Source organism: Falco punctatus (genome assembly GCF_963210335.1).
Source record: "Falco punctatus genome assembly, chromosome: 6".
In the NCBI taxonomy this organism is placed as follows: domain Eukaryota; kingdom Metazoa; phylum Chordata; class Aves; order Falconiformes; family Falconidae; genus Falco; species Falco punctatus.
In genome coordinates, this window is record NC_137585.1 from 2301579 (window position 1) to 2531850 (window position 230272).

General features: G+C 45.3%; 7 protein-coding genes and 1 long non-coding RNA gene across 22 annotated transcripts; 5 read left to right on the plus strand and 3 right to left on the minus strand.

Moving 5' to 3' along the window:
* Window positions 1-27737: 27737 nt before the first annotated feature.
* Window positions 27738-36514, minus strand: TENT5C (terminal nucleotidyltransferase 5C). The gene is made up of 2 exons (XM_080391891.1): window positions 36412-36514; window positions 27738-33796 (listed from the first exon to the last, which is right to left on the minus strand). The coding sequence occupies exon 2, from the start codon at window positions 33768-33770 to the stop codon at window positions 32598-32600; it is 1173 nt and encodes a 390-aa protein (XP_080248017.1). The 5' UTR covers window positions 33771-33796; window positions 36412-36514; the 3' UTR covers window positions 27738-32597.
* A 99-nt stretch (window positions 36515-36613) lies between these two features.
* On the plus strand, window positions 36614-41327 carry LOC308065695. Its single transcript, XR_013928884.1, has 2 exons — window positions 36614-37148; window positions 39661-41327. It is a non-coding gene; the product is annotated as an uncharacterized lncRNA (long non-coding RNA).
* A 2649-nt stretch (window positions 41328-43976) lies between these two features.
* DUSP12 (dual specificity phosphatase 12) lies at window positions 43977-48306 on the plus strand. 3 transcript variants are annotated; one of them, XM_080391179.1, is made up of 6 exons: window positions 43977-44352; window positions 44432-44545; window positions 44629-44747; window positions 46328-46424; window positions 47151-47337; window positions 47713-47908. In XM_080391179.1, the coding sequence occupies exons 1-6, from the start codon at window positions 44069-44071 to the stop codon at window positions 47809-47811; spliced, it is 900 nt and encodes a 299-aa protein (XP_080247305.1). In that variant the 5' UTR covers window positions 43977-44068; the 3' UTR covers window positions 47812-47908. The 3 variants fall into 3 exon arrangements, with proteins under 3 accessions (XP_080247305.1, XP_080247306.1, XP_080247304.1); XM_080391178.1 differs by lacking the exon at window positions 47713-47908 and adding an exon at window positions 47935-48306 and having other exon boundaries at window positions 44003-44352; XM_080391180.1 differs by lacking the exons at window positions 44432-44545; window positions 47713-47908 and adding an exon at window positions 47935-48306 and having other exon boundaries at window positions 44002-44352.
* A 558-nt stretch (window positions 48307-48864) lies between these two features.
* On the minus strand, window positions 48865-80369 carry ATP6V1A (ATPase H+ transporting V1 subunit A). Of its 2 annotated transcripts, none has more exons than XM_080391174.1 (15): window positions 80211-80369; window positions 67365-67459; window positions 65555-65683; window positions 63810-64024; window positions 62969-63106; window positions 62289-62440; window positions 61314-61476; window positions 60014-60122; window positions 59083-59205; window positions 58874-58988; window positions 57692-57755; window positions 56734-56937; window positions 54689-54783; window positions 53316-53487; window positions 48865-51139 (listed from the first exon to the last, which is right to left on the minus strand). In XM_080391174.1, the coding sequence occupies exons 2-15, from the start codon at window positions 67444-67446 to the stop codon at window positions 51047-51049; spliced, it is 1854 nt and encodes a 617-aa protein (XP_080247300.1). In that variant the 5' UTR covers window positions 67447-67459; window positions 80211-80369; the 3' UTR covers window positions 48865-51046. The 2 variants fall into 2 exon arrangements, with proteins under 2 accessions (XP_080247300.1, XP_080247301.1); XM_080391175.1 differs by lacking the exon at window positions 80211-80369 and adding an exon at window positions 70938-71104.
* A 240-nt stretch (window positions 80370-80609) lies between these two features.
* Window positions 80610-103893, plus strand: NAA50 (N-alpha-acetyltransferase 50, NatE catalytic subunit). 2 transcript variants are annotated; one of them, XM_080391184.1, is made up of 5 exons: window positions 80610-80811; window positions 95776-95909; window positions 96367-96486; window positions 97416-97482; window positions 99921-103893. In XM_080391184.1, the coding sequence occupies exons 1-5, from the start codon at window positions 80804-80806 to the stop codon at window positions 100099-100101; spliced, it is 510 nt and encodes a 169-aa protein (XP_080247310.1). In that variant the 5' UTR covers window positions 80610-80803; the 3' UTR covers window positions 100102-103893. The 2 variants fall into 2 exon arrangements, with proteins under 2 accessions (XP_080247310.1, XP_080247309.1); XM_080391183.1 differs by having other exon boundaries at window positions 80611-80811; window positions 95773-95909.
* Window positions 103894-104026: 133 nt separating this feature from the next.
* USF3 (upstream transcription factor family member 3) lies at window positions 104027-144833 on the plus strand. Of its 3 annotated transcripts, none has more exons than XM_080391161.1 (7): window positions 104027-108207; window positions 124438-124502; window positions 125567-125595; window positions 127928-128010; window positions 129549-129645; window positions 130793-138617; window positions 143637-144833. In XM_080391161.1, exons 1-6 carry the CDS (start codon window positions 108160-108162, stop codon window positions 137260-137262), a joined length of 6792 nt encoding a protein of 2263 aa, XP_080247287.1. In that variant the 5' UTR covers window positions 104027-108159; the 3' UTR covers window positions 137263-138617; window positions 143637-144833. The 3 variants fall into 3 exon arrangements, with proteins under 3 accessions (XP_080247287.1, XP_080247288.1, XP_080247289.1); XM_080391162.1 differs by lacking the exon at window positions 143637-144833 and having other exon boundaries at window positions 130793-137380; window positions 138211-140216; XM_080391163.1 differs by lacking the exon at window positions 143637-144833 and adding an exon at window positions 123442-123577 and having other exon boundaries at window positions 130793-137918.
* A 4863-nt stretch (window positions 144834-149696) lies between these two features.
* On the minus strand, window positions 149697-203020 carry SIDT1 (SID1 transmembrane family member 1). 4 transcript variants are annotated; one of them, XR_013928739.1, is made up of 25 exons: window positions 197296-203020; window positions 179254-179375; window positions 178088-178258; window positions 177849-177894; window positions 174900-175001; window positions 173659-173742; window positions 172810-172903; window positions 171560-171631; window positions 171091-171184; window positions 169365-169408; window positions 165377-165448; window positions 163620-163768; window positions 162933-163006; window positions 162335-162401; window positions 161609-161682; window positions 160902-161025; window positions 159685-159802; window positions 158586-158722; window positions 156757-156865; window positions 155477-155553; window positions 154271-154317; window positions 153368-153473; window positions 152934-153044; window positions 150955-152209; window positions 149697-150841 (listed from the first exon to the last, which is right to left on the minus strand). XR_013928739.1 is itself a non-coding variant. In XM_080391167.1 (25 exons), exons 1-25 carry the CDS (start codon window positions 197467-197469, stop codon window positions 151099-151101), a joined length of 2445 nt encoding a protein of 814 aa, XP_080247293.1. In that variant the 5' UTR covers window positions 197470-203017; the 3' UTR covers window positions 149697-151098. The 4 variants fall into 4 exon arrangements, 3 of the variants coding, with proteins under 3 accessions (XP_080247293.1, XP_080247292.1, XP_080247294.1); XM_080391167.1 differs by having other exon boundaries at window positions 149697-151161; window positions 152096-152209; window positions 197296-203017; XM_080391166.1 differs by having other exon boundaries at window positions 149697-152209.
* Window positions 203021-203045: 25 nt separating this feature from the next.
* On the plus strand, window positions 203046-228922 carry SPICE1 (spindle and centriole associated protein 1). Of its 6 annotated transcripts, none has more exons than XM_080391171.1 (17): window positions 203046-203250; window positions 203804-203851; window positions 204886-205032; window positions 209046-209145; window positions 209899-210020; window positions 211650-211747; window positions 212044-212186; window positions 212419-212559; window positions 213341-213603; window positions 216643-216774; window positions 217442-217589; window positions 221351-221569; window positions 223602-223996; window positions 225280-225451; window positions 226645-226747; window positions 227081-227168; window positions 228034-228922. In XM_080391171.1, exons 1-17 carry the CDS (start codon window positions 203170-203172, stop codon window positions 228085-228087), a joined length of 2454 nt encoding a protein of 817 aa, XP_080247297.1. In that variant the 5' UTR covers window positions 203046-203169; the 3' UTR covers window positions 228088-228922. The 6 variants fall into 6 exon arrangements, 4 of the variants coding, with proteins under 4 accessions (XP_080247297.1, XP_080247295.1, XP_080247298.1 ...); XM_080391170.1 differs by lacking the exon at window positions 203046-203250 and adding an exon at window positions 203257-203515; XM_080391169.1 differs by lacking the exon at window positions 221351-221569 and having other exon boundaries at window positions 203065-203250.
* The last annotated feature ends 1350 nt before the right edge of the window (window positions 228923-230272 follow it).

Genomic DNA, 230272 nt, shown 5'->3' on the forward strand with positions numbered 1-230272 from the left:
CACAGGGTCTCTGAGTTTCACATCCGATTACTTTCCCTTTCTGTTAGTGCCAGTTATTTTGGTCGTGACCCAGCAAAACTGTCTGGAATTGGGAATGCCATGTCTGCAGGCTGAACAAAACACTACCGCCAAGCCAAGATGACTGCAAGACTTAGTACCATAAATGCTAGGTGAGCTAGGAGCCTTGATAAAGTCCCTGTCAGTTTTCATTGGATGATGTGACATGTCAGGATGCCACTACCTTCCCAGTAAGAATAAAATTGAAAAGCATTTGCAGTTTCTTTTCTCTAACTACAGTTGGTTTTGTTCTCATTTGACATGGCCAGATGTGTCTGTATGATAAACGAATGCCATCTGCCTGAAGCGTGCGTGGCGGGGAGGGGGAAGCAGTGACTCCAACCCCAACCTCTGGTGGCAGAGATTGTTCCTTAGAGATATCAGCATCCCCTTTATTTCCTGTTACATTGACAACGATTTTTGACAGACATGATCCATGTGAGAGAGCTCAGCCACAGGGTACTTGGGGGACTGGAGGTGAAAAGTTTTTCAGCCTGCCAATGGAAAGCTAAAAGAGTAGGATGAAGGCTCCTTTGTAAAACATAATCGGGGATGGCAGTCCCAAATACATCAGGATGGAATCCCTGGCAGGAGGAATGTTGCAACAGTACTGAATATGAAAATGATGGTACGATTTTCATGTCTTCATTGTAGCTGCTTTCCTACCCCAGCTTGTAGCTGCTACTCTGTCTTTACCTCACTTCAATTCTCCTTGTTCTGCCACTTCTGCCATAACTACCTTTTCTGAAGCATAAGCAAAAATCATCATGAGATGCCTTAGGAGGTAGTTATTCATGCCCGTTGAGTTGATTGGAAATGGATTTCTCTCTCCTGTTTAAAGATATGTAAATTGTTGGAGAAAAAGAGGGGAGGAAATTCCTCTCTTGGTCACCTAATTGCATGTCACAATTGTTTCTGCAGTCTGAGAGTTTGGGGGTTTGTAGTTGGAGGAGTGCCGTGAAAGATGGGCTGTACTGAGTTTCTTTTCCTTCCTACCTTGGCCTCTGGGCTTAATGTTATGTTTATACTCCACATATCCTCAGCATGTTGGTATGTCAGTTACAAATTAAGATACCCACTTGGTTGGGGTTAAACAGTCATGCGTGTACAGCATGTAAAAAGCAAGTGGTTTTGCTTGTTAAGTGTCCTCCAGGGTCCTTGTGCGATTCCATTATCAGATCCAAGGTGCTGCCACAGGCTGGAAACTGTAGCACGATGGAAAACCATCTTGGTGTCAGTACTTGGGCGTGTTGCACCGTATGGTCAGCTCACACGCGATTCTTTCAGCACTTTTCTGCTTTTTAAGAATGAAATAGCAGCAGTCTATACAGAGCAGCTACCACGTGTCCCTACCTCCTGTGTTCACCTAGCTGTTTATAGCTGCCCTTGTCTAGTGACTTTTATAGCCAGCAGTGAATTTTCCATGCTTCTCTAACGATTTGTGTAGCTTTCCACCCCCATTAACCATCTGCTGTTTTTCACACCCGTGGCATTTTCAGTGGGGCTGTTGCAGAATAGCCAGCGTTGGCTTAATAGGCAGATTAACAGGGATTCAGAAGCATATTGTGAAAACCAAACTCTCAGCTTCACAATTTTTCGATGGTTTCTGTCCGTTTAGCTCACAGATGGCTCAGTCATAAAATCTAAACAGTTCTTCTTAGGACTCGGTCTGCACGTTTTTCAAACCCTAGTCCAGTCATTTTAAGAAATGACTTGGCTCAGCGATGTGTGAATGTACCTCCAGAGCATTTGCAAAGCAAAAAGGAGATCTTGGCACTGTGCATCTTATTGTGTATATTTTTCCCTTGAAAGACTTTATTTTTTTTTTTCCTGTTACCCAAGTCTCACAAACCTCAGTGGCAAGTCAGACCTGGATTGTACTGCAAATATCCTGCATTTTCTAGTGACTCTGGAGTTATGGCAATTTACCAGGGTTTTTTTTACTGGAAACTTTTAAATGTAACATGACAGTGGAAAAAAAAATATTGAAGTGCTCAGGATAATCATTGCTATTAAAATATTTGTTTAATTCTAATATGCAAAAGCAATTGCATTAAACCAGCTGAACTGCATTTAATTTAGGCTGAGAGAGATGCTGGCATGCCCTGATTATGGGTGGGTACAATGCTTTCCTCTTGAAGAGGCCAGGGAGGCAATCTGTGTATGTCGTAACTCTTGTGTATTTTAACATCCCTACCCAGTGCAGTCACTGCAGAATTAAAATGTCTGATGAAGGTTTTATTGCTTAAAGCTGTTTCACACCATCTGCAGGCTGGAAAGGGGAGTCTCCACAGAGAAGTGTATTAGCGTAATTACGAGTGTCATTACCCCTCTAATGCCCTGTGTGATGTTGACAGAAAAGTGACAACGTTGTTGCCAGTAAAACTGGGATGCAATGCTTGGGTGCTCCTCAGCCACACCTCTTCTGAAAGCATCCCGTGTTCCCTTGCAGATACTGCAGTTACAGGTCTTAAGAGCCGGAGTCCGTCAAGCTGATGTCTGACCATGGACAGGTGACAAGTTATCTTGGCTTTCCTGTTGTTGTTTGGCCTGGCAGAGTTTGGAGTGATTGCTAAGGCACTGAAAGGTGAAGTACCTGGTGGCTGCTTCTCCTGCTGCGTTTTGGGCTTCTTTCTTAACCGGTTGCTGCTGCGAGTAGGACATGGCAAAATGTCATGGGTAAAGTCAGAACATCAGCTACAGGCCGTTGAGCTGGTGTGAATTTGATATGTATGCTGGAAGCTGAGCTGCTCTTTTCCTGTGCTCTCCTGCTTATGAGTTCTGGAGAGTTCTATTTCACCTCCTGGAATGAGAGCGGAGGTGCTGAGTTTCTCTGGCATCTTCTCTTCCCCAGCAGTAGCTGAAAATTCTTTTTCCTATCACATGTGCCTCTGTTGCCTCGGCTTTGCGCCGAACGAGGCCTTCTCCCTGCTCTGTCCCTGAGCAGTCTGTGGCTGTAGTGCTGCAGAGGATTAGCATTCTGCTGCTGGGACCGGACATCCATGTGAAATTTAGACGGTTCTGCTATTCAACAAGCTGCTATCAGCCCTTCCCCTTTGTCAAACAAAAACAAGAGGAAAAGGAATTATCCCCTTTCCTTGGCCTCTCTGGGATGAATCTCCTGTTACATGTGTGACCAAGCAACCAAATGAATAGTCCCAGTCTGAAACTTGTTTGCACCTCTATGGATATTACAGAAATTCCTGAATATGTTGATTCTGGCTAAATAGGAACTGATCCCAGTGACTTCTGTTAGCAAGTGTGGGCTTGGGAGAGTAAGGGAAGGGTCTCAGCTGTGTTTGGGGAAGAGGGTAAGGAGGAGTCTACCTACAACATTTGTGAGCCACCAGTGCCAAGGAGAACTAACGCCATATACCTTGCCTGTGCTCCTAGGGCTGGCTCGCTGGATTTTCTTCAGTCCCCAACAGGAAAGGAGTCAGTCCTGGGCTGGAGGGATAAATGACAGAGTATGTAGACCCACAACACACAGTCTCTGCACTAGGCTAAGGGATGTGGATGAGCTAAAGCAGCCCTGAGCCATACCAGAGCAGCGAGTGAACCTGCTGCAGGGTGCTGTTTTCTTCCAAAGCTGAATTAAAGATGTTACGGCTCAGCATTGGGACCCAGAGCCCTCTCGACTCATATGCTTACAACTAAAGCAAAACATGCGAGGTGGTGGGGTGTTCCTCCTCGGGTCTCAGAGTCGATGGAGTTACCTCCTCCAGGAGAAGGTGAGGAAAGTGCTGTGTAAAGGCTAAGAACTGCAGAGAGTATAAAGTGCTACAGCCCCAGGCCCTCTGCAGCATGTCCTCTGCTTCTTTTAAATACCAGGTGGATTTCTGATAAGCAGTCAACTACTTGACTCTAGAGTCCCTCTAAAATATTTTAAATGGCAAAACCATTCACAACATGTATAACTGAAAAAATGCCGAGATTCCTAATGCAATTTAGACATGGCTGTGGGGGAGGTGGCTTTGCTTGGAAGGACATCATGTACAAAAACGAGGGGAAGGGGATTGTATCAGATGATCCACATCAGCCTGGCTGCCAGGACAGCATCTGTTTTTAATCGGCTAATCAGATCCTGTTTGAAGCCTCTCTCAGCTGTGCTTCCCTTGAAATCCAGATTCCTCCTCCAGATGAGGCAGGGCTGCTTGTGGTTACTGTGCGGTTAGCACAAGAGCAGCAAAACTCAAAATGTTATCGCATGCTTGACACTTTCACCAAAATGTTAAGAGAAGCCTTTACTCCAGGGAAGATTTAGGCAGCAGGGCTTCTTCATTCCTCCCATCTACTGGAGGAGTTTATTCTCCCCTTTTTTGCGGGGTAAGGGAGGGAGGTGGTTAAATGCCCACCCCTGCTGGGCTGCCTGAAGCATTGAGCAACAGTGCCTCGTCCTCCTAGAATACTGATGCTTCTGGGTGGAACTGGTTTTAGGAGAGAGATTTGGCTTTGTACCCAGGGAGTCAGTAACAGCACAAATAGCCTGAGCCAGGTCCTGGGGAGATGGTCTGGAGACACTGTACCTGGCCTAGAGACCCAACCCAGCATACACACCAAATCTGCATGGTGCCTCTGTCAGTCAGCATGGTCCTGACCTGCCAGCCTGCAGCTGAATTGCTATCTGCATATGTGAGTTTCAGATCACCTGTTAAAAAAAGCTGTGTGGAAACATGGGCTTAATTTCAGTCCTTTGGGAAGGTCCTGTAAGTCACTGATATGAATAGCTGAGAAGAAAGGCTCAGCGTGATCGTTTTGCTCTTGCTGTGTTGTGGGCTTTTTTTTCAGAAAGCAAAAGCAATCTTTAAGTAGTCGATAAGGAGAACGACTGATTGAAGCCATGGAGCGATGTGCTCAGCACCTCTGCTGGGACCAATTGTGTGGTCTGGCGCAGTAGGTGTCCTGTGTTGTGCATCTTTTCCCCATAAAAACCTGTGTGCCTGGTGCCTTCAGGAGCAGGGCTCCTGGGCGTGATGGGAGAGTGCTTTGGGTGGGAGGATCTTCACAGTCACCATAAAGCTGATCTGCTACCCACGCTGCAGTCCTTCCCTGGCACATGGGTGCGCCATCCCCTGTGTGGTCAGTGCAACTGGGTTGTAGTCTGGCCACCTGCTTGTAGGAAGGACTGGGGTGACATTTCAGGTGTGGCTGTAGTGCTAAGGAGAGCTAGTTTAGCAACAGGATAATTCACAAATTAATCTTGTTAGTGAGACCGCTTTGGTTTCTGGCATGATGCTGTAACAACAACCTACCATAAAGCAACACTGCACAAAACCAGACTGATGTATCGATATAACCACTGCGCTGGGCTTAGGTGCCCATCCCACAGAATACGCCCAGTGTTGTCCATCGATGTACTATGCTTATTTCCTAGAAAGAGCTGGTTGCAAACCCTTTTTCTTGTTCTCACCACAATGTTTGCGCAATAAGGAGCTCGTAACTTGCATGGTTTAAAAGGTTAATAACAGCAGCTGGCTGCTGCAACGACTTGGACTCGCTTAGGCATTGCTAATAGTTTGGCAGGAAAAAATGTATTTACATCATCTGAACTGGTTAGCTTACTTGCAAGTGAGATGTTACCCAGTCTGCCCAGAAAGGGCATTTCAAAGGAGGCTTCGCATATCAAAGACATCATCACAGGAACAGGGAATCCTACAACGTGAGCCCTTGACTGAATTAGCAGTGGCCAGCGCCTGGCTGGTGTTAGTTAGCTCTGCTGGCTCTCCGGCTCGCTGGTCCAACGGCATCATCTCCATTGGATCTTGCTGTGCTGGGCTTCTAGCAGAGCAGTGAGCCACGCTGCTCCTGCTGGATCAAATGCGAGCAAGATGGCAACAGCCTGCAAGAAAAAGCATGCTCTTTGGGGCAGGTGGATCCATAGCAGATGAACCTACTCCTTAGTAGTAGCCAACAGCAATAACAGGCTAAGTGTAACCAAAGTCGCTGCCCAGAGTCACATACATGTGGATTCAGGAGTTCCTAAGAGTCTTGGGGGCACCTCCTCAGTAAGCTGCGAGGACCCAGAGAAGAGCCAGTTACAAGAGATCCCAAAATCCCCAAACCAGCCTGGCAGGTGATCACCCAATCACAGAAGAGTGGAGAAAGAAACCTCAGACCCTGAGGTCACTTGAATCCACTGTAAGTGAAGCCTGACCAGCCCATCAAACCCTTTAAGTCAGGAGGGAGGTAGGGGGGAACTGACAGGGGCATAGCTGAAACACTCCCTGCGAGTGCTCGGCGTTGCAGGCCAGGGGCAATCCCCCTTTTCTGGTCTCAGAGGGCTCTTCCAAAGGTAGCTGGGCAGGATGACATTTCAGGAACGCGAGCCTCTCTGATACCTTATGAAAATGCATCCAGAAGCTCGTACACACAAGTCAGTATGAAATGTGAACTTGGTAAGATGTTACTGAACAGAGACCAGCTGATGGTCAACAGCATAGTCAGAACAATAACAAACAAGAATTCATGTGAAGTCCAGAATCGTAAGAAAGGCCACCAAGCAGAAGAGCTGCTTTGTTATAAGACCAGACAAGAGCATTTGAAAAATGCAAGCACATTTTATGGTAACGGTAGGATAGCTTCCTTTGGCAGATCCCAATAAAGTAGTTAAAGGGAAATGCTCTGTGTCCTATCCCAGTAGCTCTGTTTGCGCTTGAACATCTCTTTGAACTTAACTCTGTTACAGTAGTATACCAAAGCTTTTGAGGGACTGATTCAGGAGTTAAAATAAATAAATAAAAATTTAAACCCTCAACAACTAGCAACCCTAAAGCACGGTACAAAGAAATGTCCCGCAGCCTGGCTGGTGCAGCAGCAGCCGTCAGGGGGACTGGGTGATGTGGCAGCTCAGGCCAGCACAGCCTAGAGGCATGGAAGGGGTGCTTGCTCCAGCGGCACGTGCCGAGGCCCAAAGAAGATGGCAGAGTTTGTGCAGGTGGAGCGGCCATGAGCAAGATGCCCTTTTAGGCATTTTTGGAGCCCTTGATGCAATTCAGCAAATTCTCCTCTGCTGTATCACATTTGAGTGTTTCACTCTATGTGCTGTAATCATCACTGTTACCATTAGCGAGCAAAACTAGTTAGTCGTTACAGAATCAGCAGTGCAGAAATATTTCACAGTTAGCAATAAGCCTTCAAAGTGAGTCACTAAAAACAGACTTTGGGGCTGCCCCCCTGCAAAACCCATTGCTTCCCTCCTGCCCCATCCTCTGGTGGCCTGTTTGCAAATGGGCTGAAAGTGCAACACCTTTCCAGCACCTGGGTTGGAAAGGCACGTCAGTGTGTGCTGACATTTAATGCAAGTTATTGTATCGATTCAGGTAGGCAGCAAGCAGTAGAACTAGAAACAGTCTGTTGAAAATATGTTGCAGACAGCAGCAAGGTTTTCTGATGGAGGACTGCTTCATTAGCCTGATCTTGCACATGCCCCTGCTCAAAGCGAGGCTCATCAGCTGGCCCGAGGAAATACACTGCAGCCCTGGGGCAACCAGCAAGGACAATGGGCAGCAAGTGTTCCCAGTGGCATCCCATCCCATAGCACGGCTCGTGCAGTTTAAAACCACCATCATTAAATGAAGCATGTTGACTCCAGATACTTCTTGAGGTTTGGAAGCTTTGAGGGTTTGGCTTGAGGGTTTTTGGGTGAGGAGGAACAAAGCTGTTCAGGAGCACCCTGGACTCTTCAGCTGTTCTTTGATGTGTCACAGGGTCTGTGAATGGAGCGTGTGCCCACACCTGGGCACTGATGGAGAGCTCGGTGCTATGCCTGCAGCAGCACTGCCCAGCTGGGAGCTCGTGCTGCTCTGAGCCCTCCACCTCCAGCTGCCGGCACCCCGTGCAGTCTAAACACACAGGGTTTGCTCTATGTCTGGCAAATCCCAAGAGAGGAATAGCTGTAGCAGCTCCAGGACAGCGGTAAAGGGACGTGCACATGAATCCAGAAAGAAATATTCTTTTCTCTTGGCACTATAGCAAGCCCTAATGAGAAGCAGCCCACTCAAGCTTTTGAAGAATGAACTCACCAGGAGACTCCTCTGCTCTGATCAGCCTCCAACCCTCTCATCCGCTTAGGAGAAATAATAAACTGGGACATACGAGTTATTTTCATACGCACAGTTGAGTAACCTCATACAGGGAGGACTGTCGGGGAGGACGGGGGCGATGTTGGGGCTGCTCCCCCCAGGACCAGCCAACGCAACAGGGAGCCTGCAGAGCCCACAGAAAGATGCGGGAGGGGACAGGGGGATGGGATGCTCTGTTTCCCAGGGCCCAAAAGACTGTATTTTTCTTTTTCTTTTAACCTGGGCTCAGTCCTGGCTTGTGCAGGCTGCTGTGTTCTGACACGCTGTTGTGTCCCAGGGCAGACACCCTATGGCACAGTCAGCCAGGTCCTGGGCAGCTTCTTGGGACTGCCCAGAAAATGAGGCAGAAAGCACAGGGTCTTCTTCAACCAAAAAAATATCTCTGAGGATGCTTATTTGACAGCCCAAACTGTGATATTCATGGGAATCCATTTTTTCTTAAATTTTAAAGATTTCACTTTTTTAAACCTTATTTTTCCTTTAGCATTTGCTTTCCTACTGGCAGACACCTTTTTGAAAGGTCACATCCAGTCAATTTCCTCCCATCCTGTTCTTGCCACTTTCCAAGCCAAGGAAGGCAGATTTGATTTTCTATTCTGACAAAAGAAAAAAAAAAAAAAAAGAAAAAAAAAGCAGAAAAAAGAAAATTGTCACAGAACCATTTGTTTACACAAGGACACCAGGTGCCTGGAGTGGCACCACAGTTGATGGGGAACCGTGTCTAAGTCTACACTAGTCCTGACTTCTGTGCCGCATCCCCATCCCTGGCACTAGGCTGGCTGGGCACGGGCAGCTGTGGTACGTGCTGGGGATGGGCTTCGGCGTGGCTGAGCATCAGGGCAGGCAGCCCCAGGGCTGAGGCAGAGGGAAGCTGAGCAGCTGCCACCACAGCACTGGTTGGGGGGGGGGCGGGCAGCACTGATAGGGGTGACCCTGAGCCCGGCCATGCCCAGTCACCGGCCCCGGGGCACCTCTGTTTGCACTGCGAGGAGGCACAGAGCTGCGGAGGGCAGTGGGAACAGGCCACATGGGCTCCATGCCAGCCAGGCTTCTTGCAGCTTTCTGCTCAAGCTGTTTCACCCATGGCACACAAATGCAATTACCTCTTTTTTCCAAGAGCAACAATGCAGCTGTCCCCATTTTTTCCCCAAAGCTTTGTCAGCAAAAGCTCCATTTGTGTTTTGCAAAAGCTCCTCAGCTGAGCAAAGCCAGTGGTCAAACAGGCAGAAGGTTTTTCGAAGCAAGTTTCAGTCTTTCCTGAGGCACAAGCCATATCAGTTAAGCTGAAGTGTCCTCCCTGGGTAGGAAAAGGGCTCGTGCTGGTGGAGTGAGTCAACCCTCTGTAATGGCACTGCCAGGGACAAAGGCAGGGTGATGACAGTCTCTTCTGGTCTCCAAAAGGTCACAGGCAACTTGTGGCTTTATGTGAGTTTTATTTGTTGTAGGGCTTTTGCTTTCTGGTCTATAAAAACCCCAAGGTAGCCAAGAAGGGGTTTGGGTTTGGGGTTTTTTTAGACATAAATTTGTTTTTTAATCCTGAATTGGGTTCTCTTCGTATGACCTGCTTTCCCTAACATCTCCTGTCTCCCTCCTGTTTCCTGCAGGAAGATAGAGACAGCAGCCTTCTCCATTGCTAGCTGAAGCAGCGACTGCTTTTTGAGTTTTCATATAAAACACTTCTTCCAACCACTTGCCAGACATCTGGATGCAAACGGCTGTTAAAAGGAACTGACATAAAACATGTATGTTTTGAATTGTTTGATTGACTAAAATATTTCTGGAGCCTCTTGTTTTTTCCCCCTTGCTTGGGTTGTGTCAAATCCACTTTCTACCCCACTGGTACCAGGCAGAGTCTTCCAGGAAAGAGAGAGCAATTGAGACCTCATTTCCTAAATAAAATGTAATAATAATTTTAAAAAACCCAAACAAACAAAAAGAAGAAACCCAGGTCTGCCAGTGTTGCAGGTATTTGTGTATCCTTCTAAAGAGACAAACAACCAAAACCATCCCCCAAACAAAGCAACTGTCCTTCCTCCTCCTCCTTGCAAGATGGGCTAGAAAGCCAAGTCTCCTTTCTCTTTTAATGCTACTTTTCAAAGAAAAAGGAAGTTTTCAAGTTGGAGAGAGAGTGAAATGGGCTAACTTATGCCAGCAATTTACATTGAAACTTCCAAACAGCTTTAGCCCCCACCTCCCCCACCCCCATTTTAGAGAAGTGCAGACCCGTAGGGCTTATACCCCTGCCTGGCAAATCACCGGAGGCAATAAATGAAGGAGAAGCAGACACACTTAGAAAAATCATAAACACGCTGACGGTTGCCAGGGGATACCTGCTACAGAGCAAATGCCATCGTCTCATGAACCCAACAGAATGTTCAGCTGAATCAGCCAAGAAGTGGCTAAAAGGGAATGAACTGGCCTTTATTTGGACTTTCAAAGATTTTTAATAAGGTTTTTTGTAAGGTAATCCGCAGGCACAGTGGCTGGATATAGGGTCATGGGGCTTGGGTTTTTTTCTTTCTAGCCATTCTGCCTTGCAATTTTTAATCTAAAGGTTATTAAAATAGATATTAAAAGCTTTCCTTCCTAGTACAAGGCCATATAGACTTTACTTGTTGGTTCCCGGCCCATATATTTAAGGAAGAGCAAAGCCCTGCCTCCTGCAGTAGAAGGGGAGAAGCGCTGCCACAGCTCAAGGCAAAGGGGTACAAACACGGGTAGGAATATTTGTTCAGGCTTCCAGGGCAGTGATTAACATTAGCGAGCCTGAAAATGGGGCTGGGTTGGTTTAGGCTGGTAATGAACTGTCTCAAGCATGGCTGGAGGGACACCCACAGATCTTCTATGAAAATACCACATGCAGTTCTCTTTGATACCTCAGCATCTTCCATGCTTCCCCAACTGTACCAATCTCTTCCAGCCTGGGAGCAGCACACAGCAGCTCAGTAGACCCTCTTTTTTAAAATTATTTTTGGCCCACTTGAACTGATGGTCCTAATTACCCAGGCCAGTGGCACCTGCCCCAGCAAAACCCACTCGGCAGGCTCTGCTGCAGGAGCAACACTGGTGGCAACCAGCAGAACCATGCTGGATAGCTGATGCCATGGACCAAGCAGTGCAGGCACAGCCCAGGATGCCAGTGCTCAGGAGAGGGGCTGGTGCAGTTGGTGCCTCCCTGGAGATGCAGCTTCTGAAGCATCCCAAATCACAACATGACTCTTGAGCTACGGCACAAGCTCAGGGCTTGCTTTGCCTCCCCTTTTGGGGGTAAAGGCCCAGGTCACGCAAGCCTGGGGACCCGTGCTGGGGCAGCAAGTGTTGCCAGCAGATGGATCCATGCTCTAAGGGTCTCTCCAAAAAGGATGTGGCTGGGGAAAGGGTCCCATCCTGGCACAGAACTTTGCCTCACTGCCTCCCCAAAGTCTTTTCAGGATCTTTTCCTCCAGGGCAAAACATCAACAACCTTGCGCACAGCTGATGTTTAGTCTGACCTTGCTGCTGTGTCTCCAGCGTGCTGCTGCCTCACAGGGATCACTGGCTCTCAGGCATTTTGCACTGCAGTGCTTGCAGGCAGTGACTGAGCTGCAGGGTTACAGCATGCCCTCAGCACTAGCACTGGCTCCCCTGCAAAGCCAAGAGGCAGCTCCTGGGGTCCTGTGTGCTGGTCTGGCCAGGAACACCGGAGAACTGGCACCCAGTGTAGGGCAGAGCAGTTAAGAAGCTCAGCCAGCACCATGAACTCTATGAGATGCACCACAGCCACCATCCACAGCTGCCAAACTCTCTGAAAAACTGTGACTTCTCTTCAAAGAGTCCCTTTCTGTTGCAGAACAGAGAGGTTGGCCAAGTGAGCATGTTACTCGCTTGACCTGCTGTGTTGTACCACTCAGACACACGGGCACAAACCCTCCTGGCATCACAGGTAGGACCACGCCTTGGGCTGTTGTGCATTCCCAAGGAAGCAAGTGCCTCTAGGGACCACGTGCACCAGTTTATCAGATCAGTTACTGGGATGGACTATGAACAGCTCAGAAACTTCCTAAGCTGGTAACTAAGTCCACGTACATCTACACATTGCTCCTGCAGGGTAGATGGGAACATCTCCACTCAGCCACCCACCATCTCCAGTTTCCTCGGGGTGGGATGGGGATGAGCACAAGCAGAGCAGGCTGTGAGTGGCACTGGGCACACAAAGGACTGGATTCAGGTTTGGGAAAGAGCACAGCCTGGCTACTAAAGAGCCGTGCATGGAGCAGGTGCTGCATGAGCCACTGACCCTGTTGCAGGACACCCCTCCAGCAGCAGGCAGCCAGCTGGTGCTGGGACAATGGCTCAGTCCATCTCCACACTGAAGTGGGGATACCACAGCACATATGGGATTTTGCTAGTGTGTGGCACTTTTTTTTTTTTTTTTTTTTGCAAGTCCAACCGCCAGCTCCCTGGAGAGCTGAGGAATTTGAAGGCTTTGTATGACACCTCTACTTAGAGACCCTCACCCAACTCAGCCAGCTACCCAGGTTTGAGGCTTCTCCATCTGCCTGCATCAAACACCCTGGCTGCAGGTGACCGTGCTGATGGCAATGGATGGAGACAGAGCAGAGCACCACTGTGATGGGTGCCGTGCTGGCCATGGCCCCCATCTACCTGCCAGTGCCCAGGTCAAAGCACAAAAACAGGGGCAGAAGTGGTTTTGTGGGGTGTGGCACAAGAAAGCAGTGGGACAAAGTTCTTATCTCAGGGGCAACAGAGGTGGCTCCACATCCTACGCCATCTGCAGGCATGAGGGAGAGGAGGAGGAGGATGGGGACCAAAGGACCTTACAGAAAGCGGGTAGCTGCAAGGCCCCCTCACTTGCACACCCGAGGAAACACCTGGTTTAGGCTTCGGCCGGGAGTCCAAGCTGCCGTGCGTGCACAGAAGGGTGTAGATGGTTTCTCTCTCCTTTCCCCCCTCCCCTGCTCTGTATTCTATCAGCACCTGGGATGCTATGAAAGCTTTTGCACAGGCTGCAGCTGGCCCTCTGACTTCATCCCCTTTTAGCTGTCGTGTCCTCTCACAGAGCAGCAGAGTTCTGAGTCAGAAAAGGGCATTGAGAGAGCAGCTATTTCCAGCCACAAGCCTTGCTGTACCACCATCTGGGGTCAAAAGCAGCCAGCCCAGCTGACGAAGCAAGTCAGGAGAGGGATGTTCTTTGCAGGACACTGACAGATCCCGAGCATCCTGGCTTCAGTGGAACCAGGAGACCCCTGTTTCTGGACATTTTCCTTTGGTTCCAGCTCCCCAAGAAACCTGGCCTCTTCTCCAGGGCGATGGCATAGCCATGACGGCTACACTACCATGCTGCTGTTGCACCAATCGGAAAGTCAAGGGTGGTGCAATGCCTCCAACAGAGAGAGTCTTCTTCTGAGGCTGCTGACATGCTGGTGGTCCAGCACAAGCCAGCTTTTGCCTAGATCCAGCACTAGGAGAGCTCTAAGCCTGACCCTAGGTTCAGAGGTGCCCCTTTCCTTATTCCCAGGCCATGTCCAACACACAGCTACATCATCCCAAGCCGTGCCCAAGCCTGCAGAGAGCTACAGGTGGCTCTCCTCATGCAGCCTGCCTGGGATGGCTAGGGAGCACCAGCTCACCTCTTACAGCAGCTCCCTGTGGGCTCAGAGGGGCATCAATTTATCAGCTGCAACCACAAGCATAACCCCCGTTAGCTCATCAGGCCAAGCCATGCCAGGGAGGGGATGCATTTCTCCACTTTGCATTGCCATTGCGTGGGTCTCCTCCCCAGGGAAAGCTGAAGCAGCGCATGGCGGCTGGGCAGCTGCGACACACTCCCCATGACATCTTCCAGGGGCTGAGGGAGACTAGAGCCACCTTGGCCCACACTGCATTTCACCAAGCCAGTCCTTCCACCAGCTGAAAGCTGTGGCCAGACCTACCAGAGAGGCCAAGGTGGGCTGAATCTGGCCAGTGGCTGTGTTGCAAGCAATGTTACTCGTTCCCTTGCTGAAGAAGCAACAGACTGGATGAAACTCAAATGTCAGTATTTATAAGATCTCCAGCTGCCTAGCTTCTTGTTCTGGAGATGAAAGGGAACCTCCAGGTTCCAGAGCTTTATTTCAATCCACCAAACCTTTCTCAGGCACTGCAATCCCCTGTGATACAGGGAGCTGGCTGTCCTGCTGGAGCTCCAGCTCTGCTGGTGCCTTCTGCAGAGCAGGAGGAGGGCTGTGCAAAGAGGGGCACAGCCCCTCAACTCTTGGTTCACAAGCCAGCCACGAGACTGCTCTGAACTGCCAGCTGGGATCACGCCTGGCTGTTTTGGTAGCAGCAATGGAGCTAGCAATGGAGATGGGGAGGAGGTGGGGGCTGTCTGCAGCAACTCAGCTGGAGGTGAGGGACTTGCATGGCACTGGGACGTGCCACCACGCAGGGCACATAAGGCTCCTGCCTTGCATAGCAACAAGGCTGCTTGTGATGAGCTGATTTGCTGCCAATAGTCTAAACTGGGCCCTGTGACCAGCACCAGCTTGAGAAGCCAAGGTAAGGGGAAGTGAAAGCTGCAGGGACTGCAACACCTGCTCTGCCTGGCTGTTTTGCTTGTCTCTCTCTCAGGAAACCTTGAGTTGCTATATTTGAGCACTGATTATGTCCTGGCTCTATCCTTATCCTTGTTTGTGAAGTTTGACTGAGTTCACACACTCTTGTGTACACAACATGCCACCCTCCAGCTGCCAGGGAGCATTCACAGCTGGCTGGGATCCCCCCCCCCCCCCCCCAGCACCAGGACGTGGGCTCCCAGGGAGGATGTAAATGCTTTCTGCACCACTGACATACCAGTGCACATGCAAAGCTGGAGAGGAGCTGCTGACAGCCCAGGCTAGGTGCAGGCATGAGATTCAACCCCCTACACACACCCCGACATGGCAAGATGTGCCTAGAGATGGAGGGTGTTGGCCCTTGTCCTGCAGAGCAGAGCACCCCTCTAGGGAAGGCTGCAGCAGGGGGTCTGCAATTAAAGAGGGAGAGGACAGGGCTGAAGCCAGCCCACCTGCAGAGCAGCCCCTGCAAAGAGGGGTGAAGGGAAGGCTAACTGGGGGAGCAAGCGGAGTCTGTAAGGGTTGGGGTCTGGGGGAGAGGAAGGAGAAGAAAGGAAGGTCACTAATCCCTCAGCCTTCCTGGGTGGCTGCTTTCCTGAATTCCCTGCTGTCCCCCCTCATCAGCACCTTCTTGTTCCTGAGGGTGATAACAAGGATTTTTCCACTCTAGGAGATCTGCCAGCCTGGGGATGACTGTTCTACAGCATGACCCCTCTTCGCTCTGATCCCATCCCATGGCAGTTTTTCCTTTCCATCTATTTTTCTACCATTGAAAGGACCTTTAATTCTCCTAAGAGTCAAAGATCACTCAAACCCACTGAGGCTTTGGAGCCAGTCCCCAGGTTCCCTCACCCTTTTTCTCTGCAGCCAGAGGGAGCACACTGGAGGAAGGCAGCTGAGCTGGGCAGTTGAGCCCTCCTTGGCCAGCACAGTAGGGCACATCACCCAGACAGAGCTTTTACAGGCAGCCCAAGAAAAGTCATCTGTGCATCCAGCTCCTTCCTCCCGTTGACATTTCCATGGTCAGGCTGATCTAGTCCTGACCTCTCCACCCTTAGTTACATATTTTCCCTTCTGATATTTTCTGTCTTTTACACACTGGTATCACACTCTTCCATACAAAGGTCTACACAAGAACCCATACAGCATGCCCTGCCTTTTCTTTCTCTGCCACACGTCAAAAGGATAAGAAGTTACATGAAGTTCTGCCCAAACTCTGCTGTGAGCTAATACGTGGTCTCTGGTGAGCGAAAAGGCTGAAACAGGGCTGGGAGCTCACACTGTAACACCAAAAGAGAAGGGGGAATCTACTACTACCAACCTCCGGGTAAGCGTTGCCTTTTAAATGTTCTCAGCTGGCTAAAAAGAAGTCCCTAGCATGTTTTTTTGTTAGCATGAATCCCACTGAGCATGAAGTGGGAGCTGAGGTGGGAAAGCTTTTCTTCTTGTATTTGTTCTATGATAGTCCTAGACCTGAGTTATCTTTTTTGCGCAGCTGCCTACTGAAGAGGATTTGCCTTGAGACTTTGCTTGTCTGTGCTTTTTGAGGAAGAAGCAAAGAAATCCTTGCAAGCCCATGCTGCAGGAAAGAATGCTTCCTGGTAAGTGCAGAGGTGAGCCTGAAGGGACACAAAACAGTAAGGTCCTGAAGAAAGGGACTTTACTGTGTGACTATTTCTATTTTCTTATCTTTCTTTCTCTTTTCAGGCCTCCCCCAATAAATCTGGGACTAAAATACTTTCTTCTCTCATGCCAAAAGGGAAATTAATTGATCTTTATGACATTCTCACAATGAAAGGGTCTACATGAAATGGCATTAACAGTTTCTGACCGAGGGACTGGTATACACATGCTATAGCTGTGAATAGGTGAGTAGCTGTAAGTAATTGTGTAGGTGACAGGTACAAGGAAAGCCCTGAGAAGGCTGGAAATGAGCCCTCATCTTCCCTTCAGAATTCTAATCACAGGAGAACGTGAGGATGAGCTGCAAGCTCAGGAGAAGTCTCATTACAGACAGGCTTTGTCCCTCCATTAGGTGCAGGCTGGTGCTTGCTCAGTAGGTAAAGACCCAGCGTTGGTCACGTGCTGCCTGATCAGTACCCCCCCGAGCTCACGAAGGAGGCTGTCTTCAGAAAGACTGGTGGGAAGAGGTCTTGGAGAATAAACACTCCTTCTAGAGCCTTCCATCCAGACTGGGATCACAAGGAACACGGCAGCTTGCTGAACTCCCCATCTTCACGCTTGCTGGCTACCCAGCCCCGCAGAGCCTCTGCCTCATTTTTTGGAGATTTCTCCCTCAGGAGAGGAAGGTCTTACGAGAGTTCACTGCCTCGAGGCTGTGCACAATACCCGCGTGCGCGCCCCGCCCCCCGCCGTGTGCCCCCGCTGGCTCCTGCGCCGCGGCGGGGGCGGCCGGGCGCTGTCCGCGGTGCTGAGCGCGCTCCGCCGCGCCCGGGGCTGCTCCCGCCGTGAGGCCGGGGAGGGGAAAACCACGAGAAAAAAAAGAAGAAAAAAAAAACAAAAAACCCAAACAAAACAAAACAAAAAAAGGAGCACCAAAAAATTTTACAAAACCGACACAAGAAAAACTGATACAAAAAAAAACCCAAAACACCAAAATAAACAAAAAAAAACCCAAACCAAAAAAAAACCACAAAACCCAAACCAAACCTGGCACTGAAAACAAACAAAAAAGACACAAAAAAATAAACAAACAAATTGACACAAAAACAAACAAACAAACGAAAAAGCTGGCACAAAAAAAAACAAAAAACAAAAAACAAAAGAATTACACAAAACCCAACCAAACAAAAAATATTACACAAAACCCAAAGAAAAAACAGACACACCAAAAAAAACAAACAAAAAACTGACACAAAAAAAAAAATCAAACAAAAATATTACATAAAATCCAACCAAACAAAAAAATTACACAGAACCCAAACGAAAAACCTGACACAAAACTCAAACAAAAAATGGATGGACACACACATAAAAAAAAACCAACAAAAAAAACCCCAAAAAACCTAACACCCTGGCGCAAAAAAAATACCAAACAAAAAAATTACATGAAACCCAAACAAAAAACTGACATAAAAACCAAACAAAAAATGGACACAAAAAAAAACCCCAACAAACAAAAACTGGCAAAAAATAACCAAACAAAAAGACACAAAACCAACCAACCAAACAAAAGACACAAAAACAACAAAAAGCTGACACACAAAAAAACAAACAAAAAAGATATAAAAACAATGAAACAGAAAAAAGACACAAAAAATCTCAAACAAAAGTGACACAAAAACAAACAAAAAAAGCTGACACAAAAAACAAAGACACAAAACCAACCAACAAAAAGCTGACACACAACCCAACCAAACAAAAAACTGATATGAACAACAAACCAAGAAAAACTGACACAAAAAAGAGAAGCCAAAAAAAAGGAAAAAAAAAAAAGACGCAAAATGCAAGCAAACAAAAACCAACACAAAAAAGCAACCAACCAAAAAATTAACACAAAAATTGGAATTTAACATTGCAAACAAGTTTGAGGCATGACTTTCCCCCCCCCCCCCCCCCCCAGCCCCAAACCAGCTCAGGGGTATCGTAATCTTCCAACCCTAAAGATACAAAATTATTGCCAGCCGGGTCCGTGTGCTTTGTGACATGTGGGAGGGCAGCTTGCTGAACTCTGCAGCAGCCCGAAAAAGCACAGAGGCTAAGGAGTTTCAGAAAACCGCTTCTGTAACGACACGTAGTTAATGGCCCTTACCACTTTCAGCCAGCTGGCCTCTCCCACTTTCAGCCAGCTGGCCTCTCCACAGACATTTACTGTCTGTCCCTCCACACCTCTCTCTCACCTGGAATTAATACAGTTCATAAAATGAGACTCATTAGCCCGCTTAGCGCTGGCCCCCACAGGCACATGCAGCTGCTGCAGAGGTGTGTGACGTGTAAAAGGTGGCAGGAGGTAAGAGAGAATGACTCCGTGATTCACCCCAAGGACACGGCAGGCATGCACAAGTAGAATGGGTCACTGCTTATTTATGGAGGTAATTAATCAGAGAAAAAATCAGAGGGAAGTGACTTATCTGAGCCCAAAACCAGCTTTTAAATGCCTGCTTCTCTTCTCTCACTTATGTGCCACAGCCCCTGCTTCTCTAAAATGAGAAACTGAAAACAAAAGTTTCCCTTGTTAGAAATACTTATTTAGGATGAAGTGAAGTGGGTTTGGAGATAGCAGAGACTGTTTTAGAAACTTCAGGGGATCAAGTTTATTGACTAAGTTGGGCAGGAGTTAAAGCACAGGACATACATTCCCTTTTGCAGACAGGATCAGGGATCTGAACCTCAGTGATCAGTAACTTTGTTTTGTTTCCTCTTTAAAAAAGCCTGCATCACCTGTGGCTTTTAGTAGCCATAGCACTAAACACATAGGGAGCAATCTTCTCAGTGCTCTTTGAGGACAAATGTTCAAGAACAAATGACGACATGTGTATTTCCTAATGGGAACATTGCCCTTACAGTCTGGAGTTACATTCTCCAAACCAGTATGTCAGTCTAAAATACAGACAGCATGTACTTGAAGCATTTTCAAAGACTCTTGGCTTACAAAAATTGAGAATGAGGTTCTCTGTGCTCCAAGTCCATTTTATTTCTCAAGCATGCAAAGAACGACAAGTGTGTAAGGCAAAGTTTCTCTCACGTACCAGCCTCATTGCTCAGTGCAGTGCTCTATTACATTTCCTTTCTTCTATGTGGGGCAGGGAACGCAGGAAGTGAGAAGAGGATAAGAGATGACATCAGAAGAAAAACATTCAAGCAGTCCACCACAGTTTTAAGCTTTGAGGTCAAAGTGGCTGAAATTCAAGGAACTACAGTAACTCACTCCCCCTCCCAACACACATCATGTCTCACCTTCCCTTTTTCCAAGCATCACAGCCTTGCTGTAGCAACAAAAGAAAAAAACACCCAGACTCTCAGATACAAAGATGGTTCTAGAAAGCTCTTCTACAAAGCTGTACTTAGTTAAAGTTGGCCACACAACTGTTCCAAGGAGCACTTCCCTACGTTTTTTAATACCATGTAAAAAGTAGAAAATGTATCTAGTTGGCTTTCAGCATCCCCTCCCTACAGTTGTTGGCACTTCAGAAGTCTAACTCACATCAAATGCCACCTATGACTGCATTTCCCCCATATCTGATGTCCTGCATATCTGCTTCTGCCTGCTGCCTTCACTGTAGTTCAGTAAAATGGCTTTCAGCTAAAGCTGTTGTCTCTCTTGAACGTGGAAATATAGCTTTTTGGCTATCCAATATATTCTTCCCAAAGAACATTCCCCATTTGAAAATGTATTTTTGTCTCCACAAAGGTTTTTTTCCTATCTGCCCTACTCAGTATTTCCTCCTGTTGGATATTAGGCTTTTAAAGACATACCACAACATATCAAACTGCTAGCAGGAACACCATGTTTCACGTCTTAAAGGCTATCATTTGGATAGTCCAAGACCAACTTCAAGAACCTTGAAGCCCTCCTGGCTGAACCAGTCTCATCTGTATGGTCACCAACTGCTTCTCAGCACTGACCGGTTTTCCCCTGCTGGCTCCTAAATGTTTTGGAGTAATTTCAGAGTCATTTTCACCTGGGAACAGGAGAGTCCTTTAAGTCTGCAAGGCTGACAATGACTTCCCCCAAATGTGGACCAAAGATAATTAGAAAAAAGTGGTTAAGAGCATGGGTTAAAAATGCTTGAAAGAAGTGAATAATTTTTGGATAAAGCTCTAGTCTCTGAGTCAGACATTTCCCCTGAACCCTCTGCTCTTGCCATCACAGCAGGGCTTCCTGGCACATGCAAAGACGTGGAAGAAATAAAAGCCAAGACAAGCCGGGTCACTCAGCTTTAGGGGAGAGTGGAAGACAGATGGTGCAAAAGCTTCTCTTCCCTGCAGAAGTCTGCACCCTGCTCCCTGCGGACCTTTGGCTGGAAGAGGGAAGAGTAGCTAACACCTGACTTGACACAGAGTGGAGAAGGAAACTCAAGAAACCTGCCCAGAATGGACCCATGTTGTCAACACAAAAAGTCACGAGAAAGAAAGAAATGCCTCCACGGTGGGCTTGGAAGAAAACTCCTGGTATTTTTGTCTGATATCTAGCAGTTTGGGATAAGATTCTTTTTGACCATTTTCAGTTGTCTGTGGTGTAGGCACCTGAGCCACTTGCTCCAGGATTTCTTCATAGCCACTGGAGACGTAGAGATTTTTAGAGCCCAGTGATCTCACACTACAGCACAGCCTGTCAAGAGAGAGGACAGGGCTGAACAAAGGTTTCCAAACTATACTCCCAACAACCTGTGCACAGAAACCATCATATTCTCACAACTTGTTCTGCTATGCCTGAAACGACTAACAACAGCTTTTCTCTTCCCCGAACCTCATGCCCCCCACTCCACACCGACCCCAGCCAACGCCTGATGCACCAGCCCCTTGTACAAGAAAATGCAATAAAGATTAACAAAAAGTGAGTCTGGACCCCAACTAACCTGAAGCCAAAGTGTCAACTAGCAAAAAAGCACCAGGCAGGTTTTGCAGCCAGACACCAGCACCACAGGCTGCCTTGTCTCACAGGAACCCTCCAGGCACAGGACACAATGCTGTATGAAATGTTATAAGCAATTTATTTTAGGTGGCTGTACATCAAGAACCCTTGGCCAAAATAAACCCTGAGGGCTTGCTCCAATGCCATCTTTTTTTAGAAAAGAATTTATATAAATTATCTTTTGTGAAAGAAAAATATTGTTGTGAGCCTGTGTAATATTTCACCATAATTTTTTAAATAAAAAAATTATCTTCACTCTGAAGCACAGGGATTAAAACATTAGCCTAAATAACAGTCATACCTACGTTGGGCTGTTCTTATCACGACAGGAATCTCCAGGTGATATCTGGGAGCCAGGCTACAACTGGCACCTACCCGAAGAAAAATTAAAATGGCAACTATAGAATAAAAGTAAGATTTTTAGCTCTTTAAAAATATTTTCAGTAATAAGGGTCCCCTGAAGATTAAAACCTGCTCTTTAAATGCTTGTTTGCAAAATTTATACAATATTTACACCTTATTTTCTCAGTGCTTGAGCTCTGCTAAGTCTATACTGTGAGAATGAAGATTTGGTTAAAGTCTAGGTAATCTGCCAGCACTCCGGCATGTCTGGATTCTCAAGAATCCATCGCTACGGAAATAAAAAGGAAATTAAAACATTGGAAAAATAAAAAAAGTATGTCAGGTTGCTATGGAGCCCGATTAAATTTGGAAGTAAGGTTTAACTCGCCGCTTAACTCACATCATTTGGAGGTAAGATTTAATGTGGCGCTGAATTCACACCTTTATGCAGTGAATCCAGCAGGAAATCGCAGGGCCCTGTGCTGCTGCTCGGCACTCAGCCGTGCCTCAGTGTCCTCTCGGATATGCCCCGTGCACAGACAGCCTCATCTCAAGATACACAGCAGGCACTGCCAGCCCCCAGCTTCCAGACAGCCCTGGCCATCTGAACCTTAAACAGCTTTCTGCAGGTTGCTCAGTCCTCTGATGTCATTTCTAAAAGTAGCCTCACTTCAACTGGTATAAAATTCAGCCATTTAGGTCAGACTGTTTCAAACAGTCCCATGAGCCAGGACTATTACGCTGCAGCCTATTTGTGATATATTACAGTGGAATATATATATAGCAATGAACAGCCTCCTCTGAGATGGTCCCTCTTACAAATTGGACATTGTTTGTAATCTACCAAGGATGCCTAAACCAGCTTCAAGAACAGTAATCATAAAGCAACCAGGTTTAAATTGGTTTTTTCTGCAGTTTTTCTCTTATTTGAGTACAGACCAGTATAATGCATTGTAACAACAAAAGTATTACTATTACTTTTCCATGAAGTCTGGGATCTGGAGGTTTTTTCAGCAGTGGACATTAACTCTGACAATGAGTCGGGGTTATAATATTGCAAGGCAGTCAGAGGATCCCAGAGGTGAACTGGAGACCCTTTCACTACCCATGTATTCTTTATTAGCAGTAAATAAATTCAGTAATCAGATCATCAGTGCCTTCAAAGTAAAAGCTGCTGTTCTGGAATTAGAAGTCGTAACTTCTCAGGCAGTTTTACAGTTAATGGCAAGACAAAATATCACATTGCTAGTTAATGAGCTCTTATTAATGGAAGAAATGTCCTTTTTTTAACTAAATCTATGTTTTCAACTGGTACTTCAATTAAACAAAAATTCGAGTACTGGTCAACTGAAACTCCCGACTGTAGCTGCGACTATACCCATACAGTGACCTTTTACTTCTAACCAGACAACAAAAAACTGGCTAATACCAAAATCCAGAGTTCACACACAACGGCTGGGGAGAGCCACATGTGTAACACACAATAACAGAACAGCATGTTTACCACCATGATTTTATATTGCAATTGAGTATTGCAAAAAATATGAATTATATATGTAGAGCATCCTAAACATGGGGATAACACAGCCCCTCTGCAAGTTCTGCCGGGATGCTACTGCAGTTTTAAGTCAGATGCGCCTGCAAGAAGATGGTACACCTCTTCTTCAAAGCTGCGGTTCCCCGCATCATCTGTATGGTTTTTAAACTATCCGTTTCCTTCTATTTGATTTCTGAAATGTCCCAGTACCATCCACCCCCTCTTCCCTTCCCACCCCATCAACAGGCAGGGCTTCCAAAATATCTACTTCTGCCCCAGCCAGCAAATCCCTGTGTTACCTAAAAGCGTGACGCTTCCCCTCTGCAGGGCTCATTTTTTGGTCCAGGAAATGGTAGCAAATAGGAATCTTCCTTCTACCAGAGAAGTGCTGCAAGGAAGGAGGCTAACCACCAATTTGAAGCATGCACATACTTAGCTGGAATATTACTTCGCATTCAAAGTTTCCTCTGCTCTGAAACAGACGGTGTTTTTTATGAGCAGCATTTCTCTGGAGTAACTCCATGAATTCACTGCCAGAGGCTGAGCCCCATGTGCACATGTTGCTCCCACTGAATAGGGCTGCAGAAACAGCCCAGTGCAGCCAGGCAGCAGGACAGCCGTATCACAGAGCCACAGTCACCCAGGTCTGCCAGGCCACGAGCAAATCCCTCCCAGCGTATGACAAACTCCCACCAATGTCGCAGGGAATTTGGGCAGTGGGATTGATGGCAGGCTCTCTTCACAAACATAACTTCCTTTCCCCCGGTCTTAAGAAAAGCTGCTCAGGAAAAGAAAGTGGAAGGGGAGGTCTAGAGAGCTACATCAGTCCTGGCAGTTAGTCAGGGCTACACCATTTGGGGAGCCCCACATGAGCACTGCAACAGACAGGCAGATGATAGTGATGACTAACAGATGTGATGGCAAGCACAAAACCGTGGGTCTCTTCGCTTCAGTCATGTTGTGAACTCGCGCCCCAGGGATACTTGTCACCACAGTGTTTTAGATGTGGGGGTGCAGAGGAAAGGACTGAGGAACTGCTGTTAAGCAGTAACACAATAAAAGCTTTCTTTGTTGTCTCTACCTTGTATTTGCAGAAGAAAAAAAAAATACTCCCAAAATAACCTGGATCCAGTACCTTTGTGGACTTTGTGCTGACACTGCTTTTAAACCACCTGCAGGTTTCAAAGTGCCCACAACAATCTTGTGTACCCCTTAGTGCGCAAGAACAACTGTAAGCACTTTGTCACCTCCAGGCACTGTGCAACACTTAGTAAGGTAATAAATAACAAAGAAAAGTTACTCTGCCCATCTCCATTGTGACTATTTGCCCATGGGATTCAGACAAAATGTTTTTCTAATACCACCAAGTGCAAAATATTACAGCTGGAAAGCAGGAACACAGATGTTGTCAATACCAGGTGGGAGAGGCTGCCTCATGAAACAGCAGATGGGCTTTGAAATCACTAACTGACTTGGCACAAGCACTCAAGCGTGCCATAATGCCGTAGTAAAACCAGCAGGCACAGTTTGTGGACACAATTATCAAGGGGTTGAGAAGCAATCTTAGCACTGTTGTTTAACTGTGGTATGTAGAGCACGGGGCTAGCAACTGGTGCCAGGTCACGAGATGCACAGGAACCACAAAGTTCCAGAAGAAAAAGGTTTCCATCTTCTGAATCCAATATATACAACATAAAGCTTCAAGTACTCATTTTCCACAGTTTGTCCAAGAGCTGAAGGGATTAGTGGATACCATGAGACAGTCCAGGACTTTTCAGCCTTGTTGTTAAGGACGCAGCAATCCATGGGTTGAAGATGAAGTTCAAAGACCAATGTGGGAATGCAAATTAATTTCTCACTAATGACTACAATCAAATATTAGAACAGGTTCTCCAAGTACACAATGAATTGCCACTACCAAGCACCTTTAGGGCAAGACTGAATAACTTTGTGGGAGGCACACTGAGATACAGCTCTCAGAATAATTTATTCAGGTAAGCAACAGAGAGGGGGTGGAAAAAGGAATTGTGGCAGGTGGACAGCCAATTCAGAAGCAAGAAGGGCATCCACAGAGGGACCAGTCTGCAGGTGTAAATCACATGTCACACATCTGACATGTTCAGAAGATTTGACTTGCTGCAAGGGGACAGTGACTGAATGAGAAGTCTCACACTTCAACTGTTCTCTTGCAGTGGAGACAATTTTCCCTTTGCTTGAGGTGCAATCAGTATCATCCCTGGGTAGCTTCACCATTTCTGGGTAGTAGAAACTACCCTGGGTAGTTTCACCATTTTCTGAAGCAGACTGGCCACATGAACAAGTAGAATTAAATGAACAGAATAAAGATATGTTTCAGGGGTATAAGAGCACATGAACTGCCTGGTGATGTCATTCACTTGCTAGAACACAGACCACAATAAACCACACAACATCAGAAGTGAAATTTTCCAGTTTTGACGTTGAGAACATCTCTACAGTATCAAATCATCACTTGCCTACTGGGACTACCTAGGGACAGGTGATTTCTCCAAAGCAGTTCAGGCCTTGGAGGTTTGTTGGGAGTCTCCTGAAGTACACAGGCTAGCTACAAGGGTTTCTCAGAGCCAAGGGGTTATGGCTACAGATCAGACTAGGCAGCTTCCTCATGTTCTGCTTTGGCTAGACCTCTCCAGGGGTTTGCACTTCACCATTCTCCAAGCAACGAGGTGGCATGGATTGTCCTCTGCTCTACCTCATCAGTGATGAAGACTCAGCACAGCATTTTGCAGGATCAGCCAGCCTAGGCAACTAGTTCTTGCTGGTTTACTAAACCACCCATCTGAGAGTCAATGGGGTAATACTGGAGGAGGTAATATAGCCTTCCTTAACATACACATGAACTACCAGTTTAAGGTCTAGCAGCTGCTTTGCACACAGCTCTTGGCAAGACAGTTTTTCCAGCATGACTCAACTCTTTCCTACTAGGAAAATTACTAAGGTTTGGCAGGTTAAGTACTCCCTTCACAGGGCAGCCTTACCTATAGGATACAGAGCTCATCTATTCCTCACTGAGACAAAGCAGAGCACACTGTAGCACAGCGTGACCACTATGTCTAACACCCACATCAAGCGGTATGTTACACCCTTTGATGTATCTCCATTTTAAGTTGCTGGACAAATACAAATGCTATTTTATTACTGAAGACAACTAGTTTGTGTATGAGTGAACTAAATACACTAATACATAGTAAGCAATATTCAAAATAATAAGCAGACAAAGAAATTTTTTTTTTCTTCTCACAGGAGCATCTACTCTGTCTCTATAAGGGCATATTGAATACTTTTGATTTCAAAAATATTTAATATTTCATCATGGAATGAACAAGAGAAGTACATTGCCCAGAACAATGGCAACAATTCAGAACACCATTTGTCTAATGCCTCTTGCACCCCATCACAAGACTGAACTCATCTCACAGAGCATGGAGAAGGCTGGGTTCTAGCCATACAACAGAACAGGACACTTACAATTGTATTTTCACTAACAATACAACAGAGCAAGAACATACTTTTTTAGTTAATCTCAATTTTTAGCATTATGGAAGTTGCTTATGGAACTGAAAGAGCATATACCACCACTTGCTTGGGCATAGCTATTTTGCTGTGTCAGTATCTGGCCCTGCAAAATTAAGTTTGGTATTCTAGAAACTTAAGGATTATTAACAAAGTAACTTTGAAGCTTTTACAATGAGATAAACTGAGGAGTTAAGGGATTTTCAGGTGACAAGCAGATGGTTTATGTTGCCCAGCTGCATTATTATTCTCCTTCTACATTCAGAGGGAAGCAATTACATCTTGAAAAGGGACTACACAAGCTCCATGATTACTTTATGGTAATCACACTGCCTAATCTAATCTCCACTGAAGTTTCCACTGCAGGTGTTACAAGGTCATGAAGACTGGAATTTCTCCAAAATTAACCAGGAGGCTAGAGCTGTTTGAACCCCCATTAACCATCAGTTTCTAGAAGCATCAGCTTTTAGGACAGAGTGAAAGGACAAAGACTCTCAACCTGTAAATAACTCTAAAAGAAATTGCTGACTTTGTTTCTCACCTCCTTGGTTCATGAGTTGAGGTGTTCACCTGAGATGCTACTCAAAGTCAGGTGTACACATAAGGTGGAGTGTGGCACAGAACAGACTGGCAGGCTCTAGCTCAGACCAGACTAACAGGCCTGGGACTGTGCGTCGACATGTTTTAAAGTCAAGTTGAGACCAGATAATGGTCAGAGAAGGCAAAAATGGTTCTCTAGAAACTGTCATGTAATTGAAAGATTAATCATGTCTCACTTAACTGACTTATCTTCAGTAAATTGAGGCAGATGTGTACATTCATGAAGAAAAAAAAGTACTTTGAATAACGTCAGAACCCAAGCATCACTGTGTATCCCATCACTATTTTTCCCCCTCCCCAGCATATCTATGCACACTGGCCAATAAGCTCCACAAATACTTTGTCACACTATTTAGATGCAAGAATTACTTGAGGCAAGCCATGTTTAGCATAAGTTTATTTGCACAAGAATTTCAGAATCATTAAGGTCCAAAACCAGTTTCCAAGAATGACAAGTGACCACCACAGTGCAGAACAGTAGACAAAGTTATGTGACCAATCTCACATTTGGGCTCATCACAAATCCAAATATTTCTACTACCTCATTTTGCCAGCTTAAAAAAAAAAGAAAAAAAGACTAACTTCTTCCAAAGAGGTATGAGACAGATTTTCCAAGAGCTGACGTATTTAAATAGTAAAAATAATACAAGAGAAACATAGAAAAAAAGGCCTTCTAAATTTCAACAGAAAGTGCAATTTTAATCAGAAAGAGACAAGCCCAATCCAGACACTTCAGTGAGTGGCCTTCTCTTCCAATAGAAGTGAGAAAAACCAGAGTGCTCCAACCATTCCCCCCAGAGCTTCTACAACTATAGCCCAGCATCCCACCTTATAAGTAGTTTCACTGAAATGAAAAAATATATATGAAATACACTTTACCATACTTAACAAATGGTCAAGTAAGACTTGGATGCAAAGGCTAGAAGTATTACTATCCATTTGCCTCTCCCAACACCCAAATTTAGTGACTATGGTCAACTCATTGCTTATTCCTGTGCCTAACAATTATGGCACCCTGACCGAATGAGTTGAGCGAGAGGGACAGTAAACAAGTACCATCAGTACACTGACAGCTTAGCACTGAAGCAATTTATCCAAGTTCACTTCCAAGAGGCCTTTTCCCAAGCAATCCTATAGTGATAAGCAGAGATCACTGCCAGCATTAGCAGCTATTCTAGTGATCAGAAATCCACAAAGCCTAGGCACCAAGCATACCAAACCCTTAACCCCAGCACTCAATCTCAAAATATGGGTCTTTAAGTTTCATTAAAAAGCTTTAGGTATTTGGACTAGATTTACATACTACCTACTGCTTTGTAAACAAGATTATTTATATTAAAGTGTGAGGATCTTTTGAAAAATGGTTATTTAAAAGCAAGCAGTAGTCTTCAGCCTCCAGCTTAGTGACTGACTGAACTAGCTGAGGATAAACACAGCAACAATTAAATCTTGAGCTGAGGGAGCATGAGGTATGCTTTACTGGACAGCTTTTCAGAGTGACCATGGATCAGCACAGGGATTTTACCAAAGTGACTAAAACCCAGTCTAACACTAGGTCTCCTTGGTACCAATTTTATCAAATAAAAAAACCCAACTATCTTACAATGAGGAAGTCACACCAATGAACTGTTAGTCAAGGGGGACTTGGCAATAAATATTGACAACAGATGCTTAACCTCAAACTGGCTAAGCTCTGCTGGGCTAATAAACTACAGGAAGAAAACAGCTATTTTAAACCACACAGTCTAGTTTACTAGAAGCCTAGTTCTGAGGAATGATGCACCAACACAAGACTTGCCATCTAGCGCTACTGCTGCTTTGTTTTGACATCACTGCCCAGAGGGAACATGTTAGGATAATAATATGAAGTATAGTAGTCTTCCTCTAACCTCCACTTGACACACAAGCAAGCAAAAGAGGATAGAGCAGGTTTGCAGAGGCATCATTAAGTATTGAAGGGAGGCAGACTCAAGCAGGCAGCCTAGACCTGGCCTACAGTCATCATTAACTTTTATGTAGCACTCATTCTCATGTTGCTCCTTGCTACAGGGGCCACCATAAATCTGAACTCTAAGCAGCTAGCACACACCAAGTGAAGCTACTGCCACATGCAACATTAGGTTGCTAGGACAACTTGAAACAGAAAGGGGTAGACCACTTGCCAACAGTGATAAAAAGCTACTGAGCATTCCAGCTTTACCTGCCAAGCCAGGATTATTTTGAAGGCAGTGAGACAAACAGTGTCCCAGCAATCCCTTATACAGTAGGGCAAATGCAGTAGGTAGCCTGCAGCTTCAGGATACAGTTTAACTGTTCAAGAGCTTAACATGTAGCAGCCAGGCTACAAAGCGTCGACATTTCTAATATGCCAGAGCAACTTAAGAAACAGACCAGGAACATAACAGTCCTGCAAAGCTTAAACCCAGGAAGTCCGCTGTTCAGAGAGCGGCCATTCAGCATAAAGCTTCCTTACAGGCCTCAGCAACAAATTACATTAGCAAAAGCACAATATTTATGGCAGGAAGCTTAAATTCTCTGTATCTCTATCTCAGTAGGAATCCGTTACAGCCTTTTTTCCAGCAGTTCCTTTTCCAATAGACACCTGGCCTGATGTTCAACAGCCAAGGCATTCAAAGACTAGTAAAACACAAGTGTGTTTCAAGTTTGTGAGGATTCCTCCTGAGCATCTGACCACTTCTTCCACATGGCCTGATGTACAGGAACAGTTTCTAAAGATCAGCCAAGATCAGAGTGATGCATGAGTAAGCTGTTTGATAAGCAAATCAAACATGTTCCTCTAGGCAACAGTTTACTTCTGCAATGGGTATAGCTTAGGGTGGCTTTGAAAACATCTATTTAAGAGTTGACAGCAATTACATCTACTAAGCAAAAGACTTCCTTCTTTCTAGTGACACTCTATGCTAGGCCAAATACTGTCTTGCATGCAGAAGTTATTCATGCCTAGGTTTACATTCCAGCAGTAAGCATGCACTAAGTTTAATACCCATGACAACATTTGCATAATGTTAATTTTAAAAAGCCTTCTAAATAGTCAAAGTCTTGGGTGAGAGATGTCTTGCCTGTAAGCTACACCAAGTCCAAGCCACAGTTAATGAAGAAGGCTGGGCTGACTTTCAAGTTTAGCTACTTAGGCTGACTACTCAGGAAGCCTTTACTAAAAAAACAACCAAACAAAACCAACAAAAAACCCCCACACACAACTGAAAACACCAAATTGTCTGCTTGCTACTGAAGTTACTTACAAGATTGTTCAAAAAATTTAGCATGGCTGGCTACAGTCTCATTTCTAGATGGTAACCCTCCCCGCCTTCCTAAGCCAAATGAAGAAGCCTGAACAAGAGAGTAGCCTGGCTGCTCTATTGAGGCAGTCCTTACAAAGCAGCTCGGAAAAATGCAACAAACTTGCAATGTAACTAGGAAGTTTTGGTCCTATGAAGAATAAGCAGCTTTTTGCTGCTTGTTCAAGTGCTGCAGTGCTATTGTTTTCCACCTTGAACAGCAACCACACACTGGTGTTTCACCCACTTTTTGTTTTACCTTCTAAGCTTAAATAATTTGTTTGCTCAGGCACTTTGGTCTCACAAGCTTGCAGAGACAGCTAGAAGTCATAAAAAAAGGTTTAGCAAACAAGTATTCTTGAACATTGCACCAGTACATATTAAATAGCTCTAAGATTTGCCTTTCTAGTCTAATTCTCTGGTTAAGCAAAGGAAATTCAAGATTGCAGTAGCAGAATCCATGTAGCAAACAATTCATTGAAAATCAACTTTTAATACCGTTATATACATAACTGGGGAACTTTTAACCTTCCACATAAAGCACAGGAGTTTCAACACAGCAAGTACAGCACATACCCTTTAGGAAGGTCAGCCCCCTACACCTCCACAGGAGTACATACTCTTCCAGAGGCTATTCCAAAAACAGGGGTAGACTTTCAACACATACAGCTTCTGTGGAGAGCTCTGCTTAGGGTTTATATACCTCTTCAAGTGAGGGTTAAGACCAATCAAGAGGAAAAATTTTACTCTAACCACTCAAAATACCATCTCATACAGTGACCACGTGATAGTGATAAATCAGTAAGCTTGACCCTTAAGCGGTGACAGAAAGACAAACCTTCAGGATCTGAAGTTGTACAGTAAGAAATCAATTTTAGGAGGCACTTCAGGAATTTATACTGTGGCAGGAGTGCACATCATCCTGCAGCTTATAGTGGTTTGGGGTGGTGGCTGAGGGTTTTTTTGGTGTTTTTTTTTTTTTTTTTTTATTGCTGTGAAGCTGTAAGGAATTAAGTTGTGCCAAATCTCAGTGCAAGAGCTGTGATACTTTCCAAGTGTGCCAAAAACTGTTTTGAAAGATGCAGTCCAAAAGGCTTTATCTTGATCCTGGACTCAACAGCCTAACTATTCAAACTCTAGTTCCAATCCTATTTAAGGCTTCAATTCCTCATTTCAAGGACTTTTCACATTACCAATTTTTAGATTGTGTTTTGGTGCATGTTTAGAGATGCCACCTTCCAAATTTTTGCACTCAAGAAAAATTTAACTGGTTTAAGCTTTAGAGATACTTACTAATCCATCTTTTACTAATCCATCTTCAACTTCCAAGAAACTAGTCTTGAACTTGAGGCAGGACCATATACTCCTAAGCACTACAGGAAACAACATTTAGGCCCTCTACAAGACAGACAGTATCCATATTGTTACCAGTTCCACACAGCTGGAAAGTAGAAGCAGCACAAGCATAACACAAGCTTACTCTTGCACAATGAGTTCAATAGAAAGTCGGCCAGAACTTGAACCAATGAAGTTTAGAGCAATGAGGTTAGGCAATAGAAAGTTTTGCTGCTGTGGCAGGAGTAGCTTCTGCCCTGCTCAAGACATTTTACAGTCTATTCATTAATGCAGTTTATTGAATACTCCACTTAAATCACATGTTAATAGCCACTTCCAGAACTAGTAGAGTTTTGTAACTACTCTTAACAGTTTGCTGCTGGTTCTCTTCTCCCAGTGAAAAGGTAATAAGGCTTCTTGGCATTTGTAGATATATATAGAAAGGTACAGAAGGTCACTGGTTTCACATTCCTACTGCACACCAGGAAACAGTCTGATGCAGCCATGTTTCCACCAGAAAGCCTCCAACTGACAGTTATTACTTGTCTATACATTCAACATCTTAGCCTTCAGTAGCATCCATTCAAGAATGCTCAAGTGAAGCAATCAATTGCAAGGCAACCAAGTGGGGTAGGGCTGGCTGTACGGCACAGGAGCATTTGCAAGATAGTAGTTGCTGAAGTTTACATCACTGACATATGGTGCCGGCTGGTAGTAACAGGTAACGTTAGTGGCATTAGGGATGATGTTTTGCTCTGCCAGCACCTTGAGTGCTAGCAGAGAAATCAAGTTGAGAGTCTGCCTTCGCTCATGTCCCATGAGACAGACTGTGCTCTCATTCACCACCCTGCGCAGAATCATGAGGTAGTCATATTTGCTCCTCTCTTCTTTGGAGAAGTGGTTCTGGAGGTAGGTCTCTAGTTTGCGCTGCTGATCCAGGATGTCTGGGAAGTCTATGAAGAATCGGGAGCACATGTAGCGCTCTAGTGTTTTGATCTCATTCTTATCCATGGGCCTGAAGTCTCGTACTAAGAGGTTACTATACTTCAGAAGCCCACCACCTCTGATCTCTTCAGGATTTTTGGTAGCTATCAGCTTGTTCTGGAGGTGATCAAAAGCTGCTTCAAAATCTCCATACATGCTCTCCCCAATCACAGTTGGATGGAAGTGCTCTGACATGGGAGTTTCTGAGTAGTCATAGTAAAAGAGCAGGGAGTCCAATATGATTTGGAAGGAGTCCACACTGAACTCAAACTGCCGTCGTATACAGTCTACAAACTTCAGCTCCACATTTCTCCCATGTTTGTTAGAAAGTGATATCAAGCTCCAACGGTCAGACTCTGTGTACACTTTGACTAGCTTCTGGATGTAGGCTTCCTTCAGTGTTACTGGACTGATTTTTAGCTTGCTTACCCCTTCTGGCAAGAAATTCAAGAGGGACCGCAAGACCACATCTCGAACTAACTGAAACTCTGCCTCACTTGGAAGAGAAACTTGAAAAATGAGATCGAGGTCTTTGCATCCCAGCCCATTATCCTTGACCAGGACATGACCAGCTGCAGAGCCATTCAGGCGGACATCATGTACCACAATGCCTGCTTCATTCAGCCTACTCCGAACTGTCTGAACAATGTCCTTCAGAGATATCTTCAGTGTCGGGAAGTTACCTCGCCCATGGATCGGAACCACCTCTGTAAGAACCTCATGCAGACGGCTGACCTGCTCCCAGTTCAGTACACTGCACGACATGCAGTCTGTGTTACTTCCTTTGCCTGCCATCCTGAGGTTTTTCTTCTCCAAAGAAACTGTAGGGAGGTGAAATATTAAAAAAAAAAAGGTAAGTCAGACTTCCTGTTTATGCTTCCTAGATACATCCCATACTCTGCTTTTCTGTCTACACACATAGAAAAATAATCCTATATGCTAATGATTATCTGCAAGGCTTTCACTTGAAATGATACACAGCTTCTCTATTGGTGCAGCTAAAAAATTTAGTTGTCATTGTCCTTTCTTTGTTGGCAGAATTAAGTTACTTCAGCAAAGCAATCTGCATCAAAGGGAAATCACCAAAGATGACTCAAACTTCAGTAAAGCTTATCTGCAACACCAGCTGAAGCTAGATGAACCCCAAGTGCAAAGCACTTCTGAAAATTAAGCTTTGAACTTGTTTCATTACACAAAGCTCAAACTGTTCTCTCCAACTAACACAACAGTGCAAGACACTTGGGTGTTAGTTTCAGGATTTAGACATCCAGTCCACTGAAAGCACGGTAATTATGCCAGAGAGACAAGACTTCTTCCTCTTAGTAGAAGTTTTTCCTTTCTCAACCATCCAGCATCTACCACTCATAGGATAAAGGCCAATTATACTTTGCTCCTGCAAAAAACCCACAGCACTTCAGCATCATGGACAGGATTTGAGCTGCACTCAGATAACTTCAATTTGCATTCTGGTCTTTGTAAGCAACTCTTTACCCTTCTTCAGATACATTGCATTAATCAAACTACCCTTTAGGAAATACTCATACTTGCCCCATCCTTTTATTTATTTGCAGAGGGCAAACAAGCTTGTGAGAGCTGGCATAGATGATGCGTATCATGTTAGTGTCACTCTTTAACACCAAGAACCTCACTGACCAGACTTAGTCACAGCTTCATCTGAACTTCTGCACTATAAGGAGTCTTGCCACAGTTGATCAGATCATTCTCTTGCACTTAAGTGGCTTGTGTTTTGAAGTATGTAGATACTTACATATGTTTTACAGCCATGCAGCTCTGACTGGTATTAATACACTTTTCTCTTTTTAAATGTTCCAGGTTTCTATTGTGGCCAGGTGCTTCCTGACAGCTACACACTGAGGCCTCACCTTCTTCTGTCCCAAGTACTTGTGAAGACTGCAGCTGCCAAGGTCAGACTAGTCAGACTTAAACCAATTAACTCTTGCCTATCAGAAATTGTTTAAAACCCAGGCGTTCCTAACATGTAACAACACAGTGCATGGAACACTTTTAAAGCGAGATTTAAAGAGCAGCTATTGTTATTTCATGCCTGTCCTCTTCCACCCAGCCTTTAGTTTTTGAGAAGCCCATTTGACCTGTCAGCTCCTCTACAGAAGAGTCAAATCCTACATCAAATACACAATATAGTAACAGTGCTCCTGGGAAAGCAGCTTCTGTCCTTGAGCATGAGCTGCTGCATTACAAACTCCACTGCTGTGGGTCACATCAGCACCAGCAGGGACGAAACAAGCCTACAGTTTGCAAAATTATTAGTCCAGGACAAATCAAGGGGTTCTTCAAACTCAATCCTTAGTACTCCAACACAGCATGAATCCAAAGGCATCAAGCCCACCAGCAGTTGCGCTCAGGCACTTAAAGCATATTAAAGTACACTTGCATCATAAAAGCACCACATTTCCATTAAATCCTTCAGATCACTAAACAATATAAGAGTCTTCAATGACCTCTAGCTTAAGCTAGAGGTGCTTTCAGCTACTACCTCTGAGAGCGCTCCCGCTCCCCCTTCCCAGTTGTAGCCTTCTCAGCAGCTAAACCAACACGCACAGCCCACGCGGTGACCAGCAAGGACCTGGAGCAGGGCTTCCCATCCCACAGGTTGGTTCAGCCTGGTGGCCCTCGCTAGGAGGATAACACATGTTGCTGCCCTTGTGGGAAGCCTGTGAAGCATTTCGCTTCCAGTTCAGTAGAGTTTAATTCTCAGCCTATCAGCCTATGAAGCCTCCCACCCTCAGATCACTAGTGTGCTTGCCTGCTCTGCAAGATTTATGTTAGTGACAACAGGTTCTTAGAGACTTTAATGCGTTTGGGATGCTAGCAGTTCACATGCCTCTTGTTGCGCTGCCAAACTTTTCCATCACCAGAACATCCAATACCTGAAGATGCTCGTTCACTAGTAGGAAAACAACTCCTAAACCAAGGCAAGCACTACCTATTTTTAATACCAAGCATAAAGAGTATTATAGCATCACTTGAACGCAGACCTCAAAACAGAGGCAGATAAGGCAAACACACCTCCCCCCTTGTCATGAAGTACAGTACTCTGCAGCAGCAGTTTTCCCTCCCATAAGACATATATACCAGCACAACACTTAAATAAAAAAATAATTAGCCGTACCCGCAGCACCCCTGTGACACTAGAGCGTTACAAGCGCCCTCCCAAGCCCAGCGGCGGCGGGGGCAGCTTCCCTCACGAGGGGCTCCCCCCCGAGAGGGGCGAGGGGGCCGGCAGGCTCGGCTCCGCGCACGCACCCCCGAGGCACGCGGCGCTTGCCGTTAAGTCGTTTATAAAGAGTCACGATAACTTCTAAGACCCGGTACCGAGCGCCCGCCTGGAGGGGAGCCCTCCCGCGAGCGATCCGCCGCTACCGCGCCCCGAGCCTCTCCCGGCCCCGCCGCTCACCTCAGCCGCGCTGCCAAGCCCCGAGCGACCGCGCCAGCCACACACGCGCGCCCCGCCGCCCCCCGCGCCCGCCCTTTATCGCGGCGCCGCCGCCCCGCCCTCCGCCGCCGTGAGGTAACGGGCGGGCGGGGCGTGAGGCGGCGGCACCGGGAACGGCCGCCCCGGGGCCGGCAGCTGCGGCGGGGTCCCAGCCCCTCCTGCCACCAAAGTAACGGCCGCTGCGGCGGGGATCCCCGCTGCCCTGCCGCCCCAGCCCCCCTCCGCTGCCTCAGCCCTCTGTAACGGCCGCTGTGGCGGTTTTGGCCGCCTTCCCGCCGCCTCAGCCCGCCCGGGGCAGCGCGGGCGGTTTGGCCGCCGTTCGGGCCGGTGGGCGCTCGGCCCGGGAGCGCGGCGGGGATCAGAGGTGGAGAGAGGAGAGGAGAGGCCGGGGGTGGCCGCTAGCGCCATGGAGCGCTCACCCCCCGCTCCCAGGGGCTCTCCCGCAGCCTCCCCCGGCGGTCGCTTCCCGACCCCCCTCGTACATGTACGAGCACAGGGAAGGGAAAGGAACTGCCTAAACGTTCCGAGGGAATAATGGAAGAGCGGGAAGTGGACTAGAAAGAAAAGCAAACTGCAACACGACGTGGCTTTCCCAAAGGTACTTTGTCACGGACAGAACAACTGTCAGCAGAGATCCACAGCTGCCGGGTTCTGCGGAACAGTTTACTACGGTGCCGCACCAAAAACAGCCAAACCAGGTCTTAATAAAAAAAACTACAAGGATGCGCTAGCAAGGACGCGGCAGAAAGGTTGAAACATGCTACTGAAACCCCCAGCTGATGGGCTGTGGGTGGCACTGGAGACATGGAGGAGGAGAGCTGTTAGACGGGAAGCAATGAGTAACTTGGAGATGCAGAGTAATAAAAACTGGCGGGCATTTAATAGTACATAGCAACACAAGGTTATGCGTAAAAGCTACAATTTCTGCTGTAAACCTTCAATGTTTTAGCAAGAGAGGAGAGAAAGGACCAGGGGTATTTGCCTTTTGTAGGATAATCAGGACTCAGAAGAGAGGGGGGGAAAAACCTCAAAACTTATCCTAGGACAGGCCAGTTGACATGTTTTCTAGTAGAGCTAAAAAACTATTTACAAAGCATTGAGGGAGGGGGAACCCAGCACATCCATTATACTGTTAGGTCATATGCAGAAAGATGAATTAAAACCTGCACACACAGAGACAAGAGCTGACCTTGTAAGAGGAAACTGAAAAGCTCCTCTTTGCCAAGCAAACACAGACAGACTTGTCTTGTTTCACCCACAGAGCCAAAGCTGAGCAGGAATATGGGTGGTTAGTTTATTTATTTCTTATAATTTTCCCCAATGGTGCACCATGGGGATAAATAACAGGTAACAAAAAAAGCTATTTAAATGAAGGGATAACATTGACACAAGAATCAGATTCAAGGCAAGTTACCATCTTTTTGCCCGATGAGATAACCATGAATTCAGAGCATCACAGAAAGGAGGGAGAGGAATAAAACTAACTCATTTCAAGACAGGGCTAGAAAAGAAAATGCGTAAGAGATTGTCTGTGGTGTGAAAGCGTTCAGTATGAGGATCCAGATCTCTCTCATTGTTTTTTCCTTTTTTTCTAAAACAAGAAAGAGAAATAGGGAACTCAAAAAGAAGTAGTAGCAGAAATGACGGAGGCATAACCACCGTCCACATAAGGAAATGTCTCACTTGGAGGTTAAAATAGTGAACGGTCGTGCCTCTTAAGAATATTTCTTCAGCGATATTTCTGCCTCAAATATTATTTGCTTGTGACAATAGCTGATGGCTTTGGACAGTATATTTTCTTTGCCCCATGGGAAAACAGCAATTAAATTAGATGTTGAAAAATATTTTCTGTTTGTAACACTCATTAGATGCCAATAAAGGCAATGATAAACTGCAGCACATACTGCTATTGCAGATGTTAAGGTATTAGTAAAAGGCTCAACATTTTACATTAGTCATTTACAAGTTCTTGTTTCACAAAAAATGTTTGTAAAAACAAAGAAGTGCTTCAGCTCCATCTTAAAAGATACCTGGGGTGTTTTCTGCCTCCTCTGATCTGCAGACCTTGAGTATTTGTCAGTGGCAGTGTAGCACTCTCTGCAGTGAATTTACATCTCCTGACAACACACAGTAAGGGTCCATGGGATGGGATTTTGAAATGCCATTTAAAGCCTGCTGAACCAGGCTTGGGGTAAATTGCAGGAATAATGAGGAATGCATCTTTGAGTAATGAATGTCTAGGAGAACGAGCCCATTTACCCCTGAATAGAGCCAGCATTCTGCTATCCATCTGCCTGTGACCGTGTGGTGGATTACTGTGCTGTGAGGATGGGAAACATGGAAACACACGGCCCGCTGGTGAGACAAGAGATTAAACCCCATGGGTTACTGCTCAGGTGCTGTGGCTGCCGAGGTGGCCCTGAAGTGGGCACAGACCCAGCTCCCCAGTACAGTCTTAACATTTAATGTTTATTTAGGACTGACTTTCCCACTGTCAGCTGTAACTCTGAGTCTAGGGAGAAGTAATGGACGATTCCAATCTTTGCAAGCCGTCCTTTCTCCAAAAGTGACAAATACAGACAAATTCCTGCTGAGAGGCAGTGAGCAGCAGTGGCCATGGTCCCCCTCTGCCCTTGGACAACCACCATCTCGCTCTTCTCCCATGGCCGCTCCATCCCTCATCTCTGCCCATGTCCCCAGCACCTCCTCCCAGCTAAAGTCCCTCCTCTCCTGTCCTGTGGTGTACCCCCTTACAGGACACATAGCACGGGACCTGTTTCAAAAGGTTTTCAAAGAGAGGATAGGGAATGAAGAAGGTCCAAATGGCTCCAGATGGCAGCGTGGCAGGGGCAAAAGAGTCTGGGAGCTGCCAAAGCAGAGGCAAGTAGCAAGTGTTATGAACATGGTGCAACTTGTTCACTTTAATCCAATAAATAGGGCAGCAAATTTGGCAGAAGAAATGCACTTAAAAACTTGTAAGTCAGCTCAGTGACCTGGCACTGTCAGATTAGCTTCCTTACATGATGCATTGCTGAACATAATGTGTCATTATAAATCTTGGTTGCTACAGCTGTTAAAGCTATAAAGTGAAGCAGAGTTATGAATACCCAGTAGTAGTAGCTGTCATGCTCCATTCTGTAATTGAGCATCAAATCCGCAGTTGGGAAACGTCTTTTTTGTCTGAAATGTGGTGTAACTGCATGTCTGCAGATGCTGAGAGAGTGGAGTCAGGTAGGAATGTCCCACCTACACAGGGCTATGGTGAAATCCTCCTGCAGCACATCAAGAGTGAAGCCCTTTCTCTGTTGCTAGCTGCCTTTACAAGTCTTTGAGGTTTTCTGCAGGGAGATGCAGCAATCCTTCCTCCTAATACATGGATAAAAGTAGACACGTGAAGTCCAGTACAGATGTGCAGAGTGTACTAATGCAGGGGACAGCACTCTCAAAAATCTGAGGTTAAATTTGCCGCTAGAAGCACAGTGACAGCAGGGAAGTTCCTGCTCCAAGGGAAGAGATGCTACTGTGTACGGCTTTCCAGCTCCCACCAAATTCCAAGCTCAGCAAAAGCCAAGAGACACTTCTCCAAGAGGCAAGAAATGCCACCAGGCTCCTTCACCAGCAGGACCTGCGCAAAACGGAAGCTCCAAGCTCCTGCTGCATTTACATGTGGGGAAGGACACACAGACCCAGAGCTGCTGTCTCTCACAAATGTGTTTTTGAAGATGTCCCCACTCATTAGCCCTTCCATGCTTTGGTGTTGTACTTTGCTGCATGCCCCCTCTGTCAACTCGGCCTGTGGGCCGCAGACTCTTCTCATGAACACTCTGATGTACACACCCAAAACTGCTCAAAAGCCTAAAGGAGCAGAGCCACTCAAATGTGTGACAAGTACGCGGGCCAAATTCTTCCAGTAGGGAAGAAGCGGTTATGCCTCTGCCCAGGCCCCCCGCGCTTTTGCTTCCGCAGCAGGAGACTCAGTTTTGCTGATCCAGTTGTGCTGTGAGGCTCCGGAGCGGGTAGCCCTGGGAAGCCCAGCATTTTCTTTTCCCTTACGAAGTAGCAGGGCAGACGCATGCTGAGATGGAATGCACTCGCTGGAGTGAGTGGGCAGCAGTCTGTCATCTGACTTGTTTTTTCTTTGCACCTGATCTTGCCCCAACTGCTTAATTAGTCACACGGTTTCCTGGAACCCGGGGAAGAAAGAACTGTCAAAAATTTTGGTGGTACAGGAGAAGATGAAAGCTGATGGGGGCGGCGGATGTCGGGGGAGAGCAAGGGTTTACAAATCAGAGTGAAAAAAATATTTAATTTGGGAGTGATGAGCAAACTCAAGACATCTTGTCAGGCTGCAGGTGGCAAACACAGCGAAGCAAGGTACCGAGAAACAGCAAGGTTGTTCAGGGAGTGCGAGGGGTCACGTGAAGCTCTTGGGTGCTGAGCTGCCCATGAGCTCTGACCCACAGATTTTGTACTTTCCTTCACTACATGTTTTCACTTTGAAATCACGTCTTTCATATTCCCTTGTCATCCACGGCTCTAGGAACTGGTATACAGGAGTGTAGTGGTCACACCGTGTCTGGACCACTGCCTTGAGAGCCTGCGTCTGTGAGCCCTGCCTCTTGACTCTGCCCCTGCTTTTAGTTGCAGACAGTGCTATTCACCTCTGCAAATCCACAGATTTGATTAACCACCTCTTAGTACTGATATAATCCTTGGAAAATACAATCCCACCGTAAAACTCATAGCCCCTTCAATAACTTGCACTTGCCCACAGGCTTTCTTCAGATCATTCAAGAGACAGATAATCAATCCAGAGTTTCCCTGTAGTTTGCTGCAGTTGTTATTTGCTTTCACAATTAAAGGTCCATACATAGTTAGATCTGGGTTTACTTTCACTTGTCTCTTTTCAGTATGTTTTTTTCTGTGCTAGATTATAGGAGCTGTTCCTGAGAAGTAGTCTGCATTCTTTAATGCTTTTTCAGTAGACCTTTTATTTCTAGCCGGCCGCAATGGCAACCAGAAAGGAGTTCTTGCACAGATAATACAGTTATGTAGCTTAAAATAATCTAAATGAGAGCTGTCAGAGACTCTCCATCCTCAGATACACAGTAACGCCCTTTCCTTTGGGTCAGGTTTATGCGATTTAAAAGTAACACATCCCAAGAGGGGATTTGCCTTTGCTGGAGCAGCTTGCCAGATGGGCCACCACACAATCACACGGGCACTAGGGCAAGCACGGGAGGTGAGGCATGATGACAGCTAACTTCAAGCTGCGGTGGACCGGCACCCTCAGAAGCCCTGGGGGCCATCTCAACAACAAAGAGCTGTCTCAGTCTGCTCAGTGGGACACCAGCAGCACATGGAAGCTCTCCAGCTCTGGAAGCCACTGTCCCACTGTCCAACTCCCAGTAAGGCTGACAACTCGGCAGTGCCAGCAGGGAGCCTTCGATGAGCACGTGGGTACATCCTGGGCAGGATCTCTGCAGTGGCCCATGCCTTCTGCAGCGGGCCAGCTGCTCCCCGGTACCCCAGCTCCATCCGCCTCTCCTGCGGGAAGGGGATAGCTATGTCCCTTCCCACCAGGTTTTATCAGCAATGCCAGTCTCACCTCCTCCACAGCCAGCCAGCGTCCTGCAAGAATCCAAGAGGCCCTCGCAGACTGTTTTTGCAATGGTTTTGCCTACAGCTATCTCACAGGGAGCTGTGCTAGAACAGTCCTCCCCCCCCACCCCCCCACCCCGACAGATAATTAGGGCTCTCACGGAGGGGAGGCAGGGTAAGGTTACACTCCCCACCTGGGGAGACAGATTTAGCATAGCCCTTTCTAATGAAAACAGACATTTTACCCCTGCTCAGAAACTTGCAAAATTTGGCCTGTGCTGGGGAAAACTTTCAGCTATATGGTAGAGATCCCTTCGAACAAAAAAAGGCTTGAGGAGGAAGTGAGGTGTCGGGGTCGCCAGAGACAAGAAGGAAAAGCTAAGCCTGATGATGTGTTGGTGGTGATGTTTTTGCACAGGCCACCTGCTAAGACCTGAGAGTATCCTTATCTATGGGAGGAAAAGCGAGCGCTCTGTCTCCTTTCGCCATAGACCAGACCTGAACCTTACAGATGTGCAGAAAAAAAGTGGCTGCATCATAGACTTCATTGGTGTCACATGTAACAAACCTTGGAATCGAGGAAGTTTACCAGACGATGTGATGCCTTTTGGCCACGCTGCATCAGATTTCAGTGCTGAAAGCAAGTCACACAGCTCAGTTAACAGTAAGAGATCGGAATAAAAACATGAGTTTAGTTACAATTCGTGTTTTACCCTTCAAAATCTACTTGTTGCATGACAGCTGCTATGAAACAGAGGAGTGAGCTAGTTTTCAAGCTATATCAGACATTGGATTTTTCAGGGGCAAGAGTCTATTCAGATGTTTCAAACGAGGCCAGTAAGGAATTATTTGGTCTGGCTTCCAGTTTAGGTTGCAATGGGAAGCATAACCGGTTCATAACATGCATGACAAAAAAGGTGCACAGGGATGCAAAACCTGTGACGTTATAAAGGTGCTCCCAGTTTGAGTCCTGAATAAGAAACCTCCATCTAGAAAGAGTCCAGGCTGCTCCACCAGCTTCCTCCTGCGTGCCGACTGCCCTCCCGCTTAGGCGGCTGTGGCCGTGGGGCAGACCTGAGCACCAAGCTGATGCATTTCCCACCGGACTTTCCGTGTGCTTGACTTCTTGCAGGCAAACTTGGCTCAGATGCAGAATCCCGCTCGCGGTGACCGTCCTAGTGGGAGATCGCACAGCAAGTGAAGGCCCCTCACAGCCTTGCTGCTTGGTTTTCATCTCCCGGCCCGTGATTCACAGCCACAAACGTGGCTCCCCCGGGCTCCCCAGGGCCTCCTTCCCGCACCACGGTTGCCGCCGGCAGGACTGCTCTGGGAGCAGGGACGGTAGGGATCGGGATGGGGAGCTGCGGCGCTGCGGCGGTGCTCGCCTCTGATCTACCTGTACCTGCCCCAGCCCCCACCCGGGCGGCACCCGAGCCAGCTCCAAGCACCACCTCCACGGAGCAGCAAATGGGGGCCTCGAAACCACAAGATTATTAAAAATTAATTCAAAAAATAACAAAAATTAGTTCTAAAATTAAAAAGTTATTTTTTTACTAACGGGTTAAACATATTTTAAAATTTAATTTAAAATTTAAAAAAATTAATTAAATTATAAAGGGGGGTTTTGATAACACATTGGGAGATTCTTTACTGATAATGTACTTGTTTCCCGAGGGGGCAGCCAGGGGGGTGGGAGACCCCTCGGCAGGGCGAGGCGGGGTGGCAGCTCGTGGCCGTGGGGAGCTGCGGGGGCTCCCGTGGGAGGGAGCGGGGGCGGCGGAGGGGGGCGGGGAAGCGGCGGAGGGGGCGCGGGGGCGGCTGAGTGGGGCGCGGGCGGGGCGGAGGGGGGCGGGGAAGCGGCGGAGGGGGGCGCTGGGGCGTCGGAGGGGGGCGCGGCGCACACCCGCGCCCGGCCACCAGGCGGCCCCGCCGTCCCCATGGCAACGCGCGCCCGCCGCTGGCCGCCATCTTGGGAGCGGCGGCCGCGCCATGTTGTGGGCGGTCTGTGCGCGCCGCCATGGCGGTGGCCCCGGCTGGCGGGAGCGGCGGGATGGTGCCGGTGTTCCCGGGGCTCTACGTGGGCGGCGCGGAGTCGTGTTCGTCCCCGGAGGCGCTGGCTGCGGCGGGGGTGGTGGCGGTGCTGACGGTGGACGCCGAGGAGCCGCCGGCGGTGCCGGGGGTGCGGGCCATGCACGTCCGGGCGCGGGACGAGCCCGGCGCCGACCTGCTGAGCCGCCTGGATGAGTGTGCGGCCTTCCTCGGCGCGGCGCGGGCGGGCGGCGGCGCGGCCCTCGTCCGCTGGTGAGCGCCGGGGCGGGGGGGGGGCGGCGGGCCCGGGCCGCGCTCCTGACGGCCGGCCTCTCCCCTCCTTGCCTTGCAGCCAGGCCGGGCTGAGCCGCAGCGTGGCCGTGGCCGCCGCCTACCTCATGAAGACGGAGGGGCTCGGCTGGGAGGAGGCCTACGCCGCCGTCCGCGCCGCCAAGCCCGACGCCGAGTGGGTGCCCCGGCCCCCCGCCCCCGCTCCCCGGCCGGCCTGCCGCCCCCCCTCACGCCGCTCTCCTCTCGCCCCCGGCGCAGGGTGAACCCCGGCTTCCAGGCGCAGCTGAAGCTCTACGAGGCGATGGGCTGCGCCGTGGACCGCAGCAGCGCGCTGTACCGGCGGTACCGGCTGCGGAGCCTCGCGGAGCGCGACCCCGGTGCGTGGGGCCGCCCTTCCCGCGGCAGGCACGGCAGGGAGGCCGCTGGCTCGGCGGGGACGGGTGTCTGAACCCCCGAGTTAGCCAGCTGGTTTCGTACTTGGCTAGATGTTAAAACTGGGCGCAAAGTTTAGGCCGACTGAGTCTCTGAAGTTGTTAAGGGACAAATGAAGGGGCTTCTGATCAAGGGAGTCAGCCTTGGAAGGATGGGAAACGAAGACTGGATGGTGGAAACACCCTTATCTGAAGTTAGGCAGAAAGAAGCCTCCAGGTGAGGAGGTTCTGGCCGTGATTTAGTGTTTAGCTATGTGTTAAAGAAAGCTGTGCACAAAGTTTAGGTCAAACTGACTCTCTAAAGTTGTTAAAAGTGACGAATGAAGGGATTTCTAACCAAGGGAGTCAGCCTTGGGAAGGATGGGAAACAAAGAACGGACGGTGAAAAGAACACCGTTATCCAAGGTATGCAGAAAGAAGCCTCCAGGTGAGCAAGTTCTGGCTGTGATTTAGAATTTAGCTATACGTTAAAGAAAGCTGTGCACAAAGATTAGGCCAAGCTGACCATCTGAAGTTGTTAAAAGTAATAAACAAAGGGACTTCTAACCAAAGGAGTCAGCCTTGGGAAGGGCTGGGTCCTGGGAGCATCAGCCTTGAGCCTGGGGTGGGTGCTTGGAGTGAAGGCTGGGGCAGTCTCCCGAGGAGGGAGGTCCCGGGGGGAGCACAGAAGGCCCGTGTCAGAGGTGGCTGGCTTTGAGTATTGCCCTCAAAGCAGCCGAGCCTGGAGTTGGCTAGGCTGACGTTCACGTTGTGTTGGCCCTAAAGAATTTCAGCTTATCAGCTGGGGAAAAAGAGTGTCTGTGAGAGATGCCTCAGAAATAAGAGCTATAAGGAACTGTTCTCGTTGGCAAGATGCAGAAATGATAAGGGTCAGTTTGATACATTGCCTGATTTTTATGTATCTGGCTAAGCAATCTTAACATCCTCTAAAAAGAAGTTGACAAAGCTTAAAAAATAACATGCAAAACTGAGAAAAAGTTGAAGTCAAGCTATGAAGTAAACTTTCAATTTGCCAAAGGCTGGCTGTAGTAGGTATGCGTGCATATGTGCAATTTTATAATAATCATCGTAATAATCCATAGCTTTTTTACAAAATCGTAGTGTTGCGTATTCAGCATGGCAGTGCTGTCTCCCTTTACATGTCATTCTCCTTAGCAGTTCCCATTTGTAAGCTTTCTGTATCATGTGCACTAGAAGACTGGCAGAACTGTTCTAACAACTCCTCCTCTGTCTTTGCTTTCAGTTTAAGTAAGAATATAACGCAAAATGCAACTGTTCTACCATTGCTAAGGCCAGAGTCTAGATCCCAGTTCCTTTCAGTAAGCAAATCCCAATCTTAGGTGTGGCGGGATGAGGCTCTTTCATTTTTAGCTTATCTAATGGAATTGGTGAGTGGACAAGTGAATGCAAAGAAGGTGGCTTCTGCGTGCTGTGACTGGGGCAGCGGTGCCGTGCTGTCTTGTCCTACAGAAATGCTGCATGGCTGCGTTGATCCGATTCACAACTTGTTACTTACCCCTCTGCAGAACTTCAAGACTTGCCCCGAGAAGTCTTTGCTGTTGATCCAACCATTCTGTGTCAAACTCCAAACACAGAGGTTCTCTACAGGTGCAGGAAATGCAGGTACTGAACTTTCTGTATTTCTCCATAAAATGTCATCTTGAAATTGACTCAAGAGAAAAAATAGCCTGTGTAAATCAATGGGTGTGTCATTATCATCAGGACAGAGATGAGCTCTTGCCTAAGTTTCCATACCATGCATGCCACAAAAAAATCAGGCAAATGAAATAAACCGCTTTTTGTTTCTTGGAGTTGTGCAGCACTTGTGCAGCCTAACCTGCCACGTTCTACAGGCAGGTATAATTCTGCTGGGCTCTGTGAAGTTGCTTGCTCTGGAACCGTAACATCCATTTTTGACAATTGGTTTTTCCAGAAGAACCTTCTGGTAGATTGTGGGGTTTGCTGCATTTTAACTGCCTTTTACGGATTGCTTAGAGTGACATTGAATAATCCTCCTATTTCCTAGGTGTAGGTTTCTTCAAGTATATAAGCATAAAGTTTTAGTAGGCAGGAATTGTTTAAAAATAGATCTGTATGAAGACAGCATACAGCTGTGGGGCAGAGCCCGACTACGCACGTCACTCGTTTGTTTGTTAAGAGGCGACCCTGAAGGGAGTCAGCGCCTGGTGACCTAGACCGGATTAGAAAAAACGTAGGATTTGTAATTGACCAATTGCTTAATTACTTTTTGTCACAAGGTACATGTCCCTGTTTCTATCGTCTGTAGGTTTCCCCAGTAAAAAACCCAATTATTTTACTTCTTTTTTCCCCCTATGTCATGGAGGGCAGGCGCGCTCTGTTCCGTAGTTCCAGCATTTTGTCCCACACGGAAGGAAGCGGACCAGCAGCCTTTGCCCACAAGAGGGTAACGGACTCAGCGCAGCTTCGTGTCGACGGCCGTGACAAGTGTACTTCTTACTTCATTGAGCCCGTGCAGTGGATGGAGCCAGCGCTGCTCGGAGTAATGGAAGGACAGGTGAAGGGGAGCGTGAGCTTTATTTTTTGGTTTTTTTTTTTTTCAGTGTGGTTTTTTTTCAGAGGCAGAACAAACTGTTTCTGTTCCCTGCTGTGAAAGTCCTAAGTCTCCCAGCCTTTCTGGCATGGATTTTACAGCTTATGAAGATTCTTAAATGTTAAATATCCTTTTTATAAGGAAATGAGCTGGTGGTCTTGTTGTACTGAGAGCACTAGCCAGGGTGTTGGACAGGGTTTATCTGCTGTTTGGTTTTGGTATGAGAAAAGTTTGTGGGACTTCCAAAACCTGTTGTGGTGTCAGGCTGATTGAGGCTTTCTGGAGACTGGCAAAACTGTCCTGGAACCGTGCTGGGTCTGAGCAGCTGCATTTCCACAGCCTCCCTTTGCCAGCGCAGCTGCCTGCTACCCGCCAGGGCTGAGCAGCCATGCCAGTTCAGCCTTCTTGCCTGTTCTTCAGCCCATTTCCCTTCTGTGAAGCGTTACAGTGTAGGTTGCCACCATTTAATGTACCACCATTTAATGTACCACCATGTAAGTACATTTTAAATAGACCCACATCTGCGTGTGCCTTAGACTGGGTCATCTCCTTTTCTTGCAGCTCCTGTGTCCCAAGTGCACGTCGAAGCTGGGCTCCTTCAGCTGGCAGGGCGAGCAGTGTTCCTGCGGCCGCTGGGTGACGCCTGCCTTCCAGATCCACAAAAGTCGAGTGGATGAAGTGAAGTCGCTTGCCAGTCGGTAACTTCCAAACTGCCAAAACCTGAACTCATCACTTCTCTCTGGATTTCTCGAGCTCCACAGAGCCAGGAACAAGCTTGTGACTTCCTTTATAATGTGGTGGAATTCGTTGAACATCTGCTCTATTTGAGCTTGCTGTGTCTCATATACATAAAACAGCAAAACACATCCTTCATGCAGGGATTACAGTGGTCAAATATGTACAAAAATGCCTGAGTGTGGTGGTTTTAGTATATTCTCACTTCATCTGTTGCTATTTACAGAAGGTCTCAACTCCTTATTTAAAAGGAATGCTAACACGTTACTTCCAGGCTGGGGGAAGCAGTGCTGCTTCTGATCCCAAAGTGCCATCAGTTTGTCCAAAACAAGCAGCTGAGATTTTCGGAGGTATATTGCACAAATATGAGGTACACAGCAGGGAAATATGTTAAGGCTTAGCAAAGTGCCATGAGTACAATTATAAGCGTTGAGTTTGCCTGCATGGCAGCTACTAGCAGGGAAAAGCAAGTTTTCATTTATACTTCTATTACAAAAAAAGTAGTCCTGAAAGTATCTACCCCAAGAATATTTACTGCGTTACAACTCTTTCAAGTAATAGGTCTGAGATTATGCAAGCTGTACTGGAATGGGAGAACTGAAGCTTCCTACCAAATTGCTGCTTACAGGTTTATGGAAATCCCTAAAACGATGAAGTAAGATTTTAAGCAAGCTGCGAGGTTTCCTGGATTGTGTGCTGCGTACACCCCTGCAACACAGGTTTGGTTTGACGTAAGAAAATAGGACACATAAGACCTACTTTAAATTGATTTTATTTTCATTGACTTCAACATTTTTTTTAATTATTTTTTTTTTACACAATTTCCAGCAACATACATTATGAAATATACAAGATAAAGTAGGTGGTGGGGTTCTGCCATCTTTTAATTCCTCCCACAGCTGTGGAGGGAGGACTTGGCAGGACACGGTGAACATCAGAATCTCAACACTGAAAACAGACACAAACCAAAAAAAGACAAAAATATATATGAAACTGTTTGAACTGGTCACACTTCAGGGCCAGGTACAGCACAATAAATATTAGAACTGCATTATCTTAGACATCTTCTGTAAAGTTTATAACATCCTCTATTAAAGAGATAAGAACATCTGGTTTCTAGCATGAAATGCTACATAGTACAGTGGTGAAGGGTACGAATGATGAGGAATCCAGCAAGAGCTTGGATAGTGACTATTCATTCACACATGCTCATTGGTAAAATAAGCAGCATACACCAAAAATTCAGTGAGCTGTAAACTTAAACCATTCGCTACCAGAGTATCAGCTGGAAGGAGCAGCTCCTTTGGGAGAATTAATGCCTTAAAAGTTTCAGCCAGGCGCTCCCCTGACAAACACTGAGTTGATACCGTAGTGGAAGTGGCAGCATTTGGTCCGTAGCGCGAGACCCCTTTACATCACTACTGTTCAAAGCCGGCAGCCACGGAACTACTCGGTGCAGAGTCACCGCTTACAGCCACAGCGGCACCCCAGTGGCACTGCTCCGTGCCCGTACCAGCGCGGCAGGCAGCAGCTGGAGCCCCGCTGGGCACAGTGCACTGGATGGCACCTGCCACGAGCGAGAGGGAGGGACTGCGGAGGATGCCAGCGCTTCTCTCGCTCTGCAGCAATGATATGAGTGCTGGGCTCCGGCAGTTCGATAGGAAGGCTGCTCTGCTAACTCCTCATCCCACGCTCGTTTTGCCAGTAAACAAGCCCAAGACACAGCAGTTTCTGCTGCCTGACAAGTGTGCTTCCAGAGCAGAACACCAGAGTCACGGGTTTCTCCTGCATCGCACACAACGAGGCAGGAGTAAATAATTTTTTTCATTTATCGACCTTCCCCCTGTTCATCCCCCGCCCCCAGCCCCCAGTTTAGCATCATACATTCCTCTCGCAGGAGAGCTGGGGACCTTCTGTGCCAGTGCCAGCCAGGCCCCGTGGGCACAGGTGGAGGAGGAAGGCCAAGCGCACGCTCTTCTTTCCTTGGCGTGATCTGGGCATTGCCCTGGGAGGCAGCCGCGCCGGCGGGCAGAGCACCTCCGAGGAAGGACTGTGTTCCTCCTCCAGTCCGCACACGTGGCGTCACCCTAACTCGCCATCTACACCCTGCAGTACACAGCAGCAGGCACAGGCTTCACAAACTAACACAGCCGCATGTCAGGACATTTTACGGGGTGAGTGGGAGGCAAGAAGGTAAAATTCTGCTGGAAGCTGAGCACTATGGCTTTGACTTTAGCTAATGCCGAGTGCAACAGTCCTATCGGTATTAAGTAGGAAAATAAAATTCTATTTCTCCAGTGTACCAAAGTATACTGGTTGCTTGTATGTGCTCATCTTCTAGTTAGTCCCTTCTTGGACAACTCCAAAACTACCACGTTTCAACACCAACAGACTCAGCTGAGGACTGCAGAAGGGACAGAGCAGTGAGGAATTTTTGGTTGTATCAACACGTTATCAGAATATGGTCAAGCATTCAGCTGGAGAACAGGGAGTGCCATGTCACGACAGTCACTTAGCAAAGTGCCAGGTGTAAATGCCCTTACCGCTGCCAGCTCGGAACGTACCGTGTGACTGTGTTCAGGTCTGCACCTCCTCTGCCAGCCGGTACAGCTCAGCTGGTTACATCCCAAGGTGAAAGACCAGCAACCAAGAGAGCTGGGAGAGGCAAGGTGAAGTTTTTCCCACCCTAGAAATGTACAACAGCATTTCCTCACTCAGCCAGGCACATTCACACATCACTCACCACTTCAGACACATGAAGCAACAGCAAACACAAACCAAGAGGAATGTTTTGTAAGGACACTCTGAGTATGAAGAGGGAAAACACAGGGCTATTTATCAACTCAAGTACTGTTGCATCATTCTTGTAAGGTAGGGAATCAGAGGAGTTGAGATGAGGAATTGAGAGGACAAACTGGAGTGGTCACAGAGGTCGAGTCTAGTCTTCCAGACTGCGAAACGCATTCTGCATATCCTCAAACAGCTGAGCATAGTCCGCCTTGATTTTTGTTTCACCATCTTTGACAGGGTCCTGAAAGATAACAGCAAACAAACAGATCCGTCAGGAAAAGCCTCGGGTACTTAAGACAGCCCTGCTCTGCCAGTGCTGTGATTGCTCAGCCTCAGGATTAACGCTGGCTGACTGCAGAGCACTGCAGCTCCGTCTTCGCCTCCTGTCTGTCTCGCCAACAGCCGCAAGGTTTAAATCTCATCCTGCTTCCATGGTCAGCGAGCAGGTAGGATGGATACTGGACAGAGGAGTTCCCAGCCCGGCCCTGAGCAGTGGTTACTTTATTGAAAGGCAACTGATTTGGAGAGGATTCAGTAATACTGAAGGTCTAACTAGTTCATGCTGTGCGATTCAAGAGCTGCAGCAATTAACACCAGCTCCTACCTCCAAACCAAATGGAGTAAGGATCTCCGTGGCTCTGAAATGCTCTGCTCTACTTTTTGGGGTGCATCCCCTCCAAGCGCAAGAGTTAGTTTGCCATCAACTCTGAGGTCGCTCAGTTCCAATTAAAGTCTTACTGTGCAGTCATAACGAGCTCAAAATCATCTCTGCACAGCTTCATTTCCTCAGAGTACTTTTAATGAAAGACAAGGGCAAAAACCATAACTATCAGCTTTTCTCTGAGGCTGCGAGGCCTTCCCTGCAAGAAGCATTAACTGCCAGGCTGTGAAATCTATTCAGTGTCTTCACCGTTGCCCTCACAGCACTACGCTCCTCTGGGTCAGTGCAGCTCTCGGGAAACACAGAGGATCTGTGTGTGGCTGCACTACTTCTTCACTGTCTCTCCAAAGCCCACAGACCACAGGAGGCAGGACATTTAAATTCCCATGCCTTTTAGACTGACCCAAGAAATAGGAATATGAGGAAAAGCTTTGAGGGTGACAGAGCACTGGCACAGACTGCCCAGAGAGGCTGTGGGGTCTCCTTCTCTGGAGACGCTCAAAACTCGCCTGGACGCGACTGTGCAACCTGCTCGAGGTGACCCTGCTTTAGCAGGGGCCGGACTAGATGAGCTCCTGAGGCCCCCTCCAACCCTGACCATCCTGTGCTTCTGTGAAATACAATTCTTACATCATAATTATGACCGTATTAGAGGGCCAGCTCCACTTCACGTGTATTCACCCTCCAAATTCCCTTTTTCAGCGCTGCTGTCCACCACTCTGCCGTGTGCCAGATGTCTTCTGGCGGCCAGGTTTTGTAAGAAGCGTGCTACTTCCCCTGTCTCTATATAATCAGCTCTCAAAAACCTCACGTCCTCAAGTGTATCTTCTTATGTTCTTGGTGCTTTGAGAATAGATGCCAGGGATCTGCTTACTGCAGAAACAAGCCAGTCCCCTGCAGAAACAGAATACACTGGCACGCCAGAACACTTAATTTTACACCTAAGTTTATCTTACAGTACTTGTTCTTGAAAAATTTGCAATATTGGCTTAAAGAGTTATATTTGACTCTTATGAAGCATTGTACTTCAGAGAGAATATTCCTTAGCTACTTTAACATCAGCCAGCATCCCCAGTTTCTGTCCTACCAGTAACTGCTACACCAGCACGCTCTGGATGAGTTTTAGGAAAGCTGTACCCTAAGACGACAGCTACTGGAGTCACCCAGGGCAGGTGCCCCAAACCACTTGTTCTCTTTTTAGCCTGTGTTGAACTTACTCGTCCCTTCCTCTCCTCCTGGTTACCGCCCTCAGGTCCTGAGCCAAACACAGGGCACATCACGTATTACTGCAGCAGATGAGCGTTTCTTTCCTTAACTTCCTTTTAAGATAGCTTGATAAACATTTCTACCATTCACTTTTTAGCACATTCCTGGATTTATGCTTAGGGCTGCCTTTAACTGCTAACAGTTTCCTGAGAACACGTTATAATTTTATATTTTTTAAACTGAATTTTATCACAAAAACCCCCAAACAAACAGGAAAGGAGCTTGTACTATTACATGAATATATCTAACGTAAAGGATACTGAAGTTGGGGTTGCCAAGGCTCTGTAGCCAGCACAGCCTGACTAGATTTCTGTCCCGACTGTTCCTGCGCTCACAAACTAAAACCAGTTATAAAAGTGTATTGAAAAAAATTTGCAAAAAGTCTCCGTTCACAGACCTTTATCTAAGGCAACAGTGAGCACCTTTGAGAAACAGCCTTTCAGAGGCACCGAGAGCTCACGAAAGCAGCGCAAGTTACTTGCGAACATACCTTGAACTTCATGGAGGTAAGTCTGTAGAGGATTTCACTCATGTTCTCTCGGATGATGGACCACGTGATCTTATTGTCACTCTGGGCTGTGGTTTCTACAGCACGGCGTGCCATGTCATAAAACGCAATCATATTGGAAAGCATTCCCACTGTTTTATAGAAAGGGCAGAACCTGCCGGAACAGAAGAGGACCCGTCAGGCACCTTGGACCAGTTACCAGGACCAGCCTTTGCCCCCGCCTTCGCGACAACTCTCGGTTCTCACCTGACAGAAAGAGCGCCAGCCTGCTTTACTCCAGGTGTTTTTACATACTATCAAAGGACACTGCCTCTGACAGGTCCCGCATTTTTAAACCCAGGCAAGCCACAGGCTAAGGCAGCCATCCTGAAGTGCGGTTTCTGAAGCAGCACTCAAACGCTGGGCAAAATAGGAGAGCAGGAGCCATCGCTGCCCCAGCCCCACCTTTCAATCTGTGCCAACGCTCAGGAGAAAGGGCAAACACCAGAGCAAGCCAGCGGAATTCCTCCTTCCTACTTTGTCCATCACGGGAGCAGGCTTCCTCCAAGCCGCCAGGGATGACCCGACAGCTCTGCAAGTGTCTTTGCTCACAGGAAAGGGAGTGTTTCTGTGCCGAAAACACTGTGCTCCCAAAAAGCTCCTTTTTTAACAGGTAGACGGCTGCCACAGAAGATACCTCATTACTAGTTACACACTGCACCGTGCTGCTTGCAGTGCTTCCCCGTCACATACACGCGTGCCTGCCCTAGTAACCTAACCAAAGGCACACACCGTTACAGAATGACGTACAGCTAAATTTTTAGTGAAGTATTCCAGATCTCTCGATCTACCTGGGCTGGGGAGTGAGATGAAGTACAGAAAGCCCCTTGACAGGCTGTTAAAACACACGGATAGGAGGGAAAGAAGCAAAGACTGGGATAATAAACACTGCACTAGGGAAAAGATCCAGGATATTTTTGATGGATCAAACTTAAGAATTATGCAGCAGTAACTGAAAGCAGATTCTTGCAGTCCTGGAACAAACCAGGAAGGCTTTGGATGCTGTCTGGGAAAATGAAGTGGTCCTCTCCTCCTCCCCGGGAAGACCAGAGGACACACTACTGCAGAGATACTGGCTAACCAAATAAGGACGAGAGCCTGAGAAACTCAGAGGGTGTGACTGCATGCGGAAGAGGTCTGCACGCCTTGGGGAAGGCAACGTGAACACACGGTTTGATGGCCTACCTAAGTGCAGTTCTTCCATTCATTTATGGCAGGTAAAATTAATTTCTGCACTGGTCGGTTTCCAAATAAAACAGCTGTCTGAATGCAGGCTACACAGGACTAAAAGGGCAGAGCGGCCAGTCAGAACTCACCTGTCGTAAGGCGTATAACCATTCTGTTGCAAAAAGTCATCTTTTATCAGCTTGGCAACCTCCAAGGTAATTTTATCTGTTTCTGCCAAGGAAGCCTAGAAAAGCAAGGTACACTGTTGGTTTAGTACTGAAGTCCATGAGATGCGGTGTGTCCTGGATGAGAACTGTTATCTTTCAGTACCCCATTTTCTTCCCACCCTCTTAAGATGGCTCCCAGCAGAATTCTGCCTTTTGGGCATTTCTCATTCCCTGCTATAGAACAGCCAATTTAATTGATTGCCAAATTAAGATGGGTGAAACAGCCAATAATTTAAGTCCATCTGATGATAAAACAATGGAAAGGAAGTTTCCTTTAAGATAATTAGAAAACCACCACACACAGAAAGCGCACACAGCTTTGTTATGAGGTACACTGAAACATCACCTTCCTACATAAAGAGACAAATTCATTTTTACCTTCCTCAATCTGTATGTGTCCACAGAAAAAAGACTAGATCTCGGCATGCTAGATTATTAACTTATCTCAATGATCTGAGACTAGCCTCCACAGGTACCGATGGCCTTTCCCTGTCCGGCATTCAGGAGAAGCAAAGGAGGCGATGCCAGTGCCTGCCATGCTCTGCAGGACAGCTACAACCTGCTGCGCACCGCTGCCGAGGGCACCGCAGGGCGCTCCTCTCCGCCTTCACTGGCCTTCTGCTAAAGGGGACAGATCGAGTTTTTATACCCCAGCTTGCTTTCTACACAGGAAGCTTGGACCTTCTTTCACAAGGAGGCAAACAGAATTCAGAGCTAAAAAATAATACAACAAATGTCTGATTGTTTTTCCGCTATTCCCCCTTTGCAAAAGTTTGTTGCAGTTGTTGGCAAGCCCTGATTGAAAGCAACTGTTAAAGAGAACATCTTTGAGAACAAGGTCACCAGTTCCAGTATTTCTACCATGGGAATAACGCCTGGTTACAAGCACTGGCTTATCAATATCCCTTCCACACCAAGGAACGGATTCTACCCTGCTCTGTAAACTAGTCTTTTAGAAGGTGGTTTTGTAAATAGAAAACTGCAGAAGGCCCCAAAATCATGGTTCCTCTTCCTCAAGGGCACATCTAGAGAAGAGAGCTCTGCTAGGCAAGACCTGGTGAAAGGCCTCATCTTGGCTGAGCTACATCAGTGCCTAGGGAGAGCACCAGCAGCAAGCCTCCTCCAAAGAACTAGTTAATACATGTTACCACACTGCTGCTACCACCTTGGAAATCGGCGCAGCTCATCCAGACATCACGGGATTAAACTCCTGTCAAGTACGTGCTAGGCACCTTTCAATCGTCATATTCACAGTGCTAAGCTGAAACACTGTTTTCACTGGGTCCTTTTTGAGAGCTCCCAAGGGAAACGTTCCTGTCCAAGCTCAGCTTTCCCTCCAAAACAGTGAAGTGAATGAAGGAAATTAAAGAATGCCTGTGAAATGGAGCCACGTGTCATGTCACAGGTTTCCACAGAGAAACCAGGTAATCACCAGTTTTTAGAAAAAGCAGACATCACTTCTGTTTCCACAGGCCAGCTTATAAATGCCAACACCTCTGTTCTGCAGCTGGCAACATGGTTTCTAATAAACTGTAACCCTTCAGATGGCTTCAACAGTGAAGATCAGTTTGTATCATTCTCTTACAAAGATTATTTCCAACAGGGTACTGGTTTAAGTTGCAGCAAAGGGCATTTCAGCAGGACTACAACACTGAAGCAAGTGAAGTTTCTTAACTTCAGCGTTAGATGCTCTGCAATCTAATTTACACGGGGAAAGCAGCATCAAGCCAAGGTTTATCAAATCTAAAAAAGTATGTGTCACTAGAAGTCAAACAACATGTAAGAAAGCTGAAATAAAGCACAGTTAAAGGCAGGAGAGTCTGACCTCTCCCAGCGACCATTTGCCCTTTTTGCACAATGCAGTATCCATCCAGGCTGGTCTTACGACATGGTCAAAGGCCTGCACTACAGTAGGGAAATGGAGGATGGCTCACCGACACCACATTTCCTCACAGCTGGTTGCTCACCTTCCCCACAAGCTGCACTATCTCTGCAAGGTCCTCTTCCTCCTGTAGGATCTCTTTGGCCTTTGTCCTGAGAGGGACAAACTCTGTAAAATGCTTGTCGTAGTACTCGTCCAGGGCACGTGTGTATTTGCTGTAACTGATCAGCCAGTTGACAGAGGGGAAGTGCTTGCGTTGTGCCAGCTTCTTATCCAGGCCCCAGAAAACCTGTCAGAAGCCAGAAGGATCAACCAGTGTTCTAAATCAAAAATGAACTGAAATAATTGAAGGCAATTAAACCAAAACCCAATACAGAACACAAATCTGAGCAAACGCAATGTGGCAAAGGCTATCACAAATGAAAGCCCAAGAGAGAAAAGACAAGCCTTCCTTATGTTAGTTTAACTATAGCAGTTACTTTCAAATATACTTCTCAAAAAAAGTGATGCATCCTTTAAGCTGAGTTCAGACTTAGTCAGCTTGAGACTCCTCATGAGGGAGAAAGCACGCCGTAAGAAAGACAGTGCCAACACCGGAGTCTAATTAAGTGGAGACCTGCTAGATGTAACTCCTTTTCCCAAACCAGGGCTGCAATCGGTTGCAAGACATTCTGCTGCTCTGAGGATTCTTTTGTGATTTCAACGCACCTATTAGGAGTGGTTCACTTTCCGTCTCAGCGGAGAGCAGCAACATTTGAAGCACAGCTCAAGTGGCAGCAATCAGGAAGCGCACAGATATTCCTGAGCCATCAGCGTCGGATGGAATCGCTACCTTCATTCCCTCTTCCAAAGTGATCTCAGACACATCAGTTCAGAGACCATCTCACAAGGTCACCTTCTACGCTGTCAGAGCATTTTCCAAAGCACCCTACAAAGCTGCCTGTGTCAAATCAGCGCTCTCAGGCCCCAGCCACAAATGCACTGAAGCACAATCATTGAGTCTAACAAAGTGGCCAAAACAGCTGAAACGTCGGGGGACGTACCTGAACAATGCCCAGTGTAGCAGATGTGACAGGGTCAGAGAAGTCACCACCTGGGGGAGATACACTGAGCAGGAAGAGATAAGGAAAAGTTACCAGAGCTACTTTCACAGTTCAAACTGAAGTACTGGAACATACGACTGCATAGATCAGTGATCACAGAAACCAGGAAAGTCAACACCATTTCAAGTAACAGACCTCAAGCTTCTGCTGCAGAAAGTGCTTGAGGCAGACCCGCACCAGTGTCCTGTCAAGCTCACCATGAAACACAGTGATATCAGTGACTGACTGACGGCACATCAGGGTTTGATTTTAACCACTAGCTCCAGGTAGCAACTCCATCTTGAGATTATCAAACCTATCACAACTGGAACAGATTCAGCAAGTGTGCTCGTAGGACACTGTGAAAAGCAGTGCAATGCACAGAAAACAATATCCCAGTTTGGAATGATTTCAGATATTCACCTATACAATAACCACTTCAAATTCATTTGGGCTCGACACCCTAATATGTGCTTTCCTATAGATTAAAAAATATATAATTCTTCCAACCTCAAAAGCACAATGCATTTGGGTATGTGTGCTGTGGACAATGGAATTAAGCAGAGCAAAGAATGGATGCTGGGTGTTCTTGCAGATGCTAGAGGCTCGCCTGAAAATGCGTGGATGGGAAATTTACTTTGCCCACAGTATGATATACAAATCAATTTAGCCTAGGAGAATGTCTGGGGACCGCACGCTTTTCACAGCCCATCGCAGCTTGAGATTTGCTTAGAGTAGAATTACACGGAGCAGCATAAGAATCACAATTCCTTATGATCCCCAGTGCACACTGCTGCTCTGACTGCCCTGTCCCTCCTGCTCTGAGCATGGTTTGACATGCTTCTCAGTGACAGCTCTAACGACATTTTTCCCTGAGCCATTTACTCCAATGGCTGCAAGTGACTGTGATTCTGCACCTCACAGAACAACTTGTTCACATTCCTTCTTTCTGCCCCCCTTGCACAATTCAGCAGCAGTTCTGGGTGAACAGAGGCTAAATGTCTACCTACTCCTTCCCATGTTTTTAGTTTTGCAGCTGCACAGAGAGACAAGACCTTTTTGTCTGAAAAATAGGTACTTTAACATACAAAAGCGCAGAGGAAGAACTGCAGCCAATGCAAAGCAAAGAAATGCAGCACTCACGCTCCAACAATGCTGACGCTGCCTTCCCTTTCAGGATTTCCCAGACACTTCACTCTGCCAGCTCGCTCATAGAAAGAGGCTAGACGGGCACCAAGGTAGGCTGGATAACCACTGTCTGCAAACACCAACACACAGAAATGGAGTCAACGGCTCAGAGTTTAAAGGATGCATTTATATTTACAAGACTAGGTCGAGAAAAGACCACTCACCAGCTGGCATTTCAGCCAGTCGCCCTGAAATTTCTCTGAGGGCCTCAGCCCATCGGGAAGTAGAGTCTGCCATCATACTGACATGGTAGCCCATGTCTCGGAAATACTCAGACAGCGTGATTCCTAGAACAAAGACAACAGTGTGCTGCAGAATACACTTCAAAAAGGAATTCTATGCTTGTACATTGTCACTGAGATGCAAATAAGACTAAGTTTACATATTGGTGGAAACACTGAAAGTTATTCTTTCTTCCCATTACATTATGTCCTTGCTGTCTTTTTTTGCTTATTTGTTCTCACTCTCCCCATTTTTGCTTATGAATCACACTGCCTCATCTTACATTCCCATGTATTTCTTTGAAGAGACATGGCAATGTCACCGACACTACTCTTTGCCTCATGGAAACCATGAACAAAGCCTCTTCTTACTGTAAAATGTCTCCTTCCCTTTCAAACTACTAGAATACAACAGTGAGAAAAGGTCATTTTGTCTTAATTATCTGACAACTTTTCATAAGAAAGATTTTTTTCAAAAAAGCCTCTAAGAGGCTGCAAAGGAAAGAAGACTAGCCTGCCAACTCAGAGAGTACTGTTCCTGCCCTGACACCATTCCTCACACACTGAGAAGTGGCTGCACTTGTCAGCAAAAAGCTGTTCACAAACCAAAGCTTACACAATTAACACATGGAGAAAAACTACAGTGCAGTCAGTTCACCTTTTAAGCAAAATTTACTCAAAATTTGGAAATTGTAATTATGTACAAGCAAGCCACATTCATTTAAGACACAACTTTGTGCAGACAAGGCCTGAAAGGGTTGACTTCTGAAACTAAGCTGGTTTCTTGGTACTGACCATCTCAGGAACTGAAAATACTAGAGCATGATGGCTTGCTCTACACACACAGCCTTTTCCAGCCTCCTGTAAATCTTACCAGTATAGATAGAGGCTTCTCTGGCAGCCACAGGCATGTTGGAGGTATTTGCTACCAGAGCAGTTCTCTTCATGATACTCTCTACCTTGCCGTCAACTTCCATTGTTAACTAAAATGCAAGAAAAGGAAAAAAAAACAACACCAAAACCAGTAGTAAGGCTTTTTGTTTATTTTAGTTGTGGGGTTTTTTTTACTGTCTTTTACTGTATTACTCTCCTTGTATCAGGAGCTACTCTACCAAGAGCAGAGACTAGATGAAAGATTTCAGGATACTATGCTGGTTTGCCTTCCTGACTGCACTCTGCTTAACCCTACGTACATGCCGCAGCCCCATCTCTTCTTCTGCAACCAGCAAAACCCTACTGATCCCATTCAAATGAGTACTGAGAAATCCACCGCATCAGGAAGGCTGGAAGGGCAAAAAAAAAATAATCTTAGCCTCCTGTTGTTAAGTCTGTTAGGAATCGGAAAGGTTTCCCCACCCCACCCCCCATCTACACTGATGCAAGTTCACTTTTGAAAACCAGATATAAAATCCCATACATAACCCTGGTGCAGCCTAACAAGCACCTGCACAACAGGATGTGTTATCCTGACACTTGTGTAGAATTCCACTTAAAAATATGCAGAGATTTACCTTTTTCACGGCCACCTCAGCTTGACTTTCTCATCTCATAATCAACACACACATCCAAGCCTTTTACCCCTTATTTCTGACAGTGGAGTTTCAACCTAACAGTTCAGACTATCTGGCTTCTTCCCCATATTTTACAGAAGAATGTGCCACAACTAATTCACTAAAAACAGATAGGAGATTTGTTAGATCTGTTGTGTCTACTTATTTTTTTTAAACCCAGACATTTTCTACTTCCTTCAGAAGGTATTCCAAAGCTTAACGTGTCAAACTGGTATCTACTAACTGTTTGTATCACCACCCTGTAAATACAGATGCTGCATTTGCTATGCATGGTTAAGTTAGAAAAGTTAGAGACCAGAGAAAGGTAAGGTGCTTATTATAATCTGAGCAAAATTACACCCTGGCATACATTTTGGCTTTATTTTAAACAAGTTAGAAGGTATACGCAAAGATTAGTCCAGATGTTTATCGAGGGGCCACTGAAATCATTCTTGAACAAGCCAAGAGGGCTTTCTGCTACTACAACCAGAACTTACAGCAGGGAGGCAAGAAGATAATTTCAAGTCACTCTACTGATACAGTATTTTATTCAGTTACAATACTAGTACAATAATAGCAAGTCTTCCCAAGAAGGTTTACTCTCCATGAATTCTCCATACTAACCTCAGGGAAATCTCTCAGTACTTCAGACATTTCGTTTCCTCGTTCTCCACAGCCTACATAAATGATGACATCACTGTTGGAGTACTTTGAGAGAGACTGTGAGATCACAGTCTTCCCACAACCGAATGCCCCGGGAATCGCTGTTGTACCCCCTTGTACACACCTGAGTAAAGAAACAGGACTCTGATTTGCAAATAACTCAAAACCAGCTCTCCCATCTTAGAATGTTTTCCAATAAAACTCCTTAATTAAAAGCAGAGTGACAGAAGTCACATCCAGCGTTCTGGGTGAGAAGCACAGAGGTATTTCACAAAACCAGAAGACTGAGGGAATAAACTATCCTTTTCTTCTACTGCCCTTGGAGTACATGAGTTACGCTGGTACAACAGCTAAACTTTCAGGCTTGAAATGTAGCAGTTTTCACAGCTGGAAGCACCAAAGGAATGCAAATACTAAGGAAAGAACCGCACTTAGCTGTGCATTGTAAGAATAAGCAACACAATGTTTTAAGGCCAAAATTACTGAATTCAGCGTCTTGGAAGTTAGCTGCTTAAATAAGCATTTTGTGTTAAAGTGCAACAGTTTTCATAAGGGTGACCCCAAAATCATTGGGAACTATATATCCTCAAGACCATGGAGAAAGATCCTACTTATACATTCGAATGGAGCATCAAGCTTGAAAGTTCTAGCCTTTCTGTACATTTGGCATGATCATGTTAAGTTTATGCATTAATCTAGAAAAGAATAAAAAAGCACTAGAACTATCTTTTTAAACTTATCTTCCTTTTTTCCACTAGTAGGTTCTCCTGCCAAATATAGAAATATGAGGAATTCAGCTAAACATTGTTTGAGATTATGCTGTGATATACAGTAAAAGCTTGGGGTCTGCCTGCCCTTAAAAAAAAATAAAATTAAAAAATGGCCTCCTCCCACAAGAGATTTCTTACACACTAGAAGACAAAAGGTAGTACTTACGGGAAGAGGGCATCCAGGACCCGTTGGCCAGTTAATAAAGGGTGATTGGCTGGTAACTTCTCAGTAACAGGACGGACTTGACGCACAGGCCAGACCTGGACCATAGTGAACTTCTCCTTCACACCTTCAAACTCCAACTCTAAGACAACATCCTAACAGACAGCACCAGACAGCTGAAGTAAGCAAACAGCTGCACACTGGACCAGCATGCAAATTCTCATCTCAACTACTCTGCACAACTAGGTTTTTGATAGCACCACCATTTCTCAGAACCTCAATACACCATCATCCCTTCCCAAGGGAAAGCTCTTTCCCATATTTACAGTGCTACTGGGGGGGAAGCACAAGGTGAAGCTTCAATTAGGAATATGCTTTTGAAGAGCAACTGAATTTTACATATTCATAAAATACTGTTGGTCCCCACAAAGGTCAGCGAGCTTGGCACACTGAAGTGCCATTGGGAACAGATATATATTTATCCATCTATCTACACATATATAGAACGCAACCGCACAAGATAATTGTGTAATCCCTGCCGGCAGGGTAGCAGAAGCAATCGTTAACTCTGACACCTTGTCGCATGAAACACTTTCTAGTTGGCATCATGCAGAAGAGAAAGAGTACATCAGCCTTATGAAAGAGACATGGAATATACCAGAAACTGCTGCTGGGGGACTTACTGAAGTGTCGTAGTTTCCTGGTGGAGCAATGTATGTAACTGTACCCCTGTTCCGTGGGGGCAGCATGATTTTGTGTTTGATAAGAGAGTTTTCATTCACCACACCATAAATATCTCCGCCAGTGATGTGGCTGCCAACCTGAAATCAGAACAGGTCTATTAGTCATAAGTGAGAACTCCAGTTTTAAAAAAGAACCTTGACAAAGAACTGTATAAAATAACTACAGCTATTAAGTCTAGCACTGTGATTACTCCCTTTACAAATGAGTTGTTACAGCACAGTAGCCCATTTACATAACTCATTACACTAACAGCACATCACTAGCAACACTATCTGGGTTCAGGTGCCTTGCAAGGCTCAGACAGTAGCAATTACTGACTGATGCAAGGAATTTTCCTTGTTTCTTTTATACCTCTCAGCTTAATGCGTTAAGTAGAGAAATGCTAACCTACAAGGCTGGAAAAAGATGCTGCCAAGGGCTAAAGCTGTGGCATTTTCCAGCTCTAAGGCTACCTTCACCATTTGTGGAATACATGCTGCAGTCATTCTTTTGGCTCAGGTAACACCTGCTACTGCTTAGTGCTTCTTGACAGTTTTGCAAATACATAAAAACTTTTTAAGTTTCTCATATGCAGCGGCCACACACAGTAAATCACATCAATTAAGTTTTGATGAACCCCATCCAGTCTCATACATCACGACCAGCTCCTAGTATTCCTTTCCACAAACCTCAGACCAATGTTAACCGTAGCTCCCAGCAGTCACAGCACCGGCACTCTGCTCTAGCCCTAAACTTTCGGGGCAGAGGAGCAGAAAGGAAGATGGGCTTGTCAGAACATACCCGCAGATTTTTGGAAGGTGTGAAGTCCCATTTGACATCTCGGCTCAAAGCTGACACGTTGACACCTCTAGGGATATAGATACTTTTGGTCAGAGTGCTGATGTCCGAGAGAGGCCTCTGGATACCATCAAAAATAGCTCCCATAATGCCAGGCCCTAGTTCCACTGACAGGGGTTTGCCAGTACGGAGTACAGGGTCTCCTACAGAGACACCAGCTGAAGATTTGCTGAGGAAAAGTTCATCCAGAGAAAGGGCGAGAAACAGGGCAGAAGGCATCACACTCGCACTGTCGTACCTTTAAACCACCTTTCTGACTTTAAGGTAATATTTTTATTACTATATCACACATCATCATTTGATAAGCATGTAGGCTTTATACTACACTCAAGCTGAAATTCCTAAAGCAACAAAGTTGCTCATCCTCCAGAGATGCACAGGAGGTGTAAATAATTCTGCTTTACAATCATTAGTTCAAGTCAACTGTATGGATGAGTTCACTGGAGTGCCAAGCAGCAGGATGACAAAATCTTAGGCATTTCTTAAATCTTCAAACCTAGAAAACAGGTCTGATTGTTTAAATCAGAGAATATTATGAAATATTTAATTTTTTGCTTTGGAATTTGTTAGGGAGCACAACTGTTTAGACCTTGAGCCTCGCATAGCCTTTCTGACAACAGTCTAACTTCAAAGGGAGTTTGTCCAAGACCAGCATTATTTCCCTCCCCTCTGGTATCAAGTTGTCAGTCTATGCACTATCTGAGCAAAGATGCACAATGGACTTCTCCGCAAAGGGCCCGCAGTTTGGCAAAAGGCCCTGCTAGAATACAAAAGAAAACCCCAAAACCCTATGCAAGACTCAAGTAGTTAAACACAAGTTGACTTCACAGAGCCCTAGGATGCAACCCTCTCATCAGAAACCTACGAGTAAACTATACTCAAACTTCTTCCATGTACTGATGGAAGGCTATTAGATATTACAATGATGATGCCACCTAAAATGATAAATTATTAGGTACAGTCAGGAGTTAGTCACCAGTTCAACATCCAGCTCCTCGGAACAAAGCTTTGGGAGCCAGCACAGGCTTTTTCCTAGCCTGTACAGATACACAGAGCCAACTCTTAAGGTTAAAAGAATATCTGAAAAAAAGGTCTCGCTTCAACTTCTATGACTTCTTTACTGGTATTCTATCATATATGTGTAATAGAAAATACATTTTAAGCTGACTAGATTTTAGAATACAGGCTGTGTCCTAGCTGGACCAAGATTCTGTAAGCAGACTGCAGAAGCAAAAATGTAATGATTATGTCTGGCAAAATACTCTGCCCAGAAGGCGGCATCCTGCCTACTTTACATTTCCTATTTAAGTGTTGTACAAGCATAGTTTTCAAAAGCAAAGAAAAAACCACAACAAATACTGCTTGGTAGTTTTGCCATTTATGGTTGACATTTGTCAAACAACTTCCTTACAAAGCTCTAATATTTAAATTAAAATAAATTTTCAATTCTAAGGTACACACTATTTGATTTCTACTTAATATATATATAAAAAAAGTCTCCTTGATACACAGCCAAGCAAGACAAGATTTACCTAAAACCATTGGAATTTACAAAAGACGTGCAGAACCAATATCCCGCTGGCACCAGAAGTATCAAGTCAGCTTTGTCCATTGTCTTCACCCTCATCACCACTCTGTGCTCTGGACTGCACAGTCTGCAGGCCCAGAGGAATCACTGAAAAGGATACACGTTTCTTCGTACACCTGCACCGTTGCTAAATCCCCTTCCAGTCGGATAATCTCCCCCACCAGTTCACTGTGGCCTACTCGTACCAGCTCATACATAGCAGCACCTGCCATGTTGCACGCTGTGACCACTGTAAAAGACAGGCACGTAAGCGAATATTTTTCCTGTAGCTCAGGAAATTTACTCATCAGGAGTTAGTAAAAACTGCACAGCATAAGCCTGGTATTCACCCATTTTTGATTTCACAAAAAGGATACCTTGGCCGCCATAAATACTGATACTTCTAGTTTAAAAGCCAAAAGAAAACATTTCCCTATACTTATCACACTGTCCCTTTATGCTCAATAAGAGGACGCTATCAGAATACAGGAGTACACAGACAATTCTCACCATAATTTCTCTTATCTACCCTGACAGATAGGGGATGTTTAGAGCTTTAGAGATGCAGTGAACTTTGACAGACAAGTTCCGTAGGCACCTTCCTTTTCAGTTAGCTGGGCCATATTCCCATCTGACCCAATTAAAACATATAAGAAAAATGCTAAAGTTCACCTGATACCTGGTAGGTACATAAACCTGTGGTTGGGGACCAGCATTTTCAAGTCACTCAAACTTCTTTTCACCTTGGTAGCACCTGGATGCTCATATAACAAACTATTTCCATGTACAGATCAGACCAAGGTGCCTGCTCTAAGGGCAATACATACCCTTATATCTAGAGTGGCAGAAGCTACAAAGCTTTTAAGGAAACACTATTTTGACATTTTATTTTGTAGAAAAAAAGTCATGTATATCTTCAGGCACTTTCAACAGATTTTTTTACAGACTGTTTTACAGCATCTTTTGGGCCTAAAACCTCCTACTGTTTTGAGTTAGGTTTCAGCAGGTCATACACGAGGTCTAGCTGCTTTAGCACAAAATTTATCATGTCTTTTCTATCATAATATCAATCTTGCACATAGAGTTTATGTATTTAAACAAAAATCCATTTCCCACTTCTTAGGAAAGAAAGCTGTATCAGTTTAAAACTGTTTTTAAATATCACTTCTGCACTTAAGGAATTGGCAGTTAAAAGAACAGGTATTTACTTAGGTAGACATGAGTCAAGGGAGTTTCTTACTCATCAAATAAGCTGCATCAACAAAATCACATGCTATTCTGCTGTTCTCACATCCCCATCCTTCACCTCTTGAGGAGACTACAGGAGGGAGCAGAAAAGCCAGTGGACTCTGCACATATTCAAAAGCTGTTACCATCAGAGACTAAAGAATTTAAGCCAATACAGGAGGAAAAGTCCTCCTGCTCCCAGTTGCACCACCCCCTTCCCTGACCCTTGCAGCTCCTTGCTGAGCTCCTCCAGCCCACGGTGCAGTAACACAGAATGGCTTGACACTGGCAGGAGACTGAGTATTCCAGAGAGCAGAGGGTCAAATCGTGTTTCAGCGAGAATGGACTACACATCTCAGCCTTTTAGAGAAGCTTAATACACAGGGCCTGAAGATTTCTGACCGAGTGGCTTTACTTCATACAGAAAGCTTACCACCTTTTGGTTTTGTTGTTATTATTCATTGCCCTGCTTCTGCTCATTACATCTTTGAAGAAGATTAGTTAACAGTAACGTCTTGTTAGTATATTTCTTAATATTTTAGCAGACTAAGTCAGTGATCCTTCTTAAAAAGCTCCCCCCCAAAAAAAGAAAGAAAAAAGTCCCACCCAGAGCTCTAGTACACTTCTCCACTTTCAAGTGAACAAGACTAACAAGACATTAGATGGAACAGAACCTGCGATTTCCTTTACAAAATAATACCTACCAGGTCCTGAGACTCCATGGACATAGCCCACAAAAGCCTCTCTGTCCTCATCACGGATTTTGGGTAGCTTGGAGAATTCCATTTTGCCTCTTCAACTGTACAGAAGGAAAACAAGACAAGAGTCAGTCCTGAAGAATACACACATGTAGTAAGTTCTTCCTCTTCCCCCGCTCGGCTCTGTCCTTGTTTCCAGTTAGAAAGAATTCCGAACTCATACAGCCTGAAGCACCTTAACCACACTGATTTTAAACCTATAAAAAGTTAAAAAGTAACTCATTTAAACAAACAAAACAACTAACATCCCCGATTGCAGAAACACAGAGGTGGAATAGGACTGCACAACATGCTCCACAAAACATCACCAAGTGAAACAGTAACACTCCAAAAAGGCTGTAACACCAACTGGACTGTTTTCAAGCCTAATAACAGGATATTTAAATAAGGGAAAATCCCTTCCGTCTTCCACATCTCTTCTATCCTCCTCCAAAATATAGAATTTTCCATGATTCTGAGTGAGCAAAAGAATGTTCTGGGGCTGCCTCACTGTCAACCCTCTCTAAAAAGCAATGCTACAAACACTAATTGTGAAAATTGTATCTTTGCTATCTTAAGCTGCTGAAGCAGGGTTCAGGGGAAGAAACATAGACTTTCAAAAGCACCAGCACACATATGGAGAGTCCTCTCTATATGCCTCACAGCCAGATATTACAAAATTATGCTCTCAGTGAAAGCCATGGAGCATTATAGAAGAATTGTGCCAAATAAGGGCCAGAACCTCAATCTGCAACAGTTCAACAGCAGACTGACATCTCTTGCCAGTAGCTGTTCAGGGAATCTAAACAACTGGCACAAGAACAGCTGTTTTAGAAACAGACCTCCTCCATCCATGCTTGCCCTTTAACAGACAGTTGGGCTGTCCTGCTTCTGGTGCCGATAAGAGTTTAATGGTTTTGCTTTGTCAGCCCTTATCATGCTTTGCGTTACCTTGGAAACTGATTAGTGTTAGCGAACTGTAAGGCAACTCTCTACCCATTTCTACCGTACTGCCAGGTTTACAGTACAGCACTGGTGAAAGCTGCAGCATGGCAGCCCCAGCACACAACGCGCTCTGCGTATCAACAGGGCCTGCCCAGCAAAAGCCCGTGGTTCGGCAACAAACTGTGCCAGGCATCTGTTGATGCTCACAGTCTTTGCAAGAAGCTTAACCTAACGCAGCATCTTCTGCAAGGCAGCAAACAGAGGCACGGCCAGGCTTGAAAACCTGCCCCGTGTACAATGAGGAAGACAACAATGACATTCGCACCCTTTCCATCATCATTAAAGGATGCTTTTCTGCCTGTTCTTCAGGAGCAGTAGGCAGCTGATATCTGCTACTCTTGAAACCTTATGACTGTTTTCCAGTTTTTTAATACTGTGCTACAAGTCCTCTGCCCCTCAACCTTGCCACCAATCTAAATGTTTTAAAACAGCAGCTCAACTCTGTAAGAAAAGGATCACCAATGTTTCCAAACTCCTATTCATCCTGAAGGATCAGCGTCTTCCAGGCTCCGTGTCTCCCTGGAACGGACTGTGTAACATGGCTACCATTGATTCATTTCACAACAGCCACCCCAACAGTTGATCATGACTCAGTCACCAGCCTGCAGTGGAACCGCTAACTGCTCTCCAGCTCAAAGGCTAAGTCAGATAGCTGTTAGATCCCTCTGCTCCCCAGAAGGATAGTTTATCCTTTACGTTGCCTGTTGTTTAGTGCTGGAACATAATTTTCATTTCACTATTTATTTCTCAAAAGTCTTCTCTGCCAAATGGCAGGAGGGAGGTCCTCACAAAGCAATCTGCAGCTCCTGAGCAGCTGGTAAGAGCTGGTTCTGATCAGACTAACAACTACCTCACCTTTTTGGCTTTTAACCATTAAAACACTGCAAAACTCAAGTACAATTACTGTTCATACTGAAAAAAAGCAGCCAGTCTTCTAAATCCACCCAAAACAATTACTTCAACATACCATACAGAACAATCTCTAGAGTCCTACTACCAAAATCTTCTATAGAAGCCCTATAAAGACAGAGTTAAGCCAAACGCTCATAACTGAATTAGTGACGCCATTTGGCCATTAGACAGTCCAGGGTCCTGCACAAAAGAGTCAATTTACAAAGGCAAGGAAACGCAGGAAGAACACTGGCCAGTTTCAACTTAAATTAACGTATCTTCATATTCAAAACCTGCAGGTCAGCTGACCGCCACTTGAAGTGATTGTTTATCTTTTAAGGAGACAAATAAGAACCTCAGAACAGCCACCCTGCAATCAAAACAGCAACAACCTGCCACCCAGCATGTGCCTCGCCTGTTCCTGTGGCTGCTCTGCTCCCTCTCTCTTCCTACAGCCACCTGCCCGAATTATTGGTCAAGCTAAAAGAGAATGGGATTCTGCTAGACCACCTAACAACACACCAATAAACAGTCTTTGTCCTGACCTTTAGCATCTGTACCTATGGCTTTTAAATACATACCTGTTAACTATTACAAGTGTAAAAGATGTGAATTCTTCCTCACCTTTCTTTGTTCCATCTCCCATGTACCCTCCAAACAAAGTACACAAAGTCTAAAAAGCCAGTGCCCACCCAGCCAAGCTGACCTCTTTTTGTTAAGGGGCTACGCATCATTTAATGCTGAATACAAATTAAGGTTAAAAAATGCTGTTATTTATCTCTGCACAGTTTTCTTGTGCTCATGTATTAGCACTACAGGTTTCCATTTCATATGGAAAAGTCCTTGAGGGCAGAAATGTTGGCTTACCTATGTATACTGTTAAAAGTCTTCATTGTTAGTACTTGGGTAGAAGGAAATTCCCTAACGCATGTCAGGATTTGCTAAACGTAACATCATGTGCATGCAGGGAGTATGTACTTACCCCAGAAGCCATGGTAGCTAGCCATTTCAGAAATCTACTGAGCTCCCAGAGCCTTTCACAGGCCTCTTGCCAACCCAGGATATCAGGCACTGTATGTAATACACTCCTACAAAAGTCCACTAGCACACCTATACAGGATATTAGCTTAATTTTAATTCCCTTACGAGCATTTTGTATCCTTTACAACTTCTATGAAGGAATCTTCCTCATCTTAAACAGTTCACCAATTAATTTTAAGTGTGCTCTCATACTCTGACATGGTCATATTCTGCCTAACAGTGCCAGGAATCAAAACATGACTTGCTGCAGCACGATCTCTGACTGAAATGTGAAGTACTAAAGTAATATTATAGTCATAATTAAACAAAGAAAACTCAGGTCATTGGCTCTTTTATATTGATTTCTCCCCAGCACAGCAATTTGGCTACACAGCAAGCCCAAAAATGTAACCACCCTGCTGTCAATGCTGGAGAAACTTGTTTTCTATTACAGTTCCTTCATTTTGCTTCACATGTTTGAGCAGACCCAGAATTTACATGATAAACAGCTTTACCACAAAGATCTCTTCAAAATTAAGACTCCAGTGAGATTTTTAGAAGGAGCCTTCTTGCAGCAAGGAAGAAAATCCGTGACTATTTTATCATATAAACACAGATTCTTACCTTATTTTGCAGAAACAGGCAGGAACAAAATCCACAGGCCCAATGAAGCAAAGCCAGAATTCAGCAGTTAAGCACCACCACTTAGGAAATAATTGTCCTTCTAGTGCCCCTACACAGAGGGATGAGAAAGCCTGCTGCAGAGGGGAAAGAAATTTCTGACACACAGCAGAGGCATAACCACCTGACTTGATGAGTCATCAGTCTCTCTCTCTCCTACCAGCACGGAGGAATGCCGCAATAGCAAATCAAGATACCTAGGGCCCCGCTGAACTCCCATCTGTGCCCTCCTTACTGCACAGGGCCGAGCAGAAGAAATTAAAAGCAGCATTCAGCCGTTCACGTTAAGGGCCTCCTACACAGCCAATAATCCCTATGCCCCAAGTGGTACGTACTACTACATTAAAATCCTTGAAAGAGATACACGTTGTCTGCTGGAATCCATTTACCTACCAGTCCTCCAGTGTAATATTTCCATGTCAGTGCGTGCTCTGTTCTGGAAGAGCTTAACAGAACAACGGTTTTAACAACAGATTGCACAGTATTATGGTGTCTTCAGCACCTCCCTAATTGCTTGACTATGTAGAACAGGTATTGTTTGGCAAAATAGAGTCTTGCAGAGCTTACTTCTAATATAAGAATCCCTTCTCCTAGTTAGCAGAAGCATTGATGCAACTGCACAACGTCCAACAACAGTTAGCAAAGCAGACTGATGTGCCACCTTGAGAGACAGCTACTAGAATCTGTTTTCAAAGGTTTTGAAATTTTTGAAACAAAGATTTTGTCCCATTGTCATACAGAAGATGAGCAGCCATGTAGTCTTTCCCCCAAGAAGCCATGTCAGTTGAAGAGTTCCCTGCAGACTTCACAACATCGAGACTATCTTTGCAAGTTCTAGGATTAGCAACACATCAAACTGGCATAAAAGCTTAGATATGTGAACTAAAATTGGAGTAAATAGCCCAAGACCAGCAATTCAGAAGCAGCAACATTACATTAATAAGTTACCAGTGCTGGAATTCATTCTGCTGGAGTAACTTTGAATTAAGGTAATAGATTTTACTGTATCTGAAACAGACTAATATGTTTTGACTTCCTAGGGTAGAAAACTGGAGTCAGAATATAATTAAATACATTCAATATCCAGGAAACCTTAATTGGCATACACAGTAAAACACAGTCAAGTAAGTTTTCCAAAGAAAATCCCTCCCCCTCTTCTCAGTAAAAAACGGGAGGCTACAGGATAGCAAAAGATCACAACCCACACCAGACAATCCACTTAGCGTCACATTTGAGTCATGCTTTAGAATCAAGACTGCCAACATTTACTGTTGTTCACCTGAGCAGACTTTGGCACAGAGCATAAATCCCAGTGTGCAGCTGCATGAGGATGTGTCGCAAAGGCCTCATAAACAACAGGTTAATCACTGCCATAGATTTCCTGTAACTTGGGTAGTTTATACTTCCCCTTCCAACAGATTATATTTTTAAGAGGAAGTATTAAAAAACCCTAGTGCCTAAGTTACTAGACAAATGCAGAAGTTCAGCAGCATTTCTGCACCTAGGAGTTGGAATATTGCCTCAGCACAAAGAGCATGCACAGAACTCTCAACACAGGTCACTTGGAAGGGAAGTCAAATAGTATTCTCAGGAAATCTGCTCCTTCATACTATGCAGTTAAAATTTTACTATAACACAGCAGGGAAAATTACTCCAGATCTCTCTCTCGCCAAACAACAGAATCGCTGAGGTTGGAAGGCACCTCTGGAGATCATCTCGTTCCAAAGCCCTACTCAGAGCAAGTTAGAGCAGGCTGCTCAGGGCCACGTCCAGCTGGGTTTCCATTACCTCCAAGGATGAAGACTCCCCAAGTCTCTGGGAACCCATTCCAACATTCAGACACCCTCACAGTAAAAAGTGTTTTCTTATGTTTAAAGGGAATTCCCTGTATTTCAGTTTGTGCCCATTGCTTCTCGTTACTTCAGCAGACACCCCTGGCTCCATCCTCTCTGCTCTCTCCCATTAGGTATTTATATCCTTTACAGCAAGATTCTCAGAACCTTCTCTTCCCGAAGCTACATCATCCCAGCTCTCTCACCCTCTCCTCATACTTCCAAACCCTTTGTGGCCCTTTTCTGAACCCACTCCATTAAGCCATGTCTTCCTTCTACTGGAAACCCAGAACCAGGCACAGCACTCCAGTTGTGGTTCCCTAAAGCTTAATTGAGGGGAAAATGCACCTCCCTGACCGTGCTGCCAGCATTCCTCCTAATGCAGCCCAGGACAGTGCTGGCTGCCTTTGCCACGAGGGCACAATGCCAGCTGATACTCAACTTGGTATCCACCAGGACCTCTAGCCCCTTTCAGCAAAGCCACTTTACAGCCAGTCAGTGCCCAGCCTGTAGCAGGGCACATGGCTATTCCTCCCCAGGTGCAGGACTTGGCATTTTCCATTGTTGAACTTCATGAGATTCCCATCAGCCTATTTTTCCAGTCTGTCGAGGTCCCTCTGTATGGCAGCACAGCCCTGTGCTTTATCAAACTCATTCCAACTTCATATCACCTGCACTCTGAGGAAACCAGGCAGGAGACTCCTCCTGTGCCCAACACAATCGCGTGGCTTAGTCTTTCCACAGACATAGAGAAGCTAACTGTACTAACCTTCTTGCCATAAGCTTAAGCTAGAAGTATCATTGTTTCTTAAAATCAGCAACATGGACATTCTTCCATTTAATTATTCATGCAATTCCAGTTGCCACAGGGCACCTTGAGGCCACCCCTGCTCTCAATATGTCAGGAATCTGCTGAAGTGATGTTCAGCTACACACTGCGGATCCATCTGCAACCACACCAGACAACTCATTTTTTTGTTTCTTAATTTCTTTTACAATACACAGTAGGCGACGCAATTTGTTTCTTAGGTACCGTAGAGCCCCTTCCTCTCACACAAGGCTTGCTGCTCAGCACATGTACAGATAAATCCAGGTGTATTCAAGAAAAAAGACAGGAAACAGAATTATGCTGCCACTGTTTGCACACCACACAATGGCAACAAAGCAAGGCACTGCAACATGGCAATTCATGAAGCGCATCACAAGCTCCTACTGCTTTCTTCCTCAAAACAGATGCAGCTTACCTGTGGGTATGCCAATACATACAAGCCTCATACTTGAAGAAAACATCATGCCTTGCACACAAGCTAAACATATATATTTGTAGTAATATCTATATGTAGCATAAGAGATTCTCCCCTACCACAAAGATGGGGCATGAAGTACCACCACCAATCGTTATGCAAGCACCTAAGCTCTTATTCGGAAGCTTGGGAGATTTCTTCACTTAGCCCAGAACAGGAATAGAAAAAAGCTCAGCGGCAGCAATAAAACTAGATAGAAAGGCTGGCAAGGCATTCAATGTGTAAACTGCTTTGACCCACTGAAGATTTGATCAGCTCAGTAGATAACCAGCCTTCTGACTTCAAACGCAGTTGTCACGCTATAGCTAGAACTGATAAAGACCCTAGTTTTATCAATTAACATACTCCTGTTACTAGAGAAAACCACATCATTCATGTGAAAAAAAATCTTCATCAGCTGACTGGTTATATGCTACAGCTTTCCATATAAGGGTTTTCTACACCAATTCCTTCCTCTCAGCCCAGAAGGCTTCTCCAGAGGAGCTTTAGAGGTGGAAACAGATGAACCTTCCTTTATTTCTTATTTGCTACGCTAATTCACAAGTTTCCCACCACTAAAAATTTGACATTCCTCTCAGCCTGCTACATACCCTGCCCCTTCTTTGGCTTGATAAACTTTCAAACAAAACGAAAATCTAATGCAACAGAGATCCAAGCCGTAACACAGAATACTAACAGAATATTCATTTCTGTGTCCCACAGTGGCTGCCTTTCCTTACCCTGCTCCTGTCACCTAGCTGCTAGGGCTGAAAAGTTCTGCAGCCATCTGCTTAGTGCAATGCTCAGCTATTTCCTCTAATGAGCAACATTTTCATTAACCTCACTAACATTACTGCAAAGCTAAAATCCACCCTTGCTTTTATGAGACAGAAGTCACTCTACCTTTAGGTGTATTTGGCATTGTTATTTGAAATACTTCTTGTTGCTCTAATCTTTAAGATGACAAACATCAAAATGAGGTGAACGCAAAGCTGTAAGCAATTACAGTAGCAAACTTTACTAACTACAGTTCAGTAGAGTCACTTCTGACTAGTTGGAGATTCTTACCTCAACAGACAAAAGGTGTAATATTTCATAAAACAACTATTGCTAGATTTGTAAGTCAGCCTCAGTTTTACACAGAAACTTATTAGTAATTTGGGGTCATTAAAACACATCGGCTTCTCTGCAAGTGTCACCACTGCCTAAGCTCTTGTCCCTAAATCTAATAGATAAAATACTGAGCATGAGTTCAGAATAAGTATTTCAACATTATGCTTAACTTTCAGAGCAGTCTTTAGAGTCAGAATATTATGGAACCTTCAGTTTATTATATGAGGTATGTGATGGCTAGTTTGAAGAGCTGAACTGAGAGTAAGTTTGCATGAAAGTCTTTGAGAAAGATCTAACACCCCTAGCAGATAGAAGCACTCTTTTACAGCACTTCAGTATAATGAAACACCTGGTTGGAATCACAACATGCATATTGGCAGTGGATTCCAGTAAAAGGAAATTAAGTTGAGGTCGACTTTTCCTGTAATGGAAAACTACATATTTATGTTTTAAAGCAAGTTAAGCCACATTTGGAGATTTTATATTCAATTACCTTAAGTATTTACAGCTTCTTTAGAATAGCCAGAGCCCCTCCAGTATATTAAATTTTAACACTGTTTAAGCCATATGTTGTGGTGGTTGTCTGACTGTCTACCAGGTGACGCAAATTTATTTCACAACAACAAAATTCTCAAGGTTTCAAGGATCTAGAGGAAATTCACGTAACACAACTGCCATTTTAGAAGCCCTTACCAACGTTATCTGCATTTAGCCAAAATACCATTTCAGTTTTTTCTGAAAAGCTGCTGTTTAAGGTCTTTTACGGTGAGAAACAAAATAATGATATAGTGTGTTAGTGAGAAGGACCAAACAAATGTTTGTCCCACTAGCTGAGCTTCTTGGAAGATAAGTTTCTTTTGTAGAATATGAAAAAACAATCAAGTCATTCTTCAGGCCATTAAAGGAAACCTGCACACCTGAAAGCTTTTGTCCAGCTCTAACAGTTCTAATAAAGGCACAGTTTTTTCTCTAAAAAGCCAATACCTTTTCCATAACCTTTCTATCCCTCATCACATGTGACCATCACCAACACAGGACTGCTCTTTGCACTTAGGTCACAGACATTCAGACCACCTATCTTTTACACTGTTTTCAACAACAAACCACTCCAGTAAGCAAGCGTAACTTATCGCACCCTCAAATGGGACACAGTGTGGGGAACGCTGCATCTTCACAGTGCAGATTTCGGCATTTTTCTTGGGATGCCATCTGGCAGAAAAAGGTAGTTGGACAGACTGGTCAGCTGAAACCCACCAGCGCACCAACATTTCAACTTGGCCATGAGAATGCTTACAATATGAGCGCTCTTCATCTGATTAAGAACGACAAGGATAAGACTTTCACGTTATGGAGATACCCTCTAGGAAGACTGCTTCTTTCAAGTGTTTGCATCTGCAATAGGTCTGTTTCTGACAGACTTTTTAGTTTATTTATAACTAGTCAGCAGAATGAATCTCGGTTAACTGGGATAGCCATCGTCTTCAGTGTTAAGTCTCAGGATTAAACAGATATCAGCCAACTAATGCAGAAAGCCCAGCACTATAAAAATGTGGCCCCGATGGCAGCCTCCCATTATTAGTTTTCATACTTCCTGATTATTTCCAATTTGAAGATTTTAAGACACTCACAACAGAGTCTCCAAAATGCTGTGAACTATGACAAAATTAACAAACTGTCAACAGGCACCACGCATGTATTAGATCACTGTCATATTATTTCTGAAGACAGCGAGCAGTGACATTGAAATTTACTGTTACACAAGCTCAGAGGAGTAATCAAGCTGATTAACTGAGAAAATAAATTCAGTAGCTAAAACTGAACTTCATCTGCCATTTGGTTAAGTGATAGTAAAGTCTGTTAGACTAGGACTTTCAGGATTTATCCACATACATCTTACCAGTTTTCAGAGTAAGCCCATCATTTCAGTAAAGACAGACTTTACAAGGCAAAGTTTGTTACAGCAGCCATAAAACATATGGGAGTCTAAAAAGATAGCAGCAAATGGTCAATCTTTCTAAGAAGTGGGAGCGTTTAACTTGAGAATTTGACAAAACCCAGGAGAAATAAATGCACAGATGAAATAAAGTAACCAGAGCAAAAATATTTATGATTGTAGAACTTATTGCCACAAGATATGACCAGACCCCAAAATTGAGTATATTCTCAGCTGTCCACTTTCAAAGGGGAGAAGGTAGTGAACACAACAAGAACAAAAAAGAAAACCCTTTTCAGAACATAAAAGAAGGTAGAGTAATGACAACCAGAAGATTCAGTCTAAGCCAGTTTCACATGTTGGACCTTCAGGTGGTTACTGGCTTAATCCATACAGGAAGAAACAGTTGAAAACTTTAGATTTGTTCTGCTTCCTCTGCTGGAGTAGGTCCCCATTTCTCTCTGCCCAGCTGGAAGGCTAAAGAAATCACATGTTTTAAGATGGTGAGTAAGCGTGAATAAGCATGATATTCCAGTCAACTACATCGTCTGTTTTCCTTGGTACAAGTTCCAGTCCAAAAAAAAAAAATCATAAAAAAAAAAATCACGTGGATAGCATTGTTCAAGAATACCTCAATATTTCCAAGTCTAAAGTCCCCCACTTTTCTTTGTAACCAATGATACAAGTATGGAGGAAAGAAAATCTGTGTCACTTATAGGCATAGGGCATTGGGTTGTTACATGGTTGGGGTTTAAAAAAAAAAATTAAAAGAGGGAGAGAAAGAAAAACAGGGACTGTTACTTGGCCATCAACAGGATGCAACATTTTACAGTCAACATCAAAGTAACCAAAGACATCAGCTAGGTTATCCTGTAATCCTTTTACTCTTTTAAAGAGACTAATTAGGAACATGGCCTTAACTCACAAATAAGCAATTTAAAAGCACAAGGGAATAACATCGGTAGGAATTTCAGGGCTCAGGAACTCAAAGAGACAGTATTACAGTATAAAAACACAAGAAGGGAAGTGCAGTGCCTCTCAACGTATCTCCAGGGGAATCACCTAGTAATCTGCTGGTCTATAGCGGCTTTGGATGACAACTGTAATACCCGTACCCTTGCATGTCTGGAAGATAAATGCACAAAGCCACACTGGGAAAACATTTAGGCAACAGAAGCACACTGAAGCCTGCAGACTTTACAATTAAGGATTAATGAGGTATAAAACCAGTTAATAGACACTTTGACCAAACTAAAAGCTAAATTTAAGCTAATGCTGCATAAAAATTAAGCAAGTAGTACTCATTGTTCATGGCTCCACCCTAATATTAGCACTATCTGTAGAAAACAGCTCTTGACTTGGAAAATGGAAAGGCTGCATTTACAGGAAACTAAGATCTTGTGTTACTATTGCAACACAAGATTTCAACCCCCATTTGAACAGTCAGCTGATGCCAGCAGTCATTTTCCAGCACTGTCTTAATTTCTTCTTCCCCATCCTTTCAAACTGATGTCCACGGTGGTTTATGATTTCTGAATGCCATGCTTTATCCCCCAATTATAAAGTTAAGACTAGTTCTTTCCCCACATAAGAGAGTAAAACTGTTTTCAAGAAGACTCGACATAATAAACCGACAAGCACAGCAAAAATAATCTGCAATATTTTTGGTAATTCAAAGACATGTAGACACTGATCTCACTTATTCTTAAATAGAAAATAGTAACATGTAGGTACTATTAAACATTTATGCTTGCTACTCATTGAAAAGACCTTTAAAAATACCATATAAAGCCGCCAAACATGCAGCTGCTGCAGATCTGCACCATCCCAAATTCAGCACAAATACAACTTACAATATATTGAAGATCTGCCTCAGTAACTCAAACTGCCACTTACAAATGCCAACCTACACTCAGCACATTCTCACCTAAGTGCTAGAAACAGGGGGGCTCATAAACCACCTTCAGCAGTCTGTCAGCAGGTTTTCCTCCTTTTCCATCCCTTCTCCAGTTCATCAAGTGGTATTAGCATTTGAAATACCACGCTAGATCAAATAGCCCGTGTACTTTGCTGAAGTATTGCATTACAATGAATAAAATTATCACCAAATCGCTTTTATTCCCAGCTGGAGTAGAAATTCTCTGAGGAAAGCTAGTAAAATCTTAGGAAGAAATTATGCTGGGCAACTGCACTGAATGGATAGATCTTGACATACATGTGTCACAGCTATCTGTGACGTGTACGATATCATCCAGAAGCCATTCACGTAAAATGTCTTTCTTGCCTTGAAGTGAATTCCAAGTGTGACATTTAGAAAACCTCATCTAAGTCAGGATTTTGTCTCTGACGAAAGGAAGAGGAAACACATTTGATTTGCCATCAGTTATTTTCAACTGCAGAACAAGAGGTGGGCCCGTGTACTAAGGAAGGGCTGCAGGCAGAAGGCAGCGGCAGCGTTCCTGTTCCGTAACCTTGCTGCTGGCTCACTGCAGGGCCACAGACAAGCAGATTCAGTTCCACCCACCCAAGATGGTGGGGTGACCTGGCACAGAAACCCAGCCACTGTCACCGCCTCTCCTTAGAACGGACTGAGGCATATCCCTGCGGATTCTTGTTGGGTGTCTTTGAGAACGCTCAGCACGTTTTTTTACTCACGGAAACCTTACTCGGGGAGGGGTCTGCTTTGCATCCCTGGCCTTTTTTCTCCTAAGAAACGGGGCCAGGAAGAGCAGGGCCGCCGCCAGCGGCTTCTGCCACTGCTCCGTGCGGACAAAGGACGCAGCGCTGCGCGTTACTCGCTTCAGCCGGAGCCAGAGGCGACAAGGTCGGCCTCCGCTCGCAGAGCAGCCCACTGTCCTTACGGCGATGCGGGAGGCGAAGGCCGCCCACCCAGGAGACACCCCCCACCCCCACAGGGCGCTCTGCGGGTGCTGCCGCCCCCCAGGGCTCCGCAAGGCGAAGGGCGGCCCTCAGGGGGCAGCCCTCAGAGGGGACAGCCGGGCCACCGAGACGAACACCCATCCCCTCACACCGCGACCCACCGAGGACGCCTCACCTGCGGCCGGCACACGCGAAACCTCGCTCCCTCCGGCGGCGGCGGCGGCAGAGGAGGCGCTGGATCAGCTGATGGCGGCCGCAGCGCGCATGCGCCTCAGCACCACAGCCGGAAGCGTGCCCCGCGAGCCGGCGTCCCCACACGCTTACTTCCGGGCGGCGCTTTCCCGCCGGGCCCGGGACTTCTTCCGGCCGCCCGCCCTAGCCTGCTAGCGGAGCGTTAGCTACCACGCTATTGGCTGGCTCCGCATCACGTGACCAGAGGTACATCTCCCTTCCTCCTCCCCGCCTCCTCCTCCTCCCCGCGGGGAGCGGCGCGTGCGCGGCGGGGGCGGGAAGGCGGGGGGGTGAGGGGTCATGGCGGCGAGGCGGCGGGCGGGGGCGCGCGCGGCGTGAGGTGAGGGGTCACGGGGGCGGGGCGGCGGCGGCGGCAGCGGCGGGCGGACGGACGGAGGCCCATGTGGAGCGGGCGCGGGAGCTGGAGGCTGAGCCGCCCGCGCTGCCCGGGCCGAGGAGGGGGAGGCCGGAGCCGCACCGCCGGGCCCTTCACGCAGCCAGCGCGGACGCCGGTACCGGCTGGGCCGCGGCCGCACCATGAAGGGGTGAGTGCGGGCCCGGCGCGTCCCGCGGGGCTCGGCGCGGCCAGGCCGTGACAGGGCGGGCTGGGCCCGCCTGGGCCGTGCTGCTGGCTCGCCGCCGGGCGGCGCGGGGAGTGGGGCGGGGTGGCGCGGCCCGGGCGCGGCGGGGCCGAGCGCGGGCGGGGGGCCGACCGGTGCCGCTGCCACCCCTGGCAGCCGCCGTCGCCTCAGGGCTGGGAGGGGGGGGTCGGTACGTTTCTCCCGCCCTCTGCAAGCGGGGCCGCACTCTGCGCCGCGGGGGGCCGGTGCCGGGGGGGAGCCCGCGGCGGGGAGCGGAGCTGACGGCGCCCCCGCTGCTCGGCGGTACTGAGCTCCCTGCGGGACCCGCCGGGCCCGGTGCTCACTGTGAACCGGTTCCGCGGCGGGAGCGGCGGCACAGCCCGTGCTCAGCCCCGCGCTGCCCAGCCGGTGGCCTGCGGCTGGCGGCATCAGCCGTCTCGGAAGGAGGGGAGAGGGCGGGCGGCTGGCCGGCCGCGGGCAGAGCGCCGCTGGGGCTGTGCGGGGAGGCTGCCAGGCTCCGAGCAGCGGGTTTGCGGCGCTATTGTTCGTAGCATCCTCTCAGCACTTCTGCTGGCTGGTCTCGCAGCGCTGGTCGGCGTGGATGGGTGAGAACGGACTCTGTTCTGTGCCTTGATTTCTGGAGCGCTGCGTTGGGCCTGGCTTCGCTTCTCGGTGGCGCTTGAAAACCTTCAGATTTCACATGGGTCTGGCTGAAACGCTGGGTTTCCTGCTCGGCGGAGGCGGCGAGGCGCAGTGCTTGAACAGGAGGCTGGAGGCCTTTAGAGTCACAGCCCTGCTCTGGCATCAGATGACCTGCCTGACCTTGCACGGGTCACTTTGGGACAGGTTTTTCAATGTTGGTTAAATCACCTAATGTTTATTAATTTCAGTGTCACCTGTGCTCCACAAAACCTGATCCTTCTGCTCCATGCCTCAGTTTCTTCATAGGCACAAAGGAAGCTTTCCATAGCTGTTTCTCAAAGGAGTATTAAACCAGTCCTCTTGAAACTGGTGTTATGCAATGCTGGGTATTATTATTCCAGTTTGGCAGCTTAAGGCAGAGTGAATGGAAGCTGAAGCACTTAAGCTTTTACTAAGAAATGGTAAGGGGTTTAGCCTGTTAGCAACTGGGGTGAGGTCACACAAGACTACTTGATAACAGATGTAGCTGTTTCTTACAGCGTGTAAGCAGCTTCACATTGTGAGGGGCTGGCAGTTATCTGTAGAATGATGTTCAGTGATGATTGCAAATAAAGTGACTCCTAGCTGACATTAAATAGGTGTGCTTAGGATATCGGGCAATCCTTTATTCATCTGCACCACCCTACATGAAACAGGGCGGGTTGACTCTTAGTCACCTTATAATGAGGATGACAGAGTTTGGGAAAAAAGAACAGTACTGATGGGCCGAGATGAAGTGGCAGTTGACATGATTTTTTTTTTCAGCAGCACTCCTGGCAAAACTAGGTTTGCTTTTATCCTCCATTGACCGTTCCGCTGTTTTCTACAGCTTAGCCCCACTTTGGCTGACATCAGTCTTGAGTTGAGGCACAGGGTTACTGGGGCCTGGCTGCATGAGGTGGAAGGCAGCCCAGGCACGTCAGGCCGAACCTGCAGAGGTCTCCTGGCAGGTTGCAGTCAGAGCTGTCTGCCATGCTGCGATGCTCCCCAAGAGGCTGAGCCCTGGCTTTGCTTGTGCTGCTCAGGAGTTCTCACTTCAGAGAATGTTTTACTTTTTGTAAACTTAAAAAAAAAAAAAAAAATAAAAAGCTGTGGAGGGAAAAACCCACATACCCCTCTTCTGCTTCCTTGTTTTCTAAATCAAGTGTTTGATTGAGCACTAAACTTGATTCCTGTTGCTTTCCTTTTACTTCCAGGCAGCTTTATCGCTGATTTGACTTAAGAACTGATCCCTTTGAGTTCTGTACTTGCATATTTCTGCTTTTCTGGTACACCTTAATCTCTTTGAAGAACAGCATATTCCTGTCTTGTCAAAACACTGTCAGCACCATGTGGCACGTTCTTGTGCAGAACAAAATCTTATTGAATCCAGGTGTTCCCCAAAAATTCAGATTGAGGCAAATAGGCTGATAGAACTCAAACTGAAAAATAACCTGGTTTAAATACAATGACAGAATCAAAAGTCTAGACAAAGATTTCAGAAGGAATATATGAAATTACATCAGGTACTTTGCAACAAAACCAAATTATTTGTCAAGCTATGAAGATCAGAGGAGATCCCTAAAAAACAAGTACTGTCAGAAGATGGATCCAAAATTAGATCTAATGCATCAGCTCCCAGCATACAGAAACTAATGTGGTGTTTGAAGGGATCTCAGTATTGATTCAGTATTGAATCCAAAATTGTGGATCAGTTCTTTTGAACAAACTGACTCAGAGTACTTTTTCTGGGAGTGTATGCGTTGCATAGTAACCCCCACCACAAAGTGCAGAGATAATTTTGGGAGTACCAAGACCCATAACATCATCTGTAATTATGAACAGTCTACTTTGGCAGAGAAAGAATTAAAGAAGAAACTAGCAAGTTCACTGACATTCTGCAATTTCAGATCTAAAAGAGATTGTGTAGTCAATGTGTGTTGCTTGCAGCCCTCTTTCTTAGGTCTCTGAGTTCAAAATAGCACAGAGCAGTGTGTTAATAATGCATAGGGGGTTGTAGTGTCTCTGTCATCAGGGTGTTTGAAATTAGCTTGACTTCTTTTATAGAGGACCTTTGGTTTCAGAGATAGCAAAAGGTTATTTTTTCCCCTTCCTTTCTCAGCTGCTTAAAATTTTGAGGGTTTTCTCATCAAATAAGAGTTAAATGCCAGCTTTTGAACTGGTAATTGCTGTTAGCTCCTACCTGCTTTTATATACTTGGCTTTATGTTCACGCTATCCTCATCTTCTGAATGATTTTAATAGTTTAGATACTTGTTATTTTTGCTTTTTTTTTCTTAAATGTAAGTTTAAAGACTGAGGTGATTCACTGTTCTGTTAGTGAACTTCATGATTCTCTAGAGATTAATTTCTTTTTTTCATTTATTGTATTCTGAAATGTTGTTACTGTTAGTTCTGGAATTTGAAAATCTATTTTAGAACTGGGTTTGCATGAGGCAGAATACCAGTGGGAGGAACTCGGGTTCTACTGTCTGTAGTAATTTGCCTGGTTTTGTAGAGCAGACGTAAATAATACTCCCTGAACTTTACTACTTTCACAGTGTTGATTCACTTGCTGCTCAGTGTTTTTGTATTTTCATTACAGTTGTAATGCTGCTGGGGTTAAGGAAAGAAAGCCGGAAACCTTGCATTGATTCTTGAGCGTTGCTGGTCGCTGTCTGTGGCCTTTTGATGCCTTACAGTAAGGGTGCTTTTCTGACCCGTTTCAGTCCAGATGAAGCCTGTGAGAATGAAGTCATCCAGCCTTTCCCTGCTGCCCTTAACTAAAAACCACATGGCACAAGAGGTGTAATGCAGGACCTGCATGCTTCATCACATGCTCGTGCCTGCTATGTGACCAGGAGTGTCAGATATGTAGAGCACGTATCATATATAGAGCGTATAGTGCGCTTTACAAGCAGGGCCCAGTGCCTGTGATCCCGTGCATGTGTGTTATTTTGTCACATTGACCAAACCCCTTTCCAGTTTTGATGGGGAACACCTGTGGGATTGTCATGTGGCAGTACGTGTTGAGCCACATGATGAAAAACTGATTGAAACGGGGAGCAGTGTGCCATGCATTATACCACTGTCTTAGAAAGTAACGTGCATTGTGTTTGTGTAAGAAACTTCTAGAAGACTGCCTCTAAACTTTTATGCATTTGCAGTAAAGTTTTATACTTCGTAGTTTCTGAGGGTCCTGACTTGCTGCAGAAGAGCCCTTGAGACTAGCTGCTGCACAACAGGTAGCAGCTGCTGTGGAGAACTTCATAACCCAGAGGCTTTGCAGGCTAGTGCTGTTCTAGCTGCCTTTGCAGAGGAGCCATCACAGCTGGGGAGTACTGAGCACAACAGAAAAATAACAATAGAGTTCTTGAAGCACTACAGTGAGTCATTATGGGTAAGCTCTGATATCTCTGTTTTGCCCAGTTTCATCAAGTAAACCCTGCAAGGTCCTGAAGCTGTGTGTGTTTCTCACGAGGACAGGGAGGTGTTTTTTCTTCTGAGTTGGTATTACAGTGTTCATGCAGAACTATTGATTTGTTGCCGTTTGCAAGGCAAAGTGCTAAGCTTAACATACGTAGGAGGGACTTCCAAGTTTATGAAAAAAACTGCTGAATTGTCATATGCACTGGAGGCAGAACAAAAAAGGCAATTGAGCTTGAAAACCACTATTTGGTTTTAGGATTTTTCTAAACCTAAAAATGTCAAAGCGAGAGCTATACTTTCTGCATTTGATTTCATAGATGGTAAATTTAGACCATGCTTACAAATGGCTTAATATCTGCTAAATTAATTTATAAAAACTTAGGGAAGTTTATTATAGTTATTCAGCCTGATTTATAACTCTTACCACTTTAATTCCATAACCAGATTAAGACATTCCACAAAGTAGGAAGGACTGGAAGGATAGGAAGGTAGCGTAGGGATTCTAGCTGTTTTATTGAAGCACTTTAGAACTGAACCTTAGCTTTTGAGTTGTGTTTGACCATTCAGTTTTTCTTACATGTATATGTAGCTTCTTAGTATATGAATTAGTTTGCTAAGTTGAGACATTTCTTATGTAAAAAATGTAGTATATTTAGTTAATCACCAAATGCCACAGACTCTGCTGCCATCTCCTGAGGACAAGAGAAATTATGCATCCTCCTTTGCCACATTAAATCTCTTCTAAAATGGGGAATAATGGGTGATGGTTGAGCCAGAAAAATTCTTTTATCCAAGTGGAAATGATTCAGAACTTGAAGAGCCTGCCCATTTGGCAAGCATTAGAAAGAAGTGTTCAGACCAATAATGTGAGAAAGCACTGGATATTTTTACCCAGAGGAAGAGGAGGAAAGGACAAGAGGAGACTTATCCTTATATTTTTGGGGGAATTGATAAAAGTACCCCCTTGCATTGCTTCTGCTCTAAGTGAGGCAGGCAATGTCAGGCTTACTTTCTGCTTCCTGCTGAAAGAGGGGAGGGAAAGGAGTGACCTGTGTGGGGGTTTAGGAGCAACAGAAGTTTGTCAAGAGGGAAACTTGAGGTGGGGAAGCAGGGGAGAAGAGAGAAGCAGCCTATGCACAGAAGAATTGCTGGTTGTTCGGAGACTCTTGGACTTGAAGACCTGAGAGCAGAGAAGCACAGCACTGAAATGGGGTAACTGTGTATTTGTGTCAAAGCATACTGAATTAATTCATTATGGGAAGGAAATGAAACGAGGCTTTATAGAAAATAGAGCTAAAACAATGTCCACCACGCTGTCACTAGGTGACTAAGATATTTGAATTTTTCTGGGGGCAGAGTGATTTTTTTTTTTTTTAATGGACTGAAAATACCATGCTGCATGGTAAGATCCTGATGCATGAAGTACTTCCTGAGCTCACTTGCCCTTTCTCCTCCCTCTCCCCATTTTTTTCCAGGTTCCATGTGACTTTTGGCCCTTAGCAGACTAGAATCTCAATTCTCATTTCTGTCATCTAGTTATCTTCTCTTGAGAGCATGGGGTGAGACCCAGGGCAGCGGTTGAAGGCTTGTGGAAGTTTTCTCCACATGGCACTTGGAATTTCTTGTCCGTAAAGATCACAAATCAGGTTGAAAATTGCAGTTAAAGGAGACTTGGTTTTAGCCCTTTGGCACAAATTTTCATTTGAGAATGATTCATTCTTATTGAAAATTGGGAAGGGTGGGGCAGGGGGGAATACAGCTTTTTGTGTTGTTAAGTTAGCTGCTTGCTGTGGTTGTTGCCTTAGAAGTATTTGAAGGTAGGCACATAAAACTGGTAGCATGTTCTGTTAATTTTTCAGAGTATGTTATTTATATAATGCATGATCTGAACACCTCAAAAAAACACCTGCCCTGGGACTGAAATCCAAAGTATAGGCAGGAGACCCATAATGGCCTGCCATTTTTTTTTGACTAATCTAATGGATACAGGCATTTGTAAAGAAAGGTGTTTCAGTGACCTATAGAAATAGTTTGCATGAAGCAGAGGAATGCCTTTCTCCTGATACGTCAATTCTATAGTTTGTTACCTAATATAAGTGCAAGAAGCGCCCTTGAGCTATATAAATTTATGTAAATAAGGCACTTTGTGAACCCAGCATCATTTCTATTTTGAATTTGAAGGTAAGCCTCTGTTCTTACCTGAGGATCATCAGGTACTTCAGGAATACTAATCAGCGAAGGTTCGTGATCTCCTAGGAGGCAAGTAAGGGTTATAGTTGTTATATTTGGGGAAACTGAGGGTATGAAAAGGGGCAGTAATTTATATGATGTCTCAGGGTATTGGTAATAGAGACACAAAACTAATTTTGAGCTAAGTTGTTTCAAACTAGTGAAGTACTGCTTTGCAATCATGGTTCAAATTCTGAATGTTCTTGTGAGTTTACTTGACTAATAAGGAAAAGTGGTTAGACTAGCAATGGAGAGTTAGGATTTCTGGCAGCTCTTTATCTGCTGTATGATCGCAGGCAAGTTGTTTCCTCTTTCACCTGACGTTGATCCACCTGGGATAGGCAGATATAATATCTAAGCCTTTACCTCTTGAGGTGCAAAGTGTTATGGTCTACTAAGTGATGTTATGTATGGCTGCTTTTCTGTTCTAGACCAGATACCTTTATTTCTGATATTTTAGAGTTTGAAAATTCTGTTAGCTGGGCATGATGATTCCTGCTTTTCATATCCAGCTGCAGAATGAGATAGCTTTTCATTTTCTTGGGAAGGTTTATTTTTATTTGACACTTGTTGAAATGACCTCTCTGCTTCCCCCTTGTGCTTGCATAGTCAGCTGAGATGCTTCGTGATTTACTGCTACTTTAGGTGTAGGGTTGTCATCTTTTTTTTTTTTTTCTTTCTTTCTTTTAGATCAGAGCTGAGCCTGAATTTGAGGTCTAATACAACTCTCAAAGAACAAGTTTGAGCTGGGAAAACTGTGAGGCTATTGTAACATAACTTTGCTTCTTGCATGTGAAGATCGGCCAGTCTTCGGTACAGTGGTCAGGTTTTCTAGGTTGAAGGAGAGTGAATTACCAGAATATAATAAAGAAACCTTGACTGTAACATGCTGTATATTTTTTGTTATAAAGGAGAGAGGCAAGGTGAGTCTGAAGTATGTCTTGGGGAATTCTGACGCATGTCAATGTAACTTGTTCATACTGAGATCCGTTTGAGTTGCAAGTCTTGAGTGAAGTCTTCTGTTAATTCTGATTCTAAAATTGCTTAGCTTGCTTCTCTACATCATTGTGCTCTTGTACACTCCAGCACACAGCTGGGGGTAACTTCCAGCAGGTAGCAGGTGTCATGCAAATACACATTTTCAGTAGTAAAGTGGGGCTAAAGAAGATCAGGGAGGCTGAGAAGCAAATTGGTAAAGACCTTTTGCATGCTAGGATTGTAGTTATCTTTCTGGTTTTCTGACAAGTGAAGTAGAGTAGATTTACAGCCCACAGATCTTATAGATAATTGAAAACATACCGGTCTGCCCACAAGAACTAGACTAACTTGTGCGCCCAGCAAGACAGCTCATCTGTTTTTAAAAAAACAAAACAACAAACCAGCAAAAAAACCCCAAACAAACAAAAAAATAAAGCCCAAACACTAAAGAGGCTGTTTCGGCTTTGGAGGTGAATCTAAGCAAAGCCACACCCCTCAGGTCTATAGCTTTCATAGCTCTGGTTTGGCTTTATTTTATGAGTGGATTATCCTGTCTAGACTCCTGCTTTGACTTGGAAGCCAAAATAGAAGCAATAAAGGTAGTTGGCTGCTTAGTGGGTGACAGACCTTCTCTGAAGTCCTATAATTTGTTAGGGCCCTTCTCTCCTCTGTGCTCCCTCTCCTGACTGATGATACCTCCGTAAGTTTTGTGAGTTGCAGATACAGCTCTGCTAAATTTAGCATGCCAGATGCCTTCAATAAGCCTGAGCCCTGCTATCAGTTACACAGAGATCTGTTTCAGTCAGGCACATCCCTCTGGGGAGAGACTTGCACTATTTAAAGTTGAATGAGACTGAGATTCTTACAGCATTAAGAAACTCGAAATTCCCTTTTTTCTCCCTGCTGTTGGTTCTAAACTAGTGTTGAACGCTTGCTGTTCCCTGGGACTGAATTTGTGTTTCCTCTTGAACTGTAACTCTGGAAATGGGCTTCATCTTGAGTTATCATTCTGTATAGCAGTTCTCCTTCGATATACATGGAGAGGCAAAAGGCAACCTTCACATAAGCAAACACTAACGTCTCATTTAGCCTATGTTACTTCCACCAGTATAAATTTTAAAGACACTGTAGGAAAAATAGACAGTATTCAAATTGCAGTAGTAGGCTGCAGATAGAGGAATGCAGCTGCAATAGGACTAACTGGATTGCATGTGGTCCTACAAAAAGCGTGAGGTTTTCTTTCTAGCAAGTGCCTGAAGGGTCTTAAGACACTGGCATGTGAGAGCAGGAGGGCTAATGCTGATGTTCTGGGCGTGCATCCAGCTTCAGTAACTGCTGCATGTCACCTCACAAAGTCCCACTTCCATTCAGGTTTTGTGGATCGCTTTTCACTTCCGCTCTTATGTCGCTGGGCAGTGTCACTGTGGGCTTTTAACGAACAGCAACCCACACCAGAAACTGGTGACCTTTCCTAGTGAAGTCTCAGTGTGTTTTTTGCCCAGTAACTGAGTTACAGTACATTGCAGTTGTGAGAAATTTGAGTGTGGTCCTAGGATATATCAAGGAAAATGCTTCCAGTGGAGATGGGAAAAACTTACTGCTGTTGTACAAGGCAATAGTAAGTGTTCGGGATGTTGTAAGCAGTTTTGGTTAGCTGTGTTTAAGGGAAATTAATCTGCAGGAATGGAAAGTAGAGCTGGTATGATGACAGTAGGAATTAGGCAGTCTTAAAGGAGGCCAGGAGCTTGGCTTTAGTTAGAAGATGGAAAGTATAAAGAGGTCATGGTAGCACTCTCTGAAAAGGCATGTGGGATAGGCTCCATCCATCAGCTCCTGAAGCTAATGGTCAACAGGAGACAGTATATGGATAGATTTGAGTACATTTAGGTTGAATTAGAAGAAAGCCTAACTATGAGAATAATGATGGCTTGGAAACAGCCTTGCAATGGAAGATGGTTAAGTGGCTTCAGAGGGCAGGTATTCCATCTAGGAAAGGCTATGGATTTGTAGAGCACTGTTGTAATAAGAGGCCTGACATGATCATAGAATCATTTAGGTTGGAAAAGACCTTTAAGATCGAGTCCAATCACTAACCCAGGACTGCCAAGTCCACCTCTATACCATGTCCCTAAGCACGACATCTACATGTTTTTAAACACTTCCAGGCTGGTGATTCCACCACATCCCTGGGCAGCCTGTTCCAATGCATGACTACCCTTTCAGTGAGGAATTTTTTCCTAATAACCAATCTAAACCTCCCCTGGCACAACCTGAGGCCATTTCCTCTTGTCTACCACTTGTTATCTGGGAATCGACACCTACCCCAACCTGTCCATGACCTTTCTGGTAGTTGTAGAAAGCAATAAGGTCCCTCCCTGAACTTCTTTTCTCCAGACTAAAAAACCCCGGTTCCCTCAGCCACTCCTCACCAATGTGATGCCCATCTACAAGAAGGGCAGAAAGGAGGATCTGGGAAACTACCGGCCTGTCAGATTGACCTCGGTGCTGGGGAAGGTTATGGAGCAGATCATCCTGAGTGCCATCACGTGGCACACGCAGGACAACCGGAGGATCAGGCCCAGTCAGCATGGGTTTAGGAAAGGCAGGTCCTGCTTGACAAACCTGATCTCCTATGACAAGATGACCCACGTAGTGGATGAGGGAAAGGCTGTGGATGTTGCTTACCTGGACCTTAGTCAAGCTTCTTGACACTGTCTTCCACAGCGTTCTCCTGGAGAAACCGGCTGCTCGTGGCTTGGATGGGTATACATTTTCCTGGGTGAAAAGCTGACTGGATGGCTGAGCCCAGAGTGGTAGGGACTGGAGTTACATCCAGCTGGCTGCTGGTCACACAGGGTGCTCCCCAGGGCTCTGTACTGGGGCCAGTCCTTTTTAATGGCTTTATCAATGGTCTGGATGAGGGGATTGAGTGCACCTCAGTTAAGCCTGCAGACAGCAACAAGAGGAGGCAAGAATCCCTCGTTCCTCCATATTGAAAATAGTTGCTTGGGATGGGGTGGCTGACTTGGTCCAGAGGCTTTGACACCTGAGATAAGTACAGTTGACTGCATGCTCCATGGAGTGCTATTTTGAGAGGTATGGTGACAGTACTAAGTGCGTATCTTTTTAGGAATATTGTTGGAATAATAGAATAAAATAATCTGTTAAGGAAGGGCATATCCCTTCTGGCCATTCTTTATATATATATATGTTTTCTCATATGGTGATTTGAACTCATGATTATTTTTTTTTTCTTTGCAACAGCAGAGGATATTTATCTCTGGTACAGCCTGTACTGAACTGGAATGCACAGGACTGGCCTATTCAGACCTTCCTTAGCTGATACAGTAAACTTAGGAAACAGTAAACTGATTTGGCTGAGAGGTAACTTGAAGAAGCGGGTCTACCTGTAAATAGCTATTGAAAAACAAACAAATCAAAAATTTCCATTACTCCAGTGAATAGTAAGGAGCGACCATTTTGTGTCCTTTATCTTGGATCTTTTGAGGCTGTGGTAGTTTTTCTAAGTCCTTAGGTTCAAAGTGTATGTGGTTCTGTAAATTATAAGGTGTAGCACAAAATCATGTAGATACTGAATGATCCCTGTGCTCCTCTTGCACGGTACTTCCAGTTTAAAGTGGGGTAGGCTGGCACTTCTGCTCAAGACCCAACCGGCTCTGTCTCTGGCAATTTTTTTCTCTTTATTGCTAGCAGGAGACTTCTGTGGTGAACCCAATCAGGGGACTGATGTGGGTTAAAACTAAACTTTTCTTTTTTTGGCTAGGTTAGTTTAAATTGGGGTTGGTTCACCACATCATTGCACAAATGTTTGTGCCAGCAAGAGGGTGGAAATGAGTGGCCTGGGGACAGCGAGACTGCTGCTTTCGGCAGCATCGCCAGCTTTCCCATGCTTTTACTCAAGGCCCTGGTGGCACTTCTGCTGCACTGTCCTCGGGCAAAGTGGTGAACTCTCATGATGTGGGTCTTCCTTTCCATGTCTTCATTTAGTTTACTGATTAAATGTTTTGTGTGTAATAGGTGTGGTGCTGATTTAATCAGTTAGTGCTATACATTAAAGTAATTTATTGCTTGAGTACATACTATTTAGACAGACATATTCAGCGTATTGATTTATGCTTCCTGCAGTGGTACTCAAAACTTTTTTTCTCTCTCAAGCAACAAGGAAACAGCTAGTGACAGAGCACAGGAGGCAGGGAGCAGGACATGGCAGGAGGCAGCAATGGATGTGGCAAGTGGTGAGAGAGTCGGGGAGTCCGAGGGCTTGAGGAAAACTCTCAGCAGCACCTTTTAGCCCTACTGCTGGAACTTGTTTCTCTGACCTGATGCCAGCCTCAGAAGTGATGTTGGGGCTCTGCAGCGATGAACAGCCTTAGACTCTGCTTCTGCACTTATTTATTCCCTGTCTGAAACCCTCCTGGTGAAGGTCCATCTTCTGGCCATGGCCCCTTTCTCAGCCATCTTGCCCTGGCTGCCCCTGACAATTTGTCTTTATCCTGTTGCACTGTCATCATAAATACTCCATAGTGACTGTCTTCTAATGCCTGATTTCTTGCTTCATTAGGAAGTAATTAATTTTAGAATAATACTAGAAAACACACTACCTGATGATATTCTGTGTCAGAGATTTTTGCTCAAGTAGTATAAAAAGGGACTTGCTCTTTAACAACTTTGCTATGAGTTCATAAGAGTTCATGCTAGCGTTACTGATCTGCTGAAGCTTGGATCTACTGATACAAAAAAAGTATCACGAAGGTTAATATACTATTAAGTCTTTTGGACAGAAGATCTAGGCTTTGAAGGGACTGACTGTGAGTGTGAGGTTTTTCTTTTCCTTTACTGACCTCCTACTCTGCAGCTCATCTGATCTAATTGAGCAGTTGAGAACTGCTCCCTTTGGTTTCCACTGTGATGCAGACTGCAGCAGAAGAGGCTGCTGGGTCTTCTCTTTGCTCCTAGTATGAGATTCCTGAGGTACTCTACTCCAGGAAAGCTCTCTCCCAGGCACAAATACACCCAGGAACCCCACATGCCATGGTTTTATTTCCTACCCTTTGTGAGGAAAAGGTAGCACTGCTGGCTGGGATTAGAAAAGGGCACAACTTGTCTTCTGTGTGCTTGAGAAAGCCCTGCCATGCTAGGCTTAACAGCTGTGCTAAGCTGGGCATAAAAAAAATGTATTAGTTACCCCACTGCCTAGTAACTTTGATATCATGCTTGTTTATAATGGGAGTATGTCTGTGGTGTAAGAAGATCATCCTTGCAAGCTCCATATGTACTTCATGTTGGAATATAATTGTCAAAGGGGCTTGTGCAAGCAGCAATACATGAAGAAAGGAATCTTGAGAGCAAAAATAATCTAGAAGATAGGAAGGGCTGTGAAACGGGGCTGGTGGCAGTAAGAGTCACAGAAAAGAGGTACTGTGGACTATTTCTGCACAGTGTAGTGGTTTTCTAGCTAGAAACTTTAGAAGGATATCCCATTGCTGTTGCTTGTAAGTGTGCCTGGGTATCTAGACATGGATGAGACGCAAGAATACGGAGACTGTTGCTGCTTCTTTTGTTCTTGAGATCACTGTTGGAGAATACACTGTCCAGTTCTAGTGAGATGTCTCTCGAGGTCGCTGTATAACTCGGCAGAGCTTAGGAGCAACCTACAAGGATTCATTGCTTGCAATGAAGGAGTAAAAAGATTGACATGTTCAGTGTGGTAGGGGGCAGACAGATGAGGAGCTGCCTGGAACAATTTGCAAGCACTCATACTGGCATGAGATGCTTGACAGCAGGGGGCTTTTTAATGTCTTTGGCAAATGTGTGACAAAAGGTTAGAGTTTGGAGTCAGCAAAGTTCAATATGTAAATGCCATCCATTAATTCTAACTAGTAACTGGAACATATTAATCTGATGGAGAATTACAAAATCGTCAGTAGTCTATTAGTTAATGCTAGATGTTTTTTAAAAGGTAGGCCCCTTCTTAAAACTGTTTAGCTTCTATAGGGCTCACTAGGGAGATTATCTTATCTGTGTCATACCAGAGAGTGGGCAATGGTGATCCTTGGTATTGTTGCAGAACTTAAGACTGTATTCTTTGCTGTGAAAGAAGGAAGTGGGTGTGAGGGGAAGTTATGATTCTTGAAGTAACTGTAAAAGGCTCCAGTCCTATAGCTTTTTCTGATAGTTTTGCAGGCTGCAGTACGATGCCTAGAAAGCATTGTATATTTATCACCCATCATTGGTAGTGACAACTAAAATGCATATGATGTCTGGAGGTTTTGATCGTTTAAGGGGTTTTGATGTATAATCAAGGTCAGTTCATAAAGCAGAGGCAGATTATACAAGCATTGCTTGGTACAGTTCTTGTTGGTTATCACATTTTCACTCTGTTGTATAAGTTAATCTGTGCTGTGTCCTAGGCATCAACCTGTCTGAAAAAACAAGCTGCCTAGGCACAAGAGGCACTGGAGATGGAAAGCAGCTACTGCCCATCACTAGAATGAACTTTGAAACCTAGTGTGCAAGGATCTTAGAAAGCTGCCTTTTTGGAAACAGGATTTCACTTCATAAAAAAAGACAAACTGTCTTTACCAATGTTTTGGCAGAAAACAATCTGGTTGCCTGTATGTATTCAGTAAAACTAAGCTGAGATGAACCCAGAATCGCGTGCATTTCTAATTCTACATGCATTGGCTTTGTACCTTCCTATGTATTCTGGTGACCATTGGGGAGAAGATTTTTATTATCTTGGGGGTTTATTTTTCATTCTTGTAATCCTTGTTAAAACTGTCTACCTGGACCCAAGAAATTGGCTTGGGGAATACTAACAACTAAATCTTTTTATTTTTTTTCCTGTGTATGTAATGTTCCTGTCAGGAATTTAGCATCAGAAAAGGGAGGAGCTTGATCTGTTCCTTCTCAGTATAATTCAGTGCAACATTGGTATTTTACAGTCATGATTCTGCTCTCAATCAGCAGGAGGAATGACTTCAGTGATGATCATAACAGATGCGGGGATATCACCTTGAGAGTGGCACGTTTGCATGTTAACAGGCTTAATATGAGCTTGCTGCACACAGTATTGTTGCTTTTTAGAGACAGATGTCTGGTAATGCTTTTGTCTTTGTCTAAACATAAGCTTTATATTGACAGGTGGTAAAATTAAGGCTGTCTTTGAAGCGTGGATAAGGACTTCATTTTCTTGGTCTCTGTTCTAGCCTCCTGTCCCTACCATCTTTTCTTTGTTGTTTTTTGGTTTGGTGTCTGCCCCCCTGCCATGACTTGGATGATCAGTGAGGATATTAATGGGATAAAGTTAAATACTCTTGCAGAGATGCGTGTTCCCCTGTATGCCACCAAATAAAACCACACATACTATGGAACATCAGTGTTAAGTGTGGCCTCAGAAACTTCTGACTGTGTAGTACTGACTGAAATTGGCTTTGGGAGTTAAATTGACCACCAACAGAAGACTTAATTGTATGGGCTGAATGTTGTAGTTCAAATATGTATTGAACTGATTATTAGGTGGGACGTCTAAGCATAAATGTAATAATTTTTGGTGTCCTTAGAAATCTTGCAGTGTGTCAGATGTTAAGCATGTTTTGATTTGTTCCAGTAGCCGGATCGAGCTGGGAGATGTGACGCCACACAACATTAAGCAGCTGAAGAGGCTAAACCAGGTCATTTTTCCTGTCAGCTACAATGACAAGTTCTACAAGGATGTACTGGAGGTTGGCGAACTAGCCAAATTAGGTACAAATGTTCTTGCCAGTAATCGTGGGCTGTGGTGGCAGAAGTACTCATCGTTGCTATCTATAATGGTTTTGAATAGCAGATCCTTCTGTTTTCTTGGTTTACATGATGAAAAATAACTGTTTGGGAACTTCAAAAAAGCCACAGTCCCAACCTCAGAGGCTTTGTGTTCTAAATAGATTCCATTTTACTGGGAATAGGCATGTTTTCTGATACAGCAGAAACGCCAGCTTACCTCCTGATGCCATTGCTAGGTGGTTGAACTGTAATAAACCAACTGTTGTGTCAGAGCACCATTGGTAACTTCACTCCAAGTGTTAAGCACAATGTATGATATTTTATCTGGATGGGAGAATTAGCAAGAAGGAAGGAAGGAAAATACAGAGTGTAAATGAAGAAGCTGTATGTATAGGTTGAGGCTTGTGACTGATCACACTTTTGTTTCCCTCCCTGGCAGCCTATTTCAATGATATTGCAGTGGGAGCAGTGTGCTGTAGGGTGGATCACTCCCAGAACCAGAAGAGACTGTACATCATGACGCTCGGATGCCTGGCACCCTACCGAAGGCTAGGAATAGGTAAGGAGGATCTTCTTTTGTATCTGAGTCATTAAAGAAACCAGATTGTTGTGCAGATTTCTGAATGTTCTTTCCGATTTTTAACCAAGATAGTGCATTTCTAGACCACTGATTTCTTTGGAAGGGACTTTGAGGAAAGAGTATGTTTTATGATGTGCTTTTTTTCCCTGCCTTTCAGAAATGGACTTCTGGTAGAACTTTCTAATTTGGGATTTCAGATTATTTTAATCTTAAATCACATTATACCATAATGTAAATACTGTGCTTCTATAGGTAAGGAAATTGAACGCACAGACATAGGAAGTAACTTTGTTAGAGGTGTGCAACCAGTATGCAAGTCACGTCTAAGTAGAACACAACACTCCTTCATTGGGATATCTCTTTACTCTTCTAAACATAGGGTTTTTCCTGTTTATTTTGTCTTTATCACTACTGATTATTGCTGCTCAGGGTAGTACTTGCTTTCTCTCTATATTGCATTTGGTTCTTTTCTCCATGTTTCAAATCCACAGGCCAGATTAATCAAGACCTTACAGTAACCTGTTTGCTTTGACAAACTGGAATGAAAAGATAACTTTATTTTTTAGACAAATTTGCCAGTGCTCTCAATGCTTTAGACATTGTTTTGACCATATTTTGAGGTGAGTGTGAGACCTTGAAGCTAATATTCAAATAAGCTGCTTTTTATATATGCTTCTGAGCTGCTGGATTTTTTTCTTCAAAGAAACAATGGAATCAATTTTGTGAGCAGTCAGTAAGATGGTGGAATACTTACACACCATGTTTTATTTGCCTTCCCTAGTTCTCACAAGCTCTGTCATTTTAGCCTACCTACAGTTAACTTGCCTCTCTCCAGGAAAGCCCTTAGCTAAGTACAGACTGGACTGTGCACTTCTGGTTTTCTTAAGTATTTCTTTACCTTTTGGCAGGAACTAAAATGTTGAATCATGTCTTAAACATCTGTGAAAAAGATGGCACTTTTGACAACATCTATCTGTAAGTAAAAGAGTTGCACTTCTGCGGTTTTGGAGAGATGATGGAGGCATATATGGGAGCAAAGGGAGGGGAGATCCAACAGTATTTTTATTATGTATTTCAGTGGGGTCATGGAACATCTTGTAAGTACTAGCAAGAAAGCTAGGGGTTGTGTTCTGGGCTTGTTGTGTGATGCTGAGAAAACCAAAAGCTTGCTTGCATTAAAAGGGCTTCTGCAAATTTGCTGAATTTGGAAGTGGTTTAGTTACAAAATTATATTCTATAGCATAATTACACTATGACTAAAAAAAATTGTGAAAAAATTTATTTTTTTTTACCATACAGTGTCATCCTCAGAATGGAAAATACTGCAGGTCTTGTGTGCAGTTTTGGTACACTTGCTGTCTGTCTTTTATGGCAGTGCTGTGTGGGTTAGAACATCAGATCAGAGGCTTGCAAGCACTCTAGGTTCCCATTCAGTAGCAAGGTGCAACTGCTTATTCCCATTCTTGTGCTCTGCCAGGTCAGCTGTTTGTGCAGCAACACAGTAAACTAGGTCAATGCCCTGACCCAGCTGGGGAAGCTGCTTTCAGTTTTGGGTGGGGGTGGGTATTTGGGGTTTGGGGGAAGAGGAGTATTATTGTTATTTGTTTGGGTTTTTTTCCAATCAACTGCATGTCTGCATAATTACTTGGCATGATGCAGACGAGAACAAGCACTGGGGTAGAGGATAGGGCTTCATAAAAGAGCATAACCATCCTAATAGGTCCCCGTGGAAACAGAGCCTGAAATCCATAGATGCCAAAGCTTCCCTTTTGCTGCTGGCTGCACACTTCTTCCTGTGTGTTGCAAAGTGAGCTGATGCAGTTTTTGGCCAGATCGCTTCTCTGAGCCAGCTTCTTCCTCATCCGTTGCTGCCTGCTTATACTGGTATAAGCATGGTGTACTGGTAGGGATCGTCGCACACCAGGTATGGCTTGGATGGGCTTAGGCTGCCACAGAACTGTACCCTGAACTTGCCAGGACTGTTGAAGATGCTTAGTGGTGAGCGTTTCATACGCTGGTATCACTATAAATGGACTGACTTTCTTCTCGAGCTTAGCCCACCTCTACTGAGGAGGTGCAGTCTTCCAAGTCCTCTACTGTTGTAGCTTTGCCCTCTCTGTATGAGGAACAGGTGTTTTAAAGAGGAGTCCGAGTAAAACTGCTTTTGCTTTGTATTCCAGCTCTCCTGCCTCAGGAGAAGTAGTACTGAACTCCCTCTCAGATGGCTGCCAGTAGGCACAGGCTTTCCTTTTTGCTTTTGCACGTTACTGTGTGCACAGTGAAGGAATTATTTGCTGTTTTAATGCAAAACCCAAATCACTCGTAATCCTTCTTGTGCTTCCCAGGATAAAAGTTCTGGGGTGACAATAAATTGGCCCCTAAAGTTGGGCATAAAGGTTCTTTTAGTGGCCCATTGATTTTATTACTATGTCTGTTGCTTGTGCATCTTCTATCTGAACATACTGTGGAGGTTAGCACCCAGTTTGGTATCAGTGCCTAAATTTGTCATTACTATGAAGTTCCCTTTGGTGCTTATTGGGCTTAACACTGAGATCTTTTTTGTTTTGCTGTTGCTTCCAGAGCCCTTTGGTTCTATGGTTATGCAGCATATTGTCATGATAAAGCAATTCATGAGCTTGTGCAGTGTCCACTGAATTTTGGGAGAGCTTCATGAATGCCTTTTGCCAAGTGAAACATCTTTTTCTTTTTTTTTTTTTTATTTCTAAACTTGTGCAAATAAATGTTTTAGTGACTTAGGATGAAGAACTAATGGCTGTTTTGGAGGCCTTGAAACTCTTGGAGTATGCTAGCAAGATTGATAAAGCTCTGGGGTAGATAGTTAAAAGGGGAAAGGACTTTGTAAGTCCATAGGGCTTCTTTGTGCTGCCATAGCTTTTTGTGAGTAGAGGTAGTTAGAAGTGAGCAAGGAGCTGAAATCCTATCAAACACCATTGCCAGTTTTGTGTTGCAGCGTGCAGGGATCATCACTCGGACAGCTGTTTTGGTCATTTGAGAAGTGTCACTACAGGAAGTGAAAATTGGGTCTACAGTGAACCTTTGTTTATATATTTCCACAAAATATCTGTCACTTCCAGATTAAGAAAAATTGAAATTACTGAGCTAGTAATGCTTCAGAGTCTCTCTGCTATTTGTGTTCCTTAAAAGAACTTTACTGAGGGAAAACATTTGCCACTTCTCAGAATGATTGCCACAGGCCGTCCAGGAGCTGTGTGTTAGCTCAGGATTGATATGGGAAGACCAAAATTTCTGGTCCTGAACTTTACATCACTGCTGCTGTCTCTGTCTAGATAGATCCTTTTCTTGTCTTGTCTTTGACCTTCTGAGTGCGGAGACAGAATACTGTACCGCAGAAAGTTCTGATACCTGTCTCTCTGTCCTCCTTTCTGTCCCAGGCATGTCCAGATCAGCAATGAGTCTGCAATTGACTTCTACAGAAAGTTTGGCTTTGAGATCATTGAGACGAAGAAAAACTACTACAAGAGGATAGAGCCCGCAGATGCTCATGTGCTGCAGAAAAACCTTAAAGCCCCTTGTCTTGGCCAGAACGCAGATGTGCAAAAGACCGACAACTGAACAAAACCCCAACGAACACTTTCTTGCACTTGCTTGTCGCCAAATAAGGAAAGAGAGGCCTCTTTGATTTTTTTTTTTTAATTTTTTTTTCTCCACCCCTTCATCCTCTTAATTTTCCCCCCCCCCCTTGACCTCTCTCCAACAAAACATAATGCTTCTTCCAAGGATTGTCCAATCATGTTTGGGTTTTGGTTTGGGTTGTCTTTTTCTTTTTTTTTTTTTTTTTTTTTTTTAAAGCTCTCCTTTCTGGTTTTGGGTTTTTTTGTTTTGTTTTTGGGGTTGGGTTTCATTTTTATTTGGGGGGTGGGAAAAGGTGTGCAGATCTCTTTAAGTTTGAGGTGTGGAGGGCTTGAGCAGGTTATCCTGATGACAAGTTTCCTTCAGAATTATCTCTTTCAGTAAGCAGAATGTAAATCCAGTGGGGGGACAAAAGGAAAAGCAATATCTTGTCCTTTGACTCCTACATTGTTTTTTTATAACCTACAGGGTACTTTACTCCCCCCCAACCTTTGAATGTTACTCCAGTACTTCCCACTCTTCTTCTTAATTCCCCCCGCCTCAAAAAAGTATGTTTAGTTCTTCCCAATATTTTTGAGTATAGCTTTTTCTTCCATCTTTTGCTGAGAGGGGCGGGCTACTTTACCGTACCTTTTCACTCTGCCTGGGCTGATCTTTTTGAATGCTTTTTTTAAATACTCCTCACCCAAGCTGGTGCTACACTTCTTAACTGACCGAGAGGAGGGTTTAGAGTGGTCTTTGTTTTGTCTTATTTTCATTTACCCAACTCCCAGCAGAATTCTGCCAGAGTTAAGAGCCACTTCTGGTGTTGGCAAGAGTAACCTTGTAAAAGTATGAACCCTGAGGCAAGACCCTCGCTTAGAAAAGGGGTGAAATGCAATAGGGTTCATTGAGAGTTAGTTCTGTGTTGTTGGGATGGGAAAAGTGACTGTGACCACCTTACCAGCTTTGATCGCATAACGCCAAGTGCCCATCTCCAGATAAATTTGTTACAGCTACTAAATCTGTGGTGACATGTCTTGAGATGAGGCAAGGGTTGAGGAAACCAGGCAACAAGGCTGAGAAGGCGAACATGAATCTGACCCTAATCACATAGCTTTGCAGGGGTCTTCTGGATTTGCTTGGATTTGCTGGATTGGCTTGGCTTGCTGTGTTTATGTGCTCCTTTGGGAGGAGGTGGTGAAGAACTGCACAGTTTGCTCCTTTGAAAGTTGTTTTCCCCTTTCCCTGTTCAGTGGTAATAATGCAGTTCTCCTCCGTGAGAGGGTATATTCATGGAGCACCAGAGAAAGCAGCGTATATTAGAGCATTTTATGGGTCTGGAAAATAGGCTGAGTGGCTTCTTCCTAGTACTGTAACCTCAAAGCTACAGTAAACTCTACTAAGCTCTGCTTCGCATCCTTTCATGCTTTGTTTGCGTGAATATCAGTGCTCCTTTCTATGCACTGTTGCCAGCGATTTTATGTATGCCAATACAAATACCAGCTTGAGCTTGGACTCTTCTCCAAGCACCTGGGAAAGTGCACTGAGCTGAGACAACACCAACCTGCCCCATCCCCCAGGCAGATATTGAACTGCATTCCTTTCCTGTTTGTTTTTTAAAGTTTAAATACGCATCTTGACTTTATCTGCTTTGAAAGCCTCCAACCTATAGTGCGCATTGCAGCATACATCTGGTTAGTAGGTGCTGTCTGGTCATTTGAGGGTGACTTGGGAACCAAGGATTTTAAGACGGGAGTTGTGGTGAGGCAAGGGATGGCACCCCTCATTGCACATTATGCGGTCTTTGATACCCGAGGGGTGACTATACAGGCTGCTCCAGAATTACTCCTTCTTTCCCAGAGGTGTGCATTGTTTGTTGGAGTGCATCTTGACAGACCTATGCTGGAAAACAGCTACTTCATTTGCTGGGTTTGCACTAATTGAGTCTTGGGGATGGGCAGATCACCAACAACAAAAGCCCTTCCACGTGGCCTGAGCACCTGTGTTTGCAATGCTCAGTGGCAGACTCCGGCTAGAAAGATGCAAACGGTTTCCTTGGCCAGAGGCAGCCTAGTTTAGACAAAAGCTTATTTTTAGTACTGCTAGGACCTGCTCACGCTGGTTATGTTGGCAGTTCCAGCATCTTTCTAGGAGGGGATGTATTGAAGCACAATTAGCTTGTCATATGCCAACATAGTTTCCCTGGCCATCTGTTAACCAAACCAAGAGAAGTATGTGGAGGGAGAGAGATAGTATTGTATTTGAGGATGTTTGTGCAGCACAGCTGTAACTCAGACCATAGCTGCCTCTGGTGCCAAGCAAAGTGCTCTTCATTCTTCTAGAACTAAGTGGTTAAGTGTTTGGGTTGGGTAGATGGGTGTGGGGATATGAACTCTTAGGATTTGCTGTTGTTGTAGGCTTCCACAAATCGGTGTGTTTCACAGACAGTTTTCCTTCAGGTTTAAAAGTACGAGTCTGATGTCTAAACTTGGATTAACCTTTGTTTCTGTCTCTTTTTTTGCTTTGGGCTGCCATCATTCTATGAATGTATCCCTGGAAACAATTCTTAAAGCTCCTATTCCACAGCAAACCTGCCTCATTGTAACTTCTGAATAAAACGTTTTGTAGGAGGTGGAAGAGAGAGAGTAACCACAAATCTAAGACTCCTTTTCCCAGGCTATTAATCCTGGAAAACAGTTGCTCAATCCTGAATACAAGGTTTAATCTAAATCTCTTAGAAAGCTGTGTTCGCTGTACCTGGATGAGGGCGAGTGAAAGTCAGTAGTTCTGGATGACAAACAGTTGTATTTCATTAGTACATCAGCTGTGTTGAATGTGGGAGGAGAATGCTGTATCCTAGTGCTGTTACCCAGAGACACTGAAATTGTGTGAAGTATGGGCTTACGGCAGAGAACTTCAGTTACTTTGGTTGTTGCTGCAGCAGGACCTCCTTTTAGCTTGAAAAGAATATGAACGACTAATTTTTTTGAAAGTTGGGAGTTTCAGTGGGGGGGAAAACCACCCCACCAGCACTTCCTGTTCTGGATGAAGATCTAGCAAGAAAAATGTATGCTACTAGCAGCTTTAGAGTGTAAACTCTGTATATACGAGTTATTCCTGAATCTCTGCAACTGGTTTTGTCATTTATTGGTTGAAGTATGAAGATATTATCTGCAAAAAGACTCCTACTAGAGGAAACCATGGTACAGGGGAAAAGGAATCATCCAGGAGAGAGATCCCTCATTTTTGGGAGGGGGAAGAGAGAGATTAATGTTGTGTATACAGAAACTGGCTGAGTTTACATGATGCAGCTAATGGTTAGACCTGCCAACTACATATGACATACTGTTAACAGTTGAAACAAACTTACATGATAGTTTGTTAAATCTTGATGGTGCCCTGTGTCTAGTAATAAATTGATCCCCCAAATTGTTTTATTCTCCCCCCATGTTGTAATCCAGGGTCAGCTGCTATGCACAAAGTCTGTGTTTTGTAAAGTGTTTGCTGACTTGGATGTTTCTTTCAAATCTGCAACTGCTTCCTGATTAATTTGGCTAAGACCACTGCTGGTCTCTTGAGTTAAGATTTAGTCAAAGGTATGCTGTATGCAGTTTACGGATGCATTCTCAATGTCACAAATTAAGTTGCAGGGGGAGCAAATTCTTTACAATAAGATGGTCCATTTTTAATCTATATCATTGCCCTTGTTGTACATCAGGAGCATGTTTTTGTTTTTCTCAAACTCTTTAGAAATACCATTCAGAATAAACGTGCACTATTTGAGTTATGTCATTTATGACTTGTCACGTGCATTTTTTTGCAGTCAGCTGTTTCTCTCTGAAATCAGATCTAGAATATTCCTCAGAAGTTTCATAAACTGTGTGACGTGGAAGATTTCTAACATGAACTGTAAGTTGGGCTGCTGTGATGAAGGCCACGGGTGTCTGACACCTGAGGAGAGTGGCGTCTGTTTGCCCAGAAGTGCTGAGCCTTTCCTCAGAAATCCTGTCTTGGAGGGGGAGGAGAAGAGGAGGAACTGTCCTGGAATATTTTTGCATTGACTAGTGAGCAGTCGTGAAATAAAACAGACCAGGCATCAAGAACTCTGTTTTGGGCTTTCGAAGTTAAATATTTTTAAGTATTCAAATTAATTGCTAGATATTGCAAATCTTGACAACAATCTCTGAAAACCTATGGTCTGTACCTGTGAAAGTTAGCAGTCTTCAGATGCAGTGAGTATTCTTCCATACTGACCTTTCTCAAAAAGGTATTTAAGTAAAACTCCTAAATATTCCAGCCTCTTCTGTTAAAGCCATCTTTTGTCTGTAGTTTCTTTCTGCTCCTATCCTGAAGTGCTGTTTCTGAAGTGATAAAGTGGCACTGTGGTACAGTTTCTGGGGAAAGAAATGTTACCCTAAAGACTCTATAGCTTATTCTGTCCGCTTATTTAAGTTCCTCTGGAAGCTGCTTTATCAGTAGATGGAGTTGCTGCATCCATTAGGATAGCATGGAAAAGCAAAGCTCAGGCTCTGAAATGTGACTTTGGTCTTGAGCTGCTGCTGCCAGCTGCCTTCCCTGACCTCTGCTGGAGGGCCTGAAGGCACAGCTGGAGGTGAACTGCTACCAGGAGTGCAGCCTTCATCACTCTGGCCTCACCAGCAGCTGCAGAAGCTGGAAACTTGTGCTGTACTTAAACAGCTGCAGCTGTTCTCCAAACCACTCAGCTTTTGTTGATCTCAGTCTTTTCTTCCCTTCTCCACCCTCATCCCAGTCACCTAACAGCGTGTACAGCTTTAAACAATTCTCTTAGTCCTTTCCAGGGAAACTAGCAGATACCACTGATCATTTGTGTTGCCCTTTCCCAAAGCTGTACTGGTTCTACCAGCAGTTCCATTCCCCTCACAGTTTTCAAAACTTGAGTATTTACAGGGTCCTTGTAATGACTGACAGTCTGCTGTTATCTCTTGATTAGGACAATTTGCTTTTTTTGTTACTGAGATGATTATTTAAATAACAGTTATGCTGCCAGGATCTAGTGAGTAGTAAGTCAAGTCATTTACTTCATGTAAAGAACTGTGATTGTTGTTTTTTCACCAGTGTGTACACCACCCTAGTTACCTGTGCGGGATATAATTTGCTGTGAAGTGCCCGGTCACTCAGCATTAGAAGGTTCACCTGTCATTCTTCATTCTTACTACCTTGACTAAACTCCAGCAAATTTTCACCGCACTCTACTTCCTTTTTTTAAAATAGTCTTGAAGAGTATAGACGCCAGCACAGATCTCTTAACTCCACTGGTGACCTCTCACTAGCGTGAAAACTGATCTCTTATTCTATGCCCTGTGATCTCTGTGTTATAATCAGTCTTCTATCCCTGTGAGGATACTATCCTCTGATCCTGTAGTAGCTTAGATTACTTAAGAGCTTTTGGACAGGGATCTATTACGTGAAGTCCTTTTGAATATATACCAAACCAATCTGTTAGGCTGAGTCTTTTCTGGCTGTTGTTACTTTTCTTCCCACAGGAGTTCTCCAAATCTATTCAGCCCCTTAGACCAGATCCTTTGTACGGGACACATGACTGTTGCCTTATGTCCTTTTCTCTTGCCCCTAAAGAGGCATCAGTTAGACCAGATGATGGAAGGGTTACTCTATCCTTCTCATTTTATCATGCCGCCTTTCCTTCTCCCCAGTGCTTCAGTACTGTAAAAGCATTCAGTTTGCCTACCGTTTTGCCTCAAGGCATTGTGGCCACCAGCTCAAGCTCTCCAGACTTGTCAGCTTTCTTTTACTCACTTGCGTGTATATGGCCCATAGTCCAGGAAACTCCTGCACCTGGGGAAAGATGCACTGACCTGCCTTCTGCTCGCCTTTCTATCAGCTGCAGTATCACATCATATCACATGACTTAGGCCATTACTGTTCACTAAATTCCTGAAGCCAAACCTGCACTACAGCCAGGTATTATGCCTTCATTCAAAAAAACACACTCAAGTTGTTCTTGGTTAAGACTATCCAAAACAAACCTGCAGAAACTCTTCCTTTTCACCTGTGACACTAATAGGATATCATCTACTCTAAAGCTTTTCTAAATATTTATGCAAAAGCTGTTCGGTTTGGTCTTTGGGGTTTCTTAAGCATTTTGCCATCTAATTGCCAGTTTGTGCCTTACCAGAAACAGGCTACGGCTGTTCAACAATTTCCTGTTACATATGATTTCACCAGTGGAGTTTTGCCTGCTGCTGGATTTTTGCTATTGTATTTCAAATATCTAACATTGTACTGGTAATCTGAGGATGTACGAGCTCAAACGCTCCAGAGCACAACAGGGTGGCAGAAGGTAAACTTGGTTTGGCTGCATTAGATAGGGGGTGCCTTTTTAGGGAAAACCTCACTGAAAAAGCACGCTACACTTTAAAAGGGGCTGGGGGGGGGTGTGTGTGTCATCAGTCAGTTCATATTAGAATAAACTGATGGAGCACAGGTATCTGAGATTTCATTTCTCTTCCGGTTTGGTTGTGTCATGTCAGAACTGAAAAAATACAAAAACAGAAAAAGTGCATTTACATTTATGCTTTACACTGCCAAGTTGCTATTTACAGTAGCTTTAGAATTTCTCTGCAGAAAAAGCCTTAAATTTCTTCACAGCTGGCAAACGGGTCTTCCACTTCATGGCAGCTGTGAAGTTCTTTTGCAAGCAGCAACTATTCAAAATGAATGAATTTATTTTTGCATCTTATTGCTGCTCTGACTCATTTCAGCAGCAGAAAAGTTCTTAGACACTGCTTCAAAAACACGTCCCTGCTCTGTGTTACATCATATTTTTAGGAAGGGATATGGATACATGATATTTTGTGGGGGGAAAAAAGCATCTATGTTTTCTGTAATGCCTAAACATGGCAGCTCTGCCTTTTTAGATTGTCTCAGAAAAAGCTTTTGCCACTCGGCTATCACCTACAGGTGAGCAGGGATAGGACGTACTTGTAAAGTACAGTTTCTCCTTGTAAGATACAGTTGAAGAGAGTTCCAGGATGTTCTGCAACACTTATTTTCTGGAAGGGAAGGATTGAGGCTGGAAATGGGAAGCTGCCTCATGGGTAGTAACTGGAGGCGCGAGCTGCGGTAGCAGGGACTCGGTAGTGACCGAGCGGCCCCGATGGGGCAGGTGCAGCCCCCCGAGCTCTGATTTCACTCCCGAGGAGGATGCTCAGGGGCTGCCTCCGTGGGGCTGCACAGCCGGGCCTGTGCTGAACCGACTGCGCCTGTCGGAACCGGCACGGGCACCAGGGCTGCGGGAGCTGGGAGCCCCCCGGCACCGGGCCGCGGGCTGGGACACCCGCACCGAGAGTCGGTCGTGCCGCTATTCTGACAGAAAAAAACCTTACATCTGGGAGAAAAAAGCAGAAAAATAAACTAAAATCACACACACGGTTGTTTGGGGTTTTTTTTACCTGCCGGCCCGGGGGGCCCCGTGTGCTCTCCTGTCCCGGACGTTTGTGAAACCGCCAGGGGCCGTGCCCGCCTCAGGCCCCGCCGGCGGGGTAGGAATGGGCGGAGGCAGGGCCTGGCGGCGGCGGGGAAACGCTACCGGCTTGCGGGGGCGCGGGGCGCGCCGGTTCTACCGGAGAGGCGGCTGCTACCGGTACAGCGGCACTGCCGCTTCCCCTTTAAGAATTCCTGCCCGCCTAGCGCCCCTTCGTCCTCTCCTTCCCGCTCTTCTCATTGGCCGGCTGAGCTGCCTGTCTCCAGCAGTTCCTGTTTCGGCCACCTTAACTTGTCGCCGGTTCGCAACGCCAGTCTCACCCTCTCCGGCCTTTGATTGGGCCGCCCCGCCAATGTTTGTGGTGGCGATTGGCCCGTGCCTCGGCTCCGCCCCTCCCACTTACTGCGAGGCGTTGCCTTCCCCATCCCGCCTTTCTTGATTGGCCTCGAGGGCTCAACCCGTGCGCTCGGATTGGCTGCTGTGGGCCGCGCGTGCGAGCAGCAGGGTGGGGTGCGCGGGAGGGGATCGGAGTGGAGGCAGCGGCAGAGCGCTGACACGGGGTGTCCGCTCGGAGGATGGTCCCCGCGGTGGGGCTGCCACTCCTCAGCCCGCCCAGCCCGCCTGTGAGTGCCGGCCGCCGCCGCGGGGTGGGCCTGCTGCCTGTGCTCGGGGAGGGGGGAGCGGGGGGAGAAGGGGCGGGCCGGGGAGCGGCCGTGGGGCCGGGGCTGAGGGGGCCGCGGGCCGCCCCTCCCTCACGGTGACCGTTGCCGTGAGGATACGGTTGGCAAAGGGCGCCCCCCGCCGCACGCGCGGGGCTTCGGCCTGGTCGCTGTGGAGACGGCGGGGCCGTGGGCCTCCCCCGGCGCCCGGCACACACCCAGCCCCCGGGAGCCGCCTGGGGCCTCCTCGCCCGCCGGGCTGGGTCGGGGGTCGCTCCCCGCCCTTCTCGCCCTGGGCCGCCGGTGGCGGGACCATTGCGGGGGCGGCGGCGCCCCTTTGTCTGGCCGGTGTGCCCAGCTGCGCCCGGCCCGGCCCGGCCCGCGGGGGCCCGGGGCCCGGCTCGGGCAGTGGCCGGGCCCGGGCGGTGCAGCCCCTGGCGGGGACGCGGCTGGCAGAGTGCGGGCGGCCCTTTGTGGTGCGGCTGCTGCTGCCCCCCGGGCACCGCCGTGGCTGTGGCGGTGCTGGCGGCCGGGCTTCAGCTCCGGAGAAGTTTTGTCGCCTCGGTTGTGCGGGTCGGCCGCCTCCCGGCCCCGCGTGTGTGGGGACTTGAGGTGCTGGTGCGTGTAATCGGGGAAAGCAACGAGGAAGGTGCCAGGGGTTTGAGAGTGATGTGGTTTTACCTTTTTGAAATCTGGGTGATTTGACACAATTGACTATATGTCGTTCTTCAGAAGGTACGGCTTTGGAGAGAGCCGAACACGAGCGCTGCTTGTCAACTGGAACATCTTTTTCAGTGTGGTCAAGGGTACAGAATGTGCAGTGCATCACCTCGGTGTGCCCTTGTGTGACATCTCAACCTGGAAGCTAGTCAGCTTTAGAGTACAGTGTAGAAGTCCAGGTTTTTTCTTTAGAATTTGGTCCATGGAAACTAACTTCTCCTTTGGCATGTGTTTTCAGCTTGGCCTCATAAGGAAAATCTTGTGAATGCACTCCCTCCCATCTATTCCTTCTCCACCTAGCAATTTTAACACTGGCCAATTTCAATCAAATTTGCCAGCCACAAAGGCCTTAAAGAAATTGAAGTCTTTAGTTTCATGGGAATCAACATCTGACAAATGCAGAAGATCAGAATTATTGCTCACAGTAAGGGCAGGGTGCCTGGAGTCCAGCTCCTTGTGACAGCATGTGTGGACTGAGTGTCAGCATACACATGGCTGAATACAGCTATAGCGCAGGATGCCCTTTGTCCAGAGAAGTTTGTGGGGAAAACATGGAATTAAGGCAAAGAAGAAGGGACTAGTGATGTGTTGAGTCACTGGCTACAAGTACATAGGAAATCACACATCTTTATTTTTGCTTTTCACATCATTTCTTGGCCTCCTATTAAATTCCACCCAGGTATATGATTATTAAATAATTTTAGCAAAGATAACGTAATGATTGCAGAGTTAAGCATTCATAGGTCGGGTAATGTAATAGCTTGGTTTGGAAGCATGCTTTTAGCTTTGCTTTTTCACATACAATGCATTGGGACAATCTTTGTGTGATTATGTAACGTAGTGCTTCAACAAAGTGCAGAGTATTGTTATTTATGAATTGAATGCAGTAATCTGACAAATGGGAAGGCAGAAACTTTCTGTGGAGAAGCGGTTGTTATTATAAGGATTTAGGATTTTACATTTTGATTTTCAATTAGTGCTGTAATAATAATTCATAGGTACATTTGGGGGTGAAATAATTTGGCAACTGAAAATACATTTGTCACTGAATGGGAGGTAAGCTTAGAAAGCGATTATATTGTGAGCACGATTTTAAGATGCATGTATTCAAAATAACATATCGGGTATGTGAAACAGTATAAGAACATTGCAAACTCAGAAGTATTTGGGTATTGCTTATTCCCTTAGAGGCTTGCTTATTCCCTTAGGTTATGGATACATGGGAAGATTTAAACAGAGTAGATGAAAAATGGTGGTGGATCCTGGAAGAGTCTGACAGCTGCAAAGAGATAATTAGGATGTAAGTGCTTGGATTCTGGGATTTCCAAGTAGTGTTCCCAGGAGCTGACCAGGGACAGACTGAAGTGACTGTTACTCAGGTGGTGCTGTGATGTGTGCCTGGCAGGTGCCTGCTGCGTGCATCGCAGACTCTACGTTTGTAGCTGAAGTTTAGTCATAGTCTGAGAGACCCAAGACATCGTATGAACAGGAAGGCAAAAATTCAGTGAACATGTTCTGCTGACACTGCTGGCCAATCTACCTCAGCTGCTTTTCACCTTGTCTCTTCTTGAGTGAATGTAGAGGATGCTGCTGACTTTTTTAAAGGGTGGAATTAAAGAGCTACTCTTAACATGAATTGTTGTGGTGGTGGTCGTTCCCCTGCCTCTTGTATACTGGAATCATAAGAACACCTCCAGCTTCCAGATATTGAAGTATAACAAATTAGGCAACAAAGAGACTTGGAATAGTGAATTCCAAATATTAAAGCATGCTTTTAATTTGCAAAGTGCGTTGGCCTAAGGTGTGTGACATTGTAACCAAACGTATCCAGTTTGGATGTGAATTAATACAATGCATGGCTTGAAGCTGTGTGCTATACAGGGTAGAAGAAGGAAATATATAAGGAAGTCAAGGGCTGGGACATGCTGGATTTGGCAACCATTCTGGTTTTTGATGTTTGTACAGTAGTGCGTGGTTTTGAAATAAATGTTCGGATCCAACATGGTCTTAAAAATAACTTTGTAAATGACACGTGACTGGAGGGAGGTATAAGCAATGTAGCATTTGATAGGAAGGCATTCTAAATTAATCATAGTTGTTTGCATTGTAAGAACTTGTAAGAAATATCATGAAGTCTGTCACTTTGAAGGACAGCGACTAAACAGCACAGCGTTTCAGCTGAGAGTTTTCAACTAAATAACAATATTGGACATTGTCCCTGAGTATTAAAACACCAGTGGAGATGTGTGCCTAGCTGTGTGTACAAACCAGGTGTTTAAATGAAAATGGCTATGTAAATCATGTGCATGTATAGCATCTGACAGCTTTAATGTTCCTAATCATTTCATAATGAGTCTGGGTATAATCCTCAGGTTTCTGAACAAGCATTATACTTGTCTCCAGCCTGATGGACTGCTCACCTGTAGTATTGCCGGTCACTTTATAACTTAGTTCCTGTGCTAGCATTCTTCATCTTAGGCATGTTTGTGACTCCTTTATTCAAGTTAAGTCCCTCAGGAACACTGTTTCCTATTCTGAAGGGTATCAGTCATGACGTGAGTTGTGCGTGTGTGTGTGTTCTTGAAGGTGGAGTGAAAAAATGTCAAATGGAATGGTTGAGCAGTAGGGTTTCCTTTGTTCCAGAATGCAATCAAACATGTAAAGGTCACAACTTGATGAAGAAATGCTGTGCAATGTCCAGTTTATATAATGCTAACCAAACTTGCTGGTTAAAATACAATTCCAGCTTTTATGTGTGCATCATGTGTCCAAAGTGTACTTTGGTTTGACCTTACAAGTGTAGCCCTGTTGTCATGCTCTGAGTAAGCATGAAAGTGATTCTGCTTTGTGCACAGGGTTGACAAACTGTGTGTAAACCAAGTTTGTTTCCTGTATGAAAGGCTACAGCACTACTTTTCTAAGGTGAATGAGCTACTTTTGAAACCATGGCATCTGATAGCAATCTCTTACATGTGTGCCATTGTGATTCAGATAAGAAGAAAGCAGCAGACTGTTAAAAATGTTTCATGCTTCCTGTTAACAAGTGCCTTTCTAACCCAGTTACCTGAACTTCTGTCAGGTTAATTGACCAAGATGAAGACCGTGAAATGAGATCAATGCCATCTGAAAGTACATCTCAATCATGTCAGTACTCTGATACCAAAATGAGGTCTTTGTGGTCCATCTCTGGTGAGGCTGGAATGATCAGAGTGTGGATCTATTAACTTTTAGGTCTAAGAGCACATTTCTCAAATCTTGTCATCTGAAAGTCATTGGTGTGATGGGTAGTGCCATGAGAAGATTATTGAAAACGTTGTTCTTTAGGCTGCTGACACTATTAACAGCAGTGTAAAGGTGTTGTGGGAAGAGGACAGCTTAACTTTAAAAAGTTTAGTTTCTTCTTCAAGTATCTGAAGTTAAAAGTGAAAATAAGGTTGTCCATTTCGAGTGTCTGCCAGCATCTATAGTCTTGGTGGTTGGCTTAAGAACACTTAATTCATGCCAGACTTCTACCTTTGAAGCTGGACTCTGCTTTGCTTTCGTGCATCAGTGAAGTTGTTAGCTAGAAATTGAACGCAAATCTTGGATGGGCTGGAAATTGTCTTTTGCTACATACTACAGCTCTTCTTACTCAATTACTAGAATAATAAAATGGTGCTCACCCAACACCGAGCAACTCCAAGTCAGCAACAAGAGAAGGAACACCATTTCTTTTTTTCATTATTGGAGGATACGCTGTTTAAATATTAGGTATCTATAGTTGAAATGCTTGATTCTTGTACATAAGTCTCTCGCTTGTTGTAAATTCTGAGACTTCTTGTGTAATTGGAGAAGTTTAACTAGTGTTGGCATCATCTTGGATCATAGTTCCGCAAACGTTAAGCCAGTGTTACCATTCAGAAAAGCAATCTTGTACCAACATAAGCAGTTTCAGTGTGCTTGCCTGGGAGTGGGGAGTGTCTCTGCAGTCCTTTTGCAGAGTAAATTTTAAGTTGAAATGGTGTTCTCATCTGGCTTCCTGTGAGTACCAGTGGTGTGGGGGAGAGGCTACATCTCTCAGCATTATTTTGGAGTAGGTGGAACTGTAGGGAAGGGTAACTATCTTACAGATTTTCCTATTATTGTTATATTAACTAAGTCATTAACTAGGTAGCCAGTTAGCATATGTTGCAGTGTAACTCATGGACTCTATTAGCATTTGGATTTGACAGAATAATTAATACAAGCAAAAAATTGTATTTTGCAGTGCATCAGGTTTCAGCTGTTGGTTGCCTTTCAGAACGATGTGTAGCTTCCATCTCAACATAAGGAGAGTTAGGCTGAAAACATGTTGAATGCCTGGGCCCAGAGGGTGGTGATCAGTGGCACAAAGTCTAGTAGGAGGCCAGTAACTAGTGGTGCACCCCAGGGGTCAGTTCTGGGTCCAGTCCTGTTGAACATCTTCATTAATGATCTGGATGATGGGGCAGAGTGGGCCCTCAGCACATTTGCTGATGATGCCAAAGTGGGAGGAGTGTCTGATACACCAGAGGGTCCAGAGGGACCTCAACAAGTTGGAGAAGTGGGCTGAAGGAACCTCATGCAGTTCAACAAGGGCAAGGGCAAAGTCCTGCACCTGGGGAGAAACAACTCAATGCACCAATATATGCTGAGGACCACCCAGCTGAAGAGCAGCTTTGCAGAAAAGGACCTGAGGTTCCTGGTGAACACCAAGTTGAACAAGAACCAGCAATGCCCTTGTGGCAAAGGTGGTGAATCATATCCTGGGCTGCATTAGGCAAAGCATTGCCAGCAAGGCAAGGAAGGTGATCCTTGCACTGTACTCAGCACTGGTGAGGCCACACCTGGAGTCCTGTGGCCAGTTCTGGGTTCCCCAGTACAAGAGGGACATGGACATGCTGTAGAGGGTCCAATGCAGGGCCACAGAGATGATTAAGGTACTGGAGCAGGGGTCCTCAAACTTTTTAAACAGGGGGCCAGCGCACAGATGAAGTGGCAGGCAGTCATCTGCGGCTGCTTGGTTGCCCCCCCAACCCCCAGTGGGGGGGGGCGGGGCGGGGGCGTTGTGTAAATACCAGGGGCCGGATTGAGGACCCTGGGGGGCTGTATCCCGCCCGCGGGCTGTAGTTCGAGGACCCCTGTACTGGAGCAGCTCTCGTGTCAGGTGATGCTGAGGGAGCTGGAGGACATCAGGCTCAGGGGGATCTCATCGATGTGTATATACACCTGAAGGGAGGGTGCAAAGAGGACGGAGCCAGGCTCTTTTCAGTGGTGCCCAGTGACAGGACCAGAGGCAATGGGCAGAAGCTGGAATGCAGGAGGCTGCAGCTGAACATCAAGAAACACTTTCCTACTGTGAGGGTGACCAGGCACTGGAGCAGGTTGCACAGGGTGGTTATGGAGTCTCCATCCTTGGAGATATTCAAAAGTCATCTGGATGTGGTCTTGGGCAGCTGGTTCTAGGTGGCTTGGCTTGTGGGCGGGGGGAGGTTGGACCAGATCACCTCCAGAGGCCTTTTCTAACTCCAACCATTCTGTGATTCTGTAATACCCTAACCTACTTCAGAACCTAAGAAACTCTCAGAAGAGGGCATAAAACTAAAAAAGTCAGTATTTCTAGTGCTATAGTCGTATCTTGCCTACATGGCCATTGGTCTGTCATCACTATCTTTAGTTACAACTGCAACAGTTACCATTTGTATCCAAACTATGAAAAAACTGTGATAATTTCTATTTACATTTGCCTGTATTCAGTCAGCATGTGTGTGCTCTGCACTTGTGAGTTGCAATTTCCTTGTTCTGTGGTATTAGCTGGGGGCGGCAGCTCTGCCTTTGAGCCTGTAACGCTTAGACACCCTTTCTTCTGTCTTGCTCTTCATGGCTCAAGTTCAAAACTTCTGTTGGAGGCAGTTACCGGGTACTGAGCTGGTGTTTGTTCATTTAAATGCAAGTGGGGGAGAGTCGTGGGCTTCTTGGGTTTGTTTTTGTTTAAGGTTGTGACCAAAAGTGATGCTCTGCCTCAACAGCTGATGATTTGGATTATTAAATATTGCCTTTATCTGAAGCAGTGGTGTCTGTCGAGGTCACGTTTTGTATTTGTTGTGATTGGCAAGTTATAGAGAGTCTCACCCGTAAATTGTCTCAAAAGGCTTTACAGTCCATCTTACTTTGTCTGTGGGTTTTCTCTTTTATTCTGGGCAGGGATGGGAAGACCCTGTGGTTTTTAGCTCAGAAAAATTGACTGAGCTATCCCTTGCTAAGGAGCACAATGGAGATCTTTCACTTCCAGTTTCACTTTAAGGCATTCTTGATAAATCGGTCTCCGGTGGCAATGGGGAGGTGATTTCAGACAGTTACAGGAAAAGAAGATGGAGATAAAGCATTTTAATTTTACGGAATCATTTTCTAATGAAGTAAAACTTACAGGATCATGGTATCAGTCTGATCCCTTCCTTTATCCATTCCTTTCAGATCTCTTCAAGGTAGTAACTTGGAAATCTGGTTTTTGTTTCTGCTCCATTGTCTGTGCTAAATTTCTACAGTAGTCTTATTTACTTTTTCTGGTGGTTTTAGTACTACTTATTTCCCCCTGGATAGCTCATATACAGTAATTCTCCTAAGATAAATAAGTAGATCCTAAAGTGGTAGAACTAATGAATTCAGCTTTCCTATGGATTTGCACCAAGTGGTTCCATTTTCTGGTGTCTAACATACATTGATCTTGCTTTTAGGCTTTCTCATTGAAAAGTGTTAAGAAGGCATGCCTGCTTTCCCTGGTCACCTGGGCTCAGATATCTTTAATTTGGACCTCTGTGTTACATCTAGTTGAAATACTTTGCAGTTTTATCCCTTCCACTGTTATTCAAAACTGTCAAACACCAAGATCACAAGATGAGTCCTTTATTCCTGGAACTGAAGCAATTGCCCAGTAGACCCACTTTATATAGAAAAAACTCTGAAGAACAAAGGTGTGAAATAGCATTGAGGTTGTGAAGGAGAATAGGCCCTCTTCAGCTTGCTGAAAGCTTTTGTGAGGAGCCTGGAATGAAATGTACATTGCAAAGTTGTGTTTGGTTGTTTTTTTTATGTTGTTTTGATTTTGTTTTGGGGGCAGAGTGCAGGTGTTTTGTTGTTTTAAAGCTCATTACAGCTGGTAATAGTGAAAGCACCACTTCTGGAATAATGTGCTGGCCTTTTCTGAAAGATGTGGCAATATGCTGCCTGGACAGGTGATTTGGAAGCTCTTTCATACAGTTGCCAGTTTTCATGATTCTGAAAGTTGAAAGGGAAGTTTCATTAACTAGTAAAGTCAGCATGCTTAGAAATTATGTGTCTTAACAGTGGATCTGGGGAGTAAGTTTGATCAGTTTATGCATTAAAACTGAAATACTGTTTTATGGTACCTTTTGCCTCTGCTTTTTTTGCCTTTAGCCCCATAAAGATTCATAGGGAAGTCCTTTACTCTGGAAGGTTGGCATTAGTAACTAAATCTCAGGATGGAGGTTGTCTGTGTGTTATAAAGGAGCTTTGTAGTGAGGACCCGCAGAATATTGCTTCCTGTCTCACGAACCCATGACACGTTCTCAGTTTGTGTCAGGTTTCTCAAACCCCAAGCCTATAATTTATTCAGGAACTTGACTGTAATGCTTTGTACTTCATGACTTACATCTGAAAAGATGAATTTAAAAAATTGACACACAAACTCTCTGGATGCCCTGCACATTTCAGTTCTAGGATATTTTGCACTGCTTGTTAGTTAGGGTCTGTAGGAGAGAGCAGCAAGTCAGTTTAGCATGTGTCTGTGTGTCTGGCATAGCTACCAGAGCATCATTTTTTACCTCCTGAAGAACTTAATGCAGTTTTATAAATAGACTATGTGAGGATCCTTTGTAGCTGCAGAACAAAACGGAAATCACATTAAAATAAAAAAATGAAGCAGAGAATAGTATTCTGGCTATATCATTGTGGCCATGATAAACAAGTTTTTATGTTTTGATACTGAAGTGCTTATCAAGCCCTGTGACAAAGTACTGTTCTTTGAATAGAGATTTCATTTGGAGATAAGGTCACATCAGAAAGCAGAATTAGACTGGCTTTTGCTGAAACTGCAGCTTCTACATTTGTTCAGTCAGTCTTTGGTGTTTCAAATGCAGCTTTCATATGTGGATGGCTTCCTCAGTTATAAATAGTCATCTTGGTCCCAGTATTCAGAGACCATGATGACTTACATGTTACAGCTTTTTTCATGAAAAAGAAACTTTGTTCTTTAGGCAACATGCTGCCAGCAAGGTTTGGCTTGCCACCAGACGCTCTTGCACAGGAGTGAGAGCATGCTCAGCCCAGCCAGGGCACAGGCGATCTTTGTCATCTAATACAGGTAACCCAACCCACACAGAGATGGTGACCTGGTAAGGAGAAAGTTGTCTGCAATCCGCTTTGTATCCACTTTCACCATCAGAACAGAGGTTTTGACTCTTGTCAAGCGTGGCGTAATTAGATACCTACCTTCTATTTGAAAAGAATTTTCTGTCTTGATGTGTACTGTGGATTACTGAGCACCGAAAACCAGGGAAATGAGCCCTGTCTTGCAACTTAAAAGACATTCCTCATACTTTCTCGCTTCCTTTGTGAAATTGGCGTGTGGTAACTGAATCTTAACAAAATACATGGGGAACATGGGGATCACGAGGATTTCCCTGGTCATTCCTTTCTGATTTCCTAAAGAAAAGAGTGACATTCTCCTTATTTTGATCTAAGGTAGCTGAGGACACGCTTTAAGCCGTTACAACGGCTCTAGTCTTTGTGATTCTAGCTTGTGCAGTGATTGTGTAATTACAGCTCTGTACCTTCCAAATAACCTGCTTCCCTGGAACAGTTCATCCAGACCACAGGAGATGGTTCATGTAGGCATCTTCCTTTACTAGCACAGAGCGCCACGCCACTCTGTAGTACCAGCATTGCCCATGCAATGTGTGAGGGTGGCAGCAGCTCACATCTGGATGCAAAATGTCCAGAAGTACCTCTCGTTAAGTAGTTTTCAGAACATCAGCAGCAAGTAAGAGACTTGGTTCAGTAGACACATCTGTCGCTCTCTCTGTGCCTCCTCTAAGGTTTCAAAATAAATGAGGCTGTACTAACCTAGGAAGACTTGAGGGGCAATAACAGTAGTGCAAGAAGAGTAAACATGAGAGGTGGATCTTTAGGTGATTAATAGGGAAGTTTTGTGGGTTTTTTTCTGAAGTTTCTTAAGCAGATTTGGTCATGATTTCTTAGAATGACCCTATGACTATGGTGTCCTGAAACTGCATGTTAGTAAATGGTCATGAGCAATTATGTCTTTCACGTTATGAAAATTGTAAGTGACAAAAAAAATTAATGTAGATATCAGGGAGTATCACTTGACCAATAATTCTGCTTCTTCCCCCAGTGCTGTTATAAAGAAAAAGAAAAAGGAAGTTTTCCTTCTAGTTCTCTTGCAAGTTCTTGTACCGTAGCCTTACTGAAGTCATTATTAAGTCAGCAGAAGAAAAAAATACCAATGTATTGCATTTAGGTAGTACAAACAAAAGAGGTAAAGAAAAAAATTTAAAAGCAGTGAACTTTTTTTCTTTCTGTTTGCAGACACACACAAAAAAGTGGCTTGTGTAACAAGTTTTAGGTTATTGGTGTTGGTTTTCTTAACTTTTGCAGAGTCTCTGGGAACAGTCTGGTTGCCCTAGGAAACTGTCAGCTGGTTTGCATTGGGATTGTGTGCATTCTGTGAGAAGTTGAGCTAGCTCTCTCCTGCCCTTTAAGCCCTTGTACATCTTCCTTTGCAGAAGGTGGTGCGTGTTGTGCATGTCAGTCAGCGCATACGTGCTACTGAGCAGGTCACAGACCTGAGCCACATCCAGCCGCTTACCTGCAGTGTCAGCAATGACTTTGCTGCCTCCTCTGCTCAGTCTCAGGTTTTTGTAAACATCTTGGAACTTACATCTTTGAGAGGTTTCATTTAGGTCAGTCAGGCCCAGCTGTTGTGAGTGGGTGGATCAAAGTCTCTTCCTTCATCTGTTACGGTGCACTAACAAGAAAACCAAACTGAAAAATATCAAAGGCATTTTGATATTTTGGTATCAATCAAATTGATAAAGGAAAAAACAGTGCTTTTCAATTTCCTGTACAATAGTATTAACAGCTTATATTTATAGGCAAAAGTAGTTGATATACGTAGGTAACAATCACAAAGGTAATCTTTGAGTTTCATTTCCTGCAATCATTTATTAGGTAAATGTAAAATTAGAATAGAATTGTGTCAAGGGGGGGGATACAGAAAGGGCAGTAAATTGTGGGTTCTTATCTCAAGGGCACCTTGCTTGTGATTAAAAGCTTGGATTAAGTCCCTGCTAGTTGAAGCTGGCCCTGTTTTAAAACATGCATTGGAAAAGAGAACTCCAGCAGTCAGTTGAATGAAGAGGACACTGTCTTGCAGGAAGAAAAAAAAAATCACATATGAGTAGTTATTATCTGTGCCTTGGAATTGATCTTAGCTGTAAATCATGGCTAACTACAGGAGGTGTACAAAACTGAGAGATGGTAGCAATGTAACAGCATAAGCTTGCTGAAGTATTTTAAGAGGAAGAAAGACATGGACTGCTGGTGGTGTTACAGAATATATGTAACTGCATATTAAAAAGATTCATTCTGCCTCATACAGAAGAATGGAATAGCTTTAGTGATTTGAGGAAGATTGTTTTGTACAGCCAAAGATAACAGGTTGGAAGAGTTATTTTCTTTTTTAAAATTAATATTGGAAACACTTCCTAAATGAACAGTGAAAAATTAATTTGAGTAAAATAATGTAAACTTTTTCTTAAAAAGCTAAATCTGCCGAGTGCATGCATTTTGAAGAAAAGATTTCATAAAATAACTTGCTGAATAATACCCACAAAGATGGGTGGTAGACGAGAAGACACTTTAAAACAATTTGGTTTTGAGTTTTCTATGCTGCTTTTTCAGAACTATAGAGGAGATTAAATTAGGTTAAGCTTAAATCTCCAGAGCACAAAATATCTTCTGATTTCTGGGGATGACATTGCATTTAAATTAAAATTGGTATTTCATGTTGACATTGTAAGAGCTATAAACTGCATAAAGCTTGAGGGAACCTTGGTACTACATAAATATTGAATTGCTTCCCCTTCATCTGGCTAAAAAAATTTGGAATTTGTTACATTCTCTCTGCAGAAGACATTCAGCTGTGTCAAGTGAGCATATTTCACGAGTGAACTTAAAATACATTTGCCCCTGAGCTTATAAAGCAAATACATATCTTCTGCTTTAGAGAACCAGTGAAGGAATCTCTCTGTGGAGAAGTATTACTTGATATGGAAGAAATAAAGTGAAACCCATTGTCAAAGCTCTGGTGATACAACAGCTGCGAGGAAGAAATGGAGGCAGTATAAGCATTATTCATCAGTCTGCAGAACTCTGCACCTAGGCAGTAGGGATTTTGGTTGTGTGTTTGTTTTTTTTTAATTCACGGACACCAAGTTTTCAGCAGCTCTTAAGAACACCACCTGCCTGGTGTTGCCAGCTGTAACTGTTTTGGGGTGTATCGAGTAAAATGCAAAGGCTTTAGTCCTTACAGAATAAGAATAGGGAAAGGGTAACTTCAGTTCCCCATTTTTTTATGGTACTGTTAACAGCAGAAACCTCAGAGCTGTGTACAAGTGCTGTTTAACAAACGTAACCACTTCTTTTCAGTTAGAAAATCAGAACTTGAAATAAACTGGTTAATTAGGTAATGTGTACAGTCTTGTTTTTTCTTATTGGTCCCACAAAACTGCTTTGAAACTTTTGGGGAAACATTGGCTGAACAGTGAACTTTGATAAACTTGACAAAGTAATTCAACAGTAAAGTGAAGTTGGAATAATATTCATTGCATTCCTGTGTCCTGTCTGCTATGTGAAATGGGCTGTAGATTCCATTAGAACTGAAGCAAATAAAATACAAACTTAAGGTTGTTTATTTGCAAGGCTTATATGCTCAATGTGGTAGCATCTGGCTTGAAATGTGCAGGGAATGGCATTGCTTGGAAGAAGCATATTGACATAATTTTAAAAAAGGAAAGGCAAGGCAGGAAGAAAGAAATGAGGAATCTTTAACACGTAATAATGACTTTACAGTTTCTCAGAATAAAAAATGATTAGGAGCTGTATAAATTAATTTCAGCACAAACTTTCACTAAGGCCTTGTCCTCTATTGCCAAATACTATATACAATTTATTGCTGAATCATTTCAGGCATCTGCTCAGGAGGAATAAATAAGGCAGTTGGAAACTTGCATACATCATGGCTTTGGGAGGCAGGGATGCTGCTATTAGGAATAAGAATTTTGCTGAAGGGATACAGACCCTGGGCAGAAGCTTGAATACAGGAGTATGGAGAGCCTGTTGGGAGGGGGAAGTGGATGCTCTGACTCGGAGCAGGGCAAGATACGGTTGTGGGTGTGATCTGGACCGTGTGCAGGGAAGAGCAGGTGGAGTCAACAGCTGTGGCTGTTCTGGGGCAGGGTGTTTGTGGGTCGGTGCTTTTTTACACCCTTTACCTCCACACAGTTGTGCTTTATTTGTAGCCTGGCATGGTAGCTGGCCATCTAAATTCACATTCATGCTTTCTATATTAAATACATGCAATACAGAAATAGTCCTTTGGTTCTGAAGTTGTATACATTTTCAGGATTGAAAAAATATAGTTGCTTGGTGAATACGTCAGTCTTTCAAAAATACTAAGTTCACCAAAGCTAAGACCTCTTTCATCCTTTTGCTCTGATTTCCATCACGCATGCCACGGTTTAGTAATGCCCAGTAACAGATACATCAACTCTGTCTTAACAGATGGTGCAGAAAAGTCAAGATACTGGGTACGTGACTGCCACACTTTGCAATCCAGCATCATCCTTCTTCTAAGCATGTTTGTGAGCTTTGCTGTACCAGAACTGTGTCTGCGTCGTCTGTGCTTATCCTTGCCTCACTAAACACAGAGTACTGCATACACTAAATTTAATAGTCCCTTTGTGCCCTTGAACAGCTATTTTACCTGATACACAAGGTGTTAGCTTGATGATGGATAGGCAAGGCTGTAGCATTACCGGCTAGCAGCCCTGCTTCTCGTGTCTTTGCTGGGAGCCTTAACGGATATAGGCTCTGCTGGGCTGCTTTGGTGGAACTGAAAAAAACCCATTGAAGCAAGGTGTGCTGGCCTCAGTTTCTTGATGTATATGTGAACAGCTCTGGTTGCCAACAGTGCAAAAGATGGCTGGGGTCTAATGAGGTTTACTTTTTTATTATTTTTTTAATAGTCAGAATCATACATCTGCTAAACTCTCTCAGCTAACTCCTTCATTATCACCTGATAACAATGAATGCAGCTGGAATAAGTGAGTGTGTACTACTGACCATCACCAGCTATGCACAGGAGGGGTAAGCTATAGATGTCGTGGGTGGGCAACTGGCTTTCCTGCCTTCAGGGTTGTGAATTTGCACTAACTTGGAGGACCTGAGATACCAACTGGACTAGTCTTACTATGTATAAACAGAAATAAAATTGTTAGAAATAAGCTGAATGGATTTAAAAGGAGAAGACATCTGTTTTGAAGATGAAGTAACACAAGGTGATTTATAAGAGAGTGAACAAAAGTGCTGAAGTTGCATCACTGCTTTCTCCCACAGTGAAAGACTCTGCTAACTCTGTCAGGCTTTTTCATAATTTATGCAGAGCATGGTCAGTAAGAATGGAGAAAGCAAGGCCTGTGGAGAAACAGGAATAGGAAGTGATGTGCTGCTGCCTTTGATGGGCTAGGGAAGCCTGTGGTGGTTGTTCCATGTAGGCTGTATGTAACACCTGGTGGAGCGGCGTAGTGCTGTAACTCTTCTCAGAGACAATTGTGTCTAATTTTATGATGGTGTGAACACTGTTCTGTAGGTGGAGTTGTTGAATTAGGTTCCTGAAAACTTCAGGCACTTTGAGTTCCCCAAGCTGGATCTATCCATAGGATATTGCCCGTTTGCTTTATTTCATGGTTTGCCAACATTTTCTCTGTCTTCACAGGAATAAAGTACTTAAAGAAGGGGTAAAGTGGTAAACAGCATCAGCCCTAACATTTCTTCTCAGTTCATCTTCACTGAACAAGAGTGCTACACTCAGTTAACCTTTAGAGTATAAAGACTAGTGAACAGCATCCGAGTTCTGTTCTGGTACCATACAGATCATTTCTGTTAATTTTATACACACATACACACCGGTGTGTGCACAGAGCCCTTTCCAAAGTGTATGCTTCAGTGTTCTGGGAGCTCTAGAGATGGCTGCCTTTCTGGTTTGTAGGGGTATTTTTTGTTTGTTTGGTTTTGATGTCAGCGTCGGTAGTGGTAGGCTCGGTTTGCATTAAGAACTGCTTGGTGTTGGAAGTTGTATTAAAAACCACCCCCACTTCCTTACAGTACAAACAAACAAACAAAAAAATACCCGAAAGATACGAAGCCTGTTAAAAGAAGCCGATGAGCTTTCCAAGAGGAGCCAGGGAGAGGTGAAGCCACGAGGAGCCTGAGGGCCCATGGGAAGAGTTGCAATAAACAGGTTAGTGGGTGAGAGAATGAGCAGAAGCATGAAACCAAATACAGAGCTCAGCCTTCCCAATATATTTTTTCCTGTTGCCATTTACAGTATACTTCATGTTACTTGCTCTCTAAAATTCATTCCTTTGGTAGATACATGTTCGACCATCCCTGACTTAATCTCATCTTCTGTTTTATTTTTTTCATAATATTATTGTTTGTCCAAATACAGGCTACTGATGTGTTCAAGCCGAGGACAGGTTAGGTGCAATTTATTAGGCTGTTACGTATAACTTTATTTTGTAACTTATTTTTAACAGAATTCTATATATCTAAGAACATAGGGTGTCATCTTTGGCCATTTTAAGCTGTACATTAATTCAATAGCAAGTAAGTTTTGTAATTTGCTACAATAATGGCACTCTAAATTTTTCTTTAACAATATGTCTTCATTGTAGCTTGTATTTTGCTTAGCATTTGTACTTTATTTAGAACTGGGAATTGAATGCATATTCAGTTAGGAAGGGCTGATGAGAGTTCAGCTGTACCTCCTCCCTTTCAAAAAACAGTCATGTACTCTAATTTTCCTTCTTGCTTTCTTAAAGTAGTGGGGATTATAGTTGGTTTTATATTTAAAGTAATTGAGGAAATGGAAACCAGTTCATCATATACAGCAGGGGTTCACAAAGCACCCTGATAGGTAACGTACTTAATTTTTAATTCTCACATGACCAGCTGCTGTACATCAAGGGGATGGACTTGTGTGTACGTTGTAGTCTGGCCCTGTCCTTGTGGTCAAAAGCAAAACGATGTAACAAATGTCATGTGCTAAGAACTCGGAAGAGTGCCGGAGTTGTTAATTCCTTCTACAATTTTCTTCAGGCTCTCTTCTCCGAAACCATGCCAGAGATGACAGAGAATGAGACACCTACTAAGAAGCAACATCGGTGAGTTTCTGTGGGAAAATGACTGTGTTGTACTTCTATGGTCTGTGGTTGTGTCGTAATTATGAAGTGTTTAGTTAAAGCTTCGGCGATAAGGGTATTGATGAGAAGTTCTGAGGGTTGACCAGGTTTGACCCAGAAGTTTGGGAACCTTTCTCTCTTCCCCTATCTATGCTGAATTATTTGTTGAAGACATGTCTGCCTGGGCCACCTGGACAACGGAGATTCTTTAGATTATTACACTGACTACTCCGATGTGTATAAAACTGTCACGACCTCAGTTAGTGCAGCCTGAAAGTATTTGGCTCACTGCGTGTGTACACTACATCTGATTTATGTATATAGAGTACATATTCAGGATCTGTTGGCTTCCAGCAAAGCAATTTGAGGCATTACACAATGATTCTGACCTGGTTGCCACCAGTCCAGAAATGCCAGGTGAACATCTGGAAAAAAAAGACAACCCTCACATGCTCAAATTATACCCAGACAGAATTTTAAGGCAGTAAAGAATAACTGCAGAGGAATGGTAATTTTGGTTTCCCACACAAAGGAAGCCTGTTTGATACCAGAAGGTATGATGTTTGAAGGTAACATGGCTAGAAAAATCGATTTGCATGGTAGTGTTTTCTCCTGTTTCATTGATCCAGTGAACACAAAAGCAACATTTCAAACAAATACTTAACTACCTTGTTGCTCAGAAATAGAATTATTTTTTTTTAATATTTGGCCTTACTGAACACTGGGTAGCGTAATAGTTGTCGCTGAACAGAAACGTAAAAATCCGGCTTTGCCCTATAAATGTGTAACAATAATCAGATCAAGTATTACGCTGTGCCTTGTTATACTGAAATTAAGTCTGAACACAAATGAATTTTTGTTAGAAACTGTTTAATACCAATGTCTAAGACGAGTCTTTGTGAGTGTGACTTCTAGTGTGTTCTTGTTTACAGAGCAGAATATATTATTCAGTATTTTTAGCTGTAATGGAAATAATAAAAGAAATATTTGTATGCAGATGTTTTCCCTTCTATTTCACATCACTGTTCTCTCTTTATGTTTCACAGAAAGAAAAACCGGGAGACACACAATGCAGGTAGGAACATTATGCTTTGTTGTTTGATCTGGAAATAAGCATAGGTGGTTTGGACTAGTAGAACATATTTTACATGGAGAAGGTTCCCTGTAGGCGTTTACTGCACTTAAAAAAACCCACTTTACCAAAGACATTTCTGTGTCCTTGCATAAAATATCTGTGCGGAAGAGCTTCTTGATTGTTTCTGGTTTGTCGCTTTTCACAGCACAAGGTTGCAGCATGCCCCAGTATGAAAGCAGGACCATGCCCCTGGCTTTCCAGTGCTAGTAAACTAAGAAGGAAACAATTTCAGTTGTGTTCAGTTCTAAAGAAAAATAAACACACAGGCATTCACACACAAATAACACCTACCTCTCTTAAAAGAGAGAACATATATCTGACCTGGGAGCTTTAGAGTTTCCCTGGATTAGAAATATTCCTGTAGCCTGTCCCTGAGGCACCCACCTTCATGTTGGCATCCCAGAAATTCTGTCTGAATACTGGATGTATGTTGCAGGAGACACATCCCTCTGGCAGAGACTAGTCAGTGTCTAGCTCCAATGGTATCTTCTACAAGCAGCAGCAGAAAGACCGAGTGGGGAAAAGTATGACGGATTTTGGCCTGGTTTATCCTAAGAAATTTATTCCGGTTCTTCTTTTATTAAACAGCACTACTGTGTGGTCTTCACAAACTCAACTGAAAAACTGCTGAGTAGTTTCCATGGGAAGGCTGTGGAATATAGTGCTTCTCAGGCTGTGCCCGGGTTGTGGCCGGGTTCTTAAGGATTAGGAAATACCAGGAAATAGTCTTATTGAGTTTACTTTGCCGACCTCATTCTAATTCTCAGTTCCTGTTTTACTTGCTGATAGCTTTCCAGAGTCTCCATCTACTGGGCTGAACTCTGCAAGACGTGGGGACCAGCTCCCTCCGGCCCTGTAGCTTGCTTAGTCATTAATGCCTGGACAAGCTTGGGTAGAGTGTGGAAAATATTATCAAAACAATGGAATAGCACTTCACAACCACTGTGATATCTGTATGTATTAGTAAGATATATAAAAATTAAGTCGCAAGGATCATGTGTTTTAATGTTTATACAGCTGCTCTGATTTATGTGGTAATGTTCTTGCAGAAGAGACTTGGTCTTGCTGTATTTAGTGTATTTCTGCCTGTCCCTGTCAACGCCACCGGTCTGTCCTGAAATAAAAAAAATAATTTACTAGTTTGAGAAACATAAATTGAAGTGACAGACTACTGAAATAAAACTGTTTAAATTAAATCAGTATATTCTTTATAAAGGAGTACAATAAAATAGTCACTAGTGTTTCTGTGTGCCACTAAAAGCAGCCCGGCTGCACAAACCACAAGGTTTGTTCAGCACAGTGAATGAGCCATACATTGGTTTGCACCTTGACAAAGCCGTGACAGAACTTTTTTTTTCAGGCTTTTTGCAAAAGAGGCATCTAATAGTTTTAGTTTGCATAGAACACCAAAACATTTTCAGTCAGAGAAACAGCTACATGAGAGTGAACTGTATTTAAAAGAAGCTGGACTATGGTGGGTGGAAAACAGAGATTAATACTGTCTGAAAAAAACGTGCCCAGAGGTGTTTGCACTGCTAGACTTGTAGTGTACACCCTTTGTGCCAATGTGTAGGCCTTATGAAGAGTTACAGTCCTCTAGTGAGGCCTGTAAATGAAGCATTTTCTGACCTTCTCCAAAACGGGTAATTCACTGGCAATACTGTTCGTTCAATACTTTCTTCACTCCCAGTCACAATTAGACCTTGAGGAACAGTTACACCTTAGAACATAAAAAGAGTAACTGGTAGTCCATATACCTAGAGCTTCAGCTATATTCATTGTTGGCTGCTCCATCAATATAGATTTAAAATGAAGATTGAAAACTGGTAAAATCTAAACTATTTCTATTTTGGTGCTAAACTAGACATTACTATTTGAGAGAGAGAGATTTCCTTCCGAAATCTGAAATGGATTCTTTCTGTAATCTTGGTTCGTTTGCTTTCTGTATGCCTTGTGAAAAAGTGTGTCGTAAAACTCAGCTATGAAGCATTATCAAAACCTGAATTTTGAGTTGCAGTAACTCCTCTTTTCCACAGAGGGGTCTAGAGCATCCCCACCTTTTAAAGATACTGCTGCTTACATTACAGCTCTCAATTCCACCGAGTTCAGTAACAGGTTTACTGTAGAGGAATTTTTTTCTTCTCTCAAGTTACTAAGGGTTCCAATATGTCACAAAATAATGTATTTATGAGCCCTTACATTGGTCCTAGTTGTGCTGCCATTGTGCTGACTTGCCCAACCACATGACGCAGCACATATTGTTTTTGCTTAGTGGAGAGACATCGAAAGAAGAAGATTAATGCTGGGATAAACAGAATTGGAGAACTCATTCCCTGCTCTCCAGCACTTAAGCAGGTGAGTGTCTGTTCAGAGTGCATACAAGTTTCTTGTAAAATGCTTGTGTGTTTCTGTCTGTAGAAGTATAAATGCTTATTTCACTATTTGTCTGAGACTGTCTGAATTTATACACTCTGAAATCTTACTAGTTATTAGTATTTTAAAAAGTAATTGTAATAGAACTTGTTCTTGGAAGTGCAGGGCCACACGCATGTATTTACACAGATTTTTGAGCTTTTTATCTGAAAGCGTTGCCTGTGACTGCTGAAGGAATGAAGCGCTACAGGCTGGACATGTAACTGACTTTCTCCTCAATTCATATGCACAGTACTTATGAGCAAGTGTAAGCTAGACTTAATTTGCCCACAGCGATTTGGTTAGCTTGCTGAAGTCTGCCTGTGCGTTTGATTCACAGCTTTCCAAAGTTCTCATTAAGGGTGCCTGCACGTTAGTAACAACAGAAGGTAAAAATCCTCTCTTGGCTGCTGCCTGTCCTGTTGCCTTGAGCAGAGGGGTAGCTGATCACCTTTTCCTCCGTAGGAGGGTTGGTGGGCCAGGCAGAAGTAGGTTGGATATGGACAGTGGGTTGCTGATTATGTTGTGTGACTCCTGTTCGTCAAGTTGTTTTCTACTGATTCTGTTTAATGTGGTCTGTATGATGCCCGAGTGCTGAAAGCTATGTGTTAAGCAAGATCATTTTTCAGGTCATTCTTCAGTCCCCGTTTGCTGGTGATCACTTAATGTCCTAAGGTGTAAATAGAATTGCATGCATGCTTCTTTTTGTCATCTTTCATATAATGGGATGAAAGCAATTCAGAAAGTGAGATAATAATAGTAAATTTAAGACACTGTCCTTGTGAAAGATGAAGCAAGACAAATGGTTTGAAGTTGATGCACAGAAGCATCTTTTTCAAGATGGCAATCTACAGCAGAGACTGTTCCTACAGAACAGTAGAAGAAGAAATTAGAAGTGAACAAGAAGTTTCACAGGCAGAATAAGCATAGTTTCATAAAAGGAAGATGGTGAGGTGTTATGGCATATTTTCTCTTCCATACTCTCCAGTATATTGCTTTCAAAATTATGCATACACCTCCCTGGATAATTGTTTCATGTTTGTTTCTTTTCTAATAAAATATTTACAAGGCAGTATCCTGGAAATTTCATGTGATGTATAGGTTTATTAGTGAACATGAATTTTAGGCTGCTCAGCAAGAAATTATGCTTGCTGTTCAGGTTCTGTGGCCTTAGCATCTAGCTTCAGGCATTGGAAAATGTCAGCTCCAGCACTGAAAATGTTATTTTGTAAAAACTCATGATAGTTTAGGGTCAATATCATTCATGAAACCTGTGATTCATCTTAAAAAACAATACAAAACAAAACCACACAAAAAAACTCCCCAAACCAAAAAAATACCACCCAGCAATATTCAGGGAATCATTCAGGTTAACGTATTTTTAAAGTAAAGACCTTTTGGAGCAAGTGTAATCTCATTATTAATGGACCTACCAATGATAGACCTTTCTCCTAATTTTATGTATATGTTCTCTTTTAAAGAGCAAGAACATGATCCTGGATCAGGCCTTTAAGTATATAACAGAAATGAAAAGACAGAATGACGAACTTTTGTTAAATGGAGGGAACAATGAACAGGGTAAGTACAGATGCTGCTGAAGACTCTAGAATTTCTGTCACTCACTTCTACTGTGTAGTTTGTTAGAACTAATTAACAACAAAGCCTGGATCAACATACTTGGGAATCCCAAGACATTATGCACATACAGGAAAAATACAGCTGCTTAGAATATCTTGGAACAGGAAGCCAACAGAATGCCCAAGTGCGTGTTCTTGCACATAGGTATAACATAATGAAGCAATGGCTTTGTGACGTAAAATAATTACAGAGCTTTTAAGTGATGTGACATCGTCTAGTAGATTCTGTCCTGATTTATTCTACTGTAGTGACCAGCATAATTTCTGACAAACTTCAGTTGAATTTTTGTCGTCAAAACCATAGTTTCCTTCATGCATAGAGCTTTTTTTTTATTCCTTTCAAATGCTGCAAAAGTGCCTATTTTATAAAAATACAATGTATTGTATAAAAATCTTCTTAAATAGATGTGTAAAAATACAGTGATGGAAGTATGACAGAAATAATCTCAAAGCTAATGTTGCGGTTTGTGATTTTAATTTCTACCCATAAAATGGAATTCTAAATAGTTTGGGTTTTATCTTGTTGTTGTAATTGGGTTTGGAAACCCTAGGTGATTTTCTTAGTTAGATGAGCCATCTCCAAGTGCGTTGCTGGTTTTTGTGGTTTTACATAAGTGCTTTGTATTTAATTTTGCATATCGTGTTTAGAGGTAATGAAACTTAATTGTCCTGGAAAGCCATGAGATTATCAATTAAATAAAAACAGTTTTAGCCTTTGCAAAGGCACAGGGAAAAGAGAAAAAAAAAATCAATATGCTTGTCTTTCTTTCAGTAATTAAACAATTTGATTAGTGTTCATTTTCATCTGAGTTAGTCCCGATATTTTTTCTAACTCAGTAATTTGACATATCCTGCTATTGGTGATGGAATAGTCTGTGAAGTTCATTCACCTTCCCACTCAGTAGAGGGGCTTATCAGGATTTACGTTTTGTGAACACATTCGTGTTACGTGAACTGTTTGAAGAGAGCATATGTCATTAACAATTTATTTCAATACTACATAGTATTTACTCTCCAAATCATGTGGTAACATTACCTGGTATTTGCTGCGGTGCTGATGTAATGGAGTGCTCTCCACTGTTTTCTAGCTGAAGAAATAAAAAAACTCCGGAAACAGTTGGATGAACTGCAAAAGGAAAACGGGAGATACATCGAGCTACTGAAAGCAAATGATATTTGCCTGTATGATGACCCTACAATCCACTGGAAGGGAAATCTCAAAAACGCGAAGGTCTCTGTTGTTATTCCCGGTGACCAGGTTCAAAAGAACATCATTGTCTATTCAAACGGGAGTCAACCCAATGGAAATAACCAGGGAGCATCTGTCCAGGGTATAACGTTCAATGTTGGTCATAATTTACAAAAGCAAACAGCCAATGTTGTGCCAGTCCAGAGAACTTGCAACATAGTGACTCCTGTGACAATTTCTGGTATTTACCCCACAGAAAACAAGCCATGGTCACAAACTACTCTTTCTCCACTGGCCTCCGCTCAGACAGCTGCAGCAGGGAACGTCCTTGAGCTTTCCACTGCAGAGAATGAGCGAGGTGTGCTCGCCGCTGCCACTGCCAGCTTGCAGAGCGCATCTCAGTCCGGAACAGAACAGGAACTACAGTGTTCATCAAGTAATGCACCACAGAATGATCAGAATCTCCCCAAAAGTAAAAATGAGGAGGAGGGCCCTAAACTAACAAAGAAAACGCTCCTGCAGGCCATCAGCCTTCCTTCCAGTGCCTCCATGGAAGCCTCCCAAGTTCAACAGGTGAACACAACTTGCTCAAATACACAGAGTTCTAGGAGTGACCTTGAGGAAAGCTGTGTCATTTCGACCACAGACACAGCTTGCGTGCCATCTGTGAGACTGTCTACTGCAGACAGCTTTTCCTCTGTAAATGCCCTCAAAAGTACAGACTTAGTAAGTAGCGCTGGATTGCCTGTGACTTCTGCAGCAGAGGGAGCGAAGGCTGCAATGGCAATAAGCACTCTGCCTGCCAGTCCCCTGGAGAACTGCTGGGCTTTTTCAGGCTCTTCAGGTGTTGGCACTTCAGACTTGAAAAACATGAGTAGCCTTACGCGGATGCCTTCAGCTGGAAACACACAGACCACATGGACAACTTTGCAGCTGGCGGGAAATACCGTTCAGCCACTCAGCCAAACGCCATCCGGTATAATGACTGCTCTGTTAAACGAGCCAGTTAATGGTGCCGGCACTGTATCTTCTGCTCACAGCAGGCCTTTGACTACGAGTATTAGTCTGAATACTTCTCTGCCTGGGGATGGCCAGGCAGCTGAACAGATTGTAGTTACCTTGCCCTCGTGCCCACCCTTACCTATGCAGCCATTAATCAGCCAGCCGCAGGTGAAAACTCAGCCTGCAGGAAATATCCTTCCATTGAATTCAGCTATGCAGGTGATTCAGATGGCTCAGCCAGTCGCGTCAGCTGTTACAGGAGCACCAGCCAACCAGAACGTCATCATCCTCCAGCCTCCAAACCCCGCTCCATGCCCTCCAATTGTGAGAGCGGAAGTTCCCAGCCAAAACGTTAGTCAGCAAATTGTAATTATACAAGCTGCTAATCAGAATCCTCTGCCCCTCCTCTCTGCTCAGCCTTCTGCTTCTGTAAGAGTTCCTGTGAACGGGCCGACTGCAATCGCGAACTCCAGCAGCTCCGTACAAAATGCCTCTCTCCAGCAGACTTTCGGAGGGAAACACCTTGTCCATATATTACCCAGACCATCTTCTTTGCCATCTTCTAGCTCTACACAAACGTTTTCAGTTACCATGTCCAGTCAACAGCATCCTCAAACCATCTCACTGAACGGGCAGCTTTTTGCATTGCAGCCTGTGATGTCTTCATCCGGAGCTTCAAATCAAGCCCCTATGCAAATTATTCAACCCACCACCAGCGAAGATCCAAATACCAATGTTGCCCTCAATACGTTCGGTGCTTTAGCTAACCTCAATCAAAGCATATCGCAAATGGCTGGGCAGAGCTGCTTACACTTGTCTCTCAGCCACCCTACCAATCCCACAACTGTCAGTAACCAGATTGCCACGGTTAACTGCATGGCATTACCAGCTTCGGTGGCATCCTCAGTACCTGCAGAGGTTTCGGTATTAACTAGTGCATCTAATTCAATAAATGCTTCTCCCCAAAAAGCGGCTGCTGGTTTGCCATCCAGTGCAAAATCCAAAAGGACAAACAAAAAGCCAAATACAAAGAAGCACCAGGCAGTCAACAATAAAGTATCCTGCCCAGCAGTTCCTTGCAAAGATGCAGGGAAGGTGGACTGTGCTCCTGTGGAAACAGCGGCAAAGCCTTCAAATGGTGAGGGGCTGCTTGAAAACACTCCAGCAGTGTCGCAAGCTTTAACGACATCGCAGGCAAGCGGTGTGGCAGCATCAAGCAGTGTCAGCATCTCTGACTGTCGTCCCAAAGAGAGCGTGAGCTCTGAACAGGTGGTGAAAACCTGCTCTGCCCCTGAGCCGAGCTCAGCAGAGGCACCTTCTTCCTCGGCCCTGGAGTCTGTGGTGTCAGAGCAGCTGCCGCTCATCCCGCCGACCTCCAAAGATGCTGCTCCTGGCCAGCAGGCCCGTGGACCTCAGAACCGCCCGCCAACCAGCTCTGCCTTGTCAGAGTCTCCCAAACCCTGTGAACCCCCTGGCACCTTAACGTCCTCTCGTACTGAAGCACATGTGGCACATTCTCAGGTTGCTGGGACATCAGCAGCGCAGAGCAGCACAGCAGATCCAGGTTCCAAGGCAGGAACGATTTCAGAGTCCTGCAGCGTTGTGCAGGATTCCTCAGTGGTAATGCAAGATGCGGACTTGTTGGAAGGACAGGGACTAACCAAAATGCTGTCTGATCTCACGAAAGAAAGAACAGCTGTGGAAAAAACCTCTTCATTTACTGTTCAGGGGGAGCATTCTAATTTTCCCATGGAAAACTCTAAATCATCAGAATCAAATGTTGATTTGCCTGAGAAGCAGGAACTCTTGCTAATGAACACGGAAGGTGATGCTCTCTCACAGCATCACTCCTGCATTTCTGATCAGGAAGTAGTCAGTGCTTCCCTTATCACTAGTAGGCAGGCAGACTCCCCGATGTCAACTAGCTCTGGCAGCAGTCGAGGCTTCTCAGTTGCATCTATGTTGCCAGATACCACCAGAGAAGACGTTACGAGCAGCACCTCAACCAGTACATGTAACAGCTGCACATTTTCAGAACAGACTGACATTGTAGCTCTTGCTGCAAGAGCTATTTTTGACCAGGAGAGCCTTGAGAAAGGTGGAGGAGGAATTCAGGTTAACATGAGGGATGCCATCTCTAAGTCAACGGAGGTTGCACCTTTGGAGAGAGAGCAACAGCCTTTTAAACCTCAACCAGTGAAAGAAAATAGTGCAGGGCCGTTGGAAGTGGCACCAAACAAATTCAGTGCTCCAGATACAGTACAGGCGCATGTCGATAGACCGGTCGAAAAGCCAAGCTGCTCTGTAGGAGGTGTGGAAACATCAAACGCCTCTTCTCAGATTTCCGCTTCCCAGTCACCAAGCATAACCAGCTTAAGCGTGAATAATCTGATACACCAGAGTCGCATTGTCCATCCCCTTGTGAGTTGCTCCAGTTTATCCCAGCCTTCAGAGCCAGCGAGCGTCCCTGCAACTGTGAGCCTCTCCCTTCCGTCCAGCACATACCTCAACCAGTCTCCTGGACCTGCTATGATGAGTGACTATGCCCAGGAACAACTGAACGCTATCAGGGCAAGCACCATGCAGGCTCCCCAGCTGCAGGACTCGCACTTAAAGCAGCAAAATCATGAAGGTCGCAAAGACTCAGCCAAGCGGGCTGTTCAAGATGACCTTCTCCTCTCTACGGCGAAGAGGCAAAAGCAGTGCCAGACGACGCCCATAAGGCTCGAGGGGATGGCGCTGATGAACCGAACACCCGAGAGTATTGCTGATCAAACGCAGATGCTAGTCAGCCAGATTCCTCCTAATTCATCCAATTCGGTGGCATCAGTGAGCAATCAAGGGCACACCGATGGCCTCAATAGGTTATTCCCACCCAACAGCAACTTTGTAACACCAGCTTTAAGGCAAACTGAAGTTCAGTGCGGTTCTCAGCCGTCCATTTCAGAGCAGCAAGGCCCGGCAGGGCAGCACTTGCAGCCGATTCAGCATGTTCCTGCTCAAGGAATATCTCACCTTCACAGCAATCATCCATACTTAAAGCAGCAGCAGGCTGGTCAGTTAAGAGAAAGGCATCACTTGTATCAGCTGCAGCACCACGTCACTCACGGGGAAAACTCGGTCCACTCTCAACCCCACAGTGTCCACCAACAGCGAACGATACAGCAGGAGGTGCAGATGCAAAAGAAACGCAATCTCATCCAGGGAACAACAGCCACGCAACTTTCCCTCCAACAAAAACACCATGGAAGTGATCAAACGCGGCAGAAAGGTGGTCAGCCTCATCCTCACCACCAGCAAATGCAGCAGCAGATGCAGCAGCACTTTGGAGCTTCCCAGCCTGAAAAGAACTGTGAAAATCCTGCAACAAGCAGAAACCATCACAACCATCCTCAGAGTCATATGAATCAGGATATTATGCATCAACAGCAACAAGATGTTAGCAGCAGACAGCAAGGGTCAGCTTCTGAACACGTGTCAGGGCACAATCAGATGCAAAGACTTATGACCTCCAGAGGCTTAGAGCAGCAAATGGTGTCCCAGGCAAGCATCGTAACCAGGCCATCCGATATGACGTGCACCCCTCATAGGCAGGAGAGGAACCGAGTTTCCAGCTACTCTGCTGAGGCTCTCATTGGGAAGACGCCCTCTAATTCAGAGCAGAGAATAGGAATAGCTCTTCAAGGCCCTAGGGTTTCTGACCAGCTTGAAATGAGAAGCTATCTCGATGTTTCTAGAAATAAAGGGTTGGTGATTCATAATATGCAGGGCCGCTTATCTGTCGACCATACAGTTGGCTCAGACGTGCAGCGGCTTTCTGATTGTCAAACATTTAAGCCAGCTGGACCCAATCAGCAACCGACAGGCAATTTTGATGTACAGGCCTCAAGAAACAGCGAAATCGGTAATTCTGTGTCATCCCTCAGGGGCATGCAGTCGCAAGCATTTCGCATCGGTCAAAATACTGGGCCCTCCATAGAGAGACAGAAGAGATTGCCCTACCAACCGGTGCAGGGTATTCCAACAGGAAACACCCTGCCATCGAGGGAAAATGAAAACACGTGCCACCAAAGCTTTATGCAGAGTTTACTTGCCCCTCACCTTGGAGATCAAGTTAGTGGAAGCCAAAGATCGATCCCAGAACATCAAAGGAACACGCAGTGCGGCGCCTCCTCCACGATCGAGTACAGCTGTCCCCCAGCGCGCGAAAGCGTCCACATCCGAAGAGATGGCGATGGCCAGAGTAGGGAGAGCTGTGACATGTCTATCGGTGCAATTAACACAAGGAACAGTTCTTTGACTATTCCTTTTTCGAGTTCTTCTTCCTCGGGAGATATTCAAGGTCGCAATACAAGCCCAAACATCTCTGTGCAGAAGTCCAATCCCATGAGGATGACAGACAGTCACGGAACTAAGAGCCACATGAATACGCCAGTTTCTAGCAACATGCATGGAGTTGTGAGGCCAACTCACCCTCACCCTGCGGTTTCTCACGGAAATGGCGAGCAAGGGCAACCTTCTGTTCGTCAGCCAAATTCTTCAGTTACTCAGCGGTCAAGACATCCTCTGCAAGATAACGGAGGTTCTAAAATACGTCAGCCCGAAAGGAATCGATCCGGAAATCAAAGACACGGAAATGTCTTCGATTCTAGCCTTCCCCACCTTCCCCTGTCCACCAGCAGCAGTATGATCCTTGGGCGCCAGCAGTCTGCAATAGAAAAAAGAGGAAGCATTGTCCGATTTATGTCTGATGGCCCTCAAGTATCTAATGATAACGCGGCCCCTGACCAACACACTCTGTCTCAGAATTTTGGATTCCCTTTTATTCCGGAGGGTGGCATGAATCCACCGATAAATGCCAACGCCTCTTTCATCCCACCAGTCACTCAGCCTAGTGCCACTCGAACACCAGCTCTGATCCCAGTCGATCCTCAGAACACGCTGCCATCCTTCTACCCACCTTACTCTCCTGCCCACCCTACCCTTTCCAATGACATTTCCATCCCTTACTTTCCCAATCAAATGTTTCCTAACCCAAGCACGGAGAAGCCGAGTAGCGGAAGTTTAAACAATCGATTTGGATCCATTTTGTCTCCTCCCAGGCCTGTTGGTTTTGCTCAGCCCAGTTTTCCTTTGCTTCCCGATATGCCGCCAATGCACATGACCAACACGTCGCACTTATCCAATTTTAACTTAACGTCTTTGTTTCCAGAAATAGCCACGGCTCTTCCTCCAGATGGTTCAGCAATGTCACCGCTGCTTTCCATTGCAAACACATCTGCTTCAGATTCCTCCAAGCAGTCCTCCAACCGCCCTGCCCACAATATAAGCCATATTCTAGGTCACGACTGCAGCTCAGCTGTATGAAAAGGAATGGACTGACTTCTAGTCTGATGCATTGTTTATATATTTAAGAAAAAGAAAGTGGATCTTACTGGCATCTCTGAAGAGACCATTCATAGCGTCACTGTTTATTTGCCTAAATGTATGTATATGGGTACTTTTCGTATTTATATACACACTGTATTTCCATCCACCTTACTAACTCTAAAGCACCAGTGCCTATAGCAATGCTTACTTACTAGTAAACAGTAAGGATGCAACATTGAGAGCTGTGCAAATATTGGTTGTTGATTTTCCAACAATCAGGTTTGATGTGCGATTGTTCCAGGGTAAGGGCCACCCTCAGTAATTCGTGGATGTAAAGAAAGGAGTGAGAGTATCCGTATGGGAGACAGGAAACAAATGCTACAGGTTTCGGTTGTTTCTGATGCGTTTACCTGAAACTACAGACAAACTTGAAGTGGCTTGGGTTTCTCTTTTTCCTTTGTAAAATATCTTCAGGAGTCTCAGTGCAAGTCAAGTCTGTGTTAATGCAGCGCTAATTGATAAAGGCATTTGTTGTGCTGCTTTTGTCCTTTGGAAGCTTGTCACGTGCACTTGACTTAAGGCTGACTTTACCTGGCAAAAATTACGATGTGTTTCCGTGGTCAGCAATTAAAAATGCTGGTTTAGAAAATTCAGATTTCTTTAGCCCATGACTTTCTGTTTCGAAGACTTTTGTTTGGATGTGTTTTAACAACGGCTTCGGTCACTGCTGAACTTGGGCAACGTTTTAATGTAGCTTACAACTCCTCCTGGTGTAGTCAGCAGAGACAACAGTCGTATTTGTTGCCATTTCATTGTTTGTATGCTGCAAGTTACCTCAGGGTGGGTTTTGTACCTTGTTTAGCACCTTCTTAATGTCTTTTTTTTTTTCTTCTTTTTTTTTTTTTTTTCCTTTTCCCCTTTCCTTTTCTTTGGCCCGTGCTCAAGCACCAGCTTTCTGGTTTCTGTGAGTGACAGCCCTTTGTTGTACCAGACAGCACACGGGAGGAGGACTGAGCCTGTGGCATCCTGCAAAAAATGAGCAGGGATCCCTGGGGCCACAGTTTTTACTTAATGTTGCTGACAGGATCGAGCCTGAGTTAATAATCCGTATAATGTCGGTATTCTGCACTTGAACGCACCTTTTGTCTAAACCGGTATGATTGTGGCTGAAGGAGGAACGTGAATGTGTCAGGACGGAAACGCTGCGCGCCAGGAAGACGTGATTTGAAGCCCCAGGAGGAAGGGAGATGCGTTTGTATGTGCGTGAGAGATGGAGTGAATGTGCGCGCGCTGGCCGAGTCTCCAGTACTTTCACAGATTTCTCTCCTGTTTCTTTTAAAGGGAAGAACTGGGTAAGTTTTATTTATTTATTAGCTCCGTAGCATGCTTTTTCTTCAAACAAGGCAGAAATACTTGTCTTGTATTTTTATGTACTTGGAAATACCATTCTGGTTTTGATTCTTCAAGTAGTGTAGTAACTTCAGGTTTCCTTGTACGCAATCCTCGCTTCCCCGGACAGAGAGCGATAAAAACTGCGCCAGGGCTCTTCTCGGGGCAGCGTAAGCGCGACACACCTGTGTGTTGCCCGCCAGCACGTTGTCTTGTTGCTCCTGGGACCTGCCACAGGTTCTTCCCCAATGCCGCTCCTAGTCAGGGATTGGGGAAGAGCAGACTCCCTAGGATTTTTTTAGGTTTGTTTGTTTGTTTGTTTTTCTTTGAAAGGCAGAAGAGAAGATACTCCTTCATCTCCAAGAAGGACCCACAAAGAGGGACCTGAAACATCTTTCCATAGCTTGACTGCCCAGGCCTCATTTTTGCTAAGTCCTTATACACTGATTCAGGAAAGTAAAGAGGCTTTAGCATAAAAAACAACTGGGCTGTGTCCGTAGTCTGTCCTGACAATGTCTGCTCTTGTAACCTGGGGTCTGATGTTTTTCCTGCAAAGTCAAATGGTTCTGACTCAAATGGGGAATCACTTTTTAATTCAGATGGAGCTGACCTTAGGACCCTACATCTAAGGGGTGCGTCCGTTCTCTGTGTTTCTTAAAATTTATAGATAGAATATTTATTTCACTTTGCAGCAAGGCAGCTTGTCCGAGTTTGACTGTGAAACGGGCTGCAAAGCGCGGTTACCGACCGAAGGGCAGCACCGGGCCCGTGCCGAGCAGGAGTGTTAGAACAATGACCGATCGGTCCTCGGCTTTGGACTGACTAGTGCACTGCAGGTCTGGGTGTTACCTGGTGAGACTCGTGATCAGATTCATTTCCCTGACACAGTAGATCCCTCAGGTGGTGAAATGAGTTCCGTAACGAGGAGTGGCTCCGTAGGTTCTGGATGATAAAGATGAGTATCGAAGGAGCAGCTATGCTATGCATTACGTACGCGTTTGGACCTCAAGGAGGGAAGCGAAACAGCCATTCTTGCTCTCTTTAAATGCAGTTGTGTGCACAATGGTGTATTTGGCTTTCAAGATGAAGTAGTGAAAAATTAAGCTCTGGCTTCCAGGACTTTATATAAAAAGTTGTTAATCCTGCTCTTCATCCCAGACATTCATGTAGTCCCACATGGGTTTCGTCTGCTGGGAAAACTACACTACTTCATCATGTCTCTGAAAACTGGGGTGAGCTTATAAATCCACACGGACCAGTTGCAACGGTTGAATGTTGCGTGAAAGTCCATGGAGGCAGGTGGGATTCACCCCAGAGTACTGAAGGAGCCAGCAGGCAGGTGGGGCAGGACATCTCTCTGTCACCTACCAAAGCCTTGGGAGCCTGGGGAGGTCCCTGCTGAAGCCAGCCGATGTTATTCCCATCTACAAACAGGGCGTGAGGGAAGAACCCAGGGAACCACAGACCTGCCGGTGTAACCTCAGTTCCTGGAAAAATGATGGAGAAGGTTATAAAGGGTGCTACTGAAAAGCTATTTAAAGAATAGTGCAATCACTGGGCACGGTCAGCTGCAATCACTGGGCACGGTCAGCATGGGTGCGCAAAGGGAAAGTCCTGCTTAACCGATTTGATGTCCTTCTACAAGGTCACCTGCCCAGCGGGTGAGGGGAAGGTGGTGGATGTAGGTTTTTTGGATTTTGGTGAGGCTTTTGATACTGTCCCTCACAGCATCCTTCTGGACAAGTTGTCCGGCTGTGGGATAGCGGGTTCACGATGGCTGGGTGAAGAGCTGCCTGAGGGGCAAAGCTCAGAGTGTGACAGTGAATGGGGCTACGTCTGGCTGGCGCCTGGTGGCCAGCGGTGCCCCTCAGGGCTCAGTGCTACGGCCAGTTCTGGTCAGTGTGTTTATCAGTGATCTGGGGGCAGGAGCTGACCGCACCAGTTTGCTGATGGTACCGAACTGGGAGGTGCTGTTGACTGTCTTGAGGGACAAGAGGCCTTGCAGAGGGATCTGGGTAGATTGGAGCATTGGGCTGTGGCTGATGGGATGAAATCCAACAAGTCCAAGTGGCGGATTCTGCACTTGGGATGGAGCAGCGCCGGGCACAAGTGTGAACTGGGAGGGGAGTGGCCGCAGAGCAGCCCTGCAGCGGGGGCTCCGGGGTGCTGGTGGGCAGCAGGCTCAGCATCGGTCAGCAGTGTGCCCTGGCAGCCACGGGCAGCCCGCACCCTGGGGTGCATCACAGGCAGCATCACCGGCCGGGCAAGGGAGCCGGTCACCCCGCTGTGCCCAGCCTCGGCGCGGCCTCGCCCTGAGCGCCGGGGGCAGGTCTGGGCCCCGCCGTTTCAGAAGGACGGGAAGGTGCTCGAAGGTGCCCAGAGGAGGGACCAAAGCTGGTGAAAGGGCCGCAGGGCTCGTGTCCTGTGAGGAGCGGCTGGGGGCTTGGGGCCTGTCTGGTTTGGAGCGAAGGGGGCTGAGGGGCGACCCCACGGCACTCTGCAGCTCCCTGGGGAGGGGAGGTGGGGGGGGAGGTGCTGAGCTCTTCTCCCTGGGGTCCAGCGATGGGACAGGCGGGAGCGGTTCGGAGCTGCGCCGGGAGAGCTGGGACTGGACACGAGGAAGCCTTTCGTCACCCGGAGGTGGCCAGGCGCTGGGACAGGCTTCCGAGAGAGGTGGTGGCTGCCCCGAGCCTGTCGGGGGTGAGGCCTTGGGACAGAGCCCTTGGCACCACCTGCAGCGTGTGGTCAGCCCTGCAGTGGCCAGGCCGTGGGGCTGGGTGGCCGCTGAGGTCCCTCCCAGCTGGAACAGGCCATTCTATTCTATGTATTTATTCCTTCATATTGATTTTGCTATTAATTTCACTGGCGGTGTATTGAGGTTAAATGTGATCCTGAGTATTCACAATTGAATGTCAGCTGTGACATTTTTGTGCATTTTGTTTGGGGTTTTATTTATTTATTTTTTTTTTTTATTATTTTCTGAAGAGGCAGTTACTGTGTCAGTAACTTCCCTGTGCCCCTTTTCTGTTTACAAAGGTGACCAAAACCAACGACCTTGCTGGTGCAGGTAATCACAGCACAGGTGTTTTAGCGATACAAAGACTATTGCGATTTTGCAGGAACTGCACAGTTTTGCAACATGTGGCTCAAAAAGTAATTCCCATGTGACCCTCCATCTTCTCGGGAGGATTGTACCCTGCGTTGTGACAGGGCATGGCGATTCCTGCGTAATCACCGCGCCACTTTGTCATCCTTCTCAGGACTTTTTCTGAAACCTGCTGAGAACAGGATGGAGAAATAGCATTTCATGGCCCTCCTTGAATGTGGCAATTTCTGTTGAAGGTCAACCACATACCGGTGTGAGTCTTTTTACGCACCATAAGTGATGCCAAATGATCCTGTGGCGTTGGTGTGGGATCGGGAAGACTGCCATGGAAAGAAAGGTAGGCAGACCTATCTGCGAGCTTCGTATAAATGCGTTTGTCCAATTTCTATTTACACTGTTGACTGGCTTTTAAACCAATTTAATTATAGAAAAATTGGCTCTGTTGTGCCGTCTTTTGGTCTAATTGACTGTCCAAGATGGTCTTTGAATGCTGAATCTGGCCAGGTCCCCGATTTAAGAGCACCTTATGGGTTTGCCACCGATTTCAGCTTCTCCCGTGTTCATACTCCTATGCCTTTAGGAAGAACAGTGGCTGGACTGGGTATTTCACATCAGAAGAGAGGAAATTAGATGTTAAGGAATTTTTGTTAGTTTTTAATTATGAAATGGTTTAGGTTTTCCTCTTCACTGTAAAGGAATCACCCCTGCTGTTCCACGCAGCTTCCCGCGTTCGGTTTGGTAGGTGAGTTTGTGCCGCTGCCAGGTGGGTGTTCCAGCCGGCGCAGCATCTTTACTGTTGAACGGAAACTGTTGTGCTTTTCTTTCTTTTTTCTTTTATTTTTCCCTGCCACTGAAGCTGGTTTGTGTGGGTACCGGGTTGGTAAGAGGTAAGGACGGCTCGCCTTACTTGGTCTGTGCTTTCGAGGGAGGGAGGAAGTTTGCAAAAGGAGCTTCTGTAAGTTTTGCAGATCAAGTGATTCTGGTTTACTTGGTAACAATTCGACAAGGAAATACCTTTTCTTCAGCAAACATCTATGACATGAACAATTTATCTCTTTCTCCTAGGAATTACCTGGCAATTAACAGCTCCTTTGTTTCTCAAGATGCATTTGGAAAAGATTTTTGGTTTTAGTTGCAATTTGTTAGCCTGAGTATGGCATTTTCTCTCTGTACTACCTTGCTGAAGGCTACTTACACTAAGTGGGGGTTTGGTTTGGCTATAAAGAAAGGAAAAATACCCAATACCCAGTTCTGCTTAATTTAGCAAAACGAGCAGGAGAAGGGAGAGGCTCAGCGCTGCCTCCAGGGTGGGACGGCCACGCTGACGAGCCTTGTGTAGCTGTGGCTTCCAGCTCGGCCTGGAGGGCTTCAACAAACAGCAAATGGTGCAGGGCTGGCGCGTACGGCAGTGTAGTCCTTGACGAATCCCTTAAGAAGCCTGGGAGCGTAAGAGCAGAGTCAGGCTAAATTGAAAGCAGGCAATAAAATAGGAATGTATTAACATTTATATACCTTCTCATGGAGGGGAAGGACCTCTTCTAAGAACAACTAAGGAAACCGAGAACTGAAGCAGGTGGCTGAGCCTCACTGGAATGTGTTTTCTAGCTCCTGCTCCCAGCTGCAGTCACTACGCTGCTGCCCAGGCAGAAGAGCACCTCTCTGAAAAAAAATAAATGTGCTGTGCTAGTACAGAGCCTCCTGAGTTTTGCACAGATTTCCTACTGCACTTTAAAGCCGCATTGCTGCTGCGGTGGTTGGTGACTGCAGTGCTGTTGCAGTAACTAAATCACCAGGCAGGGCACTGCGGAGGGCATTGCTGGAGAACAGGCAGCATTTTGTTGTTTCTTATCTCCTGTTGTCTTTTCACCTTCTTCAGAGGTGCTTGGGCAGTCCTGGCTCAAGGCCTTGGTCACAAATCGACACGTTTCTGGATGACTCGAGTGTAGTCAGCTGCGCTACGAGCTGTGGTCTTTTGCTATTCCCCAAGTAAGTTTCTCGCTCATCACCTTAGTAATGATCTCACTTTGACTGGAAAGGCAAGAGTGGCATTGCCTCTATTTATACCCAGTTGGTCAGATTTGTGTTTGCTGATGGCAGTGCTGTAAGGAGCTCCCTTCTTTATCATCCCCTAACCTCCGCTACGTGCTACCGCTGCTCCCTCCTCCCGCTGCCGCTGACCCGCAGGTAGCAGCTGCGCGGGCGGGCGGGCCAGTGCAGACATGGGTTTGCACATGAGGGTGTTTTCAACGTCCTGCTGCCTCTGCAATCCCGAGAGTAAATCTAAACCCTCAGAGCACCAACACTTTATTCCTGCTGGTTACACTCAGAGCAAGTTATTCTACGAACCAGTGAAAGACTCAGCAGAGGGTTTTGGTCACGACGATACAAAACCGCCTTCTCTCTGCAAACAAGCCCTGCGTAGTTACACAGAAGCCATTTATTATTTTGCTGATACCAGGTGTTATGAGATCAATTAAAAAAAAATCACACCGACATTTCTTTCTGCCTCACCAAAAGTATTTTTACAAGTAGGTTTCCAAATTTGCAATATGCGTGGCTGTTTCAGCCATCACAAATGTGAAACCACTGAGCTCACAGTGGGGTGCCCCGCTCTGCCCGCTCCCTGTGAGAAGGGAAGCAAATAGGGATTTTGCCACAGGAGATTAATCAAAGATGCTGTTGCCCTCCCCAATGTAAATTATTTATATTCAGTACAGAGTTTTCTGCTGTGCTTCTGTTTTATACAGCTGTAAATTACTTGGATAAAGCCCCAGTGGAAAGTCCTTACTATTTTGTAATGGAGAACAGGAACTCTGCAGTAGAAATCTAAAATGAATGAACAGGAACATCATCTTCCAATTGTAAATAAGATCTTGTTCTGTTTATTTTGACATCTTTTTACAAATGTGTTGCATTCAGGTGTAAATATCCCAAACCATGATCTTGTTCAGAGTTCTGAGATTTCTATTGTTTAATGTAATACTTTGTTTAATAGTTGTAATAATTATTTGTATAGATACAAACATGATAGTATTTTATTAAAAAAAAAGAAAAATGCTCTTTGAATACTCTATTCTTTGAGTACTGCTGCTTTCCCCCAAACCTGAAAATTCTCACGAGACAGGGAAGATGACATTATAGAAGACCTGAAAGTTCTCATGGACACGGAAGATGACTTTATGGAAGATTATATTTATTTTCTTAAAATTAAATTCTAGTATTGACAGGTGAGCTCCTATTTTGTTACTTCGACGACTCTAGGCTTAACGAGGAGGCTGCGTTCAGAACTTCAAGAGGACACGCGCAGGACTGAGGACAGTCCCCGAGCAGTCACAGTCCCTGCTCGCAGAGGGCCGGTAAGCGCACTGAGCACCGCCCAGGAGCAACAGCTACTTGAGCATCGGTGTGTTGCCAGTGCGCTGGGCAAAGGCGGTGTTCCCTGCTGGAGCCACCTGCTCTTCCCTGTTAGGGGGGGAAACGGGACACGAGGCGTCCAAACACCTTCCGAGGCTGGTCCGATGCCCTCGCCGCCGGCTAACTGCGGCAGGTGACGGAGCAGGGCTGTGCCATGGTCCCGCTCAGGGTGACAGCTGGGTGCCCTCGGCCCGCCGGGCTCGTACCCATGCCTGGTGCTGCCACACACACGTGTGCACGCGGGAACCACGTACACAAGCACCAGGGAAACTGCCTCGAAGTGTTTCCTCCCCCAGCTTAAGCTGGGGCTGGAGCACAGCGGCGGGCAGCAAGCCCTGCCTCAAACACACTCCGTTAACGTCACGGATGAACTCCTCCCTCCCTGGGGCTGTCGGGGTTCAATTTTTTCCCCTCCCCCAAAGACCCTTTGGCTCAGCATAGGTGCTGCTGTTTTAATAGGCACAAAAATCTACCTTTAGCTGTGCACAAATTAACGTTTACTCCCCGAACTGTGCGAACTGTGCCTTCGCATCTCAAAAGGCAGCGTGCTGCCCCGGCCTTGGCTGCTCTTGCCACCACCCCAGAGGGTCTGGCGGTAGTTGTAGCACTGCCAGCTCGCATGATCCTAACGGCTTTCCTAAACTGCGAGGGGGTGGTAGTGTTATTGTTATTATCATTATTACACAGAAGCTATTCCTGTCACCCTCGAGTTGTACCGAGCAGAGCAACAGCTTTACCTGCGTTTTCAGAGGAAGCAGGGAGTGCGTGGCTGCATCCCCCTCTCCTCTGTGGCTTGGGTCAAGGCAGCTGTGGGGGAGGGGAGGGACCCTCGGGTGCCCAAGAGGGAAGAGGAGCGGCAGAGGGGACAGGCAGGTCACTTTGTGGCGGGGAGATGTAGAGCAGAACCTGCGCAGCAGCAGCACTCGGGCTGCACCACCTTGACCCATCGCTTGACCCATCTACAGCGCTGCGCTGGCTTTTCCTTGGGAAAACGATTCAGAGCCCTGGGAGAGGAGTTGCAGAACACGTAACAGAAAAATGACACAAGGAGGGGTTAGCAGCTCTTACATAAACAGCAAAGAGATCTCACGATGGGCAAACAGGCCCGAGCGCTTCATGGCCAGCTGCAGAAAGCTCCGGGCAGGTGCTCCGGGGCAGGTGCAGCTTCTACTGGGGCAGCCACCACTTCCAGCCAGGCCAGCTCCAGCTTCCTGCTTCCTTCCAGCTCCTGCTTCCTTCCTTCCAGCTCCTCAGCCCCTGCATCCCACCCTTAAACTCACTGAGGGGGATTCACCAGACAAGTTAACTGTTCGCTTCCCCTTCACGAGTTGTTACAGCAGTTTACGCGGCACAGAGTGGGGGTGGGTATGTGATGGGGGAAGCAGGGACCCCACCTCCTGCAGCTCTGCTTTTCTCCCTGCACTCCTCTGTCTAACACCGTCTCCCTCGGTGAACAGAGACAGGTGAAACACCACCACAGGGACACCTGCAAGTCAGGCAACGCAGGTGCCCCCTCCCCCGGGAGCTGTTCTTCCTCCCCCGAGCCGAGGGCAGGCCCCCGGAGAAGGGCAGCGGGACTAAAGGCACAAGCCACATTTCGGGTGCAGGGGCTGCATAGCCAGGCCGGACAGGGACAGCTGGGAGACACGGAGCTGCCCGTGTGCCCAGCCGGACACCCCAGCTGCTGGAGGCATCCCTGCAGCCCCCTGCCCGGCAGCCCCTACGTGGGAGAACTGGAGCACAGGCAGAACCAGCAGGCAGGGGAAAGGTAAGAGGAAATTTTTTAAATTGGCGCATGAAGCTGGAGGCACGGTAGCAGCAGGGAGATGATTCCAGCCCTGCCTCCCATCTCTTTGGCTGGAGGTGCCTTTCCTTGTTCTTAATTCTCTCATGTTTTTCCGCTTGTTCTGTGCTGTTCTCCACCCTTCTCCAAGCTCCCCCTCTCTCACTGCTACCACCTCGCCCTCCACACACTGTGCTCAGCTCAGCGAGCCCATATGTTGCTCTTCTACCTCCCACATCGAGCCTTCCAACTGCTGTTCAACGTTAGTTTTTCCCTCGCATTCCTATTTAGAGAAGATAACCAGCTCCCTAGCTAAAAACAAGTACAGGAACAAGGTCTGAAACTACAGACTACGAAAGACACAGGGAGAAAAAATATCTTTTATGAAAATGCGTGTCCAAAACTGGACAAGTTTTAGGGCACACAAGCCCTTCTTCAGCCTGGCACAGAAGCAATACTCCTACTGGCCCAACACCTTGTCCTATGCCTTTGACTTCTACACACCACAAAATACACCAAGAGCAGAACATAACTTGTACGGGAGGAAAAGCTGCTCATCTTTCTCCACACCTCAACACAAGGTGAGGGCTGCCCTGCAAGGCAGGAGCCTGTCCTGCACCTGACCAAGCAGGGGTGCAAAGGCAGCACCATGAGCAGAGAGGACTTAGGTGAGACTCGCCAAACCGCAGGATCCACCACTGGATCCTCCAGGTCTCACTCCTCCCCAGATACCTGCTTGTACACCAGTCCCGATCGTCTGCCAGGATCTGCAGGTTTTTGAACTAGTGTCCCTCTTCTCCCTAGATCCTCTGGCCCAAGGGGACGCAGGGAGGCAGTGCTTGCTAATTCTAGTAAGAAACCACGCTGGAGTCGCTGGCCAGACTTGCCCACTTCATATAAGAATATTCAGTGGGCTCCGTGGTGCGCGCGCAGCACCAGCACCAGAGAACCGGCGGGGTTAGGAGCCGCCCGGCTAAGGGAGCTCCTGCAGGAGGCAGGTGCCCGGCGAGCCGCGGGCAGGGGCAGGGCAGTGTCACCACTTCAGGCCCCTTGGCCGACCCCAGCACAGCTCCCACCCGAGCGGGACCCACCTTCCCCCCGCCAGGTCGCAGAGGAGCCGGGCAAGCCCTGCCTCAGGGAGAGGCCGCCTCTGGTTTGGCACTTCATGGGAGCTGCCGCTCAGCCTGCCGGTGCTGGGCCGCCCGTGCTCAAACCCCACATGCCCCCAGCACCCAGGGCTTTATCCTGCACGCCACGGCACTGCTGTCCTGCAAGCACCTCCCTGCAGAAAGCCTTGTAAGCCACCCTGAAGCCACACACGGGGCTCGACCTGAATTCCAGGCGCTTCCTAGATAACTGTCCATGCAAGGCCCATGGTGAGGACTCCGTTAGGAATCTTCCTCCTTTCCTTCTCCTGCTGTGTCCTGGCCCCAAAGCACTGCCCCACTTGCTCCCCAGCTCACACAGCAGCACCGTGACCATTACGCAGCACGTCACCTCCCAGCAGACCCACTGCTGCAGCACTTGGGGGACCTTCTGGGTGCCAGTGCAGCAGGGCTCCGTGTGGCTGTGCCTCCGACCTCCGCTCCTGCTGCCGCGGCCAGGGGCAGGAGGGCAGACAGCAGGGAGGGAATGGGTGGCACTGGCACTGCGTGTTTCCACCTGGCCTCCAAGTAGAGCTCTGAAAAGAACGTATCCTGCACAACCCAGATATTATTACAACAAATGTTGGTTTCACTGATCAGAGAACAAAGTGCAGCACTCAGGCTCCTACAGCAGCCCTTGCAATTGCAGGAAAGGGACGGGGAGCGCAAAGCACATGTTGCAAAAAAGCTGTCAGGTCAAACATGCAGACACCTCTGGGTACAGAAAGCCAGGTGGCTCCACCTGCACAGCACATTTATAGCCATGCTGGGCAAGACAGAGCACCACAGCCCCATCATGAGCCCCTGGTGGGGGCAGCTCAACCTCGCTGCACTTGGTGGTAAGGATTTGGGAGTCTTTTTGCACCTCAGACTTCCTGGCATTCTATAAAAAAAAAAAAAAAAAAAGGAAGCTGCAGGCAAGCTTACGTAGCTAATAATGGATTCTGCCATTTTAGACACACCAAGAACATACGGCAAGGCTGCAGGGCGGCTGAATGGAAAACACGGACTATCCTCAGCTTCATCCTCCTCTGCTGGTGCTACTCAGGCCAAAGCAAGTGTCACCTCCTTCCCTGCAGCCCATGCTGACACTGTAAAGGAAACTCATGGTTCACAACCTGCCCGAGAAACCTTCCCTTGTTTCTAGCAGGAAACATTCACAGCTCCATCTGCATGGCAAACCTGCAAGCCAGGCCCAAAGCCCCGTAACACCACGCAGCACGCAGGGACCGCCACCACCCGCGGCATCCTCTGGCGTGCCCTGCCTCACACGCAGCCACTTCTCCGGAGCAGCGTGGCTCTGCTCGGGAAGGTAACGGCTGGCAGCCTCTTGCAGCATTTCTCCTCCGTTTCTCTTCCCTCTGCTGAAGAGGCTACAGTGACCAAGGAGAGCGTCTGTTCTTTATTCTCTTTAGCCTCACAAAGGCAATTTGGTTAAAAGAGCAAGCAGGTCACCCGCACCTGTGCTCCAGGAACTGTTTCTGAGGCTCCGAAGGATGACAGCAGCTGTGTGACACCACTGGGCACCCCTCTGCTTTCTTTGCCATCACCGAGAGCTGGGGCAAGAAGAATTCAGATCAACCTGCAGAGCAGGGAACCAGGAATACTCATTTTATTGACCGTCTTGATAAACTCCAACTTAGAAAAAAAATAAAAATGAGCTAATGCAAAACCTTTCTAGGAGATACAGACTTCTTAAAGTAAAAATTACTATAGTTGTCTGCTTTGGTGAGCAGAGGTGGAATAGAGCCTTTGCATCACTGGGTACATGCACATACACCAAAGGAAAAATGCTCAATGACAAGAATAAGGACAGCAGGCCTCAAAGAATACTTTTTAATTCAAAATTAGCAATAACGGGTCACATTTTAGATGCAAGGCCTGAAATAATTCACACCTTATTCTTGTTTTTTTTTAAACAGCTAAGAATTCAGGAAGAATGCAGAAACCATTTAAAAACTTATTTCAGATGCAGAAAAGTTGGAAAGTTTGGTCCAGATCCTCAGCTAAAAAGCTCAAGCACAACTGCCCGAAATCCGCCTCCACACTCCCAGCCCCAGAGGGAGCCGGCCCTGCCATGTTTGCCCGAAGCAAGCCCGGCGCAGGAGAAAGCCTGAGGGTGCCGGGCAGCCCCCCCATTCCGCCTCGCCCCTGCGGCAAGGCCACGCAGCAGGAGCCGAGCTGCCAAGGAGCTGCCCAGTGTGCCAGGCTGCGGCTACACCGACCGTCTCTCCCAGGGTCGCTTGAGGTGGCATTCCCGGTGCTGCGAAGGGCACCGTCACACGGAGCGCCTGCGGCGGAGCTGCCGGAGAAGTGAGGCTGTTGGATACGAGTGAGTGGGAGAGGCTGCAAGAGCAAGGCTGCGGGTTCTGCCTCTGGCACAGCAGCTCTCCGCCACCTCCCTCCAACACTGCAGTCTCTTGTTGCCGTGGCTTCCCACCAGCTACAGGAGGAGCCTCCCCGGCAAAAAAAGAACAGTCTCCCACCGCCACCTCAGCCTGGAGTCCTTTGCCCCCTTGGCGGCTGCAGGACAGGAACCAGACGCTCCCCGCGCTGCTGCAGGGACTCTCCAAGGGCAGCAGCCTGGGGCACAGCACCAGCTGCTGCTGCAGGAGCTGCCCGCACCTCTCAAGCCTGCTCATGGGAGAGGAAGCGGAGCACATCAGCAGGGAGGAAGGAAGCAAAGGTCTCCGACACCTCCTGCTTTTCCCTCTTCACTGGCTCCAGGACCCGCTGCACCTACAAGCCAGAGAGGGCTGTGCATTGGCCTCAGCACTGGGCCGTGCCTGCCCCAGAGGATGCGGTGGGAAAGGAGCAAATGTTGTCTTCCCTCCTGGGCCTGCCCCAGTTACCGCAGCACGCCTTCACGCTTGCTGTGGGATCCAGCTCCCGTGCTCCCACGGGTGTTGTTGGCTACTGAGGTAGGCTCGTTCCCCACAGACGCCAGTGGCCCGATGCCTTTGAGCGGTTTGGGACGCCCCTGGTCCCCTGGGGACTCAGAACACCGGGATCTTGTCCCTGCGCACCACATCCAGGTCATCATCCAGGGTCAGCAGGACCTGAGGAAGAAAGTGTGAGGTAGCTTCAGGTCTCTCTGGCCAGCCCACGGCGGGGGAGAATGGCCACCTCCTGCCGGCACCTCATCACAGGGGTGCTTCACCTGGGCCGTGTCTCCAGCATGTAGAAGAGTCACAACAGCAACCCGTGCAGATGTGCCAGATTAACTGTTTCTGTTAGTGCTCCCAGCAAGTCACTCTGGCAGCACAGCTGACAGGTCGTTCTGCCTACAGTGCCGCAAAGACCTGCCCCAGCCACGATGGAGATGCTGCTTGTAAACTGGTCCCTCATCGCTAGCCTCTGGAAAGCCATCCAGGAGGCAGCAGCGCGAGAATCACTTGACCACAGCTGAGACATTACAAGTGGCCAGGCAGCTCCTTTGCAAACAGTTTGCATCTTACATGGCTAGGGTTAACGTCTCCCTCTCCACTTCCCCAGAACACTACGCTGTGACCCCACTGCAGGGGACGCCTCCACCTTTGTCACCAATACAGATCATCAGGCCTGAGAAGAGGTAGCAAGTAAAGGAGCACAGGAGTCAACTGCAGAAGTAACGTAAAGTCCAGCAGCGAGCTAAGCATGCCAGTGACCCTAATGCCTGGGTCAAAGGGAGTAGGGTCCCTTCCTGGGAGGTCCTCACAAACCCACAAGAGGGTTGGTCACACCAGCAGCCCCTCAGCTTCCCCACAAGAGCTGTTTGACCCACAGCCCCAGAGGGAATTTGAGGCTGGGAGGCACAGGGAGCAACAAGCCAAAGGAGAAAGCTTGATCTCTGATCCCACCAACAAGGAGCATCCCACTGTGAAGGAGGCCCAGAAGCAGTCAGAGGAGTTGGGGCACTTCTGTGGGGCAGCCACAGGTCCATGCAGATAGAGGGACAAGGGGAAGAGGAGAGGTAAGGCCATACAGCAGAGTGGGAGGCTTAGCAGGACTCACCAGAAAGGAGAAGAATAAGGCAGCCGCGGAGAGGAAGTGCCAGACATCATGGTCATCGAAGAAGCCCAGCAGGATGCACGGCCGGTTCTTCTCCCGGGACTCTGCTGGAGTCTCCTAGGGGAGCGGGCAGGGGGTCAGGACCTGGTATCCACTCACAGAGGGCCATTGCTGGCCATGTTGGACCCTCTGGAGATCACCCAGTCTTAACCCTTCATGCAGAAGCCAGGAAAAAGCACTGTGTTGGCCAGATGTGGTGAGAGCAGGACAGGAATGCACGGTCATACTTTGAGCTGGAGATGGATCTGGGGCCACAACCCACATGCGGGGAACTCTCTGGTTCCCACATTTGAGGTCCTGCATAGTACAAGCTGCACAGCCTCCAGCAGGCCACCACTTCCACGGAGATGGACACAGCATCTTGCTAGAAGTCATTCAGTCAGGATTTAAGAGCCTCCCAGGCCATGGAGAGCCCCCACAGCCCCAAGCAGGTTATTCCCCATTGGCCACCTGCTCCAGGGAGAAGTCGTCCATCCAGCACTAGTCAGGATTTGCCCAGTTTTGCTTTCATTTTCCCAACTCCTCCTCTGTCCCCTGGTGAGGGCCAATCATCTCTGGATCACCTGGGTCATAAATAGTCTCTCCACAGCTACATGCATACCATCATTTTTGGCCCAGCCCAGCTTCCCATGCTTCCTTCTGTCTGCTGGAGGAGTTAAACCCTTTCAGTTCTCCAGGAGCAGCCCTACACTCTTCCCCAGGGTATTTTTTGTGTGAACAACAGGAAGGAAAGATGATAAGAGAGAAAGATGGACAGAGGATGGTGAAAGGGGAACTTTACCTCCCAGCTGCTGAGGGTCTGGAAGAAGAAGTAGAGGGCAGCTGCCCACACCACTGCTGTGGCCATGATGCAGAACATGGGGATGGGCAGGAGCTTCTCAGAGCTGCGGAGCTGCAGACAGGGACATAGCCTCACGATGTGCCCTGAGTTCTGCCCAGCAGCCAAAGCCATGCGCAGGGCTGACAGGACAGCCTGGACCATCCACCTCTGCGAAAGGCTGCCCACCCCACGGAGGCACAGCCCAGCCACCCCCGAGATGGCTACACAGAATTCCTCCCCAACACCAACACCTTGTCCCACCTGGAGCCCCTCAAAGGCTCCTCCACATCCCTCTGCAGCACCACAGGAACCCAAAGTGCAGCCAGAAAGAGAGGCCCATCCCTTCCCCTTCGGAGACAGGCACCCCAGGGACAGCTGCAGCTGCCTCCCTTTACCTTCATGATGATGTAGAAAGCCAGATACAGCAACAAGTTACAGATAAAGATCCCCAGTATGTAGGAGGCGAAGTCTCTGGGCCGATACACCAGCCCAAATATAGCACTGAGAGAGAGGGAAGAATGGACATTAGACTGCCTCTTTTGCTAGGGTACATCCCCAAACTGACAGCCACCCACTGCCCCCCAGGCCACAGAACACTGCCACAGCCTCCCTATTCCCCGGAGGAGAAGCTCTGTTCGCCTCTGCTCCCTGCTGAGCAAACTGGACCATGGTGAGCCACTGAGAGCAACCGGAGACCCCAGAGGACAGGCAAGGGCCCTGGGTTGCTTCCAACCCCTGGCCAAACACATCTCACTTGCTAGGAGTCGGCCCCAGACCTGTATGTTTGGCAGAAGGCAAGTCCATGAGAAGCAGCTTCAGCTAAAAGCAAGAACTTGGGACGGGGACTATGATTTTAGGTCTCATCCAATAGTTGGTTCCTCCCATCCATTCAGTTACTGCTGAGCTGGCTCTGTACCTGCGACTAACGAGTCTGCTGAGGCTCCTGCACCTTGGCTGTGCCAGAGACCTCCCAGCTATGTGGGAAGCGCACGTACAGTGGAACACGGCACCAGCCCAGCCCTCCGCAAGCTCACTCAGACACAAGCCATGAGCCAGCACCGGCTGAAACACTTAGGGGTGCCTCACGTAGCTCCGTAGTGCTGCAGTGCATCCTGTGGAGGTGCCTAACATCAGTGCTCATCAGACCAAGCTCCTTACCAAGACGTGTCCAAAGGACCCCAGCACAGGATTAGTGCAGACACTGCTGCATTCCCCCATCACTTCAGGCCACCTGCATGTCAGTACTGAATCCTGCTGCCCACATGCACAACTACACAAGACACCAACACCTCACTTACAAGGACCAGTTGACCAGGTTTCCAACAATGAGCAGCACCATCCTGTCCTGAAGAGGAGACACTGATGATCATATGAAAGCAGAAGGAAATGCAAAAAGAGGCCTCTGCCTCAGAAATTCAGGATATCATCATTATGTGATGATTTGGAGCCTGGTTCCTACAAACACACATGCCCCTGGCTCTGAAGTTTGCTCTGTGGGAGCTTTTGCCAGATGGAAACTGCTTCAGCCCTCACAGATTTGGAAGTGTTGCAAGGAGACTAATCATCTAAAGAAGAACAAGTCCAGAACTTAAAGCTTAGTCTCAACAAGGCTCTGCAAATCCTTTGACTGTTTCCACTGTTTTTTTTGTTAGACTCCTTCCCTCCCACCATTTTACAGAAAAATTGTTGCACAGAGCAAGGACATGCTTAAAAGAGGCAGCCGGGAAAGCTTTGGATAGCATCCCACGCATGTCCACACAGCCTTTTTTCACCCATCTCACCATTAGCAGGGAAGCACTGTAACTACAGCAGGCAGAAGGGCTACATCTGTGGGGCATGTGCATTTATGCTTACAGCTGCTTCCACGATGTAGCTATTTCAGGCTTGCCAGGCTTACTTTATGCCCAAATGCACCAAGCTTACTTGCAAAACTCAGTCTGACACTTATTCAGAGATGGGAGAATAAAAAAAAAATAATAGAAAAAATAAGAAGGATGCCTATGGATAAAAACTTAGGCTTCAAGCCCTAATGAGCACATTGTGCCAAGAAGAAAGTAATCTGTGAGACACAAGGTAACAGCTACTATTTCTTACTTTTATTGCTATCTGCCCTGAGGTGCTGCAGAAATAGCAATAGCTGTTGTTTAAGCCACAGAACCAAAACAGTCGCTGGCCGCCCAAGAGAGGCTGCGCTGCACAGAGCCCCATCCATACCCATTCCTTCAAACTGGTGCCCCCAGGGAGCAGGAGCAAAAGGAAATCCCCTCATGCTTGTATCACCTTTGCTCTGATGTTTTTTTCACCAAGCCTGAGATCTGGGGAGGCCTGGAGGTGGGGGGTACACCACTCCAGCAGAGATCTACACACACCCAAACGTTTTGGGGGAGGGTGAAGAAGGGAAGCAGGGAGCATCACTTTTTCAAATAGCCACACCTCTTTCCTCTGCGCATTGCCTAGAAAGTGAGCAATTGCTGAGAGAGGTGCTGAGATGAGAAATCACCTACCATGTACATCGGTCGACTGCACTGCTGGATACAGTCTGTGTACAGCACCATCACTGCCCGTCGAAATATCCCCAAGTCTGTCAAAGAAGAGGATAAAAAGCCAGAACAGCCAGTAGAGTGAGCTCCAAAATGCCTACGGGGAAAGACGCTGGCACCCACCGGCTGACAACAGAGAATCCAGCCTGCGGGTGGTCAAGGTGTCAACAGAGTAATTTCTCGCCCTTTGGGAGCAGAAGGGCTGAGCATAAAGGCAGCCACCACGGGATGTGGATGGCATTTAGGCAAAACGACAAGGGGAAAAAAATAATAATAATAAAAAAAATCCCCTCAACACTAGCACTGCCCAGAATTCAAACAAACAGTGTCTGTACACATAAACAGGCTGGCTTTGCAACCACATCTCTGAAAGAGAGATGTGTGTGCAGGAAGGGGGAAAAGCACCTTCCACAGAACAAGCTGCCAGAGCAGAGAAACAGCAGAAACTGATCCCACAGCCCTTAGAGTGTCCTAGAGGGGCAGAGCACACAAGTCACTCCTGCTCTCAAAATCATTGCAGATGCTTCACTGGGGAGCCATCAGTGTCGGTGGCCATGGACAGACATGCATGCACACACATGCCCCTCTTCAGTCACAAGTGTGGAGCTTGAAAAGGCTCCTGCGCCAAGGTCAGAGCTCTCCTGTGCTATATCAGCCCCTTCCTGCCAGGGTAGGGGGCTGGCAGCGCTGCTGGCAAATGCACTTCACTTCTCAAGAGCCGACCCCAGGTGGCACGTGAGCTTGGCTCCCCACACACATCCATGCGTCCCCAACCGCTACAACACTGCTCAATCAGTTCAACAGAGAAATAAAAGAGAGCCGCTGACAGTTACCTGAGTCAGGACCATCTGAGGCAGACAGGAGCAGAAGAGGAAGGAGAAACATGTTTGTAAGCAGAGCACAAGAGCCAGGTTCCCCACCAGACCCTCTCCCCCCTCACCCCATGACAGGGTTTTATGTAGCTCACCATGCTGAGCACAGCCCTAGGGAGAGCTGTAGCTGAAGGGCAGGCTCCCTCTGAGCCCAGCTCTTCTGCCACTACACAGCAGAAACTACAGGTTTCTGCTGACTCCCATGGGTCTGGGAAGCAGCAGCGCAAGGACTTCAGAGGCCAGGAAGAGCATCAGATCGATGAGAGGACAGGGTAACCCAGAACACAAGCACAGGCCACAGGTGACTCACACAGGCGAGGAGAGGAGACACCCACACACCCTAGAGTGTGATGGTTCAGTCACAGCACTTACCAATCTTGAAGCGGCCCATGTAGTAGATCTGTGTGCTGAGAGCCAGTGAGGCAAAAACGTGGATAATTGAGAAAATGACCCAAAACCACATGTCATTTTTCCCAAACACCTGAAAGTAAAGACATTAAAAGCAAACTGAGCCCTGTTATCAGCAAGCTAATCCTTTCCTCTCCTATATCACCGTGGGGCATTTGGGAACCTCACTGAACATGGAAGAGAAACCCCTAAATCTTCCAACATGAAAACATGTATAAATCCAAAACTAAGTCCAGAGAAGCAAGAGGAGCTCAGCATTCTGGAGAGGAGACTATTCTTTCTGAATGTCCCATCAGACAACAACAGCAGCATGGAAGGATGGCATCTGGCCCGGGGAGCAAAACTGCAGGGACCCCCAGGCCAGGCAAGCGCTCTCGGCTGAGCTGGGCAGCAGCTCTCTGGCCAGGAGCTGCATTTTCACAAAGGCGGCCAGGGAACCAACTGGTACACCAACAACTATGCTTCAGTAGACCAAAAAGGACAAAACTGCTCTGCAGGTAATTGCTCCTATTGTACACTTCTGCCTTATTTAAGGACTGGAAGTGACCTACACACGCAAGTTAATGCTATATTAAAACTTTAATTTTTTCAGTTATACATTAAGGAGTCTGGAAACTCTTATCTGCTGTCAGGCTGTGACCAAACGCTACCCTCCACTGGGGCACACCTGAAATTTTCCTTTTGTGTGGGGAAAAAAACCTCAAAACCCCACCAAACTAAAAGCAGAAAAGCCACCTCTATGTGGATGGAGCAAGGGAGACATGCAGCTTATAAGCTCCACTGAAGAGCTTCAAAGCATCTCAGAAGAAAAGACACAGCATCCCCATAAGGAACCCCCCTTGTTTTGAACCTGGGTGTGCAAATCTGCCAGAGCTATCAAGAGATTCTTGAGACGTCCCAAGTTCACCAGCTGCTCCTGCATGCCTTATCCCACACACAGTATCCTACTACCCAGAGACCTTTGCAGAGTCAGTTGATTCCCTGCATTATGTGTGATAGCGAGGGGCCAACAGCCCACTGGGATCTAGCTGCCCGTTCAGAGCAAGCAAGCAATGGACTTTGCCTGGTTGCTGCTGAACAAAATTGAGTCCTTCAAAAGAAGAGAAACAGAGACATCCAAGGTAAAGCACAGGCTGGGGATTCAGACAAGCCCAGCTCAGTACTTGCAATGCTATGAGCAACCAGCCAAAGCCCTGGTACCAGTCTGACTGGTCAGTTACTGTTAGTGCACAGGAGTGACTGGTGACTCCTGCCTCACTGCCCATTTCTATAGGCAGGGACTCGAGAAACTTGCCTGGGAGCCCCCCAACCATTATGCTAGCCCTGCGCCTCTCCAAAGGTAGGAAGGCCAACTGCAAGACCTGTGCCCAGCAACAGAGAGTTCTCCAAAGGGAAGAAAGAGGCACAAGCAATTAAGTAGAGAACACTCATCTTGGCAGCTCAGCCAGCCTCACCCCCACCCCCTCCTCCAAGGTGAGCCACCCCACAGGAGACCCACTGCATGCTTAGATGTGGATACCTGGATACACGAGTTTCTGCTCTTGAGGACGGCATATGGTGGGCAAAGCCCAAAAAGTAGCCGACCTAGAGAAAATTGCTCTGCTCTCCCCCCCCTGCAAGCTCAGGGGAAAGGAGGAGGGAAAGCCCAGGAGTACTGGGAATACAAATGCTAGCAGCTGCTTAACACACTCTTATCCTACTCTGTTGCTCTCCCCAGTCATTTGCCCACTTAAGGTGTGCTCCCAGCCACACCATCTCCTCCCAGAGAAGCAGGTAGGTAAGAGGGGCCATACCACTCCAAGGACGGCTAGACAGATCACCACAGCAAACGAGGCATAGGCAGAGTAGGCGCTGGCATTGATGTCTGGGTGGCGGGTCTGGTAGAGCTTCAGCATGCACAGTCCTGCGATCATGTACATGAAGGAGGTATCTGTGAAGGGAGCACAACAGAAACACTGAAAACAGGTGCTTCCAGTAGGCTGAGAAAGCTGCTCCAAGTCCATATAAAGAAGCACAGCAGCAGGGCCAAACCCAAGGCTGGCAGGCACAAACCCCTGACGCTGCACTACATTGTACACCACTTTGTGCTTTGCCATTTTGCAGCACATCTACCATGCTCTGGGGCAACGAAAACTAAAGGGGCTCAGAAAATAAGCATCCACAGTGCAGCACAGAAGCAGAGAGGGAATCACAGAACGATTGAGGTTAGAAGGGACCTCTGGAGGTTGTCTGGTCCAAGACCCCCTGCTCAAGCAGGATCAACTATGAAAGGGTTGTCCTGTTAGGCTTTGCAGATCTCCACAGAAGACTTCACAACCTCTTGGGGCAACCCATTCAGTCTTTGGCTACCCTCAAAGTATTAAAAAAAATATAATATTTTTTTCTTGTGTTCAGATGGAGTTTCTGGTGTTTTGTGTCCATCACCTCTTGTTCTGTCACTGGGCACCACTGAGAAGAACCTGGCTCACACATCTTCATTCTCTCTCATTGAGTATTTACACACATAGACAAGATCCTGCCAGAGTCTTCTCTTCCCCAGGAAAGCAAAAGACCCCACACGGGAAAGTATCCACTCAGAAGGCAAAGACTTCCTAGGCTTGAGCACTCTGCCACTCAAGGCTGTGCACTTACTATTTTCCAACACTAAGCTGTAAAAGCAAAGGGAGATCTTGCCAGCAGAGTACTACTAGAGTCACACAGTCTGGAGAGGAGGCTGAAATGTGTTAGTCCCCAGCATCCAAAGCCTCACTGCCTCCTGACCGAGTCCTGAAACAGGCAGACTACAAGGCGGTTTGTAAGGGTAGAGGGATGGGAAGTGCCAGCAACTAAGCAGAAGATGGAGCATGTCAAATCCTACGTACAGCTCAAAAGGAGAAAGGAATCTCAGCTTACCAAACTGGAAGTTGGAGTAATTAGGGCAGACATGATAACAGGCACTAAGCACCCCTTCCATCATCAGAGCGATGCCCATAGCATAAAAGAGACCAAAATGCTTTGGGATCCCATAGTCCTAGAAGAGAACAGAGCTGTGTAGTAAGTACTCTTGCTATATCCTGACAACAAATGAGCTTGCACTCTCCATCACTTCATCCCTCCTAACCCCTGCACGTGTCCTTCAGTCACCAGCACAGCACAGCATACTGTGCGCAACCACAGGCTCTGGATTTAGCCCCACTGCATAGCCAGATGAATCCACAGGCAACAAACAAGCTAATCACACAGAAACTTCTAGTCTAAGACCTGGTACTAACATCTTAAGACTAAAAAATATCTGTCCTGTATCTTGTGCCACGCTACACCCTGCCCAAAATTGGGAAAGCACTGGGGACCCAGAACAGCAGCTTCGCTCTTGGGGTCAGTAGGGAGTTAAAAGCACCTGAGAAGAGCCCATCAGCCCACATGAGAAGGCACCTCCATCACAATCTGGCTGAGATCTCATCTGAAAACCATAAGCAGCAGACCCTTAGAACTGCTAAGGCCTTTACTTGCTACCAAGCCAGTGGAAGCAAAATTGTTTGTCTCCAAAAGCCATCAGCACCACTGCCCTCAGGGCTGCAGATTTCTCCATCCTCTCCCCGAAGATACTGAAGAGACTCCAGAAGCTCTGGCTACAAGCAGCTCTGCTTCAGAGCTACAGGCTGCCAAATTCTTCTGCAGTACCATAGGCAGCTCTATTCCCTCTTGCTAACAGGAGTGTCAAGAAGGAACTCCTGATTGTTTAAGACAAATCAAACCTCACTATAAACAAAAGCATCTTGGGACACTTCTGCTGTTCCAGTTCCTCCACAATAAGCACTGGAGAAAAACCCACAGCCATGATAGTCATTCATCTCCTCATCTCCTTTTCTTTGCAAGCCCAGGCTAGGTCACCACAGCAGTACGGACGTACTGTAAACTAAAGTATTGGGGTGTGCAAGAACGTAAGTGTCCCACCTAGATCCTTTTTCAGGGGAGGAAAAAAAAAAAAAAAAAAAAAAAAGAGGAGGAGTATTCAATCCTTCAGCAAGGAAGCAAATGGAAAAATGGAAACCCACTGTGTATCACTCAAGTTTTCAAGTTCTCCCTGTCTTTCCTCCCTCCATTCAGCCCCATGCAACCATGATTCCTACCAGGGTATAGATATCTTTCATCTCCATGGCCCGACGGTGGAGAATGTCCCTGCGCAACACAATGAGAAGGAATAGAAAGCCCAGCAGCATGTGGCCCACATTACTGAGGATGTTGTTGAAGGCACTGCAGGGAAAAAGAAGGTTTAAGGTAACGGCAGTAAAGCAGCAGGAAGCTGAACCCTGGGCCATGACAAGATGAATCCATTTTGCTCCCCCTCCATCATCCTTCATCTCAGCAGCTGCCAAACACCTGACAGTTTTATACCCTGGATGACAATTTTAGGTTAAATAGTTCACCTGCCCCAATAGATTTGGCACTTTTTGTGAGATTCCCAACTCTGGGCTTTCTTTGTACTCCCACATTCATTCAAAGAAATGCTGCACTGAAAGTACTGATCTGAACTTCTTTGCAGAGCTGCTGCTCTTTGGATACAAGTGAAAGTGTCCAAAAGAGCACAGGAGCACCTAATTGTTGTGCTGTAGGTTTGTTAGGGCAACGCAGGTACCATATGTTCCCAGGTGCATGTGTGTCTGCAACAGAAAGCCGCTGCTGAGCAAAACAGTAAGCTCAGAGTCCTAAACTCTCAGTGGTCTGTCTTGCCACCACAGTTATTGCGAGCCTGGCAAGGATAAAATCCTGAACCAGGCACAAGACAAACACTCAGGAGGCATGAGACAATAATGCAGTGACAGCAGGGCTCACTCACCTCAGCACCCCAAGGGGATGAGCGCACAGAAAGTTGTAGTAGCAAATGTCTTGATTGCCCGTCACGTTCACTACCTGAATGGAGAGGAGGTGGGAGACCAGATATTAGCAAATCCTCCCTGTTCTTGGGGGGTTTGCTTTGTGCAAACACTGCATGTACACAAGGCATGCCAGGACACAGCCTAGCTCTAGTGCTGGCAGAGGGGAGTAATGAGACCTGCAAGTGAAGCTTTTTTGGGGGGACAAGATGTTGCCACAGACCTGACAACAGTCTTCAGAGGAAACATGTTATGTGCTCTCAACACCATGACTAATAGATCTGCTTGCAGATATCTGAACAACAGTGGGATAGCAAGGATGGGGAGAAGGGAAAAATCGTATCACAGCAAACCCTAACTTGCTTTCAGTTACCTTTTAGCAGTAACAGCAGATTCCTCCTGCCTCTAAAATGAAACAGGACCCAAATGAGACATCAGATGAGCAGGAAAACTGCTGCACTCCCACCTCACAGGCAAAAATAGCAGAACTGCAAGCTCAGTGAGCCAAGCTAGCAGCAATGCTCAACACACAGTGCAGAGCAGCCAAGGTAAACTGCCCCTCAGACCAAGCAGGATTCCTGGGTGGTGCCAGTTTCACTGTGACTGTCATCCTTACACCATGCAACTACAAAGCAGATTTAAAGGCAAGAGGACCCAAGCACAGGGGACAGCCACAGAGCCCAACGCACCGTCTGATAAGTGATGACGAGCTGAATGACCGGCAAGGCATAAAACACTGCAATGGTGATGATATTCCTGTAGAAAGGAGACAGTAGCAGCAGTTACACACACCAAAACAATTTGTGCACACCCAAAACAGAACCCCACAGTGCTTGTGGAGGAGTGTGTACACCTCGGTACCTAAGGGCACAGACCCTGCTCTCCCAGCTGGAGCTTTATACCTCTGGTAATCATCTCCTGAAGCAGAAGAGCAAATGTGCTAAGGACACAAGAAAAGCCAGTATGCGGACCACAAGCTCGTGTGTTTTGAGTGCCTATTTCTCCTCTTCCCCAGTACGTTCCAGCACACCAGTTAGCAGATTATAAAGCAATCATGCAAACCAGAATCCATTGCCAGGATCATGTGTGCAATTGTTCACCAATGTCCTTATTTGAGGTATGTGGGATCTGCAGTTACTTGTTGGAACAGGGTCAGAATGTATAACAGAATGGCTCAAAGAATATCCTCAGGTCTAAAGCATGGTTCAGAAGGACATGTGGACAGGCTGCACAACCAGATACTGGGTCCAGAACTTGGGCCTTACCAGTTTGTCGTCTTCTCCTTACCAGAAATAGATTTTGTATTTTTTGCTAACAATCCTTCGGTCCTTCCTGGACAAGTCTGATAGATAGAGGAACACCTAAAACATTAGTGGGTGGGGAACAAGGGAAGAAAACAGAAAAGAACTAGTGAAGACTACAGAAGCCAGTAGCAGATCTTGATGTATTTGGACAGTATGCAGCTTGGTGCCATTTGGGCCATTTTTGACACAGCGAGCTCATTGTGTCCCTTGAGTCTGTGGGGAATGAGTTCTGCAAACCCCCCTGACCTCCAGGAATGGCCCCGAGTCACATGGAGCAGTGTGGGGCGACAAAAGGAGGCAGTTTGAGAACTGCTAGCTTAAAGACCCTCTGTATATCCAATGTCATCACACTACTCATACCTATTATTGCAGATTATTTCCCCCCTATGCTGTTGCACCTCCTTGGACTTTCTGGGACACCCTTGCCTTCTTCCTCCTTTCTCAATAGTCCCCATTAAATTCTGATTTTCCATATTAAATCACTCACTTCAGTAGCACACTTAGCATAGCTGGAAAACTTTCTAGACTCTGAAAAAAAACCACCAAGCACATTCAGATTTCTTAGATTAAATCCACCTAAAAAGGGAAGCGGAAACTTAAAAAACCTGGCAAGTGACTAGTGCTGGTCCTGGCCCTGCATCATGGCCACAGCTGCGATACCAGCTGTTACCTTAGTGCGGATGATGTTCTTATCACTTTCGATTTCTGGCATGGTGTCGAAGTCGCTCTCTTCCTCCACAGAGCTGTCTGTGTCAGAACCAGCTGGCAGCCCACGCTCAGGGGAAGACAACTGACGTCCACCGCTGGAGCTTGACTCGTCTGGAGCGGAGCAGGGAGGAGGAAACAGGCAGGGTAAATGCTAAATCCCTCTATGCACAGCAAGAGGAAAGCTGTCCCAGATACCAGCTGAAATCTGCTGGGACAAGTTAACATGTCCATTTCAGGGAACAAGTTTGTCCATGATCACAAACTTTCCTGAAAGTCTCAGATTATTAGCTAAGAGCACGTTCAAGGACCATCTTCCTCCCTCTGCAGCACTTTGGATTTTCCTCTGCTTTTATTCTATTACTTCTCATCTCTGACATTTTCTACTCTTTACTAGCCTGAGCTCTGAAATCTGGAAGGCTGAGACAAGCCAGGAAGCTCAAGTGAAAGCAGTGGACTGTTCAGGGGTCACAAACAGGCTGACCTAGTTCATCTCCAGATTTTATGTAAGCTTTATATATACACTTTTCTAAAAATATTGTAGAAAAAAAAAGAGAGGAAGAAAATCCATTTTTCAAAGCAGGCAGAGCATCAACTTTGCTCCCATTGCATCTACAGTATCAATCACCTGCAGGTCACCAGGACCTGCCTGCACTTCCCACAAGGCTGGCGAAGCTCCCAGCCAGCCCATTACCCATACTGGCATGAGCAGAACACAAGTTTCTTCCTCATTTCCCAAACTTTTTTAAAGCATTTCCTTGGGAATTGGGGAAGGGGGTTAGTGTGGTGCTGAAGCCATCAACTCTGTTCCAGGATTTAAGTCCTCCTGAATTTTTCCCAAACCTCATGAAATATCGGTGATACGTTTCTTTGTCAGGTGTTCAGGTATCACACCTTCACAGTCCAACAACTGGGTGATATCTGGAGCAAATGCCTCCTCAGCAGGGACCAGCTCACATTTGAGCAGCTGCCTCACACTGCCCTGGACTTGCACCACCTCACCCCACAACCTGGGTTCTGAAGCTGTCAAATTCAAGGATTATGCCCAAAAGTCCACATCACCAAACTATTCAATACCAATCCCTCCACAGGAGAGGAAAACTTAATCTCCTTACAACAGAAGTACTCTGGCAAAGGAAGGCATTTCCTATCATATCAGATTAGCAGGACCCTTGAAAGCTTTTCTTCCTCCTGTGCTGCCAGGGCATGTTTCACCTGTTGACAGCATGATGTTTTTTCTCCTCTAGTGAAACTTCTGAACGACAAGAAGCTCTGATTCTGTCCTGCCTTGCAAGACACAACCCTTCAGACTTCCAGTTAAAGGCAAGCTTTGGTCTAAAGGCCGGCTTGATGAACTAACAGGCTCCTAGAAGCTTGGTTGGAAGGGACCTGTGTCAGTCCCTAGTCAACCTCCTGCCTGAAGCAGCATTGTCACCAACACTTATCAGGTGACTGTGGCTTTGCTTAGCAGAGACAAACATTTCCAATGACACAGTCTGTCTGGGCACCTCTTCCAGAGGTTTGCCACCTTTTTGATGTAGGTGTTCTGCCCTAAAATGCAATTTGAACCTGCCAAGCTGCAATTTTCTTTTTCAAGTGGTTGCAAGCTGCTCCTACACAAGCTTGCAGCTTTATTCCCTCTGGCTTTAAGGCACCTTAAAGTGCCTTCCTCTGCCTGAGGCAGAACCAGCCCCGTGCCCCCAGTTCTGGAAGATACTGTACCAATAGCACCATAGCTGCTTCCCTCAGGGGTGCTGGCTGTGATGGGGTGCGAAGATGTCATAATCCCAGATCCTGCAATGGAAACAGACCCAAAAGGGACAGTTAGTTTCATCTCAGTGCTTTGAAACACATCTCTGAGGTGAATACGAACAGCTCCAAGAGCTGGAGGGGCTTGGGCAAAGCAGCATTTCTCCAAACAGATGGCAGTCTCCCTCTAGAGCGCATTATGCAAAAAGGAAACCCTTGCTTTGCAACGTGAAGCAAACCCTTTCCCTTCAGCCTGCCCACACAGGCTGCCAGTTTGCCTCACAAAAGCACAAGGCTCCCTCCAGCACCTTTTAAGGATCCTATTATGGGGCTGCAAGACCTGGCAAATTCTAGAGCAAGTCTCACAATATTCTGAGAAAATATTCAGAAAGAGCACCTTTCTGAATTTCTCGTTCTCCTTCCCCTCCTCACACAGTGACCTATTCAAATACTGATACCTCCAGTTATGGCTGGAAGAGTCGTAGACAGCCTTTGGCAAGACAGCTCCATAGTTTTAACCAAGCAAGGAGAAAGCAAGAAATGCTCTGTGCAAAAAGCGGTCATGATCTTGTGCTGATGTCAAGAAGGGCAAGCCTTTGAGGGCTGGGAGGTCCTTGCCTCCCACCAACACACCTGAAGCAAGGAGGACTGGCACCTCCCAATCAAGTGGCACTCGGACTTTCCCCTCCTGCCTCCACACTCATCTTTTTTGCCTCCCCTTCTGGGGATCAGCTGCTGAACTGGCAGCAGACAAACGTGGCAGGAAACACAGCCAGCTAAGTCCCATGGCACCATGTCTGCCAGTAGTGGCAAAGTGAGACAGATCCAGCTGCTTATAAAGTTTCACCTCGTGTGGCCAGTCAGCAGCAGAGGGACACAGGATAACATTTGAAAGCAAGCAATCTTACTGCAGCCTGGCAATGGCCTGACTTCCCAAGCTGCACCACCTCTGGCTGCTCAGTACCTGATCTGTCCCAAACTGACAGGCACAGGCAGACTCCTCTTTCCAGCTGGCAATTCTGGCCGCTTCTGTAACACCCTGTGTAGGTTTTTGTACCATTTCTGTTAGCCACAGATTTTACATCTGAGCCCCCAAATTTTTCCCTGCCCAAGCCCAATTCCTAGGCAGAAGAGCATCCATACAGCAATGACATTTGATGTTTTAAGTACAAATTACTGCTTTCCTTTGACATGTTCACTGTGTTTGTTGGTCTGTGGGCTAAGACTTGATTTGCATTTCAGCTTCTCTACCCTCCTGCCCCATCCCTCCAACAGAGCAACAAACAGCTCAGAGGAGCACCAGAAGCAGAAAACATGGCCTGGACTGGGCGCCAGAGGGAAGGCTCTGGCACACCACACACCCATGACACCCCTTCAGCCCTGAGATGGGATTAGCAGGATGTTGTAGGTTGCTGCAGGAGCAAGATCCACCTTCTACTCATCACCTGCTGTGCAACTCTCCCACTCCCGTGGCAGTTTTTCCTGTTGCTTTGAAGTCACTTGGAAATCCAGATCACTGGGAAGGGGGCAAAAGCAGTGTTTCCCCATGTTCATGGCACCAAGGCACATGCACAGTTCCTACTCCCATCTGTACTGTCCCACAGGGATACTCCCTCCTTATTTTAGACCAGGCTTTATGCTCTTAAGTGACCCGTCAGCCTTCTCTCCCAAGTAACCAAGGGAAGATTTAAATCTGGACAAAGCAGGGATGGCAGGGAGAAGAGACACTCTGCCCTGTCTCTAACAGCTGCTTCGGACCCAGCTTATCCAGTAATTTCAGTCCTACTTCCCAGTGTGCAAGTGAGTCAGCAAAGTAAATGTACTGCACTGGGTGTGGTTCCTCCAGCTCTGGCCTCCACCAGATAGTGATGATGTGGCATAGGAGGTGTGCCACAGGATTAAAAATAAAAAAGTTAACCACAGAATCTGGGCGTAAAGTGGGTGACAGGAGTAAAAGGGCAGATGAAGTTGCACAATATTCAAAGACAAAGGTCAGAGAGATTGCTCATCACCTATATCCACACTTTCTTGGTAGGGAAGGGGAAAGAAAACAGAAGTGATGAAGGCAGCAAGACCTAGGGGTACTTTGGAGGAAGAGAAATTTCAGTGGGTGGGAAGAGTAGGGGAAAAAATAATTAAGAGAAAGTCGGCATGCCCTGGTGATCTGGAGGACATGGAAGATGCTAGTTACCATTTCATAGGCATCAGACACACACCCCAAAAAGACACAATAAAGAAAGAAACAGCATGTGGGTAGGAGGAAAGGATATGGCTGTGACATGCAGTGCCACACATGAGAAGGCGGCGTAGAGTATAAGGGAGAGGACAGGTCACAGAAGGAGCAGGTGCCTCTGGGAGGAAACTTGTAAGTTGTGAAGGAACTGCACCCGTCTGTCCTTTCACAGGGATGCTGTTCAGCAATCCTTGCCCAGGAACACAGTTCTCTGCCCTCCAGGTCCACGCTAAGCACAATATCTGTGCCCTGCAGCTTCTTTGGGAACCTCCCAAGCACCAGAATGTGATTTCCACCTCTTACCAACAGAGCTTGGAAAGCAGCTTCTAAGCTGCCTCCAGGCACATGAACCCTCAGCTGCAGCGCCAGCAGCACTCCCTGGGGCTTCTGGTCTCACCTGGCTGAGACTGTGCCTCCTTGCCTTAGACAGTGATCCCTTGTCACCACCCTGGAGCTCTTCCATAGCCTGCCTTGGCCAGGGTCCTTTCAGCTTCCCCAAACTCCCCAACACACAGGCCCTTCCCATTTCTCCAGGGCCCTAAGACCTGCTGTTGTCTCACAGCAGGATCCATTCCAAATGACTTAAATTTTTTATATTTTTAAGCACATTTTTACAGTCCCCTGATTATTCAGTTGTGAGGAAAACCTTTCGCACACATTCCACTTACTGCAGGGATGCATATGTGATCTCAGTGGCTGAAGAAGCAACTCCTGAGAATCCAAATGCCCCCAGGTCCTTGGCAGAAATATTAACCCAAGTAATGCCAGGCCACAATGAACTTCCACTGCTGATCCTTTAATCACTGCTCAGTTATACTAGTATGCTTATCTGGTAATATGTAGCAGATCAGAGAGACTGAAGAAGCTGGTGATTAAAAAAGAAAAGGGGGGTGGGAACGACAACACACCAAGAACCTTTGCATGCTGCCAAAGTATAATGACCTCCCTCTCCCCAGGAAAGAGGTACAAATGATGATGTCTTTATCATCACCAATACTTTGAACTACTTTGCAGGCACTAAATATTTAAACAAAATGAAACAGCTGAAACAGCCAGCCTCCCACACTTCTCCAGAAAGCAGAAACTCCCAGTGCCCCTGCACACCCATCCACATGATAAAAATTTCCATCTCTCATGGATAGGCTCTTAGATGCAGCTATGTTTTTATAACACAGAAATCTGCAGTATGTTGAAATGTGGGTGCAGCATAAAGTAAACTGAATCCAATACCAAAGTAAATAACATGAACAACACTACCTAACTGTATTAGTCATTCAATCAGTTGGTTGTCTACAAGTCCCAGTTAAAAATAAATTAAAATTTAAATTAAACAGGAGACACCATGCTTAAACCAGGCAGAGGAAATCTTAAAGCACAAAAGCTAACAAACTCAAAGTGCCTTGCTTAGAAATGGACAGATCTCGCATCAAGCACGCTAGTTTGCAGCCAGGTCTAGTCAAAGCTTGTGCTTCCTCCACCCCTCTAAACGCCAGCTCTTTAGGCTGGGGATGAGGACCAGGCTCAGAGGAGCCTGCTTCAAACACCCTCTCTTGTGAGGGCAGAGAGGAAGCTCTAACAGTCTCTGGTGCTGATGGAAGATATGTGGTACACGTACAGGGAAGAAGGCTTGAAGGGACAGAAGGTACTTGACTGACAGCCTGTCCCTTGCCTGGCCTGGGACCTGTGCTGTTCACTTAAGACTGTCACATAACAGGAAAGGGACCTTACCATCCTCAGGACTCAATCTGTCAGCCAAAGCCTTCCTCTGAACCCTGGAAAGGAACAGATAGCACTTTTGAGATAGCCAACAAAATCCATCGCCTGCCAGCCACAGCAGGATTATCTAGGACATCAATAGGTAAATATGGTGCAAGGCCTAAAAACCCAACCAAATGAAACCAACAAAACTAAACCACAAAACAAACAAAAACAACAACAAAAAAAGAAAAATACTGTTTGGACTAGACATGGCTCAGCCATGACTGCTTGATTTCCAGAGCAACAGAGATTTTTATATTTTTTTATCCCTTCAGCTATCCACCAGAGGCAGGACAACCAGTCAAACAACTGTCCCATCCTACACTGCTCAGCTGGGAGTTGGAAGAGACTCTCAGACCACCTTCCCAAACCCAGCGCCCCTGCTCAGGGAACCGAGTGCATAAGAATCTACTGAAAGGTCAACAGGAGCTAGAGGCACACATCAGCATGACACTTAAGAAGCCAATACCACCTCCTCCGATGCAGATGCCAAGCAGGGGAGGGTAAGGGGGAAAAAAAATAAAAAAGTCATATGGCCCACACAACAAAAAACAACATCAGAAAAAAAGAGCACACAGGCTTAAGTAACTTCGTTGAATTTTTCCAATTAGATGTTGTTTCATGGATGTGTCTAAGTTAAGCCATGCCCCCATCTTGAAATTATTTTGTTTCAGAGCATCAAACTCTTCAGATCCCCTCTTCTGAAGCAGCTGAACACTCTTTTGCCACATTCTGTCTGAGGAGCTGGCCGAGAGGTGTTGTTCCCACAAAACCAACCTGCTATTTGATGAAAGTTTTGTATCTTTTTTTGATAAAAGAGTGTTGATGGAGCCTCCCTCCTCTCAAGCCTCCATGCTTTGGACAAAGGATTCACTTAACCGTTATCACTGCCTACACAGGCAGCAGTCACTGACTGATCACAAACTCCACCATCGCCACCACCTTAAGAGCAGCTGCCTGCTGCCTCACCAAGGCTCTCACCCTGTGCTAGTTGTTAGCTGCCCTACAGGGGCAAATCTTACCTCTCTTTTAGGCTACTGTCCCCTTCCTGCTCCTCCAGTCCTTTCTCTCACTCAAGAGGACTTCAAGGTTGCCTCCAGTGAGCTAACAGTAGGGCCTAGGGCAGCTGGGAAAGAGTTTTGCCTATTTTTTTTTCTTTTACTCCCTAGAACAACCTGTCATGGTAGCTGTGCCCAGATTCACCTCAGATGCAGATATTCTCCTCAGCACAAGTCCAGACACCAAGGTCTGCAACAGGGGAAGTATTTCAGAAAGGAAACCAGCACCCTCAGGACTCCAAGGCCCTATTTGGGTCACTGGCACTTAGGGCAGTACTCAGTCCATCATTCTGGGAAGTACCTTGGTTTCCCAGTGCTCTGGCACCCCATATCCCAGAGTGGTCCCATCACAATTCCTACCTGCTACCCACTGCCTTATATAAGGAAACTCAGGGGTAGGGCACTACAAAAGCTAGATGGCAGAGCCTTAGGGTTTCATCATTGCCACAGTCCCCCTAGCACAGGAAGAAAAGTCTTCTGGCTTATGGTCAGTAGGAGCCCACTGGGCAGTCACAGACTTCTTTGGCTGCTCTGTTCAGATGCTTGCTGCCCCGTTTGCCCCAGATGTAATGCAGGGTGAGACATGTCTGAGGATGATGAGAAACACAAAGGCTGTTCTTGTAAAACCCTTGACTCACCTGATGTAGTGCACAAAAGCAACAACCACTGAGCCCAGGTAAAAGGAGAGGAAACTCAGGAAGCTGAAGAACATAGCCTGGACGTAAACAGACTCTAAGAAAAGACAAGGCATCAGTCAGCTCACAGAGCAGGGACAGCCCCTCTCATAGCCAGCACTCTTGTCCTGCCCTTCCCAACACCACCTGCTGCCAATGCCCACCCCCAAAGAGCCCTTCAAAACCTATCTGCTTTCTTCAAGAGGAAATGCCAGAACCTGTTGCAAGGTCTCCCCTTATTTCTTCACCCCATTGCTAGTTGGTGTGCCCATGAGACCACTCTGTGCCACACGGCACCTCCTGGAAGGGACCAGGGCTCCAGTTGGTTTTGACTTCTTTGCTGGTGTTTTCTGCACCAACCCTGCCATACCATTCTACACAGAAGGGCCAAGTCCCCCTGTAAAGTTGCATTGCTCTGCCCAAAGACACTGACTTTTAATGGAGGGCACAATCGTCACTTGAAGGTTCTTTGTTCGCTGCAGGTTCCAGGTACGGTTGACATTCCCTGTGAGATGCAAAGTGTACAGTAAATAAAGAAACAATCACACATTCATAATCTCTGGCCCTGATCTCAGTTCTCTGCACTTGCAAAACCACCAGGGTCTGGCTTTTCACTATAATCTGTGTGTGATTTTGCTTTAAACCTGTCTCAAACTTATCAATATACAGCCTTTTCCATATGTTTCCCCCGACCTGCCTATCCACAACCTGGTTTTCAGACTACAAATCCTGCTTGAGCCTTCCATACATTGCTCAAATCTGGATGCCTGAATTCCAAGGGCACCTCGTCTCTCATTCATCTAGTTCCCCAAGGGCAGGTTCTCTCACTACAGATACTGGGACCCCTTTTTTGCCCTTGACCAAAGCTCTGCTGACAAAACATTTCTGTGCAGCATGCCATGCTAGCAACTTGCTATACTTCAGCAGGGCTTAGCACACCCTGCTAGTACAGCTTTGCTGACAGCTTTAGGATGAGAGAAGGACACCCAGAAGGTAACAGTTCTTTTTTTAGGGGGGACATTGTAAGGGGGTGGGGGCTGTTGGGAGACCCCAGTATATCTGTTGGTTGCAGTCTTGCTTCTCCTGCAGGGAGGATGCCATCTGACTTTGAGGACAGGAATGTCCCCACTCCAGTTACAGCCACCACAAGTGGTAGAGGCTTTGCTTTTGTCACTGCCCAGGAAGTAGACACAGTATTTTCTAGTTGGCAAAGGCACTAGAACACATCTCTTTTAAAATTATTCTCTCAAAACTATTAATTTTTCCTGTTCCCCCAAGTCCAGGGCTGTCACAGATCCCAAGATAGCAGTGGGAGAAGATGCTATCTGCAGGAACAGCCATCTGGGCCTCCATGCAGGCAGGAGGATAATACAGCAGCAGAGGTGAGGTGAGGGGGAAACAACCAACTGGAAAGCTGTAAGAAGCATTGTCTGGATGTCTCCAGTATTTCCCAAGACACCAGTAACTCCTTTGAAAAATCACATAATGCCAGCAAGCCAGTCACCTCCTTGACTGAACAAGACTTTTAATCTACCCAACAATATCAAATGTACTACTTCACTCTTCCTCACAGCTACCTGCATAAGACAGAGCCATATGAGCATTCCATGTCACCCCACAAGACACTCCTGCTGCTCCGTCACCTAGACGCAGCAACCAAATCCATCTCCCAGCATGCCTTACCATGAATGGAAGAAGGCACAGAACCCCCACAGGCATAATCCTCCGGCTTGATGACGAACACAACAAAGAACTGCTCACCTGGGAAGTCTTTTCTCTGCACAGGAGGATGGAAGAAGACAGAATCCATGAAATGTGAAGGAGCCTCTCCCTCCAATGCAAAGTAGAGGCAGTGCTCCAAAAGGCCAGCGATCAGGTTTTAGTTGCTACACAGGCACCAGCCTTACAGAGACCAGCCTATTCTGGACAGAGCTTGGCTCCTGGGGATGCTCTCCTCATCCTTGCGGACAATAAGCTGACTGAGTTCACCAGTATCAGAATGGCAGTGCCCCAGAACAAACAAACCAGTACTAACGCATTTATTTAGTTACTTTAAATATTTTATTTTTAATATTAAATAATTTAAATTCTAAAAAGAAATGAACCAGTACTAATGCACTTAGTTACTTTAAATGTTTTATTTAAAATACTGATTTAAATAATTCAAATTTTAAAATAAATTAAATAAAAAATTCATATTGCTTTAATTACTGCAAACCATCTGCCTCAGCTTTGATTATTATAAAGGCCCTACTACCACCACTCAGTGGTAGAAGAGCCAAGGTTTGAACAGAAGACACTTGGCTAGAGCCATTCTGATCTAGAACCTCAGTATCTAGGACATAACACACCTATCTAAACAAAGGTAAACAAGGTTTTGTAGTAAAAGGTAGCACCGCTTCCTTCCACTTATCGGTTGATCTAATAAAAGCAAAGGCTCACAGCCATACAAGCATCAACAAAAGACAACTAGGAATGCATAGGAGAAGCCACTGAGAAAAAGCAACACTGGGACAAAAATCAGCATCTCACCTGCACGGTTATGGCTGCTTGCTTAGTCATAGACTGGTAAACACCATTGAACTCCACATTATGGTCCAGGTCATACACTGGGCACTAAAACAGACACAACTAAGGGTTAAACCAGGAACAAAATCTGAACTAATTTTGAAGGGAGCCAGCAGGAGAACAGACAGTGCAGAACAGCAGAAAAAGGCCCCACTTGAGGTGACAAAGGGAACAAAACAAGCAAGACCCATTCAGAAGTTAGAAAAGCTGCTCTGAAGATACCACTTGTGGCCTGCCTGCACTCAGTGATCTCTGCATTCTCACAAGAGGGCTGCAGTTTAATCCCAGAAGAGAACTCAGCCAGATTGATCTCTCCACCATTCCCACAGGGCAGCGCATACACTCAGCTGTACACTGGTTGTGTCATATGCTTTTGCAGCCTGTACTATACACCAAGTGCTTACCCTCGTTTTACTCTCCCACTACTCTTAACACCTGATAGGTTGAAAATCACCTGTCACAGTCTCCCCTCCTGCCCTTCTACCATTCAAACACAGGGATGTGGGCATGAGTTGATGTTATCCATTTCTCTCCTCACCCCAGGTATTAAAGGCGACCGCCAGAACTTCAGAGCCAGCAGCCAAGGCATCTTGCACCTCTGTCACCACCTTGCTGCTCATACACTGCAGGACCCTGCATCATTCAGGGAGATGGGGAAGGAGGATAGATATGCTATTTCCCAGCTGCAAGCAACAGCCAAGCTCCATGGCATGGAACAGCTGTTCTCTTCCCAGGAAAGGGGATGAACAATTGCATAAGAAAGGAAATCCAACTGGTAAGGAGAGACCTCACATCTGGAAATCTGAAACTCCCAATGCTGGCTTGAGCCAGGGAAGAGTCAAGGGAACTGCACTGTCCCCTCCCTCATCCATCAGCATCCCATCCAACACCGCTCCATGGAGAGACAGAGAGGCAGCAGGGAATTAAACCTCACAAGGGGAACACAACAAATACCCTACGGAGAGGTTGGAGAGGAACAGATTGTTCACCTATTTGCAACAGAATTCTCTGTACAAGCTGCTTGAACTCAGCATCTGTCTTTGCCTCCTTCCCACAGAATTTTCACAGGGGCTCCCCTCACCACCACCACCACACTAGGGTGAAGTCCTTCCTGGGGCTTTTCTCCCTGTCAGGGCACAGATCCCCTCACAGCAGGACACAAAGCTCCACCAGGCAGCTCCTTGCCCTCCTTGGCTCAGACTTACCACAATATCCTGGACGGAGACAACCGAGCATGGGTAGACTGCATCAGACACCACTTTAATAATGACTGAATCAACATCCTGAGGAAATTTGTACAGAAAATACTGAGGAGAAAGCAGAGTGCTGAGAGTTATGGTCCAGAAATCACACCCAGTAGATTCAGAACTTCCCTAAGGTACCTGCACAGCCCAAGCTGGGCTTCAGGGTTGGATGTGGAGAGCTTTCACAAAAATTCAGATTTCAAATATTAGGACCTTACATTACAGAAAAGCAGATTAAACATCTACAGACAATTCTCCCCTTTGCACAGCACACTGTTAGACAGACATCTTCAACATGCAAGACATAGCATAGCTTCTGCTGCCCCTTAAGCTTTTTTCCACCTGATCAAGCTAAAGTGACTTCATTTTATATCTTACTCCATTTTATGTTGCTTTGAGCGATTTCCAGATGTTTCCATACTGCTGGCTGTACATTATATATGGAACGTATAATGGAGTTTATCTCAGATGGGCTGCCTCAAAGACAGACTATGAAATGTACCGAGTAAAATGGTTGCAACTCTGTTAAGTGTTTCATAAATAAATGCCTGATATTTGTTGTAGAATTTAGGGGTTTGAGGCCAAAGGGTATTGAGGATTTTCTCTTCTCACTTCGGCTTTGAAAATAATTCAGCTATAGCTCTGAAACAAATTGGGAGAGACTAACATCTGCCAATATTCCTACTTTTCCTCTGGAGGCAAGGAATAGTGTTTCTTGTGCTTCCATGCTTTGAGCAGGCCCACAGGACAGCCTGCAGGGTCACTGTGGGGTCAGGAAATGCCCTTCCATGTCCCAGCAAAGGCTTTTTCAGATTTGGGAAGAGATGTCCCAGGCAACGCGATTATTTACACATTTTCCCAGTAAAAGTTTAATATACTTTACCAGCCAGCTGCTGCAGAAGTAAGGTTTCTGCGCCTGCCCTTACAGGCAGGCTTGTTGCAAGGGCTCCCATTGTCCCACTTGGGTGCAGACCCTGAGAGCTCAGGCTCACAGCTACTGCAAGGGGCTGGTGGGCACCTCACCCCACCTCAGAGGGGACACAAGGCTGAGGACTGCCACCAGCCACCTTCCTCCCTTACTGTCACCTCAGAGGCTACTGCAGCTGCTGCTCCAAAACCCTAACCAGACATTCCCAGCTGGCAAGCTCCCTTTAAGTCACAGAAGCCTTAGTGCAGAGCAAGGGCCAGCTGTTTCCTATTTCCTTTCCCCCATCCCCTTCCCAGCAAGTGGAGCCCCCACCTGCCAGGGCAGGGGCAAGCAAGAAGTCACCCAAGCCTCTTCCAAGTTCGTCCCTATTCTACTAAAGCATTTCTTCCCACCACCCCTCCCCAGGCAGGGTCCCTTCACTGCTGAGGAAGCGCTGGCTCCAACTGCGAGTCCTTACAAACTGAAAACTCACCAAGCCGGTTTCTTCACCTGAGCATGTTTTATCTCTGCCAAGCAAGGACACTGGCAGCCAGCTACTTGGTTTTCCAGGTGCACTACCCTTGGAAAGCTTTAGGTCCTTAAGGAAGTCACCCATGAGGACCCTTCTATCATTTTCTTTTTAAGCCATGCTTATATCAGGGTGCAGAATTAACACGAGGGGCATTGAGACCTACAGTTCTCTCGCTGCACAGATTGTGAGTGGTATAAACACATTCAGACAGCACTCCTGACCTATATGAGCATATCTAATTTCTCCTTTTGCCCCCAGGCATAAGCTAGGTTCCAGACAACAACCTCTGCAGTTTTTATGCTTGTCTTTTTCCAGTCTTAGGACTATTCCAACACCCATCTAGGTTTTGAATTGCCCTTTTTTTTTTTTTCTTTCTATTCCTCCCCCCACCCCGACTACTTAATACTTTGATTTACAAAACCCTCAGCATTATACCAACTAAGAATCACTCATTCATCTTCTACTCTCTAAATCTGGTCTGTAACTAAAAGTCACCAATCTCATATTATTAATTGTGACAAGTAACAGACCAAAGTCACAAAGTTAATTCCAGGCCAGATCCTAAACACTCTACATTCAAATTACAAGATCCAAAGTAACGAGGGTTTATAAAGAGCCACCACCATTCCCTATGCTTCTATAGTATAAAATACTGCATGTATCTGCAAAACAGCTTAAGACATTTGACAGCAGAGAAGATTAGCTGAGATGTCTGGTAATAGGGAACGTGAAATTAAGTGGTGTTACTAACAGTGATAACAACAACAAAAATGGAGTACCAGACAGCCTGTGTAAATTGCATACTTTCCCAGCTCTAAGAGCTCCTGTATCACTATAGTTACTGCCAAAAGGATTTTTATTCAAGAGAGGACTTGTAGTACCTGCAGAGCTCTAAACAAGGCTGCTCAGCTGGATGTGCTGTACACGTGTGCTCTCTTCTGAAATAACCACCAGACTTATCAGGCATTTCATTTATCACCTCGCAACTTGACTTGCTGCCCTGAGCAAGGAATAGTGGTTTGAGTTCTGCTGTACCTTTACAGCTTATTTATTTATGTATTTATTTTACTCCAGTGAAGACTACAGCTTGCCAAGTCACACTTGGGCAACTGCACCAGCACTAGCTGGAACAGGACACCGGTGCACACCATCTCACTTCCCATGAAGTGTAGCAGTCTGATGATCTCTGTAATTTTCTGAACTGCAGATACCATTCCTTTGTTCTGATCATGGGGTTTGGTTCGCTTAATTGCTTTACAGGAGGACCCTAAATGTACCCCTAGAGGGGCTGAGGCACTGCTACTTCTTGACTATATCCACAGAAAATTCAACAGTAAGGAAGTATCCCTGCACTCTGAGAGGGGGAACAACCTAGTAATGTAAGGTTTCTGTTACCTGTAACTAAGGATCAAGTCGATCATTTGGATGTTGGCAAGACATACAAGCAACACCACACAGGACTCCTCCTTACCTGGGGCTGGGAAGGGCTGGCAGTGAAGTTAAAGGCTTTGTTGGTCCTAGAAAAGAAATGCCAGCATGTTGAAGCCTAAAACATTCAGAGCTGGAATATGCACAGTATACCTTCAGATTAAGCAAAAGAAAAAAAAAATTCTGGGAAAGAAAAAGAAGGGAAGAGTAGGCAGATGGACCAAATCCCTGTATAACAGATACATGAAGAAATTACTTTTGTATTCTCACATCCCAGCTTACTCAAGTTGGAAGTTCTCCAGCCTGGTGACTAGCAGCTCATACGCAATATTAAATGGTGCCATGGAAGCGACGTCCACAAATATAACCTGGTCAGAGGGTCCCATTTCAGCTGTTGGCTCAGAGGGACAGAGGGTCCGACTCACTTCTTGGTAATTGTAGGTCTTCTGATAGCTACAACAGCCGGGGGAAGGAGGGAAGGGAAAGTTGGATGGAAAAAGAGAGATAGCAGTTAAAAAGTTTTTGGTAGTTCTAAGAATGGCATTATTTTTCCTCTGCTTGCACAACTGAAATAGTAAGCTGAAAGGCCAAGATCATTCACTATTGTATTCAGAGCTCAAACTCCACCTCTGTCGCCTCTTGCAGCCTGCACATGGGACTGGCCATCCCCAACATTTCACTCCCTCGAGGCTGCCTGTGCCATCTGCAGATCTAACACATCTGCCATTTGCTGGAGGCAGATGGAGCAACAACAGCCCAGAACTGCTGCTCTGACCATCCCCTACATCAGGCAAGACACTGCAGGGTATCTGCTGCCCAGCACCAGGATTTCAGTCACAGGATGAAGCTTCACATCTCAGATGGCCTAAGATGCCTGCAGATTCTCAGTACTTGCAGCCTAATGTGCTCCAAGGTTGCTGAAGATACACAGTGGTATCACTTTTACAAAGAAAGCACCCCCAAAACAACCACCCACCCCCCCCAGAATAGGATCAACTTAGGTGTACCCAGGGTGAGAAACAGAGGAGAGCCTCTTATTCCCCAAATGCACTGTAACACAGCAGTTAGGGTGCTCTTGCAAGAGCTTGCTCAAACCTTGCTCCAAACTACAGCCCAAGAACTACTTGCACACACCACAAGCATCTGTGGGAATGACAACAATGCCATGTGGTAGATTCACTGACTAGTGACACAGGCAGTTCCCCAGCAGACAAACTTCCTGGTACTCCACGTACATACCTGAGAAACTAAGAGACAAGAGCAGGCTGCCAAGTAAGAGGTTAACAATCAAATCCTGGTCTTCCTACATTCAGCTGCCAGTGAGCAAGCATGCTTTGCAACCAAGCCCTGCAGTCTACACAAATAGCAAGATCTAGCACTTGAGGAAGGCTGATAATGGGTACAGCCGGCAGACAAGTGTGTTACAAGGAAGAGATTCCAGTACTTACAGGCCTCGAAAAATTAATGGGACCTGCCATGACAGCACTCCCTTCTGTTGGCGAACTACAAACAGGACAGGGTATTGGAGGTTCTCAGAGTTGCTGTTCACGTATACCCGCACTGCATCTACCTGTGGGAAGAGAAATGGCAGTACAGACAGGTGTTAGTCAAAGACAAAAACAAGACAGCTCCAAATCTAGGTGGGAGAAGTCTGTCTCCCTTCCTTAGTCTGATCTAGATTCTGGCAATAGCCACAGGGAGATCAACAATGTTCGTCACTGGACTGGTTATTCAGATCCAGAGGTCATTTACAGAAGTGCCTCCTTGCAGCTGCTCTAACCCAGAACCACAGCCCCATCCCCAGGTCAGGGGTGCCTGTCAGACAAGAGACAGCAGACAAATGCAACAGACTTAAGAGGAAGATAATTCAGTAGCTTCCATCTACTCAATTGGGAGCAACCTGAGTTGTGTTATAAAACTAAGAACACACACACAAAACAGACCCAAGGCTAAAACTGAGAATTTTCTTGCTTCGACTCTTATGAACTCAACTAAATCAACATTACTGGGAAGTCACAAAGATGACAACATTAATAGTTAGGGATGAAAAAGCAGGTGAGCAGCAGTACCTGGCTCTGCTGTAAATGACACAGAGGTGACTAAAACCCATATATACTCCACCTAACAGAACAGGAATACACTGCTGACTGCCCTCAACTGGGCAAGGAAGGCTGCTTTGGTTTGTGACCAAGGGTTTTAATGCAGCCCACTGTGCCAGCAACTGAAATTTCTCCTTACATTATCTGGCCACCACACTGTTGCAGAGGTAGGATGGCTGTGGGGTAGAATGCTTTTCAGTTTACTACTTGCCTTGAGAAGCAAGCAAGCAGTTCGTCTGCACCAGATGGAAGAGGTACCATTTCTATTTGAAAATAACATCTCTTCAGGTCCCTCTCCAAAGCTGCACGTTTTGCTCAAGAAAACAGGGTACAAGAATGCATAATTCATCAGAAGAGACAGTACATCTCAATTAGAGGCCTTTAATTGATGAAAGCATATTAGGTAGATAAGATATACGTATATTAACCCCACAACATCTTGAAAGGTTAGAATGGACTCCCACTAGATCAGTGAAAGACTTAACAGATATTTCAACTTTCTACCTTTACTGTTCTTGGAGGGTATAAGGGGTGTGTTACCTTCTGAAAAAACATAGAGTTAGCAAGGTAGCAGAAGGACAGGTATCTGAGATGGCAGCTTATGTGTACACCGGGGACACCGGGTTCAGAGAAAGGACTTGCATCTACAATCACAAATCTAAAAGAAAATTTCCTATTTATTCTTGTTTAGTGATTCTAGGCTCACATGGGAGTTCAGTTTACTGGAACAAAACACCTTCTTGAAAGCCACAGTCATTATCAATTTTCCTGCCATCATCACAATAATACAGAGGCTACAGCCACCATTTCCTGAAAAATAAAGTCTTCAGCAAAAAACACCATAAATTCCTTAATTAAAACCCCCTTGAGATAGAAGGGCAAACACTGGAATCTTTTTCCATTGTCTTCTGGTTTCTAAATCTTTGTAATACTCTTTTGGCATGCCTTCCAGCTTTTCCTTCTGACCACAAAAACTACAAATGCGATTTTGTTTCCAAGTAAATGTCACTGTAGGGTGCTAAAGCCAAGTTAAGAAAAACACCATCACAAAGCAAGACTCACAGGTAACACCTGAAGGGTATCAACGCAGGAGGCCGCCACTACCAGACAGCACTGGAAGGTTACGTGGCTTCCTTAGTCTGTGTGGCTGCCCTGCTTGGCTGGGGCAGCCGAGCCAGCACACATTGGTATAACTGGGAAACACAGGGACAGGGCTGAACAAGCTGCTGCTTGTTTGTAGCTGTTTGCTCTAGTCACTGTGACAAGGAACAGGGACTCAAGTGAAGCAACATTGGAACTGAACAAGAAAACCGATTTAAGGAGCATGAAGACACGATGGTCAAACCAGAGTTCTGCAGGCACGTGGAGTCATTCTCCATCCATGGAGAAACCAACTGTAGTTGCAGAAAGGACACACTCCAGTTACCTGTCCAGCAGCCTTTTTTTTTTTTTTCCTCATGAAACAGTTAAAGCAAGCCCATCTCCACAGGTGAAGCGATTCACCCTGCCTCTAGTTGGACAGCTCTGCGAACCCTCCAGGGCTCAACACATCAGCACAATGCAATGGGGAGACTCACAGCAGATAGCACTACAGGGTGAGGCATCCTCAACTACTCAGAAATAAAGCTGACATTGGGACATTCTCTCCTGCACTGACTTCACAAATACAGAACATAGCTCATGTAGCAGGTTATACATATGCTGCAGACAGTCAGGTTTACTTTAAATGAGTACAATTCATTTGCAGTCACTGGAAGACTTCAAAATTTGCATCTCTACTTCTTCTAAATTCTCAAACTGAGAAGCTGACTGGCTATTTGAAGTATATTCTGATGCTGAGTGATATTAAAAAAAAAAAAAGAAAAAAGAAAAAAGTACTACTTTTACTGTTTGCCCAGGCTTCGGACACAGAAGGGAAAGTTGCATACATGTGAGCATGCCTCTTCATCCCACCTCAGATCTTCCCTTTCAGCAAACTTAATTATTTTCAATGTTGATTCTAAGAGGAAAAATGCATAAACAGAAATTCTCAGACTGTTTACAAAAAGTCAGCCAAAAAACCCCACATGCTCCGAGGTATCCGACAAACACAGAAGAGAGCTCTATCTTTCTGTTTAAAAAAAAATAATACAGCTTTTGATATGTATTAAGATACAGTGAGAGTAATTCTGTGATTTAGACTTAAACCCTTTGGAAATCCCAGTTGTTCCCACTATTGCATTACAGTGCATACACAGCAAGTCATTTATCTCCAGTGGCACAGTGTGTTTTCCAGCTTTATTAGTTTTTCATGCTATTGGCTTACACAAGTAAGAATACACACTACCTGCATTCTACAATGTATTATTTGAGGAGCCATGGCCACAGAATCAAATACTGTTTCATAAGCAGACAAGCACAACACTGCCAACACAAGGCTGAAGGACTACTTTTAATACCAGTACTTCACAGTCTAAGACCTTCACTAGACATTTTATGTGATCTTAAATGTCTGCTGGGTCAGTTTGTGGCATTTCTGGATTTTAATGTGAAAAGAGGGGAATACCATGCCAAGACCACATCTCTGAACACTTCTACATGTGATGATGCAAGGAAATATTTTCTTAATATTCACCAAACAAAGCAGAGCCCTCCGAGTCCTGTCCAAAAAGGAAGGGTTTTCTACCTTAATGCAGTTCGCAAGGTGTTGAGGTCTGCCATTGCAACCTTCCTCCCAGTGGAGCTTCGCCAGACCCTTGCCTGCCTCATGGAGCTCTGCATCAGATGTGGGGAATGTGCTCTGCTTCACAAATGAGCCAAGTATCACATGGGCAGGCAAGAGTGACTGCTGCCTACCCCTTTCATATAGCTTGTGCCCAAATGGAAAGATAAGAAAACAGCCCTCACCTACTTTGGGAGTACGTAGCAGTAGGGGCTGGAGCCTGACAGAGATGTAACCCCAAGCATGCCTTTGGGTGAACAAGATCACCCAGCCAGCAAGGCTGCTCATGGGGACAAGCAGCCTGGAACTTGTGGCTGGAGTTAGGGCAGCTTACAGATGTACCCGTGCTGCAAATGCTGCAGCACTATTAACTTGACTTCCCTCCCCACTAAACCAAACTGAAGAAGGGGAGCAGGGCAACATCTGGAAGATTTACACCCAGGTTGTACCTCACGCACTGTAAATCCCAGCAGAAGACAAATCTTCATAACTGTGCTATGTTTCCATCTCAGCCTCGATGCCTACATTGATTTCTGCCAATGCAGCCCAGAACCTGGGAGCAGCAAGTACCTGCACAGCATAACACACAGCTGGACAAGGCAAGCCCTTAAATCCAAAGGGAACAGGCAAGTTTGGGAGCCTATTTCCCTTAGGAGCCTCTATTAAGAATCCAATTTGAAATGGCAATTCCTGCCAATGCAGGAGACAGTAACGCACAGTGCCTAACAGGACATAAGCATCCATCCTCACCCTTTGTAACCCTACCATGTCTTGCTCAGGGCAAAGTCATTCAGGGCTCAGTCAGGTCCTGGATATCTCCACAGATGGAGTCTCCACAACCTCTCAGGCAACCTGTTCCAGTCTTTAACTGCCCTCACTGTTAGGGAAAAAAAAAACCAAACTTAAAAGAAGTTCAGATGGAATTTCCAGTGTTTCAGCTTGTGCCCACTGCCTCTTGTCCTATCACTCTTGCCCAGGCACCCACCGAAAAGAACCCAGTCTCCTCTTCACTCACTCCCATCAGGTATTTATACACATTGATAAGATCCCCGGAGCCTTCCGTGCTGCAGGCTGGACAGTCCCAGCCCTCTCAGTCTCTCCTCATAGGAGAGAAGCTCCAGTCTCTTCATCGTCTTTGTGGCTCTGCACTGGACTTACTCCAGTAAGTCCATACATATCTTGTACTGGAGAGACCAGAACTGGACACAGTAGACCGGGTGTGAAAGCACTGCAGCTTTGTAACTGCCCAAGGCAAGTATGAAGGGCATTCCTCCCCCATCTTTTACAAGACAAAGGCACCCCTGAGAGGTTCCTGGCCAAGCCCAACAGTTCAGCTTCTCACGTGGTGACTCATTAGTGCTCCATTCACACACATTTTTACCCTGATACCCACCTGCTACCCTTAATGTCCATTGCTGAATCTAGCCAAAAGATTTAGCATTTTCATTTCCTGTGAAAGGAAGCTAATTAAGACCATGGCTGCAGGTGCAATAACGCAGCTGAAAAATTTTGCAAGCTGGACCCAGTCAAGGCCCTACTCAGCACAGGTCTCCTGCTGCCACTCCACATCCTAGTTTGACATCCTGCTGCTCCTCACCCAGGGTGGCTGGAACATCCTTGAGCAAGAGCTACTGCCTTTACATGCACAGGGTTACAAATTGCCTCTGCTGTCAACACAGATACTTGCTTCTTGCTCCTTAACCTACAGGTGAATGCACTGAGCATATCTTTTTTGAGATCTCAAGGCTCTTCCAGATTAGGTTCTTCACCAGTCTGAACAGCCTAGTTTCCTTTAAGGAAGGGAAGGGATAAACTAAAAAAAAAAAAAAAATTAAAAAAAAAAGAGGCCTGCCTATGAATCTAAGGCTACTAGATAGATGTTTACTTACCTAACAATAAGCAATGCCAAGACTAATTTATTCTGTTAAGGACTGATCATCTATTTTCAGGCAGCCCTGCAGTTGTGGCAACTGCCACTCCAAATGCCTGCCATGTCTGCCAAGGCAACCAAAGTTTAGCTTCCAGAGTTTTAGCTTCCCCCATATAGTTAATATGCAACTACTGAAAGGCCTCTTGATTTTGCAGCAACATGCTATATACCCATAGCAGTCATCATCTCCATTTTACAGATGCTGAGACTCGAGTGTGTAAAAAGAGGCAGAGGGGTGCAAACAACATGATTAGGGCTTAACTGGGAGCAAACAGGGACCGACACATTCAAAGCCTGAGATCTGCTCCCTGTACAGTTTCTACTGCATAACCCTCAAACATCAGGTTAAGAGGGATGGTGTCACAGAGCCTGCAGCTCACAGCTCTGCCACCCTCCAGCTGCAGTACTGAAAGGCCAAGAAGCTGCCTCATTTGCAAGTATTTGGGGTGCATTCCCTGCCTCCCCAAGTCACACCCCCCAACTCTTTCCAGCAGTTGCCCAACAATGCTTCTGCTCCCCAGATGACAGATCTGTGGCCTCTCTTCTGGGCAACACTCAAGCATCCCACTCTCCTCTTTGATGGTCTGCTGCCATTGCACCTGGAGACCCTAGCCTGTTTTTCAAACTCTGGCAGTTCTCAAAGCTTCAGTCTTTGCAAACAGACCTCAAAGTAATTTTGTTCATGCAGTAACATGAATTCTGATCCCAAGGTTATTATAAAAAGTAGTGGAAGTGACCTCCCTAAGATGATAACTGCCATCCAGCCTAATCTTTGATCCCAATGACCAAAGCTTGCGCAAGAAAAGTCTTGGAGGATACTAAGTGCATGGCTCACCTGTGCCTCTTGTACCCTTATGCCAGAGAAAGGCTGCAGCATTTACCTGGGGGTATCAAAGAGCAACAGCTGCTGCAGGGCAGGGCAAACATTCAGGACTAAGATTTCTGCTCTGCATCTAGCCCAGTACCCAGAGAAAAACCCTGCAGCCCACATCCCACTACAAGCAAGAATTAATCACTGCCCCTGTGGCATGTCTCCACCACAAAGGCAAAGGTGCAGGCCACTTACACGTTTGGTGCCCACCATAGTATAAAGCTTAACCATACAGCACCTCTCAAAAGAACACTGCTGTGAATCACAGAATCCCAAAATGGTTGAGGTTGGAAGGAACCGCTGGAGATCATCTAGTCCGACAACCACTGCGCAAGCAGGGTCACCTAAAGTCAGCTGCCCAGCTGGGTTTTAGATATCTCCATGGATGAAGACTCTACAAACTCTCTGGGAGACCTGTTACGATGTTTGACTACCCTCAGTAAAAACAAAACAAGTTTCCCATCTATCCCAGAGAAGAGCAAGGGAAAGGAAACAAGAGAAGAGTTTTGGTGATTAACACTTTGATAGGGAAAAGCATGAGAAGGGAGAGAAGGTCCCTTCCCTCTGCTGTGATCCAGCAGTTAGATCCCTCATTTGATCTCCCTCTCTCCACAAAACTAATCTGACCATACACCATCTACCACATTTACTCAGCTTTGCTGCTGTTTCCATTCTCTTGTAATACTGCTAGTGTTATATTAATAAGAAATAGGATTACCAGGAGGAGGGAGGCAAGATTCTCAAGGCTTAATATTCTTTAAAATCTAAGCACTTAATCTCATTTCTTACCCACATGAAACCTGGTATATGCTATATTACCACCATACATGACTTCTCTCCACCTTTCCTATGTTCAGCACTCTGTATTTACTCCCTGTAACAACTGGTTAGAGGTCCTTTGCCCTGTTCCCATTAAAGCCCATGTTCAGGTGCCTTGATCTCTTCTAGGTCTGATAATATCTGGGGCAGCATCCAGCTGCATCAAGGCAGGACCACCTCTGGCCTAAGTGTAATGGGATCACACCTGTGATCCCATTACATTTCTTTCATACCTCTCACCTTTCTCTCTGTACTCTCCACAGGAAAAGCTGCCTCCCAGGCCACATTCAACTAGGGTGCTTGAGAGAGGAACATCTGAAAGTCAGAAGCAACATTTACAGAGCAGCTCATTAGGAAGTTCCCAGTGTACTTTAAATTTCACCTCAATATATTAACAACTCACTTGCAGTGAATACCTCTGCTTTTCCTACGTTTGCACATAGCCCAGATTGATCAGGACATCACACCACCTAACCCCATCAAAATCTTCATAATGAAAGCCCAAGAACAAAAAGAAGTTGGACAGATGGCAATTGAGATCCCAGTCCATCTATTTGCCCTGCTGCCATCACCACAGTAACACAGAGCCTCTTGTGGGCAGATTCTGCATTTCAAGTGGAGGGGCCAGATCCCAGTCCCAGGACACAGCTCTGCCCTCCCCCTCACAGGTCTCAGGGATACAGCAGCAGCTCCCAGCAGCACCAAGCTTTGGCTGACGGCCTCTGCTTGACGTAATAGCTATTCCACCAAAACAGAGTAATAAAAGAAGTGGGATTTGCCTGTGGACCTGCGCAAGATGTTCCCAACTAATGGTCCCTCCAGATCCCCCCCCACTTGTAAATGAGCTTGAGAATATCAGAGCAACAAAGTTCAGCAGAACCTAGGTGCAATTATGAGGAAGCTTGGGAAAGTGGAGAAATCATTAACATTTAACTGCAAGCAGGGCTTTTCTCATTTGCTGTCAATCATGCTCTGATTTTGTGCACAGTGGAAGGAAGCCTAATACAGGTCTTAGAGAAAGACATTTTGCCTGGCAGAAGCATCACAAGGGACAGGGATAACAATGTAGCACCTATGAACTGATGTCTGTGCTTTTTCAGGCCTTCTTCCAATTAACCTACCTTAAACTTTTAATCTGTTGTGCTTCTACATTCTGTTGTCTTGATATAGACAATATAGACACTGTTGTGCAACGGATTTAATGAATTCACCAATGAGCCAGTGCTAGTAGTCCCATCTTTCCCTTTGAAAGTCAGTGTTTGGCATTTGCCTTAAGGGCATCATCTCTACCAAAATATTTTTAGAAGGAGGAAAAAATAAAGGTGATTTATTTAGTTCAAATATATTTCCCCCTCCACACCTTTCCAAAGACTATTTCATTTTAAGAACAAGCAGTTCTGACACAAGAACCACTCCCTGCTACAGAAACACTGCTCCTATCACATACACCTCCCAACACAGAAATAAGATCCTACTCTGCACACAGAGACAAGAGGAACACCAGCTAAGAAGTAGTTTTTACTTAAAACAATAATAAACCCACGCACTAGAAAAAAAAAGACTATGAGAATCCTCTGCATCGACCCCCACTCAGCATTGGTGAGATGAGGAGGAAGTTTTGCCTGGGCAGTAAGAAGGTCAGCCAGACTGTCTGTCACTCCTGCAAGACCACCACTGCCGAGGGACTTCACTTTGGAGCAGACTGTTTCCAGCACTGCAGAAGACCTGTGGCATCTTCCTCTTCCTTGCACACATGCAGAAGGAGCTGTCTGTGTTGGTACTATCTAATGTGGCGCTGAATTTCACCTGTACCATCCAAGCTGAAATCCTTGTGCCCTGCAGATACCTGCGGTTAGGTTTGAGGTGGGACACTCCAGACCAGATCTTGGGGAACAACCTCGGGTACCTTTGGCAGTCAGGCCCTGCCCTAACATTTCTCAGCAATAACCATACTGTTGCCTTTTGCGCTGCGGGGCTCGGGCAGGGGCAGGAATGCTTCAGAGACTTCTGCTCCTCACACTCCTTCCCAGTGCCCAGCCTCTGCCATGCACATCTCTATTCACCAGCCCAGCTCATGACAGCTTTGTTTCTCAGATGACTGACCTTGAACTTTTTTCTGTATTTCAAGGTGGACAGAGCAGCCAGACAGCTGAATAAAGAGAACTCTCAGCACTATATAAAAACATATTAGACCAGGAAAGGCAAATATTTGTACTTCAGTTCTATCACCATCCTGGTGATAGGGGGAGGGGAAAAGAAAAAGCAAGAAAGAAAAAGAAAAAGTGCATCTGAATTCCATTACCTAAATTGGGACAGGTCCCAGATTCACACAGCTGAACAGGACCAACATGGGTGCAAACAATAAGCAGAATAAACCAGGCTTTTGTTGACATGGAAGAGTCCTTGGATTGACGATTAAGTCTGCATTTCCCACAGAGATTACACATCAGCTTAAGACTGTGGGGATGTGAATTTAAGGGCAGGCAGGAGGTTGCAACAACAGTTTCTGCTGCAAGCAAAGGTTTTCAAGAGCTATGCTGTGGATTCCTTTCCATCACCTCATACTAAGCAAAACCTTCAAATCACACCAGGGCTTTGCCATGTTCTCCACAGCACCCACACGCAAGCCGCTCCTTGCGATACCATTGGGGATTATCGGTCCATGTTGTGTGAGCACTTGGTCGTGGGCCTGACAAGGCACCAAGCCAAGCCAGTGGGCAGGGAACACATCCGGCAAGCAAACACACAGGCTGCTAGTTACAATGGAAGGTCTCAGGCAGGATAAGTCTACAAAAGCCACTGAATTTCTGCTGTTGCACAAGAAAGAGGTGCTTCATTTTTATATAAACCCTAAAATTAAGAGAAGCAGGATTCATCCAGATGGGCTAGAGCAATTGAGACAGTGAAGGAAGCACACACCTGTCAGCACTGAATTCAGCTGCTCTTCCCACTGAGAACACAACAGGGGGAAGCTGAGACCCTGAAGGAAAATAGTTATGAGATAGTGACAGGCATTATCAAACATCTTTCCTGCCTTCTTATGAGATATGAGCACCACTCCTGCCTGACAACAAAACAAGAGGAGCTCAGAGGAGCATTCCCTTTCAGCCCTTCTCTGTCTGACTTTGTGCCCTAATGTCAATAAATCTTAATTGCCAAAAGCAATCTGTCAAATAACCTTGGCCCACAGTTTTCTTCCAGCATTTCTGCCAGGAGTATTAAATACCCAAAGCAGCATACACTAAGTGACAGGCTCTGGGTATGTCAAGCACAGCCTCAGTCACATTAACATAATTGTTCCAGGATTAATATTTTTCATTTAAAAGTTCTACTTTGTGCAAATATGCTGTATGGACTTAACAGTCTGTCATAGACATTCCGATGAGTTCACTTGTTTGCAACAGTATCTGTGCAGCACAAATGGAAGTAAGAACAAATACAAAGTGTGTTAATATTTATCTTTTTGCTTTTTTGAAATTTTGTCCTCTAACCAATGTCACCAGGGAGTCTCCAGGACAGCCAGAAATAAAAACAAGGAGCTGCCCTGTTGTATGAAGTCGGTACCTGTTTCTGACCACACTCAGACTTCAGGAAGATGTTAAAAATAAATCTTTTTTTTTTTTTTTTTTTTTTTTTTTAACAGCCAGTTAATGAACAAACTACTTTTTAATAAATAGCATCTGCCTAACCCACGGCAGCTGGAGCTCTGGGCTAAGGTAACCCTTTGAAACAGAAGGGTTTATAATCTTTCCAAATTTGCCACCACTCCAAGCTCACAGTGATAACTCCAGGGATTACTGTCACAAATGCCTGGTTCTTTCTTGGCTCCCAAGTTCTCCACCTCTGTGACACTTTGGATGTGGACTGAATTACATACCCTACATGTTGTCTTTTTTTTTTTTTTTTCTCCTAACAAAACTATTGTTTGTTTGTTTTAAACCACACTGAACTAGCTCTTTCTATGCCCAAAGAAAAACATCAGCATAAAGAAAGTAAGGAAGGTTGTTTCTGAAATCCTCTGTGTTCTCCCAAGTATACACAGCAGAAAATAACATTTGCTTATGCAAACATACTAAACTATATTCTCAAACCTGGCAGATGGCACATCCTTGCAATACAGCTTTTATAGACTGCGCTTTCATTCTCTAAATATCCCCTGAAATAGCAGATGAGGTCTGTATAGGAAACACATACCTTCCTACCCAGCAACTCCTGCACAAGTTATTCAAGGACATTTCAGCCTCCACTCACATTGCAAATGTTTGGATTATAAATTGCTGCACTGCTCTTGGAAAGAGTTCAAACTGAGGTGAGACTCTTATTCAGAATGTTTTTTCTTTTTTAATCTAAACGTCGGGGGGGGGGGGGGGGGGCAGGCGGAGGGAACAACAAAACCTGATCAGTTTTGGTTTTGAACACGACAGCCCAACAAGAAGAGAATGATTGTAAGATTTATAATGACATCAAAATTCAAGAGACGCTTTTGTTCAGTGACAAGTTAACAGGCTTGACAACATTAGCTTACACATTAGAAATATAAATAAAATTCTTGACAGCACTGAAGTCACTGCGCGAAGGTCTAAAGACCACCCTGCAAGAAACCAGAGCAGGTGTCTCAGAATCTTTTGCTAAAGCCTGCAAACTGTTAGCCTCCTTCAAGATGTACTCCCTGTTGTCCCTCTAGGTAGGGAAACCCACAAAGAACAAACTCCTAGAAAGCCAAACAACAATTTAAGTTTGAAGGGATCTCAGGCAGGCACATGATCCCATCCCCAGCTCAAAGCAAAGCCAAGCCACCTCACACACCATTCTTTCACTTAGGATATCCCATTTTTGCCAGAGCCAAAGTTTTCAAGACTATATTTTCTGCTGCAGGAAACAACGGTCACGCTTGTGTCTTCAGCAGACCCACACACCATTTCTCTCACAGTTTACTTTTGCTTTGTCCTGTAAGAGCTTTTCATGTGACTCTGGGCAGAGTGAGGAGTGGCCATGAGACCCCGCTGAGAAGCAGCAAGAGCATTCCAAGGGCTGCGTGCTCTGTGCTGCAACCTCCTAGGGTTGGTTGTTTTCATTAAAAAAGATAAATTATATATACAAAAGTTATTCCAAAGGGATTCTGTTGAACCTTGCTTGGCTTCAGACATCATCTACTATAACTTGCTTTGATTTGTCTGGATTTGACATTGTGCCTACATTTCTGCCTCATAAGAAATTTAATATTATGCTCCAGAAATGGTGTGCTGAGGCCCTTCCAGTGTCCTGTGGTGAACAGGCTAGAGCCAGCAACCAAAATGCAACACTGTTCAGGCCCCAGCGATCCTGCAATAACAGGAGCTCTATTGACTTTAGGAAATCCTCTCATTGAAACATTTGTAGTCTTCCCAATTTTTGTTTTTTACCTCCATTTTTCTGGCTAAAATGGTGGGCTTCCACTCAGCATTAAGGAAAGACATAACCTAACCTGTTCCCCCCATTATAGCTTGGGTTCAGCCATCTCCAAACAGGAGACTAAAGTTTTATTGCACACACAGTGTTGCTGTGGGCTGAAGCCAAGACTAACATTATGGAAAAAATGCTCAGGAGAGCAAGAGAATACTTTGGAGGTAGCGTAGTTTCATCCTGAAGAGTCCTACACGTGTGAAGCCCAAAACCAGCTCAGAAGCAAGAGGTTGAAAAAATTGCTCTTAGAGTTGTTGTAACAGACATGGGTGCTGCTGGAGTGGGACCTACATTTGCATGTGAAAGAGTAGAGAACAGTAAACACAGATTTGATCACTTCCACTTAATAAATGAGGTTGCCTTGCAGAGCAGATCAAGGAGTTTTCCCGCAGCTATAACAGATGGCTTTGGTCTGAGGCAAGTGACTCATCACACAATCGCAGAGGAAGGTATGGGTGAATTCCAGTTCTGGCTCCTTGCCTGGAACCAAGCAAGTGCAAATGCCATCCACACCTAGGCTATAAGACACCCATTCACTAGGAGACAGAGGAACCCAAATGTATCAAGCTCTTTGGGCTGGAAAGGTCTTTACTAGAGAGTCACAAAGTTTAAAGCACCTGACTGAAAGACTTCTTTTTGCTAAAGTTTATTCCCCTTCCCTTAGGTCAGTCAACTTTTTCCCATCTGCAATCATGAAAGAAGGAAGGGTAATGACGTTAGCAACCTTCCGTGATGGCACACAGCCTCTCTCGCTCATACACCAAGGATAATTTTTTTATTCATTACCCCTCAGATAGACTCCACATAGGGAACAGTCACTCCAGAGCTACGCACCCTCACCTGGCACAGCTGCTCAGCAGAGAACCCACAACTTAATCTGCTGCAAATTACATCTTACAGTAAAGCTGGGCCATATGGGAGCTGAGACTGGGGCTCTGTTCCTAGTCCTGGCAAGGGAGGAGGAGGAAAATATCACTCTCACTCTTTCTCCCAAAATAGGTGCAGCCCACTGCTAAGCTTTTGAGCTCATCGTATAGGTGCAGCCCACTGCTCAACATCGCAACCAAGATGCACTGCACAAATGTCCAAGAGCTGTGTCTGGATTGCAGCAGCCTACAAATGGAAAATTGGAAACTTGTTCTCCTAGGAGATACCTGGACTATATTTAGAAAACCAAGTATCTCCCAAATCATGTATTCAGCTGACTCAAGCTCCAATCAGGAGGAAGATTTTTTGTTGTCTATGACAGTATTCTTCCTCATGATACCCTCCTGCACCACTTAGGACCTGGTACAGGAAATATCCACATGCACAATATTAGTGGCATTTGTGTTTTCAACAAATTAACCATTACCAACTGCCAGAGCTTACAGTGGTATAACAAGCCATTCACTTTGAATTCTTTCAGTACTCCCACCTGCACCTTTTTCTTTTTGGAAGCCTTTGTATTATTGCAATCATGGAAAAAAGCAATTTCTCTCACTTGCCACATAAAGCCTTCTCCAGTCAATGATAAATCCAGCAGAAACATTTTACAACTCTTGTTCAGTCTTCTGTGCAGGAACACACTGTGCAGGCAGCTGCAGCAAATCAGCTCTCCTTCCTCCCTCCCAAGTCAGGACATGTTGAATACGTGGAATTGGAGATGCTAATGAGTGTGCTCATTTTTCCCCCATGCTGGATGTCTCCAGTTTAAACTATCCTAAAATAAGGTAATCCTGTTTGCCCAACTAATTTTTCATCAGACTTTTAATAGTACACTTCTGCCTTTACTGTTAGAGCATGGGTGCATAGTGACAGGTGCAACAGCTGGGTTTATTATTGTAATTTTTGCACTCACAGTTAAACATTAAACAAACAGCTGTGCAGAGAGGAAAAATTCAAAGTGCAGCTAGGAGGAAAAGAGAACTAGAAAAGCAGTAAGACTACCCCACAAGTGAAGACTTTCCACCATGAGGAAGGAGTTTGTCATACCCCTCTGTCCACAGGCCAACTCTACAAGACCCTTGCAGCAGAGATGGCTGTGTTTCTCCTCAGCACAGCTTTGCTTTTACAGCTCCGCCTCAGGAGTTAAGGCCTACATCCTAATTGCCACCTATAAAAAACCCTGACAGCTCTCCTGCCTCGAGAGACAAGGTGAAATGGTTCTGCACATGGAGGGGCGTTTCTTCATACATGCACAGAAGAGACCTGGCAATGTATATAAGCATAAAGTTTCAGCTAGGTGACTTGATCAGTATGTAAGTATCCCTATTTTCATTTTACATACCCAGGAGTTGCACAGAAGGGAAGCCACTTGCCTAGCTCATCAAAGCAAAGCAGCTCTGCTCCAGAGCCCCGAGTTCTACTTTCTTCACCTTGTATACATCTGCTCGTGAATAATCTCATAGGTCTCGCTTTTCCCCTTCCCTCACGCACACAAACCTGTATCCCAAAGAGTAAGGAAGATTATGTGGATGAAGAACATCCTCTGAGATGAGGCAAGCACAACACATTTCAGAAAGTGGTAAGTCTCCAAAGCACCAAACAGGAGTAATGGCCTTGCTCCCTCCTCTCTCATTCGTCATTCAAGCACTGCTCTATGCAGCTGCATTTTGAGATATGCCCAGGCAGCCATAGCACATGAGCAACCAGAATGTTTACAGAGGACTGACGGGTCACAAGCCAGCCCTCATGCCTTGTCCTTGACTTCAAGTTGTCCCTTGCTTTGTAGGCCTGTCCTCATGAGAGAGGGAAACAGAGAGGGGCAAACAGCAGAATTCAAAACATCAGGAAAACAAATCCCTGTTCAGAGCCAGACCACTCCAGACCTGGCTTTGCTTCAGAGTGAAAGCAATTCAACTCACCCACTGCAGCCCTTCCACATGGAAAATGCTCTTTTTATTCAATTAAGTTTCCTGTAACTAAGGTTAATAGCCCATGTGGCATCTGCCTCAAGGTATCAGAGGCTTCTGGCTGACCTGTCATCAGCATTGAGACGGGAGGAGACTGAAAAGACAAGGAAGAGCAGAGACCTCGCAAGTGGCAGGCAACTGGCAAACACTGGCTGACACTCCACTCGCTAAGAGTTCAAGGCTAAAGACTGCAGTGAAAGACAAGGACTAGTATACTGAGTTTTTGCAGGACTTGCGTTCCTTCAGAATATCCAACAACTACCCAGAGGACAACATACCCCTAAGTATCTTCACAACTCTTGCACCAGTGAAACCTGCCCACAAGAGCACAGTAGCAGATTAAAGTCAAGATTTCCACCACTAAGTTTCTAAACCTTGAGCAATCCTCATCAACAGGGAGATGCAGGACCACCAGAATAGATCAACCTCTACCTCTGACCAGCCTAATGAGAGGAGACCCAGCCATGTTTGCCTCTCATCAGTGCAGGGCTGCAGCTGGGGAGGGGGCTGCACACACCTGCAGCCAATTATCCCAGTTAGGCCAGCCAGCTTCTGCAGGCTTCTGCTGCTTCAGCTCAGGAATAGCATCTGTAGGGCTTCTCAGTGAGGAATCACAGAATGGTTTGCGGTGGAAGGGACATTTAAAGATCACCTAGTCCAAACACCCTGCCATGAGCAGGGGAACATCTTCACTAGATCAGGTTGCTCAAAGCCTTGTCTGACCTGACCTTGAACACTCCCAGGAATGGGGCATCGACAGCTTCTCTGGGAAGTTCGCGTCTCATCATCCTCATCGTAAAAGAACTTCTTCCTTATGTCCAACCCAAATCTACCCTCTTTCAGTTTAAAACTGTTGCTCCTTGTCCTGTCACTATAGACAGCTGTAAAAAGCCTCTCTTCATCTTTCCTATAAGTCCCCTTTATATATTGAAAGGCCACAGTAAGGTCTCCCTGGATCCTTCTCTTCTCTAGGACTTTCTTTGTCCTCAGAGCCTCCTAGGACAGTCCATCTTTATTTAAGTGGTTTTTCTCTTCCAAATTTTTTTTCATAGCAGAAGGCCCTCTTTAAGCACATTCATGGCAGTGCTTGGAGAAATCTGCATTAAAAAAATTTTGGCCTCAGACCTGAGGTTTCCCTTCTTAGATATGCTCTTGACTAGCTCAGTATCTGCAGAGATTTCACATTCCAGCATACAGGAACATGGAGATTAAACCTCTCAAGTTTCCACTCGAACACAGCAGCTGTCTGGACTGGATGCCTCTTCACAGCCATGGGAATGACCTAGCATCTGAAAGTAGCCATGAAGCAGAAGATGCATTTAGATACCTGCAAATACCACCAAGCAGCCGTGTACTCCCTCCCTGCCTCCTCCCACTCTGCTATCACCCTAGTTCTTCAGGAGGGAAAACTTGTTTGTAGGTGTCTGGCAAAACACGTGGCTTCAAAGAGCACCTTATTGAAGGAACTAGATTCATTTTAACTGAAGCCAGAACTCATGCTGTCTGCTCACAAGCCCCAGACAACAGGCCCTCATTGTAATACCCAATCCCTGTAACACCTGAGGAAGCCTAATTTATACCTCCATCTACAAGGAGGCTTATGCCCAAAGCGTGCTTTTGGCCTTCTGAGTTCAGTTGGTGACAACAGTTAAGTAAAGCTGGGCGCAGTTGCATCATAGCCTGGACACACAACTCCCCAGCCCCATAAATACCAGGTGCGTTTTATTACATAGTAACAGACATAATAGAAAGATAACTCTTTAAAGGTCTGGATCTTTTCGAATTTCAGACTAAAGCAAAGCAAGAGATTGAGTAACAGCACTTCCTCCTGCTCCCCAACCCCCCTTTATCATGCTCTCTACCAACTCTGTTCATATTGAAGCATTAGAAATATAGTGTGGAAAGCAATGTTTTCCATTTTTTCCTTGTCCTGTGCAACCGAGGACAGAAAGGAAGGTTCAACTGCCCAGTTCACCATCTTTTGGTACATTAGATCTTACCCAGCAATTAACGACCAATCCAAACAACGGGGGCAGAGTTTCCTAGGTACCACTTAGCTACTTGAAGTAAACACATCAAAAAGGGGGGAGGGGGAGACCCACAACAGCTGTGGCATACATAAATGATGGGTTTCCTTCCTCCATCAAACAGCCCCGCAGTCTCCTTGCATCACACCTCACCTGCACAACAGCCCTGTCTCACCTCCTGGGCTCCCAGGAGAGAGCACCCTGATCCTACAGAAGCGCTCAAGTGTGAAAAACGGTATTTTAGAAGGGTTATTAAGCGCGTGCACACACACCTTTTTTTTTTCTCCTTTTTTTTTTTTTTTTTTTTTTTTTTTGAGGTACTACTGTTATCTTCGTAATTCCCTTCTAGACTTTAAATCCATTTTGCTGCTAGGAGCGCTGGATACCAGTTCCCCCGTCCGGGTGGTGCACCAGCCCGCTTGCCCACCCCGTGGGACGCCGCCACCCTCTCGCCCCGCAGCCCCGGGGCGCTGCCCTGGCCGTGCCGCTGAAGCTCCCGGGGGGGAGGGCGAGGGCACTTTGCACCGCGGCTGCCGGGAGAATGCGGGCAGGACCGCGGACGCGGAGGGAGAGCCCAGCCCGCTCCCGCACAGCCGCAGCGGCGCCGGTTCCCCCCCACCCCCGGCCGCACCGGCGGAGGGAGGGCGAGGGGAGCACGGTGCATTTCCCCGCCGCGGGGGAGCCGGCGCTCCGGGGGATGCTCATACCTGCCCGGGCTCGCTGCTGTAGGCGAAGGCGTAGACCCGCTCCGTGCTGATGTTCACGGTGCCCCGGTAGACGCGGCCGAAGGTGCCGGGCGCGGGGCTGCCCCCCGCCGCCGCTGCCGCCCAGAGCAGGGCGCAGAGCAGAGCCCCGAGCACCGGGGCCGCCGCCCCGGCCATGGGCTCGTCGCTGCCGGCCCCGCGGGACAGCCCCCGGCCGGCTGGCCAGTGCGACAGCCGGGCTGCCTCTCCCCAGTAGGGCGGGCGCCGAGCCACTTTATTTGCAATTTAAATAACCGGCTCGGCGATACGCACGGGAGGCGGGGAGGCAGCCCCGGACACCGCCACCCCTCGCCCGGGGGGCACCGAGCAACTTTCCCCCGGCAAGGACCCTCCGCCGGCCGGCCGGCGGGGAGGGAAGGGGAAAGGGGGGCTGGCCGGCCGGCCCCGGGGAGGAGGGTCTCCTCCCTGTGCCCGGCCCCAAATTCTGAGCCGGCCTTGGCAGGCGGTTGTCAGGGAGCTTTTCCCCTTGGCTGTGAGCTTCGGGGTACGCCGGCATCGTCAGGCACGGGGGCTCGGGGCCACGGCAGCAGCAGCCGCAGGGCTTCAACACCCCCAGCCCACCCAGTCAGGGGTGTCCTCGCCGGGTGCTCCCCTGGCTTGCTGGAGCGGTGGCTTGTACCTGCAATGCATCTTGCCATCCCCAACCGTTATATTTGACTGCTCATAACTTTGGGATAAACGCCCTCATCTTTTAGTTCAGTCTGGAAGCGTGAAAGGCTGCAGCAAAATGTCATTTTGTTAATTCAAGCATGGCTTGGTGCATCTTACATTCTTTGAGTCATTCGTGAAACTGCTACAAATACTGTGATACTCCAAACCTTTTCAGGAAGATGGGAGTGGTAATGTTGGGCTGTGAAAGGGCCAGGAGTCTCTCTCACGGCTTAACTCTTCTTTCTTCTGTTGAAAACACACCTGGCGAATGTGTCAGATTCCATGGTGGAGGGATGCACTTTTAAGTTTGAGAAGACAGAGTGTTACTAGAGAGCAACTGGGAAGGTTTTTCAGACTGAGGATGATCTTGCAGGAGCCACGGTTTTATAAAGCCAGCCTGCAGTCCCCAACTGAGGTGGCTCTGGCCACAGAAGTTTTCCAAGTTGTGGATTTTATTTTCAAGACTGAGAGATTTCCTGAGGGTCACTTGTCATCTTTGGAGGAAAAGTTGCAAAGCTCAGCAAAATGAGCCAGCATGTCTTACGCTGTCATTTTGATCTTCAGGCCTCTGTGTGATCCCTGGGAAGAGAAAAAAATAAAACTGTCTGTGATTTCTGCGTTCATTTTGAGGCAGGCTGCCGTTCAACTTGCCTTTTGTCAGAGTCCCAAGAAGTGGCATTAAGGGCAAAAAACCCCCATTTGAGATCTGCTGGAATATGGACATTCCCACACAGTTTGCCTTTCAGCCTGGAGTATCATGCTGACCATGGAGACCTGTGCAATGTCACCCCTGATCTCTTGTGACTCAGTCTTGCCTCTTACCAGGACATGGTGTGACCTGTCCTGGGGAATTTCAAGCAGTGGTGGCACTGGGAGACTTGTGGCTTCCCTTCCCCACCCTGTAGAGCCCAGGGCTCCCTAACCCAACAGCTCCTTTCTCACCCACTACCCTCTGCAGATGCCCAGGTCCCTCTGGCAGGGCTGCCAGCCCCCTACATGTGCGTGCTGGAGGGAGGAGACTGGGGAGCACTTCTCCCAGGGAAGAGAGGCTTCAGGCAACAGGAGGAGATATGGTAAAGCAAAAGCAAGTCGGGGTCGTGCCAGGTTGCTCGGATAGATGTGACAGATGGCACAAGGCCAGTATTCTGCAAACCGAAGTAGCTCTGGCAGCTGCAAATAAATTTTGTGTCATTTGGTGCTGTGTGTGTTTCAAGTTGGGAGATCAGTGTGTCCCTCTTCGGTCCTGTTGTCTTCAGGACAAAAAAGTGACTTTTCATATAGTCCACGCTTTCCAATGCAGAATTACATCTTAATTACTTGCCCTGAGTGGATGTATATTTCGATATCTTACCAAAGACTACACATTTTTAACTCATTTTGAGAATTCAGTTTTTCTTTTCGAAGTGCAACACTTCCTTCTTGTCTTTATTGAATTTCATCTCACTGTTTTGAGGCTGGCTCTTTCTGCAATTTAGCAATGTTAAACCTTTGTTCAAATCTTTGTCTTCAAAGTATGGTTCTGCTCAAACTGGTGTTATTTGCAGAAGTTCGAAGTCAAAGGTCAATTCCACCCTTCAAGTCACTAATTGAAGTAATCAATCCTAGCAGACAGAGCAGATCTCTTAATTTGGTATACCTTCCTATTGACAGGAAAATACCCACTGCCACAGTCTGGAAATTGTTTTTCAGTCACATACCCCTCTCACGTGAATATCATCTTATGAGAGTGGTGTTCAAGGAAGTGCCAAAAGCCCTACTGAAATAAAAATATATTTCATCTGTTCCTTTCAGCACCTGCTAAGTCAGTTATCTTGGCAGAGAAATAAATTAGGTTACTTTGACATGATTTGTTCTGGACAAATGCACACTGCCTGTTTCTCATCACTTTATTGTTATTTAGTTGCTTGCACGCTGATTGCCGAACGGCTTGTTTCATTATCTTTCCAGGTAACAAATGGAAGTTGGCTGGTTTGTAACTCTTCATTCAGCCCCTATGATAAAGATGGGTAGCCTGTTTTCCCTTTTCACTCCCTCCTGGGTCCTGTTCTTGAATGGCAGCATGTATTTTGGAAGAACTAGACCCTGTAAGAGACAAAATGCTGATCCAGACAGACCATGGGTCTGGGTCAGTGGAGGCGGTCTGGTGTTCTTGTATTTGCCACAGTCTGGGGACAGCAAGGGACAGCTGCTCCCTAAGGGGCAGGGAGCTGAGCGCCGTAACACAGCCTGCAGAGCAGAGAGCTCCCTGGCCAAGGCCCCATCCCACAGGATCCAAACAAGGCAACCAGGGCAGGCATGGAGATGGCAGCTGGAGCCAACAGAGAATCCAGATCACTGGACAACTCCATGGTGATGGGATAGGTCTGAGGTCAAGCTCTGAACATAAGTTAGCAAGTCAGGTTTGGTGACAGCAATTAGGGACGGGCACAGCCCTGATATCAGCAGGCAACTCCATAGCAGTGAGGCAGGTCTGAGGTCAGGCTGGGAAGTTGGTCAGCAGGTCTGGGTCAATGGGACACAGGCATGGCCAAGCACCAGAACCTTGCCTGAAATGCAGCTCCCATGGGAAGGGGGAGGTCAGCCCTCATGGAGGTCTCCCCGCAGCCCTGCCTCCAAGGTCACTAGAGGGAAGGGGGGCAGCCCTCAGCTGCGCTGTCTCTGGGTTGGCAGCAAGCCCAGGGTACCGGACCTCCAGGAAGGGGGATGATGCTCTCAGGGCCTTTGCCTCTGGCTGTGTGTAGGGCAAATATTTCCTAACATGGCCCATTTTCCCAGTATAAGCAAAGCCCAGGGTTGTGAGTGTCTCAGGGGAAGGAGGAACTGTGCTGAACCAGAGGCTCACAAAAGCGTGGGGTTTTTTTGTGGTTGTTTTTTTTTGCTTGTTTGTTTTTTGCTATAGCACAAAAGTAGAAAATCTCATTGCTATTGGGAAAAAACACAGTAAAGAAATGTCAGTCCTCCTGGTAACCAGGGCTGCATAAAACATCCAGGATAGTGAAAGATCTTAATTACAAAGGAATTCCCCAAATCATACTAGCTTGTAAAGGGAAAAAGAAAGAATATGAATGTATAATAAACCAAATTGTTTGGAAACCTGATGGATTAAAATCACTGCTGTTTGAATATGTAGTCTCCATCTTATGTAAGCTCTGCTGTGAGTTAATAGATGCTGTAGATGCTAGCTGGCTTCTGCAGAGATAACGCAACATTTTCAGACTGCTGTAAATGCAGTGTGAAGAACAACAAGAACAGAAAGGTAGACAGGCTTTTAAGACATCTGATTGGACTGGCTCCCCATTTAGGTGGCTGAAATGTTTGAGAATAGGCTGACTGAATGAGATGTCTTTGGTTTGTATTATATTTGTTTGTATTAGGTATTTAACATTTGTATTAGCTTCTAATTAATAATAGCGGAGAGGTTTATGAGGTTTCAAAGTGGATGACGGATGGACCTAGTTGTGCCTTTATCGCTTTCTTCTTTGGTAGACCTTGTTCTTCAAGATAATTTGAAGCCATGTTAGGAGAGATTTCCAGATGCGCCCTTGATCTATACTTTTGGGTTCTAAATTTTCAAATAAACAGAGAGTAACTCCAGTGCATTGCCTTGCACATGTGCCTAGGATCAAGGATTTGTTTTGAACTCTGATGTTCAGTTTCAGGTTGCATACGGTATCTATGTTTAGTGCTTAGATGGAAATTGAAGTTCAGGTGCAATCTCCAGTATAAAAAAACCCAGACTTAAGCCACATTTACAGCTTTTCAGCAGAGGCAACAGCTGATAGTATTTCTCTGTCACTATTTTTTGTCCCCTCATAATTTCAGTTTTCTGTTTCTTTTTTGTATCACATGCAACACAATTCCTTCCCTCAGCACATTAACCATTAACGAGCACCTTCACATGAATCTTTTGACAGTGATGTTGATAAAGCCAGAATTAGATTAATGAGGACCTTAAGCACCAGGAAATCTTTGGGAAAGGGAAATTTTCTCCTCAAGTAAGGAGGGAGTTTTAAATGAAGGGCTGATAAACCCTATGTCTTCACTTTCCAGCTCCCACAGACAAAATACTAAGCTCACACCATAATATAAATTGTTAACTCTAAGCCTTCAGAGTAATTTCATCTTGTCTTCACGTATGTGACAGCGAAGTAGAGAATCTGTGGCATATTCATGGGGCAAGTCTATAAGAAATAAAAGTGTGTAAGTGTCTAAGAAATATCATGTATAAGCTAAATGACTCGTTTAAGCTGCTCTGTGGAAGCCAGAAATTCCTTATGGGTAGGGAGGTACACCCTTCCTCAGTGGCACAGCTAATGAGATCTGTTTGTTAAAACACAGCCAAGGGCCACACTTTAATTTGATGTCACCTTAATTTAATAGGTTGTGTGACATTCTGCTCTTAATCACCCATAACAGGATCTGAAATACATTTTTGCATGGGGAAATTTCCAAGGCTTCCTCAGAGGGACACCAAGAGATGGCTGAGGAGGGTATTTGCTGTGAGGAGGGATATTAATGAGTGAGTGCAAAAATTAAGGCGAGAGGTGGAAGACATGGATGAGGGACAGTGCTGGAAGTAGCTCAGGTGGATTTTCCCTGGGGAGTGTAACGAGCCCCGTCAGAGCTGTCAAGGCAGTGCCCTGTTCGGGGGTGAGGGCTCCTCAGCACCCCTGGGGTGAGGACGGTGGGCAGGGGCTGAGGGGTCCTTGGCACCCCTGAGGTGCGGCCGGCGGGCGCGGGGTGCTTCCTCACAGAAAACCCAAGGCGAGGGAGCCGCAGGCTCGGGCGATACCTACCCGAGCGGAGGGGCGGCGGCGGGAAGACGGCGTGAGGATGGCGGGGTGTGTGTGTGTCTCTGAGTTAATGGTGGCGGCGCTTCGGGCGGCAGGACCAGGATTCCCGCTCGGACGCCCCGCTCGGGCGCTAGTTTGAGGTGGCCTGAGGGGCGGAAGGCGCCAGCGGCGCTCCTCGCGGCTCCCCTCAGGGCGGGGAGAAAGGACTTCCCCCCCCAACAACAACAACAAAAACAACAAAACAAAACCAAAAAACTCCACACACCAAAAAAAACCAAACACCACAACACCGGCTCCGTCCCTATGGCAACGGCGGGCGGAGGCCTGTAACCCGCAGCAGCCCCCGCCGCGCCGTGCCCGCCCCCTCGCAGCGATGTCGGTGCTGCGCGGCCCGCGGCCCCGCGGCCCCGGCAGGAAGGCCCCGAGGAAGCCGGCGGCGAAGCGGGACTGGGACGTGAGTGCTTCCCTTCGCCGGGTGCCGAGCCCGGGCTTCGGGCCTTCTGCGGCCCCGCCGCCTCATCCCGCTCCTCCTCCGGCTTGCGGGCAGCCAGGCGGGCCCGGCGGCCGGTTGGCTCTGCCGGGCGGCGCACAGGGCGCGCTGCGGCCTTTTGGCGGCTGGGGAAGGGCCGGGCAGCCTTGAGCGGGCACAGACCTCCGCAGGGGCTCGCAGCGGAGGGACCCGGGTTTGTGTGGCCGTGGGCGGGATACCGTGAGGAGAGGTGGGTGTGCGCGGAGGGGACAGGCCCTGCTCGCTTCCGTGGGCCCGCGGGGTTAGGCCTCCCGCCTGGCTGCCCGCGCCTCAGAGCTCCCTGATAACCGTGTCCTTTTTGCTGCTGCCTGCCTCGCTGGGGTGGAATGCTTTACAGTGCCATAAAAATGCACCCTTGGCGGTTTATATTGTAGTTTAAAGGTTGTGGTTCTTTAATGAAACGTAAAAAAAAAAAAATATAATTCCAGTTTTTTCCTCCGTTCTGGGGTTTGATGTGTTCTCTGGTTCCTGTTTGCAGAGCACCGTCCAAGATTTGACCGTCCACCGGGCGACTCCTGAGGATATTGTAAGTATAACAGCCATCACTGCTCCTTCTCCGTGGCAAGGAGATGTAGGTGGTTATCTGCCATAAGTGTTTGCCATACTTGCAGGGTACTGTCTGCCAGTTTAGTCTGCCGTTTTTAAGCTTCTGAAAAAATTGGTGTCATGCATCCCCAGCTCTGGCAGTTGGTGTTTTTCAGTTTTCTGTTTCCATTGGGAAGCAGTAGCCATAGATTTTATTAACTGTATACCATCGTAAAAGCATAAAAACATAAATACATAAAACCTCAGTGGATTAGTTGGAATTAAGTCTTATCTCTGCTGGAAAGACTGTAAGACATGCTTCGTTTGAGGAGTCTAATTCTGAGGTTACTCAATTTTCATTTAAATGGTTTAATATAATTTCTTTATACTGGGTGACCTGTTCATCACAATATGTGTGAACTACATTTCATTTTCCTTGGTAGCACTGATTATTGGGATAGGCGGTATAAGCTGTTGTTTCTAAATTTTGACACGTTAGGCAGGACATTTGCACACAATAGCAGAGATAGACTTGACTCTATAAGTGGTTGGCTTGATAGCTTCCAGACACTTTAGCAAGCACCTCACACATTTAATCTGTTTAATTTTTATTAAATTGAAAAAATACATATGTATATGTAATTGTTAGATGAAGAGAGAGAATATCTCTGGTGACTGACAGTGTTAAATCAGGAAAATGCATTATTTCTTTTTATGCATATTATAAGGTGGTAGTGTTCAGTTTTTTCTTCCCTTTACAGCTGAGAAAACTTGCTGAGTCAGTGGTCTAGGGCAGGTGGAAATCATGAGACTTGCTTCATTCACTTTTGGAGCCGCTTTAAATTTGGCTGGTACTGATTGGCATTTTACACTTCTGGATGTTTGTGAGGCTGTCATTGGTACTGCCATGAAGTTAACATAAGTAGTATTTGGCACATGAATAATAAAATCAAGAAGAGCTTTTTAGCATTGCCCTGCAGATTTTGCTTTAGAGTGTCCCTTGGTTTTGAAATGGGTTTTTTTATGTTTATGTAGCTGCGTCGCCATGAAATACACAAATCAAAAAACAAAGCACTAGCGCATCTGGAACTTCAAGAAAAAGCTCTGAAAAGAAAATGGAAGAAGCAAAAACAACTGTCTGCTGATTCCTTGGAGAAAAGGAAATTGACTCTGATGCGTGAGGTGAGAGCTAAATCCGCACTTTCAGCCTGGTGCAGAGGATTTACAGCAGTAGTGGAAAACTGCTGTTTCACATAGATTAGCATTTGCTCCTTTTGTTGGATAACTTGATTTGTATGGGCTTACACTCTTCCACCTCTGTGTGCTGTGTGTATGCAATGATTGGAATAGACTCTCTAATGTACTAACTGATCTACAGTTGCACGTTTCATCCTTGTTGCTTGGCTATGCCCTCTGCGATTCAGGGAGCCTGTTTGTGTCTGAACAGGAACTGTTTGCAGGTTAAACTGTGTGTTTAGAAAAGTATCTGTATTCTTTGCGTTCTTACTGCTATCTTGCCTTTTCCTCCTCCTGACTAGTGTTTTTCTTTGATGGAAATGTGAACGTTTCTCTTTCTAGGAGGGACATTCTTATCTGCCATTGCTTGTTTAAACAGAGAAAATGCAGTCTTAGGGGCTGAAAGGGTGAGGCAAGAAGCTGGTAAGGAAGAGCTTGTCTGGAAGGAAAATTGACACAATAAAGGTTGAGGAGCTATGGCTGCTAGCAGATAAGTTTGTCATCTCAGGATCAAAAAGCTTGTTCTCTAGGCATTTTGAAGCACTCTGAAAATACATTGTTTAGTTTGCTTTTGAATATTGAACTATAGCAGCAAACCTAAGTTTAGCTAACAGAGACAGTAGCTGTCACTTGTTTGAACAGGGATTTCAGTGGTAGACATCCTTTTCTTTCGCTTGGCAGGTGACTTCTTGCCGTATGTTACGAAAACTGCTCTCAAAACATAGTTATTAGCTTTCAGACCTCAGCAGCACTTGGACAAAATGAGAATTGTTCTTGCTGGTAAAGAGTAAGAGTGATGGTGAACAGTGTTCGCCTAGCAGTTAAAATAAATGTGATCTGGTAGTCCTGTAAATGTGTAGTATATTAACCATCACCAACCTTTTCTTGCTTTTGTCTTTTGTAAATTTTCAGAAGTCTTTTTCTGATCTCTGAGAACATTCAAGCATAGACAGAAACAAACAAAAGTACTTAGAATTGAAGGTCACCTTCTAGATTCCTGTTTGACACCTGTTTCTCTGCAATCGTGGTAGAATTTTTGTGTTAAGGATATTGTGCTAATCAAGCTTTTTGATTTTTGACCTTTGTTACTTTCATACTTTTCTGCCAAGTGCAGGAAAAGTGGAGTATTTAAAAAAGCTGTGGACTTTTTATAGAAATTTCTCTAATTTGTAGTAGCAGGCTAGTTTCAGTAAGACTTCCGTGCAGAAATAAATAACGTATCACAAAGGTACATTAGACTACCTGCTATAAGATTTGGCTGGGCTACCTGTTATGTGACTTTGGTATTTTGCAGTTGTGAAACTCGTGGTTAGGAAATAGTCTTCTGTATTTGTTGCCATTTGTAATGACAATGTGCGAATTTCAAATCCTCCTGAGTGGCTTTTCCCTTCATATTTAAGAGATGACTCTATTTGACATATTCTGTGTCTACTTCTGAATCAGAGGAAAAATGCTTCCTGATAGGAAGACTAAAGGAGGTGATGCCATGCAAGATGAAACCCAGCTAGCCATTGATGTTCGGAACACTGGAATCTTCTTGTGTGTAGAGAAAAATAAAATCAATGGAAGAGAGTTACTGCTTTTGCCTGACCCTGGCTTAAATCTTGGTAATTGCTAGGTCCTGTTGTTCAGAGTGGCTAGAGGGACTCCTCAGTCTGTGTCTCCCAGTAGAGCACTGTGGATTGTCACCTTGTCTCTGTTATTTTGGTGATCTTTTTTCCTTTATTGCTGTGAGCATAGCTTCCTTAGCCCCTTGAATCCAACTCAACTGGAAAAGACTCAGAGACAAAAACTAGGAAGATGCTGCTACTAGTGTGTTTTTTCTTGTAAGTTGAAGGGTAAAAAGAGTAAGAGTTATAAAATGGATAAGCAAAAACTGTAGTATTTTGGGCATTTTTCTGCTTAAAAATCTGAATGAAAAACCAGTATGAGTTCACCTCTGTAACTGTGGATGCTACACTTTGTAGGTACCACACTGATTGGTCCTGTAACAACTTATTTTTAAAATAATGTTAGTGTATTGCACTGAAGGGTAGGTGGTGAATATATTATCACAGTGGGGAGATTTTAGGGTTAGTCCAGTTTAATTATCTTTGATAACAATCTGAAACAGGAGGGAAAATGAATTTTAATGACATTCATAGGTGATACTAGACTGAGACAAAGTACAGCACTTAGTGAATTTGTGGAGGGCACGTAAATGGGCCTAGAGAGGTTAGAAGCTGGTATCACTTTGTTTTCTGCTGATCACAAGCAAATGTGGGCTAATGTACCTTGGGAACAATGCGCTAAAAATGTTTATCATGTGTTCAGCTGGAGGGTGAATCTTAGGAACCTGCTGATGCTGAAAGAGATCTAGCAGGGAAGGTGAAAACAAATTAGGATAATTTTTGTCTTATTAAACCTGTCACCTTAGTTTTAATTGCCTTAGGGAAAGGAGTGATCTTTTGGGACAGGTAAACTTTTTTTCTTTCTTCTGCAGATCTGGCATAACTTTGTCTGAACACGTGTTGTTTTGATGTCAGATGGCTAAATGGAAAGACTAGATTTAGTTAGTATCAAGTGTGAAAACTGAATAGTGATTTGGAAGAGTAGACACATGAGGTAATTGAAAGATGAATATTCACTGATTTACTAAATTGGTTATGAGGAGAAGTGTAATACCCTGCAGTGTAATTCAGGATCAAAAGACTAGAAAGGCACGGAAACTTCTTGACATAACAAAGCATAGTAAAATAGCAGGTGAGGGGGAAACAGGTAGCATTCCACTGCCTAGAGTTTTTTGGAATGAGGCTGAATATAAACCAGCAAACTGATTAATGGACACTGGAAGAAATTATGTGGAAATAAGAGCATATATTGCTCTGAAACTGTTACAAACCAGTTCCTCTTAGGATTCCTGGGGGAGCGAGAATTGTCACTCAATTCTCAAGGAAGGCATACGTGATCCTGTCTTTTCAGTGGGATCTTCTAAAGCACTTGCAGTCTCTCCAGCTAAATTTGATTAACCATAATGAAGTGGAGGTCACTTACATATCTGGTCTCTTCTCAGATATTTAAGAATAACTACCTTCTTCCCAGGTTGTGGGATATAATTTTACTAGTGTGCCATTTCCAGCTATATGAATGAAGCCATGAGTGAGTGAGGAGTTTTGAGTTGCGTTTTTCCCATGAAGCCATGTCCCCAGTGGGCTCCATTTGGCTCATAGTAGCTGAATACCTCTTGCTTTGCACTCCAAGACCTTCCTCCTTAGGAGAGAACTGGTGTGGTACCAGCGATGGACTTCAAATACTCAGGGAGAGAGACCTTGAATACAACAGCTGTACTTTGTGAGAAGTGTGTGGAGATTCCCAAAATGTCTTCTGATGCTAGATGTAGTCAGCTGTGTTTATATCTGTTGAAACTTTTGTGGTGGTAGGTGGCTTAATTTTTAGGCAGGATTTTCAATAGTTGAGGCTGAATGGAACAAGTCTTCCTGAATTGGTTTGGATCTAATCATGGAGTGCAGTTTTGGGGTGTCTGTCAGATGTAGATAAGTGTTCTTCAGCTCAACAACATTGATATCAAATGATTTGAGGATACGTACTGATACTTATATTTTTTTTCATTGCTAATATGTCTTCATTTTGATAAGTGTCATAAGCACCCAGCTTCTTGTTTGTGTCAGGGTGGAAGGAGAAGGGAGTAAAGAGTATTGGCTCTAAAGGGAAAGTCAGTGCTGACGGGAGTCCTGGAAGTAATAACTGTTTAATTTTTCAGAAAAAAGAAAAGGTGAATTCTAGTCACTCTGAGGCATAGTTTTCTGATCTGTCTTGATTAGGTTCTTATTGCACAGTACCAACTTTGCAAACAGTGTCTGGCTGAGTGTTCTTTTGCAAACTGTTTAGAACAATACCAAAAAAACGGGAAAAACTGGTCTGCTTAGTATGAAATATTTCCTTATATGCTATACTTTCAGATTCTGTCTGATCAGTACTGTTTGCAAGATGTATTGGAACGATCTGATCAGGTTATGGCTGTGGCAAAAGACTTTGGGGATGCTCCTCGCACACGAACAGGTAGACCATCTCATTTATGTGTGGTAGTACATTTAAGATTATCTCCTTGTTTTTAATAAATAATCTTGCTTTGCAAAATATTTTTTTTAACTGATTTCATCTCATCATTTAACGTAGTATGATTGAGCCTGTTCATGTCGGGTGAAACGCAGATGAGGACACCACCTCCCATGGCAGGGGAGAGCAACCCATGGCCGGTTATTCTACTGTATCAGTCCATTGTGGAATTTCAGATTGCTTAATGGGAAACACCTCACACTTAGCATTTCCACAGCCAGGCTACTGGCCCGTAATGAGTTTGAGCCACTGTAGTAGCTCTGATTCTTATTGCTACATGGGTTGACTGCTTGCTCTTGGATATTGTTGAAGATTTATCAGCAATTTGTGAACACGGCTTTTCCTTTTCTTATCCTGGTTTTTGGATCTTTATGCTGCTGGAAGGCAGGACTGGCTGTTTGCACGTGAAATCTTAAACTTAGGTTCTTTTTTCTGTAGGCTGCCATTCTCTTTTATAATGACTGTTTCATCTACTACACTGCTTCTGCACAAGGGTATTTACACAGGTGAGAAGGACAAAAGCCTGGTACACAGCTGAGTGTATTAAGATAACTCCATGGTAGACCTTTGCCAGTGTTTAAAGCAACGTATGTCCCTGTGACCCTTTTTGTGCAAAGTACGAGAACTTGCTTGTTGGTCCTACGACATACAGATAGTGTCCTCTGTTTTCTTCCCTGTTTTGTCTAATTCCTCCAGGTTTCCCTAATGTAACAATGGCTCCTAACTGTGACATAGAATCGTCCCAAGGACCCATTGTACAAACATGTGATCCTCCCACTCAACTTTCCATCCTTAGTGAATCTGTCATGGATTCCCAGGTAATGTATGTTCTGTTCCATGCATGTCCTGTGACCTTTTTGTTTGCCCAAAATAAGAATATTCAAAGGTAGAGTTTCCAAGCAGAACTGCACCTGTCTTTTGTGCATTGTATCAACCATGTTGATAACATATGTGGAAAATGGTTTTAAATGGAGGTGAGTTTGTTTAGTGAGGCTCTGGGAATCATGATTTTTTGATATTTTTTTTTAACCTTTGAATAAGAGAAACAAACATACTACGTCTCATAGAAGTGCTCTCATATTGGCATGCTCTCCCTTTTAAATGCTGGAATTATCAGCAAGAGAAAAAAGTAACTACAGGCTAAAAAAACAACTTCTGTGTCACTTAACTAATTGCTACATTATGAAATATGCCTCTGATTTTCTAATTATGGCTGCATATATGGCGATATAGCCAGTTTGGCTGCAATTTTTTTTCTGATAATGCACATGTAAATGTAACCCAGTTAACCCCACAGCCTTGATGAGTCCTACAAATTTCATTTTTAATACTTCGCATTACTTTACAATTAGTTAGATTTGTTTAAAAAGTTATTTTAATTGTTTTAATTTGTTTAAAGTTTCATTTAGAGCCTTTGCATTCTGTTTTCTTTTCATGACCTGAGTTGTACCAGGAATGTTCCCTGTGGTTTGAGAACAGGCATATGACACTCCCAGGAAACAGTCACTGAAGACCAAAAGGGCTGTGGGAGTGGAAATGATGGTGCCATATTCTCATGGTTCTCTAATCCTCTTTCTTACCATATTGTGCAAATATCTGCAGTTTGAGTTGCAGTACTTCTGTCACATATTTTGTGTGATTTTTTTTTTTTAGTTTTTTTTTTAATATGAAGAGTTAACTGTAGCATTTTTGTAAGCTGTATCACTGGATGCATGCTGCAGATTAGGCTTACATTTTTAAAAGAAAAGCATACTGATAGTTGTCTGCTGAGCTTCTGTGAGATTTTGTTTTCCTTATGTGCCTACAAAAATCATAGTTAAAGGGTATCTGATGGAAGCCTACCCAGAAGCACAGAAACCTGGTAGTTTGAGGAACCCTAATTCCAAATTTGATTGCTTAAGTTTTTCTGTGAATGTGGTATGTAGGATTGTATTTTTTTCTGGTTGCATTTTACACAAAGAATATAAACGTAGTTTTGCATATCTCATTACAAGGTTGTTTAGCTTGTGATGTCAAATGGCTGAAATTTTAGAAGTGCTGTAATTTAGGTTGCTTTTTCCATCTTCTGCCTGCTATATCTCTGTATTTGTTTTGGTACACCTTTTTGGTAAAGCTTTTTTTTATCCTACAGTATATGTGGTCTGAATTAATATAAATAATTCACATAAAATATTGGATATTTAATTAATCACTTGCTGTGTTGTGTTCAGAGATCATTGTCAGCATCAGTATTTCTTAGGTACTAATGTTCCCTAAAACTCTTCCCACAGAGGGATGTGGTTTTGTTTGGTTTGTTTTTTTTTAATTTTGTTTTGAGGTACAGACTGAAACAAAGGTTTCTGTATTTTCTTGAAACAATTCCAGAAATTTGGATCTCTTAATTTCTTCCTAAAAAACAAATTGAAATTACTGTGAAGTCTCTTTTGTTTTCTTTGTCTCCTGAAAAGGCTCTTAATGAAGTGGAAGAGGAAGCATTATCGATCTATCAGTCAGAAGATGGACACCATGACTCTCGGAATTTCAAATCCAGCATCAGTTGTGGCAGGTCAGTACAAATCTGTCCATTCAGGCTTCCATCTCCTTAACACTGGAAATAGGTGGAGTTAAAAAGGTGCTGCATGGTATAGTTAAGTTACTTTTTCTGTTTCCCTTTGTCTTCTTTTCCTGACCTCAGGATTCTAGGGAAAGCCTCTGTTGTAACATTCATTCTCAGAATGAATGTGAGTAGGGAGCTCACCTGAGCAGTTACAGATATTTTGAAAAGCTCTTTCTAGACTGTAGAAATCTAGAATCATGCTATTCACCTATTATAATTCACTGTTACACTTGTTTTGAACGTAGGCTACTTCGGTTGTTGAGAGAAGAAAATTCCTTGGAGAATTCTCAGTTGTGGGCTGAAAAGGATAGGAGGAAGACTACCTTATCACAGGAATCAAGTGTGCCTTTGACTCCAACAACTGTTTCTCCATCATTGGATCAGTCAGGTTGGATTTGCCAAATCATAGCCTCTCAAATGTTGTTAGGTTGTTCACAGGATCCTGTCTGGAATTTCTTTTCTAGGTGGGGGTGAGAAACAGACACATATATATGCTAATTTGGCTCAGATGAATTTCCAGACTAAAAAGCCAGCTCTTCTAAAAAAATTATATTACAGTTAAGAATGTACCTGAAATATTTAATGTGTGTATTTTTTGTTTTGTTTTGCATTTAAATCAGCCCTCAATGCTACGAATGTAGTCAAAAGAATCCATTCAAGACTTCAGAATGAAGACAAAGAAGAGACTGTAGACTCCACTTACACTGTGAGACAAGTGCTGAACCCGAATTTAAAGAAACAAAAGCAAATTGCAGCAAAAAGTTTAGTACTTTTACAAATAACATACCTCCCTTTGACCAAGATCCTTAATATCATAAGCAAGTACAGGTTGAAAGGGGTCTTTGGAAATCATTGTAGGGCTGACTGAAGTTTGATTTGGGCGGGGGGTGTGTCTTGAGTTTTGAGCATCTCTAAGGATGGACATTCCACAGCCCCTTGTGTAGTGTATTCCTCTGTATTCTGCATGTTTCTTGGCAAAGTGAAGTCCACAGAAATTTGGGAATTTTTGATTTGATGCTACTCATTACCTTGCTAGCTGTGGAGTTCTCTCCTGTGCAGGGCTTTTCTGTTTCTGATACAGCTTTCTATTCTGTGCTGCACAGGCTATCATGCATTTCAGTCCCCATATTCTACACACATTTGTATGCGCGGACTGACATCAGATACAATTGTTTTTGTGTTACAGTTTGTAAAAGAGTTGCTCACTAAATATGACACCCAGAAGCAGCTGAATTTTTTAGCTGGCTGTTCATTGGCAAACTGTTTCCATGCTTTTAACTGAGAAGGAGGAAAGTATAAACAGGTATCTAAGATAAAAGGACCACACAGTCATACTTGAGAGGTACTAATGTGGTGGCAGAAAATGCATTTTTTGATGATCTGAAAATAACTGGGATAACTGAGGGTGTTCTTTGATGGTCCATTTCAGCTCAGGGCAACGGAGGGCCTTTCCTTTGATTTACTTCAATAAACAATGTAATTTCATTGGTACTGCAAAGCTCTCTATACAAGTTGAAATTCCAACGACACTTTCCCCCTCAGTGAAAAGAAAACAAGCTGCACAGAACTCTGCAAGATGGAGGAATGATTATCCAGATAATTCAGTCCCCGCTGATCTTCAGAGGGACAGCAGATCCAGCCTAGATGTTCTCAACCGCATGATACATGAAGTGGAGCATGAATTGGAGGAATATGAGCGATGTACAGGTCGTGAGGTTCAAAAAACTGAGAGAAGTGAAGGCCTCACTGGGTTTACCTTGTCACTGGTGAATGCTCTCTGTCGTTTGATGCGCTACCTCAAAGAGGTGAGAAGACTCTGAATTGCTTCTGTAGAATGAATGAAAAAGGATATAAAATTACTTTACAGATGTGAACTTTGGTCTTTCCTGGCTCCCAGTCAGTTTACTGTGAAGTCTGATGATCACTGCTTTTTATTTGGATTGCATGCAATTAGGAGTTAAAACTTTTAATTTGTTAGCAACAGGTATGCCTAGCGGAAAGGGAGGAGCTGACTGCAGTGAAGGTCTCTCAGTGGCTATTAGCAAAAAATACCAATAGAAATAATGTAAAATTTGTTATTTAAATATGTTTAGAGTTGTATCAGAGTATTAACCACAGCCTCATGTACAAATTAGTTTTCTTCCTTTGCCTCCCAAAGGCGATGCTATCTAGTTTCCCTTTGTCTGTAAAGAGAAAGTAACATCTGATGTATCTTTAAAGCTTTTCTCCTGTTAAGACAGAAGGCCAAGGAGTCTGGGTGTTTAATGAGACTACTTCTTTTGAAAGATGTATTTTGTATTCTCAATTTTTACTGAGTACCTCTGTGATATTGTTTCCACTTTAATAGATGTGTTACTGTTCCCTCCTTCCAGGAGTTGATTGTTGCTTGCAGAATTGTCTGCAACTTTCATAAATTTACTACCTAAATTCATAAGTAGAAGTATGCAGAAGTCACTCAAGCTACAAAGTGTGGTTGATTGTATTCAGAGTTGCTCAAGACAGACAGTGTGCATACATAATTTTCAGTGACTTTCCTGCTTTTCATGGAGCTTAAATTACAACTAGAATTTGAGAATGTGCTGGTAGGAAGCAGAGCTTGTCTGAGTATTTCCTAAAATCTGATCCCTGTGATGCTAGGAATAAACCGAGTGTTTGTGTGCACTTCTGTCCTGTGTGCTTCAGTCTTGCCTAGCCAGGAGAGTGAGCAAAGTTCCAATGACTGAATTATAGCTGTCAATGCATTTCAAGACAATGACTGCAGCGGATATTTAAAAAGCCTCTGTTTTAGCTAAACAACGGATCTTCAAGAGGTTTTGAAGCTTCTGGAAAGATTCCCTTCCTCTTCTGGGAAGCAAAATATATCTTCCAGCTTTGCTGCAGAAAAGCTGAATGCAGAAGAGTTGTGATAAAGGATGTTGCTTAATTTATTCTCAAAAGTATATATAAAAAGTAGGAAGAGAAACTTGAATTACTGAATCTTGCATGAAAGTATTTTTCTTAAGTGATTAAAAAATGAACGTCTGCAAGAAGAAGATAATAGAGGAAAGGGGAAAAAGAAACATCTGAAATGTTTGCTAAACTAGATGAAATTCTTAAAGGGAAGTGGATAAACCTGACTTGGTTTCTAAATGAATTTTGATATCATATGCCAAATGCGATAATTAATTGTTCCCTCCTCCATTCTGCTAAGAATGCTGTTTTTTTTCCCAGACTCACAGGGCGAAGAGTTAGAGTAGACACATACTACGTTAATCTGTGGCACTGTGTTCTTTATCTGTGCTTCGGCATTTTGTGATGCAGTGTTAAAGCTTACATGATTATTATGTGATTATTCCAGCAGTGGCCTGGAATGAAAGTACTTGTTTCAGGGTATACCAGACCCAAACCCTAGCTGATGGTAGGAATGGATATATACAGCTGTTTTACCTTATGCTCTCCCCATGTGTAAATGTAAGGTGTATAGCTGCTTAGAAACTTTTCCTGCAAGGCTAGGTTAATGCTGTGTAGGGTGAGTAGACAGAATAGCTCGCCCAGGTGATCTAAGGCATCAGTAGGCTTCATCACTGCTACCAGGGTTAAGTCCTTATTTTGTGCTGTCTTTGGTTTCAGAAAAGATAGGACTGTCTATGGGGTTTTTCTTTTTTTTTCCCCATTTTCTGTGTCAGTTTGCTTCACTTGGATCGATACAGAAAAGCTGTTCTCTCTGTCTGGAAGAAAACCAGAAAATGGATGCCTCGTCTCTGATATGCCTAAAGGAGGTCTGTCTGCCTGTCTTTGTGTCTGGTGACAGTATCCGTGATTATTCTCAAAAATATTTATTTATTCATTCACTTTATGTGGCTGCAGAGTCGTTTTGTCTCTTCTTTGGTGGTTTTTCACCTCTGGTCCCAATGCCAGCACAAACTAATCTATGGCACATTATGGGCAGCTTGTGCTCTCATTCTGTCTGGCAGCAGAGAAGAGTACCCCAGCTGATTTTCAGGATCTCTCATGTTTTGGAGGTGTGACATATTTCTTTTATTCAGGGATTGCTTTGAGTAAATGCAGGCACCCATCTGGGGAAGGGCTCCTTTTGCTAATTCTGACATGTTCATGTGACTGTAGCCTCCACCCTTTTAGTTACAGTGGTCCAAAAAGTGGCAGTTGTGTATTCCATTTACCTGTTGGAGGTGGAAGGGATTCTTTTGTACAGGAAGCCTGGCTATTGCAGCAGTCTACCTTAAAATAATAGATTGAGAATATCTTTAGAGGACAAGAAGTTCTTTACAGTAAAAAAAAAAAAAAAAGATCTTTTGCCTCATGCTCAAGTGGATTACTTAACAAATAAACCTTTTTGTCTTCTCTAAAAAAAAAAACAAACCCACCTTCTAGACCTTTTTCTCTCTCGGAGGGAAAACATTAGAAAGCAAGTACTTCTTTATTTAGTCAAATTTGTCTTCATTAATGAATTAAGGAAACTAAAGAATAGGCACAAGTAGCACAAGATACTGACAAGCATCAGCACACCTAGAGTTATTTGATTACTGCATGAAGATTCAGTGACTTAAAAAAAAATTCTATCCGTGTAGAGAGACAATGCTGCTTGTTACGGCCTGTAAAGGTTGTAAAGAAGAACAAGGATGTATAGGATTCCCTACAGTGTAGTGGATTAACAAAGAAGGAATAGTCATCTGTCTGACAGTTCTCAAGCCCTGAAAACCGGATTTTGTCATGAAAGTAATGAAGTCAATTTAGCAATAGTGGGAAGAGCTGTTACAATATGATGTCATATTGAGCCATTCCTGTTTCCAAGTATGAATCTGTATTGATTTATAGTAGGTTTTTAACTTTTTCTCCCTCTTAAGAGTGAAATGCAGCTGCGCAAGAAAGAGGTGGTGAGGCAGCAGCATGAGGAGATGTTGAACGAACACAGAGAGCTGATTGATGCTCTGACTGCAGAAATACTTCTAGTGAGGGAAGAAAACGTTACTATGCAGGTACTGAGCCCCCCTTACTCCTTATCCATCAGGATGACTTGTTAGCATACAGAGTTGTGTTGCAAATATTGACTGAGATGCATTGTCTCACGTTCCAAGAGATTTTAACAACAAACAGAAAGAAAATTATGAAATTGGATGAGGAGCCTGGGAATTATAATAGCAGGTGTGAGGTGTGGGAAAAGAATGTTTCAAAAGCCAATACTTTATCTTCATTTAACTTTAAAGCCTGAGAAAATGCTAGTTCCATGAAACTGAGCTTTACTTTATTAATGTAAAAGTTTAAGCATCTTCCTCCATGCTTCTATACTTTTAACACTACTGGAGCAACAGAGTAGACTAGATGTAATGCTACATTTCCTTCTTTTCGGTTTGCAGTGGAGGTAGATTTGTTCAATGGTTACATTTGGGAATGAAGCAATAAAGCAAGCATGGAGAGGAAGTGGCGTCATGAATTAGGAAAAGGAAAACCAGAAAATTTATTTGAGTCAGGAGGGGAAATAAATGAGAAGCATGGAGACACTAATACTTAACACCTCACTGGAATCCTACGGATTCATGCAGTGGTATTAAGAGGCCAAATTTCTTCTCAGGGCTGCTTGTAGTATGTAATTTTCTAATTCATGTTGCTAAAATACAAATCTCTTTCTCTCTCTCCCTCCTTTAGAAGAAGTTTCAGCAATACATGATGGTAACAGATGAACAGCTGACATCTCTCACACAAGCATTTAAAGGCCTCCCTTTGGTAGAACCTAGAAGAGAACAAAGTCCAAACCATTTTGGAATTGCAAGCAAAGGTCCAGTGAACGGCCAAGGTGTGTGTATGTATGTGTGAAGGATGAAATGGGATTTGTGGCTAGTTTATCCCTGTAGTGGAAAATCTGGTATTTAACAGGTATCTGCTTGAATAAATACCTCTTGCATGAGCATGAATCTCACTTCTGGAAATTCAGATGCTATGGGCTCTGCTGTGAGCACAAGCACTTTGCTGTTATTTTTTAACAATGTTACAGGTTGTATTCCATCCATGTTGGCATCCTTCTGTTTGGATCAGGACTTCAAGATTAACTTTTTAGCCAAGTCCTGAGCCTGAGCTTTAAGTGAGACATAGTATGTTATTTAAAAAAAAAAAAAAAAAAAAGGGTGTAGCCTTCCCCCATTAAGATGGCTTACAAAGTCAGGTTTATTCTGAGGGTCCTAAAAAATGCCAAAACAAAACAAAGCCAACCGAATCAGGATCTCACCGTTCTATTACTGAGGCAGCCTGACGGCGTCAGATTGGTTCTTCCATAAAACATCAGAGGTCGCTGCTGACCAGAAACAGCAGCTGCTGAGGCCTGTTAACTAACCGGGCAGAAGTCTGTTACTTGGTATTTGTGGCTTTATATCAGAGGTGAGTGACCTGTTGAGTGAGATATAACAGAGATGCAGGCGAATTTAAGGCAGTAGCATTGATGGCTAAATTAACTAAACCTGGTTCACCTTGTACTTTTAACATTCTTTCACTAGGGAATTTTCTTCCAACTTTCTTTCCCAATCAGTTGTTTAAACGTGTCAGTTTTGCTCTCAAGGTCAGAAACACTTTGTGAATCCCAAGATTCCTTGAAGCTATTTGTATTCCTTAGTTAAATGGTGGATTTGTGGACACTTGTTTTCAAAAACTGACTGTTTCTGTGGGGTTCTCAGGAAGAAGCCACATACCAGATCCCCTTTTTGTGATGTACCCAGACTTTGTAAAAGCAAACAAAAAAATCATACCCCAAAATATAAAAGCCCAATTAGAAAAGCACCCCTCAAAAAAACCCCAAAAAACAAAACCACCCTGAAAAACAACAAAACCCCAAACCCTCCTATTCAAAAATTCTGCAGGACTAGAATTTCCAAATCTTCTTTCTTTATTGGTCTCTCTTCTCACGAAAATGCATCTTCCAGAGGGAAAGCTTCCTGAAGTTACAAAAATCATTCTTCTTCCTCCTCTTTCAGAATCTTTTGTACCCTTAAGGCACCTGACTGGATGTGAAACATTTCAGATGGCTAGTTTTAGAAGCCATGCATAAGTTAGCATAAGACCTCTCTGGAGAGAGGAAGAGTGGCTGAGAGGAGTGGGAGCGATATTAGTGACAAATGTCATGTGAGGAGGTTACTTTGGAAATGCAGTTCTGCACAGTGAAGCAGAGCAGGAAGGTCTTTCTCATTTCTTCCCAGCGTCATTGAATGGTAGCAGGTTTTAAATTCCATCTCAGAATCTCAGTAATGTGAACCACAAAACAATATTTTATGTGAACAGCCTCTTCTGGCTTTTTGCCTTTGAAGGGTGCTTTTTGTGTCTTGCATTTTGGGATCAGATAGTTCTGCTTAATTTTCCACTAAATTCTCTTTTGGAAACAAATACCCTGAACAAAATCATGAAGGGGGAATTCAAAGATGGCACTGCCAGAGCAGTGGTTATAAGCATATTAAAATTACTGTGGTCTCACATTTCATTTTTTTCATTTTGTGCCTCCCTGATACATTCAAAATAGATGGTAACATAGACACAAACTATTTGTAGTTAAATACAGAAAAATAACTTCTTTTTTTACTGAAGAAATGTCTGATTTTAATTAAGTCATTAAAAGATCATCAGAGAGCTTGAAAAAGCTTTGGATTGTTTTCTGCTCCACCACTGTTGCCATCAAATTTATAATATAGGACAAGTGTTTAGGTCTGCTTTTCTCAGGAGAATATTACCAAATGCAGCTCACTTAAATACCTGTTCCTCACTGTCATGTTGAAAAGGGGGGGGGTTTCCTCGAACCCATTATATTTGATCAGCCTGTCAGTTTCCCAAGAAAGATGAGACCCTTGTGCCTGACCAGTCTGTCCGCTCCCTGCATTTTGACAGCCCACGGTGTCGGAGGGCGATTTGACCAACCTATTCAGGGACCCCCACTGACAGCATCATGGAGTCACATCCCTTGTATCAACTACTCAGAGCTGCGAAGACTTAACACAAAGTGAACTTCAGCTGAAGGTTTTTGTTACACAAAATGCAAGTTTGTGACAGGATAAAGTTCACACATTGGTGGTGATAGTACACTGACCACAAAACAAGCTTAAAACAATACACCTAGTAACAGCTAGCGTGAGTTAGTTGTAGAAGAAAGTTCTTACCCAATAGGCATCTCTATGGGGAGAAAACAGGTTCAGCCCATCAGCTGATCCCAGAAGTTATGACGGATTCTTCCCTAACTTTCCCTCTCTTTTGTTTACTTCTTATACTACTTCTTTACATTTAGATGGAGCTTGAGTGACTCTAGTTATACGTATTTTTGTTACTGATTGGTGTAAAATTCTCTCACTTCTAGTGCATATTAGTGTGCATCCTCAGATAGCACTGTTGAAGCTTTTTACTAACTATGCGTGCTCCTTTGCCCACTGTTGGGGGGACTATTTGAGTCAGAGGTCTTGATCTCCCACTGCCGCAATTATCTTTGTCCTACTTCCAACTAATTTTAAGTTAATATCAGTGGATTGCAACACCTTACCAGCTTGTCTCCCCTTGCAGCCAGAACTTTCCTCCCTTGGAGGCTTCTTTCTGCATACCTTGGATAACGGTGTTCTTTTCACCGTCCGTTCTTTGTTTCCCATCCTTCCCAAGGCTGACTCTCTTGGTTAGAAATCCCTTCATTTGTCACTTTTAACAACTTTAGAGGGTCAGTTTGACCTAAACTTTGTGCACAGATTTGTTTAACATATATTTAAACACTAAATCAGAGTTTGGTAATTTGGGAGTTTAGATGACAATTCCCCACTTTGGGACTTATATATATTCATATATCAAATAAGTCCCGTTCTCCCTGGAATTCTCTCAGCAATAAAACACTTAGCAGTGTTCATCTGAGGAAAGTAATTTTTGCCGCAATTGTTGGCTCAGCAGCAGACATCTTCTCATATATTCTTCATTTGACAACTGCTCTGCAGCTTATCAGCTGTGTGGTATTATCAGGTTCCCATTCCTGTAGGGAGTACAACAGAGCTTGGCCACGATGTCTCCACTCTTCTCCACCCTCTGTTACCCCTGTCAGCATGTACTAAGATGGCAGGGTGTATTGCTTAGGGAGCCATGGTAAAGTAGACTCCTTACATGCCAACCGTCCTGGAAGGGGTAACTGTATTTTACCCTAAAAAGCTTTCTGTAATACTACACTTCCATGAGGTCCCAGTTTTCTCTAATTTCCCCCAGAGTAATTTTCCCACACTCACAAGTCACGTGCCAGTAAGTCTTGTGCGTGAGCTACAAACAGATCTTTTGCTCGTATCCTGAAATTGTGAGGCTACATGTAAAACCTCTTCTTGGTCAGTAAAGGCCAGTAAAGACTTGTATTATGCTCGAGTGAGAGAGTCCTGTACCTGGGGATCAGAAGGAAGTTCAGTGTGTGTGTGGAACACGCTCTAGTCTGTCTTTTCAGACACCTGAACATAAGAGTTCTTAATAAGATTTTTCCCTACACTGCTGTTGCACTAAAACTGATTTTTTTCCTTTTTGTTTGTTTTGGTTTTTTAACTTTTATCCTTGCTTTGTCTCTTTCTTTAGAAAAACCTGATTTGAGCTATTCTGAGCCCAGGACTGATGCAGGCAACAGGGAAAATATGCTGAAAGCCCCACAGGAAGAACTTTCTTTCAAGTTTCCCCCAAGGCCAGGTGCCTCAGGTGGTGTGGGTAGAAGCTTGCCAGCTCACGTTTTCCAGCCAGCTGTGCTTTTGTCACCCCCCCGGCAGAAGAGCCGGCAGGAATTGTCTTCCCTCCAGAATGGTGAGATCTCTCTGGCTGTAGTAGTGTGTTACTCTGGGAGCCTGTGTAGCGTGCTAATGTTTCAATCTCACGCTACCTTTGGAGATGTATTTTCTATGGAAAGTTTTTAATATGTATGCTTTGCACTATATCCTACTTCTGCACCCAGACACACATTTCTTTTCTTCCTGTGTTAGATTTCCTTTAGACTCCCTGTCCCCTGCAGCTCTTCATCTACTGTCTGCAGCCTTGTCAGTGGCAATCCAGACCGACATCTTTATTTTGTACTGGTTTTATTGTCACTTCTGTATGATTGCTGTAGCTTTTTGTCTGTGACATACAGTGCATCATCTCAGATTTCCATCTGCTGATAGTGGAATCCAGCCTCCATCACTTTTAATGGTGGGACCACTGAAGACTGGAAATTAAATGCCTCTGCAGCCCCTGCTGCAGACAAGCCAGGATGTCTGTAGGCTGTGTACTCTTGCTTTGAGTCAATATTTCTAGCAGAGGTTTTTCTAAAACTTCGGGAGTAGGTTTCCATTGAGTTTCATTTAAAACACAGGAAGTGGCTGAAGAAGTTGTGGGTGAAATTATGTGGTGCCAGATAACCAGATTAACTCAGTCTTGTGTCAGTATCCATAGGCTTGAGGAGTTTTATAGGTCAGTAGCTCAATTCTGGTCATTTGGAGGAAGAAAGTTCATCAGGGGTGATTAGGGAAGGTATTTCTCATTTCAACTTAATGGAGTGAGCAGAAGGGAGGATCCTATGTGACTCTCAAAATTAGTTGTCTCTTCCTGCAACTGCCACCGTAACCACACGCATCTTACTGAATATGCTAGGTCCCTGTAACCCTCTGATGTCAAGAGGCAGATAATTGCATCTATGACTAGCGTGATGGTTGCTGACAGGACGTAGGGCACAGTAGTGGGGTTTTGTGCCTTCCATTCTCCTTTTCTTCCCTGCTTTCAGCTGTGTTGCTTTCTAAGTCTTTTCCAAGTAAAAAAAAAAATAACTCAAAATCTGATTTCTAAGGAGTTGGCAGGGCAATTGGAGGTTTGTATCGAGTTCAACCTTTTGGTGGGCTGCTGTGCTGTGAGGAAGCACACAATAAATCGGGAGGAAATGATCTAAAGGTAGTGTTCTGCAAAGAGCAACGTGTTTTCAGTCCCATTGAGAACTGCAAGATGTTGGCTGTCATTTGAAACAAGAATATAAAACTGTATTCGTAGATTTAGCTACCATTTGGTTATGTGAGAAATGTACTGTTACTCTTTGAAGACCATTAAGGATGCTAAATGGCTCAACAAATGTAAAACTTCTTGAATATTCCTTTTATGAAACAGTTTTCATAAAACAGATTTGTATGTAAATTTTTAAATGCCATGCTCTGCTCAAGAGACAAAAGCTAAAGCTTGGGAAAGAATGGGCTATTTGGTATATAAAGCATAGAAAATCTGGTTTTGATCACAAAATCCAACTTGGACTTAACACAAAGCAGCTCACAGTGCTGTAACATATCTGGTCACCCGTACGTGGCGTGTTTGTGAATGATGACCACAAAAAATACCTAGCTACCTTTGTTGACCAGAGTGCTTCCCCTTTCTTAGGTGGTGAGCAAATAGCTAGTTTATTCATATGCCAAAAGTCTTCTATTATTTTGTTTTATTATTTGTACTGGATAATATTTATATTATAGAATGTCAGAGCTGAAATGCAAACTTAGAGTTTATTAGGTAAGGTAACTGGATTTAGGAAAATGGAGGACTAACCAAGAAGTAGTGTTTGATCTTCTTTGTCTTCTCTCTCAATCTTTAATTAAATCATGTAAATGTGAGACTGTTTGCAATAGGAAGTACTAAACCTGGTGAGCTCTTGCAGCAGGATCTGGCATAGAGTGATTTTGATCAGTAACATAACACCATTCGGGCTGGATGTTACAATTCAAGTTCCTGCTTGATTATTACTAGCCTGATGCAATAAAATCACTGGTAGTTTCCTTGATGAGGATCACGTGTCTTTCCTTACTGTTCCTTTATTTCTTGTTTGTAGTGTTTACAGCCGTTTGTCAGTCTCCTGAAAACAGCAAAAGAGAACCGTGCAAGGAAAGGAGCTCACCTTCCTCCCTGAGAACACAGAGCACGACTGAGGAAAACTGTCTCATCTTTCAAAGGCAACCAGCTCTTCCTGCAGACAAAGACTTGGAGAGTTCCCACGAGAAAATCAATCTGTCCTGCCCAGGTGACACTAGAAAAGACAGTACAGCTGAAGAGTTATTTCAAAACGGTGACCTGCTGGGACAGATAGCTGAGCTCACACGGCAGAACTCTTTAATTAAAGCTCAACTAAGCAAATTCAGAGGCTGCTCTGAAGACACAAGTGACTGCCTGTATCAGCCAGGCCCAGTACGAAATGCAAATCCTAGTTCAGGCTCTTCAGAAAGACAGGTGAGAATGTAACAGAAAAGGAAGGCTGGATTCCCCATTCTGCTGATCTGCTTTCCCATAGCTTACTGATGCTTTAAGACTGTTTCTTTCCTGTTGTCAGTTGTTTTGAGAAAAAGAGTAGCAAAACAAATAGTTTTTTCATTAATTTGCTTGGAGACTTGTGGTATTTGTCATTCCCTAAAGAGCTCAACATTAGTTTCTCATATTGGACCTACAAGTGTTGAAAAGCATGCAGCACATTTAAAAGTTTAGGATAAAGTTATGCTGCAAAAAGAGGTGTAATTGCAATGTGATCACTGTTGCAGCTTTGGTAATATTAACAGCAAAAGCACTGCATCAACCTAGAGGTTCTTTCAAGCTTGTAAAATACGTATTTAAGTCCATGCCACACATCTCTTCTGCTACTGTGACCCAGAAGCCAATGAAATTAAAGTTAGGGCAGGTACATCTCTTGCAAAAACCTGATTATAGTGTATGCACTAGTCGGGTCTGTCTTGTCAGTCCTGCTGTGTGGTGAAAATCCCTAAATCTTTGGGAAAGAGAGAACTTGAAGTCTTCAGTTGACACAGAAAACCTTTAATCTGCAACTAAGTAGCTCTTTGGTGGCACCCCAGTGAGTGGAGTTAACATCACAGAACTGCCTGATCCCTGCCCTTGCTACTGTCTTTACTTCTGTTCTGTCACAGTGGCTGAATTCAATTAAGGATCCTAAAGATTTTAATTTTCCTCATTTAAATGTAGGCTGAGTGTTGTCACTTTCCACATTATGTTGCATAATGTTGTACAAGGCAATGCAAACTTTAGGTGTTGTTTTTGTGGAATCAGTTCCCGGAGGTGGAGGGGAAGAGGTGACAGTGGGATGAAAACCTGGTTTAAAGATGAGTTCCATGATATTTTCACTAGAAATCTGCTTTTGCTTCCCCATACCCTCCTGAATAGGTGTCTCTCTGATTAAGCTTTTTCTTAATTATGATTAATTGCTGAATGGTTGGGGGTTGTTGTTTGGGGTTTTTTTTCTGTATATGATACAGACAATAGCCAGTTTTTTCTGGTTTGTAGGAACAGTTTAAAATATTGTTGTGTTTAGTCAGTTAAGACCTAGATACAGGAAAGGGAAAGGGACAAAATCATATTTTTCACGGGAGGTGCTATATGAATGATGATATTTACTTTCAATTTGAAAATTAAAATGCATAGAAGTACTTGGAATATACTGCATGCTTTCCTTGAGTGTGAAAATTATAAGTTTTTAATTGGAAGTAATTATCCAATTATCCAAGTAGACTCATCTGATGGTATCGAAGAGCTTGGAGGAAAGAATAGCAGAGCTGAATCGTCAGAGTACAGAAGCACGTGACAAACTGTTGCAGCTAATAGACCAGCAGAAATCAGCTGCTGCCGGTATGGTACCTCCGATGGTCACTCCTGTTCTGCCCCCATCCCTAAATTTTGCCGGTAAGTACCCAGCTTCAGGAGAAACAAAAACTATTAAGACAATGTTGTTCCCCTTTTGAGAGTTCTCTGTCCTTAACCTGATGGATCAGTGGTTGCGGTCAGCAGTACAGTCAGCAGTACACTTGCTGTTAATGACTGTATGGTACAAACACTCCTTACTTCAGAGAGATAAAAATATATCAGCTGAACTTCTCCTGAAGTTAGTTTCTTAGTAATTGGTCTGCTGCAAATACCGTGCTTCATGGTAAATCTGTTCTTTGCTATGTCCTTGGCTGCGGAACAGCTCTGCTACGTAGTCACTGGTGGGCAGAACTGGGCTTTCGATCAATCCTCTCTGCCGGAGAATCTTTTATAAAAAAATTAAGTATTTAAATCAGGCTTCTAAACATCGCAGCAGAGTGGTCGTCCAGTTCTCAGCCACATTTCGGTTTTTGGTGTCTTTGGTGCTCTTCCCATGAGACTACTTTGCTGAGTTACCGCCAGTGCTAATAGAAATAACTGGAGCTTCCAGTCATCTGAAGAGGTAAATTAGTAAAGGGAATATTCTTGCTGATTCAGGATTCACAGATTAGCTGCCATGTGTAACTAGAAACAAAAATACTTTCCAGCAGGTGAGGGCTGATTTATCTTTTCATGGAGTCACTGTAATTACAGGCAGAACTGCAGGTGAGCACGTACACATGCTCTGTCTAGAACACCCGCCCTTTCTCCCTTCTTAAACCACAGAGGGCATATAAAGGGAAGGACTTGAGGGGAAGGAGAGACCACAGTGTGTGTGTGCATATGCACGCAGGTGCGTGTGCAGTGACTCACACAGCAGAATCATAACACTTTTAACACTTCTACAGCTGTTTTAACATAAATTCAACATGGTAAGTAAAATCTTAAAGGAACAAAGTAGAGAAATTGGAAGTCTCTAAGCCTCTGATTGCCAAAACCCAGAAAGTTTATCAATCTGTAGAAGAATCATTCACGTTGTCCACAGTTGCTCTGAGTATCTGCTGTCATTTTCAGAGAGTGGGTGTGGCGTTGATGTTTAGCCTGATGTTTTGAGTCTGATCTGTATATTCTATTGTGAATATTCTGCAATTGTGAGGAGTTAGGTGCTGCCCCTCAAAAAATGGGAAAATGAAATGAATGTTATGAAACATTGCTGTGTTCTCATCAGAATCAAGCTATTATTTATTGCCTAGAAAATGCAAGGAAGACAATTGAAGTGTCTGTGCCTGTGACAGTCACTATGGACAGCTCCAAAGAAAGTAGTGTTTCCCCTGCCAGTATGACCAGTATAAGAAGGTAAAAATTAACCCTTTACTATTTCATTTTTCAAGTGTCTTGATTACCCATGCAGCAGAACCTGAACACAATAGAAAAATTGCCATCTTTTTCTTTGGCTTCACGGACTTTCCCTGACCTCACCACACTCAACTCTGTGGAAGTGGGACAAAGGTCCAACAGCTTTTTCACAACTTCCATTGTTTGTATTTAAAATACCTGCAATGCGACATAAGACAGATGGCATGAGTTGTTGAAGACTGTTGATGAGGGGTCCTAAGTCAGGATCTGAGGCGTGATTCTAGTAGTTGCTTCCATTTTTCACTTTTTCAATCTCATTTTGAATGTCTACAGGTCTGTAGGAGACTCCAGCAAACCTTGTTCACCCCTAAGTGCCACATCAGAAAGCGTGAAAGTAACTTCTGTTAGCCAAAGGCCAAAGGTAAGACTGAAAAATCTTCAGCCAGAAAGTTTGATTTTGGTGTCATATAAGGAAAAAGCAAGACAGGTAAAGAAAGCGAGAGAGCTTCGTCCTACCTTAAATCTACCAAGGCTAATAGTAATTGATTTATGACAGTTTGGATTCCAGACAGTTGGTAAGGGGAGACTGGAGTGCTAGTGACACTAGTTGTTTGCTGCCACAGAGCTGTTACTTACCAGCGAGTAATCCTGTAACTACATTTTCTGCCATGGCATCTTCATGCATTAGAGCTGGGAACCTCTGGCAGTCTTTCACTGATGGCTCCGAGAATTTAATCATTATGATGTACTGGTAGAGTCACACAGGAGGCAAGCAAGCTCTTGCCTAGCCTGTTGCACAGGTCAGGTGCTGAAAGATAAATAAATCCAAATGCAAAGAAAAATCCCCGATCTAGATTTCTGATTCCCAGTGTGCAAGGAGGAGAATGGACTACAGCGAGACACTTTCATGGGGAACTGCAGGCAGTAGGACAGTCTGGTAAACCAGCCATAGATCTGTTTATAGGTTTGCGGGCAACCGTGAGGAGATATTAATACCGTCTTTCCTGATGTCCAAAACAACCTCAGTTAGGAGTGATAAAGAGAAATAAAGTTAGGGTCCAAGACTCCCTATCCTGACAGCAAAGTTATACATGCCCAGAGGGAAAATTCGGAATACTTAAGGTAGATATGCTTTAAACTAGGTATCTAAAGTAGGTGGTGCCGACGGCAGAAATTGCTGTGTCTTGGTGAGCTGGTATGGAGCAATCCTACACAGGACAGCACTAACCAGCAAGTCTGTGGGAAATTTCTGTTGTATGAATTTCAACTGGTTTCTTCTTTTGCAGGTGGAAAAGCAAAAAGAAGAAGGCTGGTTTGCATTGTCAATGCACGTTATGTAAAGGAAGTTGCACTCAAGTCCTGTATTTTAAATTATTTTTTTTTATGAACCACAGTTAGGTCACAGTAGTTCCTCTGTCCAGATGTACAGTTTAACTCTGAAGTGCTTTCATGTCAGGGCCGTTAGTATGAAAAGGTCCATATGCTTACTGTATTTACACCATACAGAGCACTATAGGAAGTCCTGGGAACGATCTTCTGAACTGGATACGCTGCTGTCATATTACATCTTCTCACCAAATAAATCTTTCACAAGATTGTCAACTGAAGCTGCTGTAGCAATACAAATGAGCATCTGATATCAGTGTTAGATACACTGAAGACGGGAGGTTTTAGAAATTGCATGTGAAACTTTCTGTATTTGCATAAGATATGGGAATGAAAAAATGAAGGAGGACTGAGAGGAGGGAAGGTACCTAGATTCAAAACCAGACTGGAGATTAGGAAGCCAGTCTAATCCTGCTGGGTGAGAATTTGCATCAGAAATATGTGGTTTACAGTTGCTCCCAAAAGTTGTGTGTTCTGTGCAGTTAACATACTGGGGATTACATCTGGACTTGAGGATTGATTTTTTTTTAAATCTCATTTAATATTTTTACAGTAAATATAAAGTGACTATTTGAAGTTGAAATCAGAGTCTGTATTTGCTGTCTACTGAAGTGTGCTCTCTGATTCAACAGAAAACTGTGATAAGACTACAGTTGTATTAAGCTGGTTTGTTATGTGTGTATATAATACTTCAATGACCATGTTTTTATATTGTTTTTATTTGACTTTTTAATGTAGCCACCATTTTATTATTAATGATTAACAATAAAATCTAGGATTGTGAGGAAATGCTTATATATCTGTTCTTTACATTGTAGTAAACCTGGGCAAAAAACTTTATAGTGGACATCAAAAAAATGAAAAAAATCTGCAAGTCTGGAGAAGAAAATATCTACAAGTCTGAAACCTAGGTTTTGAGTAAAGTTTTTTTTAATATTTTCTCTTTTTTTTTAACGGTTAAATTTGCACCTGAAGATATTGATGGGGTGGGGCATTAAAAGGGGCCAGCCCATACCCTTTCAATCAGTTCAGTTTTAGGAGAATGAAGAAAAGATAGTTGTCTCTTTTTTTCTTTTCCTTTTTTCCTTTTCATTTTAAATGGAATTTTTCTTTTAAACAGATTTAGAAAATCTAAACAAATATGGGGTTCAGAAGAGGACCTGTTCAAATATTCATTGACACTTCTGCAATTTGTTTTTCCAGTGTTAACTTTGGGAAGTGAAGGCTTACAGTCCTGTTATTTTGTGAAGTAACAGCTAAAATTGCTTGGAAGAAGCCCCCCAACTCATGCAGAGGCAGGAATGCCACAGCTGGGATGGAGTACGTAACCATAATGCCCACACGTTAATCCTGTTGCTTCTGACTTACACCAGGCTAATGGCTACTACAAATGCTCTGTAACCATTTAGTCTGAGATTTCCTTTTGGAATGCAGGAGTGGAATTAGTCTTTCAAGTTATCTGGATTCCTTCACTTGGAAGCTGCTGTATCAAATAACTATTTGGAAGTGGAGTCATCTCACTCTGTTCCGGTCGAAAAACACTGAGGTGAGAAATAACTGCTGGTTTTCCTTCACACTGTTAGTGAAATCTGAGTCTCTTTGAGATCCATAGAACTCTGGTTTGGGAGGACTTCAGGTCCAGCTTCAGAGTCAGGACTAGCGACTCCGTAAGACTGTTGCCCCATGCAACAGCGTCTGTGGTGCAGAGTGGCCAGTGGAAGCAGTGGGACCACCCAGAGCTCCAGCCAGGCTCCCCAAAGCCACACAGCTGCGTTAGCAAACAAGTAACTCCTCTCTCAGCACAGCTGACCTTGCACTGGTGGCAGAACTTGTTCCCAACACAGGCCAAGCGCTCTGCTCAGCTCAGAAGGCAGGAATGTCTCGCTGGGAGTCTCCAGCCACCCTCCCACCAACTCCAGCACAGCCTTAGACTGGGGGCAGGGAGCTGCCTGCGGCTCAGGTGGGGGTCACGCAGTTTCAGCCAGTTTCAGGGCTAAAAACGAGCTGCAGCTGAGCTGTAGTGGAAATGTGTTTGTGGGGACTCTGCAGGACGGTATAAAGCTGAGGGCAGTTGCTGAGAGACTGTTACTGCTTGGTATTATCTTTTTTTTTTTTTGCCTGTTCTGGACCAAGCAACAA

Excerpts from the sequence above, each read along its gene's own strand:
- ATP6V1A (XM_080391174.1), bottom strand. The coding sequence starts at position 67,446 with ATGGAATTCTCCAAGCTACCCAAAATCCGTGATGAGGACAGAGAGGCT. Across the intron at positions 62,441-62,968 it reads CAGGAAACTACGACACTTCA|GATGTTGTCTTAGAGTTGGA; the intron begins GTAAGTCCCCCA and ends GCTGTCTGTTAG. Across the intron at positions 57,756-58,873 it reads AGCGTCAGCATTGTTGGAGC|TGTATCTCCCCCAGGTGGTG; the intron begins GTGAGTGCTGCA and ends CTTCCTGCTCAG.
- SIDT1 (XM_080391166.1), bottom strand. The coding sequence starts at position 197,469 with ATGGCCGGGGCGGCGGCCCCGGTGCTCGGGGCTCTGCTCTGCGCCCTG. Across the intron at positions 177,895-178,087 it reads CTGGAGAACTTCCAACTTGA|GACCAACAAAGCCTTTAACT; the intron begins GTAAGCTGGGAT and ends TTTCTTTTCTAG. Across the intron at positions 172,904-173,658 it reads AAGCAGCCATAACCGTGCAG|AGAAAAGACTTCCCAGGTGA; the intron begins GTGAGATGCTGA and ends CCTCCTGTGCAG.
- DUSP12 (XM_080391178.1), top strand. The coding sequence starts at position 44,069 with ATGGCGGTGGCCCCGGCTGGCGGGAGCGGCGGGATGGTGCCGGTGTTC. Across the intron at positions 44,748-46,327 it reads CCTCGCGGAGCGCGACCCCG|AACTTCAAGACTTGCCCCGA; the intron begins GTGCGTGGGGCC and ends ACCCCTCTGCAG. Across the intron at positions 46,425-47,150 it reads TACAGGTGCAGGAAATGCAG|GCGCGCTCTGTTCCGTAGTT; the intron begins GTACTGAACTTT and ends CATGGAGGGCAG.
- TENT5C (XM_080391891.1), bottom strand. The coding sequence starts at position 33,770 with ATGGCAGGCAAAGGAAGTAACACAGACTGCATGTCGTGCAGTGTACTG.
- NAA50 (XM_080391183.1), top strand. Across the intron at positions 95,910-96,366 it reads TGGCGAACTAGCCAAATTAG|CCTATTTCAATGATATTGCA; the intron begins GTACAAATGTTC and ends CCTCCCTGGCAG. Across the intron at positions 97,483-99,920 it reads ACTTTTGACAACATCTATCT|GCATGTCCAGATCAGCAATG; the intron begins GTAAGTAAAAGA and ends TTTCTGTCCCAG.
- USF3 (XM_080391161.1), top strand. The coding sequence starts at position 108,160 with ATGGTCCCCGCGGTGGGGCTGCCACTCCTCAGCCCGCCCAGCCCGCCT. Across the intron at positions 124,503-125,566 it reads CCTACTAAGAAGCAACATCG|AAAGAAAAACCGGGAGACAC; the intron begins GTGAGTTTCTGT and ends TATGTTTCACAG. Across the intron at positions 128,011-129,548 it reads GCTCTCCAGCACTTAAGCAG|AGCAAGAACATGATCCTGGA; the intron begins GTGAGTGTCTGT and ends TCTCTTTTAAAG.
- SPICE1 (XM_080391171.1), top strand. The coding sequence starts at position 203,170 with ATGTCGGTGCTGCGCGGCCCGCGGCCCCGCGGCCCCGGCAGGAAGGCC. Across the intron at positions 203,852-204,885 it reads GGGCGACTCCTGAGGATATT|CTGCGTCGCCATGAAATACA; the intron begins GTAAGTATAACA and ends ATGTTTATGTAG. Across the intron at positions 217,590-221,350 it reads AGGTCCAGTGAACGGCCAAG|AAAAACCTGATTTGAGCTAT; the intron begins GTGTGTGTATGT and ends CTCTTTCTTTAG.